Source organism: Perna viridis, chromosome 7 (genome assembly GCF_037379345.1).
Source record: "Perna viridis isolate PV_CMFRI_1.1 ecotype Kerala chromosome 7, ASM3737934v1, whole genome shotgun sequence".
Taxonomy (NCBI): domain Eukaryota; kingdom Metazoa; phylum Mollusca; class Bivalvia; order Mytilida; family Mytilidae; genus Perna; species Perna viridis.
In genome coordinates, this window is record NC_142451.1 from 49,076,846 (window position 1) to 49,315,543 (window position 238,698).

Below are 238,698 nucleotides of genomic sequence, written 5' to 3' on the forward strand. Positions count from 1 at the left end.
ATACTAAACAGGGTAACAAAAAGTTTTGTGATTCTTGAAGAAGGACCAAAATCTCAGTTTCATCAAATATCAAAATTGCTGTGGACAGTGGCATTAACTGGATTAAGAGATGGGATTACGCGAAGATATTTGTAAAATGTTTCTGAATCAGAATGACTGTGATAACTATATATTATTTTAGAATTAGAAATCTATAACTATTTGGTACTGTATTAATTATGGCAGTTGCTAATTTCCGTGATTCTGTCAAAAAAAGTTTGATGTTATATAGTAAAACAATTAATTTTATGGGTACTATTTTTCGAAGTTTTCTGTCCTTCAAGAAAATAGCAAAAATTAGTACACCGCGAAAATAAGGATGTTTACAGTATATAAAGAAGTGGTTTTAGTTAAGTGCAGTGAACACATGTATTTGAGAGAGATTGTAGGTGTAAGTAATTTATTCCAATGTGGTATTGAAGTAGCAATTTGTACATATTGTATATAAGTTTACGGCACAAATAAAATTGGAGTCTTTGTTAGTTTAAATTTACCTGGTATGGATACGAAAGTCTGAATAATAAATGTATGGAAGGATAGAAATCCTGATACTATCTGCTATCAGCGAGGGGCATAATAAAAAAAAATGAATATTTTACAGATTTTATTATTTAAATATAATCTTATAAAATGGAATGGTAACAAATCATTATAAGAGAATTTGTATACTGGGTACCTAAATATTGGTCATGATATGTCATAAATTGTCAATTTATACTTACTTAGAAGTTTGGTGATAGAAAAAAAAACCCAACAAAAACCATGAAAGAAAATATAAACCATGAAAATTGGAATGTGTTTTACTCTGATCTACAATGGTACATGTGGACATTCAATGCAATTGGATCTACAAAGGTACATGTATGTGTGGACATTCACAAAGTTATAAAATGTATTTAAAATGTAAAATGGGTAAAGATAGAATCATGAAAATCACAACCAATGTGTAAATATATCATCATTTCATGGCACTTAAATAAAATCACAACAATTGTGAAATAATAAACAGCATAAAAACAACTACATTATGGTAATATTTTTATGGTAATGTTTTTAGGACACAATTTTTTGTGGTTTGGTCACAACTGAAATATTATTAATAGCAGACAATGAAAACCATACAATTCCAAAAACTGTTTGTCAAATTCAAAATTATCCTCAAATGAAAAAGAAACTTCAGTAAAAGAAGGATAAAACCTTTTTACTACAAGGCTATAATGTGATTTGTATTGTCTCCATCATTTACAACTGGGAACAGTGAAGTTTTGTCCAATCAATTGGAAAGACACCTAATAATTTCATAAATATGCAACACTAAAGGACGAGGTTTCATTAAAGTTAGGTTTACACAAAATATCAGCAGATCTGGACTGTATGAAAAGTGAAGTTTCAGAATTTTATACAAGGATGACATTATTTAGAACAATAAGATTCTCTGATACAATGGATATATACAATGAGTAAATGATATATACAAAGCACTTCTTATTAGCTTAGTGATCATCTTAATTTATAAAACAAATCTGGATTACATACATCATTAAAAATTTTGAATCTATTGAAGTCCAGATCTAGAAAAAATACATTACCTGGAAGTTTATATGAGTATAAATCTACTTGAAAAAATATCAAAATTTGCAGATAGGTTGAAATAAAACTGATGTGGGTAAAATGACCTCAAGAAAGTCATAAACAATGATATTCTTACCAGAGCAATTGTTTTTTTACAATTTTAGTGACATAAGACCATTTAAAATGCTTTAAATAATAAAATTTAAAAATGAAAACAATGATTCCTTTGCTTTAATTGCAATACTCCTAATTTCAAGGTAGATATTTATATTTGTACAATACATATTTACAACTATATACAGAAAGGAAGATTACATAAACCACTCTTGTCTCTTGCCAATGTCTGGTACACCTGTAGGATTTATAACTGTATATGCATCCTGATTATCTACAAAGCCTTGACCTGCGGCTTCTTTTGTTGAGTAGTCTCCCTTCTCCCGGAAATATAAGACTGCTATTACTACACATACAATGATAATTAAAAACACAACGGCTAGTACACCTGAAAAATATAGAAATAGATTAGTTATAGACATTATTTAAACAAAATAATGCATAATCCTTTTTTTTTGTATCTATAAAGTTCTATCTACAGCTCAGGTGTCCCTCTACTTGAGGATTAAAGAAATATACTGTGTCCCTCAACTTTACTTTTCCGAGCAATGGATCATTGTATCACTTGGTATAAATTTTATCAAAAACCACTGAGAAATACAAATAAGAGAGCACTTTAATAACAATTTCAAATAAATAATTTCTAAGGGTTAACATACATGTATCGGTAGTATTAGCTGGTCATAATTACAGATATTTTTTTTATGTTGTCAAGAGATTCATGGTTACAACCCTTGATATATATTAATCCAAAGATGTCTTTAGAAATGTATGCTGGAGAGTGATTAATAAATAAAAATAGAATAAATTGCAGTCTAAAAAGGGGATAACTCTCAGACAGATCATCAACAATTGAGTCCCCACATCTGGCTGGACCTATACAGATCCTAATACACCATGTCAAAGTATAAAGAAAACATACCTCCTGTTATAGCTTTATCTCTAGCTGAGGTATCCTCTACATATGGATATGTAATGTTAACAAGAGTTCCTCCACTACCTGGACGGATTTCTATGGGATCAGGTGCAACTGTTATTTCTTCAAATCCACACATATCTTCCCTAATTGTGTCTGAAACAAAATTGTTACTGCTATAATTACTGGTGGTTTAATTTGGCCTTTTGATATGTTCTGGTGACAAAAAAATTAAATAGTGTACTTGTTAAAATTGTAATTACACCATTGGTACAAAGAAGGAGTTGGTAAATGTTTGGTCCAAAGGAGGTGGTATAAAGTAGGTACAAAGGAGGTGGTATGTGACTGGTACAAAAGAGGTGGTATATGATTAGTCCAAAGGAAGCGGTATATGGTAGGTACAAAGGAGGTGGTATATGGGTGGTCCAAAGGAGGTGGTATATGATTGGTCCAAACGAGGTGGTATATTGTAGGTACAAAGGAGGTGGTAAATGATTGGTCCAAAGGAGGTGGTATATGATTGGTCCATAGATGGTATATGATTGATACAAAGGAGGTGGTATATGGTTTTTCTCTTATCTGGTTTTCTGTCCATCACATAGTTTCTAAAGTTTTCTCCAGTTTTCAAAGCCACTGGATTTTTTATGCAAGCTTTATGCACATGTTCCATATTGTGGGATTTGGTTTTGGTTTTGGTTTTGGGTGACAAAAACATAGATAAGTCAAATTCTGTTTGATGAGGCATGGACAAATGAGTGAACAGATACCATGATCATTATATACCTCAAGTAAAGTATAATGATACTTACTGTTAGGATATAAGAACATGTAACTCGGTCTAGGATCCTGGAAAGCTCTCTTTAGTGGGTAGATATTATCTATAGACATTCTGTAAATACAACCCTCAAAACCTCTCTCAGCATTTGTAGTACCTGAAAACATATAATAACATCAATGGTTCACAGGGTTTGACTATATTTGTTTGGTGGCCAACAGGACTACTTCAGAAGTAAAATGGGTATTCAGCAATTGGCAATGATGGTTCTGTTCTTAGATCTAATGAAAATTAAGGCAAAATTTAGATAGCCCATAGAATTACCATGAGAATTTTCAAGTAGTACTCTCCAAAATTTGGGTGGCACAGGATTACCGGACTACTGTTAATGTCGATCCCTGGTTCATCATTGAGTATGTATAAAATGTTCAGTTCTTATAAATATACTATGCAATATAATCTTACAAATTAAAATTTTGTCCATATATTAAAACTGTAATGACTGCATTATAATCAATTGCATCAACTTGTAAATATGTCAGACTTATCGGTATTGTCTGTTTTTTGTCCCCTAATTATGGCCATCCTATCCTCATGTTTTCTGTGCTTTTACTTTAAAATTGATCAATACAAACAACTACCCTATTTTCCTGGCTATATGTCGATGTGGAGTATAAGTCGAGTTGCCTAATTATGACCAAAATCGACGAAAAAACATAGATAAGTCAAATTTGGCAGATAAGTCAAGGGTCAGACATGTCCACAGAGATCTGAGTTGAGCAGTTAGTTTTCAGCAGCATATTATTCCAGCGATATTACTAAGTATAGGATTTCTGAATTAAATAAATATCTGTTTTTTTTTTTTTGGTTAAAAGTGTACTTCATCTGCGAGGTCAATTATTTTTATTGAATGACGTGTCAACGGCTCTGAAGCCATAGATCATCAGGAGTAAGAAATCGTAAACATGTCAAATGTGGGCAGCCATGTGTGATATAAGCGGGAAATTCGTTTGATGAATTGGTCATAATTACGAGCGGTAATTAGTAAACAATAATGCCTGGTATTACAAAATACAATAAAAAGTAATTGTTACATGCAAATTTGGTTGCAATTAGCCATTTAGAAAACACCTTAACTAATCATTATTTGAGCCCCGTGCGAATGTGTTACGACATACTGTAAATGGGTATAAATTTGCATATTAAAGGACCAATAACTCCAAAACACTTGATAATGTTTTCCAAGTTATATAAAGAGTTTTGTAAACGTATCTTCTAGAGTATTTATATTTTAACAGTTTCAATGTTTCAGAGTTTTATTAACATCATCATTATCATTCATAAAGGATAGCGACAATGATCAATAATATTCGAATTCAATCGCCGGGTTGACTGTTTGAGAGAAGGCTTTCGTTGATTGCAGTTTACCAAAAATTTTGAATTAAAGCAATCAAAAGTGAACTAAACAAATCTAATGAAATGCATTGTAGATGAACATTTTTCTTGAAAAATCCTTAGATAAGTCAACGTGGATGATAAATATCGACTTAAAGTCCGGAAAATACGGTAGTAAACTAATTTACAAAAGATGAAATGGCAATAGTTTTTTTCTCCAGTATTCAATGGCAATCAAACATGTTTAAAAGAATCCAATAAGACATAGATCGTGGACACTGTTGAGCTGACATTCATCATCCCAGTGGGGTTGTTGTCTTTTTGACATATTCACAATATTCATTCTTGTTATATAGATAGTGGAAACAGAGAATGTGTCAAAGATACAGCTACACTACCAAACAATGAAAAAAATAGGATTAAGCTCAATTTTTAATATGGATTCAAAGTAATTTACTCTGTACTACAATCAAACCATTCTCTAATTCAATCCTTAAAAGAAACTTTGATTTTCAACAAATTCCTTCCCATCAATCCCCAACTAATACTAAAGTACAATAAGTCAAACTTACTATTGTTTCCAATATACAGATATTTAGGATCATCTAAAATGTTGTCACCAATTCCATCCAGTTGGTCAGTAGCAGTGGGATAATTGTCAACCTATAAAAAAACTCAATGGTGAAAGGAAAAAAAATCTTAAGAATTTTCCATCAGTTAAAATTCTATTGATCTGTAGTGACTGACATTTAGCAAATTCATCTGGTAAAGTAAATCATCTGGTCAGTGTGCAAATAAAAATGCTGCATGGGGGGACAATGGACCTCTGAAAACCAAAGATTCTGACTGTTCATTTATATACCATTTAAGTGTTCTTTTTTTTTGCTGATTGCATGCTTTTGTTGAAAAAAGGGAGAATCTATTTTTGCTGATGTAATTTTTACAATCCCAGAATCTACAAAATATACCACTAAGGAGGAACTACTTGTATCTTTTAAAGGAAAAACAATTCTCACATTTTTTGTGTGTCCTGAAGTCTATTCTGAATAGAGATTAAATTAAATCATGATGGAAAAGAACTCCTATGGTATGTATATCTTACCTGTAAATGAAGTATCTGACTTTTATCACCTGTTCTCCACAGGTGAGCCACATGTTGTTGATTGTTGGTGTAATCTATGTTGTTAAATGGTGTATTCATTTCAAATCTCTGAGATTCACCAACATTCACCACAAACTTCACACCACCTGAAGATAAATAATTAATTATCTCTGAGATTCACCAACATTTACCACAAACTTCACACCACCTGAAGATAAATAATTATCTCTGAGATTCATCTACATTCACCACAAACTTCACACCACCTGAAGGAAGATAAATAATTAATTATTTCTGAGATTCACTAACATTTACCACAAACTTCACACCACCTGAAGATAAATAATTATCTCTGAGATTCATCTACATTCACCACAAACTTCACACCACCTGAAGGAAGATAAATAATTAATTATTTCTGAGATTCACCAACATTCACCACAAACTTAACACTACCTGAAGGCAGATAAATAATTATCTGAAATTCACCACAAACTTCACACCATCTGAAGATAAACAATTAATTATCTCTGAGATTCACCAACATTCACACCACCTGAAGGCAGAAAAATAATTATCTCTGAGATTCACCACAAACTTCACACCACCTGAAGATAAATAATTATCTCTGAGATTCACCTTCAGTCACCACAAACTTCACACCACCCGAAGGCAGATAAATAATTATCTCTGAGATTCACCAACATTCACCACAAACTTCACACCACCTGAAGATAAATAATTAATTCAGAAGTAAATACTTCAAAGTTAATTGACAGGAATCCATTTAAGTTTTCCAGATTACTGTGAGGTAGAGAAATGAGTAAACATAATAATGAACTGCAAATGGATATTAAATTATAGAACTTCAATTTTAATGGTGGATAAAAATGAATTAAATCCAATGAAGTCATTACAGTTCTTGAAATGGTTATAAAGTTGAAAGCTGGACAAATATTTCAAATTGAGTGTTAGAATGTCAGTCAAGTGAAAGAAAAAACAAACAAACAGCTGAAGAATGTCAGTCAAATTCAAAGCATCAAATTTCCTCAGAAGACAACTTAACATATATTTTACATAAATAATAAAATGTTCATGTCCAATCCATATGATAAAAACCTTCATTATAACAAAATTTTGCCTAAGGAACAACACATTATTGTCACTTTTTCTTGGTGGGGAATCTTTTTTGTATGTTTTGGTCATTCAAACATACCAAATACATCTTCTTGCTTCAAAAATAATTAATTCTTTTAGAGTTCATGATTATTGGTCTTGCAGACAAAGATCATGTATAAAACTGTAAATAAATTGATACTCAAATATCAAATACCTTTACAATGAGAAGTAACCATAACAACAGGTTAATCTCTTACCTTGATTATTAATTTCCAATGAAATATATTCTCCCTGAGGTGACTGAATCTGAAGGAGAATTCCTTTCTTGACCTTTGTAGTGAAGCCAACTTTAACATCTTTGAAGTCAGTTGTAGACAGACCTTGGTTCTTATCAAATTCATAACGAATCATGAAGTGTTGCTGTAAGTTTACTCCAACCTCTGCAATAATGAGATAATGAAATTAACTTTGAATGGCCATACTTGCAAAAAGGCATTTTAATTTTTTTTTAACTGCAACTTTATCATTACTATATGGTTGATATTTCCTATTTCAGAATACTATCATGATACTAAAAAATATACACAATTTTCAATGACAATATCACATCAAGTCTATTGGACATGGCTAATAAACATGTACAGTAGAATGTCATTTTTGTCTTGACAGAACCTATCAAGCTCACTGTGAAATTTTCTGTCTCTAGTTTAAAACTTCTGTTATTCTGTATTTATCAAACATCAATACAAATTACCATACCATCCAAAATGTAACAAATGTAGAATAGTTATTCCATCAAAACTCTTGTTCAAGATGACATAACCATTCTTTCGAAGGCAGAATACATGTTAGCTGTACAATGATGAAGAATGGGTGAGATGCAATGTTAGTATCTTCACTAAGACTCAATCTAATTAAATTTAGACCTATCAATTGTTCAGTCACTACATATAGGATCTAACAACACTCCATTCTACTTTCTGTTCTGATGACCTTTATAGAATCCTCAGCAGGGTTTTAGCTAGAATTTTGAGGGCTTTAGTCACTTTTGCGTAGAGTACGAACGACATATTATGGGCAGCAGAATTTTGTAAATAGTCAATAGTATCATTAACTAAAGACATAAACACTCTTAATATATTCATTTTAAGTTTACAGATACAGGCATAACAATAATTACAATAAATGTTACAACAAAATAACTGTTATTTTCTATAAGAAAACATGTGTTACTTAATAAAATAAAATAGTTACTATTAGAAAAATAGTAAAATAGAAAACTTTTTTACATCTTGACAACGCTTTGATGCATTCAGTTTAAAAATAGCTACTATTATGGTATGACCTGACACTCAACTAATAAGAGAAAATCCTCCTGTCCTTTGCCAAACACCACACCTCAAAAGCCCTCTTCAACCTAAAACTCTTCAAATCAGAAGGATGGAGATCTTTAGAAGAGAATTGACTGATGAAACCTTGAGCCTGTTCCTAAGATAGGTCTTGATCAGATAGTACCTACTAAATCCCCTCTCAGTCACCAGAAGATAACACAGAAACTAGACAGATAGAAAGGAGGCTGGCCACATTGGCATAGTTAACTGTAGAATGTTGCACTCTGTAAGCGATTGCTGCGTGATATCTCTTATTGCTGGGTGGTAATTTTTTAGTGACCCCAGATCATGAGTAGAATTGAAGACGTTCGTAATCATAGTTATTTCGTTTCAAGAAGAAAAGAGAATCGTAAAATAAATATTTATCGTTGATTAATACTTCCTAACTATCCGCTATCGAGTTCAAATTAATTGAAATCCATGAGATGACCAGTCACACATCAGAGACATTGTTTTTGTGTGCATTTAAATTTCTATAAATAGATAGCTATATATGTTGCGAAGTTCGTGAAGGGTTTGTTTTTATATGGGAGTAAAATCAGTCAGTATCCATTAAAGATCGAAATCGTACAACACGACTAATCCTTAAAACAAGGATATATATAAGTTACATTTTATACACACTTAAAAGCAGAAATGTCTCGAGTCAACTCCAGGCTTTTTCGGCGGTCGAAAACTACCTGCTGAAGTTGAGTGAGAACCATGGGATTATGTTTTGTGGTCCTAATGATCAAACGATTGAAAAATTGTTATTTTAAAGGATTATTAATGAAGCACATATCAGGGATGCCAGGTTAACAACAACAGAATGTATCTCACACCTGGTTGGCCAGGTAATTACCAAGCTTGGGGTCATAAACTTGTCTGAGCGTATGGCCAGGTGAAATTATGTAACTTTCGATTGACAGTTTCTAACAACATTTTTATTTAAGGTGACGAAAATTTATCTGAAATACTCTTTGAATGGAATTTTTTTTTTATACAGTTCTCAAATTTTCGTCATTTATGTAATCCTTTCATAAATGGTGAAAATGACGAGTGCTAGCTAAATCACTGCCTCAGGTTTTTTTCCATTTGAATAATGCTTTCAAAATCATGAAAAATGAATTCCAGTTGGCTGATCAGAAAGGTCATCTGAACAGAAAGTAGATTGGAGTGTTGTTAGATCCTACATGCAGTGACTGAATGGTACAACTGACAGGTCTATTTGTAATCAGATTGACTAAAGACTTTCAAAACCAGCATTGTACTATCTATCAATGACATAGTTAGCATTATTTCCAAAGGTGATTCCATTTTTTCCCCAGTTCTTTGGTAGTAGCCTGACATAAGCAGAATATTCTTCTACAATAAAACACTTACCTCTCCCACACATCCAACCTCTCCAAGGTGTATAAGAACAGTCACATGTGTATCCAGAATATCCCTCCACACATGTACCTCCATTGAAGCATGGATTACTGGCACATTTTCCAAAACATCCCTCTGATACTCCGTATGTAACCTGACCTCTCTGGATCAGACCTCTTAAATCAACTAAAACGCCATTAACTCTAAGGCCCCTTAAGCATCCAACAAAACCAGCTTTGTATTCTACTGTTGCACCTGATGATAATGACAAAGGATCACAGTGTAAATTAAAACATGACAAAGGATCACAATGTAAATTAAAACATGACAAAGGATCACAGTGTAAATTAAAACATGATAAAGGATCACAAGTTAAAAATGTTGTAAATTATTAGTAAAACCTTGTAGGTAAATTCATACTTGCCTAGTAAGTTATCCTCCTTCTAGACTTTATTCAAGTGGTTTTCTCATAAGAAACAAATCCCATTTCTCTTTTAAAATTTGTAAAAGTGGTGTGATATGCATGTACAAGACATTTTATACATATAATGTTTGCTCCCATATCCTGATGGACAAACAAACAAAAGCACTCACACAGACAGTGAAGATTCCAGTGAGAGGAAGAAAATATCAATGACATTAACTTCAAGGTAACCTGGTAAAATGTGTATTAACCTATGCAAAAAGCCAACATTTATGTTAATTGCCTTGAATGGCTGATAAGTAATGTACTTTTGATTCCATTGATAACTGTTTTTTACCCTCATATAATTATTCATCTAAATGTATTAATATGAAGTAAGGCTATGAGGGATTGTGCTATTTATACAGTTATGTTATTCACTGTTTGATATCCTGACCAATGGAATCTGTCAGACCTACACCCTGTGCATTTGCATTAAAAGTTCTGATAAGCACAAGTGCTGATGTCACTTCCTAAAAACATCACTTCTAAGACAAAAGGATTTTGAGCCATTCATATTTTGAAAGAAATTCTACACATGTAGGATTTTGCTCCATACCTATAAATAAATCCTACCTATAACAAGACCCTCTTTAAGATCCAGAGTCCTTGACATTTCATCAGCAGATTCTGTGACATAAACTTCAGGGAAGTTATCCACACGCAGCCAGGCCTGTTTACGATTTTTCTCTATATGAACTGTATGCCACTGATCATCATTCAGAGAGTTGGCAGATGTATGAGCAACAACTCGTGCTCCATTTCCAGTGTCATAGCTAAACTTAACAGTATTTCCATCTAAAATAGAACAAGTTATGTAATGTACAAGTTGTCAATCTCTTTTCTTTGAAATACTATTTTAAATAATTCTAATTCTACTCAAAAAGAATAGGCCTGCAGCAGCGCTAAGCTTGTTGTAAAAGGTTACTAGATAGTGCTCAGAACCTTAGCCAGGGCTAGGGCGCTCTGCCAACAGAGCAACTGGGTTGTGTGCCCCAGGTGGTGGAATGGGGTACCCCTGCTGTGTTACATGCTGGGGTTGTCAGGCTATAATATGGAAAACCTGACCGCAAACCATAGTGGTGCACCGTGTTGGGAATGATGCCACGTTCCTCACACGTTAAAAAACCCTACTGTGGTATTCTCCTGAAGTAGGAACCATAGGGCTCCGCCACAGGAGGCTAAATTGCCCGACCCTACCCACCTCTCCCTATTTCCAATGGCAATCAAAATTTCTTGACTCCATTATCCTTGTGTCCCATCCCATTTTTCATTTCATCATCATTTCATGTTCATTTTATCATCCACTTCATGTTCATCGCCTGAATATAGCTGAAATACTGCTGCTACAGCGTTAAACCCCAACAAACAAACAGACAAACAAAATCAAAAAGGCTGTGTTTGTTCTTCTCAAATCAAAACAAGTTATATATAGTATTAAAAACATTCTTCATATGCTAGTAATGTTTTCACTGCTGTTTATGTCTGTTTACACGAAAGTCAATACTAATATTTTGTTTCTTTAACTGAACATTAAATATTCCAAATTGGAAAGATGCTTTAATTTTTAAAAGAGACATGAGGTTATGTTTGGTACAGATTACTGTAAAATTTAGAAAATACCTGTTTTTAATTAAGTTTTTTTTCAACTGAAATAATTAATATCAAAAATTCTTTTAAGTGACAAAATTGGTAAAAAAAATAAGTCTGGGTATAAAAATACTTACTGAAAAGATCCACTTTAATGTAATCTGGATCTCCAATGTTGTGTAAGATTGTACCATCAGTAGCAGTAGTTTTAAACTGGAACCAGATATCTCCAGCGGGATCTGCTTCCCATGTGTCAATTTTGATTGTAGCATCAGGCTTACGGAAAGTTACAATACTGTCCAACATGGCTGAAAAATTCAGACCAGAATAAAGTTTAACAAGCTGAATGTTTGCAAAAGGTAACGATCACTGATGTAATTTTTGCTTGGGTTTTAACTTGGTTTCAATTTCAGTAAAAGGTGCAAAAAAATGAAATCAACAGCTGGGTTTCAGAACACGATATGCCTACTATGCCTAAAAAATCATTTAAATTTGTCAACACTTTATGGAGTTATTTTGTGATGAGTGCAGAAGAAAAGATTTCATTATATCATTGTACATATGCATATGATGGGAGTCAACTCAAAAACAGCTATGTAAGGATTTTCAAGAAAATTAATGAGAACCTGCATGTTTCAGAATCAAATAAACATCTTCCTATTTCTTAGAAACGATTTATCAATTTAACCTCAAACTTGTAGTAATAAATGAGCAAAAAAAAATAACACAGTTAAAAGAAAATCAGTTTAAAGCAGCAATATATGATGAATACTTACAATCCCCTTCACAATATAGCTCGCCCACTTTATATTTCCCTGATCTTCCATCTGAGAGATCACCAGTATCACCAAAATGGACCTCCATTACAGGAAGGTAGTCTTTATGTACCAGATTCCCTCCATCAAATTCATTCCTTACATTGGCATCACAGTTACATGTTTCCGATCCACCATTACATCCCTTCTCTTCCAGTCCACAGTAACATTTGTTGGAGCCTGGGGCTGCCCCACCCCAATAGTACATTGGCTGGTTGGTTCTTCCTACCCACCAGGAATAGCGGGGGAATTCGGGAGAGGCTCCAGCTCCATCTGGGAAGAGACATTATATATTAATTAAAGGTAGTCTGATAAAAGGCTGTGTTGAAGATTCTGGTCCAATCTAAGTAAAAAATCTTCGACATAACTCAGAATAGGGAGTTATTTTTTTTATCAGTTCTGAGTTTTGATGTTTTGTCTATTTATTTTAATTAGTCACTGTAAAAGTAATTAAATTTTACCAGGAACAAAAATTCCCACAAAACTTTTTTCGTTTATTTTGTACATAAATGAAAGGTTTTATTGGTTGGCAAGTACAACAGCTTCAATGAGTTCAATTTAGAGTTAGCGTTCAGGCAAATAAATCTAATCATTCCATACAGTTTTATTTAAAGATGAATGTTCTACAATTTCATATCACTCCATTTTATACACACTCTACCTTGCAGTAAAGAATTTTTATTAATATTATTGTATAAAGGATATTTAGATTTAATATTTACTAAAATTTGGATGACATCTGGATGTGAAAAATTTAACTCCCACAAAAAACTTAAGGCTAATTCTCCTTAAGCACATATACAACATATTCTGGGATTGCTAAAATAACTTAACACTGAAATAAAATCCCCCATTTTTTCAACCAAATATGGAATATTCAATCCATGAAAAAAAAACCACATAAACAGTACTTATTGATCGGAGCAAGCAGTTTAGAATTGTTACATCTACTTACTGATCGGAGCAATCTAGAAATGTTACATCTACTTACCTATCGGAGCAAGCAGTTTAGAATTGTTACATCTATACTCTATATTCTGATAACATGAGGCTGATCTTTCAATGATGTTGGTTAGAGACTCTATATCTCCGTCATACTGAAGAACTTTCTTGTAGAAATTAGGTGCCTGGAAGCCATCAACAATTGTGGGGTTCATTGCATCATGGGATACTATTGTTCTCACAATTTTACCTCTTTCCTCTGAAAAATAGACAATTATTTTGTTATTCACCTGTGAGCAGACTGAAAAAAAGAAGGCATACCCTATTTCCATTTTAACTCTACACATATAAACACTTAAGTTGAGTTATCTTCCCCTGTGAGCAATTAACAGTAACCATACCCTTATGCTCATTTTCATATGATATTGAAGCTTCATATAGAGTTTCACCAAAATCCATTAGCAGCTAAAGAGTCATGCTTACAAGGCAGAAGGACAGACAAAGAAGGTCTACTTAACCATTATAACATTCAGCATTACTGAAAATCAATAGACATGTACTGTGAGCAATCCCAGAAAAGAATACTCTCAGCTTCCAATGGACTTAACACTGTTGGATAATTTCCTGTTTAAATGACTTGAGAATAATTATCTTCCTTCATGCACATCTATATATGATGACTTTCTTTCCTATAAAATGTCACCAAAATCTAATGAGTGTTTAAAAAGTAGTTGTGATAATAAGATAAATGGATAGGTGAATGGATAGTCAGACTAACAGAAAGAGTGATTTCCTGCAAGCTATGTTTGGATATCAAAACAGTAGAAATCTCAATAAAATTATATTGTTTTCAAGATGAAAGTCTAGTCATCAAATTGGACTGGGAATGGAGGAAGTGGACCGGAACCATCAGGGTCCGTGTGAGTGGGGACCAGTCCTTCATCATTTACTTACTCTTGTCATCACATTGGACTGGAAATGGAGGAACCATCAGGGTCAATGTGAGTGGGGACTAGTCCTTCATCATTTACTTACTCTTGTCATCACACTGGACTGGGATTGGAGGAAGTGGACCGGAAACATCAGGGTCCGTGTGAGTGGGGACTAGTTCTTCATCATTTACTTACTCTTCCCATCACATTGGACCGGGAAAGGAGGAAGTGGACCAGAACCATCAGGGTCAATGTGAGTGAGGACTAGTCCTCCATTATTTACTTACTCTTCCCATCACATTGGACCGGGAATGGAGGAAGTGGACCAGAACCATCTGGGTCAATGTGAGTGGGGACTAGCCCTTCATCATTACTGTACATCTTAAACATCTCACAAGATAGGTAGTAAGCAGCTGTAACAGAAAAAAAAAACAAATTGTCATTTTATTTATCAGTGAACAAAATTGCACTGTATGTATGAAGAAAGCCACTGCATGTGTCAAGACATTACTAGTATTGTAATATTACTCCCAATCCAGTTATATAATTTCAGTGGTAGATATCAAAAGGGAGATTGCAGGGGTAATCCAGGGATTAAAACTCTTTTTTTGAACATTAATTTGATGTATTGTTTATACAAAAAGGTTAAATAATGATCTGAATCCCAAACATTTTCTTCTGGAATCTTTCCACTTCAAGGGTACATTTTGTCTCACCTGAATTAAATCTGATGTACTTACAGACATGACAGACCTCTCCTTTGTATCCAGTATTACTACAGTCACATAAAAAGTTACTCCAGGTCTGTGTACATACACCATTGTGTTCACATGGGTTGGGTGTGCACCGATCTATCAGTCCACAACTACCAACTATTACAGACGGACGGTCTGATTCAGAGATCTCATTAAAGTTGACTGGCTGTGAGGCAACCATAGTGCTTCTCATACAACCTCTAAAACCATTACCTATTGTGTATCCTCCTATAAAATAAATTTAATGGCATTGTATCATGAAATTAAGTTTTTGAATCAAATTTACATGTATGTTGTGAAACCTGTCTTAAGCAAATCCTGTATAAACCCCAAACCTTTCTATACAGACATATTGTGTTAAAGTTCATATTAAACCTACATAAACCAACTGTCTGTCTAAACTGGACAAAACCTTTATTCCAAAAAGGGGGGTTGTGAATGGGTTCCACTCTACTTTTACATTGCCCTAAACTGAGATCTAGAAAGTCAATATTGAGGACAAGTTATAGAGATGGAGTGTCAGTGATGTCCTACATAGGTAGATACTCTGTCAAAACATAAACGGCTCAAAATCTTTCTGTTGGAAAGGATATATTTATCTGGAATATGATTGTTTTAATTTTTAACCAGATGCACATCATGTCTTTTAGGGAGTATCACATTATTCCCTTTGGTCGAGACATCATTGATATTACAAAATGATGGTTCATTATCAATAAAGTCAAATGCAATTTGAGTAAAAATAACTCCATTTCTCATTGATTAAAAATCATATTAATATATAGATAAAAAAATAAAGTAATGGGAAAATTGATACAACTCACTCTTGGCCATTCTTAGTATACAGATATATAATTTATATGGAATCAATCCAGCCGTATAAATAAAAAATTCTGATTTATGTAGGGAACCAATCCAGCCATATAAATAAAAAATTCTGATTTATGTAGGAAACCAATCCAGCCGTATAAATAAAAAAAATCTGATTTATGTAGGGAACCAATCCAGCTGTATCAATAAAAAAAAATCTTGATTTAGCATTTATTTATGTTATGCTTGGCAACTGAACATCATGCATCTTTTTATTTCAAGAATGTTGAAAACTTTAACAAACATTGTACAGATCATTATTAACCCCCAAACATAATGTGATTTGTTTTTACATAACTTTTATTGTAAGTTTTCTTCAACCTAAAAATAGTATTTATTTATTAATTTTGTATTACAAAAAAACCTTTGCACTATATGTAGCAATCATATGAATAGTGTTCACAATATTGGTACATTCTGACAACATAATCTGAGTTTTTTTAATCATGCAAAATCAGATTTTTTTTATCATGCATGAAACAGTAATTCATTCCATGAAAGTTAAACATTTATTTTGACATTCATGCAGAAAATGTCAATCAGTTTTCATGCCAGATATAGATCGGTAACAAATCTTAAAAATTGGAAAGGCTTTAGCTTGCTTACTTCAGTTTTAAAACTTATGAATGGACTACTTTATATTTGTCAACTTCACTATAATAGAATGTTTGGTTTTGTTACAGTCATGACTTAATGTGAAATAAAGTATTCAGAGATTTCAGAGGTTTAAGACTAGAAACAAAAAGGAAAGCAATCCAGTTTGCTTTCTACCAAAACATACCCAAGAGGTTTGGTTTCTACCAAAACATACTCATGAGGTTTGGTTTGTACCAAAACATACCCATGAGGTTTGGTTTCTACCAAAACCAAAACATTCCCATGAGGTTTGGTTTCTACCAACACATACCCATGAGGTTTGGTTTCTACCAAAACGTACCCATGAGGTTTGGTTTCTACCAAAACCAAAACATTTCCATGAGGTTTGGTTTCTACCAACACATTCCCATGAGGTTTGGTTTCTACCAACACATACCCATGATGTTTGGTTTCTACCAAAACCAAAACATTCCCATGAGGTTTGGTTTCTACCAACACATACCCATGAGGTTTGATTTCTACCAAAAATTCCGATGAGGTTTGCTTTATACCAAAACATACCTATGAGTTGGCTATCAACCAATAAAATGACTACTTGCTCACATTTGTCAGTCTACAAAGGGATGTCTTTGAGTAAAAAAATAAAAAAGGTAACAAAACACCTATGAGGGAAAATAAACAATAAGGAACTTGACCCAAAATAGCAATAAATGAATGTTTTTTCAATACCATAATAACTCACTATTTTGTAATAATAATAGAAATAAGGTTGAAACTCAGAGATCCTACTTTAAAATTTAAAAAAGATAGCAGCCTGCAGGTATTTTTCTTTTATTTATTCTTTAAGGTTACTTATTCAAAACAGAGAAAAATATATAGAAAAAATGCTAAGTCAACATTTCATTTTAAAATTTTGAAGTTTAATCAATAACAAGTTAAGCAGGGATCCTGAAAAACAAAATTTTAATAGTGTCCACACACACATTACAATTCACAACAAAAACAATTAAGAAAATTAACAAAAGTGCACAAAACATTTAAAGAAAAAAAAAAAGTCTAATCAACCAACATACAAATATGGGATCAAAATAATTTAAAAACAATTAACTTAAGAACATCTTCTTTTCAGCTTCTGAATACTTAAAGTATGTTTACAACCACTAAAGTTAACCAATGTGTACAAAAGTACATGTGTACATTTGTTTTGGAAAAATAAGATGACAACCAAAATCTAAAAGAAGTTTTTTTTAATCACATCATTTTCTCAAACTATACCCATGTTTGCATTTCAGAGGAAAAAATGAAGATCAGTTGGGGGTCAAAGTTCATCACATTACTTCCTAGTTCATACCTCTAAGTACATTTGCACCACCTAAAATAAGGTTTGTTATTTAGTTTAATACATTGATATACATAAAGCTTTTCAAATTCCATTTCCATTTTCTAAGGACTTTTTGTTAACAACCACAAGATGAGACTGGATACTTCTACATGGCTACAAAAGTTTTGCGCTTAGTCATTTCATTAGAAACTTTAAATATATTTGAAGAATTCAGTTTTTTTCACTAGCATGCTGCATTTTTGCCTTTATATAAATATGAACAAGATCTGAAAAATTAAAAATAATTTTACAGAAGATAATTTGTACAAAATTTTAGGTACATCTTTGTCAAAGATTTTGGAATTCTCATATGCAGACTTGTTTGAATTCTTTTGATTTTCTTAACTTTACCTTTGTAGAAAAAACAAATGCAATTCTGATTGTCCAAATATTATGACTGAGTTGACTTGACTAAAATTCAGAACAATATTTAAAAGGTTTTTCCAATAAAACTTAAAACAAATTCATACTACAAAAAACATATCCTGTAGGCAGTAAATTAGCTTGGGGTCATATAAATGTTATTTCTCCAGGTAATGTTTTGGGGGCTTCCTGAGAATGTTAAAATTTGAGATTCATAATGTCAAAAGTGAATTAACAACCTTTCTTCATGAGAGAAAACTATTTTTCAGTGGAGAAAATGATGAGCAGTATTAAAATCACTGTCTAAGAAATGATAAAAGAAAGTTTGTATACCTAGATAATATGTGTTGCCAGCTTTAATATTCATCTGTCTGTATGATGTCTTTGTATTCTGATCAATTGTCACTTCTAGTTTCTCGTTGTTTATAAGGAGGGTGAATTTATGCCAGAGTCCATCAGCAAACCCACTGGTCATGTCACCAGCAGCTGAAATTCATTAGATTGTATATAACAAAATAGGAATGAAGGGAAACTGCCCTGAGACTTGGACACTAAACCACAGTACTGTCCACTGTCATGCAAACAATTTTACTTGTTTTCATTTGAATTTCATATAAGTTTGGATAAGTAAAGGAGTAGAGTCATTTAGGTCTATTTCAGGCCCAAAAATTTAATAATATATATTGAGAAAACATTATCCAAAATTAATTGTACACATATATCTATAAAAATAGATTATTTACATGGAACTTATCAATGTCAATGACATCAAATAAACTTGTTAATACAAAATTACCTATTTTGACCTAAGAGAACCAACCGATTAGAAGGCCTAGAACAAATAAATTAAAATTATCCCAACATAAATGCTAGATTCTTGCATATTTAAGTCACATCACTATTTTATTACTCACTGTTTCTGACAACATCTGTGATGGATTCCTGTTCTAGTTTATACTGAATAAATCCAGTTTGCCCTGGTAAAAATTCGACCTGAAAAAAATTCAGTTAAAATTATAGTCACATTACTGACATGAAGTATCACATGTACATGGACATTAGATTAAAAAAAATGTGGTTTGCATTCAGTAAATATACTTCACATTATCAGCTCTATGATGAATAAAGTTTCTAAGATTTTCAAATCAAAAAGGGATACCATAAACACATCTCAATTGATTGATAGATTGTTTTTTAGGGTTTAACCCCTGAGCAGCAATATTTCAGCTATATACAGCTGATGAACATGAAATGATGATGAAATGAAAAATGGGATGGGACACAAGGGTAATTGGGTCAACAAATTTTGATTGCCATTGGAAATAGAGAGAGGTGGGCAGGGTCGGGCAATTTAGCCTCCAGTGGTGGACCCCAGTCACATCTCAATTAAGGCCAAATCAAAATATTTGTGTTTATAGTAACATAAGACAATTCATTAGGGAAAGTAATCTGAAAACTACAGTCTATTCTGATAACATTTCTCCATTATCAGAGCAATGCCTGCTTCTGAGATTTGTTTTTAAAATTTAAAAAGAAATGAAATGGTTAATACCACCAGAAAGGGTTTATCCTACACTTGCAATCAGGAGCCTTATCATTACCTGAATAAATCCACCGATCTCTAATGCATGATACAGTAGTATACCATCTGGGTCATGTGTCCTGAAACCAAACTCTACTCTGACAGCGATACTGTTATCAGCATTGGTGTACTTTACATAAGAATTGATTGATGGGAATGTGGCTGGCAATGGGGCATCAATCTGCAGATAAAAATACATTAACAGCAAATTTAATCAAGCTACTTACCACAAATATTTAAAAACAATCTGATTTCTTGGAAGAAAATGATGAATTTACTTTTGGTTGAGGCTTGTAGCTAGAAATCTTAGAGTGTTTGGAGGGGGTATTTAGACAAAAATTTCACCAACTGTCTTTAAAAGTGCTGAACCAATTTTAAGCTTGTTTTTCACAGTTTTTAATGTTTTCCATCAAAAGAACAAACTTGCCTTTGAACTAGCTCAGAGAAGTTTATCAACAAAAATCTTCAACTGAGACTTAACTAAGATAATTCCTTCTATAAATCAATCAAGTTTTGCAGTTTTGAGTTTATGATTGTCAATCAGATAATACCAAACCTTTTTTTTATTTTCATTTTTAGATCAGCTTTTCAACAATTTCACATAACATATAAATATGTCTCCATAAATATAACTGTTGTGAAGCCAATTAACAGTATAACAAATTCAGTCATTCATATGAATTTACAAGATGATTAACTAATTATAAAATTGTTTTTTTTTATGTTTGATTTACAACCACTAAGTTTTCTATATTAATGTATGTATTTTTTTAGATGACACTTGAAAATTAATTAATTTGGATGTTAAGAAACTGAAACTTTGATAATTGCTTAAAATGATTTTCATACAAATAGTCTACATTGTAGTAATTTAAAAAAAGAAACTTTACACATATATAATTTCTGCAAAAATATTTCCACAAACAGTTTACTGAGAAAGTATTTTAATTTGTGGATACCAATTTCCATGAATAAGGGAAGAAAAACAAGTTTGTGGAATCTTGAATTCCTGGTTTTGACTGTTTTAGTATACACATCAATGGAAATCTTCTTTTCATTGTGAACCAAATTCATGGTTTGGTCTACCCCACAAACCACAAAAACTGGTACCCCAAGAACAGTACTTTTTTACCTTGCAAGCAAACATAGCAGCGATTTGACTGTTTCCAACTGTGTAGCCTGGTATCCTGTTTTTAGCATCACTAATCATCTTACTTCCTTCAAATACTACATTCTCTAGGCAACCAGTAAAATTATGACGAACTGTAATTCCATCAACGTTAAATGTTGGTACTCCACCTAGGTAAATCTAAAAGAAAAATTTCCCTTTTGACTTTAGAAAACACAGCAACCAAAGAGAATAAGACATTAGGATATATTCATTTTATTTTCAGAGATAACAGTACATATATATTTGCTGGCCAAAAGCATACTACATCAAGTACAGAAAAAAAAAGAAATTTTATTTTCATGAAATAGCATTGCTATTCTATTATTCCAATATTCAAATTCAATACACATATACAAAGAGAGTGCACATCAAATTCCCTTCACAAATGAATAAAAAATTCAGATGACCTCTAGCAATATTTTCATGTATTTTTATCCTTATCTATTATGATTCAATTCTAGTTTAAACAAAAGAAGAGAGAAACTTTGTTAATCAACATAGATAAATCACTAACTGTTCTATCTAAATTAAGTCTGTAAAACAGTCCATTGGTTTTAAAGTAGGTTTCTAATCTGTCAACTACCAATCGAACATCAGTTCTGTTCCTCCAGATAATAACGTCATGCCACTGACTGTCATCAAGTAGATTACCTCCTGTCTGGTTGGTGGCACCACTGTTCATAGCAGTAGAACCTTTAAATAACAAAATAAATTGATGAATTTTTCAGATAAAAAACTTAATTTAAGTGATGCTATACAATTCATGCTATGAAGTACTTAATGCTATTACAGTCATTATCAAAACACCAAATTCACTTTTTCAAAATTTTTCTTAAAATTACTCAGGTCAAATTTCAGTCTGATAAGGAGTGATTTGCTAGGCACATACAGAAATTTAAATTATGGGACAAATAGGACTGGAGATAAGTCGTCTCAAATCTAGTAGGGTGACACAACTTTATATACCAAGAATCATGTCAATATCTGCAAGTGTTTAGAAAAAAAGCCAAGAAAACTGTTATTTCTGTGAATTTTGCTAAGTCCAAGGCCTATAATTTTGGTAAAAATCATCAGAGCGGAACGAAAGTTTAACTTGACCTGTAACTTATCGTGATGAACTTATATACCAAATATTATGTCAATGTCCAGTAGAACAAAGGACCACACAAAACTTCAGTGACCAGTCTGGAAGGGCATAGGGCAATATATAAGATAAACGACATATTTATCAATAAGGCATCACTTGATTGTAACTTACTGTGAAAGTACTTTTGTTCATGGGGTACCCATTTTTGTGGTTTTCATGGGTAGGCCAAATAACAAAATGTGGGTCCAATCAAATAGGAGATTCCCATTAATGTGTATACTCAAAACTCCAAGACCATGAATTCAAGAATCCACAAACTTGTGTTTCTTCCCCGATCAATGAAAATTGGTATCCACGAATTAAGCACTTTCACAGTAATAAGTCTCGCTACCTCATATTTATGCATTCAATTCTAAGGACTGATAATCTCTCTGTGTTCAAGAGGCATAAAACAACACAACTGTATGTACCTAAATCAATATGCATGACTAGTCTCCCTTGTACGAGTTCTAAGGACAGATAATCTCTCTGTGTTCCAGAGGCATAAAACAATACACCATTCTGTTGATTTGTTTTAAATCTCAGTTTGATGTTGTTGGAAGGCATGGGACCTGTGTTGCCAATAGACAGATCATAACTTATACTTGATGCCCCATCAAATGTAGCTACATCTGCGCCTGAAAGAGAAAAAAGAATTTTTATTTGGTTACAGTCAAAGACAGTTTTTGACATACTGGTAACAGCATTAAATGTGGATTTATACCAGCTGAAAGAGAGATTGAATATTTCAATGTAAATTCTGTCTATGACACACTTTTAGTTTATTGGACCAGCTCTCATTAAAAAGATACATCAGAAGACCCATATATGTTACACAGATGTACGACTAATTAAATATATGAACATTGTAAACTTTAGATTTAATAGATAGTTTTAGTTTCATCAGCTTTATATATACAATGGTACAGAGAAGTTACGCATTATTTATACAATGGTACAGAGAAATTACACATTATATATACAATGATACAGAGAAGTTACACATTATATATACAATGGTACAGAGAAGTTACACATTATTATAAAATACAGGTGGTCACTAATACAAATTTGACTGTATGTAAACAGTAAATTAAGGATGAGATAGTATTATAAGAACATATAAGTAGTACATTGTTTTTATTTCTAATGCAGAAGCTGTAAGGACTTCTTAACATACAAATACATGTAAATCTAAAAGGAATCCAGGTCTGTTTTGTTTGTCCTATTTCTTTTTCACCGCGAGTCATATAATTTTAAGGTAAATGGTTTCAGTAAGAATATCTCATCCCCTTATTGGGATTGTTAATAACTGCCACAACAAGAAATAGAAATACATGTATATCTTTTAAAAAAAACTTTCATTTCTTGTTGAAAAATCTAAGAAAAAGTTGAAAGCATACAATTTATTACTTCATTCGATTAATATATAATTCAAGGCATACGGACCTAAAGGGTTAATGGACCCAGGGCCAACAAATTACTAGCCTGAATTGATCCAATACCATCTGGAAGTCACTACTTACTGTATGCACAGCCTAAAACCTCCACTCGCATGGAAATAACCCCAACCCATCTCTGGGGATGGAACCTAACATATCTCGCTACTACAGGATACTTTAAATAATTCTTCCTTATCATATCTGCATTCTCAGCACCACCAAACATCTAGAAACACAAAAAAAAAATTTAGAAAGAGTATATTCCTTTTTCTGTTTTAAACAATAGGGTACTGTCGGGGGTAAACTATTCTTTCCTATATGGTTCATAAGGTTGTCATATGTCTGTAAGTAAAAGAAGAAAACAATCACTTCATACTCAAATTCAGAATATTTAACTTAGAAATGCTCTTCTATACAAAGTTTGAAACATACCTAAGGTTGCCCTTTTCAGAACAAACAAAATTTTTATACTTCTTTTCTTGTTCTTCATAGTCATTACATGTATGTACTTTCTAATCAGCTGTTAATTAGTAAATTAGCATAATACACTGCAGTGCTCTAGCTAGGATTTGAAAATAGGTGGGTGCAGGGAAGAGGGCACTTTAATGCGTAGCATGTTTTTTTTTCAACAAAAAAGGAAATTGATTTTGTATGTTTTTGTTAAGTCAGTAATTTGTATTCTTATTGCTTACCTGCCAACTTTTGAAAATGAATACATCTTATGTAACACACACACACATATACAACGTTCCCCTATGACAGAGTTAAGAATTCAGTTTCAATATGATCAGGTTGTTGTGTGGACAAAATCTGTCAGTGTTATGGCAGTGAGGGAGCAAGTTCATGTATTGTGGTGATAAGGGCAAATGGTTCTTTACATTAATGACATACTATGTGGTGAAACACTGCATGAAATGTTACAAATATTCAACATTGTTCCAATTAAATATCAAAATCTTAGGTAAGTAGAAGGAATATCATTTCCCATAACTATAACTTATGGAAAATGTCCTTTACTCTGGAGGTATAGAAATTTTTTTTAAAATATTGAAATTATAAAGGAGGTAACTGAGATTTTGAATAAACAAACATGTGCAACATGCAACTGTTTACACCAGTAGTTCTACAAAATTTAGACCTTTTGACTTGAAAAGATTGGCTGTCCATAAAATTGTTATAGATCCAATCAGGATTCATTTTCTACTTGTCAATCATTATCCGATAACCCTGGTAAGCTGATTGATCACCGATAATTACCTGAGGGTTAATTACGATATGATGTAGTTAATGAAGGTGACATTTCTCAATTGGCTTGGGGTAATTTATTAACAAGAGCGGTGCCCCTCCATTTTGTCCTAGTTACGACACTGCATTGAACTACATTCTCACATCAAAACTTCAAATCAGAATGTTTAGCTGAGGATTGAAATTTTAATGTTAAACTTGTCTTCACTATAATGATAATTGTTAATTTATTTGGTGTTGATTCTGACTTACATGTCGAATTCCATACTCGTTGGTGTAGTCTCTCCAAGTAGTGCTATCACTGGAAAAGGCAATGTAAAACTCTGTTACATATTCTCCCGACCCTTGTCGACCTTGAGTCCAAAGGTCAGTTATGATGTATTCCCGCCCAAGATCTACACCAAGGTACTGGTTGGTGTCTAAAATACTGGCTGTCCAAGCACCTGTAATAAAGCAACAGTTTACAGCTCTGTATACTATACAGGTATCATCATGCTGTTATACAGAACATTGAAGACCAGAGGGAAATGTCCAAGAAGACAAGTAGTTTTAGTAAATTCATTTGAAAAATAACAAATGTGGATGTGTTTCAAGTATAACATGTTGACTGGGGTCAAATATAAAACAGATAACAAGAGAGGGCACTATCTAGTCTTTACAATGTTGTACATTAAAAAAAATGGTAAGCTAATAAAGGCCCCTACATATAGTTTACAAAGAAGTACAGAGAGAGACATATATTCACAGTATTTACATTTGTATGTTGAAAATGAAATGTTAATGATTAACATTGTAGACACAATTTGCTTAGTACTGAAGAGACACTTGCAGCAAGTCTTACAAATCAACAACTTTGAACTAGATTGTAGATATTTATTTGTTTTCATTTATGTTAAAAGTAAAGAATTATTACTGGCTGACACAATACAATGTATCAACATTCGAATGTTTTTTTTTGTAAATGGAGTTACATGCATTATCTAAAACTCAAAATGATATGTGTATATAATATGAATAAGCTAATGAACTTGAAGCCTTAAAGGTCTGATTATTTTACCTGTTGGATCTTCTAGTCTGGCTTTCCATGGTTTTCTTACATCGCTACTTGAGGAAGAGGCCCAGAAATTTTTGTCTGGGACCCTCCTGCCACCCCTGTCACTTATACCAACTGGTGACCCTTGAAGACAATCACTGTCCTGGTATCTTGTTCCTAAAAGTAAAAAGCTCCCAAGTTATTTCAGGGCATAATCTAGGCGGTGAAATGGAGATTTAAATCGCCAAGAATTTTTAAAACTAGTTAAAAGTGGGTGTGTCTAAACACCCCACAGGAGTCCTGAGTGCACTCAGGTCATGAAATATCATCTATAATCTTAAATAAAGTGTACCAATGGAAAGATATTTATTTTTTTACCCTTAGAACACGATTCTGAATGTAATAAAGACTAAAATTATAGAGTTACAAAGACTTTAATCGACACATGCCATTTTGCTGGTCGGAATTCAGAGAAAACGTCATGTGTGACTATTGTTTATTGTGATTAATGAGGCATGTTGATATTCATAAGTGTTAAATAAAAATAGAGAAGAAAATCGTAAACCATCTTAATGAAAGACAATTGACAGAGGTAATTAATGAGATTGAAGCCATTGATTGAAGATGATCACTTTCTTTGATATTCTTTTCGAATAATTAAGTAACACTGACCTACAATGGTTATGTTTATGCAAAACGGCTTGTGGTTAGGCTTGGTGTATACACAAACAAGCGTGTTGTTGTTGTTTTATCTAATTAAAAAGAATAGCACATGGTTTCGGTAAACTTTGTTGCAGATTTCTTATTATCTTTTTCTTTATAATTTGAGCTTTCTGAGAAATTTGAGAAAATTATCATTTTATAATAAATATGTTCCATACGACCCACAACTGCAAAATGTTGTCACAATACATAGATACTACACATCACTAAAAAGAGAAAAGTCCTACAAAAAAGGAGTGAGCTGGTTTGAAAATCTTCCAGAACAATTTGAATCGTATCAGCAGTGACGACGAATCTGGTTTGATTAAAGCCATTGCCGATGTGTTCCCCAACATAAAGCGTCTTCTTTGCACTAAACACATCAAAGATAATGTGTCCAAACACTTGAAAAATAAAGTCAGTGTCAACGATAAAGAAAGATCAAATTTAGTGTCCGAAATATTTGGTTAAAGAGGTTAATAAATGCCAGTGAAAAGACAGAATTCAACAGTTTAGCTGACATCATGTGTCCAAAATACCCTTTCTTTTCAGACTATTTCAATTCTCGCCTACGGGACAGGTTGGAGGATTATGTTTGGCAACCTAAAATGCAGTTAAAGCATGATCGCTTATGGACAAACAATAACTGCAAGTCTATAAATCATGTGTTTAAGAGAGCAGTTGAATGGAAGACACAACCTGTGCCTACGTTAACAACCAAGTAGATGCATATTGTTCAGGTGCAGCTCATAGACCTTAAGCGCGCCTTATATGGGACAGGGAACTATGAACTTTTTGGCCTATACAGAAAGCATCTTGTTTCTCACCAGTGTTGGTTTGCGAAAACTGAGGAACAAAAAAATATGTTTTTCCAAAACCGGAAGGAGACTGCTGTGAAATCAATTGTTGCTGACTTTGTTGTACCCAAGCCACAAAGACTTGCTAAAAAACCAAACCAGAAAAAGAGACCGCAAACAGCCTGTACAAATCCAAGATACTAACTCTTAAGCTAAACAAGTTGACTTGAACTATGTTGAATGAAATCTGTTTTACATAATTTGATCATGTTTTGGTTAAATATTGCCTCTGTGTTATATTATGTAGATAATTAATAAAATTTTAAAATATGATTATTTGTTTTCATGATTTGAACATAAAAAACAAATATTGTAAAAGGATGAAAAAATAATATCTATATTTTACTTTGATTACTGAATGATATGCATAAAAAGGAGCTATCAAATTTATTTTTACACAAAATTATCATGGCAACAAGCCATAAATAACCTTCTCTTATACAATCAGTCACACTTCAATGAACACTGAGATGAAACATTCAACATTCGACACCTAATCATTCACAGTTGGTTAATTGTGTAATAGGTGACACGTGCCCACACTGTCAATGAAAAACTAAAATAACTTAAAAACTACATTTTCAAATATGACCAAAGTTCATATCTAACGTAAATACTATGCAGTAATTTAAATAATGTCCTGCGTGGTTTTTAGACGTACTGGTTAAAAGTCGACAGCTTGTGTTCTTTTAAGAGATGTGAAGCTGTGAAATTTGACCAAAGAGAGGTAACTCTAGCCCTTCCGGGTAATAAATAACCAAAATGCCAGAATTTTTCGTAACGAACAGAAAACTTGAATTGGAAGGATTTCACTTAATTTTCATCAGCTCCAAGCAATCCAGGGAATTTTTCACCTGTTCTAGCGACTTGGATAATTGATAAAATCAGCAAAACTTATTTGAATGAAACATATTCAACTTATTGAGTTCAAAATCAAAGGAAAACAATCACAAAAGGTAAGGTACATGTAAATTTTGTGTTCCTTGATTAAACATGTAATTTGATGACAACAATTAATTTATTTACTCAATGAGAGACTCTTACAATGATTTCAGTGGTTGGAAAAGACAATTAATAATTAGTAGGTTCAGCTTGGATAACAGTTATGTGTATGAGTGCATATGGCTTTGAAGTGACACTTTGTTTTGATAAGGCAAAAATAAAGTTAACTTACTACATGTGTATTCAATTAAAGTTACTTACTATACATGTACTTATTCATTTGCAAGTATAGAAAATGGAATTACAGTATTAAACACATCTTATTTTCTTATTTGTTTATTATTTATTAGAATAAATGTCCTTAAGATACAACTTCAAATCAATGCGATAAAATATTCTAGCGGTGAAGTATGATATCTCCCCATTCCAGACTCACTTCTCCCTATCACTCCTGGAAGGGAGAAGTCACTTCTCCTGTTCACTGAATCCTAGATTATGCCCTGCTCCCAAACTAAAAAAATTCACTTAAAATGTTCTGTCGGAATTCTCACACAACCTAAAAATTTAATTTTGTGCTGTTTAAATAAACACCAATATATAAGTCACCATAAAATTAACTTTCTGAAGTTCTATAGATTAAGAAAATGTGAAAAACTCAAGATTAGTAATTGTGAGTAGAGAATGGATAAACTTAAATTCTTGAAGAAAAAGTAACCAACCCTTGGAACATAAAAACAGATATACACAACAAAGAACATAAAGCAACTAAAATCATACATACAAAGTAACAAAAACAAATGAGCAATTAATGAAGGCGTGCAAATCCAAATATCCATACCAAATCTACATAGTACATAGTATAAGACATATCTGTCGTTTGTTTATGTATATTTGCTTGTTCAAGTGTTTAGTATTCTAGGATTCCTATTTCCTGTTAGCTGGGGCAAGTGAAATTTAGGTCAGGGAAAGTTAGGTATTTAGTAACACTTTCCTGTGGCAAGTTAAAAACTTCCGGTACTACGAATCACCGAAATGCCCCTACAAATCACCGGAATGCCACCGAAATGCCCCTTATTTTGTTGTAAAACTATTAAAATTTTATAAATATTGATTCTATGAGATGTTATGAGGTATATCTACATAATAAAATTTTGATATTTTTACACGAAGATTTTTTATTGAAAGAAATAAATATTAGCATCAAAGAAAGATAACTCTCGCTTATTGAAACATGAATGTACTCTGCATAATAACCGATTACATACAGAAAACGATGCAAGTTTTTATCTGTTTAATAAATTATTTGCAAATCAATTGTATAACAAATAATAATTTATTTATTTTTTGTAAAAAAGGACAATTGAAAAATTGCCCTTTTTTTAATCTTGCCGATCATAAGTTCTACCGCTCGTCGTTCAAGGGTCATTTACATAATTATACAAGCTAATTATAAATCAGATCTGAGAATTTAATAATTATCACCAAAATGCAATCTTAATTAGTTAATTTCTAATGAAGAGACAATAATTTTTGACACTAGTTTTTTTATGATCTTAAACTTGTATTTGATCTTCCGCTTCTCATCATTAAAAAATAAAAATGTATATAAGGTTAAATATATTTATGTTCTACAATCATACCACATTCTGATATTCAGTATGGCTGGGTTATACCCCTGCACTGAATGCAAAAATGAATGTGGTGAAGGCACCATACAATGTAATTTGTGCACCCGATGGTTGCATGTTCAATGTGTACCCATGTCCGATGTGCAGCTCAAGTCATGGTCGCAACCCATGCTGACCTTCCTCTGCCGCAAATGCTGCTTTGTGAATGGCGAGTTTGACCTGCAGAAATCCTTGCAAAGGTAAAATTTCATTTATATATTTTTTTTAAATCCGGGTTCATATATTTATTTATCAAGTCTATCATAATTAGTACCATACTGAATTTTTCCCCACGGAGAATTACACTGTACATAGCTTTAAAGCATAAAGTCTATTCAGTTTGTAAATTTAAAATGCTGAAGACATAAATGTAAAAAACGATTTATTTTAAATCTCAAGTTTAACATCACTGTTCATGTTATCAACTATCAAATATTGTGAGTATACAAGTTTATTTAGAAAGTAACTTTCCGCATTAAACATGTCCAAATCTTGTCGACAAAACCACTGTTCTAAAGTTGAAAAAAAGTTTTTTTTGTCCACTATCATTCAAATGCACACAATCTCTGATGTAGTCTTCTGGGTACTTTATTTTCTTCATAGATATCACTGAAGCATTGGCAAAGTTTTGCAGTTTCTTATTTATTTTCTTCTTTTGTGAATTGAATCGTTCAATCGTTAACTCCACCGAATACTTGAATTTTCCTCTAGGTAGTATTTCAGAAACGTAAATAAATTGAACAGCGTTTTCTTTCAGCTCGTCTACAAGGTTTTTGATGTTCTTTACTATGTCATTTGATGAGGAATTATCACAAATGTCATTGCCACCAACTAAAATAATCACTATGTCAGGTTTGAAAATCAAGATTTCGTTTATTTTGTTTTGTGGAATATTATCAGCACGCATTCCAGATACCCCAAAGAATTTTACTTCTCCTGGAATTTTTAAGTCACCCTCACAAAATTTTTCAAGTCTAGACACGTAACTTGAACCCACTAGCGCTACTTTGGCCATTTTATTCCAAATGTCCCAGAAGGAGGAATGGCAATGAAATCTTTTTTTGGAATTTATATACAGATTCATAACTAATTGCTATGAGTAATATTCACTCAGAGTGTCTGATTTTAGATGAATAATTGATGAGTTATGTTCAGCTAAATGTCAAATTATTAGTTTAACGGTAATTACCCGGCTTAGATTGAGCAAGATGCAAAGCCGACTAATTATCAACAATCATTTTCTATGAGTAGAGTTCAGAAAATCACAAATTAGAATAACTGTACGATGCATATAATGTGATAAAAATTATTTTTAACTTTAAGAAAAAAAAAAGCGATGTGTTCATAGACGTGTATTTAAATGTTTATTATTCCTGATTTTAAATTTTGAGAGATTAGGTTTTTTTTAATAAAAATTTTCAATACAAACACCGAATTAGTGATTCCTGAAAGATAATAGATGTCAACATTCTGTTTGCAGTGGGGTGTTAATACCTACCGTAAGGAGAACATTACGCAACATTATGCAACAAATATATCTAGCAAAAGATGGCTTCATATAATTGAGCCATACGGTTAATATAATCATGTATACACAATGGCATAACATGTATATACATTGGTATTTAATTAATGTTACAATTTAGCAATTCTACATTTCCTGACATTATAATGGAAATAGAAACCTGAAAACGTTCTTTACTTTTTAAATATTTAATATTCATATGTTGAACTTAGAATAAGTATAATGGATTGTACCAGGCCTTCCTTTTAGAAATGATTTCAATTTTTCTTTTTCCATTCTTATGTGAGAACTTGTAGTACCGCGTTAAATACACGTATATGAACACATCGCTTCGACGATATTAATCTTTTTGTTTCTTTCAATTACAAATTCGTTCAAAGTGATTTTTGAGATTATCTGTTTAATACATTTCAATCGTTTTATTTTAGGCTCTTGGCGGTTTTAGACAGCAAACCCAGTGTAGTGAAAGCGGCTGCGACATCTGAATCCTTGTTACTTGAGACTTACGGTGTGAAACTTCCTGAACCGACCGAAATAAATAAAGCTCATTTAACAATCGACTCTGTGTCTGTTGACATTTTAAGGATGTATCATCCTGTTCTGCTTTCTAGTGTGTTCCCAGCAAAGACTGTAGGTGATGGTAACTGTATGTACAGATCTGTGTCAAAAGCTCTAACTGGGACTGAGTCCTTCCATGTACTGTTAAGGTTACTTTCGTCCATTGAGATCCTGACCCATCCACAGTTCTACGATACCGCGCACCGAAAGCACATCGACCTTGTCAAAGACAACAGAATCGTGCCCGGTACATACAAAGACATTATAATTGACTCTCTCAAAAACAAAGTAAATGTTCAGCTAAGTGAATGTTCAGCTGTTTGATATTAACAGTGCGTACGCCGTATCTTGTTGTTGAGATGCCCAGAAATGGGTAGGACTCCACTGTTACTATTAAACCTCTTCGCATGGACATCTAAATTATTTTTTTCAGTTTATTGGGAATAGGTTTTTTTCTGCCACACATCTTGTCATCGTGATTGTTTTTTCTTTTTGTTTGTTTGTATTATATTATATATTATATTATCGTCTTTATTATCAATCAGATGAATTTTAATCATGTTATGTGATTTAAAATAGTAGCTATATGTCATATGCCTGAGACGCTTCTTAAATAGTTGCTGAATGATTTTACATGCTTATTATCATTTATATTTTTATGATGTGTTAATCCTTACATTTTTTTAATAGTAGCTTCATATATTCTGTGTTTTGTAAGAATTTGCTATCTGCTTTGCTGACATATTATTGACTGTGTACCAATAAAAAAATATTATGAACTAATTTCAGCATTTAGTTATCAATTAAAGTCTATGAAGTATAAATCATATTGAGTTTCCACCTGATTACTGGTAATTACTAGAGATTGCGCAACATAGTCTTTATCTCTAATGCGAGTTATCGCTCTTTGAACTAATTGACGCTTCGAGAAACAACACTTTAAAATATTTAATTATGGTAGGAATTATGCATTTATGAAAATTTTAAGCATTAATCTTTATGAAATTCATCATGTAAAGTCATTTGAAGGGGCATTTCGGTGATTTCAATGGGCATTCCGGTGATTTGTAGGGGCATTTCGGTGATTACGGGGCATTCCGGTGATTCATGTTACCCAAAAACTTCATATGCTGTAAGGATTTGTTTTATTAGGAAAGCAGTCACTGACTGGGAAAGTTGATTTTATATGGATTTCTCCCGAGGAAACCTCAATTTCTGAAAATCCTAGAACACAGACTGTTGATATGTATGGATTTGCGAACAGAAAAACAAATGTACGAATTAAAATACAACGCCAAATTGTAGTAACAAAGTCACTTCCGCAAACTTTTGTCAACAACCGCCATGATTTTTTGTTTTCACCTGTCATTTGACCTGCAACAGGTAAATTTCTCTCCTCAAGTACGTATAATATTTTTTTTCCAGAATTTAACGTATATACTTACTGTCTCTTTCGCTATATTGAGCGAAATTGATTTTGACTAGTGTAAAAAGGAGAATTAATATCTTCAAATGCGCCATCCCAGCGCTTACCGCATTTCAAAACCAAGTTGCTTCCCTTAGTCATCAAATCACGTGACATCGAAAGGAGATGTTCTTGCTACGTAAACTTATTATCAACGCTTAGCACGTAAAAAGTCGTGCAGAAATAATAATGTTTATAAATATTCACGTTTATATTTTTGAAAGCTTGATTCATATTCGTAAATACTAATAATAATAAAAATAAAACACCAATTAACCTTAAGGTAGATATCGTACCTAATATTTCTGATAGGTAGATTTTCCTAGTTTTTCTCAAAGATGAGGTTGAATAAACATACTTCAGAATTTGAACTCCCATTACATTTCTATGAAGATTTTCCCACCAAATATCTTCCCTTTGGAAGAATTTTTCCTCAAATTATTTGCATTTGAAAAGGAATTTTTACAGTTCATATTTGTTTTTTTACCATACAAATTTTTATGTAAAAAAAATCTTGAAAATATTTTGAGCATATTATTTTTACTGTGATAAAAATGTGATAATTAATTATTTTTGTGAAATTTTTAATTTGAAAAATGTTGTTAAAAAAGCCATCTGTTTTACCAAAAATGCCAAGGCAACTCTTTTAGACCTTATTTTATTAAACCAAGATTGTGATTTTAAAAAAGTGTGTAATTTTGGAACTGGAATTAGTGATGTTCATAATTTTATGTCTATTCAACTAAATTGTGAACTGCCGAAACAAATTCCTAAAAGGCGGATGTGTAGAAGTTTTTAAAATTTTGATGTTCTAAATTTTTCTCAAGACCTTTCTAGTCAAAAATTTGATTTTAGTAATTTTAGCGATGTAAATGTTGCATATTCTGATTTTAGTAGAAAATTTAATGACGTGGTGGATAAACATGCACCTCTTAAAGAGAGAAAAATTATTACCAAACAAGTTCCGTATATGAACTGTGAATTGAAAAAAAGCTGTTTTTAAGAAGAAAATGTTATATAATAAATTTCAAAAATGTAATAATGACAGAAACTGGGAGAATTATAGGAAACAACGCAACTATGTTACAAAGTTAAAGAAAAAGTCAATTAATCAATATTTGTGTGTTGGTGGCTTAATAACCACAGGGTAGTGATATGCGTCTAGCGCAGTAGTGATCGAACGTCTCTAGATCGCTACTGACGTTGGCTTGTCTACGTGTAGACAAAAAGGGGAGCAGCGTAAGCAGAAGCCTTCCTCTGCCAGTACATAGCCTATACACTACCAAGACTCCTTCAATTTGCCTCCCCGAGGTAACACACGGTAACTTGGGTCTAGTACTCAAGGCTAACACGAAGGGGATCTCGGAGTAACAAGGACCCTAGAGGTGTAGAGTGCAGGCCCATCGGCGCGTGGAACACGCCCTGGCTCTCACCAACCTTGCCCCACCTATGGGTTAAATAGATCGCTGCCTTGTGATGGACTGTTGAGTCAAAGGCTACGGGAGACAACCCAGACAGAAAACGATGGTCAGACTGGGATCAAACCTTTGAAAGGGAACCTGTCTAGGAGAGGAAACTCTGATGTAAAACCCGGCTAGAAAGGAGTCGTCACCCATGGTAGGGAACCTATCTAGGAGAGCTGACTCTGATACAAAAGCATGTGAGGGACTTGCTGACCACCACATTAAAATAAAGCTGAAGCTAGAGGGCCAACCCCCCACTAGTGGATACAAATGGTTACAGAAACGATTACAGTAAAAGTCATTCCTCGGACTCGTCAACGACTAGAGAAAGAGGACCAAACCAAACATCGAGGACAGCAAATGACGCGAAAGCTAATGAAGTTGTTCTCACCGAAACAACCAACAACCATAGGCACTTGGAATGTTAGAACAATGTATCAAAGTGGCAAAAGCTTGCAAATTGCGAACGAAATGGATAGATACAATATCGAAATTCTAGGACTCAGCGAAGTAAGATGGAATACAGCTGGAATGACAACACTATCTTCAGGTCATACGGTCATATTCTCAGGAAATCCAAATGAAGACGACATACATGACAAAGGCGTGGGAAACATGCTTACAAAGAAAGCCAAGAAATCGCTTTTGTAGTGGAATCCAATATCTGCAAGAGTGATATCAGCTAGATTTGACACTCGATTCCAGAAAACAACATTTATACAGGTGTATGCACCAACAAACACCGCAGACGAAGATGATAAAAATGACTTCTACAACTTATTACAATCAGTTGTTGATGCCGTTCCTAAAAGAGACATCCTTATCATCTTAGGAGATCTGAATGCCAAAGTAGGTGATGACAGAGGAGGTAGAGAAAGGGAGATAGGACCACATGGAATAGGGCAAATGAATGAGAACGGAGAGATGTTTGCTGACTTTTGCGCTATAAACAGTCTAGTAATTGGCGGTACTTGGTTTCCACATAAATCTTGTCATAAAACCACCTGGATTTCACCATCTGGAGACACTGAAAACCAAATAGACCACATAACAATAAGCCGTCGATGGAGATCTTCATTACAAGATGTACGAACAAAACGTGGAGCAGACGCAGCATCAGATCACCACCTTGTAATTGGAAAAATTAAACTCAAGCTTTTAACAACAAAGAAAAGAGAGACTACAAAAAGGAAGTTTAATGTTGAGAAGTTTAAAGATCAGAAAGTGAAAGAAAACTTCCAAATTACACTCAGGAACAGATTTAGTACTTTATTAGATCTTGACAACGAAGAAATGAAAAATGATATTGATGACATCTGGAATTCAACAAAGACAGCCATTCTGGAAGCATGCGAAGAAACAGTTGGTTTCATTCAAGTGAAAAGAAAGAAATGGATGTCAGATCAAACATGGGATACAATATCTGAAAGAAGGGAAATAAAAGAAAAGTTGATGAGTGCTAAAACCAGACAGCAAAAGAAAAACCTGCAAGACCTTTACAGCGCAAAAGACAGAGAAGTGAAGAAAAGCTGTAAAAGAGATAAAAGAAACCATGCTGAAAAGTTAGCAGTAGAAGCTGAAAACGCCTGCTTAAAAGGAGACATCAAAACATTGTATAACATCACAAGACAACTCAGTGGAAAGATCTCTCAAAATGAAAATTTACCAGTCAAAGATAAAAACAACAATACCCTCACAAAGCTAGAAGATCAGCTTGACAGATGGAAAGAACACTTTAGTGAGGTATTGAACAGACCACCACCAACAAATCCACCAATACTTGAAGAAGGTCCAACACTTAACATAGAGACTGACAAAATTACCGAAAATGAAGTAAGAAAAGCCCTAAAACATCTTAAGAATGGGAAAGCAGCGGGAATCGATGGCATACCACCAGAAGCCCTCAAGTCCATGAATGACACTACCATTCAATATCTTCTTGGGCTATTAAACCAGATATGGGAAAAAGAAAAAATTCCAAAAGACTGGCAAAAGGGACTCTTGGTAAAACTACCTAAAAAGGGGGACAAATCCAATTGCAACAACTGGAGAGGAATAACTCTTTTTTCCATTCCTAGTAAAATCCTATGCAGTATAATCTTACAAAGAATGAAAGAAGAGATTGATAGCAAGCTGAGAGATGAACAAGCTGGATTTAGACAAGAACGATCATGTGTCGACCAGATTGCAACACTCAGAATAATTATTGAGCAAACGATCGAATGGCAGTCATCCCTATATCTAAACTTTATTGACTTCCAGAAAGCATTTGACAGCATAGATCATCAGGTCTTGTGGAACATTCTAGGACACTATGGGATTCCTCCTAAGATTATTTCCATGATTAAGTTACTGTATGAAGAATTCTCTTGTCAGGTCATACATGCTGGTACATTGACGGATCCTTTCCCTGTAACAACTGGCGTAAGGCAAGGATGCATTCTCTCTCCCCTTCTCTTTCTCATAGTCATCGACTGGATAGCAACAACAGCTTACAACGACCCTCATGGTATACAATGGACACTAACATCTCGTCTAGAAGACCTCGAATTTGCAGACGACATATGCACACTATCGCATCGTCTTCAAGATTCCCAACACCAGGTCAACCATCTCGAAGAAACAGCTAAAAGAACAGGATTGTATATCAACACAGCCAAAACCAAAGCCATGAGAATCCAACAAAACCAGATGGATCCAATATTGGTAAATAACCAACAGATAGAGAATGTAGATAAATTTACGTACCTTGGAAGTGTCATGAGTACAACTGGAGGCACTGACGAAGATGTACAAGCCAGAAAGATGAAAGCATTACAGGCTTTTTCCATTCTAAAGCCAGTATGGAAAAGTAGAACACTGAGAACGACTACTAAGATCAAAATTTTCAACAGCAATGTTAAGTCTGTCCTGTTATATGGTTGCGAGACCTGGAGAGAAACAGAAAACACCATGAAATCTATACAAGTCTTTGTTAACAAGTGCCTAAGAAATATACTGAATATCAGATGGCCAGAAAAAATAACAAACAAGAAACTCTGGCAAAGAACAAAACAACAACCAATAGAAAACACCATTCGAACCCGAAAATGGAAATGGATTGGTCATACTTTAAGGAAGAACAATAAAAACACTACAAAGCAAGCTTTAGATTGGAATCCCCAAGGGCAAAGAAAAAGAGGAAGACCAAAGAACACCTGGAGGAGGGGTTTGAACTCTGAACTGAAGAGAGTAGGACTAACGTGGAAGAATTGTAACACCATCGCCCAAAACCGAAGCGAATGGAGAGAAACTGTAGTCGCCCTATGTCCACCCATGGACGAAATGGAATAAATCAATCAAATCAATCAATATTTTATTGAAAGATGCGCGGGCGGTCCGAAGTCGAAAGACTTTTGACCAACCGTTACGCCGTTTTTGACCAATAAAGGCAGCATCAGTCAAAGGGAGATAATATTTTCGGAAAATTCTGCTCTAAAAACAGAGCAAAGTGAAATCAGTGAAATTTTTAATGATTACTTTGTAAATGTTGCTAAAACTATTGGAAACAATCAAATGAAGGTTGATGAGGATCACCCCAGTATAAAAGCCATTCAAGAAAATCACCCTGACTTAATTGATATTCCCTTTTCTTTTGATCATATTACTGAGGATTTTGTACGTAAGAGAATCGAGAAAATAAATGTTAAAAAAGCTACTGGTATTGACCGCATTTCCCCCAAATTACTTCATCTGGCAAAACCCGTCATTATCAAGCCCATTACAACTTTAGTAACTTTGTCTTTGTCCTCATCTTCCTTTCCTGATTGTCTTAAACAAGCACAAGTTGCTCCAATACATAAGAAAAATAGTATTCTTGAGAAAGGCAATTACAGACCAGTTAGTGTCCTCCCTGCAATATCCAAAATTTTTGAAAGTGCTATTCAAATCCAGTTGGTAGAACATTTTGATAAAGTCTTCAATCCGTTTTTGGCCGCTTTTAGATCTGGTTTCGGTTGTCAATCAACTCTTTTGCGTGTGATTGAAGATTGGAAAAAAGCCTTAGATAACAGCGAATATTTAGCTGCAATTTTAATGGACCTTTCTAAGGCCTTTGATTGCCTTTCTCACGATCTACATTTACTTAAACTCAAATACTATGGTTTATCAAAGTCTGCAACATATTTACTTACTAGTTACCTTTCTAATAGGAAACAATGTGTCAAAATCGGTCAAAATACTAGTAGTATGATGGATATATTTAAAGGGGTACCTCAGGGATCAATACTTGGTCCAGTTTTCTTTAATGTATTTATAAATGATTTATTTTTCTTTGTGAAAAAACTGTTCTCTTTATAAATATGCTGATGACAATACTCTTTCAAAATCTGGTAAATGTTTAAATTCTGTTATTTCATCTTTAGAAGAGGACAGTAAATCTTTAATGAAATGGTTTTCAGATAATAAAATGCAAGCCAATCCTGAGAAATTCCAAGCCATCTCGGTTGACAAGAGAACACATGACAAAAATATTACTTTTGATTTAAATGGTATTAGTATTTCTTGTGATGAAGAAGTAAAATTACTTGGTATTACAATTGACTTCAAATTGAATTTTAATTCACATATATCAAACATTTGTAAGAAGGCTGCAAGGCAATTAAACGTTTTAAAAAGAATTGGAAAACATTTGAACAGACTTGGAAAACTTACCATTTATTATTCATTTATCATGTCAAACTTTAGTTATTGCCCTTTGACCTGGCACTTTTGTAGTGAAAAGAATACTACAAAAATTGAAAAAAATCAGGAACGTGCGCTCCGTTTTATTTATGATGATTATTCCAGCTCATACGATTATCTTTTGGACCTTTCGAAATTACCATCTTTGAAAACCCGCCGGATGCGTACTATTGCCTTGGAGACCTTCAAAATCATTAATAAGGAATGTCCTGTATTTTTGCAAGATCTGGTTATTATTAAAAATAGTAATTATAATTTTAGGTATAAAAATACAGCTGAGGTGCCCCGGCCAAAAACTACATCTTTTGGCAAAAAATCTTTTAGATACTTTTAAATCTTTTAGGTTTAGAACTCTTTACCAAATGAGACCAGATCACTTACTTCCTTTAACCAGTTTAAGACCTATATAAGTATTTGGTGTGGAGGCAAAAAATGTAATTGCACTGCTTGCAAGTTTCAGCCTGTGCTGTCTCGTGTCTGATTCCCCAGTTTCTGATCTGATCATGGTTTTATAATTGAATATGATATCTGAATTTTAATTATGTCTATAGCCTTATAAAGTGTGTTTCCCCTGACTTAAAGATCGGTATACAGAATGGTGCTTACTGCCTGGTACTTGATCCTTCTGTCTGGAGCACCATATCTTTCTATGGTTAGTATATGTTTTACTACGTATTATTTATAATAATTATGTATTTTGTATGATGGAATGTATTGTTTTACTGTTTTGTACATTTTATAGTCGGTTAAAGAGCTTATAAGAGCTCGTGTTGATTTGTTAAAATGTATATATGTGCCGACTCTAAATGAAGTTTACTTACTTACATCATTTAAACACTAGTAGTTTTTTTTTTTTAAATATTTCCGTAAGATTTTGCAAGATGACAGAAAAGAATGCTTAAAGTAACAGCTATTATCAACATTTATAACCAGTGTCTTCGATAGGTTCTAAAATGTATAAACCGTACCCGTACCAAGTTTTCGGCATACCCAAATACTATTTTACCAATTTCTTTATTATTACTATATATATATTTCCAGCTGGAAGTTGGCACACATTTACACAATGACATGATGGCTAAGCTAGAATTAATGATTTGTAATACTTTTTTCGAAAAAAAATTCGATTTTCTGCTTTCAAAAGCTCTAAAATGTGTAACCAAAAATTTCCGTAGTCCTATATTTTTGTGATTTGTATATTTTTAATGCACATTTGACATCAAAACATCACAACATTATCGAAATATTCATAGACGATCTATTTAAGTCGCATAATACTGTTTATGAAACTTCCCTTTCACCTGGATAAGATCGTCTCCATTCTTTGCTGGTGCGGGAATTGACGCTCGGTACGACTCGAAATTCAAACGCAATCATTTCTTATTCGAAATAATATCTTATCTTTCAAAACTTTACCCAAAGTATTTAAATGAAGTTTTCACCTCTTATTGTTTTCAGAAAAACGTAAAATTCGGACTGGAAAGTGAGAAATAGTCAATTATCAGTTTGGTACGATAACTTCCGATTATATATTTAAGACACCAGAAAACCGATCAAACAAGAAATATTAGAAAATTATACATCATTTTCTTAACTAGAAATAAATCAAAACGAAATTTTGCACATCTAATGCAATTTTCAGCTCTTAACATTCCGTAATATATAATGAATATTTTAGTAATACATTATTTGGGTACGGGGAAAAGATGGTATGGGTACGAGTTACAAATTTTAGACCCTATCCAAAAATTTTCCTTTTCGGTATACATATTTCGAAACCTCGCTAGAAAAATAGATAATTCATATTCGCAGAGCTGCATGCACCACTAATATAATCTTCTTCTTGTGGAGAAGTCAGGCATCGACCATTTAATTCGGAAGAAGGTGTCCTGGGTGTTTTTTTTTCAAGTTAAAAAACACAAACAAAATAAGTATTCCACTTTTGGGATTTTTTTCTCCGTCCATTGAACAACAAAAGGAAATAATGATTCTATATCACCCCTTACTTAACAAGGCAGATTTCCTAGTAAAAACGCTGATTTCGGTTGCTACTGAAATATAGATATAAATAAAAATTGTGCGCTTGCGCGAAAAAAAAAACAATCTTATCTGACATCAACTCCCAACCTCCTCAGAATAAAAATAGTCGATGTCTAAGCCGATACCCCTGCTCTTGATAATTTATTCTGTATTATTGCCGGAATGAAAACAATCAAAATTAATGGCCCTAGCAAGTATACGGTAGGCTGAGAGTAATAGCTACCAAGTATTTTATAATATATAAACATGTGTCAGAGAATTCTCTCTTGGTAAAACAATCAATTACTTAATATTTGCAGAAGTAATTCTAGATCTGTATGATGGTTGTATAGGATTTCGAACGCCTACATGTAACAGCAGAACTTTATTGCATCATTTCATAATTTTGCATATCACTTTTTTTTTTCAGTTTGCGACCGGTTGCTTAAAGCCTTTTTTCTACATACGGTGATGAATCTAGTGGAAATGATCTTTTTTATTCACACTTCACAGAACCTCCAACAACTAGTACTGCTGACATGTCGATCAACATAGAGTGTTCTATACCTATAAATGATAATTTTGTAGAAAAGCAAATTTGTAAATTAGGCATTAAAAAGCAACTGGCTATGATTAAGTATCACCACAGATTTTGATATTGGATAAGCCAGTTATTATACAACCAATTACAAATATGATAAATAAGATTTACAGGTTGCACAAGTTGTACCAGTGCATAAAAAGAGTAGTGAACTTACAAAAGGTAATTATAGACCTGTCAGTGCTTTACCACCAATCTCAAAATTTTTTTTCAAAGGGCAATTTATGTACAAATAAATGATTTCTTTGAAAATTTTTACAATGTTTATTTATCAGCTTTATAGAAGAATGTAGTTGCCAGGACACTTTAATAATAATATTAGAAGTTTGGAGAGCTGAGCTGGATAAAAAATAAATTTGCTTCTGCAATTTTAATGGAATGCTGTCGATTGTTTACAATATCATCTTTTACTACATAAACTTAAATCATAGTGATAGTGGCCTATCTCTTTTTGATAGTTATTAAAGTAATAGGAAACAATGTGTAAAAATTGGATCTGTCCATAGTACTTTTTTTTTTATCACTATATAAATGTGTACCTAAAGGATCAATTCCAGTCCCATGTTTTTTTTACCATTTTTATTAATGACATTTTTAACCATATTGATAATAGCAACTTGTACGATTATACAGATGACAATACCTTATCATATGGTGCTGAAACTGTAGACAACAAAGTAAATACTCTTAAAAATGAAAACAAAGTACTTATCAAATTGTTTTTGTGACAATCAAATGCAAGCTAATCTAGATAAGCCTCAAACAATACTATCGGCAGAAATACTTTCAATGAAAACATATCATTTGACCTAGATGGTAACATGAAGTGGTAAAGCTAGTGGAGGTAACTTTTAATTATACTCTAAATTTCAAACCTCGTGTGTCAAAAATATGTCAAAAACATCTCAACTGCAAAATGTCCTAAAAAGGATTGGAACTCGTCTGAATAAGCTTGGAAGATTGACAATATATTATTCTGTTACCTTATCAAACTTTAACTACTGTCTACCCGTATGACAGTTTTGTGGTGAGACAAGTACAAAGAAAATTGAATACATTCAGGAAAGAACATTAAGATTTACAAGTATGTATAATGTTATATGTCAACATATGAAAGCTGTTACTTAAGTCTAATCTCCCACAAACGAAAATCAGACGATTACGTTTTCTTGCAATACACTTTCAAGATTATCAATGGTAATACCCCGACTTACTTACAAGACCTTATTAAACCTAAAAACTCTTCATATTCTTTCAGATATTCTAATACAGTAGAACAACCAATTGGTAGGAACCACCAGATATGGCTTACATTCTTTTAGGTATGTTGTCCCGAAATTATGGAACAATTTACCACAGGAAATCTTAGGTGCATTTTAAGGGACTCATTGAAGAATGGAACGGTGATGTATGTAATTGCCGTTTTTGTAGATAGCACATATCTCATAGATGTCTTTGTTATTTGCATGCTTTATTTTTGATTGTATGAAATACTTTTCAGTTTTAGTTTGCTTCTATTCATATGGCATGCCTTATGTCTGACATACTTATGTATGTCTATGTTTGTATGCGTTTTATTTGTCTTAAATTATTAGAGATTGTGTTCTTTTTTTTTGTTTTAATTATATATCGACCTAAAAATAAATATTACATGACTTAAGAGAAGTTTAGAGAAGTTCCGAGAAGATAAAGAAATTTAAATAAATTTAGGTAACTTAACTAAAAAAACAGTGAAGAAACCAATCAAAAAGCTTGTTATAAATCTAATTAAGTTACTATGGAATTAATATACAAAACGACTAATTTTGGAAGATCGAGTTCCTTTCTGTAGCAGGTCGTCTCAAGTGACATCTTGATAATGGGATAAACACCTCTGCTTTATGATGCAAACCGGACTATACGGTCTTATTTTATAACAGAAATAAATTTTTAAAAAATAAAGAAAACAGGTGTGTATGTGTTATGTAGGTGATCAAATTGTGAGGCAATGTTTGATAGACTGATCCATGTTCATTAGCACCAACTAAGAAAAAAGAAACTGAAATGTTTTTTTTTAATATTATCTACTGATAAAGGTGAATTTGTAAAACAGGAAAATATAGAAATTCAAGCAATCTCAGTCACAAAATATATTTATTTGATTCGCGAGTTTTTTTTTTTTATAATTCTAATGAAAATTAATCAATTAAAAGCATACGTAACTACACAATAACAATCTGATAGATTTTCTACATTGTTAATTGTTCAATAATTAATTAAAGTAATATCAAAGATAAATCTTGGTGCACCACTTAAGTTTTTTTTTATACGAAATCTTAAAATAATGCTATAATAATTGTAGATAAAGAAGTCAATTACCCTTGTGTGATGTTTGACGAAGATATTACGATTTTCAATACGTAATTAGCATTTATGGTTGATTTAAAGCAATGTCGCGGAAACAATTTAAACAATAACGGAACCACAAATAAATAGATCGAATTGGATAAATACAATGCCGACAAAAATTGTTTTAATTGGTTATTTATGACACTGAAAGCCTTTATTTTAGCCCTTTCAATCGTGGATGAAACTTTGAACGCATACTTAACAAGGTTTTGATAAGCAGCCGGCCCCAGAGGATAAAGCAAATATAAGTAAGGAAGTACGATCCTTGAATTGTAATAATATTTCGATGATTAATACAAAAAAATTGGCACTGCCAAGTTTTTATCGTGGAGAATGCTACATGATGTTATTGGCCAATCTCCACATAACGTTGCCCAATCACAACCGTAATGAGACAGGACAAAACGGTTTTACAAATTCAATGGACCATGTGGTAACTCGTATTTGCAGGGAGAAAAATGTCAACGAGAAACGATGGGAACATATAGTCTTATTGCAAGATTATGACTCGCATTTATCGGCGCCTTAATAAGACCTTTGTATGGCAACTCAAAAGCTCCATGTCAGATCTGAGTTATTGATTTGATGACCACTTACTACTGCAGATCAAAGTACATATAATATTGCGATGTCCGCTGAATTCGAAGTTGATATTTTTTCCCAAGGCTCGAATAACTAGACTTTAATAATACGTGGATTCTCGTCAGACAATAAATGGTATTTTCAGTGTAATGTAGATTGCTTAAAGCACATGACGCAATACAACAGTCAGAGGTTAAATCAAGTTCAATAGAGCAACCAAGATCACTTAAATAAACTCGGGAGCCTCACAACAACTAGCAAGATACATATATGAGCATATACTAGTGACATTCATTTAATGTGTCTGACACCATGTATTTTAGAGGATTTTTAATAGGAATATTTTTTATCTTGTTAATGTACAGAATAACCACAGTAACGACAATGTCTTATTCCACCATGGATGCTCTCTATAACAACCTGACTGGACTTAATAAGCACTTACGACCGCAGAAGGACTTTAATAACCCCACTATTGTGTACATCGAGTTTTATCTTCTAAATTTACAAGAGGTAGACGCTGTAGAAGGAATAATTTCAATGACCGGATTTTTCGTGGTTGGATGGATGAATGCAAATATGAAATGGGACCCTGACCATTTTGATGGAATACAACACATGATTCTGCCACAGGAAGCCGCTTGGAAGCCTCCTCTTCTGAACGCGAACACCGCAAAAGATTTTTCTATGATATTTGATTTAGAGGGGTTGTATCTGTATGCCCACAACTCTGGTTATACAACATGCTCGCCCGGTCAGTACCTTCATTTTTCTTGTGATATCGACACGACTTACTTCCCCTTTGATACACAGGATTGTCAGATGTATATTGTTGCGTGGGGTTATCCCGAAACAGAACTTATACTTTTCCCAAGTGCTTCTGTTGTCAATCTGGAACACTATTCTACAAATAGTGAATGGGAACTTTCTAATAATACAGTTAAAAACCTGGCACCTTCTCTACTTAGTTTCAGATTTAAGTTAAAGCGCCGTCCTCTATTCCTCTTGGTGACGCTTGTTATACCCGTTGAGCTATTAGCTCTTTTAAATATTACCGTCTTCTTGTTACCTCAAGAATCAGGAGAGAGGATAGGATTCTCTATCACCCTCCTGCTGGCAGTTGTTGTTTTCCTGACGATTGCTCAGGGACTACTTCCTGCAACAGCAGAACCTCGACTTTCTGCCATTTGTATTATTTTGATCATGAACCTTGCACTGAGTGGACTTATATTAATTTCAATTATTATTAGCTCTAGAATACATTTTAAACCACCAAACGAAAAAGTTCCTAATTGGATTAAAACATTGGCTCGTTTTAAGTTTTGTTGCAACTCTAATAAAGTCATAAGCATGGACAGTCAGATGACGGATGTAACTAAATCGGACAGCGACGAGACGGGCAAGACCAAACAGAAAGTTACATGGCACCAAATTGCTAGACTTTGGGACTGTTTGTCGTTTGTGTTCTACTTTCTTGTATTAATAGCAGGAAATCTAGTATATACTTTTGATGTCATTAATGGACAGTTGTGAATTTGTACGAGTTCACAATATTATCTATGTATTTCTTACACGAATCACGTTAATCTTGGATAAATCAAGCTTAAATCGAAAGCCGATGCTACTGGTCAGTCGCCTTAACTAGAAATGATCCAAAAGCATGCCGGATTATATTGTTCACATTAACTGGAATTTAACATAGTCTTTAGCAGTCTGTGGGAATTAAAACAGGTAAATTTAAAATGAAACATGATAAAACATATATTGAATAGCATTATAAGATCATGTGAAAATTCGTAACACAAGTGTTAATGGCCGTTGAGATTTTCTTGTACATGTTCGAATAAATTTAAGCTATTTATGTAATATTATCAATGTTTGTATATTCTCTCTGCAACTTTTTATAGTTTATGAGAATAAATTAAAGTAAAGTAAAGTAAACCACTGTTGCGAAATACTGTATAGACGTACTGATATTCGCGACTTTTTGCAATTTACAAAAAATCGCGAATGCTATATAGTAACTGCAAAATATGAAATACTAGTTATTTTTCCAAACCGCCAAAATGGAAATCCGCGAATAAGTTCATTTACAGATTACACGAAAATTATTTCTTTTACAGGGTTAAGCTGTATGACTGTCTAAAATCTGAAACAGATTAGTGTAAGATGAAAAAATACATATAAATACAATGTACAAGTTAATTGAAGACATGTATGAATATCAAGAATAGTTTTTTTTTTAAATATATATTTGTATAATGAATTTTTTTTGTAAGAGTCTGAACGTACTTAATCGTAAATAACTTTGTCAAAATCTAGCACCTGAAAAGATAGCTAGAGTAATCTCCCTTGTTCAATAACAAATTAAAGTATTTAATATATTTTTATTGATATTTATGATATATTCTAGCAAGTTAGATTCGGAATATCCTGTGTTGTTTTAGGTTAAGGGAAAACTTGATTAGATTGGACTTAAATTACTCAAAATGTGAGATATTGAATTTTTGTAATTGACGGTCATTTTATTAGTATTTTATAGTGCATGATGTAAAAATCGAATCGAAACTTTATAGAGGCCAAAGTACGTAAAATGTTACAAACTTTAAATAAAATGTTAATCTATTTATAGTATTATATTTTGAATTATATATATACTTTTTCTTTTAATGTATGTGTATATGGGGCTTTTTGGGGCATTTTAAACAAAAGGAAAAATTGATTAAACAATAAATCTTTTAATCTCTTCTGCAGACCTATAACCCCTCCTGGTTTACTACGCGCCACTCTGCTAGTAGTACGTTAGCTGAGATAACCCACCGTGCACCCCACTCATCAACCAAAATATGATTTTCAGGTACCCTCATACCTCCCATTTACGAATCTTTTTGTCGCCAAAAAAAAAAAAAAATAATAATAAAATAACCTGAATCATTTTTTGGCTACTGTTTATACCTCGTTGAGGCAAAAATCAATTTTTTATGTTTTCTACTCTTTTTACAAAACGAAGTAAACTGTCATACATGTATTATCATGTAGCCCGATGTCTCAGCTTTACAAAGGTACCAAGAAGGTTGCGACAGCACATAGGGTTTTGTGGTAAAATGATAAAATGTACCCCTATCCCACCGAAAAATCGCTTAAATTGACATGTTTTTCCATGTCAACTCCATAGAGTATTTATACTTCAAGAAAAAATAGCTTATTTAGTATGTCCAGAAAAAAACTAATTTTCCAAAAAAAGAACTTGCAAAAAATGTTAAAAAATACTACCCTTACCCCTTAAAAAACTGGTCTCAGTATCAAACAGAATTCTCATTCACAGCATACTGACACCGTAAAACTGTTTTAGGCATTCATAATTAAGATAATAATGTAATTTAACTGGAATTTATTATAGTACTTAGCAGTTTGTGGAAATTAAAACAGGTAGATTTAAAAATGAAATAAGATAAAGCGTATTGAATAGCATCTTTAAAAAAATACTACCCCTACCCCTTGAGAAAAGGGGAATTTTCATAATTTCATATTTTCTACCATTTCACCTATAATTAGCCATTTTTTTTTCAAATACCGTACTTCAGACAAGTATTTGTATATTCAAATACAATTTTATAAATTATATAGTGTCATGGCTTTCTAATTCGCACGAGTAATAAATATTTGAACTATTCCAAGTCAAGTTAGGTGAAAAATTGCCATACCCATCCATTGAAAGAATAATTAAACATGAACAAAACTGTAGCATATAATTGATGTACAAAAAAGACATGGATACTCGTCTTTTATTTATCGATCTATTTAACATACCTGCTCATTTTAATCGCGTACCTTTCAGTTTCAATGCGACAATAATGAGTTTTTCATAAATGGGAAATTTTCAGAGTTTAATATTTTCTTCCATTTCACCTGTAATGGGCATTTTTTTCAAGTACCCTACTTCAAACAAGCTTTTGTATATACAAACACATTTATATAGCATCTTACCTTTCTAATGAGCCAACCAATGCACAATTAAACGTATTCTAGGCCATTTGGGCGAAAGAATGGTACCCTCTAATGGGTGATATGGAAGAAAATATGAAATTCTGAAAATTCCCTTTTTAAAAAAAAACCTCATTATTATCATATTGAAACTGAAAAATTAGCGCCTGAAATGAGAAGATATGTTGGATACATCGATAATTCAAACAATAGCGTCCAAATGTCTATTGTACACCGTTTATATGCCAAAAATAAACATTTTGGTTCACGTTGAGGTATTTTTTTCATGGGTAGGGGTGACAATATCCCACCTATTTTGACTTGAAAAAGTTCAAATATTTATTATTTGAGCACATTTGGAAGCTAAGACACTATATTAATGTACCGTATCACACAACAGCTTGTTTAAACTACGGTATTCTGAAAATGATACAATAACGGGTGACATAGAAGAAATTCTGAAAATTCCCTTTTTTACGATTTTATAGTAATTGTGAAACCAAAAGGAAAATCTAAGAGCCTTAATTGATCAGATATGTTTGGGTACATCATTATTTTAATAGTGAATGCCTAAGATTTGAGTTTAACGGTGTCAGTACGCTGTGAATGAGAAAAATCTTGGCTTTTTGACCCAGTGGGGAACAAAAATAGGCTAATACTGAAAATGAATCCGAGAATATTCTTTGGCGACAAATTGATTCGGTAATGGGAGGTATAAATGTATGTAAAAATCACCATGAAGTTGATGGGGGAGGGGATGGTGAGGGTGCACGATGGACCCTCCCAGCCTATGGACTATAGCTGTAAAGCTTTGAAATAGCGAATACACCACGCAGGAGATAGCATCAATTTATGCATGTTTTCGTTGTAAAGCGAAAACCTTCGTCAACATACTTTATATATTGTGGTTTCTTTTCTTAGTTTGACTTGTAATACCAAATGTAATTGTTTATCAAGATTTTTTACAAGTTAAGCACCATAGAGCAATATTTTGAAGGGGGTAATTCATAGAAAACAAGTACAAATTGAATATGTGAAAAAAATATTAAGTAGTAGCATATCTGATCAATGTTTACTGTTATTTTATTCTTTTTATATGAGCAAGCAATTCTAATTACATTCTAGAAACCATCATATGCCATATACTCACCCTTTCATAAATGTCTGATTTTTAATTTGGATCAGTACTTAAATAATTAAACATGTAATTGTAGAAACATCAGAGGAATCAAATTGATTCGAAACGTTTTTAGTCCCAAAACAAATAGAATTTGAACATATATCAACACAAAATGCCAATCAAATCAAAAGAAAAATAATACCTACCACCAAAGACCAAGAGTAGAAGGAAAGCTAAATAACACTGAAACAGTTCCCTCTCGACAACTATGTGAATGATTTAGAGACCATAGACTATTATAAGCCATAGAGTACCTGTTCAGATTCCACGTGTGGGTGAATCAGATGAGTCTTAGAAGTATGATATATCAATAGTAAGCCTGGACATGGATACCGATCTGTAAAGAATAATTTGTCTGTTAAGTTTTTACCAATCATAAGCACGGGAAAGACATTTAATACTTTCTTCATACGACACAAATAAGCTAAAGTCATTCTGGGTTGTCATTCGGTCATTTTATCTTATATTTATTTCTTATATGGCATGAGCTTTGATGAACACAACTAGAAGGTAATTACACATATAATCACAGATAACAAAATATATATATTATTCAAACTACTTTTTATCAAGCAGTTCAAATAATAGCATAATCACATCATACAGGTTCCGTTATATTCAGCAGCACACTGTAAAATATGTGTGTGGCATGCACTATTAGGTAAAATCCATACGGTTATACTAATAACGAATCATCTTTACGGGTTTGCGTAAGAGCACTTAGTAAAGCTGCAAAGTAATGACAAAACATTTCAATCATTAGGTCTCACCAAAGTTCACGTCAATCGTGTGCAACAAGAGTACAAATATATTGATGAAGAGTCCGCCACATACCAAGCAATTACAGTTTTGTACTAATAAGAATTTCAATGAGTTTTGTTATCAAATAATCTGTCGGATTACTCTACAGCTTGAAGCTGTTTTACAAAAATATTGGGGCTAGCTATTTCTACTGATTCATGGAAGGCTATGTAAATCTCAGAATCACTATTGTTTCCTTTACTAATGACAATGAATGAATAAATGAATGAATTAACGAGCGCTAAAGTGTCGTTCTTAATCCAAACACTTTTGAATCATAGACAATGTTCTCTATATTATGAAAAAAATGGACATTAAAACACTTGCCCTTTTTCTTTGAATATTTGTTTATGACAAACTTTTAGAAAAGAATTGAAATCACAAGAAGGTTAACGAAAAAGCCGTTATCGATTGGCTACCAAGTCTAGAACATATGCAAAAACCCCCATTGAAAACCAACACATGAAGAAAATAAATGAAAATTTATCCCACATAACAGAAACATCTCCCCACGTTAATTCTGCATCCATATCAGTCTTTTTTTTATCAATGCACATGTCCTCACACTTATTCTCGCTGGTGTCTATTTTAGATGGTTTCCTATGTAAAATTTGCCGTACACTGAACGTCTGTATTCTCTTAATCCATCCGGGAATTTCTATTTCTTGTGGAGTGTAGAAAATTCGTGAACTTATCATGACAAAAATTGAAATCATTCCGCTCATTGTAACGTCAACCATAAGCAAAATGCAAATAGAAGACAACCTTGGAAGTGCCGTCGCCGGAAGTAGTGACTGCGCAATCGTCATGAAGACAACCATAGACAACAACATTGTAATGGCAAAACCTTTCCGTTCTCCCGATACTTGTGGTAAAATGAAGACAAAAATGTTGAGGGCTGCTAGAAACATAACAGGCATTATCAATGTTATTATCATAAAACTCGGGCGTCGTTTGAAAGACAACACAACATCCATTTTAGCGCCATCAGAATTATCAACGACAATGCTAGTGCCTGGCAAATCCCATTCACTATTAGAACTGTATGACGATAAATCAACAAGAGAATTTGTGAAGAATTTCAATTCATCTTTCTGCAGACCTGAAGGCTCAACAGTCATCACACATCGCTGAGAATCAAAGGGGGAGTAAGTCGTGTCAATACTGCAGCAAAATCTCAAATTCTGGTCAGGTTCCCAAACCACGAAACCAGATGACGAAATATACAGATACGAATTGTCTATACCAAAAACTTTCTGATTACCCGAAGTGTTGTCGTTTACAAGAGGAGATCGCCATATATACGATATCGGAGCTGCTACAAATTTGAGTCCTCCGTACAACGCCGGTGTCCAAGCAAGCGGCGCTCTGCCCAAGATATATGAAACTGTCCGCTGATTGTGACAACGCCATTAACAGCGTCCACTTCCATGATGTTGTCCAGGGTAAATCCTATAGTGATGTTAGTGGGTACGCTCTGATCAGTTTGCGGTCTAACATGTTTATTGTGACTACTCATTATATCAGTATATAGTTTTTCAACATCTGCAAGACTAGCCCCTTTGACAAAATCACTATGGAGAAGCAAGCTAAGGAATAAAGCTAAAGCAGAGTTCATCGTTCCAATTCTACCACTGCTAATACCTGTCATTAATATTTAAGAAATGGGACTGTAAGGATCATAAAAAAGAATTGATATTGAATCCAAAGTAAATCTTAATAACCGCATTTATATTGTTATCTGGGGAATAATACTATTGATATAGGTCAATATGTTTACCTTTATCCTTCAACGAGTGCAGATTTTAAATTACACTGAACACTTTTGAATTAGATTTTCGCTTTGTATTTACTCTGTTCCGTTATATTGTGTCGTTTTATACATGCAATTAGATAGAATAGGTTGGAATAGACAATGCAAAACCACTGAGTATTTATTCCTTGTATTACACTTGGTAGAACTTCTCGGTGAAGGACTTGGCTTCTCATTTCGATATTTTGGGATTATCTTCCTATGTATTTGGTTTTCATGCTGTTGATGAGAGGTTAATCATTGAAATACGTGTACAAAATATATCGGAAGTAGCAATATTAATATGAGTGGTATTTTTCTGTTTCTTCAATGTTCATACTTAATAATCATTTTTGACTTGGGTTCTCATACTTGGTTCTTTTAAATATGAAGTAAAATGAAACCTCAGTTTTGTATCTACGATTCCTTTTCACATGTTTATCTTTTTTGAAAGTTTTTATTATGCCAAATTAAATCAGCGCTGCATAATGTTGCTGTTAATCGTTTTATGGTCTACATTGAATGAAGATTAAAAGATCGATTGCTGATCAATATTGAAAAAAAAAAATAAACACTTGCAGGTAAAACAAAACATAATACATCTCACATATTTGATTTATCGAACATTCACTCAAAACTAAACACCATTCGTAATAATTTGAAAGCAATTAAGAAAAAAGCAATTAAACTCCCCTGAATTGACTAAAATCAAATATTGTACATGGAAACCGAAGTCGTTATAACTTGAGACGCTATTGAATCAATACTATAAAGGTAAATAGTAATAGAAAAAAAGTTAAAACGTTCGGTTGGAAATATTTCATGTAAAATTAGGACGAGAACAAGTTGAAACAAAATTAATTTCAAACGGAAAAGAAAATGGAGATGGTTCGAGGAACAAGGAAACGCTCCATATTGTCTGCCACCATAAATTTGGAGCGAAATGGGTGGGCAGAAAATTTTGCCATCTGTAGCGCCCATAAGGACCTTAATCTGAAAGAAATCTATAGATAGAGTGTTCTAGTGGAAGAAGCATGGTGCTCAATACACACATTGAGGGCCGACTCTCGTCCTTTTATGGTCTAATAAGAACAGATGCTTAATTCCAGCTTTTTGTTATGTCGTGAATTGGGTGGTCGGGACGGAGAGGTCGAGGGCATGGCATGGATCCTTGAGATGTCGACTGCCTCCCCGTCCGATACGTTTTTATGAACTCTATCTATTCGAGTGATATTTTGTTCGTTTGGGAAAACTAGTTCATGGTAGTCTTGGTGGAGCGGTGGTCTTTTCTTGCTATATCTGGCATGCACGTAGTTTGGTTTTGTATCCGTGGCCCATCGGACACTACATGCTTTCGAGACTGGCCTGGTAAATAAAGATATTAAGTTTTTACTCTTTATTGTCCTAAACGTACACAGTGATCAAAATATATTTTTCTTATAATTTAAGCTTAATACTATGTATACTTTTATTTATTTGATTAATATACTTTTTCGTTTATTTATTTTGGTAAATAAGAATTTAATTATTTACATAGTTGCTTTAAATAAAACTTCAACGAAAAACTTTACTTCTAAAATTCTAATTATAAAAGTTAGAAATAAAATATCAAATTTAAATCGTTCACGTACCTGGTAAATAAAGATATTAAGTTTTTACTCTTTATTGTCCTAAACGTACACAGTGATATCAGGGCTGGGTTGAGCTCCCTTAAAAACCCAGTATCACGCGCTGTCGGACCTGTCTTTTATTTACCAATGAAATCTCTTAATTTCATTTAATTTCCAAAGATGAATATTCATAACGCCTTAGTATAGGAAACGTTTGGTTATGTAAGATTACGTTTACTTAAACTTACTTTATCTTTTTTATGTCTGATACTTTTTAATTTATTTATCCGTAAACAATGGAAACTATTACCTAAAGCAATTAAATATATTTTGCTCATCTCTATAAAGTGTCAGTTGTTTACCTAAATTAGTTGAGCAGGCACCAAAGAATTCAAACCTATTTAGTCTATCGTCACATATTACGTATTATTTACTGTTACAAATATTTCTTTCTTTCGACTAAATTTACAAATATGTCAAGACATTATCAATTTACTTAAGCTAAAATGCAATTTTATTTATTTTTAATTTTTGCTGAATCATATAGAATTTTACTGCATCACATTTTTGCAAGCCTCTAAACCATTCTGCAAGTTCTATGTGAATCAATCAGGTCATTTTGACGAACGTAGAATAGAGTAATCAAGGGTGGTAATCAAAAGAATGCAATCCAGGAACAAAGACCAGACATGGAAAACAGACATACACAACAAAGAACATAAAGTAACTAAAATCATACACACATATCCACAAAAGTAAATGAGCAACTCGGACTCCACTAAAAAACTGGGAGTATGGAACGTTTGAAATGAAGAGATTAATTTATGGGCAACATATTGTTGTTTCAGTAGTGTCTGTGTAAGCCGTAACGCTTTATCTAGAAAATGGGGTATTATATTAAATACTTTTGTGCTGTGGACAGAAATTAAAAAGTGCTTTAGTTTTCGAGTTTGATGGGCCTAGAGAGTACAAGCTATATCATGTGTCAATGGAAAGATAAATCAATGTAGTTTTCAAATATTGTACTAATCAAACTGTTAAACGGTAAAGTTTTCTGCTATTTTGCATGAAATAGAGGAGGATTCAATGGACCCCAACACACTTTGATAAATAATTTAAGTGAAATCATTTATTGTAGGTATCTGAAAACAAATAACATGTAAATTTCACATATATAGAACTTCAAAAAATGTAAAAAAAAAAAAAAGAACTTTTTCCGACAAAAGTTGACTATTTAATCAGAGAACAAAATTACCTCTAAAAATGGTGGCATTTTAGCGCATTTTCAATAATTAAGAGACGATAAGACACCGTAGCATATTACAATGTATATCTAAATATTCTATACTGAATAACAAATAAAATAAACACAACGTTCCTGATCGATTCGATCTGCAACATATAAGTACTTGGTATCATAATATGTCTGGATATTTTTGTTTCAGTTGTATAGATGTAGTTAGCTTTTAATTACATTTTTAGCTTGGCCATCAAGGATGACATTGCATTATATCTTTTTAAATTAAGCCCGGATTTGCACAAACATTTTGAATTGATATTCCATTGTCTACTTTCATTCACTTTGCATTGTTTTTTGTCCTTAATTAACTGTTGATTTTGGTTTGATGTTTTGTATAAATGAACATCGTCTGACAATTACAATTATTCCTATTATTCTGTACGTTGTGTTCAAATCCACGTTAATACTATTATATAATGCATTAGGTGAAACCATTTGATATTAGTATCTTTCTGCGAAAGGGAGATAACTAAAGCAAAAATTACAAACTTTAATGATAATAAACTTTATTATGAGTAAGCAGTTTTTTTTTATCTCTCAAAAATACGCATCTTTGGTTATGGTCTATGGCACACAAATACACCATATTGCACTCATATGTTTTGTCTCATGTGAAAGCCTTGATGATTCAGGATGAACAAAAAATTGATAAACATGAACATAGCACCAACTTCATATGAGACAAATCAAACGTATACACAGGCAAATATTGTTCATGTGAAATGTAAATAGAACTTCATTTGAAATTCACATGAACTTTACATGAAATTAAGACGAATTTCACGCGAAATTGACATTAAATGAACTTCATGTGAACACTTAACATGAAATTCACACGAAGGCTCGATTCACATTAATATCTGCTCAATTCATGTAAAAATCATGTGAAATTCATATGAAAATCATGTGAAATAAGTTGCCATTGTTATCATTTACCCAGTGATAATACACATTCAAACATTCGTTTCATACTTAGATATATTCTTTACATTAATTAAAAATATTTTTTAAGAGCAGTCCTCATCGGTCATATTCCAATAACCGAGTCAATGAACTTCAGCCAATGGCAAGTATTACATAGTTACATACATGTTAATATTATTGCACAGCCATTTTAAAATAATGTACATTACATTAGTTTTTACCATTCAATAACAAGAATAAAACGCTTTAAATCGCTAAATTTTGAACTAAATAAAATGACTGTTGTAAAAACAAAAACTATCAACAGATCAAAATTCTAAATGCTTATCTCTCATAATTCACTACACTCTATACCAGAGCAACATAACGCCATCATTTCATGGATGAAGATCTACATTCTTTTTTGACACGTCGAGATTTAAATCCTTCAAGTATTATTTCTTCAACATAGCATCACTATATTCAGGACTAAGACCTAAAGTGTTTTTGTATCGGACAAATACATCATAAATCATCATATCTTATCGTAGTCCAACTTTGACCATGTTACAGTAATCTCATCGTCATAACTGAATATTTTAATTTCTGTGAAATTCTGAATAGTTCAGCTTTATCGACTGGTGTTGTTAATCAAGACCGAAAAAGTTAATTTCTTTTAAAAGTTAAATGAATAATTTAAAAAACAAATCACAGTGAAATGAATGAGAAATAAACATTTTGATTTGTTCATACTGACCCCCACCTTCATTTATTGATATGGTCGTACTGACCCCCACACTGATTCATTGATATGTTCGCACTGACCCCCACCCTGATTCATTGATATGTTCGACCTTTTATGAAACAATTTCACAACCAGAAACACAATGCAAAGTACGCTTGATAATCATAGAGTTCCGTGAAATAATCGCTTGTTCAAATAACTGTCTCGTTATTTTTTTAAAATCAAGACCTAAAAGTCGACTTTCCTGTGTCCGTACCGCCTCGATTTTATATCCTCGGTATCCACGTATCCATACCCCCAAATGTGTGCCTGCACACGGTGCAATAGGTCATTCTTGAAATGATACTATCTAGTATGAAAGCTGATGGATTACTTTTTGACACATATTGATAAACCCTTGAAAAATTTCAACAGTCAGCTAATGTTCAGAATACGGCGGCGGTGGGTCATTAAATATTCTTTCACATATAATCACACTGGAGGGATTACTTCTACTGGAAGAGTCTGCTTGTTCAATAAATGATCGAAAAGATGGCGTTGATATTCCGCTGATCGTATGAACGGTACAATATGGCGGCGGCGGAACGTCTTAAATGTAAAACAATAAATTAAAGAAGTTAAATTAATTGCGAAAGACATTTCTCTAGTTATACCATCGCTGTAAGGTAGAACATACGTATTTTTCTATTCTATAGATTTTCGTTGTTTTTCTTCAAGATATCTTGAATGAACATTTACGAATCCTGATGTAAAAAATAGGTAACCGAACTAGATTTCGAGATAATTGAGCCTCAATAAAGGCGAATTTTTACAACATTTCATATGGATTATGTAGGGAACTTTCATTATTGGTATACATGTATATTTAATTTATTATAAAATATCAAGAAGTCTTTCATATTTGGTACCAATAATTATTTTGTTACCTCGTGGAGTAGGAAGATACCGTACACTATACATATCCTCTTCTGTAGACGGCTTCCGTGCTTTAATCACAACCAAATAGATAATGATTGATGTGCAGATAAACAGTATTAAAACGCCAATGGTTGTCAGAAATATCACCAACACGGTGTTGTTTTCAGCCTCTAGAAGACGTAAGGATTATGTGATTTCTTTTTGAATGTCCGTTTTTTAGTACAAACTCTTATGTTGATTTAAACATCAAATGACATGAACTGACCTGACGTACTTGTATTTATTTTTTAGTTACTGAAAGGTGTTTTCAATTCAAAACATTACTACTACATGCTTGACACCATGAACTGCCTTCCAACAAAATGATAAGATATCATTGTAATAAAACTTTATTTTACGTTATCGTTTGCAAAAATAGCAAATTGAAAATTTAGATTGTACATGACAGAATTGCTTATTCATGCTCTTAAAACGAAATGATTTTAGATACCAACTTACTTTCCTTCTGAACAGAAGAAACTGTAACGTCTGTGCCTTTACATTCCCCGCTCCTTGTAGTATTAGTGACCAGTCGTATAACGCAAGGGCTGTCTATAGCAACATCTTTTGTTTCAAGGGTTAGTGTAAGATATTGTCCAGAAAGACGCCATGGTAGACACCAAGGCCTGGATATAACATGGTCGATTCTCTACAATGTTCATAATCTTTAACGTACGTTATGTAATGCATTTTGAAGTTTGCACATTAAATATTGCTTTTAATTACTGAATTCAAATCAATTAACCGCTTTAGTTGAAATATTTTGTCTCTATAATAAGTCTTAAATCCTACAAAATCATTCTTAAATCACTAATTTTGTTACTAAAATTTGAAAATAAGTTCATGGATTTTGCATGTCTAAATTCCACATATTATAATGTCCTACCATTTCCAATATTTCCAAATTATTTATAAAATTATGTATAAAGTGTACCACCGCTATGGAAGCGGATGGCTATATCTGCCTTGTAGTATGAGAGTTTCCTCTTCCTTTATTGAAGATCACTAGGTGGCCTTAGGCTGACATTTTCATCACGATGGGTTGTTGATATTTTGACATATATACCATACATATTCTCGTTACATGTATAGTGATCATGGTGTTCGTTCGTTTGGCCGTTCGCACTTTTTTGTTACAGTTTTCTCTGCAACTGCATATCACAATCACTTGACAAATTGACACAAACTAATATAGATATGCCATACCATGAGATTCAATTTCAGACTCCAGCAAAAATAATTTCCTGCTTGACGATTTTGTCAATATTTCGACAGTACAGTTTCTGAGGTACAAAACGGGTGAATTCTTTAGTGAACTTTCCTTGTTTTTTTTAAATCAAGACTGTTAAAAATGATCAATTAAGCTTACCATATAAACGGAAATTCCGACGGAGATGGTTCCAACAAAACATGAATACCGATTGTGACAGCAAGTGTTAGAAACAGTCAGACAGACACGTGGGTTGTTGTTGGTAGTAAAGTTTAAAGCACAAGGTTTACTGAGGTACTGCGATCTGATGTGGTAACTGATAGCATAGTTATCAATACATTTGTTTACATTACATTTCTGTGGCAGGTCAACTAAAGAACATAGAGAAAAGAGTAAAAAAACAAAAACAAAAAACAAAAATGATTCCAAATTTTAGTTATTTCAATTTTTATATAATGTAGTAAGTAACAAGCTTTTTGAATTACAGAATAGTAAACAGATCTACAATATTTGAAAGTCTGTGTAAGGTTACTTTTTGTTTATAATTGGGCAAACCTGTTCATTTTGGTTTTTCAGCTCGCTATTCGGGTTCAAATTATTTGCTGGAATCCATTTAAAATCAAATTACAAGTACTATTAGTTTGCTTTAAATTTTGAATAGATTAAATGGAATACATGGGTATAGTCAGTTTACATGATATATATAAACCGCTTCGTTCTCAGTTACAAGTAAATACTGTCCCATACCAATTTAATTTGTATATCCTGTTCAAGAATTAGTCTTTTTTTTCGATATTTGTGCTTAAACCTATTTTTTTTTTTGGGGGGGGGAGCCTTCTTCAACCTTGTTCAACATACAACACATAACGTCAATCAAAAACTTTGCCCATATCAGGTTTAATTTTAAAGGACCCACATATTAGACGGGGCTTTGGACGAGTCCGAATAACGATCGAAAAATCAAATTATCATGCCTATATGTTGACTTTTGTTAATTTTCATTTTTTCTAGGTATTTACATATTTCAAGTGGAAGGTGACCAATTTGATTCTTACACACGCTTTTTTTATGCAATCTCTGTAATTTATAGCAATAATTTCTGGTTACTGAAGTATTTGCCCCCACATTGTCCGGTTTTTAACTAATAAATCACTACTCGGGTAAAGCAAAAACCAATAGTGAGCTTTTTTCACTAGGTTCCAACTGGGTATCCTTCACTTGGAATATTGCCTTTTAATTATTGTAAAATGTGGAAATATACAGAGGTATATCCATACAAAGGAACAAAAACCGCACATGTAAGTCGTATAATTACCACATATTTGAATCATATGATGTGCATCATATGTGAATCATATAATATGCCAAATATTGGAATCATTTATTGTGCTACGCATGTGAATCATATAATGTGCCACATATGAGAATCGCATAATGTACCGCATAACTGAATCATATAAATCGAGCTTGATTGTTAACATATGTTACACATGGTTGTCGTATGAACATGACTTTTATTTGAACTGTATCATGAGCATACGTTTTATAGCCAATATTTATATGTAAGAACATGTTGTTGTCATATGATTTTCGTGCTCAAATTATCATATATTATTATAATGGTCGTAATTATTGTATGTGGCACGTTTGGTATATTAATGTTTGTAAAAGAAAAAACAAGGTGTAATAATCGAAATAATGACCATCAGCGACATGGACTTACTGATTGATGTAGACATAATACTTGGTGCCTGTAATGGGTAACAGTGTTCCATACACTCCTTTATAGTAACGCTAACACGGAATGTAATTCTATCGTAACCAGTAAACTGGATATAGATTTCATCGTACGGAATGTGACCATTCCATTTGTCTCCTGGTGCGTAGAAAGTCTGAAAAGAAAGATAAATCATCGAAAACCACACATTGTGTTTATATATATATATATATATATATATTATATGAGACGTTGTATATATATATATATATATATATATATATATATATATATATATATATATATATATATATATATATATATATCGTCTCAGAATGTGACGGCTATATTCACTACACTGCTCCATCGGATCAAATTGATACAGGGTACAGGGAAGATAACGTAAACTTATAAAAGGGTCTGGAAAATTCCCAACGATGTTAGAACTGTGAAATTTGCCAAGCAAATTTTTGTCGTTCCCTCCGCGGGACTCCAACTCGTACCGCTGTGACATCTATGGCAACACCGCCTGCACCAAGTCCAGCGCCCTAGACCACTCGGCCAGCTAGGCTATAAAATACAGCTTTCGCTGGCCGGGTGATTCCTCCTCGTAGGATTAATCGAGGGCTGTAACTTAGTACACGATGTATGGTAGTACGGGACAGTTCATCTTGGTGTTAGTATGTAGGATAGAGGATCAAATTAATGATGCATGTCCCAACAAATCAATATTATACAACGTCTCAGAATGTGACGACTCTATTCACTACACTGCTCAGACCTTTCTATAAGTTAACGTTATCTTCCCTGTATCAATTTGATCCGATGGAGCAGTGTAGTGAATAGAGTCGTCACATTCTGAGACATTTGTATAATATTGATTTGTTGTGACATGCATCATTAATTTGATCCTCTATCCTACATAATAACACCTAGATGAACTGTCCCGTACTACCATATATCGTGTATTAAGTTACAGCCCTAGATTAATCCTACGAGGAGGAATCACCCGGCCAGCGAAAGCTGTATTTTTATATCGCCTAGCCGGCCGAGTGGTCTAGGGCTCTGGACTTTGTGCAGGCGGTGTTGCCATAGATGTCACAGCAGTACGAGTTCGAGTCCCGCGGAGGGAACGACAAAAAATTTGCATCGCAAATTTGACAGTTCTAACATCGTTGGGAATTTTTCAGACCTTTATATATATATATATATATATATATCATTAAAATGAATAATAACATGTACAGTTTTCAAAAACACTGAATATGCAAATCTAGAACTTGTTCTTATTATTCTTAATCAGGACATAAATCAAATGAAAACTTTTATACAGATTTGCAAACAGAATATTATAATGAGATCCATTTTTTTTCAAATCATTATCTTCAAAAGACGTTCGTGTCATTTATATTGATCATCAGTAGAGAACATGTTTACCTTGACTTTTTTGTTATAATTTGGATGACCAACAAAAATCTCTATTAGAAATGAGTGGAAGTATGAATCCACTTGGACTGAGGCGTCATACACGTATTTCTGATTAAAATCAAAGTTGCGGACCCTAATTAGGCATTTCTCATACAACATGGGTATCGTAATATTGGATTCCCATGACACAGTTGGAGAATATGATGTCACATCATAGGTGGTGTTAAGTAGACAGTTTGACTCGTCGATGGTTCTAACTGTAAAATGAAAAAAAAATTATAAAACCCATTATGCTAGATTTTAAACAAATTTGCAAAATGTTTTAAAACACATAGAATCATTGCGATCAACATGGGAAGTAAATGTGATGAAATGCTTTTTGCTGCATTTATTACACAGCTATGTACATGTTAAGTCGCAGTCTTCATAAAATCAAACAGGAGGTGATACATGCATGTCAAAAACCCACTGAATTCAGTCTTATTCTTATCCAGAAACCGTTATAGGCCATATAACCAGTTTTTTTTATTTTGGGTGTTGCGCTTTTGAAATAAAATCTATGTAGATTGTACATGAAATTAACGCTTTGCAAGAGTTATTCTTCTTGATTTGGTTTGATTTGGTTGATTTTAGTGGGAGGTTAAAGTGTAGTTATTCAAAGCACAGGCTTAAATACAGAGAAAGGACTGTTGTCACATAAAGCATTTGTTGTCCAAAAAATCGTTTGTTCCGATGGTTTTTCTAAGAACAAAAAAAGAACAAAAGAATAAAATGAATAAATAAAAAAAATACGCATTTCATGAAATTTTGTCATTTTGTTTTTTTTTCTGTTTTGATACATTCATACGATGTCATAACAAAATGAAATGAAATGTATAGTTGTTATAGTATAGAAGAGAAAATGGTTTATTCCAATAAAAGGATGGTTTGTATACCTAACAGAAATAAAACGTTGGTCATATTATGGTATAAGGAGTCAACGAACTTTGATATACACACCATACCTATTCTCGTTATATCAATGTATGCTGTGGAATATCTTTACGTTTTCTAGGTTTCCGTTCCCTCTTTTATCTTTCCCGGACTTGACTTTTTATGAACAGCTCGGCGAGTGTTTCTAGAAAAGGACGCTTATCCTACTGGTGTATCTGGTCCATGCTCCCAGTTTTTAGTGGAGTCCGTGTTGCTCATTTACTTTTGTTGCTTTGTACATATTATTATTATTTTTTTTTTTATGTTTTTGTTGTGTGTGTCTGGTCTTTGTCCCTTGATCTCATTCTTTTGATTTCCACTAAAATCTTGTTTCTCTTGATTTCTCCTCATTACCCTAAAAGAGTAAACACTTATCTCAACTATACTAATTGTCTGCCTCAACTAAATTTTTCTCAAATACTGGTTTAATTGTTTTTCAAAACCAAAAGTATACTGTAAAGGAAAATTATCGAAACACTATCGAAATCTCGATCATTTTACAATTTTAGTGCCGGGAAGCTGCATTTGTACAAGTTTTAAAAAGTCAAAACAAGTGTTTTCCTGTCTTAATATTTATTGTTCAGATTCTATCACCTGTGAATTGGGAGTATCGAATCGAAATGCAACATAATTCATCTAACTTCCTTGTGAAAGCCAGTGATATCAGCAACAACCAATAGAATAACTTGGAATTTTAAGTATGGCACATAAACATATGAAATAACAAACTACGTATTACACCAGTGAAATTTTAGCTTGCAACATTTTTTTAGACAGTGATGCCACCGGGAAGATAATTTGCTTGACTATTAATTACAGGGCTTTCCAGATAATTCATGTATTAATTTACTATATTTAGCATATTTATTTTCCATAGAGACGGACCTCGTTTAACCTATGCGTTACATAATACATTTCTGACACATCATGCATAAGGGTACAATAATTTAGGTTTACTTGGAAAAGAATAGAAGTCTTATGTACAATATAACCACTACATAGGCAATACTTTCTGCCGTACATCGAAGGTATTTCAGCGATGTCAAAATATATAGACAAAAATAAAATCTATAGAGGACCCCTTTATACAATCCTCATTTTATTGCTAAGGTCATTTTAAAAATGATACCATGAACTAATAGTTATCATGTTTTGATAGTTATCAAAGCGCTTTTGTAAAGAAACATTCATTTTTGATATCTTCAGATATTATCATATCTTACCGTTGACTTTAATAAAAGAACTCGCACAATAACACTTGTATATCAATACAATGCACATCAAAGTGAAACAAGTTAGAATCGTGTTTAAACTTGTTTTATTTGATTTTTACAAAATAAATATATTAGTTCAACGATGTATATAAATATATATTTGTAGTTCGTCATATTTTATTAAACAAGAAACAACAGAAAATGACCAACAGAGAACACGAGCTAATAAGTTAAATCAAAACAACACTTACGTCACAACATTTGTTACTCCCGTAGTGATATTAATTCAATGTGTATCCTGAACAATTTGAAAGATCTTTCGGAGACAATCAGTTCAAGATTATCATCAGAATATAATAGCATTAAAACCTATGATTTTTCGACACTGTATACTTCTATTCCCCATACTCAGTTAAAATCCCGACTTAAAACATTATACATCATTGTTTTTTTTCCAAAAAGATGGTTCACCAAGACACAAATATATCGTTCTTGGTAGAGATTCCTCATACATGTACTTTGTAAAAAAGAATTCTCAATCATCTTCCAAATATACAGAGGAAGATGTTTTAATTTTTAATTTAAGGAATTTTTAATCAGCAACACATTTGTCCAGTGTGGTGGACGCCTTTTTCAACAAACGGTCGGCATTCCAATGAGAAAAAATTGTGCTCCTCTACTTGCTGACCTATTCCTTCACTCTTACGAGGCTGACTTTATAGTGATCTGATCCGAAAGAAAGAATATCGTTTTACCTAGATTTTTTTAATCTCAGTTTCCGCTATATAGATGACGTATTATCTTTAAACAATTATAATTTTGGGGATTTGATACATCACATCTACCCCAAAGAACTTAAATATAAAGGATACTACAGACACTGTAAGGTCAGCCTCATATCTTGACCTACACTTAGAAATAGATGGTAAAGGAAAACTACTGACCAAACTTTACGACAAACGTGATGATTTTTCATTCAAGATCAAGATGGCTACCGATAGTGGTGGGCGTGTTATTTGCCAGGGTGTTGAAATCATTCAAACTATAGATGTATTTATGGATTCATCACCTGTTGATCCCATGGATCAGAGCGTTATTGATAGTTCTCAGTTAAATGGAACCTTAGGAGAACATTCACCCCAAAACACTGACTTTATCAGAGTTTTCACCGAAATCGGTACCCCAAGTCAACAAAAGGTAAACAATGGCCACGGTGAACTCAACTCTACCTTAAACCAAACTTTTCAAAGCGATTATGTTCCTCAACAAGAATTCATTGCAAAACTAGATCGGGATCTTGCAGATCTCCCAAAAGATGCATACATAATAATACTTATTGAATTAACAAATAATTCGGAAGATTGCCTTACATGGTATCGAAGTTCGCTTGCTAGTCGAGCAAAATCATTACAAGGGTGTCTCTCGGGGAAATTATTTACAAGAAAAACGACTACAAAAAGCTCTTCATTAACAAAGTATCCTAGAGATTGTTACTACCAGGCGATAAAACTCAAATTGAAGAAGTATTCAGAAAAGACGATGGTCACAGTAAATCCATTATTGCCGAACCTTTTAGCGAGTCCGTTAATACTGAAATTATCGAGATGCTTATCAGTTTACATGCTCTTTTGGAAAGAGTGTCTGAACTAGAAAAATCCGAGCAATTGAAAGAAAAAACAATTAAGAATCTACAGTTGTTAAACAGTAAGCTACCTTCAGAATTGTGCAATCTAAAAGATCGATTCAATACACATTTGAGTGAATGTGAAAGAAAGTCAATACAAAATGACACTAAATTTAAGATTAATCTCACAAAAGATCAAACCACTGGATGATTTTGACTTAAACAAATTTAAAACGGACATAGATCGTATAAACTCAGGTCTGGATAGAAATGTCAAGCTACAAGCTATGATGCAAAAAACATTAAACGAGTTAAAAGTGTTGAACAAGCCGTCTTATACTTCGAAGTTGTCCCCGGAGCGAGCCCCTACGGATTTAAATGTCAAAAACACGTCGGCAAATACACACAAAAAAGTGAGTACAGTTTCGCCGCAGATCAATAAACAGTTTGACACAAGAATATCTACCGGCGAAAGTAACGGTATGAATCGAGTTTTAAGTTATATCGATGACATGCTACCATCAGAATCAAGTGGTGTTAAACAAACTTTGTTTAACTCGAACAATATAAATATAATTGATACGAATAAAGACCAAGTAAATTTTAGAATTCCTGTTCGTGTGCATGGAAATACCGAGGAAACAAAACCGACCAACTCTGATGTATTCGTTGGTGTGTCTCCCAGAAAACGTTCGGCAAGGTTCTATTTATCTGGAATTGACACGAGGTCTGGTATTCTACGATTTCTCGAATTAAAAGGAGTAAAACCTACATTTTTACAACTCTTCTATGACAAATATGGATCGTCTCGTATTTCCGCAAAATTGAACGTATCAGAAGATTCCACTGACATTATTGAAAACAATACTCATTGGCCGTCCGGTGTACGATGTAGAAGATGGTTAAGCAACCACGACTGGCAAGAGAAATGGAGCGAAAGTCCAGAAAATTAGTCGGTTATATACAATAAACTAGTCCCCATGTTGTTCATAATGTTTATTTTTAATATTTGTTGTATTGCTTTTGCTGTAATGAGCCTTAACATATTAACATGGAATGTGAGAGGTATAATGTCATCCACTGTGTGCTTGGCAAATTCACTTTATCATACAAATCATACAAATTGTGAAATTGCAATTATATGTGAGCATAAACTTAAACCAAACTTTCTTTCGTATATGGAAAGTATCGATAAAAGGTATCGTAGTATATCAAAAACTGACAAGCTACATGAACCATACTATTGTACACATGGAAAAGGTGGTATCTCTGTAATGCATAAATCTACTTTACAATTCTCAGTTAAAGAAATTTTAGATACAAACTCTGATAGAATTGTAGGTATTGAAGTGAAATGCAAAAATTCTAGATCAATTTTAATTTTTGGCGTGAACTTACCTGCAGATAGTTCAGTTGATAATTATAGGCAAGAGCTAAATGCCCTTGATGACATGTGTTCGTTTTACCCTAATTATTGTTGCAGGAGACTTAAACGCTAGTTGCATCAGTAAACACATGAATCTTACAAACGCAGTAAAATCAAAAGAACTACAAAATTTCATAAAAAGACATTTTCTGTATCACCCATTTACTGTTTAGGAATACAGTACATAGACGGTAAATCACAATCATCGTCCTTGGTAGAGAGACCAAAAGAGGATAACACAGATTTATGATTTTCCACAATCTCTTCTTGGAGAGTGTGGTAGCAGTATAGGTCTTATCACTGCTACTATTTTCTACGTCTACAAAATGTTTTCATATCAATTTGTTGTATCGTCTCAGTCTTGTAGAATGCAGAAATCCACATAACTGCCTTTGTGTCGGACCATAAACACATTACAAACAAAACTAATAGTAATGAAAACGTAAATATAAGATAACACAATATGAGATGTGTTTCTGGTTGCATCACAACTCCTTTTAGCCCTCGATCCATATAAACTCGAAACCTAAAATTATGATGGTCTTTAGTAGATACAAAAAAATCAATTCTTTATGTTATACCAAGAATCATTTAAAATTGGTTGAAAAGCTTTGTTATAAAGAACCGTCAGCTAACCTTCAATTGATTAAAGAAATTAATATCAGTTTTGTTTTCTGTCTTTAATTCTAATGCAACATTCGTTGTAACGAGGAATTTCATTGGGTAACACCAACATTTTCAGGACGTCAATTTCATAATTGACTGTCGCAGTTTTTCAACGCATGCACAGATTTATTTGAAAGATTTTTCTTTGTTCATTTCGCATTTTTAATACTCGACGTAAAAGAATGGAAATGACCATATTGTATTTAAAGATTTAATGTCGTCAATCTAGATTTTACGTGCCAAATATTCGTTTACGCGTCGTCCGTAAACTCGATTTGCCACCATCAAATCCACCGTTGACGCCTCCATATATTCACTTACATTACAAGTATCTCCCAAATATTCATCTGATATACAACGGAGTTGAAAGTCAAAAAAAAAAACGTTTGATTGTTTTGTAGAAAACAGATGTATAGCATTTTACCTAGAGTTTGGTGGTGCCACTTTTGAAACCTGGAAGCTTGGACGCATACGAGTACTTTGAATGATACTTTGTGAAAACCTTTATCTAAAACGATTTAAGCGAGAACTCTTTATTTATACTTTGATAAAATATTCTTTTGTATGGAAGTATTCCAGCTGACAGTTCAATATGATTGATTAGCTTGACACAGGATAAAGGCTCCCCCCGTGGTGGACTAGGGGATATTTAAGTTGAAATATGTGCATCATCATATCTTTATAAGATTTCAACAACTTTTATCACAAGAATGAATGGAATTAAAAAAAAAAACTATTTATATTCAAGGTTTTGAGTGTGACGTCAAAACGTCTTGAGTAAAAATGCTGGAGTTTTTGATCGACAACATAAATTTGTCCAGTGTGGTAGACGCGTTTTTGAACGAACGGTCGGCATTCCAATGGAAACAAATTGTGCTCCTTTAATAACTGACCTGTTTCTTCCCTCTTATGAGGCCGACTTTATAACTGATCAGATTCATAAGAAGGAACATCGTTTAGATGACGTATTATCGTTAAACAATACTAGTTTCGGGGATTTTATACATCGCATCTACCCCAAATAACTTGAGATAAATGATACTAAAAACACTGTGAAGTCAGCGTCATATCTTGCCTAGACTTAGAGATCGATGGCAAAAGAAAAGTATTGACCAAACTATACGACAAACAGTTGACTTTTCATTCCGTATTCTCAATGTCCTTTCATCTGTGGCGGCATTCCGTCATCATGACCTCTTGGTTCGTTACGGTGTATCCATCTTCACCATGAACACTAATTTGTTCAACGTGTCTTGGCTTCCCTTTCCTCTTTGGTCTATCGTGGACTTTACTTTTTTGTGAGCAACTCGTCGGATATTTATAGAAAAGCTGATGCCACTTACTATACCGGTGCACCTGTTTCACGCACCCAGTTTTTAGTGGAATCGGAGTTGCTCATTTGGTTTTGTTACAATGCTTGTATTATTTTGGTTATTTTATGTTCTTTGTTGGGTGTGTCTGTTTTCTATGTCTGGTCTTTGTCCCTGGATTACATTCTTTAGATTTTCGAAAGTTTGAAGTAGGAAACATTTTGAAATTGGCGACAAACCTCTTCCATTAAAGTTTGATTTTGTTTTAGATGGTTCAATAAATTGAATGGAAAAGGTTTGTGGATATTTGGTATTCTTGTTATTGTTAAAAAAACGTTAGATCAGCGGTGGCTTTAAATTTCCCACTACATCATTTACAAGAAGAATTAAGGACTTGTTCAATTGCAAAATTTAGAATTGTTGATGCTTCCAAATGAGCTAAATGTAAGTCAGAAATAGAATGTAATATGTAAATCTAGGATCCGATATAATAAAGGCCCTAAAGTTCGCGGAAAGGGTTTTTTTCTCATAAGGTAATGGGTAAAAGGGACAAAAGCGTGAAACCATCATGACAGTTTTCATTACCCACAAACTCTCGCAATATACTTTGGAAGCACTACAGCGGAGGTTTGCATGATATAGAAAAAACTTATCACAACATTTTTTAAATGAGAAAGGGCTATTGTTTTTTTCTTCATAGCACGTCATATCAATAAGGTTCAGGTCGTGTTTTCTTGCCATTTTTGTTATTCAAGTTTTATGTAAGATATTTAAGGGAAATTACCATTTATTTGATACGATTTAACCTGTCTTTTCGTTAAAAAGTCACGATTCGCGGGTCGGATGTATTAGAACAATACCTGGTGTTATGATATGATTATATTAATTGTCTCAGGTTATCAAAGAAAAAAAAAGATTTGCATTTTCATTCAATGAAACACGCATGTATGAGAGAATATGAAACACAAAGCAAAGTTTCGTACTCTTCTGTTTGACGACATGTATATTATACGTTAGATCTTAACCTTGTTTTAAGTCTCATGTTATTTTAGCGTTAGATGTTTTTGATTTGGGGGACGATACGAGGCTCTCAATATGTTTTAAGTTCTGACAAGCAACACAAAATGCCAAGTAATCTTTTCAACCTCATACTTTCAGGCACGAGGATTACAAAATACTACAATAAAAAATTGACACTTGTGTCAAACATACTATTGTATAAGATGTTATTGGTTATTCTTTCCTTATGACAATACGACTGGTTGCATTACATTTATTCTTTTTTAAGTTGAAAAATCTTTTAGAATATTTCAGGGGAATTTCCCACTTCATTATACAATATCGATATAATACACAGTGTATATATTTCAGACAAAAGACCCACAGTTTCACCTTTGTAAGATTGTCATTACTTCCTGCTTCAGTGTAATATAAGTTAGTAATACAAGTTCTATGACATCAAATTCAGGTCATGCTTGTAAATTCGGATAGTCGTTAGGAATAATTAATGCCATTTTTAAAAATTAACACAATAAACCCAATTTTGGAAAAATAAGGTTTTCTTACTAAACATGTACATGGCGGAGTCCAGAGAAGTCTTATATATGTACATGTTCTGAAACAACCTTTCTGTCGGAAGTAACATACTACACTAATGACGTATGCAGTTAGGAAGTGGTTGCTTGAACTTTTCATGTATACGTACAGCGTGTTTTACAGGAAATCTCGCATATTTTCGTTAGTCCGTTTGCAAATGTCGATCAGCAAAGGCAAATGTTTTCGAGTACAAATAGCTCGATCCCCCATAGACAAAGACTAAAATAATTATTGATTGAGATTCTAAGTACTCGAAGATACGATCATTTCTAATACATGAATCACTATTAAAAAAACCCATTAAAATTACTATCAATCTTCTTATGATTAGCACTAGCTCCGGTTTGATAATAATTAAAAATCAGTCTATGTGGAACTGAAGAAAATAAGCGAAAACAGTTTCCGAAATAATTTCAAGATGAGGAATAGACGAAAATAAATATTTAAGAACGCACAGTTTTATATTGCTTATTTAATACAATTATGGATATCAAGCTAAATTATCAAGTTGTTTATTATTCTGAATTTGAAGACCAACCTTTTTATTTGATTTGATGATTTCTTTTCTTTGATTCTCTCCCTTTTTAAAAATAATTACAATGTTACTTATGAACTAGTTTTATTTACTATTTATAGATTCGGTCACATTTGTTTCTAAATAAATAAAATCAGCCTTAAAATATGTACAAAATGCACATCAATACATTTTAGATAACGGAAATTTATATGGTTATAATAAAGTTTATCACCACATCCGGGTTTTTAAGAAAACAGAAACACCAAGAAAGTAATTTAAGTCTATACTGCATTAACTGTGGGTCGAATATTTCACAACATCATACCCAAAATAGGATGAACTTATTATGAATATAATTATATTTATACATTTCATAAAATTTTCTAACAGACGTAAGAATTGGGGTTTCCTGTCGTTCATGGTGATATTTATAGGAATTGACGTTAAATCTCCCTTATAGGTAGTACCAAGAATAATAAAAGGAACCAAGGTTGTAGCGGTAATCAAAAGAATGTAATCCAGGGACAAAGGCCAGACATGGAAAACAGACATACTCAACAAATAAAATCATACATACAAAGTAACAAAAGCAAATGAGCAACCCGAACTCCATTAAAAACTGGGGGCATGGACCAGGTGCACTGGAATGGTAGGCGTCCTCTGCTTTTCTAGAAACGCCCGCCGAGTTGCTCATAAAAAGTCAAGTCCGGGGTAGACATACGAGGAAAGGAAAACTATGACATGTTGTGTATATGTTTTTAAAACATCGTTTTATCATTTCTAATATTAAATACTAGTGTTTCATGTTTATGAAGCACGTTATGTAATAGTATCACTTTCTACAGAGGGGTAAGACAATGAAATGTGTATTACCTTTTGTATTTTGATTGATTGATTATTGATTTTGGGGTTTAACGCCCGAGCAGCAATATTTCAGCTATATTCCAGCAATGAACATGAAATGGATGATAAAATGAACATAAAATGATGATCATGATGAAATGAAAAAAGGGGTTGGACACAAGTATAATAGGGTCGACAAATTTTGATTGCCACTAGAAAAAGAAGGAAGGGATGGGTAGAGTCGGGCAATTTAGCCTCCTGCAGCGGAGCACAAAGGTTCCTACTCCTATCGAATACCACAGCAGAGTTCTCTAACGTGCGAGGAACTTGGCATCTTTCTCAACACGGTGCACCACTATGATGTGCAGTCAGGTTTTCCATATTATAGCCTGACAACCCCCGCATGTAACACGCCAGGGGCACCACCTGGAGCACACAACCCCGTTGTTCAGTGGGGAGAGCGTCCTAGCCCCCGGCTAGGGTTCTGAGCACTATTTACTCGCCTTTTCCGACAAGCTTAGTGCTGCGCTGCTGCAGGCCTATTCTTTTGACACCAGACCCGTAAGTGGCTCTTTGTATTTTGACGTTCTGCGTAATATAGGACTTATTCTCTGCAGGCGTCCTTTTGAATTTTCTCTGGTTTGAATATTTGTTCATTTCTACTGCGTCGTTACAACTTTCGCAATGAATATTATTTATTTGTTTATTCAAGACCACCTATTGAAAATTAGTTACACGGAAACGAAACAAAAAGAAATAATACTGTGTAGTAAAAGTTCACTATTGCTTCAATATTTTAGCGGCAAAGTTTTTAAAGTTAACAGCGACATATACAGCCATGTTACATACATTCTGATGATAAGACAGATGATGATGATGATGATGATGATGACGGCACTGACAACCGCAACGATAATGCTGATGATTATGACTACTATGACGACAATGATGATGTAGATAATGTGTTTATTGTTCATATTACAGAAAATGCTATACAATTTTGAAGAACCCCCTATTGATTCAACGCCCCCTCCACAATGCGAAATCTCCTTTTCTCATTCCCACTCTATTTATTCAACTGATGGGGAAATAAACCCCATACAAGGATTTTAACAAAATTAACAAAACAACTAACAGCAAGAACTTACACTCTGACTTGCAACAGACTTATAAACCCAATGCCTTTATTTTGCCAATTCTAAAAGCATCATAAGGGAATATCTGAAGGAAACGTATTACAAAAGAATGCCTAAATATCATGTTATTTCATTTGGAAAGTAGTAATTATATTTTAATAGTCCGCGCGAAGTTTTAAAATGACATTTACTAAGTTTTGACATGAAGACTTTCTGAATAAGAATCATATCTATGATAACTACCCACAAAAAAAATCGAACTACCCACAAACAATTTAAAAAAAAAACAAATGGTGTAAAGTATTTGCTATACTTGAATTCACTTGAAATACAATCATGCTATCTAAAAGGTATGAAAACCTTGGTCCTAATACTTAACACAGACTTCCTCATTCCATATTTGATTAGACTTGTGTAAATCATCCTGTGTAAGAAACATGCAAAACGAAAATGAATACTTGATTTTTGTAAAACACTCAGCTCATTAAAATGTATTTGAAACATATCGGAAAAATCAGTAATTGAGTGAATCATTGTACAAACCCAGAATTAATTGAAAAATAAAAGAAACAAAAATAAAAAATAAAAAAAACATGAGTATTCATTAAGCCATATTAATTTGGAAAAGATATAAGAACGTTCAAGTGTACCCAAGAACAAATGTTCATGACATGGAAATATTTTCCAAACTTATATTGAAAACATATTTTTTCCATACATTAAGCCAGCCGGAAGACAAATATTTACTATATGATGTTTATTAAATGAAGATGTTAGTCCTAAACATGTTTTCATAGGTGTTTCATAGCGGTCATGAACATATGAAAAACACATGAGAAACACCTTTATTTTCATCTAAGTCAACGAAAAATCTAGCAGTACATTGCATTGTACAAAGACTATTTGCTACTATGTGTGTCCTTATCATTTCTTTCTCATCTTGAAAATCATTTTTGTTGATAAATGATAATCAGCATGTTTCTTAAAATGACGGCGGCTACCTTCAAAATAACTCATGCTGTTATGACAGATATTTCAAAAAGATTATTTAAAATTACAAAGTGGGTCTATTTACAAATCAAGGTAAAATAAATCAGCCAATGAGAAAATTGACACCTAGCTTTTGAAATTGATCGACAAAGTTACATAACGAAATAATTTATCAGTTTGTTAACATTTAAAGAAAAGAAGAAATAGTATGTCGACCAAATTTTAGAGCGAAATTGAAAAAATAAGTAAGTTTATGAAAAACGTGAACACCCCATTTTCAAACGACGGCATGGTTTTCAGGTAGAAAACCTAATGCTCTACTCTTTTTATAAAAATACCTTTCATTTAGCTTTGTTTTAGTAATTTACAAATCTATTTTTTTTTCATGAGCAGAGCTAATATTTAAGTTTTGGTTACAATCGAGTAGTTTTTGTATTCAAAGTAAATAATCCTTAACGCTAATCGCTTAATTTTATTCTGGAATTAAAGTCACGAATGTTATCTCAATAATATTTTGGGCAGAGAAATCATTAAAATTTTAAAAATAACGGATTTGTCCAGAATTGAATGCTTCCTCAGTCTAAATTTTAACGAAAAATTCGGTACTTGTATTTTTGTGTACAAATTGAATCTTTGTTATATGAACTTATATAATGAGATAAAACAAAAATTTCAAATACAATTGCTTCACTCATTATGAAAACTGAAAACATCAAACACATACAAAGATACAAAATGTTATTAATATTTCTTTGATCATTGCCCCTCTAGCTAATGTCATAAAAACTTTTTTGCTATTTTCTATCAAGATAGCTTTAATTCTTTGAACCTTTCAAAGATTATGAGGACAATGAATTAACTATAGACGTTAATTATTCAATCGACGTTGTTGCTTTCGCACGTTTTTCCATTTCGGAAGTATTTCATCATAAAGGATCTAGTACGGTTTTATAAAGGCTTTCTATCACTCGATTGTGCAATTATTCTGTTGACATGACATAGCATGTAAATGAACAAACAAAATTAACCTAAATCCATTCGATAAATTACTTTATTACACAATACAAGGGCATGATGGGTATACAAGAAAAGTGTTGTGTCAATTTAAAACTTTTATCCGGATCATTGGCAATGTCTCTACATTTTGTCGGCAACAACGAATGAAATTGTAAACAGTAAAATTTAACAATGTTAACAAAAGAGGTAACAAGCTTTCGAAACTTTTAGTAGCAATATTAAGAAATAAATATATAAATAAATAAGACAGGGTGATTCATGTATGTCAAAAACCTACATGAAATAGGCACTTTGCAAGAGTTATCGTTCTTGTTTTGCTCAAATGGAGATTTATGTATGGTTATCGGAAAGAAGTATCGAAGTATCCAGACTACGCAACAGTTGTTTTAACCCAATTAATGATTATTAATCATTTTATTTTTATTACTACTTTGCGTAACAACGAATCAAATTTACACGCTTTATTAAGTAATTCCGTTTTCGATTTCAAAGCTCAGATCAGACTTAATCTTTTCTCCTTTAACGACTCTTTCGTATCTTTCTCATGTACCAACATGAATATCAACATAAGTCTTTTAACTTCAAACGGTTTAATCCCCCTCTCATTTCTTTCTAAAGTCATCATTGTTAAACCATGAAACTCATGTAATACCAAGGTGTTAGTGGGCACTTGGTTGTGATTGTCAAAATCCCGCAGCAAATAGAATAATTTATGATTTTCTAATCATAAGGTACAGCTAATCTAGATAAGGTACATCATACAATCTAATTTTATTGTAGATAAACCATTGTGGTAAACACATCAAGGGATACGACTGTAATTATCGAGTATTGATGACATTCTTACTTTTCTTCTTTATATTGCCATAGAGCTAATGTTGTTTTCGTGAGAAATCGTGGAGAAATTGTCGATGTGTTTATCATAGAATATACGTAAATGAAGAAGACTAGTGGTTTAAATTATATTGGTGATCTGCGGTTTATGTTGTCGTAGTACATATGATATTTATGTTCTTTCTTGTGTGTGTCTATTTTCCATGTATAGTCTTTTGAATTCCGCTAGAATCTTGCTTCCCTTGATTACACATTAATACCTATGAGATGAATTGATTGATTTTTCTAATTAGCCAGAAAAATAGACTTAACGAAAAATGGTCACCGAAGTCTTCAAAGTAAATAACTAAAGTGAAGAAAAAGATGAAACAAAACAAACGAAAAATAAATAATTTTTTTTTAATTTAAGACGCATTTTACTTGAAAATTTCGAGTAGAAATGTTTCAATATATATTAGATATCTAGTTATGGCGGTTTGTTGTAAATAGAGTAATTATACGGATTGAGGAGAACTGACACCATGAGTCCTGCAAGACGAAATTGTGTAATAAAAATACACTATCTTACGACTAATTTCAATATTTAAAAAAGAAACATTTGAGCTAAACCTGTCAATGGCTTTGCTCTGTTTTTTTTTTTTTTTTTTTTTTTTTTTTTTTTTTTTTTTTTTTTTTTTTTTTATCTCAAAATACATTTCAAGCTATTAATTGTATTACAATTGCGAATAGAATTACACCAAAATATTTCTATATTCATTTTATGTTAAAATAACTTACTAGCTGTCGAAAGTAGGCAGAATTCAACAAGAACTAAAATAACTCCAAGTCTTATTTCTAGCATACTTGATAATCTTATTTGAACGCATTCCAACCTTGTATCTTTTTTTTTGTTCTTAATGAATATAATCTCACTGCACATTAATATAGCAATCTAAATACAAATCTGAAAAGTTTGAAGTAAGATCATAGGCTCATAAAACCACACTTCGATATAGAATACGACATGCTTAGATAGTCATTTACCTTGATGTCGTTATTACAGGGGATTTAAATAGAGGGTGATTATTGAATAGATTTCATCGGATGATACTATCATCTGGATATGTGAAACGATAAAAGGGCGATAACTTTATTTAAACAGTTATTTACCATCATTATCAAAATATATAATAAAGCAATGAGTAATTTTGAAATATTTAAAAGAGTAGATAGTACCTTTAAGGTGAGTAAAGCAGCCTGTTCATAGTTTCGTTAGATTGTATCACCGTTACGAATGACACCTTAAAATTAAATAAAATGACGTTTCTGACCGACCCCAGAAAATGTTATTAAACTATATTCTATTGATTTCTAACAAATTCAAATCACATGAAACACCGAGGATTTATTAATTGATTATCTCGGTACTGGATGTGGCTGTCGATTTCCATATTTATTAATTGATTACGTTTATCTCGGTACTGAATGTGGCTGTCGATTTCCATATTTTTGGTTTTGATTACGTTTATCTCGGTACTGAATGTGGCTGTCGATTTCCATATTTATTAATTGATTACGTTTATCTCGGTACTGAATGTGGCTGTCGATTTCCATATTTATTAATTGATTACGTTTATCTCGGTACTGAATGTGGCTGTCGATTTCCATATTTATTAATTGATTACGTTTATCTCGGTACTGAATGTGGCTGTCGATTTCCATATTTTTGGTTTTGATTACGTTTATCTCGGTACTGGATGTGGCTGTCAATTTCCATATTTTTGGTTTTGTTTTCTTTTTGTTTTAAGAGCTTCCTATGCATGATGCTGATGTAAGGTTACTCTTCGAAACACGTGAACAGCATACCCATTTTTTATTTTGATTTTAACTAAGTTTTGGGTCAAACATTTACATTTATTCCATCCATCCTTATTTTTAGCAGATATTTCGGTTTAATTTTACAGCCTTGCATTAATAAATCTACTTAATATTTCAGATGTATAACTTAGGGTTAAATACTTTGTCTTTGCCAAGATAACCGAGACTGTTATTAGCTGTTTAAGTTGATAATGATGTAAACGGGTGTATTCGCATGATTTTTAAAATTTTAAATTTGTGGAAATATAATCTAAAATTCTGTCAAACATAATCCAATGGATTTATCAATTGCCCTTAAAGTTCATCATTACCTTTAGACAAATATGTCTTCCATTTCTTGTTACTATGGTAGACAACTTCATCAAACTATATTCAGCATTTAAAACTTCACACATACTTACCTGAAGAATATTATAGGTCTACATCAACTTATACTACATTTGTACACTTAAATATTTATCGGGATACAGCTACAGGGGATTTAAATAGGGGGTGTTATGTATTATGACAAGCACAGTAAAAAGTTATGATTTATAACATAAGTTACTTATATTGCTTTCCAGTTTTCAATTTCCGGAGGTAGATTACTTATACACTACACAGAAACTACACTTCACCTTGGATTTTGCTAGCGAATCATCGTAAATGAACAACTTTATGTATCACGACGGAAACGCAGGTGACGTCGTCGTAAACCGAAACCTTACTGGGATGAGACTAACTCACCTACAGAGAGTGATGACACACCTTCTCGTCCGATTCCAGAGGAAGTTCAACCATTGCCATTATGCTTTAGATGTGGAAGGCCTGGACACATAGTTGGATGCCTTGTCCGATTTGACCATTTTAGACAAGCTTACGCGTTCCAACAAGTCAACATGGAAGATATAACTTGTGCTTCAACACAACAATGATATGCATCAGATGGGTTGAAAGGACTTTTCATAGACAGTACCTCGATGATTAAGACATTCAACCACTTCGAGGGATTCTACACATAGAATGTGCAGATTGTGCAGATGACATCAAATGCCATACCATGGGTTCATCTCCGCTGACATTCAGCAGCCAGAGTCTTCAACAATTGATGAAACACAACCATGTCTGCTGTTAGTTGTACCAGACAACGCTTATAACTCACAAGTACATCTTCTGCTCAGAACCAACTTGTTGAAATCGACCTTAGATGGCGTAAAACAACGTTTTGGTCCAAGATATCTACAGAATGCAGACCTACACACAAGCTGGCACATGGCCTTCATATGTTTGTCTGCTTGGGAAAAAGAACTATACAGAAGGAGCAACAAGTCAGCTATCGTCAAGTGTCCTGTTGGCAAGGCTATATGGATTCCTACGAAAAGAAATGTAGAACTGCAAGGTCATCTTGATCGATAACTTCCATACTATCCTGTTTATGGTGTTTCGGTAGATCTATATATTGTGCAGAATCAGCAAATATTTTGTTATTGTAATTCTATTAGTAAATATAAAGTTAGGGACTTCCCACATTTAAGTTAGTTCTCAGTTATTTGTAGATACTTTCACATGTTTTTCATATGTTACGCTAACCACGGAATATTATTATATAAATTATCGCACTTTAATATGGGTTTGTTTAGTTTTTGCCCAAGTGATTAGAGGAAAGAAATTTACGTGTAACGCGGTCCACGTTAGCAACATAACGACCGTGATATTACTGGTCGTTATGTTGCTAATGTTGACCGGAACTAGACGGTTCTTCTTGACATTGCGTTATCACTTGTGTCATATGAGTACAAGAAGAACCGTTTAGTTCTTGTCAACATTAGCAACATAACGAACAGTAATATCACGGTCTCTCTCCAAATGCCATATTGTGTGAGATTCAGCCAGTATCTTTTGCCGATGTAGACATGACAGAGGAAGCCGTCCATGATGTTTAAGATGAAGTTAGTTTTTTGTCAGACCCTCTCACAGATGAACAAGTTCGTCAAGGTAAGGATCTACTAAGCCAATTAAGAACGTCAGACACAGACTTTGGCCATACAGATGCAGTCCATCATCGTATAGGTTTGTTTGATGAGACTCCATTCAAGTAGAGGCATCGCCGTATTCCACCATCAATGCTTGAAGAGGTACGTAACCACCAACAACTGTTAGCTGCTGGTATAATATGACGATCTCACTCGCCATGGTCATTAAATGTGGTCTGATGCCGGAAAAATTATGGAAAGTTAAGGATGTGCATTTACTATCGGGAACTCAGTATAAAGACATTTGGATATTCGTATGCCTAACAAAGAAGTGATGAAATACTAGATGAGCTCGGCGGTAACAGTCATTTTACAGTGTTGGATATGAAGAGTGGTTACAATCAGGCAGAGTAAGAAGAACATAAGAAAGGAACAGCATTTACCCTTGGTCCACTAGGATTTTACAAGTTTAACCGCCTTCCATTTGGTGTAGAAGCGATCCTCGGAGACTTGCATCTCAACATCTGCTTTATATACCTAATAATTTTTTTTCTGACACCTTCGAAGTACATCGGCCATATTGTCACCAAAGATGGTATATCGCTATAACCTTGGTTCCCTTGATTACCCTTTCTAAAGACTGCCAAAGTAACTAGGCCAGTTACCGACTTGATGCCAGCACCAATGAAGTTATCAAAACGTCGCAAAAATAAAAGCCAGCAAGTAGCATCTTGGAAATGGGGTGATATACATGAACCATCGTCCCAAAAGTTGAAGGCAGCATTATCATCACCACCCATACTAGCTTTTCCTGTTTACGATCTTCCTTTTGAACTCCACACGGATGCTTCAATAGTAGGACTGGAAGCAATTTTGTACCATACACAGGTCGAGAGGAAGCGGTTTATTGCGTACGTAAGTGAAGGACTCAGCAAGACCGAGCATAATTACCTACTCCATAAACCTGAATGTCTGGCATTTAAGTGGGTTGTAACAGAAAAATACCATGATTACATATTTGGAAACAAGTTTACCGTGATGACTGATAATAACCCACTGACTTATGTACTGTCATCAGCGAAATTAGATGCCACTGGACATCGTTGGATTTCTGCACTTGCTTCATATGATTTCAACATCGTAAACAAACATGGCTGCAGTAATGCCGATGCAAATTTTTTACCCCGGCTACTAAAACTATTGGGTCCTACCAACATAGCCACGCGGATACAGTCAAGGCCATATGTAACTTACAACACATCCATCCATACGTCCGGAGTCTAGACATGAGTGTTATTAAATGTAGGGAAAGATGATGTCCGTTTACCAAATCAACATTTTGTTGATGTAAAGTGGGAACAGAAAAGTGATCAGATAATCACCGATTGGATCTACTGGGTAGCTGAACATCGTAAACCTAGGATTGAACAACTAGAAAGATTACCACGGAACACCTGATTTGTCAACAACTTTGATAAAGTTCGACTGATTGATGGCATATTGTACAGAAAAATCAACGTCGACACCAAACCAGTCAAACAGCTTGTACTATCTGAAGCTTGCATTCCTACTACGACGACTACACTTCATGATGATATGGGTTACCAAGGAAGACAAGACACTTCCGTTAATCAGAGCCAGATTTGTTTGGTATGGTATGACCAGAGTTGTAGAACAGTGGATTATACAATGTAACCGGTGTATCAGACGTAAAACTCCAACACCAGGAAGAGCACCGTTAGATTTCATCGAGCCCTCCCAACCATTATAACTAGTATGTATAGATTTCTTGAATTTAGAAAGACCAAAAGGAGGATGTGAACATATTTTTGTAATAACAGATCATTTTACTAGATTTGTTTTTGCTGTGCTAACCGAGAATAAAACTGCTAAAACCACCGCAAATGCTTTCTTCAACAACATTGTTATTCATTATAGATACACAGAGCCCAAAATGCCAAAATTGGAATCAAAAGTCATAAAAGAAACTCCCGTACGACGCCATACTATTCCATGGGCATCGGGGCAACTGAGCGATTCAAACGGACATTAATGAGTATTTTGGGAATATTACTTTCAGTAAAGAAGAAGTATTAGAAAGCCCACATTTCAGCACTAGTCCACGCCTACAGCTGTACCAGACGAACGATTACAAAGTATTCTCCTCATTCCTTGATGTTTGGATGACAGACTAAATTAGCAGTTGACAATGCGTTTGGTTTATTAGATGCAGAAACAGCACAACCAGCAACAAAATATGTCTATACTAAGCAGAAACGCCGTAAGGAAGTATACTAACTAGCAACCAAACACTATAGAATTAATTGTAAAGACCAGACAAAAATCAGGATACAACAAAAAAGTCTTTGGAGTCATGTTACAACCTGGAGATAGAGTACTGGTCAAAGTAGTAGCCTTCGATGGGAGACATAAATTAGCGAACAAATGCGAAGAGGACCCGTACAACATTGTTGATCAAGCCAACAGAGAAATAATAGTGTATGTGGTCAGGAAGGTGGACGGAAAGGCCAAGACCAAAACACTTCACAGGAATATTTCAATAAATTTTCTGCCAAGTGATGATATTGAGAAAGACGTTCCTGCGCCTGCACAGAAAACTATGAGGACTAGGAAACAAGGACAATCTCTGCAGGAGACAGTGACAAAATCCAGCAGCATCGATGATATCAATGAAGTAGGTTCGAATGAGGAGTCGGAGCAGGACTTTTGGATTTATCCAGTATTGACAGTGATGCACATATGGTGGATAAGTCGGCTGCAACAGAGGAAACTATCAACAACACGGGTGATGACTTTGCTGCCGTTGATAGGAGACTGGGGATTTGTATAAAAGAGGACGCTCTATCTTCAGCTGAGATGCCTGGTGATAAACTGACCCCTGGGGCAGAGGATGTTGAGCCTTCAACGATGGACCAGCAAATTGAAAATGAAATTTCTGATGTAGAAAATTGTGTGTTATTGGATTCACCTCTTGAGGATATGGCAGAAGATAGAAAATTAACGAGACTTAGGATATTGTTGTCAACAGCAAAGAGACAGGTAGAACACGAAAACTTAGGTCACAGAGAGAGCGACGCCCCCGAAGTATTTTCAGGATTAAGTGACAACTACTAAACAGGCTATCGCCGTACCATTTTGGAATGATAAAGTGCAATACTCGGAACAACAAGCAGCATTAGGAAAGTTAAAAAAATTAGATTTAGAATTATAAAGTACTGAATTTTCTACTTATCTTATTTTTTCTCAATCTGATTTTTCACCAATATGTCTTCTCTTGTAAAATTAATGATTCTGAAAATATTTGACATTTAAACAGCTTTTTGAAACTGTCTCAGTTCCTTTGAAAAATCGATGTTTGTAATCAACGATTTCCTTGTTCTCTAGTTCTAACAATGTTTCTTTAACCATGAGTTTTTTAAGTGCTGGAAAATTTCCGACCTTGTAAATATATACTGTTACTGTTGGCTTTGGTGTTGGTAGCATATTATGAAAATGATGCAATGTACATATGTAACATCGCTCTGTATTGTTGTCAGACATTATACTGTCTTTTAACAACAAAACACTATACATTACAGTTTTGTTGCTCTTTACTTTGAGAAGTGCAAACCATGCTATTACTCCCAGTTTTCAGGAAAGTCTAGATTGTTATCTTATTCCTTAGTTAATATGTATATTATTAATTTTGTTATTATTAGTTGTGTTTTTGCGTTTCCTTGGTCTTTACCCTGGTGAGCATGTTCCTCGTGTTCTAATCATTTTGCTTTGAATGAATAGACATAAATTTGTATTTTAGAATATATCTAGCTGTCAAAAACTTATTTACGGATGGGGCTTGGTACCGCGGGAAATTGTCATGTATGTATGCTTTATATTGAAACAAAAAATAAAAGAAAAATGCATTTTCAACTCGGAAAACCAGCATGTTTGATATGAAATGGACAACCCGTCCTTCCAGACCACTGAAGAATGATGGGCAGCCATGGAGATAATCCTGGTGTTTCTTTGAGCTTTCACCACATATACATCTTCCCCATTTCTTACTGCCTTCGGTCATAGTAATATATAACAAAAGTATTTTATTGAAAATCACAAAATTTAATTAAACCCTAGTGATTGATATACTTCCGGGTTCAAAAATTTAAAAACAGTTAATGAGAAACATTGCGAGAGATGATGTCTACACTTTAAATTATTCGAAATTGCCTTTAATAAACAACAGAAAAAATGACACAACCGATGTAAACAGAAATTTTTTAGATATTTTATAGATAACCAATACACAAGAAAGTTCTTTTTCATTTATAATTAGAAAATGTTTTATGGTTAATCCAGTCTTTTATTTGTAGTAATTCTCTTCATTTGTTTTGGGGCCTTTTTTTTAGCTTGCCTTATGTATGGGTTTGCCCATCATTGAAGACCACAAGGTGACGTGTAGAAGTTAAATTGTTTGTTGGTGGCATTTAGTGGATGCGTGTCTCAATGGCAATCATACCACATCTATTTTTATATTCAGTAATCGTTTTTCATTGGTGGTGTTTCTTTCGGTATAATTCGAGTTTTCGTCAAGGGTAATCTCATACATATTCGAAATTCATGGAAGATGAGTTACGATACATTAAAATACGAAGGAAGAGTGCGTGAAGGGCTTTCCACAACAAAGATCACTTTTCAATCATACTAAATGTAAAATAATTTTACACACATCTAAATTGTACCTGGGGAAAATTTGTTATTCACTTGTCATCATTATAATTTGAAGGAAATATCTGTCAGTTTGGTTTTAAAATAAAAGTTAACAACTTTTCAAGTAAGTTCCTTCTAAGTGTATTAAATATACAGGTACATTAGTTGTGATGAAATGAATGCTTTTAAGCATTTACGTTATAAAGAAATTTGTCTAAGGTTTACTAATACAATATATTTCATACTTAAAACTAGATAAAAATTAATACATGCAGTTAGTTATGTGCACTCGGACTGCTTAATATCAGGGCAGTGTTTAAATTTGTTTAGGACATCACAGACACCGATTATTCATTTTTGTCCGAAGATAAGCTAATGCAGTAAGAAAATCCGAAATAATGTCGTCTCTTCGAACCAAATATTATCAAAAATACAGATCTGAATACAGAAAATACTATCAATATGTAACACTATAGCATCTATAGGCTGAAAAAAGCATAGTGTATTCGGTGGGTTTTTCTACACCATCATTCACCTACCTATACCAGAGACAGTGTCTGAATTTTATATGGACTGGTACATAAATCGTAATCATTCTTTCGGATTACTTGTTCATTGATTCTTCTCCACTAAAAAGACCCTAGATGCTATATCCCGTCATTTATCATATTATACCCAAAATGATGCACGGATCTGTTGAAACGCAGAATTCAACCTCTTATTTTAATATATGTCGAATTTACAAACGAGAATAGCGTTAAATTCTTCGCCATGACAAGTACAAGGACTTTGATATCTATTAAGTTATATCCTTTACGCTCTTGCAAATAGTGCTTTCATCAAACAACTCATGTTCTGCAAGAAAGTTGAAATTTTACATTGACTTTTTTAAATGGACGTTGCAATTAAATACTTCGACAGTTAAACTAGTGCTTTAGTTTTTTGTGTGACATCTATCTTTCCTTATCTTTAGTTATTAAATATAATTTATTTTATTCGGTCCGCTTTATTGTGAATGTCGATCGTCTCTTTTTTTTTTGGAGGGGGGGCATTGGACATATTGTTACTTTTCTGTATAATAAAAACAAAAACGTAGTTGTACATTTCTCATAAAATTATGACTTTTTAAATTTTCCATAGAAATCCAAATTCTTTTGGTTTGACCACTAAAAACCCCGAAATTTAGTACTCAACGAACAACAGATATTTTACAATGTAAGTGAACAATATGTTAAACGCAGGTACTAACAGTTTGTGTTTATCATTTGGAGAATTCACAATTGGATAGAAAGAACATTTGGTCATAAAGCTTGTGTATGCAGTACATGTATCATCATTGGAGTGACATGATGTGATTCGATTCCATTTCATTTCAATTGTGACTACGACATTAAATGAAATATTAATATTTCTTTCATAGCCGATATAACAAGAATGAATATTCATTCAAATACCGAAATAGGATTGTCTCTCTTTGTATCACGGTATGACATTATTTGATACGTACGTAACCTGGATGAAAAAGGGTAAATAAACAAGCATCAGAAATTAAAATTTAGTGTTTTTATCGACAAAAAGACACATACCTTAGTGTTTGTTATAGATTATTTTTGTTTACTCGATATATTACTTTTTTTTTTAACTATTTTACTTTGTGTCGTCTTGAGATCGTAGTACTAGTATGGCATTTTGTTGTTTCCGACGAAATCTTTGTGACTTTTTTGGCATTAATTTAGCTGAATCATAAAAATTCTGCAGTATGTAATCCACCACAAAAAGGCTTCAAATTTTCATTTTGATAATTAAGTTGTCTTTTGGGTGTATATGTTAAAATGTATGATTATTAATTCCAATCTGTATTGTCTCGTGAGATGATCCAAATCGAATATCCAATAGTTCCTTTTGTATTTCAGTCATTGACAGAATCAGCTCTGTTAGATTTGATTTTTGCAATTCATTTTATAATTTTTGTTTCTCATAAGACCAAAGGTTATACGAAAACCCATTTTAGTTCGTGTTTCCTATAATATTGTAAACAAAACATCAAAAATAAAAATATGTAGGTTCTCCAAGCATATATTATATTTTGCATGGTTCTGAGCTGGACAATAAGTCACTATAGATGTAGATGTGCGAATAATCTGAATAAAATCTGTTTTTCATAACTTTAGTAAGAAATAAATATAAGTAGAGTTTGACGTTCTATGTGATAAGTTACAGTAATATTACTGTACAATTATTTAAAACTTGTTTTGTCGCTGATTACTATGTTCGTGAATAAGGCGTGGGAGGGTCATTATAAACTATCGTTTCACTTTTTGTTGGAAGTATTATAGGATACAGCGCGGTGTAATTCGTATGTGCTGATCCTTTGTTCACAGAAAAAAACTACAATAGAATGGAGGTTAATCATTAAGCGTTTGGTGCGTATTTGATTACAATTCAACACTTGGTAGTCGTGGTACACCTTAAAACAGAACACAGAAAGAAATAAAACAATATATAATCTTTTTTTATTTGATTTTGTTCTAAATACACATTGTAGAAACTCTCAATGATGGATTTTGGTTTCTTATTTTGATAGTTTTTGTTTTGAGTTCTACTTGTACACAATTAATTTCGGATTTTGGTCTTTCTATTCATTTGATGCTATTACTGATATTAAGGTGTTACCCATTGAAACACGTATACATGATATTGAAGTTTGCGTTATGTTATTGGTGTTTTTTGTAATTTTGAACCACTGGGTCGCTGCCAATGCCGATTGACCTGAGGTCATCGAGGGTATTCACCAATCCAATTGTCAGACTTGTCTGACCCCTAATTTTGCCAATTGTTTTCATCATTTTTATAAAATATTTGCAGTTTCAAAATTATAAAACCCTGAGGCTTTATTCCTTGTATTATATATTGATGAACATTCTGGTGATGGATATTGGCACCTTGTTTAGATAGTTTTGGTTTTCGGTATTATTGTATATAAATAATTTTGGTGTTTAGACCTTCCTAGTTATTTGATGGTAATACTGCTGATGACGGGTTACTCATTGAAATACGTTTACAGCATATCGCGATTAGCAATACATAAGATTGGTATTTTTTGTAATTTATATGTCTTACTCAAAGTAATTAAATCTTTGTGAATCCAGGCATTCCGTATATTTCAATTTATTTGCCTTTCCTTCTCTTTCTCGCTTCGTAAATATTGTCGACAGGTAGAAATTAGAATAATAGTTTTGACTTGAAACATTGTCGTCGTCAATTTTCCGTGTAGACACAGTGGTGGACGTTTCATCAATTAACTAAATTTTCAACAATCAAATGCACGATTTTCTGAAATTTTATAAGAGATATTTCCTATGTATTTGTTGTTTTTCAAAATTTACAGAACTTACCATCTTAAATTTTTGCAAGTTTTATTTTTTTTCATAGAATTTTGGATATAAATATGAGAAAAAATACTTATATATTATAACTACATGTAGATATACTTATACCTTTGGTCACCAGGGTGGATGGAACTGAAGTATCACCATCATTTCGTTTGGATTTCTTCCGCCGTTGTTTAAACATCTCAGATAAATGGAAAAGCCAACAGAAACAAGAAATAAGAATATTTCTACTGTAAGAATGAGAATCATAGTCTGACCTTGGTAATATTTAACTAAAAATGAGAAAGAAAGACATCTTCAGTGTACGAATCTTTACAGTGAATTACATAATTGATGGTCTGATATTTTTCTTCAGAAATGTGAATCAATGGCATGACGAATGCTCTATGTTGGCTAGGTATGTATTAAAAAGAAATGAATTCTTACCCTTCCGATGCACTTGTTCTACACTTACGGTGTGTTTAGTGTAGTCATAGTTACTATTGTTATAACGGAATGAATACTTGTTTTCTAATCTTTTAAAGTTTGTTTTAGCTCTGATGTATTTAAAAACCCCAGAACGATGAGTTGTAATCTTTTACAGGCAGAAAAATCAAAACTATAAGTAAAGAAGTCAGTTTGAAATTGAAATACAAATTCTGTAAAATCTGACAAAATACAAAACAATGAACATAAAACAACCAAAACGATACACACAGTTAACAAATGTAAGAGAGTAATCAAGGGAACCAAAATTCTAGCGGAAATGAAAAGAATGTAATCTAGGTACAAAGACCAGACTTGGAAAACAGACAAATACGGCAAAGAACATAAAGCAACTAAAATAATACATACAAAGCCCATTTGTAAAAAGTTTTGTGCGGTACAAAAAGTTTGCGTAATTATTCCAAGGTCAGGCATATCGTATGAATTGTAATGAGACCTTCATAAGTTAAAACGTTTTTAACACAGAAGTATATTGGTACATTGTATTTCCTGTGGTGTAATGCTTTGATATTTTTGTTCCAAGAAAAGATTGCAAGCACGCATCATGAATTTTTCAAAATAACTGAGGAATCCTGAGAAACATTAGCAATAGGTAATTATATCTCCAAATGTGAATATTTAGAAATATTGGAGTTACTTGTAGTCATGGTATTTGAAGTTTGTATTCTTTGACGAAAATAAGTTGGAGGTATAAAGACACTTGAATATCGCACTAAAATTAATTATATGGGGTGCACGCTGATTTCCAGACAAAATTTCTCGTTACACTTATTAAGCTACATCCTAAAAAGAATTTCCTAACATCATAGAATAAAACTTACAGTTTTTAGTCTTAAATTCACATGACTCTGATCTTGGTATTGTTGATGTCGTTTACGATACAACACAAGGATCGGTTTTATCAAATGTCTTCGTATGTAAGTGTACGTATAGAATTGGCATGATAATAAACCAGAGACTTCGTGGGCAAAAAGATGCATGGGGATCACGTTTCAAATTCTATATGATATTTTTAATGGCAGTCTCGTATGTATTTATTAACAGTTGGTTAATCATGAAATTCTTACATTACCTTGACACTGTAATCTTATTATTGGATCTATTAGATAAATACCGAAACTCCAGCATGCAGACGTTTTGTTTCTCTTTGTTGTATATTTCTTTCTTTCTATAAACTTAATCAAATGCTGTAGTACCGTAGGAGATTGTTTACAACTGAAGTTGTTTTGCGTGAATAAACAGCAAAACATTAAAGTGATTCCATATAATTTATTAATAACATCGCAATTTAACACGTAAATCATCATGGTCCGTCCATGACGTCACTGATGTATGTAAAATGCGTTTATGAACTGACAGGTTACACCATTGTCCAATTAAAAAGCACGTTACTTCTGAAATAAAATAAGTCTTAAATAAAATTTACCTCATCTATATAACTATAGTATAACGTCCAAAAGTACAGGTATGAATAAAATCCTGACAACATGACTTGTACGCTTTTATACAGACAGACGGACGATTTGTTACTCTGAACTTTATTCTACACTCGGGCTCTTTGTATCCTGCTCTGATTCTGTGACATGTTTGGCTATATTTATTTTTAATAAATATCCTTATTTTTTTCTTTTCTTTTAGTTTCGTTCTAGTTTCATTTTCATTACCGGAATTTCCGATGTAGAACGTATTAAAAACCGAAAACCTATCTGTATTTTATTGTTTATTTCCGGGTACTCGAAACGCTGTATAACAATGCGAAATCTTCTATTTGATATATTTTTCTTGCTAAGTTTATCATGTAGAAATAGATATTTGTCATTTTTTATCGGTAGGTTTTGCACAGAAAGATTTTTGGCCTTAAAACTTAACTCAGCGCCATCTAAATGACAAATCTCCATGCTTTTGAATGGTAGACTAGGACCACGGGATCACATGAAGAGACTTACATACACTATTCTATACCTCTCACTCTACTACACTTCCTTTACAAAACAAGTCTCGGCACTTCTGTTTTTGACCCTACCGCATCATTATACAGACTTGTGCCATCATTTTGGATATTGGTTTCCAGAGACTCTTTAAACCAATTTGTGTGAAAAGTCAAGATGAAGAAAAACGGTCATTTCTTCCACTACAAAAGTATAGATGCAATTAATTAAGCTAACATCCTCCATCATAAAATCGTTACCAACAAAATTTTCCCCAAGACAAATCAATACCGATTATTTCATATTCCTATTCTTCACCCATTGCATCCAAAAATTTCAATTATAAAAGGCTATTGCATAACCTCGAGATTGAGGACTTCAAGGCTAAACCACCTGATTGTTCTTGCAAAAACTCTCCATTCAAATATGGTCCTTCCGATCACGTCGTTTTGGGAGATGTAACCATTATCGAAAACGAATCTCTGCGTAATATTCTTTTTAAAGGTCCCAAGTACCGTTAACCACGCTCCATAAATTAGAATTATAACTTTAAAGTTCTTATGGATGTTATGGAGGACTACACAAGAAAGTAGATAAAACGAGAACAAGAAGACACTGATTCTCTATCAGAGTGGTTGAAGGCCGTGAGGTCTTTAATTTTGGAACGAATGAAAGTTTTAAGTAGGTCAATGATTGCCAATACTGCATCAATTATCAAAGACCTAGATGTAGCAAAAACATTGTCTACTATACATTATAAATATATCGTCGTACCAGCAGACAAAGCCCAAACAACATTGTTTTTGTCTGCAAAACATTTTACATCCAATGTTTATTATCAGAGGTAGACGTAGAAAATAATATAAGTGATATGACCTATACTGCTACCACACTCTCCAAAGAAGAGATTGTGGAAAATCATAAATCTGTGCTATCCTCTTTTGATCTCTCTACCAAGGACGATGATTGTGATTTACCGTCTTTGTACTGGATTCCTGAACTCCACAAGAAATCATACAAACAACGTTACATAGCTGGATTTGCAAAATGTACCAACAAACCTCTTCCAAACCATTTAACTTCTATAATCACAGCTGACGAAGAGGGTCTGCAGTCCTACCAAAACATTTGTTACTCCCGTAGTGGTATTAATTCAATATGGATCCTGAAAAATTCTAAAGATCTTCTGGAGACCATCACTTCAGGACCATTATCAGAATATAATAGCATTAAAACCTATGATTTTTCAACACTGTATAGTCTTTCTATTCCCAATGCTCAGTTAAAATCCCGACTTAAAACATTACACATCATTGTTTTTTTCCAAAAAAGATGGTACACCTAGACACAAATATATCGTTCTTGGTAGAGATTCCTCATACTTTGTAAGGAATAATTTCAAGTCATCTTCCAAATATACAAAAGAGGATGTTTACAAAATGCTGGAATTTTTAATCGACAACATATTTGTCCAGTGTTGTGGACGCGTTTTTCAACAAATGGTCGGCAGGCATTCCATTGGAAACAAATTGTGTTCCTCTACTTGCTCACCTATTCCTTCACTCTTATGAGGCTGAATTTATAGCTGATCTGATTCGAAAGAAAGAATATCGTTAAGCTAGATCTTTTAACCTCAGTTTCTGCTATATAAATGACGTATTATCCATGCTCCAAGTTTTTAGTGGAGTCCGAGTTGCACATTTACTTTCGTTACTTTGTATGTATGATTTTAGTTACTTTATGTTCTTTGTTGTGTATGTCTGTTTTCCATGTCTAGTCTTTCTTCCTGGATTACATTTTTTGATTACCGCTATAACCTTGGTTCCCTTGATTACTCTTTAAACAATCCTAATTTCGGGGAATTGATACATCGCATCAACCCTAAAGAATTTGAGATAAATGATACAAACACTGTGAAGTCAGCCTCATATCTTGACCTACACTTAGAAATCGATGGTAAGGGAAAACTATTGACCAAACTTTACGACAAACGTGATGAATCTTCATCCAGAATTGTCAACTTTCCTTTCCTCTGTTGCAACATCCCTTCAGCACCTGTGTATGGAGTGTTTATATCACAACTCAAACGTTATACCAGAGCTTGCCGAAACTACGCAGACTTTTTGTATCGCGCTAGACTTCTAAGAAGTAAGCTTCTGGAACAGGGTTTTGTTACTACAAGATTGAAGTAATCATTACAGAAGTTTTATGGTCGTCATCATGAACTCGTGGATCTTTACGATGAACCCATCTGAACCATGAAAACTGATTTGTTCATCGTGTCATAATTTTCCTTTCCTCTTTCGACTACCCCGACTTCACTTTTTATGAGCATCTTGGCGGGTGTTTCCAGAAAAGCAGAAGAGGCTTACCCTACCGGTGCACCTGGTCCATCCTCCCAGTTTTAAGTGGAGTCAGAGTTGTTCATTTGCTTTTGTTGCTTTGTATGTATTATATTAGTTTCATTATGTTCTTTGTTGTGTATTTCTGTTTTCCATGTCTGGTCTTTGTTTCTGGAAAACATTCTTTTGATTACCGCTACCTTGGTTCCCTTGATTATTCTTTCATATGTTTAAACACTTATGAAAGAGTAATCAAGACAAACAAGATTCTAGTGGAAATCAAAGGAATGTTATCCAGGAACAAAGATCAGATATGAAGAAAACAGACGTACACAACTAGTAACATAAACTAACTAAAATAATACAAAGTAACAAAAGTGATGTGCAAATCGGACACTAAAAACTGAGAGCATGGACAAGGTGCACTGGTAGGGTAAGCATCCGCCGAGTTGCTCGTATATATTATTTTAGTTACTTTATTTTTTTTGTTGTATATGTTTTCCAAGTCTGGTCTTTGTCCCTGAATTACATTCTTTTGTTTAACGCTAGAAACTTGGTTCCCTTCGTTACTATTTTACTGCTTCACTGCTTTTGACGGTTTCTTTTTTTATACAATATGTAGTCTTAGTTTATCTTCATTCACTTCGGAATATTATGATAGCTTATCTGTGTTTACTGTTTATATACTCTAACTAGCTTAATTTGCCTTTATTGTAGATTTTGGTTTAGTGTTCATTGCTTATCAAAGGTAGTCAATGGGCCTTCAATATACGGTCAGATAACACCCGAAATTTGCCTTCGACCGGCCCCTGAAAGGAGAGATAGTTGACTACATCTTACTGGAATCAAAGCTTATATCAGTAACAATAAACAGATAATCTACAATTACAGAAAAACTAAAACAAAGGCAATTACTACAACATGAGTTTATACGGATTTATACGAAAGGTTGACCACAAGTAGGTCTCATTATGCGGAACACTTTTTCAATTCAAAATTATGGCTTACTGTTTTGATAATATATACGAAAAACTGCTGTCTGAATCCTATGTTCAATGTTTAGTAACGACAGCCATGATTTTTCCACAGATCAAAAATTAAAACAGACAATTTTTGCAGAGTAATTATACCAAAAAAAGTAATCAAAGGAATCTAGGTTCTAAAGGAAATAAATGTAATCCAGGGACAAAGACCAGACATAGAAAACACACACACAACAAAAAATGTAATCCAGGGACAAGACCAGACATAAAAACATACATACAACAAAGAATGTAATCCAGGGACAAGACCAGACATAAAAACATACATACACTACAAACACCATAACTAATATAATACATACAAAGTAACAAAAGTAGATGACCAACTTCCATTGGTTCAGATTAGTTATAAAGTCAGCCTCATAAGAGTAAAGGAATAGATCAGCAAGTAGAGGAGCACACTTTGTTTCCATTGGAATTCCGAACGTTTGTTGAAAAACGCGTCCTCCACAAAAACAAATATTTTGTCGATCAAAAATTCGAGCATTTTGTAAACATCTTCTTTGATATATTTGGACGATCATTTGAAATTATTTTTTTTACAAAGTATGAGGAATTTCTATCTAGAACCAAAATTTAATTAAAATTGTCTTGTTGTTTTTATCATGCTGAACACATTTTACACCCACTTCAGAATTTCGCTAAAGGTTACTGTTTTGGAGATATATGCCATAAACTGCTTTTTGACCCCTGTTTTATTTTTAGTTAGAGTAGCCATGTTTTATAGCAGATCAAAAATTCAAAAGGTTATTTTCTGCAAAATACCCTAAATAAATTATATTAACTTATATTGAATTATGTCTTGGGAGAAGACTTTTTAAAGAAATATAATAAAAAATAGCAAAATACGCCCACAAAGGGCAATAACTTCAACATGGGTCATCATTTTTTTCATAAATTTTTTGCAGCAGATGTATTTCATCATGCTGATCACCATCTGGTCAAAGATTGGCTTAATCTAACGGTTTTTGAGATAATTGCAAAAAATGCTATCTTCTATATTCTATAAATGCTAACGGCGGTGAATTTTTTACATACAAAAATCGAAGCATAAACTTTGTGCAGGATACCCTAGACAAGAAACATACCATTGTAATTTCAGAAGAGAAGATGGTCGAAGAAAATGTTGATAAATGGCCTATGACCAGGTAAGCTAAAAATGAATGATTATTTGTGAAACAAAAGCAGCTCTCGCATATAAATGTTTGTTTCAAACACACAGTTATTCCGTACTTTTTTAATGATTTGCGTTATCAAAATTGACCGAACTTAACGTATAGCATCGCTTGTTAGTTTCGTTAGTATTGTTAGTAGTATTAACGTCAGCTGAAAAGCTTGTTCATATATTTTGTGGTAGCTACCATAAAAGCTTATAAAGGAGTTTATTGTAAAGTTACACACTAGTATATGATAGTACGACCCAAACTGTATGAAATCATAAATCAAATCCATACTGAAAAGTTAAGTTTCATCGCTTTTAATCATGTGATTCACTTATGATCAGAATGTACAAAGCTAGGGGATATCGTATGCATGTCAACTGTATGCAATTATGTCACAGTATTGTTAAGTTTGTCCTTGTAACGATTCACTGAGAAATATTACAATGAAGTTAATAGTTCGATTGTTTATATTTACTATGAAGTATTTGCCTGTTCGTGTTTCTTTTTTCTGTATTCTTTTTTGGGTGATTTTTTTATTTTTGTTTTGTTTCGTTGTTTTGTTCAAATTGTTATTTCAATTTGTTTTTGGGAGTTTCTTTTTACTTTTTTGAAAATTATTGAGTTAAGATACTAAATAAAACTTTTGGTGTCAGTAAAACACTCTTTGTTCTCTTTAATCTCGAAAATGAGCATGGCATATTACGAAAACACTCAGGTATCGCATTCTCAAAAAATCGTAATAGTAAAGTCTATCGTAAGTAATGACGTCACAATGTAAAATAGTATTTTGACGTCATAATTTACGATCAATTTCACATTTACGACATTTTGTGAATTCGACACTCAGATATGTTATGTATTTACTTGAATTAAATAGCTTTTCTTGAAGCAATTGCATAATATTTTCGTAGTCTTTCCAAAAATAGAAGTCATAGCGTAACATTATCTCCATCGATATATTAGAGTACAAATTAAAATGAAAGTGTTGCTCAATTTTACAAATGAAATTAAAAAGAAATCATAGTAAAAAACAAAAGAAGAAAAGTTATCGATCGTCTATAGTTGCTATAGGTAGATGACAAAAATGAACATTTTTTTTTTCTAGAAATTGTTTTCACTGCCATTATTGACACTACAAAATAGCTATTACAAAAGAAATTTTTGCACAATAAATGAGTAAAATAAGTTATGTAGTACATTCAGATTTAACATGTAGTATTGCACATGTAAAGATACTTAGCGCAGACTTCAACAGGAAATATATTAAACAAATTAATTGGAGCAGTTACATGTTGTTTCAGGGTATAATTATATCAGTGATGGATCCAAACTTTCTGAAAAAAAAAAGCAATCCAATGAATGCAACAACAGGGGCCTACTTTTATGAATTCTTGCGATATATAGTCAATTATATTTATCAGAAGGCCGAACATGGACCGTCGCCCCATTCGATCAGCTAATGTATGGGCTTGATTCTATATATCGGTGGTGTAATATCTATTTTGCCAGATTTGTTTTGAACTTGAATTGATAGTAGATCGGATAAGTGTTTGCTATTTGTTGTTACCCTAATCTAATTGATCTCAAAAGAATGAATTAAATCTTTGTTAGTTCGTGAATTTATTATAGAAATACCAGTAATAATGCTTAACATAAAATGCCATGAATTAAAGTGTGTATACTATATAATTGTTAACAACAAATAATTTGTTATATAATTCCTATTTTTGCTAACAATTTTAATTGCACTTTTCATATCAAAAGGAAAATGAAACCTTTTATATTGTCCCGACATGCACTTTGACCTGGTTCTCTAGCAGCTTATATCTCTGATTCTTCGTCTGAAAGTAAAGGAGACAATTTAGAAATAATTGCTTAATACTTAGTACACTTTTTTCAATGATACTTTATATTTCGTTGATAATTTTTATTTGTGGTTTGACTGAATCTGCTGGAAAACTATAAAAAAAAATTGATACATCCCTCAACAGAACCCGGAAGATGATACAAGAATATTCCTTTTTCATATTCCCGACTTTGACTTTTTTTTAAATTTAGAGCAAAGTGGAATAATTATCCAACCCGACAGATTGATTTACTGTGCAATCGAAGAAATGGACATCAAGCATTGATTTATTGGAGCTGCAATAATTACTTGGATACATTTAATAAACTTATTTCAAACCATTTAGGTACTTACTGAAGTGAAAATAGTTTCAAAGAAAAATGTTCACTGTCATTTCTTTCCTAAATTAGCCTGCAACCCAAGTTGTTGTATGTTGGTGGATATTGTTCCTTTGAAAATCTTTCTAAAATTCCTTTAATATGAAAAAGGTGTTTTCTAGTAAAATGGCGACAAACACAACTCTTTCATTTTGTTGGCTTCCCAATTGGACATTTAATTCTTTTTCTACCATATAAATTTTCTATCAATTATTTTACCCTCAGGTGTCTTTTCTTGTTTATGTTGAATGGATATTATGGACTTGCTAACTTTCCCATACATCCTATACAACACTCGTTCTGCTGAAGAAAATTTAGATGGTGTCTGACGACAGATCGGACATTTTGGCTGTGTTTCCAGAGACTTGATTACGCAGTCTTTATGAAAGGCTGTAAAGATATAGCCAAATGTGACATTAACATGCAACTACTATATCCAATACCTTGTTGTAAATTGTTAAATGTACCATGACAAGAGGTTTACATAAAATACACATACATCGTGTAATTTGATTTTGCATTCATATGAAATGAATATTCTACCTTTTGACCTTTTGCAATATCTATGCCACTTGATAATGTTTAAAATTTTATCTTTTAAAACCAATATTTAAGGTTGTATAATCTTAATTTCTACTATTATGCTCATTTACTTACAAATATATCTGAAAAAATATTTTGGTCTGAGAACAAGTGTTGAGTATAATGAATTCAAATATAAACTTAAGTTGCCTTATTCTTGTATTTCATATATGCGGGGAAAAATTATTAACAATAGAAAAGCTTACAATGACCACACGTCAGCTCAACAACTTTAGATTTCGTGGAGTCTTTTGGATCTATACATATTCCACAGTTGGAACCTTAAATTCATATCATAGTTAATTATATACATTGCAACCATAATATGCATATATTCACAAATTAAGACTTAGATTTTAAGACAAACGGCTAACAAGCGTTCATACAAATTTGTTCTAATTGATATTAACTATAAATGTTTATTTTACAAATAAATATGTAACTGGCAATGTAGCTACAGATGGAAATCAGTTTAAATGTACATCTTACTAATATCATATATTTAGATTTAAATAAAACTTTTTTTGTATATGCATAAGTGTTTGTTTAAACCCTATATATCGCATACCCTATATTGCACCTCAAGACCTATATCGCATACCCTATATCAAATCCCTAGACCAATATCGCATACCTTATATCACAACCGTAGACCTATATCGCATACCCTATATCACACCCCTTCACAGACTATACTCGAAGTGTGGTTATAATATGATATAATGAACATGACATATCAAAGTCTGTATAACATGCTGCATTAACCCTTGACTTATATCACCCCGCGGCCGGTGGCCCTTGGGTGATATAGGAGTCTTGGGTTGATACAGCATGCGATACAGATTCTGACATGTAATATTCAGTACGTAACGACAATGTTGCTGTATACAAATAAATCAGGTTAAAATGTACATTTTACCAATATGTGTTATTTACATTACTTTTTTATTTTTTTATCAAAATCCAAATACAATCTTATTTGCATTAAGCAAAGGTGGTTACGGTTACTGTTTTTTTCACTGATTTTGTTTGAAAATGTACTGTATTTCACACTGAATAGTGTATATATAATGCATTGTTTAAAGATCTACTGTATTTCACTGAATAGTTATTGGATTTGAAATGAATATATATAATATTGCACTAAATAGTGATTACAGTTTGTTTGAATATGTACTGTATTTCACTGATAAGTAATTAGATTTTTGTTGGAATATGTATTGTATTGCACTAAATAGTGATTACAGTTTGTTTGAATATGTACTGTATTTCACTGATAAGTTATTAGATTTTTGTTGGAATATGTATTGTATTGCACTAAATAGTGATTAGATTTTGTTTGAATGTGTACTGTAATGCACTGAATATTGATTAGATTTTGTTTGAAGATGCACTGCATTTGAGTGAATAGTGTATATAATGCATTGTTTGAAGATGTACTGTATTGCACCGAATAGTCCATACAATACATTGTTTCGTTCTTTGACCACCGACTGGAGACAATAATGTGTTACACCGATTTGAGCAATATAATGTGATATAAACAACTTAGTGATAAAAAGAAGCGTGTAGAAATCTGTTGACGAAAAAGCAAATAAAAATAGTCCAGGTATTAAATATATTGCATTTGAAAAGTGTAGGTTTCAAATTCACACGATATACCATCCAACTTTTCCCCTGTATTCCCATTCCACCAAAAAGCGAAATCCAAATGCCCAAAAGCAAAATTCCTTCTTCCCATAAATTTCCCACTGCATCTTCTTCGTCATATAGTATCACCTACTAAATATCATTAAATTTCTTCAACATTAATCTGTTGTTCAAACTGTTGAATTCAAGTCCTTTTTAATCAGTTTTTATTTCTATTTTCCCCCATTTGAAATCCCCATCCTCACACATTGTCCCCATTCTCCATCCCCTACTCTTCTTCTTTCAACTCCATTCCCCATTCCCAATTTACTATAGCATAGAAGAAAAAGTTTTCCCCAAACAAGTTCTGTTCGCACAATACTGGGGCTTTCAATATTTCTTATCCAGACGAAACTCGTGCAGAATGGTAAGCTTTTATTTGTCTATACAATATTTAAACAATCTGCAAATAATGCTAAAAATAAGAAAATTTACTTACCCATAACTTTTGTAATTGGTACGTACGTGGAATGTCTCCGCAATTCCTACAATTTTAATGACGACTTCAGTTTAGATCCATGAAAAAATAGGCAGAAAAAATTACGTCATACATAGAAAAAAAATTGCGAGATATCGTTAGTCCTATTTAGATACAATCCATATATAATTTATAATGTGAATCTAGAACAGCTAAATGTAATCTTAAAATAGTTTGAAAAGTATAGCTGAATGTTTGCCTTTTTATTGTATGAACATGCATTTAAGCAGTTTTCCATTGCAATATATTTTAATAATGGTAATAAATATACCTAAAAGAAACCTTTGAAAACAACGATTTAATATAGTAAGTAAGTAAGTAAGTAAGTAATTATTTATTATAGTGACATGTGTACAAAATCAAACTAACAAACAATAATTTTAACATGAAATAAGATACACCCGGCCCACTGGCCCTATAAGTCACTTAAATTAGCTTTATCTATATACAATTTCAAATACTTTTGTAATATAAGTTGTTAGAAATTATAGAACTTTCCAATTGCTTGGATGTGGTTATAACTATGAAGACAATACAATAACTAAATATCAGGTATTATGCCCTCAATGTATGATTTAAATTTCAGTCCATCAGTGTTTTTGCTAAGGTAAACCGGACTTGTATGTTTATCAAAGAAAATACTCCAGATAAATACTTTAATTTGAGTGTACTACAAACAGAAAAGGAAAGTCAATATTTTGATGCTGTCCTTACGGTCACCCATTCTGAAGGACTTCAACATAATGTAATTCAATCAATTCTCCCTTTTCATTTCTGGGGTTGGATGTTTCATAAATTGCCTTTAGTCTTCTAAGCAAGAAGATAACACATTGGATTCATCTCAATATGTCAAATTTGACCCCATCAAAATCGAGTTCGACCCCGTTACTTTAAAATCCAATAACTACAAGGACACACAAGAACAATGATTAATATAACTTACATTTGAACCTTTGATAGTTGTTTGTTTTTGAAAAAAATATCTTTTAAATATGTCTTAACATTAATTTCTTATTAAAATTATTCAAAAAATATTTTCGACTTATCATTTGCTATTTGTTATAGTTTACGGATGCATTTTTTCTTCTTTCCGTTTTAACTGATTTTTTTAATCAACGATAACATAATTTCTCAATTTCAGTATTGCATGGCACATAACAATATAATAAAGTAGCTACACTGTATAAAGTTAACGTTACTGAATCAGTTTAATGATGTGTGTCGTATTGTCGGTTAGGAGAGAAAGTTAGTGAATTATGTATACATGTTTAAGTTTTAAAAGTTCAAATACGTAAGGGGCTTTATATTTTCCCCTTTGTTACCGAATAAAATTTTCACAACTATTTGACTTTTTTGTTTATTCACAAAATAATCATTAATAGCAACGGACAGGGAACAGACATTTTACCTTTTAACTTGGTGCTTTATGCCATCCTTGGTAACATTAGATTAACTTGATGACTATCACGGACAGGGAGCATAATTTTACCTTTTGACTCGGTGCTTTGTGTCATCTGTACATGGAAACAGCAGAAAATCGAAATGACTATCACGGAAAGGAACAGACATTCTATTTTTTAACTTGGGGCTTTATGTTATCCGTGGTAACAGCATGCAATTGAGATGACTAAGACGGACATGAAACATACATTTAACTTTTTGACTTGGTGCTATGTGCCATATTTGGTAACACCAGATTAACTTGATGACGAACGCGGACAGGGAACATAATTCTACCTTTTGATAATCGAGATTACTATCACGAACAAGGAACAGATATTTTACCTTTTGACTTGGTGCTTTGTGCCATCCTTGGTAACAGCAGATAATCGAGATGATGAACACGGACAGGGAACACACTGTTATCACAACCGTTGCTACAATATCCACCTTAGTTATTTGTTCCTTTCTCCTGAAATAAACATAATAATTAATACTTTAAACGTATTAATTTCGCGGTTGCTAATGTTCGTGGATCCTTCCAGTGAACATATTCGCAACTGGTATCAATCTTCGCGGTTTAAAGAAAATATTTAGCGTTATTGAGTGTTGAAACCAATTTCCTGGATACGATACAACTTTTGGCGGTTTTTCGTCCATGGCGAAAAATTATACGTTTACAGTAAGTAATATTCGTATCGAAAAGAAGAGTAAAATCTCCCTAATATAAACTAATCCGTGAATAAACTTGAAAGTTGCCTTAACCAGACCTCATTTGAAGTCAACATTTCTATAACTTTTTGATAAAGATGTTTTAACCTATGTGAAACATACAACTTCCAAACGAGGACAAATATCTCAATCCAAATGGGTTCGGTCTAGACAAGCATTTTCTTTAATATGAGAGAACTACGGGCAATGTAGTCGACATAATCTATAAATTCTTTAGTAGAAACATCAAGAATGGTTGAGGCGATAGTAATTTTAAGAAAACGAGAAAGATAAATATTGTTGGTTAGAGATGTCATTATAAAATTAAAGTAGTTATAGATGTGGGTTGGTAACAACCGCTGTAGACATAATATATTAAATAATCAGCTTATAATAAAAATAATGAATAATCTAAAGCACAATTATATATATGACAAGAAAGTTTCAACACGTTATGATTAATCGTTTTATCTCTTGCTCGAAGCCTCAATACAAAACCGAACCTTTGAAAAACGCATGAAAATAGAAAACGAGTCTAAACCAGACATCCTATCAAATCCATTTATGTCAGTTTCAATGTTTTGAACAAAACTTTAAGTTCAAAAAGGGCTCCTTTGGAACAGGTTTTACTGTTCTATAAAGAACATACTACAATAAGTTTATAATTGTATATACATGTAGAATAAAAAACTATAAGGTTTGTTTTGCTTGTTTGTTGGGGTTTAACGCCCGAGCAGCAATATTTCAGCTATATTCAGGCGATGAACATGAAGTGGATGATAAAATGAACATGAAATGAAAAATGGGATGGGACACAAGGATAATGGGGTCGATAAATTTTGATTGCCACTGGAAATAGGGAGAGGTGTGTAAGGTCGGGCAATTTAGCCTCCTGTGGCGGAGCACTATGGTTCCTACTCCGGGAGAATACCATAGTAGGTTTTTTAACGTGCGAGCAACGTGGCATCTTTCCCAACACGGTGCACCACTATGGTTTGCAGTCAGATTTTCCGTATTATAGCCTGACAACCCCAGCATGTAACACACCAGGGGTACCCCATTCCACCACCTGGGACACACAACCCAGTTGCTCTGTGGGCAGAGCGCCCCAGCCCCCGGATAAGGTTCTGAGCACTATTTAATCGCCTTTTACGACAAGCCTAGCGCTGCTGCAGGCCTATTCTTTTGACACCCGGATCTGCACGGGGCAAAAAAATTAGGAAGCGCAACTATTAGGAGGTATATACAAATTCGATATCGTCAAAAAGACAGAAATCTTTTGCCGAAAATAATAAAATAAAAACTATGAAAACGTGATTATAAAAACAAGGGGACACTTCCCTCATCACATAAAAATATGCATAATAACGACATTAGTTATTTCAATATCTAAACAGACAGAAACCATATCATTAATTAAGACTATGAACTGGCATCTTGATAAAGATAGATACATTCTTGCATATGTACACGTTACAGTGATGATAAAGATAGATACTTTCTTGTATAAGGTTGGCCAATTATGTACACGTTACAGTGATTATAAAGATAGATACTTTCTTGTATAAGGTCGGCCAATGATGTACCCGTTACAGTGATTATAAAGATATATACTTTCTTGTATAAGGTCGGCCAATGATGTACCCGTTACAGTGATTATAAAGATAAATACTTTCTTGTATAAGGTCAGCTAATGATGTACCCGTTACAGTGATTGTAAAGATAGATACTTTCTTGTATAAGGTTGGCTAATGATGTACCCGTTACAGTGATGAAATAGTCGAGATTTAAGAACCCTGACTGCCTTATTATCTACATTGATAATTTATCCCTAATGTTTTCATGTTTATAAAGTCTTTATATAATTACGTTTATTCACTAATACTTGAACGTGGTTTTGTTGCGATGTTTTATTACAGTTTCTTGTTACGCTGGAGTGCGGGTCTACAAAAAGACAAAGTCTTAGGTGTCTTCAAATCTTTGATGATGCTTGAAACAGAAGATGGGCTACCGAAATGTCTAGGAAGTATATTTTCTAAATGAATGTACTGCCAGAAAATATAATATTTTCCTATAAAAATACTCAAACATTTTGATAAATAGACTTATATTGACGGCAATCAGCAATAGAATACTACCAATTTCCTTATTTGACCTTTTTCTGTTTACACAGAACGCCGTATATGTCCCACATAGTACCTCAAGGTCAACCTACTATTGTTCTGATATCAATGTCAAAATCTAGGTCAATAACGACACCGTTTCAGGTCATCAACTTGAATTTTTAAATCTGCTTGGATCGGAGGATAACCATGCTCTCTGCATAACGACGATGAAGTAACTTTTGAAGTGTAAGATCCAGAGGAAAACTTTTTTGCAACATTACTGTAAATTGTTACACAAGACGAGTTAAATTCAGTTATATGAGTAAGGGTGAAGTCTAGTCAGTTATAGTTATAATAGAGGAATCGAATAAACTTTTAGTAATTTTATCAAGATTATGGCTTTATATTTTACCAACCTTCACTTCAGTTATTTCCATGCCAATATATAGCGGTACATTTTTTTTGGAAATTGAAAAGCGCAATGTATTTGTGCAATAGTTCGGGTTTTTAATTTTATGCCGGAGGCCATTTCATATAATATTACTTGTTCGACTCGTCGTTCGCGTTCTTGATACAGTTTTAACATTTCTCCTAAAGTTACACCATAAGCCTCACCCCCTATTGCCATTATATACAATTATCGACTCCTTTCCCCTCCTTCATTCAAATACACTAAAATGCACGAATTTTGTTCGGATAAGTTTTTTTGTACGTGACTTTGAAATGTTGGACCAATTATTGCTCATTCTTCCGTAAGATAAACGATATCCTGAAGGAGAAAATAGTTTTCTTGTCTAGTCTCTATGAAGTTTTCCCATTTTTTCCGGTAACACATATAAAAACTCTGAACATTGTCATATTATAAATAACAACTCGTGTGAGTATTTAAGAGTAGGAAGGATTATAAAAATTTCAAACACGAAAAGTTGCTTGGTGAAAATACAGTAAAACGGGAACACCAGAAAAAAAACTATACTCAACAAACATGTCGGAAGTGTACACATTGTAAATTTAAGAAAATTGTATCGAATTCGGCTTTCTTTTTCTTACTAATAAAATTGACAATGCATGTGTTGTGTTAAGTATATCAACTTGCTTTCAGACACCCTATAATACATTGATTTGTGAAATAGACACTCCTATAATGGACATCATATACTGACCAACCAAATAAAACTATCTTTGAGTCTAAATAAACAAACTGACGTTTCAACATCTTATTTTTCACTTATGAAATTTTTAATTTGAACTTGGTCGAAATCATTTAACTAGGCCAAATCAACGTACATCTTATCTGTTTTAAGATATTCTAGTTCTTTTTTATTTTTCCTTTAATTTCATGAATTTTGTTTCTATAGTTTTCGATGATATAAAATCATTGGCTTAAATTGTTTGATGAGTTTTGAGGTTGACATTAGCTTATAGAGTTTCATTATTATGCACACTAGTAAAATTTCGGTTGAACGACCGGTACCCAGACGGAACTCATATTTAGGTAATTAATTGTAATCTACTTGGTATTATGTACAATTTCATAACATCTGTCCATCGTGAAAAATGAAAGCTTAAAACCTTCTATTAATTACCATTGTGACAAGAAATAAAGCTGAGAGCACGTCATTGTCAAAACTGCTCCAAGCGAAGTGAGTATTATAAATACTCGGAAGTTCTTGTTCTCCATTGTATCATATGAAGTATATTCCTGTTTATATTACCTCCAATAGATATACAAACACTTGCTGTAATTTGAATATTGAAGTTCTAAATTTCGATGACATTTTTGAAATCCATTTTTCCGATGTCATTCCAAACTGGTTAAACGAATGCACATTCAGAATAAAAAATGTCATGTGGTCACGCTCTCTAATAGGCTATGATTAAACCAACTAATTTAGTATTAAGTTCACTAATAATTTTTCAACGAATCCCTTTTAACATTGAACTAAGTCAAATATTATTAGTGTCCACGAGCACTACCGGCTTTATCACGATCCCCGTACGTTGGTTTTAACATAAGATTTGATAAGTGTCCTAAATTCCATAATCAACAAACTTCATTTGGCCTTGTATAAAAGATTAATCTCAAAGTTCACGGTTGAAATTACATATTTATCAGAGTTTTGTGTAAGTTATCAAAGATACTTTCTGTCAAATTGACACGAATATTAATGAATCCATAAGTACTTTCAAATTGATAGTTCATGACGTGTCGACATTTTGTATACTTATAAACCTTAAAGTCATTGAAGTGTAAAAAGGTAAATAAAGAACATACATAAAATGTATGAAATTTTCAATATTGCGTATGTATCTTAAAACGTGTTTTTTTTTTTAAAATGATCGATGTAAATTGCAAAACATAATATACATTTAAAATAGAACAATTTACACGTTTGACTGAGATATATATATTCCAAAATATCAAAATATGATATGTTTAACTTCTATTGTGTAGGTTTAAATAGTAAAGTAAGTGATAAACTGAAAAATCGCAAGATTCCCTCTACACAAGATTGTATTGGTTAAACGAATGGGTAATTGGTCGGTATTTTATAATAAATTAAGGAAAAATGAAGCATTGATAAAAGTTGTTTTTCTTACATCGAGATGGCCACATCATACTTCTTTTGAGTTTATCATAGCTATGGATGAAGAAGTAACCTTCAAATAAAACAAGCACTTTCACAAAGCTTAACTCTTTTCAAAATAAGGCTATTATTGGTTGTTTTGCAAATCACCTCATCCCCTCAATTCTTATTGACAAGTATTACTGGAAGAGTTACTAAAATTGAAGTATCTTTCACCTTTCAGAGATTTCGAGATTGCTTCAAGATTTCCGGATTTTACTTATTTTCATTTTGACAGATGCCGCTGACGGGGCAAGTCAACACCTGATGTCACTTCCTCATTTTGTTTTTTAGTTCATATTTTAAAAGTTAAAGTTTTTTGTCTTGTTATTCTTATCTTCAGTGTTATATTTAATTGTTTTTTTTTTCATTCTGTAGTCAGCACAATTGGGCCATGCGTTTGCATTCCGTTGTCTCTGAATTGTTCTTATGTTTCATTGCTTGTAATTTTTTTCTCCAATGTTCAATTGACGCAAAATCCTTAGGGTTTAGATGATTATATCGCAATGAAGCATTTAAAATGTTTAAAGCATTTCTTCAATACGACCTATGCAGAAGAATACAACATGAGAGCCTTGTTCATATGTAGACAATATTTCAAGGAAGATGATACATATTTTAATACTAATGAAAAACTTCAATCACGTGATACACAGTTAGTGATTCGATCAGAGATAACAGTAGATTATACGCATTGCGAGTTTTTTTTTTTTTATTTTGCAACGCGGTGCATTGACGTTAAAAGAAAAAAAAAACCTTTCCATTATTTTAGTTACTTTTTATTAAATTGTAAGAGGAATCTGGCGAACCACGTGAATATTAATGACGTACCAACCATACGTTTAAATTTTGTTCATGACTAAATGAACGCAAAAATGTCAACTAGGTAAAAAGAGTGTTACAGGCAAGATAAAATTAGAAAGAAAAAATGTATTTCCTCTTTACATATTTATCTTTATCTACAAATAATCCGCATTTGCATTAGGCAGGGCATGTACGATTATTACAGTTTATATATAGATTAAACAGATCTAACCACAGTCGGTGTTGTCTGACTTGAGAGGTTGACAAACTTATTAAACAAAGTATTCATAACGCTGATCTAATACCCAATTTCTAAAATGGAAATATAGTATTTTAAATAAATGTTTTTTTTCAGAAAAAAAATATCCCACTATCCTATTTTTAAAACAGGGTAGCTGTATATCTTTTTTAGCTCTGTCATGATTGTTGTTATAGGTATTATTCATACTGATAATCATTTATTTAATTATTTGCTACTTTCAACAATTCAACCAATTTGAAAAATATTTGTATACGAAACGGAATTACCTTACATGAATTACTAGCGCTATTAGATATAACTAAATTCAAAATGCATATTAAAATACTGATCTGTGTAATATAGACAGCAGCATATCATGAAATGTAAGAAAGACAACTCTTACAGAAAGGTCGGGTAAATAATTTTGGGAGTATGTCTATGCACACAGATAGTGCTTTATTGCTTTGTTGATAAAATGACTATTAAGAGTAACATATCTATCAATAATGCTATTATTTTGAAACCATTTTTGGTCAGATGGCAGTCTTTTGAATTAAAAATAAATTTATTAAAATCAACACACCAAATAAAAAAACCTCTTTGATCAATTTATTGTGTTAATCTTCTTTCTGTGGAAAATATTTTGACCAGAGTTCCTTCCTTGTGCGCTGGTATACAAAATAATAAAAAAAACTTCGACTTGAACATATCTTCTCTCATTAGACAATAGCATAAGACATTAATCTACGGTTTTGATGGTAACGTATACATTCAAAGGGACAAATAATTTGGCAATATTTACACCTAATATGGGATAATTCCAGAAATGCATTGTCCTGTACACTTTTTATGAACACATTATTCTTACCATTTTGCGAAGGCGTACAATCCAGAGCATGCTATCATCAACACAGCCCCTAGAATTGCTAGAAATATTGATATTTTCCTTTGAGTTTCTTTCATTTGGTAGTCCTGATCTTTGTGAAATTCCAATACATCTGCAATGTGTCCTTTGTACCTTGTTATCCAAACGTTTTCTTTTAATACTTCAGTTAGCTTCAATCGCAAAGAAGAGGAAAAGCAGGTCAAAACTATATTCCAAATGTTTGCAAGTCCTATTATAAATCTGTGTATTTCAATGGTACTTTGACTATTAAAAATTGTTCACATCTGTAAATTAAAGTTTCAATTCAAGATCATAATGCATTTTACGTCTGTTTGTTACTGTTTTCGGCCACCCGAATAAATTAACCATTATCAAGCATTTATACCATCTATAGTTAGTATCACCTGACGATGACGATTGTCTATTTACCATAGGTTTAGATCTTCAGTTACACACCGAAAACGAGTCTTTATTGTTCTGTGAAAGTTTATGTGGACTATTTAAAAATAAATTTGTTTTGCTAAGTAAACAAATACTGGTACATTTTACACAGTTGAACTGGCAGGCCCTGTATCCATATATCATATGTCTGTTATTTCTTATGTTTCTTGAGTTGAACAAACTAAAATAATAAATTTAAGTGAACAAATCTTTGCATTGATAATATATAAAATGTTTGATTTTGTGATTATCACGTTTACTCCACGATTTCTTAAAGTTATAACCATCTTATGTCGTATCTAACTCTAAATACTTCAGTTTAAAACCCAAATTAATGTAATCGCCAACATTCATTTGTGAAATAAATCTATGTGGAAGGAGATGTGATATAGTTAACCAATTATATGATAAAAAAGTCTGTAAATTACTGATCCTGTGTTGATCCATATTTATAACAGTACAGACACCGAACACAGAATATAACCAACAGTCTAATCTGGCACTCACCGAAAGTTAACCCAAACAAGAACAAGTGATATATCAGCCATCTATATCCATGTCCACTGACAAATATACAAAACAATAATGACATCGAAAAAACACTCTGCTGAGATTTTGGTGGAAGACAAATATATGTGAAAATAGTTCAATGCATAGATGAAGGGTATAATTTTTTCATTTATCTCCATGGCACTGAAACCAGACGGAGAGTGATAGACGTAGTTTGACAATGTGACTAATGGGGTTCAGTATTGTGGCTATGATACGCAGCTTATGCTAAGAGAAGACTTGGTTTGGAAATACAGAGAAGCAAGATGGTTAAATGATTACTCAATATTTTTGAGTACTTCTTGCATACAATTAACATTTGGACCTTGTTCTTCCTATATATTTGATTTTAATGATGCTGGTGAGAGGCTACTCGCTGAAATACGTGCACTGCATGTCGAAATTTGCAATACATATGACCGGTATTTTTTTCGTCTTTGTCAGAAGCCTAGTTTGACGTTTAATGCAATTTATTTTACATCTTAAAAATTTTTAAACCATTGGTAAAACTTTGATTATCTCTCTTTATTTAGAGTTTTATAATGTTGATTTTACTTCAAAGATCAGATATGAAATGTATGGAAAGCCAGAGTGGACTCCCCCCCCCCCGAAGTTACAAGGTAGAACAAGAGTAGTACAGACATACAGTGCTGTAGCAGTATTTAAAAAAAATCTGCTGCATTCAATAAATTTCTATATATTTCTATAACGAGAATGTGTATTACGCAATAATAAAGCAATCATTCCTTGTTGTTTGTTGATTTCAATTTTTATAAGTCTTTTGGTAAAATGATGTTTCAAAGGAAACACAAACATATGAAAAGATATTTTATCAGATCACTGTTTCGAAATACCTTAAAATGTGTATTCGTTTATTGAAAAAAGCATGTTGGAAAAATGCATGTATTTAAAAATGCTTCAGAAGTGATGTGATAGAAAACATAATAACTCATTTACCGATATCTGCCAAATCAGAGCAAGTATATCGCTGAATCGGATGGGAAAAACCAGAAGATCCACGCAAATGTAAGAAACTGACTTGTTTCATTATATATAGAATATCTGAAATTGCACAAGGTTATATATAAGACCTAATGCCACCGACGAATTAATACACTACAATATTTTACCGCCTCTTCCTTGTAGATTGTCGGTTACTCGCGATCAGAGTACAGTGGAACATTAAGAGAGATTCGTGTTTTAAAATCTGAACACCAGTGATAAATCAATTATCCCTAAACATTTTTGAAATAGCCCAAGAAATTTAAATATTGATAAATCAACTTGGGTATCATTAATTCTTTTTTTAAAAGTTGATTTGTATAGAGATAATATATTCTCCAAAATTCGTCATGCCGATGTAGACATGTGTACGAGACTGCTCTCCAATATTTTTCGTATGCCCTCTTCATAAAAATACAAAAAAGAAAGTAATGGGCAACTTACAGTGGGCTCTTGAGTTCTGTGACATTAACCCAAACCTACGTGCTGGTCTTGTAGAAAATCTGTCAGAGAGGCACAATTAGTTTGTGTTGGTAGAAAATCTGTCAGAAAGACATCAGGTTGTGTTGGCAGAAAACATGCCAGAAAGGCAACATCATTTTGTACTAGACCATGTTTATTTCTTTGTTTATTGTTCCAGAAGATTCTTTTTTTTGCATAATCTGTATTGTTGCACACCACATCAAATGACATATGTTCTATTTTCATTGTATTATCTTTACTTGTAAAACCTAATTTAGCACTAGTGAATGTGTATGCCTGTAATTTTTATTTCTGAAGAAGGCTGCGGTAGTATGATATTTCGCTTGTGTCTGGTCCGTTTTGTTTATTACAAATAAAATATGACTAAACCAAATTAACACAAAGGAATTTGGACGTAAAAATATAACAAACTGAACTTTGAGCATTGTTGAATCGTGCAAACGAATAACTATATCTTCTTTGCCTGTCTGCATAATATTTTACTGCATCGGATTTAAATAAACTTAAGACATAATATTGCATTTGAGATTACGTCACGCTTTGTGATGGTGGGCTGTTTGTTAGCCAGGTTTAATTGCGTTCTTCTGCTGTTTAAAAATAAAACGATGCAATCTAAAAAATATATTAAATAGAATCGCTTTTGTGATGGTTGAAAATATACGTGGAATTTTGAGAGAAAGAGAGAGAGAGAGAGTGTGTGTGTGTGTGTAAAACGTAAAAATGTAAGTTTTGTACACATTTGCCTCTGTTACTTATATTGTCGTGAATATCGGAGGCAACTTTCCTTCAGCACCTGCGCATGGAGCTCATACGCGATGTCAGAGTTAACCGCAATTACGGTTTTCGACTACTTACAATAAGGCTTCTGGAACAGAGTTATATGCTGCTAGAAGATTTAAGTCATCACTACAAAAGCTTAAATGTGTTCATCATGAACTCGTGGGTCGTCATGGTGTATCCATCTGCACTAAGAGAACCGATTTATTATTCTCCACATTCAGTTCAAATTCCGACTCTATAACATTATACATCGTTTTTTTTCCAAAAAAGATGGTACACCTAGATACAAATATATAGTTCTTGGTAGATATTCCCCATACTTTGTAAGAAATACTTCGCAATCATCTTCCAAATATGCAGAAGAAAATGTTTACAAAATGATGGAAATTTTAATCGACAACATATCTGTCCAGTGTGGTGGACGCGTTTTTCAACAAATGGTCGGCATTCCTATGGGAACAAATTGTGCTCCTCTACTTGCTCACCTTTTCCTTCACTCTTATGAGGCTGACTTAACAGCTGATCTGATCCGAAAGAAAGAATATCGTTTAGCTAAATTCTTTAATCTCAGTTTCCGCTATATAGCGGTATAAAATCCTAATTTGGGGATTTGATATATCTCATCTACCCCAAAGAACTTTAGATAAAGGTTACTACAGACACTTTGAAGTCAGTCTCATATCTTGACCTACACTTAGAAATCGATGGTAAAGGAAAACTATTTACCAAACTTTACGACAAACGTGATCACTTTCCATTCAGAATTATCAACTTTTCTTTCATCTGTGGCAACATCCCTTTAGCACCTGCGTATGGAGTGTTCATACCACAACTCATACGTTATGCCAGAGCTTGCAGAAACTCTGCAGACTTTTTGTATTGCGCTAGAATTCTAACAAATAAGCTTCTGGAACAGGATTATGTTGCTACAAGATTGAAGCCATTGGAGTTTTATGGTCGTCATCATGAACTCGTGGATCGTTACGGTGTATCCATCTGCGCTATGAAAACTGATTTGTTCAACGTGTCATAGTTTCCCTTTCCTCTTTCGACTACCCCGGACTTGACTTTTTATAAGCAACTCGGCGGGTGTTTTAAGAAAAGTAGAGGACGCTAATCCTACCAGTGCACCTGGTCCAAGCTTCTACTTTTTAGTGGAGTCCGAATTGCTCATTTGCTTTTGTTACTTTGTATGTATGATTTTAGTTACTTTATCTTCTTTGTTGTGTATGTCTGTTTTCCATGTCTGGTCTTTGTCCATGGATTACATTCTTTTGATTACCGCTATAACCTTGGTTCCATTGATTACTCATTCACTATTTCATAGTTTTTCTTTCCTCTGTAGTCTACCCTGGACTTGACATTTTATAAGCAACTCGGCGGGTGTTTCTAGAAAAGCAGACGACGCCTACCTTACTTAGAATCTAAAACCACTAATATTGCAGAACAGAGAAATTTCAAAAACTCAATTGCAAACATTGATATCTTATTGTTCTAGAAATATTTTTATCCAAGAAAGTGAATATTTTTTCTTAATTGTGTAAAAAATGACGCTACAACACAATGAAATGCTAAAAGAAAGAAATTTCTATTGTTTTTGATCGATTTCCGATGAAGACAGCGGCAAGTGACCCTGTCTTTACTGGAAAAGCCAACCAATCAAAAGCGAGGTAAAAAAAGTAGTCCCGGCAAAGCTCATAAATATTCATAAATAAATACTAGTAAAATGTCAAAATTTCCTCCTTTTGGCACCTCCCCTTTTCAAAATGTCTGAACCCGGCCCCGCATTTACACTTAACAATGAAGTCGAACGAATGATCTCTGTGAATCATGGAATTATAATTCTTTGCAATTATACAGTAATTGGTTTAACTGAGCATTTATTTTAAGGTATTTATTTTAACTGACATGACATACATTTTCACACGGGCGCATTAATTTGCTCCATTTTTCAACGTCATTCATTCGTATAGTTGTATTTATTTTAAACGAAAGAAATGGGTTCTTGTACTCGTGAATAGTGAAGATCTGGGATATCTTTCACTCGTGTGAGAAATTCTACGTCTTTCCCTCGTTCCGCTACGCTCTACTCGGGAAAAGACGGAATGAATTTCTCACTCTTGGAAGATATCCCAGATCTTTACTACGCATTAATTTAAGAACCAAATAGTCTTAAGAGGACTAATGATAAAAAGACAGGCAGTCATGTACTGTATTCACAACTTTTTTATTAATAGAAATATAATACTACATTTCAAACAGTTTTTTGTTTCCTATGACAATTATTGAAATAATCGTAATCATCAACTCGATTTTGTTGGAAAATGTTCATGTCAGTTCATAATGAAGCGGTAAGGGACTAAAAACTAAGTATGTTCATTCACAAAAAGATATCCTTTTTTGAAATATACATGAAAATATATAACTTCTTTCATATTGGTGGTTCTGTTTTACTCCAATATAATTATGAAGTAACAGAAAATAAAAATATAATACAAGATCAATAATAATTCAAGACAGGACCTTAAATAAGTCAACTGAATTATTAATTTTTGTCAAGACCTTTATAGCTTATCAAAAACCAAATTTATTTTGTGATTTGTGAAGAAAATAAAAATAGATCAAAAATCATTAACAGATTTACAATGAAAGTCCTGTGATGACATTGTTCTATAAAACTGCATAAACATAATGCACTATCATTACATAAATATTGCATATACATAATGGCGTTTATTAGAACAACGCATTCGACTTTTCAAAGCATTCTTATTTATTCTAATTGTAAAGTGATATTGCACACACACACACACACACACACACACACACACACACACAGTGTCCCAAGACATTCCCATCCTTCATGTCTTTGTCCCTGGATTGCATTCTTTTGATTACTGCTATAACCTTGGTTCCCTGGATTACTCTTCTTTCATACAATGAAACTTCACCTCAGAAATTTGGACTAGATATTCGTTTTCATGAATAATGGTATGATTCTTGCAGTCAGTTTGTCAATGTCTAATCATTCATGCTGATAGATTAGGCGTAGTAATTCACAATGGCACATCTTGATACCCTCACAAAGCATGACATATATTGATAGTAGTTTTTACATAATGATATTTTCAACTGCACTGTCGAACAGTTCTTGCAGAGTCAGTTCCGACATCGTCATGTTGTTAGCACCGTTTTCTGACGATTAAATGACCGAGACTCACGTGATGAACTTGTATGTGTAGTCAAACAATAACGTAGTACACATTGACATTAGCTCATTGAGTCGGTACATTGGGAAGTCATGTTCCGTCAGACATTGCTTTCGACGTCTGTAAAAGAATATGTTTTCATAGATTTAATATAATTTAGCATATGGCACTTGATTATGGTCTTTGTGTGTTGTGTAGGTGTTCGCTGTTTATTTACTTTTTTTTCTTACCTGATAATCAGCTTACCTTTCCGGTGCATGTTGTCCACCCGGGTTACTCAATTCTTTTAAGTTCGTGTGAATGTATTCGTTTTTCTTATTTTTCTAATCTTTTGATGCATGTTGTTCGTTGTTTTTTTTTCGATTTTCTAAGTTTTCTCTCAGTCTCTTGGTGGTGTTTAATATCACTTTGTTTAGATAATGTCATGGGGGTGTGTTAATTTTAACTGAATTAGTGACAAATATAGCTTTCGATTTATACACTTCCCATTTACATCATGTACAATCCCCCAATATTCCTTTCTCCGATTCTAATGTTCCCTATAAACAATTCTCAGTTCTACCACTTCCTATCCTCTTCGTAGAAAATACCCATTCCCTATTACCCACTTTACCCCTTTCTCACCTTAGCAATTTTCATGATCATATTTCTACATTCGAACTCAATGTTTGATTTTATTTTAAATTCTTTAACATTTTAAAGTACTTTTTGTTTCAATAAAATTAAATATTCATTTTAAAAATAAATAAACCCATTCGCTGACTCTTCCATTCAGAATCTTCATCATCCCCATTCGAAATTCCCGTTACCTATTTCCCGTTCCCCAATTCCCATCACTCTAAATACCATAGAATGGACAATTTGTTACTTTAAGGCTGCACTAGCGTCAATCGTAGCATTCACAATAGTAAGGAGACAAGAGTCAAACGTAGTATTTTACTAATGCTTGGACCACATACATGAAGGCTTTCACATTGTGAATGTATGCTCATTGGGAAAGGAAGGACCCATATGGACAATGTAAAATTAACACAGTCCAGGGCGGTTCAATGGTTGAGAAACAGTCTAGGAGCAAGGAACAAACGGACATATTTCAAATATAAATCTTACCAATTACACCAGTATATGAAATTCTCAGCCGGTTTATTTTATTTTCTACGTATGCTATGAATCTTCGGGTTGGAGTAAACTGTTTAACACGCTGTCTACACAAAGGACATTTCGTTTGTCGCTTCAGTGATTCTGCCATACATTTTGAGTGAAATGCTGAAAAAATAAGTGTTTTAAGGGATTGAAATGATGCTAAGTATGTGTTTTGTATTTGTATGAAAAATAAAACAATCAGAGCACAAGATAATTTCAAAAGCTGTTTATTTTGTTGTTGCCCTTGTCAAGTTTACAAAAAAACATATGATTTCTGTAAAGGAAAGTAAAAGTTTTGCCAGTATATCACCACAATGTTTGTGGTATCCCTGAAACAGTCAACCCTACAGCCTGAAATATAACTATAAATTGCACACAATAAAAACAAACTTCTAAATAATATAGTTTGATAGCGACGATAGTTATGATTAAAGATTCCAAATAACTGTAAACCGCTGGTGTATGTATTATTTTTGTTATTTTATGTCCTTTGTTGTGTGTGCCTATTTTCTCCGTCTGATGACACTCTTTTGATTTCCACTAGAATATTGATTCCCTTCATTATTCTTTATAACTCCATACGGGCGAAGTACAAACAAGAGATTTTTTAAAAATATTACTTACTGTGGTTACAATGCAATTTGACAACTTGGCCCATTCTAGAATCCTTGGAATCTAAACACACTCCACATGCAGAGCCTACATTGTAAAACAGATATGATTATTTCACATTAGTGTCTACAATTTTTCCGTAGTGCCATATTTTTTCAAGGAGTTTAAAAACCAATATCTAATTAGCATTTAATGTCAATTACTATACGTTCTGTTTGGTCTCTCTCTCTCAGAGATTCGCCTTTTCTTTGCGGAAAAAAAATGTAGTGTCCTTTTCATATCTCTTTGCGTTGTTAACATTATAAATACCGCTTGATTTCTTGAACTGTTTTTTTGTTTTGTTTTGTTTTGTTTATTTTTTTTAAGGCTTTGGATGTTTTCATTGCCTTGGATTTCTATTTGAAAATTAAAATAACGTTTTAAAATCATATTTTTTTAAATGTCGTGGTTTTACAATTATTACAACACTTACATTTTATAACTGACTATCATTTAAGAAGATAAGGTACTTATACATTAAACAACTTTTGTTTTGTAATCATGCTTTATTTTCGCTACAAAAATATGAACTGAATGCCCTTAATGTCCGTAAAATTGACGGTATTTTGTCAAAATGTTAAAATGACACAAGAAGTTAATGACCGTACCATAATGGAAAATGTTATATCATAAATAACATGGATGGATCATGTATATATTTTTATGTCAGAGTTAAAAAGACATATTATTTATTTATATCACCGACCTACAATAAAGGTACATTCAAAGATTTCTAGTAGAATACCAAAGGAAAACAAAGATTTAAAAAAATTACAACGTGACACAGAATCAAAACAATAAAATGACCAAAACAAAACAATTCCCGGTTCAATTTCTCGTCATTTTAACTGTAAACCCTTTTACTATATTTTGCTCAACAAGTCTTTAAATTTTGTTGTAAGCAAGAATAAAAATCAGTTTCCGTAGACAAATGAAACCAAACGGAATTTCTTAATTTATGGTTTTACTTAGTATTTGTTAGTGATAGTTCTACAAAATATTTTAAGATGCTTAGAGAAGATGAAGTAAGGAGGATGAATGTGGGTTTATTTAGGGTAAATAATGACAATCCTGGCATTTATAGCTGTAACAGTAGAGTGTTTGAATCAATCACTCAATTAACAAAGCTTACACATCTCAAGAATGTACACCTGTTTTTTTGTTTTTGTTTTTGTTTTTTTTTGTTTTTCAGTTTACTTAATCGTGTATTGTTTTCTACAAATTCGATGTCATCATAATCAAAGTAAACCAGATAATACTTACCCATAATTTTGGATACCGGAATATATGTGGCCTCTCTGTTTACAATTATCTGTAATTATATATTCATTTATCATCAACAGAATTCTAAATATAAGCCTAAGTTACATAATACAAGACAAACGTGTTTTATTTACATGTTGACGTCAATATCATTTTAAAAATTGTAAAAAATGTAAAAGAAAAATCAAGGAAACCAAGGTTATAGCAAATTTTACTTTCAAAATGATTACATACTTTTATAAGAGATTCAAGATCATATTCAACCGGTAAAAGTCATAAGAATTATGTGAAGAACTGGTACTGTCTTTTCTTGTTAAATTTTGGTTTTGCGTTTTATCGACCATGCAAATAATTTGTTGGTGGACAAAGACAAGATATTGCCATTCAGTGCGCATTTGAAGGGTTGGGCTGTGCCACTTTATCGTTTTTCAGTTTTTTTCTGTAATAGTTGTGTCAGCTAGGACATCGTCCGATGGAATTTTCGCCCACATATCGATATTCAGTTCAGGATTAAGGACAGTGTCAGCTAGGACATCATCCGATGGAATTCCCCCCCCCCCAATATCGATATTCAGTTCAGGATTAAGGACATATTGCCAAAATGTTTTGTTCAGTATGTAGTAATCAAAACCAATAGTCAAAATTAATCACGGGATCCAAAATTGGCACGAGGTCAGCTTTTAACGGTACAATTCAAAACAAATTACTGTAACATCTTGTATGGTGTCACACTATTTTACCATACTTAAAAAGGCATAGCCACAAAAAAAATTATATTACACGAACATATTAAAGTATGGTGCATATTTCTCCAATTTCATGTTTAAACGTTTGTACCAGTCAACCTTAAAATATTTCTATGTTTCCAATCGGCGACTACTTCCGACTAATTATATGTAGTTTACAAAGGAGAAAAAAAAACACATTTCTTTCTCAAGACACCTTGCGCCATGAATCAGATTTAGAATATGCTTTAAACAGTCATATGAAAACGGCAATATAATTCTACTTGAACGAAAAATAATACTGTTTAGGTTGGTAAACAAACAACTGTCTGGACTGAAAAGAATAGAATCATTCGTGCACATACTCATAAGGATTGACAGGAAGAACTGCAACAGATGTTATATGTTTTGGAACCAAAAACATTTCTCTCCGTGCAGTTTATAATACATCAAAACATATAACTTCCGAATTCATGCAGAAACCATAATATTTTCATATTCAAAGTCCTATGGAAAACATATAATTAATTGCCTTATGATTTTCATTCATTTGTGATTCATTAATTATATCGTTATTTATTTTCAAGAATTAAACCGTCGTCATCGTCAACTCGAGGATCGTTACAATGTATCAATCTGCACCATAAAAACTGATTTGTTCAACGTGTCACAGTTTTCCATTCCTCTTTCGTCTAGCCAGGACTTGGCTTGTTGTGAGCAACTCGGCGGGTGTTTCTAGAAAAGCAGAGGACGCTTACCCTACCGGTGCACCTGGTCCATGCACCCAATTTTAGTGGTGTCCGAGTTGCTCAATTTACTTGTGTCAATTTCCTTGTATTATTTTGATTATTTTGATTATTTTATGTTCTTTGTTGTGTTTGTCTGTTTTCCATGTTTGGTCTTTGTTCCTAGATTAATTTCTTTTGATTTCCTCTAAAATCTTTGTTCCTTTGATTATACCCTTCCTTAAAACTTGTATTTCATATTTCATGGTGGTCCTAAACATATGGCAAAAATATGCTGTTCACATGACTTTAAAACATACGAAAAACATACATTGCAATTTTTACTGTGTAGTAAACAAACAATTTTCATTTTGGCTTAAACATACCTGTTTGTCTTTCTTTTTATTTTGTTTATGACATCGACAGAGCACTGCAATACCGACTGCCAGGAATAACGACAGGACTATGACAACTGTGGCGACGATGTCACCCACCTTAAATTCAGCTCCACTCATTCTAATAAAGCAAAAAAAAAAAACATTGTTAATAGAACATTATACGAATAAGCAACCAAAATTGTTGAGAACGTTTTGTGGGGTGTTAGTATTTATTTAAATATTCCAAATCGAATTCAAATGCTTAGCAAAAAAAAAAAAAAAAATATGTGAAATATATATCTTAATCGTTATACATTCATTATGGCAATTTACTAATTTACTAAAACTCCACTTTGTTTGCTTTGAACTTTTGTTTTGTTGCCGATATAGGTCTGTATATATTGTATTTTACTGCTTTGTGATAGTTTTTTTTTTGTTTGTTTTACGGTTTTTTGTTCTGTAAATATAATTATCCTCTAAGCTTCTTAATGGTTAGTACACAGACGATATTAGTCTTTTTTCGTTTTGTTTTGCACTTTTCAAATCCTAATATAACAGAAATGCACTATTTGTTCGATAAAGATGTTTTTCTCTAAATATGCATGCTTAATATTCATAGTATGGTGTGAGTGATGAATAATTTGACATAGCTAAATTGATGATATGTCAGTTTCTAAATTTTACCAAGGTTGCCGTGTTTTTCTACTCGTCATTTAGATTTTTTACTTGTGAATGTTGACCTGTGTTTAAGTCTGATGCAACGCATGTCCAAGTGTCCGTGGGCACTGACAAGATAACATAGTCAGACATCCGGGCAACATGTAGGACATTTGTGTATATTTCGTTGTTTCCTGTCCTTTTCCGCGGATTGGTCATTGTTTGTGATATGACATTATTGGAAACTTTGTTTGAAACATTAACAGATGTTTCATATTGAAATGAATAACTATAATAGTGATATATTGACCTGGAATGTTTGAATTCAAACGTTATTTAAGACTAAATCACGATATATTAATGTGATGACGTTGTTGCGTTTCTTGCTTGCTGACATGATTGATGTCAGTGTATTCACCATTGTACTTAAAATACTTTTATTAAAGTATTATTCCAAGAGATATGTATTTTTCTTGTGCAAATTATCGGGTTTGCAGACTTTGTTATATAATTGCGTCCAGTGACTGAGCAAGATCGTATTATCGTGGATATATTTGTCATGAATGAATTTGGTTCTTATGATATATCTTGGACTTGTATACCTACAGTGTCTAATCCGAATACTGTATAAACAGTTTTTTTTATGCACCATGAATCTATGTAAACCGAAAAACTGCATAAACCACACGTAATGTGTTCAGTTTAGACGTGTGTATAAACAAGGTATTAACAAAGGCAGGTCCAGAATACAGAGGGTCATAAATAGAAATTAAAAGGTGGTTGCAGACTATTATATTTGCCCATTTGTACCAGTCATATTGGTAAAGTCTCAACGAAAGGGAGATTCTAATATCCGAAATCCATCTCTTGATATTAAATATTTTTTTATATTATTTTACTGATTGGTCTAGCTTCTATGGAAAAGAGTTATATGACAAATTTAGCTGACGTCATCCCGATAGAGTTGTTATTCAAAATATCTATTTTCGTTATATTAGATAGTAGATGTTGTTCAAGCGGGAAATGAAAGAACCAATGTGTAAGTACAGGGTAACGAAATTTTCCATTATCTATTTATAAGGCTTATTACTGGGTATCATTATACAAAAACCTTATACATTCAGTCATATTTGATTATTCGGTAGTATACCAGGTATTTCATGAATAGCCTGCATCCTCGCCTATATTGTAATAATATCTAATAAGAATTTAAGAGGATCTAAGTCTGAAGGGTTTAGATTTGCTTCATATAGATTAATATCTTGTCTTCTATATAAGAGTAACGGTTATGCCTCAAAGAATAATGGTTTCCGATGTACGGTAAAGCTACAATAAATTAAAAAATTCAATTATTCTCTTCAAGATCGTATCATCAAATTTAGAAGAAAAATAGCTTTCAAAGAAAAATAATTGCCGACTAGCACCAGCTGACACATTTGTTTACACTGCAATGTTTACATACATGCACACTCTGCATAATCAGAAGAATAATATGAGAAAAACTTACATGCTTGCACTTTCCAAAGACGCTTGATTTTTCATATATAATATTCTCCAAAACTAATTTCAAATGCAATAATACAATAACGACTGTCCACTCTTGTAAATAAGCGACTTTTGGAACTTATATGATCCGAATCGAAAATCTTCTCGGTACCACGAGCCGAAGACATGATAGATTTTTTTTATTTGCAAGGTGAATGCTATTTTTATTCTTTCTATGTAGAAGGGGTTTACCTATGTTCGTTCGGTATTTAATTAAGCCAGTTCTATTGTTAGTACGAGTGTGTATTGGATGTAATGTCAAGGATTTATTTTAACCAATAAATACTTTGATCCTTGTATTATTTTGTGTTACATGTGTCTTATGGGAAGTGAAGGACTGACATTATTTTTAAAGCTTTATAATCGGTGACATAGGATACTGTTTTATAAAATATATTGTTTGATAATATTTTGTCAGCTTTAGTACTTTTAGGACTATTGCCAAATGTGCACGTACGTTTAGTGTGTCTGGTGTCCGACTTTTAATTTCTGATGAATAGTTGAATAGGTACTTTAAAAGAGGATCTTCTCGTGGATAACATTTTGTTTAAATTTCTGCAATGACATAACCGTCCTGTGCACCAGTTTTGAATTATAAAAAATAATAAAGACAAATGTAATTTTTCTTGTTATGATATGCATGTAGATATGGTATTGCACGACAAGCATTTTCACTACATGTTTTGGGTAATGTGTTAGAAAGAGCTTTCATTTTTTTTATTTAACAAGGTTAATAGAAACCATATGTCATGGAAACGTATAAATTGATTGAAAAGTGTGTGGGTGGGAGGACTTCTGTGAAGTTTTACTGTAAAGACAAATAAAACGAACTTTGTGAAAAAATGATGAAATGCATTTTTCCTGGTAAAATAAGGGGCTTCAATATCGGCGAAAATAAAAATAGAAGTAGAAATCAGAGAATCTACAGACATCGCCAAAAATGTGAAACGGAATCAAAAAGTTTTTCCTTTTTTTAAGCGGGAAGAAGGGCCGCCATAGCTTTGCTAATAGTTAGAGGTGTTAAAACTTAATACATACATTTTTCACCAATTCCTCACAATAGATCGAGGATATCATTTCAGGTACATACGCCTGGTAAAATGGTAAGGGGGTTTTCCTAATCTTACAGCGAACTTTTTTCCATACACCACAACAGTCAATGTTCAAGTGGTGTATATTTACATGTGTTAACTTATAGGGTTGACTTCCTGTATAACGTTTTGATTGTTTTGTTTTAACGTTTTTTCTTATAACTGTGCTGCAATCGCACATGGAGTGGTCTTATTTGCAACTCAGTATAATGTAAAATTATTATAAAAAAAAAAACGACAAAATTCCTCCTTGACTTATGACAATAAAAGTAACACGTCGAAGACGACGGTCCAAGTCCAAGATATTAATGCAGTCTCAGTACATTTTGTTTGTTATTTTACATACACGGGACTTAATCGGAAATGATCCAATCGATAATAAAAATATATATATAAGATCACTTGTTGTCAGATATATCTGCCTTAATTCTTTTTTTTTTCTTTCTGGGACTAGAAAGTTGTACTGTAAGTAAGGCAACTTAAAGAGGGAAAGAAGGACAGAGCAAAAATTTGAATGGTTGCATTGTTTGTTTTTCAGACTTTTGAGAAGGTCGATGAAAGCTTTGATATTGTTTTTTTTTTTTGTTTTTAGTTTTTTTTTTTGCAAATATGACACATTTCTACATTCATAGTTCATAGTCCTATCACGCACCGCTTTAAGCTGCTATGCAATAACACACACAAACACGGCGTGATCATATCCGCTACTGATGAAAAAAAAAAAAACATCGAAATTTTAGTTAAAAACTAATCAGGTAAAAAAGTAATAATGCTTTACTTACTCAACTGTGACATGTACATGTATACCAGGTCATATACACACATTTTCAACTGAGTTATGACACAAAAACAAAAGGAAATAATTCAGAATACTTCACTGTGTACTACATAAGTGGAGCATTGCTGACTGATGTACAATGTTGCCGATTCATATATTGATTTTAAACACATGGTTTAAAATTTCATTATAAGATGCACATATTTGCTGAAAGAGCAATATTTGAATGTAGGCTAATAAAATGCATCGGGGTGCGGTTAAATAAACAGAGGTCGACTCCTGAACTGATGGGCAAATATGGAGATAAAATTGATACAGCTCTGGATTTTAATTGTGATTAAAGGAAAGGTTTCAATCTTCATGGAAGTGGTCAAATAACTTAAATACTTCCAAGAAGACATTTAAAAGAAAACATGGACAGACACCTAGAGGGACAGACAATGCGATTTTTTTAAATATCCCAAAATTGTGTTTCCAAAGGTTATGATAAAAGAAATCAAAGGCCTAAATCAATGGAGTGGAAGCGCTTTTGAGTTCTAGTCCGAAAATAGGGAAATGTCCCATTTTTTTTTGTTTGAAATAAGTCCCATAACTCAAAAATGTATCGCGGAAATTACTGGAAGTGTTTTCTAGTTACAGTGCAAACAAGGGAAGTCACCCTTTTTATGAAATGTAGAGTCGCATAACTTAAAAACAGAAAATCATATTTTATGACAATTGAAAAACGGAGCTAGTTAACATTGTTTATCGAAACAAACTATTTCAAAAGTTTCATGAAAATAGATTCATAAAAAGTAAGCTACTCTATTACTATTAAGAAGTGTTTCAACCATCTGTAAAACATCGCAAAGGCCTTTTTACTACAGGCTTAAAAAAGAGAACGTGAAATCTACAGAAAGTGTTGTATAGTAAAACAGACCAAAGGTTGTTTCTGTAAACGATGTATACCATAAATGGTAACATATATGAAACCTACTGCCCGTGTGATTTGTGTCAAGATTTTGTTAGTTTAGGAATGTATTGAAATCCTTTCTGTATTGTAAGGAGAACCCTTCGACGTGACTAAGGCTGTGTCGTGAAGAAAATACTTAAAAAGCCTCTGTAACAGCACTGGATGGTGACCATTATACTGGAATGTGAACTAATTACTGGCCAATATTACTTCGCTAAATGTTATGATGAAATGATAGCCTTATTTGTTACCCTTGTCTTTGTATCGCTGCTGACAAGTTCTGTTTAACCGGTTTGAAAAAAGAAAAACGAGCGTCCTCATCAGGGATTACCAGTCCAAGAAGTTAATATATTTTCTGTCTAGCATGCTGATATTTTCTTAAATCAATCAATCCACACCATGATCATATATACATAACACCCAGTATTTATTTCTGCGTGAGCTATTCAATTGTAAGATAGCTGTCTATTTTGATTTGTAATTGCGAATCTTTTCCACATCCTAATTCAAGTTCGACCTCGTCCGATTCGCTTTTCTTTTTATCACTACTAAGTATTACCGGTATCTTTTTTTTATATATAATTGACAGTTTTTGAGTATTGTTTATTCATACTTACATAGAAAGTCCCAGAAACACCAGAAAGGTCATAGACAGGACCGAGGCTGTTAAAACCACGTAAACAAATGCATCGTTCGACTGGACCTTTCTCCGATTCAGTCTTGTTACTATGACGACTGGCATCTTTGAATTACATGTACTTGTCTCTGATTTTCTAGCTATTGAAGAACTTTATTCTATTAATGCTTTACCGAGTTTACTGTAAATACGGTGTCGGTCGTGACTCTGCATATTATATATTACTAAATGGGTGAAAAACCACATTATCTATACATAGACCATTTAGGTCTCTGAATCTATTAAGTAAAATCGGTCTAATAGCAACCCAAAATAAAATCGGTCCAACAGAAACCCAAACTTACCATTGGTCAATTCAAGCATTATCTAAAGTCACCTTGCTTTAGTGTCTACATCTACTGTATTGAGCCACCATATACAAATGTACTAAGCATATACATAAAATGAACGAATATTAAGTTTATCCCCACCGCAGATGTCATGCGCCTGTAAAGTCAGGAGATGTTGGTCAGTAATGTGTCTTTTCTTAAAATTTGAAGAATTGTCAACGTTCTGCTACTGGGGATTTTATTACCTTTCTTGCCAGGGCCTTTCAGAGCTTACTTTAAAGGTGTGGTTTGTGATCTCCGAAAGTGTTTACTATTTTGTATTAAGGTTACCCGCTGGTGCATTGATTGCATTTCATCGTATCCCACCATTCTAATAGTGTAATTGTATTCATATTAGGTATTCATGTAGACCCTATTTTAGTTACAGTTGTATTTGATTTTTATCGACTAAATATATTTTGACGAAGGTAAAATGCTGCTTGGTTTGTTTTTTTATGATGAAAGTTACTCATTAAAATCAGAAAAAAACTAACTATAATCGTTTCGCTCCACGAATAATTGGATCTGAAGTCCATGAAGGATGCACATATGTCAGACATAGCTTGAAGTCGAGATTTTTATCTCAAGTTGTGTCTACGCACATTTTTAACTGTAATACTACTGTGTTGTCTTTCTGTTTTCCGTGTGCAAAATATTCTTTTTTAAACCAAGATGTTGAACATTTTTTTCTACTGCTACTATTGTTTTTTTTTTCTTTGATTGTGTAAATTGAACCCAGAATAATCCATGAAGAAAACATTCATTAATTTTTTATTCACATCTAATGGTGTGTTTATGTACACAGATTGCACAAATCTTCAGGAAATATATTATCTTTGTACTATGTACACAGTAACAGATAAATAACAAATTATCTATGTTGACTTTCAATGGCATCAATTTCCATACTTTTACATGTATATAGGATAAATCTAATATGTACTCAATACTGGTATTATCTAAAAGTCAGGCAGAATACTGAAAAAAACCCAATTCCTTGCATTTATAACAGATGTGTTTAGAATAACAGAAGGTACAAAACACACACTTGTACACCCTGTACTGAGACAGTCCCAGAAAGATAATTGAAGGTACAATGCACACACTTGTACACCCTGTACTGAGACAGTCCCAAAAAGATAATTGAAGGTACAATGCACACACTTGTACACCCTGTACTGAGACAGTCCCAGAAATATAATTGAAGGTATAATGCACACACTTGTACATCCTATACTGAGACAGTCCCAGAACAAACATGTTGCATCTCCCCACCTCACAGATTTTCTTTAAAAAATCAATCCCAAGTTCAAGATCCAGAAATAATGGAAAGGGGGCCCAAATCCAATGATTTATACATAACCAACACAAATTTTCAAGCATTACTGGGGGGTCCATTCTCTGGGATCCCCTATCATCCTACATAAGCTTTTGTGGTAACCAGTACTTAATCAAACTTAAAAAAAAAAAAAACCACCATGAACAATGCAGCTGAAAGATATGAAGAGACATGCACATTTGGACCAGTCAAAAAACAATATATTGTTACTCTTTTTAACTTCATTACCAAGCTTTGGGATATAATCAACCATTGCAAAAACTCCTAAAACTAAATTACATTCATTCACTACAAATAATTCAACCATTACTTACGACACCAAACAGAAAGTATACTTGTATAGGTCCTGCAGTAGGGGTATAATGAACAGGTATACAATTACTGTGAGAGGGTCTATGACTTAAAGATTTTGGTAGTCTAGACTAATGCTGATGAATGAAAAAAAATGGAAAATGTATTTCATTGAAAGTCAACAGAGTTACATAATCTTCATACTGAAACAGGAATGTTTCATAACAAATAAAGAATATAAAGTTCATCATCTTTCACAAGTCAGTTATATTAAGGCCATTCAAAATTAATTTGTCTGCTTTTTTACATTTCAAGAAAGATTAGGGATGGAAGGGACAAGTTTTAAACTATTCCTTTCCATTCTTATGTCTTTAAATTAAATTTCCACAAATAAGAGGTGGACAACCTTTTCTTCTACAAATCTGTTAAAAGACTGGAATGCCAAAGAAAATATCCAGGTAGTATTTTTTAATCTAAACTTTCAGCTGCAGGCAGGTCTAAAAAGCACAGAAACAAATTGTAAATGGCCTTATCTATTCAGTATGCTAGTCAACTTCATTCTATCTATCATTTTAACCTCATGTATCCTCAATGTAAACCTCAATAAGATATCCTCAATTCAAATCTCTTCAATCAGATATCCTCAATTCAAATCTCTACAATCAGATATCCTCAATTCAAATCTCTTCAATAAGATATCCTCAATTCAAATCTCTACAATCAGATATCTTCAATATCTAATTCCATATAAAAATGATGCAGAAAAAACAATCAAATAAAAAAAGGATGACAAAAATGATTTCACACACTGAATCCTACAATGAAATAAACACTATTGACTAAACTATTGCCATGTCAATAAACCATAAAAAAAGCTGAAACAAACAACAGTAGATCGATTTTGGACAAAAATGAGAGTTCAATGTATCCTTAGTAATAATCAGACTATAGCTATGTGATGCAATTAAATCTGGAATATTAACCACAAATAATTATACAGTTTATGATCACCATTTAGACATTGGTGATAGAAATTATAAATTGCCATGAATTTACTAGGATACTTCATATCCTCTTCACATTAATATCAATTAGAGCAGTATTATATTTGGTTACACTCTTAAAAACACCCATGAAAAGAAGTGAATAAAATAGACAATTGTTTTGAGTACTCTCAAACAAGGATGATGTTCTGGGGATAAACTTGGTTTTTCCTTGGTTAAATGACAATCACCTGAACGTTAAATAAATGAATGAGAAAAATATGGAAGTATCTGTCCATATAAAAATTTAGTCACTGCCTATGGTAAAGGTAATTCATGGTGTAGAAAAACCCACCAAACAATGCTTTCTCAGTCTACATATGCTACATTTTTGTGTAATGATAGGTCTTTCCTATATTCAGATTTGTATTTTTGAGACAACTGAATCAAGAACCATAACTCTGGTAATGTGCCAATTGCATATATAATCTATATAATTTTTTTTTTTCAAAAGTGCAACAACCAAATTACAAACTAAGACTGATTATATGGTCTGTTAACTGTTTCTGAATTAGAAATAAAACTGAATTTGATGAGTTTTGACACCCGTGAATCACCTTCTGCTTGATTTTTTTATTAAGACTGCTACTTCAACTTTCTATAAAACATAATATTTACATATCTATGGAATGAAGTTTAAATCTTTTCATCAATTGTCCACATCATTTAATCAAGGACCAAATCATTTCCCTAAACATCATCTTTACGTACTTTAAATATGACATAAAATGTTTTAACAATACTTAATATAAACAAAACAAAATTGTAGAAACATCACAAATAAAGATTCTATCAAAATTACAAGGACGGATATCAGCTGCACAAGATGGATTTCTTGATTTTATACTGATAAGACACAAGTACTTCATTTTAAATATGGTATAACAGAGTTTGAAACCACTATACATACATAGAACCATTACTAAATAATATAAATTCATTATTTACTATAATCTGCATGACAAGATTATTCATGTCAATTCACTGGTATTAAAATCATATATCCAATCATTTTCTATCAATACAAAAATTCTGTTGGCAGCAATAAACCCATATGAAATACCAGTATTTTTCTTAAGACATTTTTTCCAATAAATAAGAGACAAACATGATATGAAATATGAATGGCTGTGAAGATAAAAATGTATTACTTTACTGCTAAATTGAAAAAAAAATATAAATACCTAATTTTGGGAGAGCAAAAACAAGCTATAAATTTATCAAATAAATGATTCTTCAGCAATACTGCCTACATTCATCCCTTGTTCTAACAAGCATATTTGAAAAAAAAAATACTGGTACATAGATTAAGTGACTCTTTTAATACCCAGGATATCCTACTTCAAAACTACAGTGGGTCCCAAAAAACAAATTTCACACACACAAAGAAATTCTAACTAATGAATAACACTACCACCAAGGACAATATTAGAAAAAAAATCTTTCAGATGGGTTGAAATTTTCATATTTTTGTTGTTGAACAAATTAGGAAAAAAGTCAAACTATGCCATTTGGTAAGACAGATCAAATGTGTATTTCACCAATTCTAACTCTACCTAATGGAATGATGAGAAATCTTCAATGAGCAGTTTACAATAGTAATAACAATTAAAATTTTGAGTTGAACAGTTACAATGTGCTGGGGAACAACTGTTTTTGGCAATAATTACATGGGATCAACTATCAGTAAGGATTATCTAAAACTTCAAATCTCTCTATAGAATACAAACTCTGTGATATTTTCAAGATGATTATTTACTGTGAATTTGTAAATGAGTGATTTCAAAGATAAAACAGTAGTTTAAGTGCATATTGTGCAGAATGCTTCATACTGAATGAAGAAAGTACAAGTCCTTAGGAAATAATTTAAACATGCACACAACATGTTAAATGTGACAAGCATCTTATGAAACGTTCTAGTTAATTCTATTTTAGAACTTGTATAAGTAAGAAACTTCATGTAGTGTCTTCAAAAGTAGGCATGAGGAGACAGTCTGCATCTCTTTCTGTAGAAAAAAATTGGGTCAAATGTTGAAAATTCAATTCAATCAAACTAGACTGAGATCCACTGTTTGTAAGTCAACCACCTCAAAACCGGGATTACCCCTAAAGCGAGTTAATAAATGAAAATACATTAAGTCATTTGGACACAGCATAATTAAGAGGTAGAATTCATAGGCAATCCCTACCAAGGTGTAACAATCACACTACAATAAATCACAGTTCATATCACAGTGTTAATTACACTGTTTACAACAAACAACTGAGACAAAATGGCTGACCTGGCAACCATTTCATCCTTTATGACAGTAACTCACATTTTAAGTTGTTATGGCAACCAAATGGAAGTGACATGATCTGGTGAAAGTTAAAACAATTACAGCAGAGGAATTTCAGTGACATGATTATGTTGTCATGACAACTAACATGGTATCTTAAGTCACATGATAATGTATCCATGACGGCAACTGAGCTCATGCCACCTGTTTTTGTTGTTCAATCTGCTGTTGTGTCATCTGTTGTTGTTGAACCAGCTGTTGCTGTTGTAACTGTTGTTGTTGAAGCTGCTGCTGTTGTTGAAGTTGAAGCTGTAATTGTTGTTGCTGAATGGGGTCGACAGGGACAGGGGATGGGTTTAGTGCTGGCTGGCTATAATGGTCAAACATCATCTGAGCAACATTGTATACATATGTAATATCTGGTCTCTGGTCTGGAACTGGGTTTATACATAGAGCTACAACATTCCTCAACTGAAACGTAAAACGTAAAAAATAAGTTCAGGAATAATTTTACATGAGAAATGAAAAAGAAATGCAAAAGCAGTGTTTATGTAAATTTATCCATAGATGTCAACTTTCATGTGAAGCAGGTGAGTTCTATGAATTCTTAACATCAATCAATTAAAAATGTTTGGAAGTGATTACAATAAATGTCAGACCATTTAAACACTCAAGTTAATTACAAAATACTCACCTCATCAGAGTATACATCAGATGGTAAGGGGGGATAATCACACTGATCTATCTTCTTACACAGCGAGTATAGATTCATTTTATCTCCATAGAAAGGGGACTGAAGTGCTGCCATCTACAATGACATAAAAACACAATGTTTAAGGAAAATTACCACAAAGGTCTTTCCTCTTACAATGTGAATACAAAATTCAATTTAGAAAAGAGATTGAAGTGCTGTTATCTGCAAATAATTTAATTTGATTTGTAACAAGCTTTATGGCTGGTTTATTCTCTTTGAACAAACCAGGTTACTTTTGACAGGTCCGGGACTGTGATGTCCTTAAAGTTTGATTATGAACCAATTCTTAATATTTGAATTTGAATCCATTATAAGAATGTTTCTAATTTTTTAACAATTAATTTTGTATGACTTCAAATATGTCAATTGGGGTCAACCGGCATAAGATCAGGTGATATTGCAATAGGAGCCAAGCGAACAGAAACTAGTTTCGATAAATGTTTATGTAGCCTTCAAATCCCATATTCCTTCTTTATCTAATATAAAACAGTAAACCTATATCTACTAGATTAAATTTAAATGGCGTCAAAGTTGTCCATACAATCACCTACATTAAAAAGAACTCCTTTATAAAAATTGTCAAACTGTATGTACTAACTTCATATAGTAAACAGCCTAGAGACCACATGTCTGACTTAAAGTTGTATCCAGTCTCGTGAATCCTCTCTGGAGACATGTAATATGGAGTGCCAACTGAAATCAGTCAAAAAAAAGGAGTTGTCATGAAATAGATGAGACAGAAAATCACTGGGTGCATTTTTTTCATTAAAATTTTAACTGGTCTCATTTAAACTAGAACCAAAGCAGATATCCTAACTCCACTCTGAACTTGTAGAAAAAAAATCATACATCTGACAATATCTATCATTCTTCAGGCACATCTCAATGTATTATATTTATAAAATTCACGCATAGTTTCATCAACTCCACCAATTAGTTGAAAAAATGCCATGCTCACAATGTACATGGATGAATGGACGATATTAAAAAATGATTGAGAAATAGGATTGGATATGGTGAAACAAATACACCAACATATAACCTAAATACAATCAGAGTTCACCAAAGTGTCTTCGATAAGCATAAACACACCTGTAAGTAAGGTCTGAAAGGCTCCCATAACAAAATTAATAAAATCCACAGTAACAGAACAATGACACTTCATCCAAATAAACTAAAAAGTAAAATAATAATAATGACACAAAGACATATTTACAACCAACATCTTACTGTGGACAGGTAAAAAAAAATAAATTCGGGGGAACAGTAAATCAATCCATTAGAATAACAACCTTAACAAGAATGCAACATTTTGCCATTTCCCCCAATAATTACTATGGGGAAATAGGTATCTTACCTAAGGAATGAGCTGCAGTGGTCTTAGAACTGAAAAATCTTCCAAGTCCAAGATCTCCCAACTTTACAACACCTTGACCCGTAATAAACACATTCGCTGGTTTTATATCTGTAAAGAGAAAATGCAGTATAATATTTTCCAAGATCTCCTAACTTTACAACACCTTGACCCGTAATAAACACATTAGCTGGTTTTATATCTTTAAAGAGAAAATGCAGTATAATATTTTCCAAAATCTCCTAACTTTACAACACCTTGACCCGTAATAAACACATTCGCTGGTTTTATATCTATAAAGAGAAAATGCAGTATAATATTTTCCAAAATTTCCTAACTTTACAACACCTTGACCCGTAATAAACACATTAGCTGGTGTTAAAGAGAAAAAAAAACAGTAAATCTTTACAGTCCAAGATCTCCCAACTTCACAACACTTTCATCAATGATTAAATTTATAACTGTAAAGAGGAAATACAGTACATTTTCCATACATTAAAATTGAATGCTACAGTTAATACAGGATTTCAATTTGCTCTTGCCTACATATATATTACCATAACTTCTTAACTCACCAACAGTAAAACATATAAATAACTTTTCAAATCGTTACTATATACAAGAACTTGGAAACATGGAAGAGTTGTCAATGGAACCGAGATTCAAGCAATAATCAAAAGAATATAGTCCAAGGATAAAGACAGGGAATGTTGATACATGAAATAACCAAAAAAAAAATATGTACAAAGAAAGAAAAATAAGTCAGCAAGCCTGACTCCACTAAAAAATTATCAAATAAGTTTTAGTTAACCGACATGTATGTCATTGAATACAAGTACCAACTAACCAAGCTAATTTTTTAAGGCTATTCAAAGTTAATTTCTTAGTTCCTAGGCTTTTTTAAAAATACAATGAGAGAGGCATTTATTTTTAACTTTTTATCCCGACAAATTTTATGATGAATTTTTTTTTATTTATTTCATGAATATGGCAATAAAAATGAGTAATGACACACCCTCATTAAGAACAAGGAGGGCCTGAAGTTTTGTTGGCAAGAGATTAAGAATATCTGTTTATCGTTACCTCTGTGCATGATTCTCTTGGTGTGCATATGTTGTAGAGCACTACAGATCTGTATAAAGTACTTCCATATTGACTTCTCTGGGATTAACCGGTTTTGTTTCTTAAAATGCTGAAAAGGAAAGGACAGAATAAAAATTAATTGCTTGTCTGTTTTGTATGTTGCCAATATTTTACATGTGTAAACAACCAATTTTAACATCAATTTAAGAATAAAGTTAAGAAAACGAACAGGTCAATTCCTTTAACTCTGCCTATCATAATATTTATCTGAAAAGCTGATTTAGAACATTTTGGATTTCATTCCACCATTTGTATCATGTAAATATATGACTCATAAATGTTTATATTGATCCAGATCAGATTATTGTTTGTTTTATAAAACTATAGACTGACATGGTTCATAAAGGAGCACCTGCAGTTGGTGTGTGAAATTTTCTTTATAAAACTATGGACTGACATGATTCATACAAGGAGCACCTGCTGTTGGTATGTGAAACTTTCTTCCATAGAGACCTAAAGTGGTGTGCCTATCTATTTTGACAAGGACTAACAGAAATTAAATAGAAAATTATGTAATATTCCAACGAAATAAAGCTCTTTAATTTAAAATTTTCTAAACATTTCAATACCTCTGTAAATGAATCATGAAAGTGTCAAACAAGTAAATGATGGCCATCAGATCTCTATAGTCCCATGTGTCCTTCCCTCTTACAAAAACAAATAACTTAGGATATAATACCTTAATCATTCTTGAAAGGTCTCCAGCATCTGCTAATTCTAATACAATGTTCAATTCATTATTCTCAATGAATGATGACAAATATTTTATCACATTTGGATGGTTTAATTGCTGAAAATTAAGAAGCATATTTATCAGTACATGTGAGATATAACCACATTTAACATACCATTAGAAATTCACTTTGGGCTTTATGTATATTTAAAAAGTTGGATTCTATAAGGAGTTTCAGGATTGTACAAGTTGGAGTAACTTAGGAATTTCAGAATTGTACAAGTTGGATCACCTTAGGAGTTTCAAGATTGTACATAGTACAAATTTAGTTATTCAAATTAAACCTTGCTGTTTGTTGTTAATCATCATTTTTGTTGATGACTGGATAGTGTCCTGCTGTATTTTTTTTTTATTTCAAATCGTTGAAAAATGAACTATTCTTATTAGTCACATGGTATTAAATAAAGTGTCTTAAAATATCAAGAGGTTATTACCATGTGAAAATGCCAAAGACATGACCATATGTTCCTACATAACGTAAATACAAAATGACTACATGTAATTATAAAACCACAGCAAGTAATATAAAATTGACAACATGTAAACAAATGTGTATCTCATCAGACAGTTTAAGTGTTCCATATGACCACAAGGTAAGGTCTTCTTCAGATTCTTCAATGAAATTAACGAAATAGTTGTAGATGAAGAGAGCAGTAATAGTAAATGAACCTCCCTTCGAAAGTGAGATAACCTTCAACAATGATCCTTTGGGAGTGAGATAACCTTCACCACTGATCCTTCGGGAGTGAGATAACCTTCAACACTGATCCTTTGGGAGTGAGATTACCTTCAACACTGATCCTTCGGGAGCGAGATAACCTTCAACACTTAACCTTCAGGAGTGAGATTACCTTCAAAACTGATCCTTAGGGAGTGAGATTACGTTCAACACTGATCCTTCGGGAGTGTGATAACCTTCAACACTGATCCTTCAGGAGTGAGATAACAATCAAAAGTGATCCTTCAGCAGTGAGATAACAATCAACACTGATCCTACAGTAGTGAGAAAACAATCATCACTGATCCTTCAGGAGTGAGATAACAATCAACACTGATCCTTCATGAGTGAGATAAACTTCAACACTGACAATGTCATGGCCTACTGCTCAATCTATTATCAATGATTCAGGCACTATCATTGTCCCTTGGGGAGTTAATTAATCATGAAAAAAAAACTCTACATAAGCAACTATTGTATTAATGTATAAATATAGTTTCAAAACTGGGATTATTATCTCAAAGACATTTTGTTGCAACTCTTTGTTTCACTTTGTCAACTCACCTTCAGTAGACCAATTTCTTTGATACAATCTTGTCTAGCCTTAGCATCCATCATTTCAAATATCTATTAAAAGAACACCAATTGTTAAGTAATGTTTATTGTAACAAGAATCACTTCTACAATAAAAAAATGTCAGATGTCAGATTCAAAATTAATTTAAGAAAAAATATTTGTTTTTCTGTTTATATGCAAAAGAAATTAAGAATTTAACACTGCTAAGAGTGCAAGACAGAGAAATCTGAAAAATCTAAGGGTAAGATTTTGAGTTCTCTAATGAAGCACTGCAGAGTTATTTATCTTTCTCAAGGGTGTCTGAGATTTTGTAGCATTTTCTGGCAGTGTTTGATTCTTTTTTCTCCCTTTTAATATTGATTTTGTTATCAGTACACCTATTCAGTATGCCCTGCATGCTGAAATTCCCTTTAATATACAAGATGTCATAAAACGTTTTATTGTGATGTTGACCTCACCCATGGGTGAGATAAGAAAATCTCACATGGCTAAAAATAGTAAAAATCTTGTCTCTTTTGTGAGAAAAACTCCACACTTCCACAAGTCCAAAATTATATTAGATAATGCAGAACAAAATAAAATATTTGAATTAAAAGTCCTGTCTTCCTAACATTATGACATAATCAGTTAATTGCCAGTTTTATTATAAAATGCCATTTTTCATAAAATCAACTTAAATTAAATGGTATGAAATTCCAAAGCACACAAAATTATACTAAATATAACGAGAATAGGTATATCATATGATACCATGTAGTTACCTGAACTTTCTTAAGAGCCACAACACTACCATCAATTTTATTGATAGCCCTATAGACCTCTGAAAACTGTCCTTTTCCTATTTTTTTATCGATTTTGAAATTAGCTAAACAACCATATTTACTGTCTTGTTCATCCGGTGGGGGTGGGGTTCCTCCTAAATCCATTGGCTCCATTCCCCCAGCAGCCATTTTGGAATAGCCAGTATCTAAATAAGAGAAAAGATAATGAAACAGATATGGCAAGTTAAAGGTTTATCAAGCATGAAATGTATCAATACATTAATCCAAGTACTTTTGCCCAAAGTCAAAATTACCTTATAATATGTGTATCTTTGGGATTCAAATTAGTGCTAGTCTAAGGTCTGGGACCCTCAATTTCTGATGCAGGACCATTGAATTTTTTTTTCACCAAATGTACCTATGTACTGGACCAATCATACTTGACATTCACCCTTATTGGGAACCTTCCACTTTCTTTTGGCTGACCTTTCATTTAGAATGCAAAAAAGGTCCAGAACATTTCACTTTTTGAAAGTAAATTGGAACCCCTGCATGTTTATCTTAACTCTTGATTGGTTAAAGTGTTTGTATTCTTATCTAAAAAGTTAAATCCTAATTCAACATATTTCTATAGTTCACTTTATTGCTGTATTTTCCGACCACTCTCCCTGGTTAGGGGAGAGTTGAGTGCTTACAAACATTTTTAACCCAGCCACATATTTTATGAGCCTGTCCTTAGCCAGGAACCTATAGTCCAGTGGTTGTCATCATTTTTTTATGTTAATTGCTATTTGTTTTACATTTTTTCTACAGATTAGGTCAATTTTTATTGCTTGGCTTTTGGTGGAACATACTGTCTCATTGAAGACAGTGAGGTGACCTGTAGAAGTTTATTGCTTGGCTTTTGATGGATCATACTGTCTCACTGAAGACAGTGAGGTGACCTGTAGAAGTTTATTGCTTGGCTTTTGATGGATCATACTCTCATTGAAGACAGTGAGGGGACCTGTAGAAGTTGATTGCTTGGCTTTTGATGGATAGTACTGTCTCATTGAAGACAGTGAGGTGACCTGTAGAAGTTTATTGCTTGGCTTTTGATGGATCATACTGTCTCATTGAAGACAGTGAGGGGACCTGTAGAAGTTAATTGCTTGGTTTTTGGTGGATCATACTGTCTCATTGAAGACAGTGAGGTGACCTGTAGAAGTTGATTGCTTGGCTTTTGATGGATCATACTGTCTCATTGAAGACAGTGAGGGGACCTGTAGAAGTTAATTGCTTGGTTTTTGGTGGATCATACTGTCTCATTGAAGACAGTGAGGGGATCTGTAAAAGTTGATTACTTGGCTTTTGATGGATCATACTGTCTCATTGAAGACAGTGAGGGGACCTGTAGAAGTTTATTGCTTGGCGTTTGGTGGATCATACGGTCTCACTGAAGACAGTGAGGTGACCTGTAGAAGTTTATTGCTTGGCTTTTGGTGGATCATACTGTCTCACTGAAGACAGTGAGGTGACCTGTAGAAGTTTATTGCTTGGCTTTTGGTGGATCATACTGTCTCATTGAAAACAGTGAGGTGACCTGTAGAAGTTCATTGCTTGGCTTTTGGTGGATGAGTGTCTCATTGGTAATCAAACCACATCTGCTATTTTTTATATCTATTTCATTTCCCTTAACTTAAATACCTGTTGCAAAATGTGGTGCTAGATTTTCATTATACATGTGAAAATTTGCTTACATTTACATGTATGTGTAAAATATTTCACAAGCATTTCAAAATACAGAATTCTAATATTGGAACTTGACAAATTGTTGAATGGGCTGCTAAGTATGTAGAATTACTAAAAGCCTAGGCTTATAAAGTAGGTCCACACAATAACTTTCAATCCCTGTAATAAAGCTTCACATTTTATTTTTTTGGTGTTATTTTGATTCTATTTCTTTTTCGTTCTACAAGCATTCAATCAAAACAAATGACATTTGAATCACATTTTGGGATATGAATAGGGCAAATGAACAAAAGAACTCCAAAGATGGATTTAGTGTGAACACTGACCTAACACTGCTAAACATGTATAAGCATTTGCTTACATCATGTTCTTTCTTAAGCAATATACATGATATAAGATTAGTGCAGTTTATATGACTGAAAGGAATTCAATATCAAAAATATGTACAGTAGATCTTCAACATGTACATACATGTACATGTATGAAAATTAGGAAGACAAAAATGTATCTTCCAGGCACTAATGAATGAAGTTGCCTTTATAAATGCTTTATCAACTGAAATTCTCCATGCTTATGCTTTCACAAAGTAAACTAACAGGCTTGTCTTCCTTTTTCATACATTATGTTTGAACCAAACTCTTAGCAAATTTGATAAAATCCAGTAAAAATGTAAAAAATTTTAATCCCATGACTTTTGTTTGTTTTTCATCACTAATTTTTACTACGCATGCAAGGCAGTTAGTAATCATCAAATATGTGATGGATAACTGGATACCAGAGGAAGAAGAAGAAATTTTAATAACATGTTGATTTATTGATGTCTTTTGCTTTATTTTGCATGCAAATATATACATGTACAGCAAAACTGGGTTTCATGTGTCAATTTTCTGAGGTGATGAAATTGGTGGGTGAAATTTGTGTCCCCCTCACCCTGTGGATCAGGAAGTCCTACCTGTGTTGTAGTAGGTAGTAAGATTTATATAGTCAGTTAATTGACTTGGCAAAAAGATTAATTCTTTAGCCGAATCAGTCTGTCACTGGCTTGTCACCCAGGGGTCTAGGGTTCAATCATCAGTGGCAGAGGTATAATTTTGCAAATCAACTAGGCTGTGATGACTTATCAATTAGAGTAGTAGAAAACTAAGTCTCGGTAACTATACAACAGGATTCTAACCTTGGAAGAGGCATGATCAATACCTTAACATTATATGAATTGTTTTGTACCTTGATTAATAGAATACAAATTCCGACAGTGTGCACATTGAATAAAAATCAACTATTTTTTTCCAAGTTTTTACAATAAGTCTATCAGAGACGTTTAAATCATTTGATATTGGAGAATTAATCTTTTAGCAAAATCAATTTACTACATGTAGCTATTCAAATCACACTACCTACTATAACACAGGTCTGTCATCCTATCATACTTCTTTCACCTAAGAGTCTATATTCCATAAAGAACTCTTTAACTAGCTCACTATAGCTATCCAAAACCTGTGGGTTTTAAAGTTGGGCACCAAATGTAACAGGAGAGCATGATTTCACTCACAAAATTACACTCTGCCACCAAGGATCAAACCTTAGGCTCAGAGTTAGACTACTCAGTAACAGTGACAAACTGATTCAGCTAAAGAAATAGTATGAAGTAGACCATATTGCCAAGCTATCATTGGAGATGTCATTTTGGTCTTGACAGAACAAAAATATCAAAATTTATATTCCACAGAAAGTCCGTGACAGGATTATTAACAATGTCAATGTGCTTTTTTTTTAAATAAATAAATAGGTTCGGTGCCAGTGGAATCAGAGACTTGATCACACTGCCTGTTGGAATCTGAAAAGTGAGGAAGGGCCTGTTTCATCAATTTCGTGGGGATATTGCTTTTTGCTGACCTTGTTTACCTTCCTTCCAATATTTCACCTGTTTACCTATTTAGGAATTTAATGGAAGTAGTTGTTGCGCATGAGTTAATTTTTCCTGACAACGCCATTCGATTACGATTGGAATTTATCTCTCTTCAGAATGGAAAAGTCTAGAGAACTCGACGTTAATTTGATCTTAGTCATTTGAATGTTGTAAGAAATCCAATTACTTCATACATTATTAAAGGACAAAAGTAACTACGATTTCCCGATTTTAGAAAATCCGCTTAACTGAAAGTTAAATTTTGTGTGAACAAATACGAGAGCCAAATGGCTACTGCAGATGAACCTTCGCCTGAAAGGGACGTAAAGGTATACTAAGAGTACTGCTTGTCATTTTGACTGTACTATGTCATCATATATTTAACACAACACGGTATTGTAAATGGCTTTATTCCCTTCAATGGCTTCATGCCAATTAACATTTTTGCTAAATTTTGATTTAGGCAGAGATATATAATTATAGAGAAAAGAAATTTCTGATTTAGCCAATTTATCCACAAAATAGTCACGAGGCAGGGACCTTTCCACTTATTTATTAAACTACTTTTCCCCTTTTGAAGAAATGATCTGAAATAATTGTAGCAGACACCCAGAAATGCAGTAGACCTAAAAATGGGAAACTGAAGATTTTATTTAATTATCTTTGAAAAATAAAACTTTGTGATAGGTTGAAATGAAAATAATGAATTTAATTTTGAAATATTTTCATTTTTCTTAAATTCGATTTCAGTTACAGTGTCAGTGGCAGTGTCCTAGCTAGGGCAAAATGGAGAGGACCACGCCTGTCCCTATTACACCAGCACCCCACTGCCTTCTATTGAGTACTCCTTAGCGCCCATTTACAATTAACTGAATGTTCCTTTAAGATTACATTTAAGATACAATAAATGACCCCAAGCCAATTAAAAAGTGTCACTTTCAATAACTACATCATGTTGTAATTAACCCTCAGGTAATTATCGGTGATAAATCAGCTGATCAAGGTTATCAGATGATGATTGACAAGTAGAAAATGGATCCCTATTGGATCTATCACCATTTAGTAGAGAGCCAATCATTGGTTAATAATTAATTTCTACTGCACAATTACTTTCACAAACAGTGCCTGAAATGGCCTGTTGCCCACTCGCCAGATGCGACCAGTTTTGTATTAGGGCAACTAAAAGTTCCCAAAAGATATGAAGTTGCTGGCCCAAAAAAAATGCTTGTGCCACCACTCCCTCGTGCTAGAAAAATAAAAAAATAATTGTCACTTCTTGTTTTTATTTTTTACCACTTCCATTGACAAAGGTTGATAACTTGGGTAAGTGATTAATTCATCCTGGCATGACTCAGACCATGTACAATATGATTCGACCTACATTGTTGTCTAACAAAGTGTAGATATATAATGGCCTTCCTGGTTGGTTAATAGAAATCCATTTGAGCAATAGCAGCAACATTTACAAATCAAATCAAAGGTTAATATCAAGGGTAGCTACTGTCACAAGGGAAATAACAACACCGTTCGCTGCTGATGATGACCATCAAGAATCAGTGGAGCCAGTATCAAGCAATGAATTAAATGGCAATCCATTTTATCACATCATTTGAGGCTCAACATGTGATGAGTATGATGATTCTGATTATTCTGGTGATGAGGAATACAGCCCTGAAGTTGGGGTGTACAAAATGTATAGGGCTATGTTCAGGGAAGGGCTCATAGAAGAATGAATAAAATCTTAAAAAATTTCCTTCTTTGTGGTGTTCTTACAAATGTACTTCTAGGATGTGTTTAGTGGGAATAATAAATTGGTTCAAGTTCTTATTTGTTCCCTGTATTTATGCAATTTACCTCTGCCTGAATTCTTGAATTGTCTTTGTAATTTGAATGATTACTTCTTTCAACCCCAACAAATTACATTTTTTTTTTTGACCAGCACAATGCAATTTGTGAGCTGGCCCTCACTTCAGGCACTGCACAAATATTTTTAAGTTAACAGGTCTAAATTTTGTAGAACCACAGTTGTAAACAATTGCATGTTGCACATGTTTGTTTATTCTAGATGTTAGTTACCTCCCTTATAATTTCAATATTTTTAAAACATTTTTATATTTTCAACTGTACAGGACATTTTCCAAAAGCTTTGATTGCAATAGTTATAGGAAATAATATTCCTGTTAATTAGATGGGATTTTGAAATTTATTATTGAATATTTGTTATATTTCATGCAAAATTTCACCTTATAGTGTTGTCATAAATATAAAGAATCACTAGCCCTTAATCAGTTAATTAGCTTGATACAGTCTCTCTTAGAATAATGATAAATTTTGTCTATACATCAATCTTATAATGAGGGATGTGTGTGATCTCAACTTTAAAGTAGTTCATTTCTGGCTTATACAATGTACATATCTATCTATTATGTAATGAGTATATATTTTCACAAAGCACCAGGTCATCTGAAGAAGGTCTTATAATATGTTTTTCTTGTTGCCAGAAATTTATTCATTTCTCTTTCTATTTCTATTGACTGATATCCACCTCTCATTGAGATTGGTCAGTACAATTTCACCCACTTTTTAGTTCTATTGTGTTGTGTGATTTGTTCTTCATCTAGTGTTCTCTACATATAGTTTTTGAAGGGTATTGACATCCTGGCCTTTTTTGGTCAATTTTACCTACATGTACATGTACAATGTATATATTGATGTTTGCATGATTTTGAAATATTGAAAAATGTTTTAACCAAAATTAAACCACTAGAGTATTTTTCAGGCCTTTACCAAGTTGAAACTTTCCATGTAAATTGCTGAACATAATTGATATTCTTTGGGAAATATTATTTTGGCACTTGTACATGTATTTGGGGAATGTAAGTTCAGATATAGGATTGAGTTGCACATTGTATTGACCATTCTGTTTCTAGTATCTTGGATATCCAGACATCCACATCTATACATGTATGTGCTTGTTTTTTTTCCTATGATTTTCAATACCATGAGCTCTTTTGTTCCTGAATGTTTACTTTTGTTAACAACAACGTGTGCTTGTGTTTTTTCTAGGATTTCCGATACCAGCAGCTCTGTAGATTTCAGATTGATGAAGGACAGTACCCTACAGAAGGAAGCAGTCCTCACTTGATTGCATCATCTTCTAAATACGGAATCTTCTTTGTTGGAACAAGAAAAGGTATTTATCTGGGACATTATTTATTCTTAAAATGGTTTCTTGTGTTTTATATTTTTGTGGTCGGTCTTCATATGATGTTGAAATAAAAGAAATTGTAGTGTAATATCTTCATTTTACATGTATATGTGGCTTATATGTGGCAGTTCAGTGTTCTCCCCAGGCCATTATAATGCTGTATTTTGCAGCGCTATGATTTCTAAGCATGGTGCTATCAGTAATTAATTTTAGTTAGAATGCACTATGGGTATTGTGCTATAATTTTGGAGGAAGGCCAAAAGAGCTGTTCTATGTCAGTAGGGGCTGTGCTATTTAAAAATTATGGGGAGATAACTGGTAGTTACTGAATAAATTTGACTAATGTACATTTTGGTACATGTATTTAAAAAAGAAATACAAATGAAACTTCATACAGCTTGTTTCCCACACATGTATTTTTGTTATATTTCTTTGACAACTTGGTCTGTGTCTTTTTTCATAGGTTTCAAAGTCATAAAAACCTCTGAATTGAGTAGAATTGACAAAGAACATACTAAAGACAGGACAAAAGTGATAATTAAGGACTATCCATGTGTAGCTAGCATTGAGTTATCTACCCCTCCAACATTAATTGCAATTAATTGTGATAACCTTTGTCTGGCTGTAGCAGTTAATAGTGCAGTGTTTATTTATGATGTTAGGAGTTTTTTTATCCAGGTAATTATCATAGATTGATTAAGTATAGGTATAACTATCGGTACTTATATCATGTTGGAAACGTGTAGGATGTTAATATCCAGAGTCATGTTGGGCAACATATTATTGTAGGATGTTAATATCCAGAGTCATGTTGGCAACGTATTACTGTAGGATGTTAATATCCAGTCATGTTGGAACCGTATTACCGTAGGATGTTAATATCCATAGTCATGTTGGCCATGTATTACTGTAGGATGTTAATATCCAGAGTTATGTTGGCAACATATTACTGTAGGATGTTAATATCCAGAGTCATGTTGGCAACGTATTATTGTAGGATGTTAATATCCAGTCATGTTGGAACCGTATTACCGTAGGATGTTAATATCCATAGTCGTGTTGGCCATGTATTACTGTAGGATGTTAATATCCAGAGTCATGTTGGAACCGTATTACTGTAGGATGTTAATATCCAGAGTCGTGTTGGCCATGTACTACTGTAGGATGTTAATATCCAGAGTTGTGTTGGCAAAGTATTACTGTAGGATGTTAATATCCAGAGTCGTGTTGGCAACATATTACTTTAGGTTGTTGGTATCCAGAGTCATGTTGGCAACATATTACTGTAGAATGTTAATATCCAGAGTCATGTTGGCAACATATTACTGTAGAAAGTTAATATCCAGAGTCATGTTGGCAACATATTACTGTAAGATGTTAATATCCAGAGTCGTGTTGGCCATGTATTACTGTAGGATGTTAATATCCAGAGTCATGTTGGAACCGTATTACTGTAGGATGTTAATATCCATAGTCATGTTGGAACCGTATTACTGTAGGATGTTAATATCCATAGTCATGTTGGAACCGTATTACTGTAGGATGTTAATATCCATAGTCATGTTGGAATTGTATTACTGTAGGATGTTAATATCCGTAGTAAAGATATGGGTTTTTGGAAAATGCCAACACATTATACAATTTCCATGTTCTTTAAACCAATAACTAAATTGTACATTACATGTATGAAGCTCTTAGTTCAAGTTTTAATATAAATTTCATCTTTAATGTCACATTTTCAATTTAATTTCAATACTGTTATTCAGGAAGAAGTTGTGAGTTTTCTTTCATTTTATCTAATTTAACATCATGAAAAAATAGTACTGACTTAAGTACACATGTATATCTTCTATTAAGATCACACATCTGTATGTAGCCAATAGGTTGTATTAAATGGAGAAAAAAATAGAAATTCACAATATTCTAAAGGCCTAATTTTAGATAAAGATACATGTAAAGTTATGCATCTCATCAATATTTAAGTTTATACATGTATCAGTATATAATTGTCCCACAACATGGAAAGGGACTTAGAAATACTGGTGTCCATGTGAGCATCTGTCCAAACCTTGTGGATGCAATTTCTCAGAGACCCCTGAGTGGATTTTGTTCAAATTTTGTAGGGTTGTTAGTCACCATATGTGGTTGATCATATTCAACCACTATTTTGATGTGGCAAATTTACGTGAGTTATGGGACTTTGTTGATTTTTTACATGGTTTACTATAGGAACACCTTTGTGAATGCAACTCCTCAGAAACTGCTGTTGAAATTTTGTAGGAATGTTAGTAACCATATGTGGTTGATCATGTTCCCCTGCAATTATGTTTCAATAAATTTAAGATTTTACAGGAATTATTGGGCTTCAACTTTTTTGTGGCAGCAGGGGGGCATATGGCTTTGCTTAGCAATCTTGTTCTAAACTTTTTTAAACTGATGTCAGTAATAACAAATATCTTCAAATAAATACGTGTAAAAAATGTTTTTTTTTAGCGCAGTCCTGCCAACCCATTCCTACAAATAAGGCTACAGTCAGGGTTGGCTGATTTAGCATGGAACCCAGAGAACCCTGCTATGTTGGCCTGTGTCACGGAGGATGGAAGTATAACGTTATATGAAGTTAGTGACAACCTGTCAATCAAAGCCTCTGCTCAGGCATTAGCTACTTGTGGTATGATATTTTCAATTTCCAAGGACTTGCTTGACATTTTTACTTTAAATCATATGAGAATATCCTTTTTAAAGTTAGGACTGTTTTCATTTTAAGACAAAGGCTCATATTTAGAATATTTGATGGCTAGCAAGTTTTTGTCTTCCATGCAAACAGATGAACAAGTATTTATAAGGTGAAAAGTAATTGCTTTAATTACAATGCATTATTGTATGTTGTTTTTAAGTCGCTAATAGTGTTAGCAACTTCTTGCACTCGTAATTTCTGTATTTAATATTCGCATATGATTTGCATTGATGTGTAGTTACAATGTATACACCACATAATCCAGCAGATCTTTGCCATGTTCACCACCACAGCGTCATAGTTCTAGCTTCATACAAGATAAAAATTCACCTCTTAAATATCATACACGAGTGTTCTATGTGTGCTTCTTGCTTGTATGAGAAAGGGAAGTTTACATGAAATGATCAGTTAGTTTTGAACATTACCCAGTTTTCGATTCAGGCACTGAGGCTAGTTACAAGACTATATAGGTCAGATACATTAGCACGCCCCGATATTTATGAATATTCTTTGCCAGCTGCTAAATCTGGTTCATAAACTGGTTCCCTGTTAATATCATAAGTGACCCAAAGATTTCTTCAATGTACCTTTTTTAAAGCACTTGTCTATGCATATTTTTTGCTTGTATTAGAACGGGAATTTACATTAAAAGATAGTATGGTCGGTTAGCATTGAATAAATGTGATATTACCCAGTATCTATATAAAGCCATTTGGGTCATAATGGTTATGAAAGAGTATGCAATGATATCAAGGGAACCAAGATTTTAGCGAAAGTCACTGGATTTTAGAGCATACCGCATTTGTACCATTTTGGATGTTCAAAGTATGTTAAAATCAGTGACAGTGATATTTGACAATTAGCTACTTTGAAGACTTCAGTCTTTGATTTTTTATAATTTATGGAGTTTGATCTTGTAACAAAAAATATTTTATATAAGATAATGTGTAATTTTGATTTATAGTGTGTTGGAGTCCCAAAGGTAAACAGTTGGTGGTAGGTCAGAAAGATGGAAAGTTAGCTCAATATGATCAGGCTCTAGTGAAGAAAAAGGAATGGACATGCCCTAGTATTTTGTCTGGATCCCAGAAAGGTATCACATTGCTGTAGTTAATAATTAGATTATTGGTTTGCTTTCTCATTCACACATGTGTTCTCTAAATTGTACATATACAATTGGAATTTAAATCAGGCCTACTAATTGTTCCATTTAGTACTTGCATTTAGGTTACATACCACCAATTCAACCAATGAGCATTTGGAACGTACGCAAAAATAGTCCTACGCAGAAATTACCCCTGTTCTTCATAGTGCTGTGAAAAAAGTTCTCATCTTATTTAAAAAATTTAAACAGTTTCTGAAAGGAAAAACATTTCTGTACATTTCATAGGTGCATTTTGCTTCTTGTGATGTGAAGCCTAATCTCCATAATGATTTTTAAATATACCCTTATCTTGTGAAAACACTGGGATTTCCCATGCTATTTATAGACCCTTCACTTCCGGTGACCAGTACTGCACTGCAAGTCTGCTAACCCCACATGCCATTCTGAGGATTGTGAGCTGACATATGTAGAATCATGCTGATATATAGTCCTCTGCAGGTTAAAGTTAAGGTAAAGTCCAAAGAAGCCATTGAATATTGTGAAATTAGCATAGAAGCCTATGGGAAGTGGAATTAGTGGTTTTTAGCCTTTAGGATCTAACAATACTCTATACTACTTCCTGTTCAGAAGACCTTTCTGATCAGCCAATCAAATTTTAGCTTTTATGATTGTGAAATCATTGTGTAAAGGGAAAATATAAAGATTCTGTACAAAACTAATTCCCAGCATGCATGCTGAAGTACATTTTAAATGGATCTTATTTTTGTTAATATGTTTTATAGTATGTCATAGATTGATTGCTTCTGTATGATTACATTGAAGACTAAAAAGTGCCCTATTGTTTTTCTGATGGATAAATTTGCCACATTTCTATTTTACTAGAGATTTTCATTGCCTGAAAAACTCTCATTTGTGGCATTATGGCAGAGTGAAACAAGTCAAGATATAGGACATGATTCTGAGTCCTCCTCTTCAGGGATATTTATATGTTTACTTAAAACAAAGTTCAGGTGTCTATTCATGCATGTGTTATTCCTTATCTGTCGAATGTAACAATAAACTTTCACCCAATGGTATTCTAGTGTCTCAGTGTTATGCTACATAAGAGTGTAAAATCAAGTTCTGTTTGTTTTTTAATTATGATGAAGCTGTGTATGAAGGAAGATAAATAATTTCAGATCACTGCAATGGGTAAGTTACCATTTTATTGGTTCACGTGATGTAAGTCCACTCATTAAGGTAATATTCTCTTTGCAGACTTGCTCACAGTATTTCTAGTTTTATATTCAGTTTTAGATGGTTGACCTGGATATTGAACTTGAATTTCATTGATGCCTTGATTCTATGTTATTTTATTTTTATTTCTATTCTATTTTAAACAATCACAAAAGATTTGTGGATGTTTATTGGTATGGTCTTGTTGTTCTGTCCTTAGATTTGTATACCTATATATTGGTATGGTCTTGTTGTTCTGTCCTTAGATTTGTATACCTATATATTGGTATGGTCTTGTTGTTCTGTCCTTAGATTTGTATACCTATATATTGGTATGGTCTTATTGTTCTGTCCTTAGATTTGTATACCTATATATTGGTATGGTCTTGTTGTTCTGTCCTTAGATTTGTATACCTATATATTGGTATGGTCTTGTTGTTCTGTCCTTAGATTTGTATACCTATATATTGGTATGGTCTTGTTATTCTGTCCTTGTTTTGTAGACACTTGGTTTTCATGTGATAATTTAAATATTAATCAGTTGATCTTGATCAAATTTAATAACAAGGTTTCAAACCACTGAAGGAAGATTGGTATTGATTTAAGGGGTTATGACCCAAACCATTTTAGAATTAGGGGCCAAAAACAAGCATTTCATAGAATTTATTTATATAACTCCATGTAAAAATGTGAATGGATCTCTTTGAAATTGTATCACAAGATACCATATCACAAAAGGATGACTGAGATTAATTTAAGGGGTATAACTTGAGCCAAGTAATAATAAGGGACCACATAGGAACACATAGGTGCCATACTTCTTAAGAAATGTTGGTTTGGATTGGTTTTGCAGTTTTCAAATAATATACCAAAAATTACCATTTTGATTGTAGTCAAATTCTTATCCTGAATCAAATATCTAAACTTTATCAAAATTCAATGCTGTATCAAATGAATGGTGTGTTCATACTTGCCCGAACTTTTTGGGTTTGACTTCTGTGATCATATCAGGCTGTGTCCTACAAAGCATTTTATTCAGTAGTAGTGTTGACCTTCATATTGACCTTGAGTTTAATGAATGCCTTGATTCCGTTTTGATTTTTCAGTGGTTGGGTTGACGTGGATATCAACCTTTAGTTTTATGGCGGCCTACCTACCAGATTATGGTGAGTCCAGTGACCAACCAACTGTTGTTCTTATTACAGCAAGTGTAAGTCATTGTATTTTGGATCTGTATTCATGTCAATAATACTGGCAGTGGAACAGAAAAAAAATTAGTTTTTTGTTTTTTGTTTAGTTATAAGGAATATTTTGAATTATTTTTGGCTTTATGAAGCAATGAACTTAATTTTATTCAATTATCTGAGTAACATGTGAAGCAGGTAATATTAAATGTATACGATAAAGTTGTGTTTATTTTCCAGTACTGTGAAAGTACTATTGTTCGTGGGGTACCATTTTTTGTGGACTTCATGGGTAAGGAAAACTACGAAATTTGGTTGCCAACGAAAAAGAATATTCATTTTAAATTGTATGACAGGTTCATCAAAACCATAAATTCAAGAATCCACGAATTTATGCTTTTCCCCTAAACCATGAAAATTGATGTCCACGAATATAAGTATTTTCACAGTAAACCAAACAAAATTACACCTAAATCTCAAAACAGTGGTCATATCAGCACTAAGATTTATGATCAAAGAAACATCTTTAATTTTAATCCTTACCTGTTCAGCAATATACCTTCATCTCCTGCATATAGTGTTTATATTTCACAATTGATTCGCTATGCTAGAGAATGCACTAACTACTCTGATTTCCTTGAACGCCATAAATATCTGCGTAACAGCCTCCTTAATCAGGGGTATGAGGAAATGAGTCTCAAAAGGTCTCTTACCAGCCTGCATTTAACCCCCCCACCCCAATTTTGTTTGAAATGCCCATCGCGGTACCAACTTCTTCAGTGGTGTAATATCTATTTTGCCAGATTTATTTTGGACTTGTCCTGTTAATGGATCAGAGTAGTGTTCTGTAATTTTGTTGTTACCCTTATTCCTTATATGTTTCAAAATAAGGATTTTCCTGCTTAAATTGGTATAAAGTATGTTACAGCTGAGATATTTAATACATTGAAAATAATAATAATTCAGCCAATCAAAACATGTCTTACAAACCAAATTAAATTATTTTTCTTTTCATTCATACTCGCATTCAGGTTTACGTGACTAGTGGTTAAAAGACATGACCCATATGAGTTGTTTATTTATTAAAATTTATGGAAGTTACCACATTTCAAAATTGAACTGATTACAGTAAATAAAGTCTATGACATATCATCTACACATGTATCTTCATTAATCAAACAAGAGAGCCAGTTATATTAATATATTCATATTGGTTTTTTTTAATTAACAGAAAGAAGCGCCCACTAAGTACACATCATTTGAAGATCCATGTTATGGTGGTGGAGAAGACAGGGAGAAGAAGTTCTCCTTCCATTATATACCTAATTGGTATGGGATATATAATTATCAGCAACTCGTTGTTTAGCTCACGTAGTCAAAAGGCCATATGAATTATTACCATCTATATGTGTCGATCGTCCGTTGTCATCTGCTGAATTTTTCAAACATCTTCACGCCTGAAACTGCTTGACAGATTCTAACGAAACCCTTAGGGTATTTTTAACAATCCTTGTGTGGGGATTTTTTATCTGGCCACCATTACTAAAAATAGACCATAGGGGTAAAATTGCAGAATATTGCAAATATCTCAAAGACAGTTGGGTTAAGCTGGCAGGGAGTAAAATTGTTTAGCAAGATGGGATGGATCTATGCCAAAACTTTCAGAAAGATCCTTTGAAGAATGAATTGAGTTATGGGTCCTGAAATGGATTTTTTCTTGAATTTTACATTTCCAACTTTGAAAATCTTCTCCTTTGAAAATACAGAATGGATTGAAACAAAACTCAGCATGAATGAAACATCTTTAACAATCTTTGCATTGGGATCTTTGTTCTTGCAAAAACATGGCTTTTGTTATTAAAAATAGACAATAGCGGTCAAATTGCAGAATTATGCGTATAACTCATAAACAGTGGGGTTTAGCTAAAATCTGACAGGAGTAAAACTATTCAGCATGATGGATGTGACCTATGCCTAAATTTTCAGAAAGATCTATAGACAGATGAATACAGAAAGATCTATAGACAGATGAATAAGTTATGGTTTCCTGAAATGGATTTTTCCCCCAAATTTTACACTTCCAACTTTCAAAATCTTCTCTGAGACTACAGGGAAATAATAACATCTGTATCCAGTAATGTGTTTATTATATTTTCTACAGGGAAATGATAACATCTGTATCCAGTACTGCTATAGAGATCGCGGTGATAGGGAAACATTTTGACAATAGGGTAATTAAACATTTTGTTTGTTATATATCTTTATGAAACCTGTCATAAGAAAGACCTTTTTTGAAGTAATTTTATGAGCCTTTAAGGCCAAAAATAATTTTTAATTTTTCATAGAATTGTGCCACATTTTTATTTCAAGATTCATATTTTCTGTCAGTTTTATGTTTTAACATAAAAAAGTAATTTAGCTGTTACAAAATAGGATTTAAAACTGGGGGTTAATTCTATAAGAACTGTGAATGCTTTAATTATATACATGTACATGACTTCTAGTGAAAAAATAAAATGAACTATTTATAATACATTGTTTATTTATTTTTATCCGTACACATTATTCTAGTGAAACAGAGTATGTTTATTTTACATGTATCCGTTGATCAGGTTTTAATGATGAAAATTTGAGTGATAGTAAAATGGTTGCTTCAAAGTGATAATTCTGAAGCAATATTTGTTTCTGTTTGTAGAATGAGTTGGAGAGATGGAATTTGGAAGATTCAGCTCGAGCAGAGATTCCCTTGGCAGCTGACCATTCAGAAACTTACTCTATGGGTGTAACTTTTGATTTCTCCTCTCAAATGCCTATACCAATATGTAAGTGTATTTTGTCTGGTCTGTACACCTTACTCTTGTTCAGGTTTTCTATCAGAACAGTATTATGTTTTACAGTAATCTTACTAAAACCTTTTGTAAAGTTCCAATAAAGAGTTGTTAATCTTACACAATAATCAATATTATTGATTAATGTTTGAATATTAGCCTAAATATGATCAAAACTGCCAATACAATACAAAATACAAAAGTGTGCCAATATGGGATTTAGCCACCCAATATGTCATGTTGGCCTGGTTAAAATCCACATTAGCCTAGGCCAATACGACCTATTGGACTAGTTAGTCAATAAAGGTATACTTGCATAAGGTTTTCCATCTTGCCTGAGTTATTGGTCCTTGGTTATGCCTCAGCCCAATATGGCTAGCCTCAGACTAATAACTAAGCCAATATGGAAAATGTTATGCAGTAATACTACAAAATAGAAATTATAATTTTAGATATGATATAAATATAAAGTGAAACCTGTCAATAACAAAGCCTGAGTAAACAGAGAACATGTCAATACCAAACCCTCAGTTAACTGAAAACCTGTCAATACCAATCCCTGTGTTAACTGAAAACCTGTCATTATCAAATCCTGTGTTAATTGAGAACCTTTGTGTTAGTTAAAATATAATCTGAACCTAAACTTAAACAAACACCTGTTAATACAAACAATTTCTACAGTTCAAAGGTATTTTATTTTAGATGGTCAAATTTAAAACTATAATTTTTTTTTAAAGATACATGCATTAGCAAATGTTTATTGCATAAGTTTCTACTTGACTATCAGTTAAATATGAGTTTGATATCTAATGATTTTTTTTCAGCCGAAGAAACATCATTACCACCCTGCCCTATCATGTTGGTGTTGTCATCAGCAGGAATATTGATACCATTCTACCTGATTTACACCCACCCTGAAGCTCAACCTCTAACCACACCCCCGGCAGTCCTATCAGGTGATGGGGCAAGACAATTAAGTGGTAAGTATTGTTATATGGTCTACACCCACCCTGAAGCTCAACCTCTGACCACACCCCTGGCAGTTTTATCGGGTGATGGGGCAAGACAATTAAGTGGTAAGTATTGTTATATGGTCTACACCCACTCTGAAGCTCAACCTCTGACCACACCCCTGGCAGTCTTATCGGGTGATGGGGCAAGACAATTAAGTGGTAAGTATTGTTATATGGTCTACACCCACCCTGAAGCTCAACCTCTGACCACATCCCCTGCAGTTCTATTAGGTGATTGAGCTGGACAATCAAGTGGTAAGTACAATGTATTGCTATTTGGGCAGCACCCCTGCTCTCTTTTCATGTGATGGCACTAGACAAAAAAAATGGTAGGTGTTCTTATAGGGTAGACCCCAACTTTCAAGCTTCTCCTCTGTCCACACCCCTGCTCTTTTAGGTGTTACTTTCAAATACTACCATGTGAAATAAAATTTGTGTTGTCTTTTCTAAAAAAAACTTTTTGTATTATTTGACCTGAAGTAATCTTTAATGACTTTACCCTTTTACATCTTTTTATTAGCCCCTGTCAACACAGGTGGAGCACAGCCAAGTGGATCTGCTGTGCCTGGTGGACCAAGTTTTCAGTTTGTCTCCTCCAAACCTGCTGCTACTACTACAGCTGCATCATTCAGCTTCTCCGCTTCAAAGCCTTTGACTGGTACCCCATCCTCAACATCAGTAGCCTCAACATCAACTGGTTTGGGATTCTCAGTGACACAACCATCTACAGGTAGTTATGTCCCCTATATTGTATTATTTAAGTTAGTGGAGCCAGAAATAACTGTAATGTTAGATTTTCATGGCAATGTTATATTCATTACCTATAACACTCACATTAAACTGTCATGAATATTTTTTTCGAAGAACATTATATGATTTGGAGAAAATTAAAAAATTATGTAAAAGTAGTTTGTTTGCAAAATTCATGAAAAAAATGATGGCAGGAACATTTCCCAGTTCACAGTATCAGTTACAGGAATTATTGCATATTTCTTAAATTGTATAATAAATGCAGCAGCTTTTCATTTAGAAAAAAAAACTTTTTTTTTTTCAAGTAATTATAGCCCACTAGATGGGTGACTGGCATATTGCATTCACCTTGTCTGTCCACCATTCCATCCATCCGAATCACAATTATCTTGACTTTCAGTGGATGGATTGATTTCAAATTGGTATATGGCTTTATATAGATATAACATATATTGTAAAGGATTTTAGTTGCTGTTTGATATCAACTTCCTGTTTTGTGGGATTTTGTAGGACTTTGTTGGACAGATTCATTTCAAATTTGTGAAAGTTGTGCCTTATGTTGTAAGCAATTTTGGTTGCTGTCAAATATCAACTTCCTCTTTCATGGAATTGTCATGAAAAAAAGGGGGGGGAATGTATAGAATAACAACCTGTACACTCCTTCATTGGATTGCCATTCAAGGAGGGGGGTGTATACCTAAAATGACAATCTGTGCACTCTTTCATGGAATTGCCATTCAAGGAGGTGGGTATATACCTAGAACGACAACCTGTGCACTCTTTCATGGGATTGCCATTCAAGGAGGGGGTTGTACACCTTGAATGACAACCTGTGCACTCTTTCATGGGATTACCATTCAAGGAGGGGGATGTATACCTAGAATAACAACCTGTGCACTTTTTCATGGGATTGCCATTCAATGAAGGGGATGTATAGAATGACAACCTGTGCACTCTTTCATGGGATTGCCATTCAAGGAGGGGGTGTATAGAATGACAACCTGTGCACTCTTTCATGGAATTGCCATTCAATGAAGGGGATGTATAGAATGACAACCTGTGCACTCTTTCATGGAATTGCCATTCAAGGAGGGGGGTGTATACCTAGAATTACAACCTCTGCACTCTTTCATGGGATTACCATTCAAGGAGGTGGGTGTATAGAATGACAACCTGTGCACTCTTTCATGGAATTGCCATTCAAGGAAGGGGTGTATACCTAGAATGACAACCTGTGCACTTAAATGTTGGTTATTGTTTGTATTGAGTTGAATGTTGCTTTCATAACTTCTTATGATATACAAATCATTGACTTCAGTGTTATTGACATTATTGACTTAAATGTTATCGACATCATTGACTTCAGTGTTATTGACATCATTGTTATCAGTTATTGACATTGTTGACTTCAATGTTATTGATATCAATGTCTTTAATGTTATTGATATCATAGTCTTCAGTGTTATTGACATTGTTGACCTCAGTGTTATTGACATCGTTGACCTCAATGTTATTGATATCGTTGACTTCAATATTATTGACCTTGTTGGTTCCAATGTTATTGACATCATTGCCTTCAATATTATTGACATCATTGATTCAATGTTGTTGAAATCGTGAACTTCAATGTTGTTGACACTAATGTTATTGACTTCTATTTTATTGACATTGTTGACTTCAATGTTATTGACATTGTTGACTTCAATGTTAATGATATTATTGACTTCAATGTTATTGACATCATTAACTTCAATGTTATCAACATCATAACTTTAGTGTTATTGTCATTGTTGACTTAGTTGTTATTTATTTGGATTATGCAATAAAAATTACTTTTCCTTTTACCAGAAAAATGTGCAGTATTATTAACAGTAGTAAAATATGAAATTTACTTTGTCTGCTAAACAGATTTTCTCTATGATTTGGCTGTATCATATATTTTTCTGCAGCTGATATTTGCAGTATCACACCATGAACAATGTGGTACCAACAAGTGATATAAAGAATTGCCATTGGTTGTTGTGCGATTGTGTTATTTTTACTACAAAACTTTATTAATGGAAAGTGTCAATGTTTCTTACGGTAACAAGTGGTGATGTTATATTAGATAAACAATCGCTAGTGTTTCAACCATGGCAGATACTGAAATACTCCTTAAGAATGACAGAGAAATGATTTTATTACAGTTGAAACCTTAATATTACACAATATCAACTAAGTTATTTAATTTCAACATCATAAAAAAACAAGCGTCACTGAATTTGTGATAATGTTGAAATTAAATAAGTTAGTTGAAATTGATAGACTTTATTTTATTCCACTTTTTTATATCTCGATTTTACCATTCTGTTTATTTTTTTACTGTATGTTTACTTACAATTTTGCCTATTTCCACTTTTAATTGGCTTCGTAAAATTTTGTCTGAATTAAATTTGTTCAATATTCAACTTTCATTCATTATGAAACCAACATAATCTTTTTTTCTAATGACACTTCACATTTACATCAACAAAGGAATGCTTAGACAGTAATTTTATAATATTTTGGAATTGAAGGTTTCAGCTTCGGAGCAACAGCAGCTTCCAGTGAATCACCTGCACCAAAGCCAGGGATGTTTGGAGCACCCCCTGGTGGCATATCATTCGGACAAACTGCCAGTTCTACAAGCACGACTCCAGCTTCTGCTGCAGGGAGTGGATTTACTTTTCAATCATCACCAGCCACAAAATCTACATCCTCTTCATCTACAGGGGGAAGTGGTTTTAACTTCTCATCAACATCAGCTAATTCAACTGAGTCTACTTCAGCTCCTGGGAGTGGATTTGGTTTCACACTAACTCCTGCCTCTAAATCAACATCTTCTGCTGCTGCAACAGGAAGTGGATTTGGTTTCACATCAACCCCAGTCTCTAAATCTACTTCCTCTACCTCTGCAACAGGAAGTGAATTTGGTTTCACATCAACTCCAGCCTCTAAATCTATATCATCTGCTGCAACAGGTAGTGGATTCGGTTTTCAAGCAACACAAGCATCTGCTGGAGGAAGTGGTATTAGTTTTGGAGGAACTCAAGCCACAAAATCTACAACTTCCACACCTGTTTCCTTTAATTTTGCCAAACCTTCAGGTACCAGTGGTACTGTTTCCCCTGTTCCTACAGACAGAAGTAATGCCCAACCAGTGTCATGTAGTACTTCAGTGACAGGCACATCCAGCTTGTTGCCAACCCCTGCTCCATCATCTGGATTTGTAGCTGGGCCTGAAACTGATTCAGTGCCTGAGACAAGACCTGACCCACCAAATCAAGGTTGACTAAATGCTATAAAAGCGTTAATGTTATTTGTTAGTCCTGATGTAATTTCTTGAATGTAAAGATGACAATGTTGGCAATACTTTTTTATTAAGGTTATATCCATGATTTAATGGTTTCCATTTTTGTACATTAAAAACATGAACTTAAATAGAAAGAAAAATAAAACAATTTGTGTAACACATTTATCATATTTAATTGACAACACCTTGAAAGATTAACTTTTACTACTTTCACCGATTACAACATAGAATTATATATACTGAAGTATTAAGCTGGTGTTACATGTATGTTTTCTTAAGTTTACTGCAAATTTTGAAATCTAAATGTTCTGTCAAATTTACAGAAGTAATGTGTTGTTAAATCAAAATTTTAAAAATGTGGTTTAGGAATGGCATTTGGTCGAGGCAGAACCCAACCGGTGACACCTTCAGTGAAGGAGGAGGTAAAACTAGCCTCACAACCTGCCCCCCAGCCTGTCCTACAGCCAAAACAACAACCAATTCATCAACCGATTCAACAACCAATACAACAACCAATTCAACAACTAATTCATCAGCCAATTCAACAGCCAGTAGGTCAGAGCAAAGCTTTTACAGAACAAGGTCTGGTTAAAAGCTTATTGTTGGTTTCTTAATCAATTATTTCAGTTATTTCATCCTAAGATTTGTATTTATTAGGGAGTGGCGGTTGCCTTATAGTGATCACACTGTCTGTCTGTCCGTTACAAACTTGTGTCAGATTTTTTTTGTATTTCAATTTCAGCTTTTAATATATGGTGTTGGTAGACCATCTAAAGACAATGTGTTGTGTACCATGGATAGTGGCCTACGACCCTGAACTTTGACCTCAAGGTCAAATCCTGTTTTTCAGTGACCAACTTGTATCTGAGCTGTAATTTTTTTATCTATCGATGTAGGCTTTTAATATTTGGCATGTGGGTCGATCCACAAAAGATTATGTGTTGCATACCACATATTAGATAGTGACCTATGAACTTAAACTTTGACCTCAAGGTATACATAGCTTAATTGCCGTGGCGGTGTCCACAGAGATGGATTCTATCTTAACGATTTCTAGTTAATTTATGACATCATTGTGGATCTGCATACACATGGTTAGTAAGACAGAGCAAATGACGTACATAGGAATCAGTGCTATTTCAGTGTCAGATTAGCATTTTTTGTTCACAATTACAAGTGCTTAAACTATTTTTACTGTTTGAGAAATTGTTTCTTGCCTTATATTTTCAGAAGAGAGTGTAAACAATCTCGATAGTACATACACCCACAGTATTATGGAAGAGGTAAGTCTATGAGGTGTACATACACCCACAGTATTATGGAAGAGGTAAGTCTATGAGGTGTACATACACCCACTGTATTATGGAAGAGGTAAGTCTGTAAGGTGTACATACACCCACAGTATTATGGAAGAGGTAAGTCTATGAGGTGTACATACACCCACAGTATTATGGAAGAGGTAAGTCTATGAGGTGTACATACACCCACAGTATTATGGAAGAGGTAAGTCTATGAGGTGTACATACACCCACAGTATTATGGAAGAGGTAATTCTAAAAGGTGTACATACACCCACATTTTTTTCATCAATTATATGTCACAGACAATATTTGGTATACAATCTGAGCCAAGGATACCATACTATCTGCTCTTTTGGATATTTTCAAATCTTTACAAGTAATGACAACATCTTTTCTGCACTTTTGTCTGAAAAAACATGTCACAGCCTCTTCGTATTTTGACTCGGATAACTTTTGAATTACAGTGAGGTATTTTTATAAAGGCTGCAATGTGCTAAAATTTGTTTAATAGCAGTCTTATTTTACTTTATACATTTTATCTCAGATTGTCCATTTTGAGGAGGAATTAAAGCAGTTTAGAAGCAGGACAGTCATTAGTCGTTCCAAAGGAGCCATCGGTACTGTCTTGGAGATGGAAAAAATAAAGAAAGCCACAGAAAAAATGATGGAATTCAATAATGAGATCAAGAAGGCAGCACAGGTATATGTACTGTCATTAAAAAGAAAAAGAAAAGAAATTCTTCTGTGTTAAAATATTTTTAAGCATAAGACTCAAAATGGCTTTGAATTACTGTTTTATTTACAAAATACAAAATATACAAATGTAGTAAAGAAACATAACCTTTGTGGTCTGAAGACCATATCATCAATATTATACATTCAACTTTCATCTTACATACCCATCAGGAATGAAGGAGTTCCTTCTGTGGGTTTGCCTTCAGACTGTGAAAATGTTCATTTTGGTTGATAATTTTCATGGATTTTGTCAAGTGAAATGTTTGTGGGTATCAATCTGCAAAGTTTAAAAAATAATTAGCATTTTATAATGTAAGTACTGTAAACATATGAATTTTTCCTGTCGCTGATTTCCCCAGGATTCTGTCAAATGAACATATTTCTGACTTAAAAAATGATTTATGTTAAAAAGTGTTAAATATGAATTACGTGCGTACTTTTTATTAACACTCTTCTCTTCATTGTAAAAATAGTGAAAATTAAGACATTTATTGTATTAACTGCAAAGTGTAATTTGTGTACAGTAATGTAAATTACGCATATTTATAGGACCAGAATAAAGAAATTGAAGACATTAAGTCCCTAGCTTTAGATTCATTCAGTATGGTGGAGGAGTGTAAAATGAGGGAGCAGAGAAATACAGACCCTAAATACTTGTATCTACTGAAGTCTAAGACCCTAGACCCTGCTAGTCAGGACAGGCTACGGACTCTGCAACAGAAATGTCAAATCTTAAACCATGGACTGAGGGAGTGTGATAATATACTTGACAATCAGTGGCAAGAATACCAGAATAAAGACAAGAAAAACTCAAGGTCAGTAGGGGTTAGCCAGGGAGAGTGTGGTACTGTGTTTTCTTTTAAGTCTTTAATTTCAAGTGATCTGATTGGTCAAAATTTGAGTTGAGGAAAATCTCAATTTGAGATGTTTTATGAAACAAGACCTACACCAGGTCGTTAGAATTAATGTTAGGGGTGTGATAATATACCTGACAACCAGTGGCAAAAACACCATTATAAAGACAAGAAAATCTCAAGGTCAGTAAGGGTTAGCAAAGAGGCATATGGGGCTGTAGAACTAGTGTGTGGGGTGTGATTAAATACTTGACAACCAGTGGCAGGAATACCAGAATAAAGACCAAAAAAAAAACTCAAGGTCAGTTTGAGGTAGATCAGGTCATTTTGGATCATGAAGGAAACAAGTCAAGATCAATTTTATTGACTGATTGTAGTTTAATGTCTGATGACAGATCATTCATGCATTTCAAGAAAAGAATGCTTAACAATTTGAACTGACCCTGCTTTTTACTAGTCAGACATGCTAAGCTGTATCTTTATTGTGCTAGCTCGCAAAAGTTGAAGCCTGCAATCAGGCATGCCACCCAACTAAAATACATCATTCTGACTTTGAGCCAACTAGTTGCATGTCACAGTATCTCCTTTATTGGCCATATTTGGCAGAGAAGCAAAGACTACAAGTTTAGTGTAACTTAGCTGGAGATCAACCTATGACCTCCAGCACTTAAGGCAAGAAAACTACCAAAAGATCACTAAGGCAGTTTGATGATAAGGATAAAAGGGTGTGGGGAAAGAAAGAAATGAGAGATTGACCTGAAAAACCAGAAACAAGAGAATCTGAAAAAAACCCACCCAGGTCAGAAAGAGATGGATTGGTAAACCTAAATAGATGTAGATTGTTCCCTTAATTAATATTGCATCTAAATGAGCTTACACATGTATCTGTTAAGCTTTTATTGTGTTGTAGAATTATGTCTCCAACAACAGACCTTATCTACAGAAGTATCAAGAGTAACAGAAATGTCATTGTTAACCAGAGACTGGAGTTAGGTGATTTGGAGAGTCAACTAAAACAGCTTAGAATTTATAACAAAACATCGTCATGGCAGGATACTCTGGCTGAGACAAGGTATATAGAGTGTGATCTTTAACTTATTTTAGTCTTAGCAGGATACACTGACTGAGACAAGGTATATAGAGTGTGATCTTTAACTTATTATAGTCTTAACAGGATACTCTGGCTGAGACAATGTATATAGAGTGTGATCTTCAGTGGAGTCGGAGTTGCTCATTTGCTTTTGTTACTTTGTATGTATGATTTCAGTTACTTTATGTTCTTTGTTGTGTATGTCTGTTTTTCATGTCTGGTCTTTGTCCCTTGATTACATTCTTTTGATTACCGCTATAACCTTGGTTCCCTTGATTACTCTTTAACTTATTATAGTCTTAGCAGGATACTCTGGCTGAGACAAGGTATGTAGAATGTGATCTTTAACTTATTATAGTCTTAGCAGGATACCCTGGCTGAATCTAGAAATAAGAAACACAAATGTGATAAGCAAAGTTATTTTCGTCATTTTTGCACTTGACATTAAGAGCAAAAATTTCACCTAAAACCATTTTCATATTACAAAACTGATAAAGGTTTCAAAAGAGCATGAATGTTTGCATTGGGGAGAATCTTTAAAAATCAAACATGGTCACAGTACTTGACAAATAATTTCATATGTAAGGCTTGATAACTTGTCATATTTTTCAGTTTAATAAGTTTTCAAACTACATATATACTTTACTACAGATACTTTTTCTTTAATGTTGGTTTTAAGATTTAGTTTTGTATAATTGATCTATAAAACCCAATTCAATACATAAACAACATGACCAGAAAACCAGGAAGTAAAATCTTCCTATCAGGACAAGACAGAAAACCAGGAAGTAAAATCTTCCTATCAGGACAAGACAGAAAACCAGGAAGTAAAATCTTCCTATCAGGACAAGAACTCCCATTTTATTAACAGGAATGCTGAACTGTCATCACTGGCTGACTCCCTTCTTGAATCTAAAACAGCACCACTGTCAAGCAGTAGAATTACAGAGTCAGCAAGTCCAGAGAAGATGTCCAGACTAAAGGAACATCTCTCTCGTAGAACTGTCCCGAGAATAAGGTCAACTAGACCTGGTAGGTATATGTATACAGCTGTAGAATTATTGAGCCAGTTGTCCAGAGAAGATGGCTAGCTTTAGGGAATATCTGTATCATAGATCTGTCCCAAGAATTAGGTCAACCAGAACTGGTAAAACTTTCTAAGAGAATTTCTGTAGTTGGTTTGAAGTAGGTCATTTGTTCTTACAGTGCACTTTATCATGTTAGATTTACAATAGATTTATAATAGATTTTACACATATGATTTTTATGAGATTGACTTCCTTCTATTATTAAAGTCATACATGTACTAATATGCTTCTTCAGTTTAACCAGCTAGACCAGGTCCATCTTGGGCAGAAGCTGAAATTTGAAGAAATCATTTTTGTTGCATTTCAGAATCATCATATCTAGCTTTTCAAAAAAAAAAAGATATGTCTATAGTGACCGAAGTATGAGGATGAGTATAATAGCATGAACATTTTTACAAAATGTAACCATTAATCAATAATACACTTTCATTATAAAAGATTTATTTTCACTTTCCAGAGAATTTATCATCCTCTAGAATAGTTTCTATTGAGACTCAAGCTGCTTTCAATAGATCCAAAGAAAGAGGTAGGGAGTGATACAGTAATAGTTGTTTATACATATAACTTTAGATTCTCCTCACAAAATTATGTCACCAATGATAGAACTATGGACCCTCTCGCTAAGTGGACTTAAGGTATGCACTCCGTCCATCTGTATGTCCAGAAAATCAGTTTACCGCATTGTTTTTGTCATGCTTGAAGATATACATTTGATATTTTATACATTGCTCTTCCATGACTAGTTAAGTATTAAGTTTGAATTTTGTTGCTGTCTCAGTTTCAGCTTTTTTGTAGTTAACAATTATACATAAAGTTTGCATTCTGTACTCTCAAAATGCTTGTGTTTTTTACATGATTTGAATTTACTTAGTAAGATATGTATATATCAGTATTATCCTCTAGTTATGTCAAGTTATTATTTTTTTGTATTTAAGATAAAGAGTATCCTTTTATGAGTTTACAAGTTGATTTGGTTTTTAGTATGAATAATTTGGAGATTTGTTTTTCTTGATTCTGATATGAAGAGAACTACATTGCTTAGCATCAACACAATGACCCTTTCTTTTTCACAATTTTAGCACCAGTTACAAAGCCAGAGACTGTAGTACAGAATGGCTTTAGTGCTCCACAACAATCATCAGTAAGGCCACAACAGACACAACTTAAGACTGGACTTTCAGGGTTACCATCACTCCTCCAGCAGACACAGGGTATGTCAACTGCCATGGGCTCATTCCAGCAGACACAAGACATGTCTTCTGCCATGAGCTCTCTCCAGCAGATGCCAGGTGGGATGTCTGCTATGATTGCCCTTCAACAACACGCTATGAGCTTGACAGGACCTGCCATAAGGTTTGGACAGGGAGTTCAGCAGCCAACTGGTCTTAACGTTAGTAATAACAGTCAGGTATTTGGATTCTTAACTCTTTTATCCTCGCTCTTTTTTTGAAGCAGTTTTTTTGCCCTTCACAGTTAAGTGCCTGAAACTTCTTATTTCTTGATTTCAAAACATGAAAATTTATGTTCAGTGCATTTTCTATTTTTGTATTTAAATGGACACATTAAAAGTGGCATTTCCTCATATACTAAAAATGACTGACAATTAAAAGTTTAACATTTTGTGTTCTAATTAATTGTTTATCTAATAACGCTATCAGTGGATTATTACATAAAATTAGAATTTGCCATTTTTGTTTTCGAAAAATTTAATTTTGATTTTAGTGTGCAATTTTTGCAATGTCTCAGGGGTTCAATTTACATTTTAGTGTGGCAGGTCTCAGACTTTTTTAAGTTTATAATCAATGAATCATTTGATAAAAAACAAAAGTTCTTAACTTAAGTGTCAAGAAAAAAATGTCCATTATCTTCAAAGATTGTAAGTCAGAAATTAAGGTCAGGGGATGTTGAACCATCACTAATTTGATCTCCTCTATTTGAACTTCCTTTTCTTTTCCACTGAAACTATTTTTACAAAAACTCTTTTTTTCTGCCAAGTATTCCTCATGAGATGGGCGTCTCACTCTTTCTTTAATTGAATACATAATGAACATAGCATAACCATTTGATTTATATCTTCACATTTAGATTTGATGTGATTTTCTAACCATGATACAATTCATTAAGTTTTCCAACAGACAAATTTTAATTTGTTTGATATAAAGCAGGAAATACTTAGCATGTTTTTATTTTCATGTCCTAGCTTAACCCAAAATATGGCAAGAATTAAATCAGTGTGAAAAAATACAACATCTTGAAATCCTTTACTACATAGATTAATTATTCAATTATTATACAGGTGATGGGAAAGACTGAGTTAGGAGACAAAAAACAAGGATTTCTATCTGGGTTCAGCAGTGTAAGACCTACAGGTCTGACTTTCTCCACGGGTTTGTATGAATAGTTTGTCTGTAATATCCCTGCTCAAAAGGGTATTAAACCTTTTCTTCTGTTCACAACCCTTACTTTTAAGAGTTGTCTCAGCAATTCTTTGCCATAACACTTTTACCTTCATATGCATGCAAGTATGCCTTATCACAACACCATGGGTATTGATTTCAGGCTTGTATAATAAGAACGTCCTGTTTGACAACTTGTTTATATTTTTGACTAAGTTTGGGATATTATTTGTTAGCATTATCTCACTAATTTCTTGTTTGGTGTTCTTTAAGGAAAAGGTAGAACTAGGGTAAGGGACATAACTCTTGAAATTGATGATGTGTTTGTATCATATTCATTTTCACCAAAGCCATGTCAGGTGTTCACTTTTAAAAATTATGTGATCTAGGTACAAATGTGTATTGTCTGATTTAAAAGAAAATTGACAAACTTACTCTTTTTGTATGGAATTTTATTTGAAAAAGTTACAGACCCCATTCATTAGCATATTATTACTGTATTATGAAGGCACATCAAGATTTTCTTACTTTTTTTTTTGCAGTGCCTGTAAACCCAGCATTCGAGGATATAACCCCTCCATCCTCTGGAGGGTATGAGGAAGACGATGAAACTGAGACAGAGACTAATGATGAAGATTATGATGTTGGTTTTGGTCTCCATAATATCCAAGGAGGGGATACAACAGACAGTGAAACAGAAGTTCTCAGCTTAGGTATAGAGCTATTCCTAATTCAGTTACCTCTGCATATATTGTTTGTTAATAATTTGTTTTTCTGGAGAAAATGAGAATGATAAGAATGAGAATGCTATTGGTAGTCCTTGTGAAGAATCCTCAACCTTTGTCATATTTTAACTGAACTTGTTATACGTTAAGTCTAATGGATATTTGACATTCTAATTTTTTTCATTGCCATTTTATGAAATATAAATGGAATTTGAAGTATAATTTTATTTGTTATTGAACTACATGTAGGCATTACTTCGACTCCCCTTTCATCAGTCCAACCAGAGGTTGTAAGGTCTGGTTCAGCACCACCAAGCAGAAAGTTGTTTGATACTTCAAAACCACTAGATGTAAGACCTGTGTCGGTAAATCAATCTCCATTTGGTAATTCTGAAAAGCCAGCATCAACTGGATTTTCATTTGATGGGTCAACAAAATCTGTTGGCAGTGGAGTCAGTGGATTTTCCTTTGGTGGGTTGACAAAATCGGATGGTGGCGGAGTCAATGGATTTTCTTTTGGTGGTTCAGGAAACTCAGATGGCGGTGCCAAACCAAAGACTTCAAGTGCATTCTCTTTCAAAGCAAGCACAGAAACCAGCACAAATGAAACCACAAAAGGTATGACTAGTGGTAATTATGAATAGAATATTAGGCTATTGGTTTTTGATACTGGCTTTATCCCAGGTATCTCAGGTGGAGTCAATTAGGGTGAGCCTGAGATTCCTGTGAGCTAGTATCAAAAACCAATACTTTAAATGACCTATTTTGTCAGGATAATTGAACATTTTTCAACTTCTGTCTGACGTTACAATTTTTCATGCATGCCTGGTTTTAAACTGACCTTATATTTTTTGTATCTGGTCCAGTATGCTATGACAAGCATTATCAATCTGTGTGCATCAAAGGAAAATATAATAAATATTATTGATAATCATATTTACAATGTTTAATACTACCTAATTGAAACAAAATAGCATTATGAAAAAATACATGATTAGTAAATTAAACAAAACCAAGACTTCTACTACACAAATGAAGCTATTAAATGCCATAAGATGTAAAGAAATGTATTAAAGACATACTTGTATTGTTTGAAAAGGCAGATGATTCTTTTTTTTCCAAATACTGGTAGAAGTTCCTGTTTTCAAGCCCCTTTGAACTTATGAATTTGACAAAAATCCTCATATATCCCTTGTCAGCCCAAAATCTCTTTTGGACCAAATTTTACAAAATATAATTTTTTGCAAGAACATCATATCTAGTTGTGCACATTACCAGGAAATTTTGTGTCCCCAATTTTTGTAGGAGTTATGCCCCTCTGAACTTAGATATTTGCCAAAAATCCTCATAAATTACCTTGTCAGCGCAATTCCTCTGAAACGATAGAACCAAATTTTATAAAATGTGGTATGTAGCAAGAATATCTTATATTATTGTGCATATTACCAGGAAATTTCGATTCCCTAATTTTTGTAGGAGTTATGCCGATTTGAATTTAGAAATTTGTCAAAAATCCTCATAATTACTGTGTCAGTTTAAATTATCTGAAACTACTAAGCAAATCAGTGTAACTTCTCTGCAGCCTCTCAACATAATTTTATGAAGCTGTTCTGTGGATGTGATGGATACTGCAAGTGGGTCCAGTTTGCAGGACAGGGGAGACATATGTATTTGCTGACAAAAACTAGCTTTAATTCAAAGTAAAGAATAATTACACTTTTGTCGACATGAAGGAATATTTAATTTGAGGTAGAAGTTTAAACTCTTATATTGTTTCAGCTTCCAGTGGGTCAGAGCTGACAACCAGATTTAGTTTTGGTCAGTCAAGTTCATCATTTGCAACTGGGTCTGCATCTTCTGGATTTAATTTCACTGCTAAAACAACTGGCACTGAAACACAGAAGAGTGATGCAGTAACAAGTTCAGGTGTGTTTAAATGACTTCACTGATTAAATGAATCATAAAATCAATATTTGAACTGCAATACAATAAAACCAAAAATAAATTCTTTAAGGAGCAGCCTTGACATTTTATCTTATTTTCATAATTGTTATAATTTAAATGAGCCGTTCACATCATTCTCAATAATTTGTGACATGATTTGTAAGATTTATAACGTTACTGTAAAATTATATTTTTTTTTAATGATGAATGCTTTTTAGACACCCTATTCTAAATAAAGAAACACAAGATGAAGCCTGACTACCGCAAAATTACAATTATTGTTACAATGAATTATATTGTTTTATACAGCACATTATTATATAGATAACAGTAATTTATCAAATATTCCCTGTATAATAAAATTAGATTCATGTGTGAAATAATTTCAGTAATTTTTCTCTTGTATACTCCAGAACACTAATATCTAATGCCAGTCACAGTATTAAAATTGTTTGTTAAAAATAGCATCAATATGAATCTGTATAATAAATATAAGAATCAATTATAACTAAAATATAAACACTGGTGCTTCCGCACTTATTATCATATTTTTCAATCTTTCCAATTAATTGTACTATTATAATCTAATACTAATCTAAACACTTTACACTTCAATGAACCCAGAAAGTTATGCACAAAAAACCCAAATAAATGGAAAACAAGACTTGAAAATGGCAGAGATGAAACAAATTTAAACTGAAAATTTTTAATACGACCCTTGAAAATGTGTGTATTCGTACACTTAAGTACACTAGACCAATCGTTACAAAATTTTGATATGATTTTTACTAACCACTTAATGAACATTCCTATTCAATTTGGAGTTTGTGGCCCTTCCATTTTAGAAAAAGGGGCCAAAAAATGTAAAAACAGGTGTTTTATAAAAACCCATGTAGAATGTTTGTTTTCCTTCAGAATTTGATTATTCTTTGTTTCATTGTGTTTCTTATTTAATTCTGGTAAATAAATATATCAGCAGATTTGATGTGTTTGGACCATTCTCAAGTTAAACAGGGTTGAAGTTGGGCAACGCCCACAAAAATTTAATTTTGTATTTTTGGTCCGATTTCTAAAATTTATTGGATTCCTTAAAAAAGTCCTTGCCTGTATTTTTCAATCAGATTTCAGATATCTCTTATAGTTTTGAGTTATAAGGGGTCAAAGGGGCCACACCTTAAAAAATCTGATATTTTTATTTTTGTTCTGATTTCAAATTTTTGTTGTTATTGATTCCTTATGAAAATCCCCGCCCGCATTTTCAATCAGATTTAAGATATTTCTTTTTGTTATTGGGTTATATGGGGTTGAAGGGACAACACCCCAAAAAAATTGACTTTTTTATTTTTGGTCTGTAATTGAAAATTTTTAATTGAATTTCAAATTTTGTGTAATATAGTGTTCAAACCATTTGTTGCGTCCATAATGAATTGTAAGTCCCTGTGCTTAAGTGTGTGAAAAGCCAATATTGTGTCCACACTTGCCCCAACTGTTCAAGGTTTGACCACTGTGGTCATACAATGCTGCACTCCATGAAGATTTTTATTGTGTAAAGGACAACTGTTCTGCATTTTGTTTCAGTCTTAAAATGTTAAGTTGAATTAATGATTGATGATCCCATATAAAACTGTGATTTCTCTTCAGATAAAACAACAACTGAAGGCACAAAAAAGGAAACAAAGCCTTTAACAAAGGGAGATAATTCAGCTGGATCTTCATTTTCATTTAAAGCACCGTCGGTTTCTCAGGGAATGACAGGTTTGTCTATTGTAATACTACATACACAGTGAGTGTCAAGGTTTTGTCTTGTCAAGGGGATGTCTTGGGTTTGATCCCTGCCTAAAACACAGGAAAAAATGCAACTTAGTTTTTTAAAATGCTTAGGACCACAATGAAAAACATGTTTTTGACAAACCAAATTAATTCATGAAAAACAAACAAATGTAAAATCATAAGGTAATAATATGCTTTTTATTAGGATTTCATACATGTATATGAAAAGTGTATGGATTTCAAATGATTTTCAAAACATATGATTTCAGGTGATTTTTAAATGTGAAAAAACATAAATTAACTTTACTGGTCCTTAAGATCTGTTTCCATATGCTCTAAAACATATGAAATCATACATTGTAATTTTGCTTGTCAATTGGTAGTCATCGCTTCTCAGCTAAGTACAGAGTGTATGATAGAGTAACCAATAATTGGCTTATAGTCAGAATATTATGTCTTAATCAGATGACATATTTATCTGCAGGCTGTTTTCTGCTAAGTAGCACAATAAAATGTAGCACAGTGTGACAGACTAGCACAAAGCAGGATCTGATCCTGAAAGGGATGACAAATTTGCCATAAGGCATACATGTAAATCAATCAAAGAATATTATAAGGAATTAGTCCCAAGTCAATTAAGATTAAACAGCTGATATTGTCTGACTATGGTTAATTTGACAATATTTTGAAATGAAATATTTTTTCAGAACTTCATATTTTTGTTAACATAATTATTAATTTGATATGGACTATACTCGGCGTCACATAAATAACATACTGTTAAAATTTGAATAAAAATATTTTCTACGACTTTATTGACACCTACCGTCGTTTAAATTGTCTTAAATGACTTGCTCATTCGTTTAGCCAAACGGCTTCTCCCTGAACAAGTCGCTTTTAGCTTAAATCATGCGTAACAAATCCTTACGGGAAAATCCCATACTAATATCCGCCATGTTGGTTTCTACGGGACGATTTGTTTACAAACGAAGTTCGTAAGTTCCCGTCGAACTCCGGTGACAATCGTCTGCTTGATTAACTTCTCGGTATTGTACGTTGTTCGCGTAAAATAAATCCGAGATATCCGAAATAACGCCGAAATGCATTCTGGGTTCTTCGGTTTTTGGACAAACCATTTAAACGTAAACAACATCTCCTAGCAACCCGATCACTGTAAACATGGCCGACTTTTTACAATGTAAATATTGGCACCTAGAATTAAAATCTGACCGGAATTTAACGATTCAATGTTCAGGGAGAAGCCGTTTGGCTAAACGAATGAGCAAGTCATTTAAGACAATTTAAACGACGGTAGGTCTCAATAAAGTCGTAGAAAATATTTTTATTCAAATTTTAACAGTATGTTATTTATGTGACGCCGAGTATAGTAGACCACTTAACCGAAGATTTATCTGGAAATAAATAAACTCTTACCCCTAATAAAATTTTCTGTCTTTACTGTGACAAAACTTTTGTTGATGGTTTCATAGTTTTCATCTGTAATTCTGGACAAAATTCTAAATTTTGGTTGAAAACTCAGAGTCTCTGCTGAAATTAATTGAAAACTCCACTAAGTTATGAAATTTTGACTTACTACAAATCATGGTAGTTACCAATCTAAGTAACTTTATAGTAATATATCTAATGTAGGAGTTATCAGGTGTTATTAATAGCCTAATCTGAAAATAGGCAGAAATTGAAACCATGTGGTCTGGTCTTTTTTCAATGTGTCATGTGATGACCTTGCGTGTCAAGCTCAACATACACCAAAAGCACATTATTTCTGTGATTGTTTATATCTACCTGTTTCTTATCAAACCATATCTGGGTTAGCACACTTTTAAAGTGGTCTCATTAGGTGTATTTACCAGCTATAGGTGGTCTCATTAGGTGCACTTACCAGATATAAGTGCACTTTTAGGTGTATTTACCAGCTATAAGTGGTCACATTAGGTTATTTACCAGCTGTAGGTGGTCTCATTAGATTATTTACCAGCTATAGGTGGTCTCATTAGGTATATTTACCAGCTGTTTACTACATTACTACATTTTGTACTGGTGTTATAGGTTTGTTTGGAAGTACACAAAAGACTGAAGCAGGCACAACAGAGAAAAAGAAAGAACCAGGTTCATTGTTTACTTACATCTGAAAATCTACACTTATTTTCCTTTTTCTTTTTTGACCAATCACTATTTTTAAAATACTCATTTAGGATATTCCAAAATAAACTACATGTATATGATATACTCTGTGAAGTCCCACTACATTTCTCAGGCTGCTGATATGTTTCATTAGAGAAATTTTTTGTTCATTTAATTCTCATTATTACCAAATGCACATATTGGTTCAGAGCTTTATCATAACATAAAGGAAATTGGTTTTTTTATGTCTAAGACAAAATGTCAATTATCTGTTTTGTTGTTTTTTTAATAAGATTAAGATAAAAATTGAATATCTTAAGCATATTTAATTATCAAGAGTTTTACATGTATGTATTACAGTTACTATGTGTATTGTAGAACCAGCTTTACAAGACAGCAAATCATCTAGTGGGTTCTCTTTTGGAGGTCAACCAACTACAAGAAGTAACACAGGGGAAACAACCCCAAAGGCATTGGAAGTAAATCCAGAGGGAGCCACAGGTCAAGGATCTTCTGTTTCTAGGAGTCTGTTTGGTTCATCATCCTCAGAGGGAAAACGATCTCTGTTTGACCAAAAGACATCAGGACAAGCTAATGGGAGACCATCTCCATGTACTGGTTTACTAGAGCAGCTGGTTTCCTCCACTGAACCAGAAGAAAATGTTCAGGAAACAAATAAGAAAGAAAGTGCAACATCAGCAGAAGGCAATGAAGGAAAATCAAGTACTGCAGAAGATATTATAACTTCTTCAGATGGGCAAAATGAAAATGAAACTGCTTCTAGCAGTAATAAGGGTGCTAGTGGATTGTTTGGCCAAGCATCAAGTGTTGGAAGTGGAACTTTTGGTAAGACAGATGCTGGTTTGCCATTTGGGCAAACAACAACTTCAGCAGCCACAGGCTTATTTGGTCAGAAGTCAACTGGACTATTTGGACAGACTGCTCCAACAACAACAACTTCCAACACACCTACTCCTGATTCAACTTCAAACCAAACTGCAGGAAAAGATGAAACATCTGGTAATCTGTTTTTACAGAAACCAGCTGCCTCACCAGCTGGATTGTTTGGAAATACAACTACATCTGCTTCAACCAATGGTGCAAACATTGGGCAGACAACATCTGCATCTACTGGACTATTTGGAACCCCCTCAAGTAATTCTGGCTCTCTGTTTGGTCAAACTACAGTCTCTGCTTCATTTGGTCAGGCAACATCAACATCTGGTTCTTCAGGTGTTTTTTGCCAAGCATCAACAACAACCTCAAGTGGACTTTTTGGAACCCCTTCAACTTCTACAACCTCTGGAGGTCTGTTTGGTCAGCCAGCTTCAACAGCAACTGGACTTTTTGGACAGACTTCAACTACAACTGCTAGTAGCAGCATTTTTGGACAACCAGTCACTTCATCAACTCCCAGTGTATTTGGGCAACCATCTTCCACAAGCACTGCTAGTGTATTTGGGCAGCCAACAAGCACTGCCAGTGTATTTGGACAGCCAGCCACTGCAAGTACTGTTAGTGTATTTGGCCAACCAGCCGCCAGCTCTGCAGAAGGTTTTGGTCAGGCCTCAGTATTTGGTAGTAAACCTCAGTCTACAGGCTTTGGTTCTCCTGCATTTGGCCAACCAGTATCAAGTGGGAGTGGGTTTGGTCAGCAGTCTGCTTTTGGACAAGCAACAAGGTAATAAGTCTTTATGTAAACACACAATTTTTGTGGTGATGTAATGGTATGTTGCCTATATCCTCATCATTAAATTGGTTGTTGTCATTGTCATGTATTGTCATCATTCAACACCCAGTTTCTGTTGGAAAACTTGGATGTTAGTTATTAATTTTTTTACAAGGTTCCATACCACTAGTTTTTTTCCAGATTTTGATGGTGGCAAAGCAAAAACAATTGGTGCATAGTTCCCAGTGCTAAATCTGGGAAACATTTAATTATGAATTAAAAAAATATGCTTTATCTAAAATCTGACATTTTCCAAAATAATTCAAAAATGCTATATTTTGTTCCAACAGCTCTCCATTTGGACAGACAGCTTCTACTGCGAGCTCCTCGGGTGGTATATTTGGTGGTTCAAGTTTTGGTGGTCTAGGGGGACAAGCCAGTGCTGAGAAGGCTAACACAAATGTGTTTGGATCAACCAACTTTGGCAACAATACTGCAGCATCTTCAGGTATAGATTAAGTTCCAGCTTTCAAACAAATAAAATAAAATGAAAATATATGAAATTTAAACAACACTTAGTTTTTATGGAGATAAAATTCAGAGTATATATTGAAGGGTTTTTACTGAAATTCAATTGCTGTTGAAAAGATTGCTTGAATAAATGAATTATTTTTAGGGAACTATATGAAGATTTGGTGTCATTTTCTAGGTTCTTTGTTTGGATCCCAGCAAACATCTGGTTTTGGAGTAAAAACTAGCACTAGTTTTGGTGGAGGAGGTTTTACTGGAGGTGGGGGTAGTGTTGCATCGTCTGGTTTTGGTGTAACAACACAACAGCAGACACAAGGTAAACTTTTTCATTAATTGTGCCCACTTTAAGGGAACAATATAATCTATTAAATATTACAGTATTACAGATTCCATTACAAATACATGGACATTTTTTAAAGCTATTTCTGTTTTTGTTGTTTCACCCTGTTTAATCAAAACCTGCCAAATTTGTCTTTATTTTCTAGTTTTATGTGATTAAAATGTTTTTTGTTTAACAAATGATTATCGTTTTGTAGTCAAAATTGTCTAAATAGAACAGAGGATCACAAATATGTGCCTTAGCAAACCTTGCTGTTCTGTTCCTACTTGTCAGTATAGAAATATACCCTTCAGACTTCTTGGAGCTTAACTAATGTGTAATTGAATTACAGTACTAAAATGGTGTAAATTATTGGTAATGCCTCAAGTATGATATTTTATGTTACCTAAAATGGTGTAAATTATTGGTAATGCCTCAAGTATGATATTTTATGTTACCTAAAATGGTGTAAATTATTGGTAATACCTTAAGTATGTTACTTCTGCTTTTACTTATAAACAGATTAACTAAGTTTAATATATGCCTGTTTTGTGAGGAAGGCTTAACTAGTTATTCTCATCTGTCTGTCTGTCTTTCCAGATGATCAAAACAATAACTCTACTAAATATTCATAATCTTAGATTCTGTCATTAGAATTCAATAAGGTATACATTGCATTGATCATTTAAGAGTTATTGCCCTTTTTGACTTTGACAGTTTAGAATGCAGAGATATCTGTTATCATCACATCAACATTCTCTTACTATTGATCTATTTTAGGTGGATTTGGATCACCTCCAGCATTCGGAACAAGCCCTTCATTTGGTGGGGCCCCTGGATTTGGATCCCAACCTGCCTTTGGTAGTCCAGCTTTTGGTGGAGGTGCCACATTTGGCAGTCAGTCAACCTTTGGGGGAGGAGGAGGAATGTTTGGTTCTCCTCAACAGCAACCTCAACAACAGCAGACATCAGGATTTGGAGGGTAGATTTTAACAATGTTTATTTTAAAGCCAATGTGCTTTATACCAAGGTTTTGCATCATTTGTAGATGAGCATGAAGGTATCTGATTATTGTCCAAAAGTGAAATCTAACTTTAGGGTTTTGCATATTAATTTAACCTCAGTTTAGTTGAGGTATTCTCTTCATGAGCTTACTGTCAGTATTTCTAGTTTTATTTTAATCTTCCTACATACATTTACTTATTTCTTTTGATAATCTGGAACTCTATTCATTTTCAATGTCAAACAGGATTAATATTTTACACAGGAAGGGAAAGGCCTTGTTTATTCCACTCGTTGTAGCGAATTACTGTATAAGTGTTTTTTTTTCTATGGAAAATTTCACATTTTTCTTCAAAAACTTTGTGAGGTTTTTTTTGTGTAATGTAATGTTTGCAGCAGACAAAAATACCAATAAGACAAAGATTGATTACTCTATTTTATCTTATACACTATACTATGTATAGTAAAGTTATCCTATTTCCTTCTTGTTATCAGGGACAGACCCTATGGTTTCAATTAGCTTTTTGTCCATCCTTCCTTTTTAAATTGTTGCAACTATACAAATTGTAATTTTTGCATAACTAAATTTTTTGTGGTTTGTTGTTAAAAATTTTGCTTAATATAATTTTTGCAGCTAACATCAGTCCTTTCCATTACTCATACACTTGTATATACTTAAGGTGAAGACATTAAAGTTTTAAAGTTTTTGCAATCTCTTGGCAACTGCAAAATTATGTAAATGGCATCCTGTTATTTTTTGTTTTTTCACAGGAAGTCCCTAATTACAACAAATGTTAGATTATTATTTTTGGTCATATGGTGAATTTTCCCAATGACATTGTAATTTTTTGCATGCCTAGGGCCAGGTGAGTTAGTGCTGTCACTTGGTATCTGTCATTGTCATTGTTCATTGTCTTCTCCTCTGACAGTTTGACCAGTTAGAACCAAATTTGATATAAATGTTCCTTAGTGTGTTCTGCATAGATAAACATTACTGAAAGTAGAACATAGGAGTCAGACTGCAGTTTTTCACATATATCTCCAAAACCCTTAGACATTATTACCTTTTTTTTTTTAATTTTTTTTGGGGCTATTTATATTGTTATTACTTTCAAAAATCATCTGAAACGACTGGACAGGACTCAATGAAAGTTGATAAGATTGTTCCATAGGGTATCCTTAACAAAATGAATGTTGGGATTTTTAATCCTTGGAAAAACATTGTCCCTGATACTAAAAATAGAATATAGTGGGAAAATGGCAGTTTTTGCATTCATTTCCATAACCATTAAGTTTCAGCAAATTTTGACGTGGGATAAAAGAATATGTATTTAGCATGATGAGATATATCTGAGGGCAATTTTTTAAAAGATTGGTTGATCCTATTTGGAGTAAATGGTCTCTTTGGACTTCTTTTGCTATTTTTGATGTTATTACTTTCAAAAAATAATCTCCTGTGAACCTGCCAGACAGAATTCAATGCAAGTTGATATGGTTGTTCCACAAAATGAATGATGGGATTTTTATCCATGAAAAAACATGGCTGCTTTTACTATAAATAGAATATAGCTTAACAAGCCAGATGAGCGATTCAGGCTCTTAAGGGCCTCTTGTTATACTACAGTATTATTATTTTATTTGTAGACATAACATATGTCATACCTTATACATGTACTTACTACTTGTAGACATTACCTACGTCACGCCTTATACATGTACTTACAACTTGTAGACATTACCTACGTCACACCTTATACATGTACTTACTACTTGTAGACATTAAGTACGTCAGGCCTTATACATGTACTTTCTATTTGTAGACATAACATACATTATACCTACTATGTCACACACATCACAATCTGTCTGACTTAACAAATAAAAAATAAAACTAATTATAATTCAAATTATATTGAATTTATTTATACTATACATTGCAGATCATGCACACAATTTAGACAACTAATTATATTCACAGCTTTGGGACCACTGGAAGCAGCCCAACCTTTGAAGCCCTAGCAGGCAGTAGTAATGTACCTACATTTGGAGCTCTGTCCCAGCAGTCACCAGGGTTTGGGGGAACAACAGGTGGAGGATTTGGGTCCCAACAGTCAACAGGTTAGTACACCTGATACAGGATCAAGGGTTTGGGGGAGCAACAGTTGTAGGATTTGGGTCCCAACAGTCAACAGGTTAGTACACCTGATACAGGATCCAGGGTTTGGGGGAACAACAGATGGATGATTTGTGTCCCAACAGTCAACAGGTTAGTACAACTGATACAGGATTTAGGGTTTGGGGGAACAACAGGTGGAGGATTTTTGTCCCAACAGTCAACAGGTTAGTACAACTGATACAGGATTTAGGGTTTGGGGGAACAACAGGTGGAGGATTTTTGTCCCAACAGTCAACAGGTTAGTACAACTGTTACAGGATCGAGGGTTTGGGGGAACAACAGGTGGAGGATTTGAATCTCAACAGTCAACAGGTTAGTACAACTGATACAGGATCCAGGGTTTTGGGGAACAGATGGAGGATTTGTGTCCCAACAGTCAACAGGTTAATACAACTAACCTGTAGTTAACAGTAGTTAACAATTTATGCCTGACTCACAGCAGTAGTTATCTCACTGTGTATGCCTGACGGACAGCAGTAGTAATCTCAATGTGTATGCCTGACGGACAGCAGTAGTTATCTCACTCTGTATGCCTGATGGACAGCAATAGATATCTCACTGTGTATGCCTGACAGACAGCAGTAGTTATCTCACTGTGTATGCCTGAGGGACAACAACAGTAGTTATCTCACTTTGTATGCCTGACGGACAGCAGTATTTATCTTACTTTGTATGCTTGACAGACAGCCGTAGTTATCTCACTCTGTATGCATGATGGACAGCAGTAACGGACAGCAGTATTTATCTCTCTGTGTATGGCTGATGGACATTAGTATTTATATCACTCTGTATGCCTGACCAACAGCAGTAACGGACAGCAGTATTTATCTCACTGTGTAGCCTGACAGACATTAGTAGTTATCTCACTCTGTTTGCCAGACGGACAGCAGTAGTTATCTCACTGTGTATGCCTGACAGACAGTAGTAGTTATCTCACTGTGTATGCCAGATGGACAGTAGTAGTTATCTCGCTGTGTATGCCTGACGGACAGCAGTAGTTATCTCACTGTGTATGCCAGACGGACAGCAGTAGTTATCTCACTCTGTATGCCTGTCGGACAGCAGTTACGACCAGTAATGGTTATCTCACTCTGTATGCCAGACGGACAGCAGTAGTTATCTCACTGTGTATGGCTGACGGACAGCAGTATTTATATCACTGTATGCCTGACGGACAGCAGTATTTATCTCACTAGGTATGCTTGACGAACAGCAGTATTTGTGAAAGACATTGAAGAATGGTAAAGGATTGACTAGTTATCTTTTAACGCTGTATTAATAAAACATGATTTTTTTTATTCTACAGGTTTTGGTACTACAACCCCTCCGTAAGTATTACTGTAAATTTACTGAAAAAATATTTTGGCTGTTTAATGTTCACAGATAATGTCTTATTAACAAATGTGCATGGTTCACATGTTTAATTGCATATAGATAAAGTCAGTTAACAAATGTACATGGTTTAGATGTTGATTACATACAGATAATGTAATTTAACCTATGTGCATGGTTTAGATGTTTGATTACATACAGATAATGTCAGTTAACAAATGTGCATGGTTTAGATGTTTGAATGCATACAGATAATGTCAGTTGACCACTGTGCACGGTTTAGATGTTTGATTACATACAGATAATGTCATTTAACCAATGTGCATTGTTTAGAGGTTTGATTACATACAGATAATGTCAGTAAACAAATGTGCGTGGTTTTGAGGTCTGATTACATACAGATAATGTCAGTAAACAAATGTGCATGGTTTAGATGTTTGATTACATATATGTATGTTGGATCTAACAACACTCCATTCCACTTCTATTCAGATGGCCTTTTCAGAATCCTTGGTTTTTTCTCTTTGCAAAATGCTTTCAAAATCATGAAAAATGAAATCCGATTGGCTGATCAGAAAGGTCATCTGAACAGATAGTGGAATAGAGTGTTGTTAGATCCTACATACTGGGACTGAATGGAACAATTTATAAGTCTAATTCTAATCAGATTGTAAAACCTATATAACAAAGAAATATACTACATCCTGTTGACCAATAAACATGATCTCATTGTTTTCTATTTTCAGGAGTAATCCGTCATTCACTGGTTATAGGTCCTAAATTGACATTTAAGGAATGTTTTTACTCAAGTTACAGACCATGCTGATAAAGGATGAATTTTAAATGTATCAGAACTATAATATGTTCTTTAATAAATAAAGCTTTAGTATTACAATGTTTACTGATGTCTGTGTCTGGCCAATCTGACCCCAACATTTGACTACTATGGAACACCTACATTGAGAACTGAGTTGTTCAGGTTACAAAGACATGGTGCTGTTTTATACATTTACCATGTCAGTCTTCAATATTTTTCTTGGTTATATTATCTTTGATAGAATTCTATAGTATAAACTTAACAGTGAGTACACAAAGAAAAGGTAAGAATCCTAATTGTATGTCCATTAATGTATCCCCCATAAAGGGGACAGAGCTTAACGCTTTTTTGGACTGAATATTAAAGAAAAAAAAACAAGGTTGTTTACAACATTTAGAAAATAAATATTTATGGCTTAGTCATGATAAGTTCTACATTTTTTTTCCCTCCAATTACATAGTGAGGAAAAACTATGCTAGATTAGATGAAGAGTTGGCAGCACATGAAACGGGACAAAATGGAAATCGGGACGCCACATTGTTCTAGATTCATCGTCCATTACTCTCCTTTACAGCAGGTCAAAAAGAAAATACATGTTTGGAAAAACTCAAAATATTATAGTATTTCCATATTGGCTTACTTTTTGGTCCAAGGGTTGTGTTTGTTTGTTTGTTTGTTTGTTGGGGTTTAACGTCCGAGCAGCAATATTTCAGCTATATTCAGACGATGAACATGAAATTGATGACAAAATGAACATGAAATGATGATGAAATGAAAAACGAATGGGACACAAGGACAACGGGGTCGACAATTTTTGATTGCCACCGGAAATAGAGGTGGGTAGAATCGGGCAATTTAGCCTCCTGTGGCGGAGCACTATGGTTCCTACTCCGGGAGAATACCACAGTAGGGTTCTTTAACGTGCGAGGAACATGGCATCTTTCCCAACACGGTGCACCACTATGGTTTGCGGTCAGGTTTTCCGTATTATAGACTGACAACCCCAGCATGTAACACGCCAGGGGTACCCCATTCCACCACCTGGGGCACACATCCCAGTTGCTCTGTGGGCTAGGGTTCTGAGCGCTATTTAGTCGCCTTTCACGACAAGCTTAGCGCTGCTGCAGGCCTATTCTTTTAACACCCGGACCTGCACGGGGCCAAGGCTTGTGAAAAACTTGCGCATTTATACCTTTATTGACTAACTAGTCCAATACGTTATATTGGCCTAGGCCAATATGGCGTATTGGACGAGTTAAGCTGTATTGGATGTTTAATCCCGTATTGGATGGGTTAAAACGTATAGTACGGCTAAATCCTGCATTGGTGCAGTTTTGTGTTTTTTATTGTATTGGCAGTTTTGACCATATTTAGGCTTATATTCTAACGCTAGTCAATAATTGTTTTATCATACAGAGCTACACTTCCAGTTCAGATTTGTCAATGACTGTAGGCGATAGAACGTTTACTCTGAAAGTTACTGTTACATTCCATCAAGGTTACTGAATCATCACTGTCTGTTAATGATGAAACATTTAAACTGTCATACTGTACAGGGGCTGTCTATGTAAAAACCAGGCAGATCCTATGATGTAGATATCTTGTGGTAAATTTTATCCCACTGATTTTTTTTGTTCCTATGTAATGTTTACATCATATGCATGTCGGATAGCATGGAGTACGTTTTAAATCGACCATGGATGTCCCAGAAAATGATTCCTTAATTCCCTAGCAAAGGAACCCAATTTTGCTGAAATTAAGAGTTTTCTCCCCTTTCTCAATGAATTCCAATGCATTCTATGTAATTTTTTTACTCTGTAATTGATCCATAAATCAAAAATCAACATTCAACTTTGAGCAAAGATGCATTTGTGATTTTTTTAAACAAAAATTTGTCATGTAATGCAGCCCATGCCTGATTTTTACATGGACACCTCTTAATCCTATGAGGTAATAAAATTATCAAAGAATATCGGTAATGTAACTATAATTCTCAATTATCACCCATTTATCATCAGTTCCGGTCATTGACATCAATCTGGTCCTAAACAAAATAATATCCTGAAACCTTGACATCAATTAACTGTGAAACATGTCTAAACCAAACCCTGAACAGTCTGAAAACTTATCTAAGCCAAACACTACACAATCTAAAGAGTATTCAAGGGAACCAAGGTTATAGCGGTAATGAAAAGAATGTAAACCAGACATACACAACAAAGAACATAAAGTAACTAAAATCATACATACAACGTAACAAAAGCAAATGAGCAACTCGGACTCCACTAAAAACTGGGAGCATGGACCAGGTGCACCGGTAGGGTAAGCGTCCTCTGCTTTTCTAGAAACACCCACCGAGTTGTTCATAAAAAGTCCGGGGTAGACAAACGAGGAAAGGAAAATTATGACCCGTTGAATAAATCTGTTTTCATAGTGCTGATGGATACACCATAATGATCAACGAGTTCATGATGACGACCATAAAACTTCTGTAGTGATGACTTCATCTTGTTACAACATAACACTGTCCCAGAAGCCTATTTGTTAGAGTTCTAGCGCGATACAAAAATGTCTGCGTAGTTTTGACAAGCTTTGGCATTACGTATGAGTTGCGATATGAACACTCCATACGTAGGTGCTGAAGGGATGTTGCCACAGATGAAAGGAAAGTTGACAATTTTGAATGAAAAGTCATCACGTTTGTCGTAAAGCTTGGTCAATAGTTTTCCTTAACCATCGATTTCTAAGTAGGTCAAGATATGAGACTGGCTTCACAGCTTCATAAGAGTGAAGGAAGAGGTCAGCAAGTAAAGGAGCACAATTTGTTCTCATTGGAATGCCGACCGTTTGTTGAAAAAAAAACACGTCCACCACACTGGACAAATATGTTGTCGATTAAAAATTCCAGCATTTTGTAAACATCTTCCCCTGTATATTTGGAAGATGATATGGAATTATTTCTTACAAAGTATGAGGAATCTCTGCCAAGAACTATATATTTGTAAATAGGTGTACCATCTTTTTGGAAAAACAACGATGTATAATGTTTTTAAGTCGGGATTTTAACTGAGAATGGGGATTGGAAGTATAAAGTGTTGAAAAATCATAGGTTTTAATGCTATTATATTCAGAGAATGGTCTTGAACTGATTGTCTCCAAAAGATCTTTCGAATTTTTCAGGATCCACATTGAATTAATACCACTACGGGAGTAACAAGTATTGTGGTAGGACTGCAGACCCTCTTTGACAGTTGTGAGTATAGAAGTTAAAAGTTTTGAAAGAGGATTGGTGGTACATTTTGCAGATCCAGCTATGAAACGTTGTTTGTATGGATTCTTGTGGAGTTTAGGAATCCAGTATACAGACGGTAAATCAAAATCATCGTCCTTGGTAGAGAGACCAAAAGAGCATAGCACAGATTCATGTTTTTCCACAATCTCTTCTTTGGAGAGTGTGGTAGCAGTATATGTCTTATCACTGATATTATTTTCTACGTGTACCTCTGATAAATAAACATTGGATTTAAAACGTTTGCAGACAAAAACAATGTTGTTTTGGGCTTTGTCTGCTGGTACGACAACATATTTGTCATGTATAGTAGACAATGTTTTTGCTACATCGGGGTCTTTGAAAACCGATGTAGCCTTGGTACTCATTGACCTACTTAAAACTTTCATTCGTTTCAAAATTGAAGACCTCATAGCCTTTAACCACTCTGACCACTCTGTTCTCGTTTTATCCATTTTCTTGCAGTCCTCGACGGCATCCATAAGAACTTTAAAGTTATAATTCCAATTTATGGAGCGTGTTTCACGGTACTTGGGACCTTTAGAAAGGATAATACCCAGAGATTCGTTTTCGATGATTGTTAAATCTCCTGTAACGACGTGACCAGAAGGACCATATTTGAATAGAGAGTTCTTGCAAGAACAGTCAGGTGGTTTAGCCTTGAAGTCCTCAATCTCGAGGTTATGCAATAGCCTTTTATAATTAAAACTTTTGGATGCAATAGGTGAAGTATAAGAATATGAAATAATTGGTATGGATTTGTCTTTGAAATATGGGGGAATTTTGTTGGTAACGTTTTTGTGATGGAGGTTGTTAGCCAAATTAATTGCATCTATACCTTTGTTGACAAACGGTAGTGAAAGAAATGATCGTTAATTTTTCTTCATCTTGACTTTTCACACAAACTAGTTTAAAGAGTCTGTGGAAACCAATATCCAAAATGATGGCAAAAAATCTGTATAATGATGAGGTGGGGTCAGAAACAGGAGTGTCAAGACTGTTTTGTAAAGGGAGTGTAGTAAAGTGAGAGTTATAGAATAAAGTTTGGTTCTAATATGATGAAGCCCAAGAGGTTTTTGTATGAAAGAAAGGAGACTATCTATGGCGACATGTTACTTAGGTGACGTATGAGAACATGTCTAAACCAAACCCTGATCAATCTGAAAACTTGTCTAAAGCAAACCCTGAACAATCTGAAAACTGGTCTAAGCCAAACACTAAACAATCTGAAAAGCTGTCTAAACCAAAACCCTAAACAATCTGAAAACTTGTCTAAACCAGACTCTGAGCAATCTGAAATTTGTCTAAACCAAACCCTGAACAATCTGAAAACTTGTCTAAACCAGACTCTGAGCAATATGAAAACTTGTCTAAAGCAGACTCTGAGCAATCTGAAAACGTGTCTAAACCAAACCCTGAACAATCTGAAAACTTTTCTCAGCCAAACACCTTTAAAGTCCCTTTATACTAATATTAATGTTTCTTGAACCTTAGGAAACCGGACACCTGTCTAAACGTAACACATTATATAAATCCAAAACGGCTTCAGTTTATACAAGTTTCACTGTAATAAAATGGTTAACAAACTTTTATAAGACTTTAAAGTGTCATAAACAAAAGCATTTTGAGCCCTACCACACAAAAAAGATCTTAAAAATATTTAATTGATCTTTGCGTTTGTCTTAATGAATTTGTAGTAACTGTTCAATAGATACCTACACTGAGAACAGTTTATCTATTATTTATACTTACACATTATAATCTTCCGACAATACACATCTAAAATTCTTATAACATATGTAAAGTCATTTATGTATAATGAACTCCGATATCTGATTTATATTATATATGATATAACAAATAGGGTAAGTATTTTGATTTGTTTTATATACTAGATAATAAAGAAGTGTAAGTATAATCGCATCCGAGTCTTGAATCGTTCTTTCTTCTTCTCACTTTCTGAAATGTTTTATTTCAAATTCATTTAAATGCTGATTTCAGAATTAGTGTGTTAAAGTTAGCCACTTTGCCCAATTTAAATGTCCATGTTAAATGGGAACAACGGAGTGTCCTACCCTACTTGAATTCCTCTGTCAGCTGTGATGGTGTCGCCTGGACTTTTATTTTAATTGTCCATGTTGACAGGGGACAACGAAGTGTCCTACCTTACTTGTATTCCTCTGTCAGCTGTGATGGTGACCTTTGTTTTAGAGGAAATGGTACTTGGTTTACTTTTGTTAGTGTGGTTTGATTTGTTCTTTTATTTTTTATCTTTCGTCGGGCGTTTGGGTCTAACTCAGACGTAAGATATGTTTTTTGATCTTCCACTCATTGATGCTTGTTTGGTTTCTGCATAGTTATTCGGTTGGTTGTTTCGTTTGCCTTAAATAGCATTATATTAAATTCCACTTGATTCTCCCATGTTCATTGTAAATGTCATTGTTATCTATATCAATGTTCATTCATTCACTTATTTTTTTAAATATAAACGAACAGGAAAAATCTAATGTACCGGTAAATTATTTTGGAAATGTCTTAATTAAACATGAAAGGAAAGAGAGAATATTTCATGTTTGTCAGCAATAATACTGACAGTCTGTACTACTGAGAGTATATCAGTTCTGAAATCTAAATAAGTAAGTGATTTTTCTAGTTAGATTTAACAGAAATATCAGTTTCCGATTGTGTAATGTTCTATAACGCATTATCACAATGTCTGTAATATTATATGAACGCCCTCTCTACGTGATAATGATGTGCTGAAGTAATGCAAGCATTTGCGAAATACAGAGCACATATACTGTAAGCAACTCTCTGTTATATTATAAACTCGCCATAATTCCTTATCTAAGAGTCTATGCTAGTCTTAACTTCTCTTTTACAATAATGGCGATTATCAGAACGATAATAAACTCATTAGATATAGTACGATCTTTACAGTTCATGACCAATCCGACATTTGATACAATCATGAAAGACAAACTGAAGAAAAATAATAAGTTGTCGTGGTAGACACAATTCCCCAAAAAACATATAAGGGACTAAAAATTAAACAAAAGAAGCAGCACTATACACAAAGATATAGTATTCAAATATATCAGCCGTTGATATACTGCATACCGGATGTTTTAGAAAAGCAGATGTTAACCTTACCGGTACACCTGGTCCATTCCCACAGTTTCTTGGGGAGTCCGAAATGCTCTTTGTGAGTATTGTTTTAGTCTTTTCTTGTTCGTTGTTGTGCACATGTGTCTTTTACCTAGTCTAACCGTTATCCCAGGATTATGTCCAGTTTTGTTACCTTTTTAATCCGGGTCCATGATTTGATTTTAGAGCAACGCGTCAGTTTTAAAGCCCAATTAAATGTTATTTAAGGACTGACTGTTATATATTTTCGGTCTATGAAGAAATAATATCGATCACACTAGCAGGTTATTTTCAAGTGTACACCATAGATATTGAGGTCAATTAAAAAATATAACAATCATGCCCTATTATTTCATTTTAGTATCAAAATTCAAGACTGTATAGTTCGTGTGACTACAGACTGCATTGTAATACTGTCATAATTAGCCACTTCAGATCTACTGTTCACGGTATTGATTTCATTTTTTACCAAAAATAATTTTTCCATAAAGCACATCATAAAACATTACAGACCGTGATTTCGAGTTAAAAAGACTAAATGTGTTCAGTTAAGAGTAACAAGGTCGAAAATGCATTTCATCGATTTTTGTTGTTAATATTTGTTCTTTTTCTCTGCTTAATTCTACATACATTTGAATTAATAGTCACGATAAGGCTTTGTTCCTCAGATTTCAATGTTTGAAATTATTTTAACGAGAGGTAGTTAAAAACTGCTGATGATAAAGGAATCATTGTTATATGGTATCAAAAAACACTGCGTAATTTTTTTGTTCCCTTTTGAAAACTGTACAAGAACGATGAAGCTTTTAGTCAGTTTAGGAAATTAATATTTCAATCAGAACTGAATGTATCATAATTTATCATTTGAAATACCTCTGTAGTTTTAACTAAATCGAATTTTATTTAAATGCTTTATCATTACACCAACTCTAACATTATTATAGAAAAAAATTTAAAAAAAAAGTAAATTTATTAATTACACCCCGATCCTGAAATCTTGAATAAGAACTAAAACTGTGTGCCGTTTGAAAGAGTAATCAAGGGAACCAAGGTTATAGCGGTAATCAAAAGAATGTAATCCAGGGACAAAGACCAGACATGGAAAACAGACATACACAACAAAGAACATAAAGTTACTAGAATCATACATACAAAGTAACAAAAGTAAATGAGCAACTCGGACTCCACTAAAAACTGGGAGCATGGACCAGGTGCACCGGTAGGGTGAGCGTCCTCTGCTTTTCTAGAAACACCCGCCGTCATAAAAAGTCAAGTCCGGGGTAGACAAACGAGAAAAGGAAAATTATGACCCGTTGAATAAATCAGTTTTCATGGTGCTGATGGATACACCATAACGATCCACGAATGGCAACATCAAGAAAACAAACAAGAAAGTGTTTGATGAAGAGAAAAGGCAAATCAGTTTTTGATATTGACTCAATTCAGAAAAGCAAATAATCTGTTGTTATATTCAACCGTCTTCACGAAAAAAAAAATTGGCTTCGGATTAGAAATCTTATTCTGCCTAAAAAGAACTCAATGAAGACATCTTGGTGTAAAATCAATCAACTGTATTAATAACATACTGAAAAATAAAAGGAATGATATGAACATAGACTTAAGCTGTTTATTGTAGAATAGGCTTTTCAAGATTTTTATATTTCCATCTTGAAATTTTCAGTTAAAACCCATTTACGCCTATTTAAATAATAAAATGTGAGGTTGACTATCAGAATGAAAATAACACTTGAGCTGAGAAAAATAGTAGTGGCCTCGTGAATTTATTGATGTTTATAGTTTTCTAGATAGCTTTGATTCGTGTTAAGGTGTTATCAAGGGAACCAAAATTCGACCGGAAATACAAAAGAATACATTCCAAGGATGAAGACTACATAAAGGGAAAATAAACACACACGACAAAGAACATGGAATAACCAAAATAACACCTACAAAGAAACAGAAATAAATAAGCAACCAAAACTCCATAAAATTCGTAGCATTGACCAGGTACAACGGTATGATAAGCGTTCTTTGCTTTTCTAGAAACACCCTCCAAGTAATTGCCCATACAATGTCACGTCCAGGGAAGACGAAAGAGAAAATGATAATAAAAAAAATGACAACGTGAATTTTAATCATTACTGTTTCCGATGCTTTGATGGTGTTGTAGCTGATCTTAGCTATCTTTTTGACGTCTGAATCCAAAAGGGAACTTAACTGTTCTTGGAGAGACAAACGTCGCTATATCTTATTTTTAAAAGGTGGTGGGTAAATGGTAAATCATATTCGAAAGTTTGTGCCACATTTTATTAAGGTGTCAAACAACATAAGAAAGAGGAACAGATAAGTGCTCTATCGCATAACCCCTATGGCGATAGTGAATACTTACAGAGATCACCATGATGTCTTTAATAAGTGTAAACACACATTTAAGTGAGCTCTAAAAGGCCCCAACAACAAATTATAAAATCCACGGTAACAGAACGTTGAAACTTGTTCGAAATAAATTAAAAAGTCAAACAACGACACGAAAACACATTAATAACCAACATCTCCTGATTATAGACATGTGCATGTTTGCGGTGGAGTTAAACTAGTTTTGTAAGGCCAAACCCCCCTTTAATGTAAGGTCGAAAAATGAACTGAATCAAAATATAAACTCACCATAAAATGCACTCAGTAATACATCCAATCCTCAACATATAACATATAGACAAAATGAGATATCCAATTACAGAACGATCACAGTTACTGAAAGCCAACTCAGAATACAAGAATGACAATATCACCAAAATTACCAACATTAAAAATAATCGGTCACTACAATTTCGATGAACTGGGTTTGGAGTACCAGATAGGTAAGATATGATGCATAGTGCAATATTACAATGACTTAGTATTAACGTATTGGGTTGTAATTAGGGGTCAAATATCTGTGTTCAAAGAATACACAATAATTTGAACATTGTATCCTTTACGAATAAATCTATTAAGGGCAGTTGATATATCCATCGGATTTTGTTTGAATGAATGTGCTATATAGACTATATTTACATAAAAAACTGGGTGAGCAACTTCAATTTAACCTGCAATTTGTAACGGTGAACAAAAAATATTTTTAGAAGTTTATGCAATCAGTACCCCTGGTGCAAAAGCTTTGCTGTGAGGAATCTGTTGCATTCATTAAAGTCTGACACTTTATTAGAAATAAAAGCATACATTTTGTCTAGGAAGTCTATTTATAGACTGAACTTGACTTAGAGATCGTCGGCAACCAAATTACGTGACCAAGGTAGACATTTCAACGTATAAATACCAAAATAACACTCCACTGGTTATTCTCCTTACAAAGCTTGCATTAAGATATCGCTTCGCCGCCGATCATACTCCATGTCAAATATGTGATGTTTACTTTAAGTACGACATTGGCGTGTAACGATATTAAGGCCAATCAATATGTGTAGAACTGCAAGATTTTAATGAATATATGATAATAATTCTAATCATGAGATTCTTCATGCTTATAGCCGTTTTTGATTGGTCGAGAACGTCGTTGCCTGAAAGTTCATACATGCATGAACGCCAGATCGTTCATATGCATGAACGCCAGTCAACTTGAAACCAACGTGGCGGCCGTGTAATGCGAAAGAGTGTGGCAACGAACTAAACGGCAAAATATAGCCGTTAGAATAGTTTATTACATGCACATTGGTTTGCTTACAGAGAGTAATTTTTAGCTCGGGGAAAGAAACTTATAACTGAGTGACTGAACCCTTGAAAACATCTTGTTGTATTTAATTAATAATCTATTCTGTTGAATTGTTTACATCTCGTATTTTTCTATGCCATCTATCACTTCGTCCAGGCCGCCTTCACTGTCGTTGTGCAGCGACTATTTGTAAGTATTCGTCCGCGCTCCCATACGTGTGCAAAGAAATGTATGTGTATTGAAGCGTAAACATAAATACCATGAGATCCCCCGCAAATAGTGCCAGATGATTGAGTACTAATTTAACATATTGGAGTTTTTTTATATCTACTTTCACTTTACAAAAAAAACGTGGTCTTGTTGCATAGAAAATAATAGGAGTTTTTTTGCCGAAAAGTTATCACTAAATACATGTAATTACACACATACACGCACACTAACACACATATACATAAATAAAGGATCTACAATACTTAACTGCTTAATTAATATAATATATTAGATTGAAACCCAGATTCATAGATATAATTATTAAGTGAATCCTTTTTTATATAAAATTGAGACATTTTAATTCTTAAGAGGTTCTCAGTAGATGATATAGCATCTATAAACAGCTTATAAAGAACAGTGTTTATTCTATCTATACGAACAAATACATATAGATATAACATTGGGTTACCCATGGTAGGAGCAAACATATAGATATAATATTGGGTTACCAATGGTCCTCCATAGGAACAAACGTATAGATATAACATTGGGTTACCAATGGTCATATATAGGAACATACACATAGATATAATATTGGTTACCAATGGTCCTCTGTAGGAACATATTTAAGATATAACATTGGGTTACACATGCCTGTCTATAAGAAAAAAAACCATATAGATATAACATTCGGTTACCCATGGTCCTCTGTAGGAACAAACATATAGATTTAGCATTGGGTTACCCATGGTCCCCTAAATAAATATACATATAGATATAACATTGGGTTACCCATGGTCCCCTGTATAAACATACATATAGATATAACATTGAGTTACCCCATGGCCCTCTGTAGGAACATACATATAGATATAACATTCGGTTACCCATGGTCCTCTATAAGAAAAAAAAAACATAAATATACATATAACATTGGGTTACCTTTGGTCCACTATTAGAACATTCATATGATATAGATATAACATAGAGTTACACAAACTCTACCATTGCTGGCCCCAAGTCCGGATGAGAAATGAGGAGGGTTGGGCGTGAGGTCAGCTACCCCACCCTGTAAAAAAAGAGGCACCTTCAGAAACACCGACAAGAAATTTACTAGTAAACTCAGCTCTTGGAAGTAGGAGCCTTCCTATAGAAGACGTATGACGCCTAAAAAGGCGATTATTCTTACTACAACCAGAGCAACCAACTTGGGAACATGGAATGTAAGAACCGTGAATGAAGCGAGGAAGTGTTCCCAAGAAGCTGCAGAGATGCATGCTAACAACCTAATACTGCTTGGAATATGTGAAACGAGATGGACAATCTGGACAGAAATATAATATAGATATAACATACAGTTGAGATGTTACTTTACTCTGGTCATGAAGAGCCCTCATATACAAGGTGTGGCCTTTTTGCTGGCATAAGGAAACGCAGAGAGAGCTCTGATAGGATGGGAACCGTATGGACCATGGATAATAAAGGCGGTTTTCAAAAGAAAGAGAAAAGGATCAACATGAACATCATACAGTGCTATGCCCCAAAAAATGACAGTGAAGAAGATAAGATATAGTTTTATGAAAAACTTCAAATATTGATGGACAATATCAAATAAAGGGATATCAACATCTTGATGAGTGATCTGAACACCAATATTGGAGACAATAAGTTAGCAGATTTTTGTGCATTGAACAAACTTGTAATTGGAGGCACAATATTCCACCACAAGCGTATCCACAAAGCAACCTGGGTATCACCAGACCACATAAAAGAAAATCAGATCGATCATATATGCATCAACAGGAAATTCAGAAGGTCTATGCTACACGTTAGAGTAAAAAGAGGGGCAGACGTAGGCTCAGATCACCATCTACTAGTAACTAAACTACAACTAAAGCTGAAAAGACACAAGACAGAAACCATCACAAAAAGATCACCTTTTATTACGACTAGTTTGAGAGATTCTAAGGTACTAGACAGTTTCAGTATAGAAGTGAATAACAAGTATCAGGTTCTGTCAGAGCAGTCAGACAATGATCGGACGAAAGATAACAACTGGCAGATAGCAAAGGAAGCATAATCAACAACATGCCAAGAAGTCATGGGGCCTAGGAAATACCACCATAAAGACTGGATATCAACAGAATCAATAGAACAGATCATAGACAGAAAGAAGAAAAAGGCAGCTGTAAACAATAGCAGAACAAGAACTGAAAAGGCAAATGCCCAAGTAGAATACAGCAATGCAAACAAATCAACCAAGAAATCTATAAGAGATGGTAGAAGGAAGTACATCAACAACTTGCAGAGGAGACTGAAACAGAAAGTAGAAATGGAAACATGAAACAACTATATGACATCACCAAGAAACTGTCTCAGCGAATCACTAATCCAGAACGACCAGTAAAGGACAAATAAGAAAACTAAATAATTGGAGAAGAAAATCAACGTCACAGGTGGATGGAACATTTTGAAGAGCTACTAAACCGACCATCACCATAAAATCCACCAGACATACAACCGGCAATTGAAGACCTTAAAATAAACTGCAATCCACCAAGCCGTGCAGAGATCAGACGAGCTATCAAGCAGTTGAAAAATAACAAAGCTACAGGTCCTAATGCCATACCGGCAGAGGCATTAAGGGCTGATATAGAAACAACTGTAGATATTTTCCACCCTCTCTTTGAACAGATCTGGAAAGAGAAGGATATACCTGATGACTAGAAAGAGAGTAACCTCATCAAGCTATCCAAGAAGGGAGACCGTAGCGACTGTAACAACTACAGGGGAATCATGCTACTATCAGTTCCCGGAAAGGTTTTCAACAGAGATTTACTTAACAAATGAGGGATGAAGTCGACAACAAGCTAAGAGATGAACAAGCTGGATTCCGTAAAAAAAGATCATGTACGGACCAGATCGCAACACTGCGAATCATCTTAGAGCAGTCAAATGAGTGGAACTCTTCTCTCTATGTCATAGATTATGCCAAAGCCTTTGACATTGTAAATAGGGATACCATCTGGAAGCTGCTAAGACATTACAGTGTTCCAGTGAAGATGGTGGGCATCATTAGAAAATCCTATGACAACTTGAACTGTAGAGTCATCCACAACGGACAACAAACAGAAGCCTTTGAAGTCAAAACCGGAGTCAGACAAGGATGTTTATTTTCACCCTTCCTTTTTATACTTACCATCGACTGGATCATGAAAACAGCCACTGATCAAACACAAACTGGTATCCAGTGCACACTCTGGAAGAAAATAGACGATCTCGACTTTGCCGATGACCTAGCATTACTTTCCCACTCACAAGATCAGATGCAGACCAAAACCATAAAAAAGCAGACATTTCATCAAAGGTTGGATTAAACATAAACAGAAAGAAAACCAAGCTCCTCCGAACAAACATGATAAATGAAGACGCCATAAAAAACGGAGAGCCAATAGAAGATGTAAAGTCCTTTACCTACCTTAGTAGCATAGTCGATGACAATGATGGTACAGATGCGGATGTAAAAGTAAGAATAGGCAAAGCAAGGGCAGCCCTTATCCAACTACGAAACATCTGGAAGACAAAAGATATCAGGCAGAGGACAAAGATCAAGCTCTTCAACAGCAATTTCAAGGCGGTTTTGTTGTATGGGACAGAAACATGGCGATTAACAGTAAGAACATTGGCGAAGATACAGACATTTATTAACACCTGTCTAAGACGTATCCTCCATATACACTGGCCAGAAACTCAGCTACTCAGACCCGTGGGAGGCGACAAATCAGCCACATGTAGACCAAGAACTTATGCAGAGACGCTGGAGATGGATAGGTCACACACTGCGGAAACCACCAACCAGTATAATAAGGCAAGCCCTGACCTGGAATTCCCAAGGAAAACGAAAAAGGGGTAGACTCAGAAACACCTAGAAAAGGGAAGCAGATATGAAAGAGATGGGGAAGAACTGGACAGAAATAGAAAGAGCAGCCCCGGACAGAGATAGAAAGAGCAGCCCCGGACAGAGGTGGCTGGAGAAGACTTGTTGGTGGCCTATGTCCCCGTACGGATACACTCCTTGAGACGTTTAGGTTTGCCGCATGCACGATACCCAAACACACGCTAAACGCTCACCAAACAGCGATAAACGAACGCTCCCAGCGTGCGTTTAAACGCACGATAGACGAACGCTTATATCGTGCGTTTAAACACACGATAGACGTACGACGAAAAATAATAATGTTGACATATAATGAAGACAGAAATAATTATGTTGACATATAATGAAATTATATAAATTAATAAAGCAAAAAAAATATAAAAATAACAGTTAAATCAATGAAATAATCAGTACAAAAATAAACGAACGCGTCTATCGTGTGTTTATCGTGCGTTTAAACGAATGCAAAACGATGTGTAAACGCACGATAAACGATGCACGGACGCTAAAATAGGAAACGTGAACATGTCAGGGAGTGTAACAGGCGAAAGTAAAAGTAAGTAATAGGGTTACCCAAGATCTCCTATTCGAACTAACGTATAGCTATAACATTGGGCTGCCCATATTCCCCTAAAGGATACTTGTGGATATAATATACTTACATAATATAGTGTTACCTTTAAGCCCCTTTTCTACATTTTACAACTTTTGTTGAATCTGTCAGAACAAACCAGAAAGGGGGTAATTCGGAAGTTCTGGACAATGCGAACCATATTCCAGTGTCTAGACATCTTCACTTGAAAGACCGGGGAAGAACTAAATGATCAGATATTGCTTTTATTTTTTGATAACCACAAGGAATGAAAAATTGTGCCTTTTTTTGATTTATAAGTTTGTTTCTAATTCACTGTCTATTTACTCTTACTGTTAAGCTATGCTATGCATGCACTATAATTTTAAAATGATAGAGTAAACTACCAGAATTCATTTCAGATGTGTATACATGTATTAATCCTGATAATTTAATTATTATAGAAAAGAAGGTATTGGATTCATGCTAATGCTATGCAAAGAAGTCATGAGAATATACTCTATGTAAACGGAAAGTTATTCTAATCAAGATCCTTAAATAAAAATACATTCTTATGTCTTTACAAGTCATGTTTTCTAGACACGGGTTGGATTGTTATTGGCTGTATCAGTCTGAATTACAATTTTTTGGAGGAATGGGATTGTCTTGTAGCGTATGGGGTCCAAATTTTGTTTTTATGTTTTGTGTGTTTCTGTTATCTTTAAATTTTTCTTATTCCATTGTTTTTATCTTATCCAGATAATCAATACCTATGCCTGGTTATTAACAAGAATGTGTGACTAAGTTAAGCAGGTATGTTTTAACATGCTTATTTACTTATATAAATGATGGAGATGTACCCCGACCCTTGATTTTAGCGTACGCTGAAAAAAATGAAAGCGTCTCCAGCCTAAAATTTTAAAACTTTACACAGTGAATCCTGCGTACAGGATAAATTTAGGATTATTGCGTCTGCTTACGCTCTAAAAACAGCTGCGTACAAAAGGGGGAGGGGTTACACACACAATGACATTTTTCATCACAGGAATCATGTTATTGATTCACGTTATGATTTTATGTTGTGTATAAAGTTACAGTTCTATTTTGTAGGGTATTCAGATTCAGATTTGTCAACATGTCAAGGGTTTGCCATTCTGAATGTCTACCTCAAATGAGGGATGCAATGCTCTGTTTTTTATAATCAAGTTATCTGCTATTGATTTTTACATTAGTTTAGGAGTGTTGTACCCTGATTTGTCTATATTCTGTTTAGAAATGCTTTGTGCAATATTTCAGGTGGTCTTTTGCCTAAACAGTTATATACTGACAAGCATTGGTAGGGGTAAGACTTCTGTAAAGTGGTCCAAAAAGGTACATTTTCACATTTGATGCGAAATCAAACATTAGAAAAATCCGGTCGAAAAAATGAAAGTGTCTTTATAAGTCCTGTGCAAAAGGCATTATAATTTAATTAATATCACTGAGATTGTACTAATTACATCTAGATAAACACTTTGAAACAAATAATGTAATTTTAAATAAATATATCATAAATAATGAATTATTAAAAGGAGTAACTCCCTTATACACAAAACTGTGTGTAGATCATTTTCGCTCTATTGGTAAGGTGAGGTCCTTTCGGCTATCTGTTCTCCATCAGTTCTTGACATATTTGGTCGTTCGGAAAATACTTCACACAAGCATCTAGATACTTCTCTAAACTATGTAGATACTTCTCACAGACATCTGGAAACTTTGCAGAAGCATCCAGTTGCTCCTTACAACTACTTAGATACTTCTCAGAAGCATCTAGATGCTACCCACAACTACCTAGATACTTCTCACAAGACTCTAGATGCTTCTCACAACTATCTAGATATTTATCACAACTATCTTACTAGGTACTTCTCACATGCATCTAGGTGCTCCGTACAACTATCTAGATACTTTTTTAGGCTTCTATATGCTTCTCAAAACTATCTTGAAACTTCTTACAAGCACCTAGATATTTCTCACAAGTACTTAGATGCTTGCCTTATCCACATGTATCTAGATACTTCATACAACTATCTAGGCACTGCTAGAATTTAATAAAATTACGCAAAACGGATAAAAAATTGGAATAATATTGACGTCTCCGCCAATAAAATGCACTGTTTCCTTATTCTGAAAAATAAGCTGATGTTACTTGGTTATGCTGTCGTTAATCTAATATGCCATGATGTCCATCACGAACTTATTGATAAATGTAGGATCATATAGCATTATCATATCTGCCATGAGGACATACTTATTTGTTTCCTGTACCAAAGTTTTTCACTTCGGAACACTAACGGACTTGACATACGAGCGACTGATGCAAAATAACAAGCCAGTAACACCAACCCCCGAATTCACAACTCTCTCCAAGACCGTCATTATCTGTAAAGATCGTAGTGGAATCGTGGTAAAACAATGTCATTGTAGAGCTTACATGTACGCTAAGTCCAATAAAATACGACCGCAAACCTTAATTGGGGACCATGTCTGATACTCTATAATATTTTCGCATATTGAAAATGGCGGACTTCTAAGGCACCGACCATTTTTTATTATTAGGGTGCGGGGGTGGGGGGTGGGTTAGGACTTGATGTCGGATAAGATTTTTTTTATATATGTATGAGAAATATTTAGATAGTTGTGAGAAGTATTTAGATAGTTTTGAAAGCATCTAGATGCTTTTGTGAAGTATCTAGATACTTGTAAGATTTTTTTGTGTTTCTAGATACTTGTGAAAAGCAGCCAGATAGTAGTCAGATGTATCCAGATAGTAGTGCGAAGTATCTAGATAGTTTAGGGAGGTATCTATATGTATGTTTCTATATGGGACCATGGGTAACCTAATGGTATATCTATATGTATGTTCCTATATGGGACCATGGGTAACCTAATGGTATATTTATATGTATGTTCCTATATGGGATCATGGGTAACCTAATGGCATATCTATATGTATGTTCCTATAGGGACCATTGGTAACCTAATGGTATATCTATATGTATGTTCCTATAGGGGACCAATGGTCACCAATGTTAGATCTGTATATGTATGTTCCTACAGGAGATCATGCGTAACCCAATGTTATATCTATATATCTGTGTTCCTATTGGGGACCAATGGCCACCCAATGTTATATTTAAATATGTATGTTCCCATAGGGGACCATGGGTAACGCAATGTTATATCAATATTTGTAGGTTCCTATAGGTGTCCATGGGCAACCCAATGTTATATCTATATATGAAGGTTCCTTTAGGGGACCATGGGTAACTCAATGGTATATCTATATGAATGTTCCAAAAGGGGACCAATGGTCACCCTATGTTATATCTATATTTGTATGATCCCATAGGGGACCATGGGTAACCCAGTGTTATATCTATATTTGTATGTTCCCATAGAGGATCATGGGTAACCCAGTGTTATATCAATATTTGTATGTTCCTATATTCCTATTTGTATGTTTCGGTCGATCATATTGGCCTCGACAGCTGTATTGGCCCTCGATGATGCTTCGGGACCAATACGACCGTCTCGACCAATATGACAGACCTAAAACCTATAACAGGGCCAATATGAAATTACAAATTTATTAACATATTATATATATCACCCACAGACCTATATTGCATACCTTATATCACATGCCTAGACCTATATCGCATTCTCTAAATCACACCTATAGACCTATATGGCATACCCTATATCCCATCTCTAGACATATATATTGCATATCATATATCACACCTTGCACAGAACTCATTTGAAGTACATTTTGTATAGATAAAATATAAGAAAGAATGAACATGACATGCAAAAATCTGTTTGATATGCATAATCAACCCTCGACCTATATCACCCCGCGGGCCAGTGGCCCTTGTGTTGATATAGTAGTCTCCTGTAGATACTGCATGTGATACAGATTTTGGCATGCACAGTTCAGTATGAAATTTAAAGAAATAGTAATACAATGTACATGTGTATTATATCCATGTAAGTCACAACTGATTATCAATATGGTTCTTTTTTAGTACATTGTCAAGATATACCAGATACATTTATTTAGAATGCAGATCATAAAGTGAGAAACAAGATTTTCATGACACAAGAAAGACACAGTTATGTAGAAATTCTGTGGTCATGAAAGTGCATTGAAAATGTGTTGGATATCAAGGCTACCAAAAGTAGACCTTTTCTAAGAGCTGATTTTCATGGACATTCTTACATGTACAATGTACTAGGTAAGTATTGAAGGTATACATTATTTATTCATATACTTTGTATGTACACAGTTATTTAAAATTTTCAAAACTAGTGATAGATATAATGTTTTTATTGCTAGTGTAGAACAGTGTTGTCATATTTCTTCGCAATAGTTGCAGTTTACATTTGTATGTCTGTGAACAAGAATTTACACCGAAAACTACAAAAATACATGTGCATGTACTCTAACAAGATTACTGGCATATACAGCATAGTATCTAATATTTCATTCATGAAAGTTGCTCATAGATAAATCAACATTCAGGGATTGATCCAGAGATTTTGAAATGAGGGTCCAAACATCATTATAAATCAGCAGGTAGCTAAAAGCATACACACTTTAAGCAATATTCTTAGCAAGCATTCCATTTTCTATATTTAGAAGGTTTTTTCTTGTAAATGAAATAACTTTTAAACTCATTACTTCAAACCACTTTTTATGATCTATCTGGTTATGATGTTGTTTTAACAATGACAGGTGAAAAGTAACCTGTTCTACACTTACTTTGCAAAACATAAGAGTTACTTGAATTGTAATCTTATACATATTTGTGAAACAATCATGCAGAAAAAAGTGAAAGAAATGCACATACATTATTGAAAGCAGACAGATATAAAGCAATCAGCAAATAGTGATTCATCACACAAAAGTGGTACTCAAGGGGTATGGGTTCACTAGTAACTTTTTTGTTTTGGAGAGAAAAAAATATGGATTTATACTCAAAGTGCATGTGTGCTTAAGACATCAGATTCCCTGTGTTCACCACATACCATGGACTTATTGTACATGCCATAGCATAATCTAGACAACAATGAAAAGGACAAATCTTAGTTTTAATTTTTTACCAAAAAATTCTACATCAAAGTGAGCACAAGCAAGGAAAAGTTTTTTTCTCATTTCTCCCTTGAGACTGGGCCTTTGTTCAATTTCCTTCAGTCTGCAGGATTCATTTCTACTTCATGCATATCCAAACCGAAATTTCAAGGTGTGGGTCCATTCTTTGAAAATTCGTAGAATATTGATAGTCAGTGGTTCTCAGTGGAATTCATATTTTGTAAGAAATGCCGATTTAAGTATTAGGAAATTTGAGGACATCAACATACGTGTACGGCCAGGAATATTAAAAGCAATAATACAAAAGAAGATCCAAAAATATATATTAATAAACGGACTGTATAAATATATACTACGTTAAAACAAATGGTTATTCTTTAAAAGGACTGTTTTGATCGGTTATTTAGCTTATGATTTGGTTATATGAATATTTTTGATTACTTTTAGGTTTTCCTTGACTCAGTGCCTCAGCACTTTGATTTAAATCAGAATTTGAAAAGACTAAGAGAGTGTAAATTTCAATACATTTTTTGTTATAGTATCTCTAAAAGGAAATACATACTGCACACAAGGAAATTTCTACAGAATTTCCTCATTAGTGGTTGTCCCAATAAATGGGCAAACGACAAGACACATCATTTGGTCACTCAAAATATATTTAAAGGAATTTGTTCTTTTTGCATATTCGTTTTGGCCACGATTAAAGTCTTGTAAATTTCCCACTGAAATGTAAATTTAAGATAAACTGAGGATTCTACTTTTCTAATTATAAAATGCATTTTTATTGCTGATATAATGAAACTTTTTGGGGATATTTCGGGTTTGTTTTCAGCCTTTTTCTTTTCACACTTTTTAATCATAAAATTTCATTGATGAACATTTTGTCGTCAATACACACTGTATGTAACCATCCTATTGTTTAGGAAGAGGACATAATGTTAGGATAACTGCTTACCAATACCATTATTTTTGTTTATTTTGTAAAAGATGGGTTCAAACTGAGTTAGCCAAATGTTTACATTACTCCGAAGAAAAAAATAGCATTTTTTATGTGACAATTTGCAGGGATACGTTTTTTGATTAAAACGAAAGGTAACCAACGACTGTCTAAGTGATCTTACATCCTCAATCAGGGACGGTATGGATTTCCAAGTGCAGGTTGCAAATTGGGGAAAATCAAAGACATGTTTTGTGTCGAGTAAGACCTGTGGACTAAATAATCTCGGCATAGTTTTGTTCATGTTTGACTTAACATGAATTAAATATGTGTCTTAGAGCACTCTTTCAAACGGCGACACATATTTTTAATGGACTAGAACTATTTTTTATTTCTTCATCTAGATCAAACGCTGGTGCATTTGTTGCGTTTCATCATAGCTGTTTCTTTTGTTCTGTGAAATGAAATTGCTGCCTAGTGGTTGACATTTCTGCACCTCAATTTTGACCGGAAATCCTTGATACGTAAAACATAAACGATCGGATCAACCAAAGGATTCAATAAGATACAGATGCTGGTAAATTCTAGAATATTGTCTGGAATCTGTCCCGTCGTTAATGCTGAAGCAATATTTGTAACAACACTAGGGAGAATACATACATACATAGTGATAATTACGATAATTAGAGTAGACAGCGAACGACGGAAACGTTTTATTCTGCTTTCAACACCATGAAGCCGACCGTTTATGCCAGCTGTAGCTAAAGTATCTTGATGTGTATTAGCTTTAAACATTGCTGTCCTGTCTACGTGATCTATTTCAATGTTTACATTCGTAGACGGAAAATACCTTGGGCTTTTCACCGTATTCTGGGTAAGGGGTGAATTGATATGCGTTATGTTTGTCGAATTACTTGCAGAATTTGTTGATGGTCCCGTGAACGGAGCTATTGATAGCATTCTTTTATTAAGCCGGTAGAATACAACCCCGTAAACTATGGAGATCATAACCAAAATAGTTAAATTCAATAAAGGGAGAAACAACTTATAATACCAATACTTTTCGCCAAATATATCGATCAATTTACAAGATGAAGACTTTTTGTCACCGAATGCAAAATAAACCGCCGAAACATATGTTGCATCACAAACCAGAACGGTTACAAATACAGCGTTATACCAGCTTGACCATGTGCTGCCTTTAATGAGCGATACCGTAGCAAAAAGTCTTTCAATACAAATAAACAGCACTTGTATCAGTGAACAGGAGAGAGCTATTGATGTAACCATGCAGGTCACAAAGCATAAGGACTGTATATTTATACATTGCAGCTGTAGAAAAGTATTTCCAATTGTGATACAACTGGTAAAGCTTAATACCATATTACTGGTACTAAGCCACAGCAGCAAACGGATGAAGTTGTTTCTCGCAATTTCTTTGAACGCTGGAGAATAATAAATGTTACCATATTCAAAGTAAATGTCGTTATAGACAGCGGTAGTAAAATAATTGCCGCTGAAGCTGTGGTGTTAGCTGTCGAACCATTCATACACATACTTGTTGTATTGTCGGTCATTTTGTTTAACAGCAACTCTGAAAAAAGTACAACAATGTTTTTTTAAATGCATTCTTTTCTTTGATTTTTTAAAACAAAACAACACTAATTTGAATAAAACAACCAATTTTAGCTCAATGCTTACTAGTCGCGCATATCATTAGTACAATTTAAACTGCGAATTGTAAAATAAAACATGAAATGACGTTTTAGGGGGAGAAAAAGGCCTTGTTGTAACTTCAGAAGCAGGAAATGAATCAGGGGTAATAAAGTGGTTTTTTTTAATTTTTAACTCGATTTTCTTTACATATACTTTAAAACTTAACCGATGGGTTGATATGTGTCACCATAGCATACAAATTGATCAGTAGTGGAATTAAAGACTAATTAACTTTTGGTAATTTCACCCTGAACACATGTTCAATGGTATGTTCGGTTATAAAATTCGGTCTTAAAATGAAATTAAGTCAGTCAGGACTTTTCATTATATTTAGTGAAATGTGTTTTACTTTAACAACAAAACCTTTTATATGTTCGCTTCATCACATAAAAATGGAAACCTTACTTATATATAATAGCTGTCGATAAACTGATCAATATCGTGATATTTAGACTACCCACAGGACAGCGGTAATGACTAAGACCGCGATAATGACCGGGCCGCAGGTAACATTCATCGCTGTCACAGTTAATGCAGTTAAATATCACGATATTGACCAGTTTATCAAAAACTTTTTTTTCCAGAAAGCAATGCAAATCGTGTTTCTGCATATTTATTTTGACAACTGCTTAATCACGAATGCGTTTTAATAAAGGGATGTAACTCTAAATTCGTAACCGGGCATTTCCACGATGTGATAATGCCTGCGGGCATGATCACATTATGATATTGACTGGTAAAACTATATACTGCAGGTTAATTAATAACGCGTGTAAAGAGTTTATTCAATTGAAATTACTGATTTTTTTACTGATATGAAATAATGCAAAATATTGCTTAAATATGTAAACTTTGCCCTTTGCTCTTTGGCAGAGTTGGCGAAAAACGCCTGGTTTCATTGCATTAGTTTTGCAGGAGATTATCGCTACCTACGTTATTACTAAGATATTCAAACCATAAACGCCTATTGTATAAGGACAATTTTTGACAAAGCATTCAGGTACCACCCCAGAAAACCCAAGATTTTTTTCCCAATAAAAATGCATAAAACTGCTAAAATTAATCAGTAGACAAAACAATACATATAAACTTGAAATAAGTGAAGGTAAATGGAAATAAATACAATACTCATACAAGTTTAAGGCGAGAAACCACTAATTTCACTTCCCATAGGCTTCTATGCTAATATTCAATGGCTTCTCTGGACTTTACCTTAACTTTAACCTGCAGAGGACTATATATCAGCATAATTCTACATATGTCAGCTCACAATCCTCAGAATGGCATGTGGGATTAGCAGACTTGCAGTGCAGTACTGGTCACCGGAAATGAAGGGTCTATAAATAGCATGGGAAATCCCAGTGTTTTCACAAGATAGGGGTATATATAGAAATCATTATTGAGATTAGGCTTCACATCACAAGAAGCAAAATGCTCCTATAAATTGTACCGAAATGTTTTTCCTTTCAGAAACTGTTTATTTTTTTTAAATAAGATGAGAACTTTTTTCACAGCACTATGAGGAACAAGGGTAATTTCTGCGTAGGACTATTTTTGCGTACGTTCCAAATGCTCGTTGGTTGAATTGGTGGTCTGTAGCCTAAAGAAGAAGACAATAACTTCAAGATAAGTCTTGATCTTTGTTTGGAAGACGAGTCAAGTTAAAGATGACAACGATATGATACAAGCACCAAACACGGCAAATGAATCTGTTGATGTAATTAAAATCCATAATCTATTATCTGTTTGTCGGATAAAACATTTCTCAATGAGATCAGGATATCGGAAATAAACTTTATTAGGCTGAGTATAAGACGTATTCTTATAATCTTGGTCCTAAACCCTGTCTTTAAGGTAGACATAACGCATTGAATAATGGCTACTAACTCTAGCATTCCTTAAAAACTAAGAAATATAAACATCATTTGCGGGGGAAGCTTGTATATGACTACATAAGACATTTAAATTATGATTTTAAACTCAAAATAGTCTCGCTGGTCATATATTTTGAACTGAGATAACAACTGTCGTCAATTTGAGGAGAAGCTCTAAGCATGACGCAGAGAAGCTGTGTCCCTTTCATTTCAAGTTCTAGTAATAAAATAAACGGACGCAACTTTCCAAATTTGGGTCATTACTGGAGAGAGCATCGGCAATATATAGATATGCGACGCAAAAGGATCTAGCTTCTGAAAACTACCCGTATTTCAAAAGATTTTGGAGAAATTCCGATTCATGTTTATAAAAAAAAAAGATCAGCTGGGAGAAGTGCACAATTAATGCACATTCGAATGTCGATGACTTGTTGGAAAAGTGTCTTTTCAAAAGTTCCAAATTTGTTGTCAGACTCTATCATACTGATTATCTGCATATTCTCTCTAACAAACAAGTATACAAATATAATAATAAATTAGTTATTCACAAATCGACATATCCTTCTTTCATTTACTCTTTTGCAATTACTTAATCATTTTTTCGTCGTATATTTGACAATGGGTTTTTTCCTAAATATTGCTTTATCATCAAATAATATAATTTGAAGCGCGAACTGCCCCATTAGTGGCTTACTTCGTATAATTTGTAAAAAAACTAAAACCATTTCAACGGGTCATAGTTTTCCTTTCCTCGTTTGTCTACCCCGCAATTGACTTTTTAAGAGCAACTCAGCGGGTGTTTCTAGAAAAGCAGAGGACGCTTACCCTACGGTGCACCTGGTCCATGCTCCCAGTTTTTAGTGGAGTCCGAGTTGCTCATTTGCTTTTGTTTTGTATGTATGATTTTAATTACGTTATGTTCTTTGTTGTGTATGTCTGTTTTCCATGTCTGGTCTTTGTCCCTGGATTGCATTCTTTTGATTACAGCTATAACCTTGGTTCCCTTGATTACTCTTAAATATACATTATAGTATTATGACCAACTTTAGTTCAACTAGAGTTCTTATTAGAATTATTTGGTGTAAATACAAAAATACCCATCATATATATTGCAAATTTTAAATGCTGTACATGTGTTTTAAAGAGTAACCTCTCATCAGCAGCATTTGGAAAAAAAACTTTAAAATCTTCTCCTTATTACGTTGTTGTATGACAAATGATGTCTTTATCTGGAAAATTGGAAATGAACTTGTTGTTCTGATGTTAATTTCCATTCTGACTGTTACATTTGTATCTAACTACGATTAGAGACAAGATAGATAAGACATACATCAAATAGCCTCCAATATCCCAAGGAAAACACGTACAAATGTAAAAGAAACATGTCAACACAAACGTTACAAATTTAGGGGCATTGGTAAAGTTTGGCGAAAGAAATTACCATTATTAGGAACTTTTACTGGTGACGGTCTCAATTGCAATGATTACTCATGAGGTAGCATCGATTTAGATCCTTCCTAGATACATCAGATCAGATGTCTTATGTATCAATAACAAATACTGCAGTTCATTCGCGCCATTTTTATGAGATTGCAATGAATAATAACTAATTGAAAAAGGTTTTATAAGCCTGAAAGAAGGCAAAACAAAGAATTATAAATTTTACAAATTAAATTAAATCATAAGACCAGACGTATAACAATTAACCTTTAAGAATTGACAGTAATAAAAATTTTGTTTATTGAAAAATAACATGAATTTTCAATGTGCATATTGTTTATTGCGCGAAGTGCAAAATAAATTTTAAAACATATTTTTTTTTCTTTAATCTCTAAAATCAAAAGACCGACTCTATAAGATAGAGGTGATTGTTATGGTGTATTTATCTGCACTATGAGAACCTATTTATTCATCATGCCAAAGTTTTTCTTTCCTCTTTCGTCTACCCCGGACGTGATTCTCAGGATTTAGTGCTGGTTACTGATTTATTTATTTTGTTAAAAGTGTTCTTTTGGTTATTCCATGTTTTTGTTGTGTGTGTCTATTTTTGTTGTTAAGTCGTTATCATTGGAGTATGTTCTCTTTTATTAAAGTTCCAATTCAGGTCGCTTCGTGCGGATTCAAAGTGGAAGGAGGCGTACGTAAAGACCACCACCTCCCAAAGATAGGATTTTTTTTTGCTTGAAAATTTTATTTTTACAAATTCTACCCAAAAAATGGTCTTGCTTTTATTTCTATTTACGTCTTCATGGCCCCTCGGTTTCTTGATTTCCCTTTCAATGCTCTCAGAACTATCTCCAATAAGCCATATTGCTATCACAACAATAAAGCTGAACATTACGATTAATTTTAGTTCAAACGTAAATAATAATGGAATGCATACGAAAGAGTAATCAAGGGAACCAAGGTTATAGCTGTAATCAAAAAAATACAACCCAGGGACAAAGACCAGACACGGAAAAACAGACATACACAACAAAGAACATAAAGTAACTAAAATCATACATACAAAGTAACAAAAGCAAATGAGCAACTCGGACTCCACCAAAGTCTGGGAGCATGGACCAGGTGCACCGGTAGGGTAAGCGTCCTCTGCTTTTCTAGAAGCATCCGCAAGGGTTGCTCATAAAAAGTCAATTCCGGGGTAGAAAAACGAGGAAAGGACTCGTTGAATAAATCAGTTTTCATGGGGCAGATGGATACACCATAACGGTCCACGAGTTCATGATGACGACCATAAAACTTCTGTAGTAATGTCTTCAATCTTGTAGCAACATAACCCTGTTCCAGAAGCCTATTTGTTAGAGTTATAGTGCGATACAAAAAGTCTGCGTAGTTGCGTCAAGCTCTGGCATAACGTATGAGTTGTGATATGAACACTCCATACGCAGGTGCTAAAGGGATGTTGCCACAGATGAAAGGAAAGTAGACAATTCTGAATGAAAAGTTATCACGTTTGTCGTAAAGTTTGGTCAATAGTTTTCTTTACCATAGATTTTTAAGTGTAGGTCAAGATATAAGCCTGACCTTACCGTGTCTGTAGTATCCTTTATCTGAAGTTCTTTGGGGTAGATGAAATGTATCAATTCCCCGAAATTAGGATTGTGTAAAGATAATACGTCATCTATATAGCGGAAACTGAGATTAAAGGATCTAGCCAAACGATATTCTTTCTTTCAGATCAAATCAGCTATAAAATCAGCCTCATAAGAGTGAAAGAATAGGTCAGCAAGTAAAGAAGCACAATTTGTTCCTATTGGAATGCCGACCGTTTGTTGAAAAACACGTCCACCACACTGGACAAATATGTTGTCGATTAAAAATTCCAGCATTTTGTAAACATCTTCCTCTGTATATTTTAAAGATGATTTGGAACTATTTCTTACAAAGTATGAGGAATCCTTACCATGAACGATATATTTGTATCTAGGTGTACCATCTTTTTTTGGAAAAACAACGATGTATAATGTTTTTAAGTCGGGATTTTAACTGAATATGGAATATAGAAGTATACAGTGTTCATAGGTTTTAATGCTTTTATATTCAGATAATAGTCTTGAACTGATTATCTCCAATAGATCTTTCGAATTTTTCAGGATCCGCATTGAATTAATACCACTACGGGAGTAACAAGTGTTGCGGTAGGACTGCAGACCCTCTTTGACAGTTGTGAGTATAGAAGTTAAACGTTTTGAAACAGGTTTGGTGGTACATTTTGCAGATCCAGCTATGAAAGATTGTATGGATTCTTGTGGAGTTTAGGAATCCAGTACATAGATAGTAAATTACAATCATCGTCCTTGGTAGGGAGACCAAAAGAGGATAGCACAGATTTTATGGTTTTCCACAATCTCTTCTTTGGAGAGTGTGGAAGCAGTATAGGTCTTATCACTGCTATTATTTTCTACGTCTACGTTTGCAGACAAAACAATGTAGTTTTGGGCTTTGTCTGCTGGTACGATAACATATTTGTCATGTATAGTAGACAACTTTTTGCTACATCGGGGTCTTGAAAACTGATGTAGCTTTGGCACTCATTGACCTACTTGAAACTTTCATTCGTTTCAAAATTAAAGACCTCACGGCCTTTAACCACTCTATCTTCTTGTTCTCGTTTTACCCATTTTCTTGCATAGTCCTCGACGGCTTCATTAAAACATTAAAATTATAATTCCAATTTATGGAGCGTGTTTCACGGTACTTGGGACCTTTAGAAAGGATATTACGCAGAGATTCGTTTTCGATAATGGTTAAATCTCCCGTAATGACATGACCAGATGGAACATATTTGAATGGAGAGTTTTTGCAAGAACAGTCAGATGGTTAGTCTTGAAGTCCTCAATCTCGAGGTACTGCAATAGCCTTTTATAATTGAAAATTTTGGATGCAATGGGTGAAGTATAGGAATATGAAATAATTGGTATGGATTTGTCTTTGAAATATGGGGGAATTTTGTTGGTGACGTTTTTGTGATGGAGGATGTTAACCAAATTAATTGCATCTAATAAAAGACTACATTTGCTTTACCGTAAGAACTAAATTGCATTCAACAACTTTGAATATTCTAATATAATTAATATTAATGGGAAAGATATGTATAATACTTTGAAACTGGAATAACCTTAAACCAGGTAGAAATATGATATGGAAGAAACAATGTACCAATGAATTAGTTCAATAACCTACAAACATCCAACGTTCGTTTTGAATATTAATTATAAAGCTTATAATCAGTTTATTTTCATTCAACAGAAATGGATAGGTTTATCATGTTTATAAATACAAAAATACCAATCATATGAATATAAGACCATTGTCCGTCTTAATTTTTTTTTTTATCAAATTATTTATCTTGAAACATCAAAGTGCATACAAAATATATTCAAGTCTTGTACATATAGTCCAACGGTAGTTTACTCTTCCAAAATCAGTACTGAAGAGGCGGATATAATGTAAACTTACTCTCTATCCTTTGTATTCCAATTTGTGAATTTTATTTGTATATTCATGTTTATTATCAATAAAAAATGTTAGATGTGGATACGGTAATTTTTCCCCGTGCTAAAGATGTATGCTCACATTATTTCAGTTAATGGAGTGCATATCCGAGAGAGAACTTCCTTAAGTTCCGCTTTAAATACCTTACTGATATTTCATTTTAGCTTTCAGCCACATTCTATTGTATAGACAAATGTAGAGAGACATCCTGATAGACCCTGTCTTTTTGTTTTGTCCAATGTTGTTGTTTACAATGTGTACTCAGTTAGGTAATTCATGACGGATGGCACTCTATACTTAGCGACGTACAATCAATCAGTATACACAGGACCAGTCTTCTAGGCGCCTTGTTTTGCTCTTACCATAAATGGAATTACGTAACAGTAAAAAAAACTACCAACCCTTCACGTAACGTACCCCCAATGTTAGAAATTGACTTTCTAAAAGCACTACTATTGCTAATACTTTCAATAACAAAAGTCGTGGGTACCCTTCTATGATAAATGTCACAATGTTAATTGTCGCACTTTTTCTTTGAAATTTGATTCTGATATTACCTGAAAAAAATAGTCATTTGATCTACTTACTTGCAGGAAGTAAACCGGGATATGACATTCAGTATGTGGGTGAAACCGGTCGATACCTATCTTAACGTACACAGGAAGGAACATCTGTATCGTTTCAATAGACCAAAAAAGTTAAAAAATGTCATTTACCAGTATTGTTATAAGCACAATCATAACATTAAATATCTTACAGTTCAACGTTATTCATTCATTCAACCGTACAGAGAATCTCATTCCAAATTTCGCCATACCAGACGATTGGTTGAATTGGAATGGATACGGAAGTTACAAACAATTTACCCTTTCGGTCATAACGGCAACATCATGGGAATAAGAAACATCTCAAATACAGATTCGGATAACATTTTTGATATAGTTTCTAAACTTATGCGTAACAAGAGATCTCACGGATGCAATAAACGGAAACAACAAAATAACAATACAAATGGTTTCAAGACTGATTACAAATTATAAAAAACAATGGCCATCATCAACTCTGTGTTCAATACCAGTCATTATATTACACACTATTCTAGAGGATTGTAATACAATATCGCTCAGCAGTCAAAGATACGAAACCTTTTAAATCATAATTGCCTAGTGTTATTCCGAACTTTTCCCCAAAAATGATCGTCCAAGAAATCACAACAGCCTTTTCTTAAACATATATATTAAAGATATCAATAAAGGCTTTGATATCACCAACATAGCTGGTATTTTGAATGATCATACAGTTAAGAAAACAGCACTGCTTTTTTGACATTGCTAAACTTCCTTCTATTTCCTATATTAAAAAATAGCAGTGAATATTTAGGAAAATACGCCAATATCTTGAAACTGCAGTAACTCAAAGTATATATATTGTCCCAGTTCCCATATTATTACAGGTAATCTGAATGTCGTAGACGATTGAGATTAAAAACAATTTTTAAAAAAGGAATTAAGTATCGTCCTCCAGTCATTATCAATTGGTATAAATGACGGAACTCATTCCATTCGAATTAATTGTATAAAGTTGATAAAACGTGAGAAAGGAGCTGAGAAAGCATATATTCTTTTTTTTCCAAAACAGTTATGAAAATAGTGAGCATCCGAATAAATCATTTTGAGGAACACTTTTTTTAGGAACTCCTTATAAAAAGCATCAAAACCGTATTTCCCGAATAAAGCACAAATATAAAAGGAGAAGTCGCCAAAGACTTTGGTTTTGTTCCTGTTGATAAAGCTGCAAATAATATTACTGTTATTTGACGTAATTTTTACATTGAAAGTCTACAAAAAGAAATTACGAATTCATCTATATCTCAACTGACTAAAACACACACTCGTCGCTACCTCTTTACAAGCTGGGCCTATTAGCATGGAAGTTCCTACTATATACTGGATTCCCAAAAGGTAATCAGGGGAACCAATGTTCTAGCGATAATCAAAAGAATGTAATCAAGGGACAAAGACCAGACATGGAAAACAAACATACACAACAAAGAACATAAAGGAACTAAAATAATACATAAAAAGTAACAAACGCAAACGAGCAACTCGGACTCCACTAAAAACTGGGAGCATGGACCAGGTGCACCGGTAGGGTAAGCATCCTCTGCTTTTCTAGAAACACTCGCCGAGTTGCTCATAAAAAGTTAGGTCCGGGGTAGACAAATAAGGGAAGGAAAACGATGACCCGTTGAATAAATCAGTTTTCATGTGCAGATGGATACACCATAACGATCCACGAGTTCATGATGACGACCATGAGACTTCTGTAGTGATGACTTCAATCTTGTTGCAACATAACCCTGTTCCAGAAGCCTATTTGTTAGAGTTCTAGCGCGATACAAAAAGTCTGCGTAGTTGCGGCAAGCTCTGGCATAACGTATGAGTTGTGATATGAACACTCCATACATAGGTGCCGAAGGAATGTTGCCACAGATGAAAGGAAAGTAGACAATTCTGAATGAAATGTCATCACGTTTGTCCTAAAGTTTGGTCAATAGTTTTCCTTTACCATCGGTTTCTAAGTGTTAGTCAAGATATGAGGCTGACTTCACAGTATCTGTAGTATCCTTTATCTCAAGTTCTTTTGGGTAGATGCGATGTATCAAATCCCCGAAATTAGGATTGTTTAAAGATAATACGCCATTTATATAGACGTAAAAAGAACAGTTTTTGGTATGACATCGGTTGTGTCCTTATTGTATTATTTACGATGTACCGTGATTCTCAACCCTGCATGGGAAGAATTGAGATTGATTGTACATACGTTGGGGGCAATACTTATTGTAGGTTTAAACTCGTCTGGAGCTGGCATGTCAGTTAATAGCTAGTAGCCCTTAGTTTGCACATTTTTGTTACATAAACCAGTTTCTTTATTAAATTGGATTTAACACATTTTACAAAAATGTTTCTGACCATTAGGCAAAAAACCATTTTCTTCTCGTAGGGGTTGGGTTTGGGGGCGCTGGCATATTATGTTGAGTTAGAAAATTCTCCCATAATCGCGAAAATGAATCCTAAATTTCAGAATTTAACATTTTTATTCGGATATCTACATTGTTAAGTTATAATGAAGGAAATGTTTTAATCATATTTTTTTTTCTGTCCATGGCTGAATAAAAGAAAATGTTTTGCTCAAATTTGGTAATTTAAAAAGAACAGCATCACCGCCTCTTCCCTCCTTCAATATAAAATGGTCAATGCCGCTCAGTCTTATAGTAAAAGAAATATTCAAGACAAATTAAGGTATGTAATAAACGTAAACGTTACTTAAGGAATGTTCCTTATCTTTGAAAGAGTAACCAAGATTATGGCGGTAATCAAAAAAATGTAATCCAGGGACAAAGACCCGACATGGAAAACAGACATACACAACAAAGAACATAAAGTAACGTAAATCATACATACAAAGTAACACAAGCAAATGAGCAACTCGGACTCCACTAAAAACATAATACGAAAACATAATACGAAATAAAATGGTTTTGACCAATTAACACATTTTATAAACATCGAATTATTTTGAATAATTTGTTCGTTATTTAAATGTTATTTTGTTTGGGCTTGTTTGAAATGCGGAATTATTGACATTGATGATGTCATAGAACTGAAGAAGATATACAAATAAACGTCAGGTTGGTTGTTTGTCACAAATTATATCAGTTTAAAGTTGTGGTGTTGACGTCCTGGCAGTGTAGATGCTGTACATAGAGTTCTTGAAAAGGACATCACGGGAGCCAGGTTGCGAACAGTAATCAATAAAAAAGATACTATTTAAGGATAAAAGCCAGACAAGGAAAATCGACACACACAATAGCAATAGAGATAATGAAATAACAAAACAAACAAATAAAAATATTCATGGAGAAACAAAAGGAAATAAGTAATCCGGACTCCACTTAAAACTAGGAGAATGGACCAGAAGCACCGGTTAGGTAAGTGCCCTCTCCTTATCTACAAATACTTGCCGAGTTGATATGGATGGGTACACCTTAACGATCTACGAGTTCTTGATGTGGACCATAAAACCTGTGTTATTTTGGTAAAGTTTTGATAACATTAATCTTGTAGCAACAAAACCACGTGTTTAAAACTCACAAATTGTAACATAATTTTTGTCATGTGTGGAACGTTTGATATTTATTATATTGACAATGTAAAGAAATTCTGTATTTGTTTTCTTTGTTTGTGACATTTGATTTTTTGCATTGCAAGTAATATAGTATAACATTCACTAGACTAAACTTTTTTTTATAATTTGCTTATAATCAGATATTTATTTATATATATATATGTATATATTTACATGTATGTTATTATATGTATTTTTAGATATTCCTCCATTATAAAGATGCCAACGGTTTACAAAAAAACCCTCAATATGACTAGAGCACAAATTAGATAAAAAAAACCAAAAAACAAATCAAAGATAAATTAAGAAAAAAAATCAAAAGACGAAATGAAGTATCATAAACAAGAAACAGTATATTATCCCTCTGTGTCTTATTAAATTAGCTGTAAAGTAAGTAAAGTGAATGTAGAAGAAATCAAAGATTACATCAGACTTACCTTGATCTCTTCAACGATGTTACTGGTATTAATCTAGTTAATAGGAGCTGATAAACATGTACCATAACCAATCACGTTACTGAGCAAGTGTTACAGTCATAACACTGACCGGTTATAAATTCCCGGATTCTGTGAAATACTATATATAACATCATGTATTGCGATTGGATCATACTAAATAATGTCTACGAGTTGTTCTTTAATGTATCAGATTAAGCATAAGGCGAATAATATTTTATTTGAGGGATTTGATTGTATAAGGCTGTTTATTGAAGTACATTAATTGTACAAGACTGTTTCTTGAAGTACATTAACTGTTTTCCCATTCACTTATCTATCATATTTGCACGTAACGACCATTTTACAAAAACAAAAACCAAAAAGCTGTATCCAGAAACTTCCATGGATTTTTTTTTGTATTTGATTGAGGGTAATAATCCACAACTGTAAAACCAATACTGAACAGGTGTTCGATGCTACTGTCTAAATATGCTTATATACTAGTCTATTGAAATACATGTAAAAAACGATGCGCTTGATTGTTTGTTTGGAATTCTTATGTCCTTCGTTTCCTTGATTTTTTTGCAAATTAAATCGGTAGATATACAATCAACAGTAATTATAGTGTTATATAGTAAAGGTATTAATCATCTTATAAAATATCATATCAGTATACCTTAATATATATAGAAGTACGTTATGATAATTTCCCAGAAAAAAACGGACTGGAATTGTTAACTACAAAGATGATAGTATAATGCATTATATATTACTTGGACGATTGTATAAAGTGATATATGTTTTAAGAGTAATCAAGGGAACCAAAATTGTGCCGTAAATCAAAAGAATATAATCAAGGGACAAAGACCAGACACGGAAAACAGACAATACAACAAAGAATATAAAATAATACGTACAAAGCAATAAAAGTAAATGAGCAATTTGAATTCCACTAAAACCTGGGAACATAGACCAAGTGCACCGGTAGGGTAAACATCCTTTGCTTTTCTAGAAACACCGACCGAGCTGCTCATAAAAAGTCAAGTAAAGTGAAACGTATTAAATTTCGCCGTTGCTAATTCTCGCGGATTATTTCAAGTGGGCATATTCGCGGTTACACTAAAATTGTTTAGTGTAATGTAGTGCTATAAACCAAATTCGCGGGTAGTTTCTTTCCATCGCGAAAATAGCGACTCAGGTTAGTTACATCTATGGTATGTAAGGATAAAACTATTAACACGGCTGTGAATTCTTTACGCAGATGGTACTCAAACTTCGATTAATAAAGTATTATTTAATGACATTTAATCTTTTAGGATTTCTCATACTGAAGTTAAGCTTTTAGACACCTTGGTCGGGGAGGAAATTTATTGACTCCAAATCAGTTTTTGAAAATGTGTTCTACCACACAGAACCTTGCCACGCATAAACATCATGAATCATTGTTTACGTTAAAGAATTCAATCATGAAGCACGACTTTTCGTAAGTAGTTAATCGTGACAAAAATAATGAGTTAGTAAATTATGGCTTCATAAAAAGTATACTTTATTAAATAATAAATAAAGCGCACTGGTTGATCAAAACTTGAATTAGGAATAATTCAGGGTAAACAAAAACATTGAAATACGCCAAAAAATCTAGATTTTGTTTGTATTATAATCGTATATGAAAAAGAAAACGACACATTTAAGTTACGCGTATAAATTGCTTCTAAATCTTGAAATTGTTGGGGATTGAGGTTGGACGAGGAGGGAAAACAAACAAAATAAAAAAACAAAACAAAACAAAAAAACCCAATGAATTTCGAAAGTTTCATGAAAACAATCTTTTTAAGACCTAAATAGAACAGCTCATTTTTTAAGTGTCTTCCAACTGTGCCAAACATGGCCCCAGATTATTGAGCTACTATTTAGATTCTGGTATAATTACGCATAGACTTATCAATTAACCAGAAATTATTATATCATTCTCTCCTCATTATCACCTTTATTTAAAATGTCAAATTATAAGACAATAATCGATTGGATCTCAAAGCGAATAATTGAAATGTATTATGTCAACAGTTCTCCTTACGTTACACGTTTCTATTCAAATTCGCACAGTTGTGTTTCATGTACAAATAATTTTACCGTGTACGTTTGTAGCCTTGATATTGGAAGAGAAAAAAATACTAAAAGTAATACCGACCACAGTTCATAAATACTTAAAGTAATATGATTTATGAGTGCACAGCATACAAAACCAGATACAGGTGACGTATGTAATTTCACAAGTAATGGATAAATTAAAGTCATTGTCAATCTACGTCATTGACATGGACATTTGGTTTCAAAACAACTTTATTGCCGACTTTCCCGGGGCGAATGAATGTCTTAAATGAGACTCTAACTAGTATATATAGATTTTAATCTTATTTGACCTCTTTCAACTGTAACTTATTTTAAAGACATTCTTATTTTCTAATTCTAATAGATATGGTGTGCGAAATATTGTCGATAATCTAAAATTGGGAGAACAATAATTGTAGCTTGACTCTTACCGGATTTTACTCTCTAACAGTGTGACGTTTGCCGCCTGCGGAGTAGGACATTCTCACCTCACCGTAACATCTGATTTTACAAGTTCCATGCAGTTATAAGCGTTGGTTTCCTCTCTTACTAACCGATGCAGACAGGCCTTTTGAAATTCTCAGGCGTAATTCAAATCATACGTCATTTTTCCCAACTTTGCTAAACTTGTAGCCCTGGTAATATTTTCGTTTCACAAATTTTCTCAAATATAACCCCGTGTCACAAATGATGTCTTCTGTCTTTTGTTTGACTGAGCGAATATGACATTATTTTATTAAGTTTTATACGTTCTACTACCCTGTATTCAAATTTAAAAAAAAATAACTTGAACATTTTTTAGATCACTTTTATCATCTTCAGGTACAAATGCATAATAATTAAGTTAATTTAGATAATTTCATCTTTATTTTTGTTTTATTTCATAAGCGGCAATTTACTCATTTATTGCGCATATCCATCGTTTGTGACCTGATGATTTTTGGCGATTAGAGAATCGCTTATTATATCGACCAGGGAACTAGATTACAAATTTGCAAGATTCTTGCATTTTCTGAGAGGGCTGGCTGTAGCGTCTATAGTGAATTTAGAATGTCAGACACTGTCCGTAGTTTGCTGTTGTCACTCATGGTATTTTATAGGGTTCGTAAGCGTATTGCAAGTTTTAAAAATCCATAAAAAATATGACATGTTAACTTAAAAAAGTTCGTTTGAAGTATTGAATTTTTTATTTTTATTTTATTAGTAGTCTTGTCAATGACACAAACCTAATCATGCACGCTTTGATCTATGGGTCTTGTTTTTACAGGTAGTAAAATTACATTGAATATAATTGCCCAATAATGCTACGAACTACAGGTAAAAAAGTATAATAAGGTAAAGTGGTAATTGTCATTTATTTTTATTGTAAAGACAAGACTGTAAACAATAATTGGGGCAAAATAGTTATAAGAATAAATATTTGTTTCCTTTTTGAACACCAAATTAGAATTTGAATAATTTACAAGTGCTGATTTATATATAGAAAGTAATGTACTTTATATTTTTTTCGAGTAAATGTGTTGGGTGTTTTTTTTTTCAGAGACTTATTAAACAATTTAAAAAAAAAGAAGAAATGTGATTTTATTAATGAATGAGTAATCAAAGGAACCAAGGTTATAGCGGTAATCAAAAGAATGTAATCCAGGGACAAAGATCAGACATGGAAGAGTAATCAAGGGAACCAAGGTTATAGCGGTAATCAAAAGAATGTAATCCAGGGACAAAGACCAGACATGGAAAACAGACATGCACAACAAAGAACATAAAGTAACTAGATTCATACATACAAAGTAACAAAAGTAAATGAGCAACACGGACTCCACTAAAAACTGGGAGCATGGACCAGGTGCACCGGTAGGGTAAGCGTCCTCTGCTTGTCTAGAAACACCCGCCAAGTTGTTCATAAAAAAGTCAAATCCGGGGTAGAGAAACAAGGAAAGGAAAACAATGAACCGTTGAATAAATCAGTTTTCATGGTGCAGATGGATACACCATAATGGTCCACGAGTTATTGAACATGTCCCCCATTTTTTTTTTGTCTTTGGTATAACACCAAAGATAAGTAAGGGGCATGGTTTGCCTTTCTCTGAATAATAACACAAAAAATAGTTTCGGCCGTTACCCATAATCCAACGTAATCAAATAACAGACAATGTTTTGCAGCAGAAATGTTACAATGATTTAAAGTCAAAATATGTGAGTACATGTTCCTGCGTAACATTTTTACGGTCTTTGGTCTAACATTGATATACAGTCAAAACTAAATTAATTAATTCACATTACTGAAATATCACTAGTGATAGCACTTGATGTCGTGTGTTTTCTTTATGAAGGGTGCAGTTATTTAAATTTTGAATGGAATTTTTTTCATGTTTGTCCAGGGTATAACGGTCTTTGGTGTAATAAGAAAATATGTTACCCGAAGGACTAAATACATTAGACGAAAGACTTTTTATGAATTATTTTATATTTAAAGATGAAAAATGAAATGTACAAAGAAACAATACTTTATAATATATAATACCGAACAAGTTAAAAAACCAGAACTGATACAGTAATATTATTATAGTTTGTGTTATATGTAAGATAATTTTTATTTGACCAAAGACAATTAGATTGTTTGTCCACGGATATTTATGGAGTAATAATCCATTTTGTCATTTAGTTTATATTTTTCAAAGTAATTATATTTTTTATCAATTTACACATTTCTTATTTAAGAATAAGATATTCCTAACACTATCTCAGGGTACTTTTGAAGGAAAATGGTTCTGCAAAATTTTTGTTACACCAAAGACAGATTGTGTTACATTAAAGACAATTATTTTGTTATTCTGAGGGCATTTCTACATTAATAATCCATTTTATTTGTCATGTAGTTTATCTTAAAAAAACATCTATTTTGGATCAATTTACTTCTCAATTACGAATTATAGACTCATTAGACTATTTACGCGACTCCTTTTGACGGAAAAGGGTTTTGCAATATTTATGTTAAACCAAAGACGACTTTTTGTCTACGGTATAACACAGAGTAAAAAGTTGTATAATTGCATTATGAAACATTTATTTTTAAAATGATTGTTACTGTATTGTTGCTCCACACTTACATTATGGGATCATAATAGAAATTCTACGAGTATTTTGAAATAAAGCATTATTCTGGAGATTTTATGTGGTTGATTTTGACTACATTTCGCACCTGGATATGAAGAAGACCGATAGCAAAAATCATGAAGCTTGAAGCTTCTAGCGGATTTGTACTCTACTTACTGTGGAGATATTTTGGATGATAAATATTTGGAATCTGCAGACAAAAAGAAACTAGCCTAGATCCATTCGTTTCTGCAATGTTTTTTTAAACACCAACCCACTAATTGCACATATTTTGAGAATGACCCATATGTGATGTATGCTAATGGACATTTTCATTTTGCTCTATATTATTGTATGAACGTCCTTATTTGAATCAAGTTGATTATTTAACTGCTTTTGGTTGTTTATTACTCATATCATATCAATTTTCAATCTGGTTCTGCAAAAGATTTACTCATAGTATCAGTCAAATAAATAAATGGATTAACATTAGTAAAAAATAAAGGGTCAATCATAAGAAAGTCTATTCAGTAAAGAAAATCAAACCATTTCGTAAACAAAAAACCAATGAAATTACCAAAAATGCTAACAAACAGTATATAGATCTACATGTACATGTGAATTAAATTTAATTAAATTAGATTTAAATGCCCTAAAAGCAAAACAAGCAGTTAATTAGATGTTAACATCAGTTTCAATTTCGTCTTAGCTCACTCCAAATCTTAAAAGCATAAATGAGAATAGTTTTATGTACTTTATATACAGCTGAGGCGAAAAGGGAACAAACCAACATGATTTACTAAATTTTATTATGAAAGATTTGAAAACAGTCGCTACTTAACTCCCATGTGTGAATGACAAAACACGAGCCGTTTAAACTATCTTCACAGGGAAAATAACTCTCTGATTGTTTTTTATGATGTTAGTTTGTTTCTAGAAAAACAGAGGACGCTTACCCTACCGGTGCACCTGGCCCATGCTCCCAGTTTTTTAGTGGAGTTCGAGTTGCTCATGCGCTTTTGTTACTTTATGTTTTATGTTGTGTATGTCTGTTTTCCATGTCTGGTCTTTGTCCCTGGATTACATTCTTTTTCATTACCGCTATAACCTTGGTTCCCTTGATTGCTCTTTGTACAATCTGATAAAGAAACTAAATCAATGTTGAATTGCTGATTAAAAGAAAATGGTTTGTATATTAGCTAATTAATCTCACTTATAAGTACGAACTAGATAATCAAAGGTTCGTCAATATATCTTATTCAGTCAGTGAGAAATTCGAAGTATGTCAATTAACTAGACAAATTACAAAATATCAATTTGGAATAAAGGAAAATTGTTAACAAAATTCACTGGTCAATGAAAAAGACGTGATCGGGGAAGAAAGGCATTATCAACAACAAATAACATATGTAATTGTAACTAAATTATTCGTACCAAATGAATTTTTTTATAATAAAATAGTTGATAATATAGAGGACATTATCGTAAGAAATCGACTGCCCAAGGGACAGTGATTGTGCCTAAAACATTAATAATACCTACATCGTTTTGATAAATGGGAGCATATTTTACATTTTGGCAATCTCGTCTATCTATTGTTGCTAATTTATCAATGATCTTTCATTAAATCGTACAAGCGCTCACCAGTCGCCTTATAATGCTAAACAACTGTGACGTTCAAAGAAGTCGCAAGACATTCATTAATCTAACAAAAAGCACGACATCTTCTTGGACTTTAAGTTCATACAATACAAATTAATATCAAAGCAGCAGGAGAATCAAATCTTTTATTTGACATTAAAGTAGCTTACACGAGATCTCCTGTCTTTAATTACAATCCTATTTTTTTCTCCGACGACGCTTATACTTTACTTGGATACCATATTCCTCGGTGAATCTGCCGATGCCGCTCACACTTCACTTGGATATTATATTCCTCGATGGTTGTCTTCTTTTATACTTTGATAGTTTCATATATGTTTTTGTGAATAGTAGTTGGTATTGCCCAAATTTGATTCTGAGTTTTTTTTCTGTGAATGGTAGTTGGTATTGCCCAAATTTGATTCTGAGTTTTTTTCTGTGAATGGTAGTTGGTATTGCCCAAATTTGATTCTATGAGGTTTTTTTTTCGTGAAGGTAGTTGGTATTGCCCAAATTTGATTCTATGAGGTTTTCTTGTGAATAGTAGTAGGTATTGCCCAAATTTTATTCTTTGAGGTTTTTTTGTGAATGGTAGTTGGTATTGCCCAAATTTGAGTCTATGAGTTTTTTTTTATACATGTCTAAATAATGGGTTCGGAGTCTTGTTCCTCTCCACCACATTGACACACAGAAGATGGTACTACATTCAGTTTTCTGTATAATATTAATAAAGTCTACGTAAAAACATAGTCATATTTCAGTATTGTGTCCAGTTCTGAATCTGAAGATAAGTGACGACTTGATCAGATCTTCTCAGCAGATGGTATCTACCATGTATATGGAATATAGATATTATCCTCGTTTTTTCATCTCAGTTATGGTGACTGGGTCATTTTGTTGCTCTTGTTCGACTTTTGTGTGATATATATAAAATAGTTCACGCATCTACAGATAAATGATATTTATAAATAAATAAGTATTTATAGATAAAAGACAAATGAAACATATAAAGTTACAGAGAACAGTATATACATAAATGTAGCAATAGGTTCTCCGTTAATAACCCGTGGATAACATTATACTTACATTTAAAAGAGAAATCACGGTAAACAAGATTCATTCGGTGATGTATAAGAACATTATCTAGGTAGGGAAAACGACCAGATAAGAAATGACAAAGAATATGAAATTACCAAAATAGAACATTCGCATAGAAATGTAAATAAATGAGCAACCCATGCTTCACTATTTCTTGTAGTGACATGATCTAATCTAGAAGCCTAATTGTAGAAGTCAAGCGCAGAATTGACAGCATTTACAGAACAAATTTATAATTGGTGTCATTATTCGACATTATTCAATGTCATTTTAATAGGCAGGACTTTCCATTGTTATTTCACTTTCAAAAACATTTAAATCCAACCGATCTTAGAGGATCTTAACAAGTTAAAACATAAGTTAAAAATAATGCGCTGGCTTTTCTGATTTGAAATTTGGCACAATAAAGAGTGAAAATCATACACCACAAGTATTTTCTCCAGCATCGTTCGTACACGCAGCAACACATTGTGTATCCAATTAAGTTGGATACTTTATATTTCCCGTGCTAATTTCTTATTTATTTTTCCGGAACCACTTTTAATAGGCACACCTAGTCTCTTCTTCATAGTCTGAAATGGGAATTAAATCGTAAACAATTCTAGAATTTCCGGAAACCTTTAGGAATCTTGTTAGACTTCATGTAATCACGAGATGTTGTTTTCAATCGTAATATTTCTTGACAAAAAGTTAATGAATTTCTGTCTACATGTTTTGTATGATATCACAAAATTGATAGTAAAATATACATGTCACACTTTTTTGCAGTGGAATATTTGAAATGATAACTGTAAATTTAATGTAAATTAAATATACGGTATTTTAAATGCAGTATCAAACATTATCCTTTTCTGTGATATACATTTCAATGTTTGTACTCTAAGTGTAGTGTTCTACCGACTGTATAAACTGTACCAGTCAAGTGATCAGTCATATACAGAGGTGTTTCAGATAAGTTGTTAATGATTCGGACAGTTTTTGATGTGACATTTTATCCAGAATGTTTTATCACATTCATTAGTGTCAAGTTTCAAGTGTTTTAAGATATCAATTGGTATGTTTTAAGATATTTATTAGCATCAAGAATATTATTTCATGGGATGTTTTACACATATTTTTATCCAGATATTATTTAATAGTTGAATATCATCCTGGAAATATTTTCTTACATGTACATGTATATTATGGGGGGAAAATAACTCACAGGGCATTATTTTACAGTAGAATTTTATCGTAATAAACATCACACTGATCATATTGCTAAAAAAACTTTATCCTTGTTTGTTTAAAATACTGCTTGAATTCCAACTAAATAGATGTTTACACCTGACAGGGAAAATTTTCAGTTAATTGATAATAATACACAAGCAAATCCAACTAAATCTTATAAAAAGACTCAGCAAAATTGATTTTTAAAATTTCTTTTTACCTGACTTCTTTTTCGTGTATGATTCTGTTCATCATATGAGAATTATTCTGGGTCGAATAAACATAAATTAATGCAAAAAAAAAATCTTCAAACAATCTCATGAATGAGAAATATATTTTTCATATTCAATTGTATTCTTTTGATTAACCGCTGAAATCGGCGTTTCATATTCAAATTTTCGTTTCGTTTCTTCATTAAGGTATAAAAGTTAAATTGTTTTAACATTGAAATACTAAGATCGTTCGTCTTTGTGAAGGCGTCTACATGTATTTTGTATTAACATGATACACATTCATTGAGAAACGTATTATATAAGACATGTAACTGGTAAAATAGGAAAACAGAAAGCATGTTCATATTCCTATCTCTAAATTACAAGGTTACTAACCAGATTTTTTAAATTTGCATAGATTTTTAACAGGAAAGTCATTGTAGTTAAATCTGCTGGTCCATTTTAGAAATTTTAAAAGCAAATTAATTTAATTTGTGATTATTTTTAATATCATTATGTTAGTTGAATTAACAAAACAAGTCGGGAAGGGGTAGTGTAAAAAATGTCTGTCTAATATTACAATAATTGTAAATGATCTCCATTCTGCAATATATCCTGTATTAAATAAAAGTAATAATCCTCAGTTGTATTATTTGCAAAAATACTAAACCTGTTTAGGGTTGTATACTTTACTAATTTGCAAATAACTTGTTATTTGGTACGGTTTTCATTCATATCTGCGAAATTACAAAATGGATGTCTTCTTAGACGTAATATATAATTTGTAACAAATTTTATCTCATTATCTTCCTTGACAGCAAGCTAGTTTAGATTCTGCCTTATTTTATCCGCGGTAAAGCCAATTACCTATTGTGTTTTGACATTTGAAGACAAGGAAATTTTACGAGTACTGTATGATTTTACAGATGTGCTTATGTTAGTAAGATAGATAATTTGGTAGATAATTTTACAAACGATATTGTTCATAGTTTTTAATTCCGTTATTTTATATTACAAATAAGGTTATCTGAAATTGAAATAAGTATACTTATCAAAGACATCAAATGCCATAATTTGGCGTGTGGCATTACATGTGTTTGTTTCCTTTAGGTTTCAATAATGAATGATCATTGCAGTGGATCTAATTAAGATAACACCACGTCATTTCATTGCTTCTGAGCACTGATTATCTTCATCTTATTAGGTTTTTAAAACAAATTCTCTCCAGATTCAAATATTAGTCCACCATGTTCGTTGCCTCGATCTCATGGCATTTTTTGTTCTCATGGTAATAATTAAAACTTCGTTAGTCGATAGCGATTGATGGAATGATTGATTATCTTCATTTCCTCAAATAATTCTAAGATTTCACATATTTTTCATGACATAAAACAAATTAGAAATTAAAATAGAAAAAATATATATATTGTCAATGAGTTATATAAACACACACACAAAAAGAAAAAAAACTGTATATCATTCATAGAAAATGTTTGACTTTAAAATAAAGATAATATTTTAACTCATTAGGTAGTATCGCGTATTTTAATTATATATTCTAAAATAACTCATAAGAACACTCCGTTAAATCTAGGTTTCACAGCGCACTAAACCTCCCTCTTCCATTGCGACGTGAATATACCAGTGGTGATTGAATAGCCTTTGCATGCTGTTGCGTCATAATTGGTAAATTAACAGTCACATCAGCACAAAAACAATTTACAAAGAACAACTATTTTAGAAAAAACTGAGTAATTTTTTCAACCAAGGATTAATTTCTAAAAAAAGATTTTGGTAAGAAACCTTTTGAGACGCATTTCCCTAAACCCATGATTCAGGAGTATGTTACGCAGATATTTATGGCGCTCAAGGAAATCAGAGAAGTTAGTACTTGCTCTAGCGTGGCGAAATAATCGTGAAATATAAACACGTATGCAGGTGATTAAGGTATACTGCTGCAAAGGAAAGGAAAATTTATGATATTAAAATTAAGGTCGTCACTTTTATCATAAATCTTAGTGCTGAGATGACCACTGTTGTCAAATTTGAGATATAGGACCAAAAAAGATGCAGAACAAGCTGTTTCAGTAGTCTCCTTTATCTCGAGCTCTGGTGAATATATTGTCGGTAACCATTTAACAGAAGATGGGTTGTTGATGGGCAATACATCATCAATATATCTGTATGTAAAGTTAAGGGATTTAGCATCTTTTATATGTATATTCTTCACGGAATTCAGAAGAATTCAGTCTCATATGAATATAAAAACAAATCGGCTAGGAGAGTAGAACAGTTAAAGCACTAAAAATAGTAAAACCCAGAAAAAAATCCGAAACTGCTTACTTTTTTTCTCTCTGTCAGAAATCAATGGACTCTGTTTACAAATTGTAATTGTACCACGAAAGTTTGGAAGCTTTTCACAAAAAATAAAGTTAATATATAGCAATTATTAAGATCTCAATTGCAATTGCATATGTAAATTTCAAAATTTCCCTCATTTTTTATTGAGATAGGGGTATCATTGTCCTTTAAAAATAATTAATACCTAACACAATTCAAATAGCGTACTCGTTTTCAGAAAAAAAATGATGTGAGTAATGAATAGATCATACCGAATTAAAATAGCTAATATTTTGACGTGTTACTGACCGATTGAAAGTTAACTACCTGTCAAAACTAAAATACTTAAATTTAAGCTTTAGTCCTATTTTTGTTGACATTTTATACTTTACAGTAACTTTCAAATGACAAACCCCTAAATTATGACGGGAGACATACTTGAATTGCTAAAAAACATAGTTCCATAAATTCCACTTGGGGTTCAGTGTTTCCTCATGGGGCCCATTGACTCTATGCATATACAAATTCCTAACCAATAGGAGACTGACTTATATTGTGAATGCCAAATCTACTACCCAACAATGCAAACTTAGTTTCATGGTCTATCTTTAGATTTGAATACCCTTAAATCCTTCAATGGCGTTAAATCTGATCTTTTTAAATCTCATAAGGCCGATAACACAAATATCCAGCAGGTTGAATTACAAATCATGTACTTCAAATAATTAATAATGATATCGGTGAGCAAACCATTTTGAAAAGCTTATCAGAGTTCATACGCACGCGTAACATGGCAAAGAACGAGCAAACAATTAGACAAGCAAACTTATATTGCGCAGAATAAGCATATTTGTAAAATAATAGGTTAAAACTGTTATTATACATGGTAAATGTAATAAATTATTCAAATGCAAAAATTAACCCTTCTGAAGGCACTCGAAAGCTGCAATTCTCGCAAAGCCATTTGCAGACCTAAATACAAATGTCTGATTTTTTACGCACCACTGGTAAGGTCTTGCTATTGCACGACTTATTTCTATGTGTGTTTTATCTGTGTGAAACGCAAATGGAAACGTTGATGTGGAAATTCCCTTTTGAAGTTTTTGGCAATATCAACAAGATTTAGTTTGGCAATCAACGATTTAAATTGTATTATTTTTTCTCTAGAAATTCAAAGATTTCCTCTTTGTCTGAACCTGATAGGTAGGATTCCTTTGTTTGGTCTGCAAAAGAGTTTTGGACGCAAAATTTGCAATTTTTACGTTTGATTAGATTAGCAAGATTTATTTTGGTTTTATCTTTCATTTGACCAAAGCCCGTTTTGTTTTTTTTAAACAAGAAAGGGAAAAAATCGCTCTCCGTAAAACTTCTTTGTTTTTCATCTAAATACTGACTTATACTCTTCTTTTAACGTCATCTAAAAATTTAAATACAAAAACTATTTTCTGTTTCTCTTATGTAAAAAGATTTGAAAATTCTCCTTTTTTATAGTCCATTAACTGTTCTGCTATCTCCTTGTGTCGTGGTTGTTTCATAATCACATCATACCAGTCAGACAACATGTCTCTATCCCCGAGCTTGTACTCAGTTAATCTACCATGTATCATTCTTGATGCATTCCAAATTTGATGGCAAGCTACTCGTGTTTTCCCATCTATAGTAGATTTTATATGGTATAAGTAGAGATGGTGTTTTGTAACCTTTAAAAGATCAAATAACTCCATGTTAATTTTGTGTTTGTCAGTCACACTATCGCCGACAAAATACATTTCTTTTAATTTGCCTTTCTTATGGAAAAGTAAGTAATTTTTGCAATACTCATTTTCAGTCTGTGTTTTTGGCATTTCATTGAGAAACTGTTCCACATTTTTGTGACTTGGTTGTCCTTCATCTCCAACTTTCAATTTCCTGGCTGATGTTTTAGAAACTGTTTTGCCATTCAATTTATCACCAGAAGAATCTTCACGATTTTTATGACGCCATGGCAACGGAAGTTCAACCTTGGGAAAATCAGTGTGATCGATCATTTCGTCTAAAGCCTTGATGAAATCGTAATCAATCGTGTGCATACACGAACCAGTTATTTCATTCCACGTACCATCAAAATGATGTTTTTTTTCATTCATTATGCTTCCACTTACGAGCTCTAAAAGTGGTCTTTCAGCATCATTTTTTATGGTATCTAAAGAAAATACAACAAAGATCGAGTCCAATTCGTTTTCTGTCTAAATGCGTCTCTTTAGTCTCTTTAAGCAATTTATAACTTTCTTCATAGTAGGATAACGTGAAGTCCTATATTTGTCGCCATTTGTTTAATGTTTCAAACAAACATAATGGATACATTTTGAATTAAATTCTTCAGTCATGTACACGTCATCGAAATTATTGTCATCATTTATCATCTTAAATAATTTCTTCTTCAGATTTTTACGTAAAGTTGTCTTTTTCGACTCATCTTTTACCTCTCTGACTTTTTCTATTGCTTTCTGTTTGTTAGAAATTTCAAGTTTTTCATTACTGTTCAATTCAGAAAACTTATCAAACATATCTATAAAGTCGCCATGTCCGATATACTTTCCTATCTTTACGTATCTCGGAGTTGCGGTAACAGACGGCATCTGACTACCAAGCTTTCCATTTCCTCGACATTTTCCCGTGGAATTCTTTAATAATTCCCACCACATGACTTTCGGCATGATCTAAAATACTTCTGTCATCTTTATATTTTTCGGTACAAAAAGTTTTGTAGCCTGCAATTAGTTTCCATGCTATGTAATTTACACCAGCAGGATCAACAATTGTTTGAGCATTTTTAAGGAGAAATTGTGGTCAATATAGTCATAAGCCACATGACTAGAGTGACCATCGCATTGCACAAAGCATGGCTCATCTTGATTAAAATTGGTAAGAACTATAGCTTTTTTCCTGTCACTGTAGCATTCCCTTTGTACATACGCTTTATTGAATTAGTTCCTTACATTTTCATTCATTCGTAATAAATGATTTCAGCCTCTTTATCTTCACAGTTATAATAAGTCTCTATCCATTTATCGTTTTCTAGCATAATTTTTTGTTTTGGTAGCGAATATTTCCGAAGCATATGAATTGGACGAGAAGGAATTTTGAATTTTCTGTGTGGCTGTGGTCTGAAGAGAATCTACAATATAAGCAATAAGCCACATGTATATTGTATTTTGTTGATCATGGGAAATATGATAAATTAAGATGGAACGGATTTTTTTGTGCTTCATACTTTTTTCAAGGAGTGTTCATGGCAACAAGTTAATATTGATAACTAATTTCAAGAAGTTTCGAGAAAGATTAATCCATACATACTAAAATAAAGAACAATTTATTTCATCTTCTAACTTAGTATATTTTACTATATTTTACTATGCAGAATTAATCATTTTAGGCATGTTTTCCCGAAAGTATCAATTAACGAATTTATAATAATTAAGAAATTAAATAGAAAAAAAAACCATCCATTATTTATATGTATATAAGTCCGCCCACATTGTGTTTTTACGGTGCGGCCATTGAAACAGTCAACATTTTTTCCAATGTAAAGTTTTTTTTACAGAAAATCGCAATACACTATTCGAGAGTTTGTCCATTTCTTTAAAATGTTACACTGCTCACAAAAGGTAATACTGATCTAACATACGAAGAAAATATTTTTTAAAATTTTATAATGTCGCTGTCATCATAAGATCAAAAGGATTTCTTATCTTATATAATGAATGTAAAATCCGTGTCACACAGAAACAGCGCACCAATCCCATTCGTACATATATTTATAAAACTTTTCAACATTTCTTTTACTGTTCAGATGTTTTGTTTTTGTTTCCCTCTTTTGTGTGTGTTTATGTCGCTGTTGTCTTTTTTTTCTTGTTTTCTCACGGTCCTTTGAGTTCAATATCTATGGTAATATTTTGTATTGATGTATTGTATATCATAATTGGGAGTATACTTCATAACTTGATAAAACTTGTGTCCTATTCCTTTAATGAAGTTCAGAAATACAATTGTAGTAATTAAAAAGAGCCAAAACGAAAAGAGCAAGATAACTTTAGTAACATGCCATTAATCATCATGATTCTTAGAAAGACTAGTGAACTTGAATTTGCTTTTGTTTGTTGGGGTTTAACGTCAGGACAGCAATATTTCAGCTATGAATTTGCAAGCGGAACTGCTCATCCATTTTCCATACGCTTCACAATAAAAAGTTTTTCGTATGTGTAACAAGAAAGGCTGACGAGTTCCGATTGCATGAATTTGGTGGGTCATTCGAATTGTATTAGTTTTTATTTTTGATATGAATTTTCCCTTTTCGCATCTTAACTTTGGTGGATATGAAAAAAAAAGATTAGGATAATAGTTGTGCAGACAGTGATTATAGTTCTTGGTAGAGATTCCTCATACTTTGTAAGAAATAATTCCCAATAATCTTCCAATATACAGAGGAAGATGTTTACAAAATGCTGGAATTTTTAATCGACAACGTATTTGTCCAGTGTGGTGGACGTGTTTTTCAACAAAAGGTCGGCATTCCAATGGGAACAAATTGTGCTCCTTTAACTTGCTGACCTATTCCTTCACTCTTATGAGGCTGACTTTATAGCTGATCTGATTGCACTTCAAATGACCGTTGTCCACGGAAATTTTTCAAGTTACGCACATGAAAACAAAAAAATGTATCACAATAAATACGTTACCATCATAAATTCTGAGTACGTCCATCTGCACAAATCGAGTAGGCGGAATCTCTTATCTAAAAATATCAGCCAATGGGACGACCTCATAGTAGCCATCTACCCTTTATTCATCCATTTACTTTCCGCCTGCGCAAGAAGACACATGTGGTATATTGTATTGTGACTAATATTGAAATGTATAATAGTAATGTTAGAAATTCTTTTTATTGAGGAATTTTCTTTATATATTTATTATAATTGTATATTGATACTTTATAATGGAGTTTAATGTTAATAGCCCATATCGAGCCATTACTGACAATGATGTTTATTGGATGGGTCGTTACCTTACGATATTCGGGTGGTTACTTCGAATGTATCTAGTCAACCAACCGATGTCCGGTGACTAACACTACTATTCAACGGACCCATGTTGTAGGTTCTGTAGTAATAGAGTAATCCCTAGTTTAGTTTATGTACGGTAACTCTTACAGTATCCAGGCCAGTAAACACTGAGTTCAGTTTCCTGTTCCTCTGGTGTTTCTATGGGTCTAAATTTACCTGGTTCTCGGCCTCCAGTGTCTTACTGTGGTGTCACTTTGCCCTCCTCGGCTGAAAACCCCCTGTCTTGGTCAAGACATCCCTGGCCTCGAGCTTACCCTTACCCAGGTTTTCCTGGTCAGGCTTTTTCAGGTTTCTGGTGAAATTAGAGATCAGGTTCCTCAGAATGTTTCTGTTTGTAATCCTGCTCCTTCTGTTATTGGTCGGTCTCCTACCAATTCCAACAAGGCCGCTGAAAGTGAGAATATATTTTCTACTTTGAAGGATCTCAAAAATTATGTCTACTCCAATATAAGAAACGTAAATAAGATGCCTTTTCATTGGCTTCTAAAAACTAAGACTCACTTCATCTTTTGAAGCTTCTTGTGGTATGTCTAACGACATACCAAAGTCTCATACTAGTTTTCCAGAATCTAATCATATGTCGACTTCTCGTCAGATTATCAATAAAGGTATCATAGCCAATGAGTCTCTTTTTTCCAAGGTAAGTGCTTCTGGTATTAAACTTCCTTTAATGATCATTTTCGATCTCGGGATTATGACATTTTCAATTCCACTTTGGGTAAGTTGGCTCCTTCTTGTGATAAAACCGTTTCTTCTTCAATTTACTAAAGGCATGTGGACGGACTGCGTCTTTCTCAGTCTGTCTGGTCTAAAACTGAGAATCTTCTTAGAAATGCTTCTTATACACTAGGTACAGCGGAGCATTATTTGTCTACTGTAGCCCCCTTACTGAAAGATGTTGCTCTTCCTCCTGAAGTAAAACCATTTTTACTTCAGGTTGATAAAGCTCTAGGCTTTTCTCAGCTTTTACTTATAGGAACTTTGGCAAACTTTACTTCATCCAAAAGGTCTGAGATCCTGGATTAAGCTAGAGTTTCAGACAGCCTGAAGGATTCTTTAATCAAATCTCCATTGGACGACAAACGTTTTGGTGTGTCTCTTGATAAGATTCAGAAGCAACTCAGTCATGCTCCAGCACCAATAAATGTTAATGTTTCTCTCTCGGGAAATAATTCTAAGCGAGATGGTTCTTCTACTGGTGGTTCTTCCTTTACTTCCATAGAAAAGAGAAGAAAGCTTTTCATTGAGAGCGGTATGAAAGGTGGTTCTAAGAAAACAGTTACTAAGCGCCAACCAAGTAATTTCAAAGGCGGTAAGAGGTCAAATCCTTCTATATAGGAAGTTGCCCTATCGTACGTTACTGACAAAACCCAATCCAGAGAATTTTTTTTACAAAACTGCTTTTTCTCAAATCCCGGTAGGGGGAGGTTAACTCATTTTCTGACAAAATGGAAATATATTACCTCAGATGGTTGGGTATTATCAGTAATTCGGGGGCGGGGGGGAGTAACTCTACAATACAAGGAACTACCACCTCTTTCACCATTTCCTATTCCTCTGTCCAGCACGACTCATCTACAAAAAATATTTTTTTCTATCAGCAGAGATAGATTGTCTTTTGACCTGTCCATTTTCAACCTTTATCTGTTTATTCCCCATTTCAAGATGGAGACCTATCAGTCTATCAGAGCTTCAATACTTCCAGGTATGTGACCCACTTCCCTGGATTGGACAGACGCTTATTTTTGTATTCCAATATGTCCTTACCGGAAATTTCTTAGTTTTGTTTGGAACAACAAGGTTTATCAATGCAGAGCGTTACTGTTCGGCCTCTACTGCACTTCTAGTTTTCACCAAGGTCATGAAGGCTGTCGTAGCTCTTCTCATTCTCAGGCCATTCAGATTCATACTTATTTAGACGATTCTCTGTTGAAGGAACTTTCTCGCGACAAGATTCTCGTAAACACGGATCTAGTTATCAAACTGTTACTTTCCCTGGGGTTCCTAATTTCTTGGAAAAACTCAGATCTGATTCATTCTCATGACTTTACTTTTCTGTGAGAAAATTACTTGACTCATCTACCTTCTCAGGGAAAAATTCAGAACTTAAACTAGAAAATTCATCAGTTTCTTTCTCAGGAAACAGTTTCTGCTCGCCAATTTTCTCAGCTAACAGGTCTCTTGAACTGTTTAACAAATTTGTTCCTCTTGGTCGACTACACATTCGACCTCTCCAATTTTATCTACTTCAACATTGGCGCCCATCTTCTCAGAGTTGGGAATATCAAACTCCAATTATTCCTCAGGAATTGTCTCCAAATCTTTTATGGTGGTATGATCAGAAGAATGCTTTGAAAGGCCAACTTCTGTCCTTTCCAGTTATCAATCAGACTCTGTTCACAGATGCTTCCAACCTCGGTTGGGGGCGTATCTGGAAGGACGTTCAGTATCAGGGTTCTGGAGCCCAGACTTACTGAAAGAACACATCAATTTTCTAGAAATGAAAGCAGTTCTTCTGGCAATCTCTCATTTTCAGCCTATTCTGTAAAACAAGTCTCATGTTCCTGCATCCGACAATACGACGGTTGTTGCTCACTTAAAAAGGGAGAACTCATAGTTTCAAGCTATTTCTTCTTGCAAAAGAAATTCTTCTTTGCAATCAACTTCAGCTTCAGCTAGTAGTTCTTCATGTCCTAGGGAAACCCAATGTCTAACAGACTCTCTATTGAGAACCATAATCCCAGTGAATACAGAATGGGAACTTCTCCAGTCAGTGCAAGCAATAACTCTTCATTGGGGATATCCTCATGTAGACCTGTTTGCAACAAGTCTCAACTTCAAACTTCAAGTGTTCGTGTCTCCTGTCCCCGACCCAGAAGCTTGTGCAGTAGACGCCATGATTTTCCTTGGGAAGGAATGTTCGGATATGCATTCCCTCCATTCAGATTTCTGTCAACAGTTCTTCGGAAGATTGCTTCGGAGCAATGTCTGATTGGCCCAAGCAAGCTTTGTATCCAGATCTTCTTCAACTATCTTGTGCTCGTCCACTCTTACTACCAGTAAGACACAACCTTCTGTACCAGTTCAAGGGCAAGATTCTTCGTCCTAAGCCAGAGGATCTACATCTTTTCGCATGGCTTCTCACAGGGATGGTTTCCAGGAGAGGGGCTTTTCTGAGCTATCAGCCAGACATCTCTCCCGAGCAGTCAGACACTCTACCAACATCGTCTACGATGCTAAGTGAACAATCGTCAATAGTTGGTGTAGTGAAAAGGAAATTGATCCTCTCAAAATTACTGTTCAGCAGTTAGCTGAATTTCTTATCTATCTTTTTGAAAATGCCTCCTTCTACAATAAAAGGTTATCGTTCTGCTATCCACTTGTCTGGTGGTCCTGATTTTGGTAGTAATTAGTACATTTCTCTTTTAGTTGAGAATTTTACTCTTGAACGTCCTAGACAGAAGGTTTTAATTCCTTCCTGGAATTTAAGTTTGGATTTATCATCTTGAAAAACAATTCCTTTTGAACCAGCTGAAGAAGTAGATATCAAGTTTTTGTCATATAAATGTTTTCTATTGGCATTAGTTTCAGGTAGAATAAGAAGTGAAATACATGCTCTTTCTATTTCTGATTCATGTCTACGGTCCAATAGAGATAATTCTTCAGTCACTCTTTTAACTGACCCATCTTTTTTAGCCAAAAATCAAATTCCTAGTAGAGGTTCAGAACCAATAGTTATACCTTCACTGTCTATTGATTCTACTTGTTAACTGCTTTGTCCCATCAGAATTTCACATATTTATTTACAAAGAACCCGTAGCATTAGAGCTAATGTAATCGCACTGTGTTAGGCGTTAAATAGTCGACACAATATTGTAAGGTTCTGGATAGTTTATTATGACGTTTCAGAAATAAACCCTGTAACAAAATATCACAATTAGTAACAAGAAAATATATGTACAAGTTTCTGATTTTCTAAACATGAAATAAATCATTCTAATAAATTTACAAACCGTTTGTCATCAAAAATTACTACTTGAACTGTAATTGCGTCACAGATTCATAAAGTTAATAAATTGAATACTTAAATATTATCTGATCGAAAGTTACTTTTCTGTGTCCTTAGAAATAGTATAACAGTTGCCAAAAGATCAAAATGAAAATATTTACTCTCATTCGATAACTTCAATATTATATAAAAATAAGCATATTAAAGAAAACTTAATTAGCAAAGCAAATAGCAAAAGCATCTAACTAAGCAAATCAAAGCAAAATACAAAGCAAATGTAAAATAAGCAAATACAAACTGAACGATTTACCATACCTCATATGAGGTACAAAAGTTATGCCTCATTACATCATAAGGTAGGTTACCAAATCTGTCATAATACCTAAATTAACTGTAGAACTCCTCCAACATGAATAAGAAAATATTAAACTGCAAATTAAAGCAACAGAAGAAATCAGATACGTGTGTTCGGCTTGAAAATAAATCCGCAACTACCTGGACTTCAAAAGGGATAAACCGCCAAAAGAGATATGACCAATGAAATAGTAAAGAGTGTGTGCGGCTAAATCAAGCGTAAAAACTGACCATATAGAAATAGTAAGAGTGAACAATAATCAAGACGAAAACTGTCAACTGTCAAAGTCCGTCTATGTAAAATACACATTCATAATCAATTACAATCCGTAATTAATCTATGTTAAAATAAAGACAAAAGTTTCATATGAACATATTAATGATTTTATTTCAAAATAAAGTCAATATAATAAAATTAATTCAAATTACAAATAAGTATTCAAATTTAAATTTTAACACAAATTCTGAATATTTACACACTATCACACTAAGGCTAATACTAGGCTATTTATTCCCATTAAGAAAGATATTAAAGATTTATCAGCAAAAACGATATCTATCTGGATTTGTAAGATCATTCAGTTAGCCTACAATTCTTCTAGTGGAGAATCTCTGTCTAGTCTGATCATTAAAGCCAACGATGTTATAGGTATTTCTACATCTTGGGCACTGTTCGATAATACTTCTTTAGAGGAAGTTTTATCAGCAGGTTTCTGGGGAACTGAAAATTCCTTCATTTCTCATTACCTGAGATCATTATCTTCCCACGCCGAAGGCTTATATTCATTGGTACCTTTGATAACGGCACAAAAAGTTGTTTTACCCTCTGCATCTTCTGGTTCAGAAGATTCAGCTTTACGTTAGATTCTGTGTTTTTTTTATTAATTTTAAAATTTACTCAGAATTTATGATGGTAACGTATTTATTGTAATAAAATTTAACATTTTTTAAGTAAAATGGGATTTTATAAAAGAAATACTTACCATCATAAAGTAAAGGTCCCTCCCAGCCCCCCCTTCATCCCCTGTTATATTTTCGTACAGCTACTTGCTTACTTTTGAAAATTAAATGGATGAATAAAGGGTAGATGGCTACTACGAGGTCATCTTATTGGGTGATATTTTTGCATAGGAGATTCCGTCTGCTTGACTTGCGCAGATGGACTTACTCAGAATTTATGCTGGTTAGTATTTATTTTATAAAATCTCATTTTACTTTAAAAATGTTAACTTTTGTGCCGATATTATTTTAAAATGATGTTTTCTAGATAGTAAAATGTATGAATTATTTTCCAATGTGTACGTTATTATCATTTCTATTTTCTGTACTGATATTTGGTGAGAATAGGAGAGTTCGCCAATCTCATTAGTGATGTCATATTCATTAATTGGTATATAATTAAGTGTCAAATTGGTTGGCAAATAAACAACTAAATAAACAATTAACAATTTCATGATTAGAATCCCAATTTTCAAAACTCTATAGCCTTGTTATTTTACATCCAATTTTGGTTCTGTGAAATGTTTCATTTACACAAAAGAATTCATATTTTATATGTGAATTTATGACTGTTTTACTAGAAGAATAAATTTGAAACGATATTAATATGTAAACCTCTATTTTCATATAAAATTGTTTTTTTAAATTTTATGCTCATATAGTCTAATTACTGAATATTTATTTAAAAATTCCATGGAAAAAGAGTTTTATTGGCAGTTTAGGGAACCAAAAGAATTTTTCAATTACCTTAAAAAAACGACAAAGTTATGATGATTTAAAGTTGATGCCCATGCCAATCAATGGATTTTTTGCCAACCAAAACCAAATCACAGGTAAGTGATGACATCACGAAGAACTCTCCTATACTTAGATTTGGTGAGTTGGATGACGATCAATTATATTATGCACAATTTTATTGTTTTTGAACAAAATAATGTTATCATATGCGAATAACGCATTTTTTTATGATAAATTCAACTTGATATTAATCGTAGATATGAACAATTTTGTGTTGTAAAGGTACCAGTATCGTATTGCATATCCCTGAGCGGGTGTACGTCAAAACATGGATGCCATAAAAATATAGTGCATTTTCTTTTTGCCTCTCTACAAA

At 33.4% G+C, this 238,698-nt stretch overlaps 10 protein-coding genes, 1 long non-coding RNA gene and 1 pseudogene across 27 annotated transcripts; 6 read left to right on the forward strand and 6 right to left on the reverse strand.

The window, feature by feature from the left end:
- Nucleotides 1–630: 630 nt before the first annotated feature.
- Nucleotides 631–33,907, reverse strand: LOC148613098 (neurexin-4-like). 2 transcript variants are annotated; one of them, XM_088595132.1, is made up of 23 exons: nt 33,777–33,907; nt 26,105–26,257; nt 25,300–25,490; nt 23,887–24,028; nt 22,792–22,998; nt 21,749–21,927; nt 21,196–21,372; nt 20,083–20,244; nt 19,396–19,474; nt 18,815–18,967; nt 15,256–15,498; nt 14,803–14,928; nt 13,633–13,842; nt 12,603–12,914; nt 11,964–12,134; nt 10,813–11,034; nt 9,786–10,028; nt 7,290–7,472; nt 5,914–6,059; nt 5,384–5,474; nt 3,451–3,573; nt 2,648–2,797; nt 631–2,113 (listed from the first exon to the last, which is right to left on the reverse strand). In XM_088595132.1, the coding sequence occupies exons 1-23, from the start codon at nt 33,850–33,852 to the stop codon at nt 1,923–1,925; spliced, it is 3,930 nt and encodes a 1,309-aa protein (XP_088451258.1). In that variant the 5' UTR covers nt 33,853–33,907; the 3' UTR covers nt 631–1,922. The 2 variants fall into 2 exon arrangements, with proteins under 2 accessions (XP_088451258.1, XP_088451259.1); XM_088595133.1 differs by lacking the exons at nt 631–2,113; nt 2,648–2,797; nt 3,451–3,573; nt 5,384–5,474 and having other exon boundaries at nt 5,962–6,641.
- Nucleotides 33,908–35,730: 1,823 nt separating this feature from the next.
- LOC148613099 (uncharacterized) lies at nt 35,731–39,597 on the forward strand. Its single transcript, XM_088595429.1, has 4 exons — nt 35,731–35,769; nt 35,911–36,621; nt 36,961–37,092; nt 38,821–39,597. Exons 1-4 carry the CDS (start codon nt 35,731–35,733, stop codon nt 39,595–39,597), a joined length of 1,659 nt encoding a protein of 552 aa, XP_088451555.1.
- Nucleotides 39,598–39,682: 85 nt separating this feature from the next.
- LOC148613100 (uncharacterized) lies at nt 39,683–40,315 on the forward strand. Its single transcript, XM_088595430.1, has one exon. The coding sequence runs from the start codon at nt 39,683–39,685 to the stop codon at nt 40,313–40,315; it is 633 nt and encodes a 210-aa protein (XP_088451556.1).
- A 4,853-nt stretch (nt 40,316–45,168) lies between these two features.
- Nucleotides 45,169–49,188, forward strand: LOC148613101 (neuronal acetylcholine receptor subunit alpha-3-like). The gene is made up of 2 exons (XM_088595136.1): nt 45,169–47,302; nt 47,695–49,188. The coding sequence occupies exon 1, from the start codon at nt 45,884–45,886 to the stop codon at nt 47,102–47,104; it is 1,221 nt and encodes a 406-aa protein (XP_088451262.1). The 5' UTR covers nt 45,169–45,883; the 3' UTR covers nt 47,105–47,302; nt 47,695–49,188.
- A 2,159-nt stretch (nt 49,189–51,347) lies between these two features.
- On the reverse strand, nt 51,348–53,187 carry LOC148613102 (acetylcholine receptor subunit alpha-type unc-38-like; annotated as a pseudogene).
- A 3,540-nt stretch (nt 53,188–56,727) lies between these two features.
- LOC148613103 (uncharacterized) lies at nt 56,728–78,367 on the reverse strand. Of its 2 annotated transcripts, none has more exons than XM_088595135.1 (7): nt 78,121–78,367; nt 63,208–63,455; nt 61,777–61,945; nt 60,213–60,424; nt 59,303–59,492; nt 58,813–58,872; nt 56,728–58,474 (listed from the first exon to the last, which is right to left on the reverse strand). In XM_088595135.1, exons 1-7 carry the CDS (start codon nt 78,260–78,262, stop codon nt 58,305–58,307), a joined length of 1,191 nt encoding a protein of 396 aa, XP_088451261.1. In that variant the 5' UTR covers nt 78,263–78,367; the 3' UTR covers nt 56,728–58,304. The 2 variants fall into 2 exon arrangements, with proteins under 2 accessions (XP_088451261.1, XP_088451260.1); XM_088595134.1 differs by having other exon boundaries at nt 58,813–58,974; nt 78,121–78,366.
- A 19,449-nt stretch (nt 78,368–97,816) lies between these two features.
- LOC148613104 (RING finger protein 122-like) lies at nt 97,817–110,407 on the reverse strand. 2 transcript variants are annotated; one of them, XM_088595137.1, is made up of 6 exons: nt 109,982–110,407; nt 102,971–103,097; nt 101,147–101,192; nt 99,225–99,299; nt 98,656–98,826; nt 97,817–98,054 (listed from the first exon to the last, which is right to left on the reverse strand). In XM_088595137.1, the coding sequence occupies exons 1-6, from the start codon at nt 110,074–110,076 to the stop codon at nt 98,035–98,037; spliced, it is 534 nt and encodes a 177-aa protein (XP_088451263.1). In that variant the 5' UTR covers nt 110,077–110,407; the 3' UTR covers nt 97,817–98,034. The 2 variants fall into 2 exon arrangements, with proteins under 2 accessions (XP_088451263.1, XP_088451265.1); XM_088595139.1 differs by lacking the exon at nt 109,982–110,407 and adding an exon at nt 107,028–107,606.
- Nucleotides 110,408–114,723: 4,316 nt separating this feature from the next.
- On the reverse strand, nt 114,724–125,559 carry LOC148613105 (uncharacterized). Of its 4 annotated transcripts, XM_088595143.1 has the most exons (7): nt 124,588–124,707; nt 124,007–124,123; nt 121,357–121,486; nt 119,521–119,569; nt 118,231–118,305; nt 117,574–117,729; nt 114,724–116,583 (listed from the first exon to the last, which is right to left on the reverse strand). In XM_088595143.1, the coding sequence occupies exons 3-7, from the start codon at nt 121,483–121,485 to the stop codon at nt 116,564–116,566; spliced, it is 429 nt and encodes a 142-aa protein (XP_088451269.1). In that variant the 5' UTR covers nt 121,486; nt 124,007–124,123; nt 124,588–124,707; the 3' UTR covers nt 114,724–116,563. The 4 variants fall into 4 exon arrangements, with proteins under 4 accessions (XP_088451269.1, XP_088451267.1, XP_088451268.1 ...); XM_088595141.1 differs by lacking the exons at nt 124,007–124,123; nt 124,588–124,707 and adding an exon at nt 125,423–125,559 and having other exon boundaries at nt 114,762–116,583; XM_088595142.1 differs by lacking the exon at nt 124,007–124,123 and having other exon boundaries at nt 114,762–116,583; nt 124,588–124,720.
- A 2,570-nt stretch (nt 125,560–128,129) lies between these two features.
- On the reverse strand, nt 128,130–142,093 carry LOC148613106 (serine/threonine-protein kinase Nek7-like). 4 transcript variants are annotated; one of them, XM_088595147.1, is made up of 9 exons: nt 142,000–142,093; nt 138,489–138,572; nt 137,594–137,656; nt 136,258–136,368; nt 135,519–135,627; nt 134,439–134,546; nt 133,680–133,774; nt 133,022–133,135; nt 128,130–132,798 (listed from the first exon to the last, which is right to left on the reverse strand). In XM_088595147.1, the coding sequence occupies exons 2-9, from the start codon at nt 138,498–138,500 to the stop codon at nt 132,523–132,525; spliced, it is 888 nt and encodes a 295-aa protein (XP_088451273.1). In that variant the 5' UTR covers nt 138,501–138,572; nt 142,000–142,093; the 3' UTR covers nt 128,130–132,522. The 4 variants fall into 4 exon arrangements, with proteins under 4 accessions (XP_088451273.1, XP_088451271.1, XP_088451272.1 ...); XM_088595145.1 differs by having other exon boundaries at nt 138,367–138,572; XM_088595146.1 differs by having other exon boundaries at nt 141,991–142,092.
- A 114-nt stretch (nt 142,094–142,207) lies between these two features.
- Nucleotides 142,208–181,347, forward strand: LOC148613107 (uncharacterized). 6 transcript variants are annotated; one of them, XM_088595148.1, is made up of 33 exons: nt 142,208–142,332; nt 145,070–145,196; nt 145,675–145,889; nt 147,705–147,882; nt 148,913–149,041; nt 151,375–151,478; nt 152,684–152,781; nt 153,614–153,683; nt 154,148–154,274; nt 155,105–155,260; nt 155,814–156,023; nt 158,599–159,348; nt 159,741–159,956; nt 160,605–160,657; nt 161,220–161,375; nt 161,960–162,225; nt 163,175–163,336; nt 164,226–164,386; nt 164,900–164,968; nt 165,522–165,850; nt 166,739–166,829; nt 167,381–167,551; nt 167,813–168,181; nt 169,343–169,489; nt 171,149–171,262; nt 173,345–173,404; nt 173,798–175,100; nt 175,439–175,596; nt 175,798–175,935; nt 176,719–176,920; nt 178,919–179,058; nt 180,423–180,444; nt 181,195–181,347. In XM_088595148.1, the coding sequence occupies exons 1-33, from the start codon at nt 142,291–142,293 to the stop codon at nt 181,226–181,228; spliced, it is 6,567 nt and encodes a 2,188-aa protein (XP_088451274.1). In that variant the 5' UTR covers nt 142,208–142,290; the 3' UTR covers nt 181,229–181,347. The 6 variants fall into 6 exon arrangements, with proteins under 6 accessions (XP_088451274.1, XP_088451276.1, XP_088451275.1 ...); XM_088595150.1 differs by having other exon boundaries at nt 166,739–166,811; XM_088595149.1 differs by having other exon boundaries at nt 165,522–165,832.
- Nucleotides 146,277–146,876, forward strand: LOC148613108 (uncharacterized). The gene has a single exon (XM_088595195.1). It carries the CDS (start codon nt 146,277–146,279, stop codon nt 146,874–146,876), a length of 600 nt encoding a protein of 199 aa, XP_088451321.1.
- A 15,542-nt stretch (nt 181,348–196,889) lies between the features above and the next one.
- On the forward strand, nt 196,890–204,041 carry LOC148613109 (uncharacterized). 3 transcript variants are annotated; one of them, XR_015924561.1, is made up of 4 exons: nt 196,893–196,941; nt 198,893–198,968; nt 200,199–200,408; nt 202,331–204,041. It is a non-coding gene; the product is annotated as an uncharacterized LOC148613109 (long non-coding RNA). The 3 variants fall into 3 exon arrangements; XR_015924562.1 differs by lacking the exon at nt 198,893–198,968 and adding an exon at nt 197,425–197,499 and having other exon boundaries at nt 196,904–196,941; XR_015924560.1 differs by lacking the exon at nt 198,893–198,968 and having other exon boundaries at nt 196,890–196,941.
- The last annotated feature ends 34,657 nt before the right edge of the window (nt 204,042–238,698 follow it).

Bases quoted from the DNA above. Each gene is read 5' to 3' on its own strand.
- LOC148613098 (XM_088595132.1), bottom strand. From the start codon at position 33,852: ATGGCGCATTTGAAGATATTAATTCTCCTTTTTACACTAGTCAAAATC. The intron at 21,373-21,748 runs GTTAGTGATTTA...TTTTTCTTTTAG, and splicing joins GACTTAATTTAGATAGAACA to ATTTACCTAGGTGGAGTACC. The intron at 5,475-5,913 runs GTAAGATATACA...GTTTTTTTATAG, and splicing joins GTCAGATACTTCATTTACAG to GTTGACAATTATCCCACTGC.
- LOC148613105 (XM_088595140.1), bottom strand. From the start codon at position 123,546: ATGAAAAATCAAGCGTCTTTGGAAAGTGCAAGCAT. The intron at 121,487-123,511 runs GTAAGTTTTTCT...TTGCTTTATTAG, and splicing joins TCTTTGGAAAGTGCAAGCAT to AATGAGTGGAGCTGAATTTA. The intron at 117,730-118,230 runs GTAAGTAATATT...TTATTTTTTCAG, and splicing joins CAAATTGCATTGTAACCACA to CATTTCACTCAAAATGTATG.
- LOC148613107 (XM_088595148.1), top strand. From the start codon at position 142,291: ATGGCTACTGCAGATGAACCTTCGCCTGAAAGGGACGTAAAG. The intron at 173,405-173,797 runs GTTCATTGTTTA...TGTGTATTGTAG, and splicing joins AGAGAAAAAGAAAGAACCAG to AACCAGCTTTACAAGACAGC. The intron at 176,921-178,918 runs GTAGATTTTAAC...TTATATTCACAG, and splicing joins CAGACATCAGGATTTGGAGG to CTTTGGGACCACTGGAAGCA.
- LOC148613104 (XM_088595137.1), bottom strand. From the start codon at position 110,076: ATGAAAGAAACTCAAAGGAAAATATCAATATTTCTAGCAATTCTAGGG. The intron at 103,098-109,981 runs GTAAGAATAATG...TGTTTATTTCAG, and splicing joins TTGTACGCCTTCGCAAAATG to GAGAAAGGAACAAATAACTA. The intron at 99,300-101,146 runs GTAAGTAAATTT...TATGAATTTAAG, and splicing joins ACCAATTACAAAAGTTATGG to GTTCCAACTGTGGAATATGT.
- LOC148613103 (XM_088595134.1), bottom strand. From the start codon at position 78,262: ATGTGCAGTGAGATTATATTCATTAAGAACAAAAAAAAAGATACAAGG. The intron at 59,493-60,212 runs GTAAGCTTAATT...TGAACATTGTAG, and splicing joins TCGGAATTTCCGTTTATATG to AGAATCGACCATGTTATATC. The intron at 58,475-58,812 runs GTAACAAAATAA...TTTACATTTAAG, and splicing joins GTATCTTCCTACTCCACGAG to ACGTTCCGCCGCCGCCATAT.
- LOC148613101 (XM_088595136.1), top strand. From the start codon at position 45,884: ATGTATTTTAGAGGATTTTTAATAGGAATATTTTTTATCTTGTTAATG.
- LOC148613108 (XM_088595195.1), top strand. From the start codon at position 146,277: ATGTATTACTGTAGGATGTTAATATCCAGAGTCATGTTGGAACCGTAT.
- LOC148613106 (XM_088595145.1), bottom strand. From the start codon at position 138,555: ATGGCTGCTGGGGGAATGGAGCCAATGGATTTAGGAGGAACCCCACCC. The intron at 137,657-138,366 runs GTAACTACATGG...TTCTTTTAATAG, and splicing joins TGGCTCTTAAGAAAGTTCAG to ATATTTGAAATGATGGATGC. The intron at 133,136-133,679 runs GTTAGTACATAC...ATGTCATTGTAG, and splicing joins TAGGCTGTTTACTATATGAA to ATGGCAGCACTTCAGTCCCC.
- LOC148613099 (XM_088595429.1), top strand. From the start codon at position 35,731: ATGGATAGATACAATATCGAAATTCTAGGACTCAGCGAA. The intron at 35,770-35,910 runs GTAAGATGGAAT...TCGCTTTTGTAG, and splicing joins AAATTCTAGGACTCAGCGAA to TGGAATCCAATATCTGCAAG. The intron at 36,622-36,960 runs GTTGGTTTCATT...ACCCTCACAAAG, and splicing joins TGGAAGCATGCGAAGAAACA to CTAGAAGATCAGCTTGACAG.
- LOC148613100 (XM_088595430.1), top strand. From the start codon at position 39,683: ATGAAATGGTTTTCAGATAATAAAATGCAAGCCAATCCTGAGAAATTC.